The sequence below is a fragment of the Artibeus jamaicensis genome, unplaced genomic scaffold (genome assembly GCF_021234435.1).
Source record: "Artibeus jamaicensis isolate MK-2021 breed Jamaican fruit bat unplaced genomic scaffold, CSHL_Jam_final scaffold_1019, whole genome shotgun sequence".
Taxonomy (NCBI): Eukaryota; Metazoa; Chordata; class Mammalia; order Chiroptera; family Phyllostomidae; genus Artibeus; species Artibeus jamaicensis.
The window spans coordinates 34,614,183-34,883,510 of NW_026522025.1; the positions used below are offsets into that span (position 1 = coordinate 34,614,183).

The 269,328-nt window shown below is 43.0% G+C and overlaps 1 protein-coding gene across 17 annotated transcripts; it reads left to right on the top strand.

Moving 5' to 3' along the window:
* The first annotated feature begins 81,105 nt into the window (after positions 1-81,105).
* LRRC8D (leucine rich repeat containing 8 VRAC subunit D) lies at positions 81,106-203,936 on the top strand. Of its 17 annotated transcripts, XM_053655620.1 has the most exons (5): positions 81,106-81,393; positions 81,899-82,038; positions 91,493-91,649; positions 113,722-113,869; positions 198,757-203,935. In XM_053655620.1, exon 5 carries the CDS (start codon positions 198,759-198,761, stop codon positions 201,333-201,335), a length of 2,577 nt encoding a protein of 858 aa, XP_053511595.1. In that variant the 5' UTR covers positions 81,106-81,393; positions 81,899-82,038; positions 91,493-91,649; positions 113,722-113,869; positions 198,757-198,758; the 3' UTR covers positions 201,336-203,935. The 17 variants fall into 17 exon arrangements, 13 of the variants coding, with proteins under 13 accessions (XP_053511595.1, XP_037010300.1, XP_037010292.1 ...); XM_053655619.1 differs by lacking the exons at positions 81,106-81,393; positions 81,899-82,038; positions 91,493-91,649 and adding exons at positions 92,356-92,443; positions 93,218-93,337; XM_037154397.2 differs by lacking the exons at positions 81,106-81,393; positions 81,899-82,038 and having other exon boundaries at positions 91,413-91,649.
* The last annotated feature ends 65,392 nt before the right edge of the window (positions 203,937-269,328 follow it).

Sequence of the window (269,328 nt, forward strand, 5' to 3'; positions counted from 1 at the left end):
GAAGAGGGAAGTCACTAAAGCCAATTTTAGACTCAGAGGAGTACTTGCTTAGCCATAGCACAGGGCCCACCTATTTCTGAAGGTGAGTTTGAATGTCATCCTAAATATCCAAGTAGGAAAAAAGTGAAAAGCTGCCTCTAAGTTGTATTATTTTTTGTGTAAATTTTTTAACACGGGTTATACTTTAGATTTCAGACCTAAAGATATTTGAACAAGCAAGGGCAAAAATGACCAGGTTGCCATGAGTGATAGTGTTACAGAACCAGCCAGTGGTGGTCTGGAACAGCTGTGGGGTTTAATTGCCCACCACCAGGCAGCGTGACTCCTAGTTCCAGAGTCTGGTGCAAAAGGAAAGGGTTTGTTTATTTAAAGGCTGTACAGATTTAGAGTAATGGCAGATTTCTGCCGTTAAGTCCCGATCCCTTTAAAAGTACCCGAAAACACCTAGTCCTGACAAAATAGGCCACTTTCAGAGAATGCCACTTAGAGGCACTGTCTTCCAGAAAAGCAGAAGGCTGCAGCTCAACATTCCTGGTTACAGTCCAGCTCCAAACATCTCTCGTGAGTCTGGGTGGCTAGGCAGGTCCACGCAGCTCTGTCGGCCCTGCAGCTGTCCTCCAGGCAGACTTCCAGGCAGACCTCCTCTCTCACTGCAGATACCCTGGCTCTCTCTTTGATCTGCAACCCACCCTAATTTAAATGCTTAGTCTGGAACTTCCTATGTGATCGCACATCTGGTTCTTCCTATGGTGCGTTAATGTCCACCATTTTTGTCAGGTCCCCAGTGTCTGACCCCTTTTTGGCTGCCATCTTTAGTCACAGCAAGAGTTCCCAGCAACACAGGGGCATTTGGGGTGCGCATCCATGACCCTCCCTGCCCCCCATGTCGTGATTCCCTGCACATTCTCACAGTCACGTAGACAGTTCTAGGGCAGCAACCCTCTTTCCTTCAGGAAGGAACAGCTATTGACTGACCTTTTGTTATGTAATGTACCTAAATGCTGCACCTTCCACTCTTCCCTTCCCCCAATCCTGCCCGCAGGCAGGCAGGATTGTGAGAGTTGTCCCCCTGCGTTCAGGGAATCCATGCTCTGCACCTGGTTACAATAGAGTATTTTCAGAGTTTGAATACTTTGCACAAAAGACACAGCATTAGGCAAAGATCTAATCACCAAACATCTCAAACATTCTGATTATTTTAACACAGATTCTTCTGTTATAAAGTTTGGGACCAAGTAGAAAATGAACTCCTCTTTAGTTTATTTCTTTAGTCCTTTAAGAAATTAATTTTATTTCAACTCAGGTTATATCTAGACCTCACCACGTAAAAAGTTCCTATTAGTAGTCTCGGGCAACACAGATCTTGGGAAAAGTGATGAGAAAGAAGCAGCATGTGAGCTTTGTGTTTTATATCTCTGCCCCAGCCCTAAAAATCCTACTTCCCAGCCATGATTTCGATGTAGAAAAAAATGACATTTCCTACATTTGACATGCAAAGATTCTTGGGGTGTCCTTATAATTTAACATAAACTATGTGGGGTAACTTTGTTAAAAGAAGACTCCAAGTAACATTTGGCAGCTTGGAACATCTCAGGCTAATTTAGTTAAAGAATAATTGAAACCAGTGCAAAACCATGAAGGTATACTCATGGTAGGCTTGAGGGATAAATAGCCACAAATGTATGAAATAGCTGATGAGTTCCATTTGTGCCTACTGAGTTATATAAATGTATAAATTACATTTTTTAGTGATCGAAATTACTTTATGAGAAATACTCTGCAGGATGGCCAACCTCAACAAAAACCTGAGATGTCAGGCACATCAATGATCTCTAACTGGTGTTAAGGAACAAATTATTGTGACGCTTGTTAAAATGGTAAGGAAGACTTTATTCAGGACTTACTATTTATTCTTTTCTTAACTCTCCCCAGGTTCTCGCCTCTGCTGCTGACTCAGACCTGCAGGCAGTCACACCCAGAGCCTTCCCAGCACCCACTCACCACAAATGTGGTTGCCCTGTGCATCCAGAAACAAAGCCAGGATGTTGACAGCCTTTGTTTTATGGAAGTTATTTAAAATGAGTTCGTGACTGTGGAACTGAAAACTGGAGATACAGCATCAGTCAGAACTACTGTCTAACCATTTAGCTACATAAATATTTTGTTAAGTCCAGATAACTTCTTAAACTGAATTCATGTCTAATGGAATATAGGAAGAACGCCACAGAATCATATGTGTATACAAATATACCCAATTTACATTACATAAAATTTCTGGTCAGTGAAGGGAAGAGAAGATGGAAGTTCGGGTGCAGAAAAGTGGTTTACCTTCCGTAACCGGAGAAGACACCGGCGTTCGGGCTGCCTGCCACTACCAAACCCAATAAGCAGTGACAGCCATTGATTGAATCTTTTATGGGCGCTTCATTCAGCTGGCCAGCAATCTCAGAAGATGGCAGGTTCATACCCTAACAGACCCTCTTGTCTTTTCTTTCCAGGCCAGACCTTTTATAAGGTGAGGGTGGGCGGATAAACAAGGTGCTGTGAGGGCTTTGAAATTCAGGGAGGATTAGGTGAGTGAAGCTGCAGCATTCCTGTCTGGGGCAGCTAGCTGTTCCCAGGGGAGGTAGGTCCTCCGCTCTCCCTGGAACACAAAGGCCCAGATGCCTGCAATTTGTCCCCAGGTGGTAACCTCTAGCCAGTGCCCCAGGAGGTTGGCTGTTTTCCCAGGAGCCAGGATGGGCCTTATCTGTAGTTTCTGAAACAAAAACTTTAACATACACATTTCTTGCTGGACTTACAACTTTTTACCTTAGCTAAAATTTTCCAAGTCTTGAGTCCCCTGTCACTTCTACCCTTCTGAGTTCTTCTGGCTGGACTAATAATCAAATTAGCATGAGAGATGAACAAAAGAAAATGACCAGACTTACTACGTATATAGATGCTGGGGTTTCATAAGACTACGAGACAAGAGAAACAGTGGGCAGTTGAGGCGTATATGCCATCCTGGACTAAGGACAGGGAAGCAGGAGTCTGGAATCAAAGGGACAGCAGGCAATTCACTGGCAGATGAGAAAGAGCAAACATGGTAAACAAGTTCTTAACTTAGTCAACTAGAAATGATGGGACATGATGTGGAATCTAAGAAGCAGACTTTGCTTGTTTGCTCCTTGCCTGCCACATTTGATTCGTATATGCTAAGGTGAGTATGCCAAGTCTCCCTTCCCAAAGCAGGTTTTTCTATTTGAATTTCTTAGGTAGGCAAGGGGAAGGTTTAAAAAAAAAACAACTTTTCTTGAGTTTGTTGGGCTTTGTTTTCAGTTTGACATGATCTGTGTGCCACGGCGGTGCTCTCAGGGGAAACCAGTTCCAGGCGCCTACCAAGGAGCCTCCTGATGAAGGAAGGATGCTTGATACACACTTTCTAAAATTCGGGTTGATTTGCCCTTTACGTGCTACCAACAACAATTGTTCAAACAATCAACTCTCAGTACAGCAAGCCAGCCAGACAATTATTTTCAGAAAGCTTTCCCTAACTCACTGGATAAAAAACTGTTAAAATATAGAAATCAATAAACAAAATTTTTTAAGAAAGAAACTTCTGGTGACTATTGAGTGCTTTAATTATCTGATCAAGAGCTTTTATCAAAAATATCTGAAAGTTGACCCCAAAACGCTAGGTCAATGCTGATAATGGCATGCTTAGCGGCACTGACTGTCTGTATTATAGTAAACAATTGTAAGACTGAGTTGCATTCTGGGTTATTTAAAAATGTTTAAGATTATAAACATTCTTTCTTATGTGTACAAAGAGGGAGTACACAAACTTTTATTGGGAACTCTATAATGCTTTTAAACAGGCTGGGCAATAAAGAGGTATTATACTTTGTGTTACTTGAATTGATTAGGCAGGAATAAATATGGTATTAAGTAATCATAGAAATGCTTCTTCTATTTTCAGTTCTACCTACCCAAATGTAACTTTGGCTTTCTATTAAGATTCCTGAGACACTTTAAAGCTTTAAGACTTCTTTAGAATTTCTCTAATACTTCCCGCCTGCCTAAGTATTTCGGGCACATATCACTGGTACTGTGGTTATTTTAGGACCTGTCACAGCTCTCCTTCCAGAGCTGGAGGCCCAGCAAGTGCAGAAACCAAACTTACTCATCTTTGTATTTCCCTAACGTGCTTCCCACTGTGACTTACAGAGAAGGGGCCCTGACAGCTACTGCTGAGTCAGCCAAGAGATCTAACTCTATTAACTGAGTGCCTTGGAACTGTGAAGGACCATCACACCTGCTTAAACTGGTTTCTGGGCATATGATTTTCCTAAGGCTTCTATGGCAATGTACTCCACACTGGGTGGCTTACAAACGAACAAACAGAAATCTATTGTCTCAAGTTGTCAACAGGGTTTGTTCCTTCTGAGGGCTGTGAGGGAGAGTCTGTTCCAGGACGATCCCCTGTCTTAGAGGTTTGGTGGCAACCCCTGGTGATCCCTGGCATATAGATGCATCAGGCCAGGTCTCTATCTCTGTGCTCGCATGGCGTTCTCCCGGTGTGCACCTCTCTGTACGTCTAAATTTACTTTTGGTAGGTAAGTACACAATCGTATTGCATCAGGGCCCACCCTAATGACCTCATCTTAACTGGATAAACTACAAAGACCTTATTTCCAAATTAGGTCACACCTTTGTGGGGACACAATTCAACTCATAACACTGGGCAAGATACTTTTTTTTTTGATGAAGCTATTACATTCCAGGAATATTAGAAATATAGAATGTTTGGCCATGGAATACTGGCTAGTCCAGAGGTTTTCCAACAGTGTTCCAAGGAGCTCTAACACTCCAACAAAGAATCTTGGGGAGACTCAGGGAGTGAACAGGTCTCCTGGTTTCATATCTGTTCCAATTACAATTGCCATGAAACAAACCACCCCAAAACTTAGTAGGGCAAAACTATTTTATTATAGATTCTGTGGGTAAGGAATTTGGACAGGAGAAAGCAAAGACAGCTTATCATCTCTGCTCCACAACATCTGGGACCTCAGTTAGGAAGACTCAATGGCTGGAAGCTAAAGTCACCTGGAGGCATCTTCACTCCTACGTCCGGCATCCTATTCTGGTTGGAACCTCAGCCGGACATCTGCATACAGCTGGGGCTTTCTGACAGCTTGGTGATTGCAAGATAATCAGAGATCTTACAGGACAATTTATGGCTTCAAAGCCATTATTACTACAGACAGAGGATGCTGCATCATCTGTTGACCTAGCCTCAAAAGTCACATCCGTCACTTCTACCATACCCTGCTTGTTGAAGCAGTCATAAATCTTACCCAGTCAGTTTAGGGGCCGAGGAGAGGGGACACAGGCCTGACCTTCCGATGGGAGGAGGGTGGATGTTACCTTATAAGAATGGAACAGAAAATGTGCATCTGTCACAGCATCCACACCAACAACTACTGGGCAGCGTCTTTCCCCAGCTCTTCAGTATTTACTCGCAATTGTAGATGAGAAATGCAAGGTCCATAGAAGCCAAATAACACTTATAAACTTTACAGTCTCTTAGCATATCTAGTGATTATCGAAGAAAACCAAATAATTGAGAGAGCTTGTGTTTTTCTTCACCTCTTTTCTTTGTTTCTAATTTTTTGGGGGCAACTTGAATTTGGGAGAACTTCTATTATTAACTGGAAGAAAGTTTTCATTTTACAGAACACATTTTTAAAAACATTGTATTTATTTATTTTTAGAGAGAAGGGAAGGAGAAAAAGGGAGAGAAACATCAATGTGTGGTTGCCTCTCAAGCACCCACTACTAGGGACCTGGACAGCAACCCAGGCATGTGCCCTGACTGGGAATCAAACCAGCGACCAGTCTGCTGCTCAACCCACTGAGCCATACCAGCCAAGGCTACTGATCACATTTTTTAAATCATCAACTTTGGGCAACTTTTAAAGTAGTGCTTTCACAAATTTTATTTGACCCTCATATGCTTCTCCCAGGGTCAGCCAAAATTTGCTGAGTTACCCCAAGTGGCCTGTGTACACACACACACACACACACACACACACACACACAGGTCTGTGACTTACACAAATTAACAAGAGGAAAAGTCTCATCAGTGTCCGTGGTGAATAGTGAAGAGACCTGGGATGGCACCTTAGCCAGGTCCCTCAGCTTCCATTCTTACCCAGGCTCCAGAGTCTGCCCACTGCCCCAGCTCCCTGCACCTGCCCGAGCCCAGCAAACCCTCGCAGCAATTGGAGCGCAGGCAGCAAGAACAGGTCTCTGGAGCCTTCGACCCTGCCCTTGGCAGCAGCCTTCTTGGGTAGGTCGCATCCTTCTAGCTGAAGAGGAACATTTGGGGGTTGGGAAAAGTTTTCTAGGAAACAATTACTCACAAGCAAAGGGTCCAGAAAAGTCCCAGAGATATTCTCCAGCAAACCATTTAAACAAATGACTCGCAACTGGGCAGCCTGCCCTGGGCCAACTCATGTGAACTGAATCCGTGTAATGTGGCATTAAGATCTGTGTTCTCCCTCCAGCCTCATAAATCTTCAAACCAATTCATGGAGGGCTCCCCTCCCTCCTGTTCACTCTTATAAAATCCACCCACATATTTAGCTCATTCAGAAAGAATAACGATTTAATAGCATGTCTCCCATTATAAGGTTTTGCCACAGATGTCAGCTGGAGTCTGAATGTCTCTGCGGATTTAAGTGACATTGGCTACACCCTGCCATTCCATGCCCTTTGGAGGTGCGGTACCCGCCCCCCCCCCCCCAGGCGTTCACAGTTTCTGGTGCGTCACGGTTTCAGGCTATTGGCTCTGAACGTCTGTTTCTACAAACTATCTTCCACTCCACCTCACCATGCTACACGTTTGGTCCCTGTTCTATACCTAAAAGACAAGCCCCCCCCCCTTCCTTGATTCCCCCCAAACACTAGCATCAAATTTTTGTGCCTTTTAGAGGCTTTAAAGAAGGTTTGGAGAGAGCGCAGAGCATTCCTGATTGCCACACGAGCTATTTTAAAGCCCCACAGGGTACAAGCCCTGCAGCCGGTCCACAGTCCCTCAGCCACGCCTCCAGCCTCTCCCAGGCCTCTGGGCCTTTCCTGCTCCCGGCCTCCGATCCCTCCCTCCCGGTGCCGGCAGGCTGAACTTCCTCTCGTCCTTGTCCTTCCGTCTCCCGGTCTCCTGCTTCTGCCTGCTCCCTCTCACCCTGTTGCCTGCTCTCACCCTGTCACCTTACTAAAGTTGCCTGCTCTCACCCTGTCACCTGGGCCGCTTACTAAAGTTTTTCTCAACACGCTTCCATCCCATAAGAGGAATTCTGGTGTCTGCTGTTAAACTGTTTTCTTAGCCTACTTGTTACAAGTTGTTGCTCTGACCTGCATTTCTCTGACTATTCATCCTGTCTTTTTCAACATCCCCTGCTTTTCTTTTCCCTCTGAATATGCCAGATCTCCAAGGGTAATCCTCAACTCTCTCTTCTCCTTTGTCCCTACACCACCTCCTTAGTGACCTCATTTATTTTCAGAGCAACGGCTGCGGCCTTCCTGCAGTAACTCCCAGATCTCTGTAATTACACTTCTCCTCTACCTCTCTCTACCAGTGTCCTCTGTACAGTCCCACTTATCCACCATCTCAAGCTTAATGTGTCTGAGAGGACACCTCTTCTAAGCATGACTATTTTCAAGGCAACAGCCTCCAATCCTAAACGATCTCCCCACAAACCTCTTGACTCTCCACCTTCACTGTCTCCTGGTCTCCACTGCTGGACTAGTTCTCCAAAGTGTAACTCCGATTTTACTGCCCCCTGCTCAGAAATCTTCCCACTGCCTTCTTAATGCAGTCTGTAGGCCTCAGCCTGCCCTTCACGATCCACCCCTATCCTATGCACGCCTTGTCTGTGATTCCAGCACAGGCCCTGGAACCCAAAGGGAACTGAAATCCTCACTGTCGGTTTAGCTGATGTATGACCTTGGGAAGGTTACTGTGAGCTTCCTGGCCTCTGTTTGTGTTCAAGACATCCTTGTTTTGGCATCTTCCCGGGAAGTATTGAAATGTTAAGTATTCCAATGCTGGCAACACCCCAGTTCTGTCCCTACTGAATTGTAAATGTCTTGATTATCACCAGTCCTGGTTCTAATCAACGTAAGACCATCTTACTCTTGATATTTTACCCGCACCCTCAGCCACAGTCATAGCTATTTTCAAGATCTCTGTGATGTAAGCTTAGTTTGTATAGAAAGAGAGTAAAATAAAGTGACAATGTTTTATACACACACACACACACACACACACAGCCAGCCAAATGGATGGTTAGCTATGTCGTGAAGCCACTAGTGGGAGCTGTAAAGAGAAGGGAATGGAGTTGAGGAAGGATGGTTTGTTCCCTTTCTCCTTTGGTAACTGGAGATACAGGGGTTAAGAGCAAGAACCAAGACTCTGGCACCCTGATAGCATCTGAATTCGAACCGGAGTTTATACCCCATCCCTGCCGCTGTCTGGATGTGCGCTGTGGAACAGATCACTCAGCCCCTTCGGTCGTAGCCCCCTCACCTGTGAAATGGCCTGCCGGGCCCATCCAAAGGGCTGTGTGATGAGTAGTGGTGTGAGGCACACAGTGTGCCTGGGTCAATGCTTGCACTCAACAGATGTACTGGTAAAGTCGTGGGTACAGAGAACAAACTGATGGCTGACAGACAGCAGGGGGTCAGGGGCCGAGTGAAAAATGTAGGGGATTAAGGAGTACAAGTTGGCAGTTACAGAATAGTCTTGGGGATGTGAAGGACAACTTAGGGAGTAAGTCGATAATAATACTGTAATAACTAAGTATGGTGCTAGGTGGGTGCAAGACTTCCTCGGGGGATGACTTCGGAAGTTATATAAAAGTCTAACCATTATGCTGTACACCTGAAACTAACATAATATTGGATGTTACTTTTAACTTAAAAATAAAAAATTTGTGTCATGGTGACTATGGACTGACCTCTGCATAACACAAAAGGTAGCCTAAAATAGTGTACATTTTTCTAAAGTAAACACTTACTTAACACTGAGACTGTGCTGGGCATTGCTTTAGAGACAGTAGGATTGTACCTTTGCCCTCAAGGACCGTCCCAAGGGAGTCCCAGGGAGCATTTATTTCGAGGACAAGAGATGAATGGTAGAGCCAGCATGATCATGCTGTACTCTAGAAACACAGTGCTTTCTCCACCAACCAGCATTTTCTGAGCACATTCCAGTGACCAGCCACTGTTCCAGGTGCTGAAGAATCAAAAATAAATATGATCCGTGTTTTTAAACAGTTCATAATCTAATAGGAAAGGAGACTCATGTATTCAATAGCTACCATGTGTTCCATGAGCTCTCCTAGAAGTCTGTTCACTTTACATGTGAGCACAGGAGGCTTTGGTCAGATTTACCTAGTGAGAGAGAGAGTCTTGGGAGGTGAACTGAGCTGAGTCTTGATGCAGGTGAACCCCAGACAGAAATGAGGGGACTGTCGGGAACGAGCACAGAGGTCTGAAAGACCACATGGTATCACTGGAAGATATGGCGGCAGGGAAGGATTAAGCACCATTGTAACAGGAGGTGAAGATGAAAAGACACATTAAATCAGCTTGCAGGTGTCCCAGGCATCCGGAATGTGCCTCCCACATCAGAGAGCTCCTAGTCTATCCTTCAGGCAGTGGGGACGGGAAGGAGCTTAAGTCCACCCTCGGTTATATTCAAAGCCTGAATAATCTTAAAGAGTGTGTCTGAGACCATCCTCTGTTTTCAAATCCTGGTAAATAGAAAAAAAACAACCATCTGGTCTTGCTACGAAACCAAAGGCTGCAGAGAAAAGTCAAGGGTAGGCAAATTGACAGTGCCCAGAGCAAACTTGGCCATGCATAATGAGATACACAAACGTGAGTGTGTTGCTTTAACTTGTCCTTGGCCTTAGGAGACCTCAGGGAAAACTTCCAGCCGTCTCTTTCTCCTGTGCCCCTGCCTCTTCTCTTTTTTTCACTCCCAACTTTCCTTCTCTGCTTTGCTGCCAATTTTTTTCATAGTCCAGCTGATTGCGGGAAATTGGCCGTGGTGAGAGTCTGGAGAGCCGTAAGGGAAACCACTCAGTTAAACTGAACTCTGAGTGTCATTCTCAGGGGAAAACCCTCCTCCTCCCTCTGGCCCTGCCCCTCGTGGTGCTGGGGAGCTCACTCGGTGGGGCCGTTGGTCTCCGAGCACACGAGGATGCTCGCGGTTTGTTTCTGCCCATCCCTCCGAAGCCCGCTCCTGGGTGGGCCCAGGCTGCCTGCCTGAGTCATGGGGGCTGCGTGGTCCAGACCAGAAGGTGCAGAGGAGGAAGTGGCTCAGCTCGGCCAAGTGTCCCTGTCTGACCTCCTGCTCTTTTTCTGTGACAGGAAAGGTGGAGATTTCCTGCCACAGAACTTAATTCCCCTTTTCCTTTCTTTACAACACTGCATTCCTGTCCCACCTTTGGGGAAGAATGGCGCTCGGTGTTCTCTATGAGCAGCACTCTTCAGAATCCCCTTTTTTCTCAAAGACAAGGGTTTTTGGTGGACTGACTGGGAAAAGTGCAGGTTGAAAAACTAGGGTCAGCCCCCTCCCGTGTTGGTACCATTTTTAAACATATTTTACACTCCCTGCCCCCCCCAGGGTGCTGCTCAGGCTCTGGCAGGACCAGGTGCGCCTGCCATTGTTACGGAACAAGAGGAGGAGGTCCGAGGGAGGGGCAATACAATATTTGGCCCACTTAGGGATGCCCAAAACTGCTATACAACAGGGGCCCCTCCCGAAAACAAAATACTAAAATCTACTGGGCCCTTCTGTCCGCCGCCAATTGGAAAGACATCTCTTAATGCCAGAGATTTGTGAAAAGGAAACAAAATGTTTATTTAATGCTACTCAGGCCTAATGCCTCCACTAAAATATCAAAGTCCTTTAGGTTGTACACTTACACCCACACAGCGCTCCCTTCTCCCACTGTCCCAATTCCGGGTACCGTAAATCAGGAAAAGAGCACACGTCTGTGTTGCAGGCCGCTGGCACCGTCAGCTGTGTCACCGTGCAGACAGGATCTCGAGTTAATCCAAAGTACTGCGGTACCCTCTCATGGTCCACTGGCAAGAGTCCTTTGTACCCAGTTCCAGTCAAAGTCTCTGTTGCTTTTTCAGGCCCCGCGCCCAAAGGGGGCACCCCAAAGCTGTGTGGGCCTCTTCTACCAAAGCTGCAGGAGTCCGCACTCCACCAGAAGCATGTGGCTTTCTTCTTCACCTGGCTGCAGGGATCTCCATTCTGGCAAAGCTGCGTGGTTCTTCCCTTTCACCTGGAAAAGAGGGGGTCCGCACCCTGCCAAAACCATGTGGCTCCCTCTTTCACCTGGCCAAGAGGGGACCCTCACTCTGCTGAAACCGCGTGGCTCTCTCCCAGGCCTTCTCACTCAGGAGCGCAGCCCCTAGTTACATTCTGAGTCCAAGCCCTTCTCCCTCAGGAGAGCAGCCCCTAGTTCCCATCTTGAGTCCCCTCTAGTTCCATCCTCCGTCCCCGCTAGTTCCTTCTCTCTGGCTCCCTTCTGCTCCAAACTTGGCCACTGCTATTTAACATATCTATGAAACCAGTTAAAGGTTATAGATATGTTAAATAACCATTCTAGAGGTTAGCTGCAAAACTGTTGCTATGCAAAACAGCTCTCAATGGCCTGGCTCTATTCTTTCTTCCCCCTGTGGGGAGGGGGGGGTGAGGACATCTTATATGTCTCTCCAATATTCCTATACACTTTGAATTCTGGACACCATTCCAAATCTTTTTTTGGGCCCCCCCCCCCGGCTGCACCCTGTATCACCATGGTGGGAGCATCTCTGTCACCTGAGTTCACTCTTACTAAATCCAGGGACACCCTCTCTCTTCCAACCACTTTCAGACTCAAAGCAAGCACTATCCTCTGAGCTGGAGACTGCCCCACATTAGCTGTCAAGAGGCAGCAGGTAACACCACCTGGAAGTGAAGGAAAGTTCATGCCCCAGAGGGTGAACTTGGACCAAAGAGAGAAAGGAAACCCAAGGGTGCTGGCCAATAAATTCTGCTCCTTCCCTCCCTCCTGTGGAACACTGACTTCATGTGCCCTGGCAGAGATGTCCCTGGTCGCCAAGAAACCAGCTGAGTTTTATCGTGAGGCTATGACCAATTTGTTAACAAGTATTCACTTTGCTCCTTCCCTGCCTTGATTTCCCTTTCGCCTCAGTTTTCCATCCCTGCCACTGTACTTCCCAAAGAAGCACTAGCAGATACGCTTTGCCTCAGACCTTCTTCCAGGGAGTCCAGTAACAGTGACACAGTGACATCAGAACAACACTCTTGATACAGGGTGCAGCCCCGGGGGGGGGGGGCAAAAAAGATTCTGGACACTAGAACCGTGTCCAGAATTCAAAGTGTATAGGAATGTTGGAGAGACATACAAGATGTCCTCACCCCTCCCCACCCAGGGGGAAGAAACGAATGGAGCCAAGCCATTGAGAGCTGTTTTGCATAGCAACAGTTTTGCAGCTAACCTCTGGAATGATTATTTAACATATTTATAACCTTTAACTGGTTTCATAGATATGTTAAATAGCTGTGGCCAAGTTTTGAGCCAGGGAGAAGGGAGTGGCTGCGACCCAGGATGTAGCAAGGGGCTGCGCCCCTGAGTGAGAAGGCCTGTGTGAGAGCTTGGAAAAGATGGGCTCCAGAACATGAGGCGATAACTGCCCAGATAAAAGGGAAAACCACGCAGCTTTGCCAGAATGGAGATCCCTGCAGCCAGGTGAAGAAGAAAGCCACATGCTTTTGGTGGAGTAAGAACCCCTGCAGCTTTGGTAGAAGAGGCCCACGCGGCTTTGGGGTGCTTCCTTTGGCCGTGTGGCCTGGGACGCAGGAGAGACTTTGACTGGAACTTGGTACAAAGGACTCTTGCCAGTGGACTGTGAGAGGGTACCACAGTACTTTGGATTAACTCAAGATCCTGCACGGTGACACAGCTGACGGTGCCAGCGGCCTGAAAAAGGGACATGTGCTCTTTTCCTGATTTACGGTACCCAGAGTTGGGACAGTGGGAGAAGGGAGCGCTGTGTGGGTGTAGGAGTAGAACCTAAAGGACTTTGATATTTTAGTGGAGGCATTAGGCCTGAATAGCATTAAATAAACATTTTGTTTCCTTTTCACAAATCTCTGGCATTGAGAGATGTCTTTCCAATTGGTAGTGGACAGAAGAGCCCAGTAGATATCAGTATTTTGTCCTTGGGAGGGGCCCCTGTTGTATAGCAGTTTTTGGCGTCCCTAGGTGGGCCGAATATTGTATTGCCCCTCCCTCGGACCTCTTGTTCGGTAACACTCCGAACCTATTAATGTGACTGTTTTGTCCCTGTGTTGGCCTAGGCAGGGTTACAACCACCTAGCCCCACACCTTCAAACCCCCAAAGTCGGGCCTTGCTTCTGCCTTGAAGGAGAATAATTTTAGATCTACACATTCATGGAAAACATTTCATAACCAGGAGTCCTCACAGCGCTACTAACAAGAGAAAGAACAGAAGATGGAAACAATCTAAGCTTCCAAAAAAATGGAGTGTTTTTTAATCAATGGTATGTTTTTACAACAAAATACTAGACATTAAAAATATTATAGACATAGCCCTGGCTGGTGTAGCTCAGTGGATTGAGCGTGGGCCTGCGAACCACACAATCGAGGTTCGATTCCCAGTCAGGGCACATGCCTGGGTTGCAGGCCAGTTCCCAGCAGGGGATGCTTGAGAGGCAACCATACATTGATGTTTCTCTCCTCCCCTTCCTCTCTAAAAATAAATAAACAAAATCTTTAAAAAATATAGACATATTTATTGACATAAACTTGTTAATAATGTGTTAACTGAAAACAAAACAACTAAGTACAGCATGACCTCACTCTTGCAAGAAACAAATTATCTGCGTATTTCCCCGACTGAATGATGTTTGAGCTCCATGTTAAACGATGTGTGGGAATTAGCAAATGTGTGTGCATGCGTGTGTACGCATATATTTGTATAGAAAAACTGGAGGAAGTCACACCAAATGCAAACAGAGGTTGTCATTTGGTGGGAAGATTATGAGTGACTTCCCTTTATTTTTTATATGTGTTAGTATTCAATTTTTTTCTCTATAAAATATATATTAATTGGGATTTTTTATTGAAAAGTTAAAAGTATCCTGAACCTGGTGCTCACAAAGGCTCTTTCTGCCGGCAACATGCTGAACCTTTAGAAGAAAAATGAGGTGACAATCGCAGAGAGATTCTGGAAGACAAAGGGTAACAGAGAAACTTTTATAGGCTTTTAATTCGGGTGAGAATCATTAAGAGGATATGATTTGTAATTGTTCCAAACGATTATTTTTGTTGAAGGATGAGGTAATACATCTGTACCTGCTGTTGTAACCAGCTTTTGGGGGGCAGCTCATCCAGCACGCTCATGCATTTCACTAGTTCATTGTACTTAGTAATCGTACTGGTCCTAAAATAAATATGTTGCCGCTTGAACACTTCTTTTGGTACGCTTTTTAGTTCTTGAGGCTTTTTAAGACTAAATCATTGCATTTGTTCAGGGAGAAGCAAACGGTAGACAGTCCATTTATCCGACGTACACCAAGCTTTGCCCATTCTTCAGAAGCTAAGCTGGGTCCTGGGGAATCAGAAGTTGAAGACACACACTCCTCCCTCGGCGAGCTGATAGGAGGCAAGGACCAGAGAACTGACGCCTGCAGCTGACTATAGAGGACACTCTGAGCCCAGGACTCCCATGGGCCACACTGGGCACCAAGACCACTCGGGAGACATGAGTGGTTTGGAGATGCCTCCCAGAGTAAGTGACATTCGAGCTGTATGTTGAAGGAGGTGTGGGAATTAGCTAAAGAAAACGAGAAGGGTGTTCTAAGCCAAGACTAGGAGACAGAAGACACCAGATCCAGGGATTAGGAAAAGTTAAATCTGTTCAGCAGTGCTGTTCAGAAACTATCTGCAATGATGACAAAGTTCTCTATCTGTGCTGTCCAAAACAGTAACTATGAACAACTGAAACCAAAATTTTAATTTTATTTCATCTTTTAAGTTTCAAGTTAAACAGCCACATATTACTAGTAGCTACTGTATTTTTTAAACCACATATTGAGGCACAACTGACCTACAACAAGGCGTACACAATTGATGTATACATGTGGTGAGTTTGGAGAGAAGTATTTCACCTGTGAAATAATCACCACAATCTATGCCATAAATATCTCTATCCAAAATTCCCTCCTGCTTTTTTTCTTTTTTTAAAGATTTTATTCATTTATCTTTAGAGGGGAAGGGAAGGACAGAGGGAGAGAAATATTAGTGTATGGCTGCCTCTCATGTGTCCCCTGCTGGGCTGGGAGCTGGCCTGCAACCCAGGCATGTGCCCTGACTGGGAATTGAACTGGCGACCCCTTTGTTCTCAGGCCAGCACTCAGTCCACTGAGCCACACCAGCTAGGGCTGTTTTTTTAATTTATTATCGTTTTTGTGTGTGACTAGAACACCAAACCTAAGATCTACTGTGGCTGCCCCCTGGACTGCACCCCTCTAGCTGAGATCAGCTGCAAGATCATAGGCATTATTTTTCACTAGTAAGTCTTATTTTCATTGTAAAGGTGAAAACAAGTCCCTGAAACATTTCGAAACCGAGTAAGTACATGAATGAACTTAGAAGAAATATTACTTGCTAATTTGGAAGCAAAGTAATTTGGCCAGTTTTTAACATGAAACGTGCATCTACTTTTCATGACCTTCTATGAAAAGGTGACAACAGAGGAAGCCTATAACACAAACATTGCCCATAAAAAAATCACCTTTGGAAATAATCTAATAGTGGAAATGACCGATTAGTTGACGACAACCCAGTAAATAAAAGATAGCTCTCACAGAAGGAAATTGAGTAGATGGCGTTAATGGGCCATTCCCTAGAGGCCACATACCAATGGCCAATTAAATAGGTAAAACATGTTCAGCCTCACTAGCATTCAAAGAGGTTTCCAGGCAAATGAGGTTCCTGCTTTGCCACAACCAAATTAATTTCATTTTCAAGGCTTTTTATTGTGAGAGACGTAGATAAAGTCACTCTTTTAAGTGCCTTTAGGAAAATACATTGGTACATCTTTTCTAGCGGCCACTTTGGGAGAATTTTAGTGAAAGACTTGAAAATGTTCAAGCCCTGTCAGCCAGCTATTCCGTTTCTGGGAATTTGCCATAAAGGAGGTACCTGGGGATTCTTGCAAAGACTCGTGCGCAAGGCTGCTCATGTTTATGTTGCATACACCATACAGTGGGGGGGGGAGGAGGAGGAGGAAGAAACTTTGTTCTACTCTTCTAGCTTCTTTCAGCTGGTCTAATAATTAAATCAACACAAGACAGCATAATGAGAAGAATAACCAAAGTAGGTACTGGAACCCCATATACATGAGAGATTCAGAGGCAGAAAGGTTAAATGAGGTCGGAACGAGGCAGGGCCCTTGGTGGAGGGTGAGAGAGCAGCTGTCCAGGAATGAGGCGTTTGCCCTGTCCTTTAAATAAGTCATAAAAAGTTGTCTCTGGTAATAACTCTTATTGTGGGCAAGGGCCCAGCTGGTGGAATGGAGGTATAACAGGGTGCAGTTAAGGGGGGGGTGGCAAATGGGGATTTTGTAATGGGATCCAGAACGCAGGGTGTCCATGAAATATTAGAGAAAAACATATGTATGATGTCCTCACCTCCACCAGTCTGAGCTGAAGGATGGGACACCTGGAACAGGGCCATCGAGAGCTGTTTTATACAGCCACAGCTTTGCCAGCTAACCTCTCACGTAGTCATTTAACATATCTATAACCTTTAACTGTTTTCACAGATATGTTAAATAGCTGTGCCCATGCTTTGAGCCAGGGGGATGGGAGTGACTTCAACCCAAGATGTAACTGGGAGGCAACTCCCCCTGATTACAGCACTTGTGTGAGAGCTTGGAGATGATTGGCTCCACACCATGGGGCCATGCCTGCCAGGACTTACTATGGCAGCCCAGTAAAGCTGGAAGGATACGGGAGTGCTGGCAGGTGTAACTAATTGTGGGAGGAGCTGGAAATGGGGCTGCAGAGGAAAACTGGTGTGAGGATTTAAACCCAGACACGGCAGCCATGACAGAAATCACCACACAGCCTGGGTGAGAATTAGGGCCACGAGGCTCTGGTTTGCTCCCTTTTGCCATGTGGCTTAGGAAGCAGGAGAGACTTTGCCTGAAAGAAAAGGAGTAAAAGGACTCCTGCTGATGGGCCATGAGAAAGTGCCACATGGCTTTGGATTAACTGGAGATCGTGGCAGCGACACAGCTGATGGTGCCGGGAGCCTGAATCACAGACTTCTACTTCTTTTCCTGAGATACGGTACCCCAGACTGGGCAGAGGGAGAAGGAAGGGCTGTGTGTGTTTGTGGGTATCCTAAAGGACTTTAATATTTTTTAATATATTTTATTGATTATGCCATTGTAGTTGTTCTATTCCTCCCCTTCATTCCCCTCCACCCTGCACACCCCTCCCCCACCATTCCCCCCTTTAGTTTATGACCACATGTCTCAAGTTCTTCAGATTCTATATTTCCCATACTATTCTTGCCCTCCCCCCTATCTATTTTCTACCTACCGTCTATGCTACTTATTCTCTGTACCTTCTCTCCCCTTCTCCTTCTCCTACTCCCCTGTTGCTAACCCTCCTTGTGATCTTCATTTCTATGGTTCACTCCTGATCTAGGACTTTAATATTTTAATGAAGACATTAAGTCACTACTCTAAGTCTGTATAACTTTTAAATAAATAATTCCTTTCTTTTTCACCAGTCTCTGGTATTGAGAAACGTCTTTCCTCTGGCGGCAGACAAAGTGAACCTGGTATGTGGGGGGGACCCCCTGGAGAAAAAGGGGGGTCCTTTCGGTAATAGGATATCATTCACCCAACCCCCCAGGTTTGTTCTGTAATGGAGGCAGAAGTTTCTCTTGAACCCATAGGGTCTCAATTGTCTTCAGCTCAAAATAATCCACGTGCCAAAGTAGCACATCTTGGGGAGGCCTGTTCTGAACCCCTTCAAATGAAACAACCTAACTATGATTGCCAATAGATTTATTAAGTAAACGATGATATATCTACATGACTGAATACTACACAGCCATTAAATGTCACACTGCATATGAATACTTAACTGCATGGAGGGAATATGTGTGATATATATCTTTAGTGGCAAAAAAGCTAATTGCTATTAAAAGGTAAATTTTTAGTTAATATAAAAAATGGAGGAGTAGAAAGAAGTACTTGAGAGATAATCACCAAAATATTAATGGTGTTTATCATCTATTGCTGTGGTTATGGGTAATCTTTATTTTCCTTTGTATTTTATAATTTTTCACAATGAATATCTATGACATTTAAAATAGAAAAGCACCTTTTCAAGCTGAGGTGGTTAATTGAGTTGGCAGTGTTCAACCATAACAGAAGTCATCGGAAGTACACAGAAGTGTGTAACCATCGCACTCCTGCTCCACCACATAATGTAATCGGAGTGGGGGCAGGCGTTTGCCAGTCTGGGCTGGAAGAGGGAAGTGACTTCAGAGCCCTTTCCAGAAACTCTTCCCTGCAGTTAGTAGCAGCAGAAGTGCTGTAACAAATCAAGATAAAGTGTTTTCAACCAGAGATAATTATGTATATGAAGAGGATCTTGCAGCCAGATATGTAGATGGTGTGTATAAATAGAAGGAATTTTCCCCTTGTTAGATTCTTCCTAATATTTTAACTTCAGGTATATCAAGAAAAGAAGAGAGGAGAGTTGCAAGAAGAACTTTAACTGAAGACCAAATGTTACAAAACAAGAGGTCCGGGGGAGGAGGGTGATATTTGGCCCACCTAGGGATGCCAAAAACTGCTACAGATCAGGGGCCCCTCCCGAGGACAGAATACTAATATCTACTGGGCTCTTCTGTCCACCACCAATTGGAAAGACATCTCTCAATGCCAGAGATTTGTGAAAAGGAAACAAAATGTTTATTTAATGCTATTCAGGCCTAATGCCTCCACTAAAATATCAAAGTCCTTTAGGGTATACACCTATACCCACACAGCTCTCGCTTCTCCCACTTGCAACTCCGGGTATCGTAAAGCAGGAAAAGAGCACACATCTGTGTTTCAGGCCACTGGCACCGTCAGCTGTGTCTCTGTGCAGGCAGGATCTCTCTCTAGTTAATCCAAAAGTCATGTGGCACCTTCTCACGGTCCACTGGCAAGAGTTCTTTGTACCCAGTTCCATGCAAAGTCTCACTTGCTTTCCAGGCCACGCAGCCAAGGGGGGCACCCCAAAGCCGCGTGGGCCTCTTCTACCAAAGCTGCAGGGGTCCGCACTCCACCAAAAACATGTGTCTTTCTTCTTCACCTGGCTGCAGGGATCTCCATTCTGGCAAAGCTGCGTGGTTTTCCCCTTCACCTGGGAAAGAGTGGGTCTGCAGTCTACCAAAACCACATGGCTCCCTCTCTCACCTCACCGAGAGGGGGATCCTCACTCCTTCACACCTGGGCAGTTATCTTTTCACGTCCCGGAGCCAATCTTTTCCAAGCTTTCACGCAGGCACTGTAACTCAGGGGAGCAGCCCCTAGTTACATCCTGAGTCCCAGCTACTCCCTTCTCCCTGGCTCCAAACTTGGTCACAGCTATTTAACATATCTATGAAACCAGTTAAAGGTTATAGATATGTTAAATGACCATTCTAGAGGTTAGCTGCAAAACTGTTGCTATGCAAAACAGCTCTCAATGGCCCTGCTCTATTGGTCCCTTCCCCCTTGGGGGAGGGGGAGGTGAGGACATCTTATATGTCTCTCCAATATTCCTACACACTTTGAATTCTGGACACCATTCCAAATCTTTTTTTGCACACCCCCCCCTTGGCTACACCCTGTATCACAAACAACCAGAACCTTCAGCTAATCAGAAATTCTTCTGCCTTTGACTTTTAGGAGACAACTGGGCTCCTTCCAGCCCAATCCCATCCTGAAGGTGGGGAGATCCCTGGCCTCAAGGCCAATTAACCCAGTAGGCTCAGAGCGCCTAGGGCTCATCATACTCTTAGAGGCCCACAACAATGATTTAATTTCTTTTACAGTCAGAAGAAAAATGAATATATAAAAAAGCTGACATAATAATAACTCCAGCCTGGATGATATTTATCATTCTATCATCACAATCGTAAACTATAGTTTATATTTATTTAAGGAGAAAGAATCCCATGAAGGGAAAAAAACCAACCAGGGTTCTTGAATGCCATAGCAGGGCCCTGGCTGTCCTGAGAGAACAGCAAAGCTGGCCCAGGCCACCGCAGCCCCGGGCGGGGCTGCTCCTGCCACCAGCTTCCGGGAGAAAGCCAGCTCTGCAGGCAGGAAGGCAAGGGCTTCCTAATCTCCCCGATCTCCCAAAGAAGGCAAATTCTGTACAGTATACCCTCTCCCTCTACTCAAGGACCCAAAATAAGGGAAATGCAATAGGCTGTCACTCTTCTCCCAAATAAGACAACCCCAGGTGTAACTTCATTCCCTGAATCTCAAATGAAGAGGGCTCATCAATGACTTCATTTCCTTTTCCCTCAAAAGTCAAGATCAAGCGTGACCTCCCCTCCAATCCGGCAAGATTGGGCTTGATGTCACCTCCCTCTCCCCCCCAGACCCCCTCCCTCCCTTCCTGCCTGGCTGATGACACATTTCCATCCAGACTGCTGCTCAGAAGTAGCTACGCCTGTAGGTGTGGGTGTCTGGCTGGGCGCTGCTTCCTCTTGGCCACAGGGCAGCCCTCTAAAAGGCAGCTCCGAGTCAGTGAGGAGTGACAAGCTGTGACTCAGCACTGTGGCAGACATATTTATTCAAGGCTCAATATTAAATAGGGAATTTTTAGGCCAGCCTGGAGGGCAGGATGAGCCAACCCAGTATGACAAACTAAAAAGCAAAAGGGGAAATTCAGGGCTGAGAAATTCCTAGAAAAGAATTTATAAGCTTGGCTGGGAGAAGGTTGCTTGAGCTGACAGGGCTGCCAGACAGGGCTGCCCTCAGGCCTGCAGCAGCTCATGACCCTGCAAGCACCCAGAAGCCTGGCCATTTGTCTGTCCGGTTCCCCCATGTCCTTTTGACCTCTGCAGGCACTGGGTCCTCCATCTGTAAAAGGTTGAGAAGGACGTGCCCAGAAGGCGGGGCAGCCCCAGTGTGCGAGGGGAACTCAGCGTCCAGTGAGCAGCATTACATCTTCAGCCCAGTTTTCATTCATGAGAAAGGAGCAGAACCGGAAAGAAGTTAACCTTGTAAATAAAACGCTGAATGGGATGTCAACAGTGCATATGAACCTAAAACTGCTCTAAAAAAGTCTATTTTTAAAAATTGAGATTTTAAAAAATAGTCTGTCCTATGGCCACAAAACCCAGCTTAGAATCATGAGAAGTTTTGTTTTGGCTCAAGAGAGAGACCAGGTGAGCAGACCACCTTTACCATCGCGACGGTAGGAGCCACAAGCAAGTCGCCTTTTCCTTTCCTCATGCCTTCGGCATGTCCCGTGGTGTTACAGTCCCTCACTGTGTGCAGCTAGCTGCTCTGTACGCTACAGCTAGGAAGAGAGTTATAGCGGAGAGTCCTGGGAGAGAGATTCTGGCATGTGAATAGCTCAACAATTCATTCTTGAGCAAAAGGTTTTATATTCAAAGCCTCAGCTTTGTCATCTGTTAAATGAAAATAAAAATGCTGTCTTACGGAACTGTCATATAGATCCATTTTCACTGAAATCTTCACCACCCACCCTGTTTAAAAAGAGCTACACCCTCCCCTTTTGAGCCTCACCAGTGCATCCTCGTTTTATTCTTCTACAACACATGTATCATCGCCTCCACATCATATATTTCACTTTTTAAATTTTTTTTAAAAATTTTTAATTTTTTTATTGATTATGCCATTACAGTTGTTCTATTCCCCCCTCATTCCCCTCCACCCTACCCCCCTGTCCCCATTATTACCCCCCCTTTAGTTTATGGCCACATGTCTCAAGGTCTTTAGATTCTGTATTTCCCATACTATTCTTGCCCCCCATCTATTTTCTACCTACCATCTATGCTACTTATTTTCTGTACCTTCTCCTCCTCCCACTCCCCTGTTGCTAACCCTCCATGAGATCTTCATTTCTATGTTTCCACTCCTGATCTAGCTGTCCTTTTAGTTTGCTTTTGTTTTAGGTGTGGTTGTTAATAACTGTGAGTTTGCTGTCCTTTCACTGTTTATGTTTTTTTTAACTTCTTTTTCTTAGATAAGTCCCTTTAACATTTCATATAATAAGGGCTTGATGATGATAAACTCCTTGAATTTGATCTTATCTGAGAAGCACTTTATCTGTCCTTCCATTCTAAATGAAAGTTTTGCTGGATAGAGCAGTCTTGGTTGTAGGCCTTTGGTTTTCATGACTTGGAATACCTCTTTCCAGCCCCTTCTTGCCTGTAAGGTCTCTTTTGAGAAATCAGCTGACAGTCTGATGGGAACTCCTTTGTATGTGACTGTCTCCTTATCTCTTGCTGCTTCTAGGATTCTCTCCTTCATTTTAATCTTGGCTAATGTAATTATGATGTGCCTTGGTGTGTTTCTTCTTGGGTCCAACTTCTTTGGGACTATCTAAGCTTCCTGGATTTCCTGGAAGTCTATTTCCTTTGCCAGATTGAGGAAATTCTCCTTTATTATTTGTTCAAATAAGTTTTCCACTCGTGGCTGTTCCTTTCCCCCTTCTGGTACCCCTATAATTTGGATATTGGAGCGTTTAAAGATGTCCTGCAGGTTCCTAAGACTCTCCTCATTTTTTTGAATTCTTGCTTCTTCACTCTTTTCTGTTTGGCCATTATTTGCTTTCTTCTGGTCCACTCCATTGATTTAAGTCCCAGTTTCCTTTTCATCGCTATTGGTTTCCTGTGAAATTCCATTCATTTCAATTAGTTTCGCCTTCATATATTTGTCTAATTTGTGGCTATAATCAACCAGTTCTGTGAGGATCCTGATCACCAGTGTTTTAAACTGTGCATGAGAGTTTTGCTATTTCTTCATCACTTAGATTTATAGGCTCTGGGGCTTTGAGATCTTCTTGAGCCATTTTTGGTCTGTTCGCGCCTGTTAAGTATGAGGAGCTGAGCCTTGGACTCCCAGGTGGCTGGGTTGTGACGCTGTATGTGGGGGCGTGGTCAGAGCAGGGATGGCACCCTCTGCTGTTTTGCACTGCTAGGTGAGGAGCAGTGCCTTAGGTGGTTCACCAGGGCCGGGCCACTCAGAGTCGCTGGGTTATGATGCTGTATGTGGAGGCGGGGTCAGAGCGGGGAAATGGTGGTGCCCTCTGCTGCCGCTGCCGCGGGGACCCATTGGGTCCCGTCCAATTGCCCACTCCCTCGCTTGTCTATCTGCGCACGAATGCGCGACCACAGTCAACCCACAGCCCTGCTCCCTCGCTGTTTTCCCAAGGTTGCTCGCTGGGTCGCTTACTAGGTCCAACCCTGCGCCTGGATTCCACGCGCCTGAGTCCGTCTGACCAAGTTTTCCTGTGCTACCCCACTCCGCCAGCTGCTGGTTTCGCCCCTCTTACCAGTCAGGCTGAAGACTTTGTTGTTAACAGACTTCCAAAAAGTTCAATTTTCTGTGTTCTGGCTGTGTTTTCTGTTGCTAATATTTAATTGTCTCTAAACTTGGTTGTGTGAGAAAGCACGGTGTCTCCATCTTGGCGGAAGTCCTAAATTTTCTTTATCTCCCTTTGGAATATAACTTCGGTGAAGGCAGGGGTTTTTGTCTGCTTTATTTTGTATCCCAGCACCTGGAACATTTTCTAATATATAATCAGTCCTGAGTTCATTATTGGATAAATAATTCATCGATAATTGAATTATCCATGATAATAAATTCATGTAAACAATTCATGTAAAGTGCTCACTCAGCACAATGGCTGGCACATGCCAAGTATGTAATACATGTTAACTTTTATTATTTGTATTATTCTATGGTGCAAATTTCTTGAAAGGAAGAATGGTGAATGAAAGGGTAAAGTCAGCCCTATTTGCTGTTGTGGCACCATTTGCTGAGCAGGCCTGTGACCCCGTTAAACACGACTCCCGTTTTACTTGTCTGAGCTTGTCCCCAGGACTGGGAATGACTGGAAAGCAAGAGCAGCACTAACCACTCCCTGCAGCCACAGGTGGGAGATAACATTGGAACAAACTGCAGCCTCATGTTACAGCACCTCCAACAGCCTGTAACACTGGGGCCAGGGGTTACTTAACAGCAACCAGGGGCCACCTAACAGGAACCCCCCACCCTTTTCTTAATCCAGTTGTAATCCAATAAAAACTCAAAGCCCCCACTCTTCAATGCTGGTGTATCTCTCCACACCAAGCCCCTCTCCTTTCTTGGAGGGTGAATAAAAACTTTATTCTCTACACTTTCTTCTTTTTGTGAATTCTTTCACAGCCTGCATCACTGACCACCATAACAGTGAGGTTCCAGAGAGGAGAGAAAGACAAGCAAAAAAGAGATTTAGGGGGGATCCAGAAACATAGAAACAGACTTCTTACATGCGTAGTTCTCATTCCTTAAGGCTGAAGCATCTCTGAGCCAGGTGCAAACAGCAGTACTCTAAGCACATTTTCATTGCTCCCCGAGGCTGGGCATCTTTGCACAGGACAGAACTACATATAACCATGCTCGTGTCTGGATATGTGAGGAGATATTGGAGATCTAGGAGTACATGAAAGACAAAACGCCTCACCCCTACTGTGTGCACCCCAAGGATGGGACCCTTTTCCTTGGCAGCTGGAATTTAGGATTCCCTCCAGGTGATGCTACGGCCTAGTCTTTTCCTCCTAGCGGACCCCTATCCTCCAGCCAGCCCTGCTGGAGGCATGCAATACTAACACTTAAACTAGGTCGAACTAGGAAGAGTGCTTTTGGGGTTTAAATGTTGAACAAGTAACATAAAAGGACATCTGAAGAGGGATAATGGGGTGTTAAAGAAAGGCTGCAGGACATGGAATCAGCTGACCTAGAATGGTGGCTTGATAAGTGCCCACTTGACAAGATTAAACTGCATTTCCCAGAATTCCCTTCCCTGCCCATTTCCCATCAGAGAGATTCTTGGGATTTGGAGGGCAAAAGTGAAGCTGTAGCCATTGTGTAGCTCACAGGGGTTGCCACCACTCTGCTGGCTCCCGCAGACAGGAGTCTTTTATTGTTGTTCTTGCCTCCCCAGAGTTCTGCAGTGTCCGCCCACCACCTCTGTCCCTCCCAGGTGAAGTACCAGCACTTTCTCAGGGGCTTGGAGAGACAGGGCTTTACACGAAAAAAGCGTGTGAGTAGACTTGTAGGCACCAGACTGGTGGGGAAGTATTTTTGGGGTGGTTTTCCCCCAATCCCACTGTGACTGGCATCATATACTTTATTTGGATTCACAAAAAGGTGATTATTCATTAGCTAACTAGCAGAGAATACAGATACCTTAAACAAAGCCTTCACTGTTTAAACTCTCAGTTTTAGGGATGTGCTGGGATATGGAGCTATTCCAACCCACTCAATGCTTCAGCTCTACCTGCCCCCCCATGTCACGCCTACACCCTTCACCCAGGCACTCTCTCCCCTGCCTCCTGCCGTGTTATCTCTCTGTGCTCCGTCAATCTTGTCAAAAATGAACAAAGGGGTATGAGCTACCCTAGGACGGCTTGACACAGAAAAAAGGTCTTTTCGAAACCTCAGAATGTCATTATGAACTAGATGAGAAAAAACATGATGGACTGTCTTGGCTTTTCCCAAGTCAGTTTCTGTGGAAAAGACATTGAACACTTGCCTCATGGGTTAACAATATGAGACAGTTAAATGGAGGATGGCGAAAAGAGAAAGAAGAAGGGAATGAACAAATATTTTCTTTTTTTGTTAAGTATCTGATTTGGGTGCCAAAGCTCATAAATTTTTGAGTACAGTCAGCCACAATGATAGATGATTCTCCAAATTAAAAGCCAAACATTGGCAAAACAGAAAGCCTATTTGGTCCATCACATGCCTACTCTAAAGGAGGCAGAGAAATAAACTCTCTATACCCCCCCCCACAGGTTTCCTAATACTGCTACTGCCATCCCCAAATCCTGGCTCCTTCAAAGTATCACCCCTTTGCTCTGCCAGAGAATGCCAGTCTTTACAAGAAGGAAATCCAAGGTCGCTTACTTCCATATAAACAAAATATTTTATCAGCTGCCAAGTTCATTTTTCTAATGTATTCTCACCCAATAACTTAAGCGTGGTACTCTGAGCAGAGTCCAACTGGGGTAATTCCATTCTCCCGACCGAATTCCCCCAAGGAGTTTGAACTGGACATGACATTATCCTGCACTTCTTCAGCTGTCCTCTTCATCAAACTAATGCTTTTCATCCCCCAAGGATGATGGCGATAAGAGGTGGAATTCCTAAAAAGGGATTATTCTTAAGAATTTAGTGATGAGAGGTTCCGTGATATGGATTTAGTAAAGTTCTTTGGAAGTCAAGTCTGGATTCATCTATTCAACAAATAGTCATTAAAATATGTGTCAAGTGCTGTTCTCAACATTGCAGGTGCAGCCTGACATGAGAAAAGGTTTCTGCCCTCAAGAAATAAATATTAGAATAAATGTACAGGGTGAGGTTGCAGAGAGGGAGGCAGGATTCAGCCCATTTAAGCCACTCTATGGAGTTTGGATATTATTGTAAGCACAGATGGAGAGTACTGGTGGGATGACATGATTTCTTTCACCCGAAGATTGCCATGAAGAAGTGGAGCCACTACACAGGATAGCTGTGGGTCAGGCTTCTAACATTTTGCTATTTTTCACTGAAATTGAATCATTCTGGAGTCAGCTCAACTGCAGACATATTTTCCTCTCTGCAAGCCTCCAAAGATCATTGAATCTTAGTGCAAAGAGCCAAGGAGTCCAAAGTCATGGTTGACTGAGCCGTCGGCATTGCACTGCTGCATGACAAATGCTGCCTCCTTCTTCCCCTCTAGCTGGTTGTACTTCATAGGCTCCCTTTGATTATATGGGACACCAGACAAGAGAGGGTAAATGAAGAAGCATTAGCTCATCTCCACTTCTCCAACAGCTGCCCGTGGTCTGCTAAAGGCTGTTCAGTGGCGAAATCAAGGAGCAGAAGTATTTATACGTGTACGTGACTTACTGAGTGGCAGCATTCTTAAAAGTGCATTACCATTGGCAAAGAATCATTGAAAACTTTCTATGTATTGCCCACCCTGTAAACAGGGACAGACATAAATTAAAAAGTTATAGAATCTGAGAATACAAGGGAAAATTAATTGTCGTCAAGTCCAACATTCCACCCAGTTCAGCATTCTCCCATGCAGTCCTCCAGGGTTCTTTACCCCTCTTATGTCATCTGAGGGCCAAGTGATGACAATTTAATTGCACATTGTTCTGTTGGATAAGGAAAGTCATTTACTGCAGTACAGCAAAGCAATGCTCTCTCTCTATCTTTCTCTCCCTCCCTCCACCTTCCACCCTCTTCCTCTCTCTCTCTCTAAAATTAATAAGTAAAAATGTTTAAATGAAAAAACAAAGAGCGGTCAAGTTCACACCCTGGAAAGGAAGCACTCAGTAAGTTTTCCAATCTCAGGAGCAAGAAGACAGAACAAAGGATACAGAGCTAAACAAGGGAATGCCCAGGATGCTGGTGAGTGACGAATACTGAGTAGGTGGATTAAAGGTGAGCAAGCCTGGGAAAATTCCTAAGGGTGATTTGTGCATTCTTAAAAGTGCATTACCATTGGCAAAGAATCATTGAGAACTTTCTATTTATTGTTCTTAGGATGGAATTTTTAATACAATTCTCACACAAATATGTACGATTGTGTCAAGTACACTCATACTTGGCAGAGGCTGGAAGGGAACTTATTTCCTACTTCTGCTAAATTGTCACTACCTTACATGAATAACCCCTTTCATTACTAAGAAATGGCAGAGATTCAGAATGTTTTCTGTATCTTCCTCCCTCTGGCCATAAGCTGTTCTCACATGAAATGCAGAGCGAATTGAATTCCTTTTCCTTGAGACAATACTTCAAGTAATTAAGAACAACTCCCAGGTCCTTATTCAATATTTCCTACCCTGGGCTATATGTTCCCAGACTGTTCCCTTCGACTGTTCTCAGCATAATGTCAGAGGTGCCAGACTTTCAAGAACTTTAGAAATTCAAGTCCAAATCTTTCATTTTACCCAAAAGGAAGATGAGGTTTAGAAAGGTGAAAGGATGCTGGGTAGGTGATAGATTTTTTCCATTGTCTCCTGGAAGTGACAGTGTCTCCAGAACTCAAAACTGGATGTCTTAATTCCAATCCCAGAGTTCAACCCATATCTTTCAATAACCCTCACCATCCCACTCACCTTCCTCAGGACTCATTCCAGCTTCTCAGACCTTCTCTAAATGCAGCCCCTGATGCTGAACCCACTGGCAGATGTGTCCAGCCAGCCAAGAGAATAGGGCAATTGGTATCTACTTTATTCTAAACTCTATACACCCATTAATGCTGCTTTGATTCCTCCAGATCTCTTTGACAGGCCCTGATGATTCATATGGGGCATGTGGTTAAGAAAACCCATTGTGCTGTTGTTTTGAACTTGAAATGTGTCAAGCAAGATATTTTCCACCTTGTACTAGAATGATTTGTTTTTACTTTAACCTAGGTATAGGACTTTATATTGAATTCTCCGAATATCATTTTGTTAATTTAGATATATCCTTCCATCTGGCTGAGATATTTTTGAATGTTAATTCTCTTATCAGGCATATTAACTAACCACCCATGTTTTAGGACACACACAGACTCAGTCAACACACTGTGGCAAAGGCAGTTGCCATGGACTCTCCTCCTTTTCCCAGAATTTGTTGTAATTGGGTGGGGGTCATGTGACTTCCTCTTGCCAATAAACTGTGGATGAAGGAGATGTCACTACTTCTCCAAGGCATTTAAGAGCTAGTGTGATTTTTTCCTAGTCTTGTATTCCCTGAAACAGAGACCTTGTAGGCCAAGTGCCTCAGATGTATAACCTTGGGGGGGTGGGGAGCTTACATGAGCCAGTGCAACATTTTCAAGACCGTTAACAGCACTCCATTCATTACTCAAAGACATCATGAAAGACTGGTTCAAAAGCCTTGTTAAAATCCAAATCTATTAAGTCCCAAGGACCATGGTAAACCACTGAAGGTTCTTAAGCATGGTGTGATAGACTCAGACTTGGATTTGAGAGATGCAGCTGGGTGGGGAGTGAATACAGGGATCCAAGACTAGAGGCAGGAGAGGTGTTAGGAGGCTGGCTCATGATCATCTGGGAAGGTAATTATGATTATTGGAGCTGAGATGACCTGCTTAAAAACACACTTCTATCACAGGCACTTCATTTCCACTTCTGTCAACGTTGTTGGATTATTGGTGAATCAGAGAAATGACAAAGTCCTTATTCCTGACCCTGGCTCCTGCCGGCCACTCTCCTTGGTCCCGCCCCAGACCCCTTCCTCTTTCTTCTAGCCACTTGTTTTTCTGTTCACTTCAGCGCCTTAAGGACTCTCTCCAAAGTTGGACTTTTGCACAGCTCTTTCTTCTGTTTAGGATGCTTTCCCACCCTGTCTCTGTCTCCAGGCTAATTCCTCAAACATTGAGGAATTTCTTAGGAAAACCGAGATAACAGTTTTCCTGCCTCTAGTCTTGGATCCCCCAAAGGGGTCCTCTGAACCCCTACACTAAGTCAGACCCACTTGCTCAAATACCATTCGCCCCGTACCCTTCCCCTTTCAGAGCACTCGACACTGCTGCGGCCACTTCTTACTAGAGCATTTTCTCTTTCCTTTGAGGCTAAAGAATTCCTCGAGGGCAAAAACAGTGTCTTTTGTGCTTACCACAGAGAACTTAGAACAGAATGAAATGGGTGTTTAAATAATATTTAGTGGATAGAATTGCCCAATAATAACGTTCTGGACCTGTGTCAGCACACATTGAGAAGCTAAGCAGATTGCAGGTTTCAGAATCTCCCTCTGTGCCCTCTGCCCTCGTCCAGATTCTGCGTACTTCCTCTTTGCTGCAGTGTTGCTCAGAGACGACCTACAGTGAATTTCTGTCGCAACAGCAAGTTCTTTCCATTTGCTGAGATTGGTATCGCTTTATTGCAGGGAGTCACAAACTACAGCCCGGACCAAAGCGGGCTAGCTGCCTGTTTATGAAGTTTTATTGGAACATAGTCACACCTATTTATTTCCAAATTATTGACGGCTGCTTTTACTCTAGAAAAGCAGAGTTGAACAGTTGAAACTGAAACCACATGGCCCACAAAGCCTGAAATTATCACCTTTACAGAAAAAATTTGCCAACCCCTGGTCTAGTATAAATACGTGAAGTAATTTGGGTATTTTTCCTAGCATCTCATCTGTGTGTAGCTTCCTTTTCTCCTTACACTCTTTTATCAGCCTTTACAATATAAAATTTATTCTTTCTAATAAAGAATTCAGGCCCTGGCTGGTGTGGCTCAGTTGCTGGGACATCATCCTTGGAACAGAAAGGTAGCCAGTTCAGTTCTCAGTAAGGACACATGTCTAGGTTCTCGTCCCGGTCCTCAATTGGGGGTGTGTGAGAGGCAACTAACTGTCACTGTTTCTCTCGCATATCGATGTTCCCTCTCTTTCTCCCTCCCTTCTACTCTCTCTAAAGATAAATAAATACAATCCTTTTTTAAAAACTAACATTAACTAATATTCAACAAATACCAAATGCAGTTCTAAACACTTGACAGTCATTTACTCATTTAATCATCATGAGATTCCCTGTATGGTAGATATTGTTATTATCCTAGGTTCATATGTGGGGAAACCGAGGTACATAGTGGTTAAGAACATTGTCCAAGCTCACAAAGCTAAGTGGTGCTTCTGGGACTTGAGCTCAAGCAACCTGCCTCCAGAACTCATGCTTTTATCCGCCCTGCTGACAAAGAGTTTTCCGACTGTGCCGGCTTTGAAACAGGTCCTCTAGCATCACTTCACCCACCTGCTTCCAACCCACAGCCACCCTACAGCCCTTGCTCTGGGGAAGTGTTCGAGTGCCCTTGGAGAAGGGCCAAACCGAGGCAGGAAGTGCTGGGGACGGGAGGAGGGGGAGCTCTTTAGGCCCCAAAGCCAGGGTGAACGTGGTGGTTTCTGGTAAGAACAAGTAGCTAGAGAGGTGGGTAAGGCTCAAGGGTTCCCCAGCCCCACTCCTGCCACATTAGGAGAGTCTTTCTCAGAACAGAGGAAAGGCTGACAGATGACTGACATCAATCATATTTAAAAACACGTGCCCTGTCCAGGGAAGCATCCCCAGATGTTCATGAGAGCAAAGTCCGGGTGGATGAGCCGCAACCGACCTTCAGCCCATCTGTTCCTCAGTCAGTCTCTGACTTTCAACCCTCACCTGCTCTCTCTTCGTGTCCCCAATTTCTCTTCTGTTCAACTCAAGCAGCCTCACAAACCACAACATACACTTATTATTGCCTGCAGTTTTTCAGATTTTATTAGGCGGTCTCTCTAAACAAGTGTAGCTCAAGTCCTTTTTTTAAAATGTATTTTATTGATTATGTTATTACAGTTGTCCCAGTTTTTCTTCCTTTCCCCTTCCTCTGCCTGATATCCCCATTCCCTCCAGCATTCCCCCCACTTAGTTCATTTCCATGGGTCATGCATATAAGTTCTTTGTCTTCTTCATTTCCTAGACTATTCTTGCCAACCCCCTGTCTATTTTGTGCAAGAGGCAATTGATCATCATATTTCTTAATTCCTGCACATTTCCCCCCATTCTGCCCTTTCCCCTTCCCAACTGATAGCCCTCCAAATGATCTCCATATCTAAGATTCTGTTCTTCTGGCTGTTTGCTTAGCTTATTATTTTAGACTCAGTTGTTGATAGTTGTGAATTTCTTGCTATTTTACTGGTTATAGTTTTGATCTTCTTTTTCTTAAATAACTCTCTTTAACATTTCATGTAATAATGGCTTGGTGATGATGCTCTTTTTTAGCTTTAGCTTGTCTGGGAAGCACTTTATCTGCCCTTCCATTCTAAATGATAGCTTTGCTAGATAGAATAATCTAGGTTGTAGGTCCTTGCTTTTCATCAACTTTGAATACTTCTTGCCAGTCCTTACCTGTAAAGTTTCTTTTGAGAAATCAGCTGATAGTCTTATGGGAACTCCTTTGTAGGTAATTCTCTGCTATTCTCTTCTTGTTTATAAGATTCTCTCTTTATCTTTAACCTTTGACATTTAATTATGGTGTGTCTTGGTGTGGTCCTCTTTAGGTACAACTTGTTTGGGATTCTGTGCTTCCTGAACTTGTATTTCTATTTCCTTCACCAAATTAGGGAAGTTTTTCTTTCATTTCTTTTTTTTTTTTCAAATAAGCTTTGAATTTCTTGCTCTTCCTCTTCTCCCTCTGGCATCTCTATAATTCAAATGTTGGTATGTTTGGAAATATCCCGGAGGCACCTTATACTATTCTCTCTTCTCTTTTAACTTTTTTTTCTCTTTTAACTTTTTAACTTTCTTGGTCTGGTTGAATGTTTATTTCTTATGTTCCAAATCGTTGATTTGAATCTTGGCTTCGTCCCCTCTGCTGTTGGTTCCCTGTAGATTTTTCTTTATTTCATTTAGTGTAGCTGTCATTTCCTCCATACAGCTCAATTTTATGACAGTTCTGGGTGTTATTTTTTTTGAGGTTTAATTGTAATTTTTTTCTGTGGTGCATGAGAAGGCATGTTTACCCACACCTCCATCTTGATTAGAAGTCTCAAGTTTTAAGAACAAAGGCACTGTCCTTTCCTCATTCCTAACCATGTCTGATGGTTCTTACAGGCAGCTTAAGAAAGATCTTAAGATCTTTCTGATCTTTAGAAAAATGCTCTTTTGAGCCGCTGGATTATATCATCATATTTAAGGAATATTAATCAGCACAACATGGCTGATAATACGTAAAATGAATGGTACAGAAGAAAGGCAATAATTTTTTCACCAAATGAAAAAGGAGATTTTAATCTGAGGAACACAGTCTGGCCCTGATTGAAAGTAAATTACCAGCTGATTAGACAGCTGTAAATACAGGGAGACAAGCCTCAACAGGCAGCTGGATTTTGTAAGGAAGAGGGAAATTAGAGAGGGCAAAGGAGATCCTGAGCATAGGCAGGGCTCAGCAAAGCATAGTGGCAGCCCTGTGTGTCCCAGATCCGCAGAGCAGGAAGAGATTTGTAGGAAGTGTTTTGTAGATGGAGCCTGCATCAAAGTGTAGCTCCTGGCTCCCACTCTGCTAGCCCCACCTCCCAGAGAGCCTGAAGGTGTTAAACAGCCAAACCCATATCCGGCAGCAGTTAGGAAGGTGTTTGCTCTTGCAACACAGGAAGTGTAAATGATTTCTATTCAGAGGGGGAAACCTGTTTTAGGTTATACTCAGTCTGAAAGCTTCTTGCTTTCTACCAAAAAGCCAAGGACTTAAAAACCACTCTCATCCCAGCAGTCTACAGGGACAGCATCCAAGCAGATCTCTGTGGAAGGTTCCATTCATTCTCCCAAATAGTAGCTAGGCCAATTTCTGCAGAGAACAAGCAGTGAAAGGAGCAAGTTCCCATGAATTAGCAATTCTGTAATTAGTAGTGGAGCTTAGGACAAGAAAGGACAGCATAGCGTAACTTAAAAGCTTAGCATTCCTCTGTGCACACTGAAAGAGACCCCTTCTTTCTCTGTAAATATGAGGAGTAAGTTCAGGGGGGCCGGAGGAGGTGATTGTTTGGGGTGGAAATGGTAGAAGAGAAGGAGGATGACTGTGATTTTTGTTTTGGTGATGGGTGTGAATTTAGCTAAGAACAGACAGTATATGCCTTAGTCCCATGGATGTTATTGTTTCCATAGCCCTGAGTCCTGCCCTGTAAAATTCTGTAATCTCCAAGCAAGCCAGCTGGGTGCTGTCACAGTCTAAGGAGAGAATACAGAAAGAATATATTGCTTCTAGGTTCACTCAGCCACCAGCAACAACCCACCCTTGTTATCTTTGGGTTCTAGCTCTCTCAGGCTCTGGATATGCCTCTCATTCAGGGTGAGCTCTTGGAGGACAATAGATCCAATTGTTACCGAACAACAGGAGGAGGTCCAAGGGAGGGGCAATACAATATTCGGCCCACCTAGGGATGCCCAAAACTGCTATACAACAGGGGCCCCTCCCAAAAACCAAAATACTAAAATCTACTGGGCCCTTCTGTCCGCCGCCAATTGGAAAGACATCTCTTAATGCCAGAGATTTGTGAAAAGGAAACAAAATGTTTATTTAATGCTATTCAGGCCTAATGCCACCACTAAAATATCAAAGTCCTTTAGGTTGTACACCTACACCCACACAGCGCTCCCTTCTCCCACTGTCCCAACTCCGGGTACCGTAAATCAGGAAAAGAGCACACGTCTGTGTTGCAGGCCGCTGGCACCGTCAGCTGTGTCACTGTGCAGGATCTCGAGTTAATCCAAAGTACTGTGGTACCCTCTCATGGTCCACTGGCAAGAGTCCTTTGTACCCAGTTCCAGTCAAAGTCTCTGTTGCTTTTCAGGCCCCGCGGCCAAAGGGGGCACCCCAAAGCTGCGTGGGCCTCTTCTACCAAAGCTGCAGGAGTCCGCACTCCACCAAAAACATGTGGCTGTCTTCTTCACCTGGCTGCAGGGATCTCCATTCTGGCAAAGCTGCGTGGTTTTTCCCTTTCACCTGGGAAAGAGGGGGTCCACACTCCGCCAAAACCACGTGGCTCCCTCTTTCACCCCACCAACAGGGGGTCCTCACTCTGCTGAAACCGCGTGGCTCACCCTCAATGGCTGCCGTGCCTGGCTCTTAAATCCCAGCACCCATCCTCCTCTGTACCCCTATTTCCGACTCCTCCCAAGATCAGTTACACCTGCCAGTATTCTGTATTAATACAAGTTTACTGGGCTGCCATCGTTAGTCTGGGCAGTAATCATCCCATGTCCTCGAGCCAATCCTCTTCAAGCCCCTACGCAGGCGCTGTAACTTGGGGGGGACCTGCCCCCAGTTACATCTTGGGGGAAGTGACTTCATCCCCCTAGCTCCAAGCCTGGCCACAGCCATTTAATATATCCAAGTGACCGCCAGAGGCTATAGATATGTTAAAAGACAATGCCATGGATTAGCTGCAAGGCTGTGGCTGTGCAAAACTGTCCCTTCCCCCCCAACTCACACCTGTGGGGGTGGGGTGAGGACATCTTATATGTCTCTCCATTATTCCCATACACTTTGAATTCTGGACACCATTCCAAATCTTTTTTTTTTTGGGGGCCCCCTTTGGCTGCACCCTGTATCACAATGACCACATCAGCTACAGTTTGCTGCACTAGAAAGAAACATTCCAATCTAAAATAAAGATAACTGAGGAGGAGTTGAGGAAAAGGTCTTCTCTGAGCTTGGATAAAGTCATTTCTTAGCCAGCTCTGACTAAGGGTATCATTAATTCCCTAATGTGGAAGTGTCTTTAGTTACAACACACAGGATGCTACTTGAAGTTTATTGTGTAGAAGCCACATTTAAATATTTACTGATAGAATTAACTGTTTAGTTACTTGGATAGAGTTCTCATTCCACACTTGAGCTTTGCAAGCTCAATAAATCTTTTGCTTGCCTCTATAGAATTCAGAGTTAAATCATCTGTAAAGCATCTGTGATACACAAAACTGTCACCTGTAGTCAAGATTTCCTGTGCTGTGGTCAAATTCCAGGTAAGTAGTGCCTCTTATCAAGGGTTTCTTTAACAGTGCTTGCAGCCATCAGGATGTGACTCCCATCACAAAAGCCACTATAAATCGGATCACTAAAGGGGCCACATAATTTAGACTGGCAAGGGAAGAATTCAGAGATTTTTTTAAAGCTAGTTTGGGGCCAACTTTGGATGAGGACAGATGTGAAATTGGGTCTACTTTGTTTGGTGTTAATTAAAATAAAGGTTAACATGCCAAATATCCGGGTCACTGAAGACAGAAGATTGGAGAACTAATGGGTGTGACTAGGAGGAAGTGGTCCACTAAAGGAAGGGACAGAAAAACAGGAGGCTCAGCTTGTTCTCTAATGGAGAGGAAATATAAAGAGAACAGCAGAGGAGAGTGAAGAGGAGGGAGGACGTTTAAAGACCTACAAAACCATCCTCTATCATGCCATTGCCACCTGTTTCCCTGCACTCAGAATGACTCATGACGATGCTGGTGAAAGGTACATTTTTAATAATCCCTCAAGTTCACTAAATTTTCCTTCTTTAGCAGTGTAGAATCAACTTTATTGAAGGAAACACTTGGTTCTCACAGACTCAAGGAAGAACAGCCTACTTCTCTTAAGACATCTCTATTTTGTTTTCCTAAAACAAAGTATATAAATCCCCAAAAGTATGGTGGGCCCCAAAAGAGCCAAGTTAGAGCACTGAGTCTCCTTAGATTCCAGGATTCTAGGTGGAACAAAGTTTATTAGTGAATCTTGCACCAACTCCAGATTCCCAACTTTTCCATATAGAGTGTTTCTCAGTTGGTAAAAAAGAAGTTGTGTTGGCTGGAAGTAAAAATATACCCCAGGCAAGAGACCTTTAACAATGTAAGACTTTAGAGCTGCTTTGTTTAAAACTTACGCCCCAGAAATTCTGCAGCAAAAAAAAAAAAAATAGTCTTTTCTTAAAACTAATTCATATTAATGCAATTCTTACTGAAATCTCAGCAAGTTTCTTTGCAAGTTTAGACAAACTTATTCTAAAACTTACATGAAAGGCAAAGGCCCTAAGATAGCTAAAACAATTGTGAAAAACAAGAATTGGGAGGAGACAGTCTTACAATATTAAAGCCCATTATATAGCTGCAGTATCAAGACGGTGTTGCACTGATGGAGGGAATAGGCACACAGACCAGTGGAACAGAATAAAAACCCAAACAAGAGTCACACTAGTATGTCAATCAACTTTTGACAACGGAGTAAAAGCAATCCAGTGGAGGAGAAATAGCCTTTTCAATTGCACTAACCTAAACCTCACACTTAATACAAAAATTAACTCAAAATGGGTCCTGGACTCAGATGTAAGGAGATCTCTGTGACCTAGATCTAGGTGCTGTGCTTAGACTTGACACCAAAAGCATGATCCATAATAAGAAAAATTTATAAATTAGACTTCATCAAAATTAAAAACTTTTACTCTATAAAAGATCCTGTAAAAAGAATAAAAAGGCAAATTAGAGACTGGGAGAAAATATTCACAAATCACATATCCAACAAAGGTCTGCAATTAGAATATATAAGAACTCTCGTAACGTTGCATTATAAAAAAAAATGGATCCCAGACACCCTTCAGCACCATGTTTACATGTTCTCTGGACCATCTGACTTAAGACCATGGGGTGGGGAGGGACAGAGGAGGTACAAGGGAGGCCTTGGTAAATAAAAGTTTGTCTTCTTCACTACAAAAATTCTGACCTGAGAAATCTGCACTTAAAACAAACCCTCAGGATATTTTTTTTCCTTACTAAAGTTTGAGAACTCCCACTGCTGTTTAATCTAGCAAACTATAAGAAATAGCTGCAGACTTCTGGTCAAGTTGGTGACATAGTTAAACATGGCTCACTTCTTTGCACAACTCCATCAAAATTACAACTAGATATAGAACAGTCATAAATTGAGTTGACTTTTCAAAAAGATGGCACCCAAAGTGAAGAAGGAAGCCCCTGCTCATCCTAAAGCTGAAGCCAAGGCAAAGGCTTTGAAAGCAGTGTTTAAAGGCATCCATAGCCACAAAGAAAAAACAGATCTGCACATCACCCCACCTTCCAGAGGTCTAAGACACTGTGGCTCCAAGAGAAGCCTAAATATCCTCAGAAGAGCTGCCCTGCGAGAAACAATCTTGACCACTATGCCAACATCAAGTTCCCTTTACTATGGAGTCATCCATGAAGGAGATAAAAGACAATAATACATTGTGTTCATCGTGATATCAAGGCCAACAAGCCCCAGATTGAACAGGTTGTGAAGAAGCTCAGTGATACTGACCTGCCCAAGGTCAACACCCTGATCAGGCTTAATGGAGAGAAGAAGACCTATGTTTGACTGGCTCTAGACTATGATGCTTTGGATGTTGCCGACATAATTGGGATCATTTATACTGAGTCCAGCTGGTTAATTCTAAATATAAAAATACTACAATAAAACAAAAAAGGAATCAAGTTGAACAGAATTCTGACATCTATGAAATTAAAGAAACCACAGCCATCCAGACTGGTAGGTGGGGTGGAGGCATGGAACAGGCTGGTCCCACATCCAAATGTGGTATATAAAAGTTTGGGAGAGATATCTCAAAGCAAGGAAAACCAGCTACACACCAGACCCACAGCCCAGGGTTCTAGTGCCAAGTACATAAGTCCCCATACCTTTTGGCCGCAAAAACCAGTGGAGATTGAGTCAGTGGGAGAAACTTCTGGAGTCCCAAGCAGTCCCCTTAAAGGACCCACACATGGACTTACTCAGATTCACTCCCTCTGAGCTCCAGCACTGGGGTAGCAGCTTGAAAGGCACCAGTGGCATCAGGGAGGAACTGGAGTGAGCAAGCATCAGGGTGAGAGCTCAGGACAGCTTTCTCCTGGACAAAAAGGCAGGCAGAGGCTATTAAATCTTTGCTGAGCCTCCCCACACACAGCCACAAACCTGGCAAGCAAGTACCGTATCTGAGACTCCATCAACCTGGCTAACATATTTGCCCCACCCCAGAAATCCTCTGAGATTCTGTCCCACCCAACTTACAGGTCCACCCACACTGTTAACTATGACTTTTCCATATGAGTGGCTAGCCTTGGCCCATGTTTCACAATTTCCTAAATCCTATCAGACAAGTAACAGCTGGCCCCAGCAAGTGTCCAGCGTCTATATCTTTTGCTAAATGATCCAGGCCCAACACTAGCAGCAGCCAGTGTAGATCCACAGCTTGGCTCTTCACCTAGGAATCTCCAAGCCCAGCACAAGTAGCAGCCATCTCAGATTGCTTCATAGCTCATGCAGAGTGGCCTCAGGCAGAACACAGTGGGGAATGATTTCAGCCTGCACTACCCAGGAAACCACTAAGCCTGTGCACCCAGTGGACAGCTACACACCATGTCATAGCACCACCACCCTGCCCCTGCACAGATGATCCTCCACAGAGGGGGTGGAGGTTGGAGTCAGCAGTCACAGCCAGTGCTTGCAGCTGACAGGTCTGGGTAAATCCCTCCCATTAACCTGCCAACAGCATCAAGGCGTAACTACAAGAGAGAAGAGGGTGTACTCAGCCCACATGAAGGGCACTCCTTGAGTACCCAGCTTGGGTGATAGGGGAGGCTGTGCCACTGGACCCTATAGGACACTTACTGCATTAGGCCACACTACCAAGACATGGAGTCATAGCAGCTGAAACTAATACATAGAAGCAAACAAAGGAGGCTGCTAAAATGAGGAGACAAACATGACCCAAATGAAAAAAACAGATCAAAACTCCAGAAGAAGAACTAAACAAGGTGGAGATAAGCAATCTGTCAGGTGCAGAGTTCAAAGCACTGATTATAAGGATGTTCAAGGAAATTAGTGAGGCCCTCAACAGCATAAAACAGATCCAGTCAGAAAGGAAGGATATACTAATTGAAATAAAGAACAATGTACAGGGAAACAATAGTAGAGTGGATGAAGCCGAGGATCAAGTCAATGATTTGGAACATAAGAGGCCAAAAACATCCAACCAGACAATGAAAAGAAAAAAGAATTCAAAGAAACCAGGATAGCATAAGGAGCCTGTAGGACAACTTTAAGCAACACAGCATTCGCTTTATAGGGGTACCAGAAGAAGAGAAAGAGCAAGAAATTGGAAATCTCCCTGAAAAAATAATGAAAGAAAACATCTTTAATTTGGTGAAGGACATAGACATGCAAGTCTATGTAGCACAGAGAGTTCCAAACAAGACGGATGCAAAGAGGCCCACTCCAACATACATCAAAACCCCAAAGGTTAAAGATAAAGGGAGAATCTTAGAAGCAGCAAGAGAAAACCAGTTAGTTACCTACAGGGAAGTTCCCATAAGACTGTCAGCTAATTTCTCAAAAGAAACTTTTCAGGCTGGAAGGGCTTGGCAAGACATATTCAAAGTGATGAAAAGGACAGACCTGCAGCCAAGACCGTTCTACTCAGCAAAGCCATGATTTAGAATTGAAGGGCAAATAAAGTGCTTCCCAGACAAGAAAAAAAACTAAAGGAGTTCATCATCACCAAACTGTTATCATATGAAATATTAAAGGGACTTATTTAAGAAAAAGAAGATGATCAAAACTATGATGAATAAAATGGCAATAAATATACATCTATAAACAATTGAATCTAAAAACAAACTAAGCAAACAAGAGGAACAGAGACAGCATCATGGATACGGACAGGGTTTTGATGGTTGCCAGGTGGGAAGGCAGTGTGGGGGGAATCAGTGAAGGGGTAAGGGGATTAAGAAGTACAAATAAGTAGTTACAGGACAGCCATGGGGATGTAAAGTACAGTATAGGAAATGGAGCAGCCAAAGAACTTACACACGTGACCCATGGACAGGAGAAATGGTGCGGGGATTGCTTAGGGAGTGGCGGGCTCTGGGTGGATGGGGCAAAAGGGGAAAAATGGGGACAACTGTAATAGCAAAATCAATAAAATATAATTTTAAAAAACTTAACCACTAATACCTACTGTTGGCTGAAAGCCAACATAAATTGACCATTAACAAATATTTTTTGTGATATTGTTACAATAACATAAGCTAGGGAAAGGAAAATGTTATGGAAATCATAAAGACAAAATGTATTTACAGTATTTATTTAAAAAAATCTACAGGTAAGTGTCCTGTACAGTTCAGACCTGTGTTGTTCAAGGGTTAACTGTGATATAATGTTATATGTCAAGTATATCTAACTGTTTTAAATAAAATTTTAAAGAAAAAAAAGAAATAGCTGTGTTAGAAAAAAAGCCAGGTCCGGGCCACTTGTGTCCAGAAGGGACAGACAAGGGTGGGGACTATCAATGAGCTGGAAGGTGTAAAACAACGTTTTCGAAGAAGCATCCACTCTGTAGATGTACTAGTATGTGGATAAAATGATGCACTCCCTCCCCCTCAACACACACACGCATTCAAGTATACAATGCGAGAAAAACTTGCTGTTTGGAGAATTTTATAAAAAGTTCTCAGAGCCATGCTGCTCAAAGGGTGTGGTGTCCCTCAAGACATGTTCAAAAGGGGGTGTGAGAGGCCAAGAGAGACCCTGTTCTCTGAGACCAGAGCACAGACTTTGGCAAAGTGGGGTACAGTCATTCCACAACTGAACCCTCATCTTGCCTGTGTGAGCTGCACTTGGAGGGAACCCACAGACGGGGACCAGCTATTGCTGATGGAGAAGGCCTGCCTCAGGGGTCCCTAAGGTCAATTTCTTTTACCACCTTTCCCTCCCACTCACACAAAATCTATACACAGGTTTAGGGATTAAGGAGCAGCTCCTTGTTAGCAAGCTACCAAATAGTTTGTGCTTCTGCTTTCACCATTTGCTTCCAACCATTCACAGGCTGCAAAAGGAGAGCCTAGGACAAGGCAGCATGAGACGGTGCGGGCACAGGTGGAAGCCAGGTCTGTCTGAGCCGCTGGTGCGTACGGGGGCTCTGAGTGCGTCTCTGAGAACTAAAGACGAGGGCCAGCCCCGCAAAGAGAACAAGGAAACTGTCCTGGGGAGAGTGAGGGAGGGAGGGAGCTGTCACCCCACTGAAGCAGGAAGTGGTCTTGTAAGGTAAGACCACTCTAAAGAGACGCCAGCCAGGATGGGATGGCACACAGATCTTTGTCTAAGGGCGGGAATGGCTCACTCGCCTCATCTGATTCAGGCACATGGGCTTCTGAAACAGCTTCTTCTGCCCAGCAGGACTACTGAGGGGCTTCCCAGTTTCCCTGCACAACCCAGGTCCCTGGGATTTCCACCTGTGCTCATTTATGTCGTATCTTCTTGCCATCAAAACTGACGTGGGCTAATTAGTATAATGGAAGCAGAGACTCCAGTTGACTTCCATTCACCTCATTATTTGTTTCTCTTTTGAGTTGAAGCCAAGCAACAAACATTAATATCCCCCTGCAGAGCAGGCACACACAGGCACACAATAGCTTGCTCACACGCACCACACTCTTGGTGGCACATGCACGTGCACCATATCCACACATATCCACCCACATGTGTACGTGGGTATTTGCTCAATGCACATGTTCGTGCCCACACATACACATATCCACACGTGCACATACCACCTATATGTACATACACACCCATACACACATTTACATACAAGCTGACACCCAGCTGCTCCAGCCAGAGGACGAGATGGAGTTTGGCTGACTAGGGACACCTAGGACAACTCCTGCCCACTCCTGGTTGCTGTGGGCATTTCGTAGGCAGTTGTTTCTCCCTCCTGCCCTCCTGTTCCTCAGGTCGCCTGGTACCAGCCCTGTAATTCATCCTTATGTCTTAGGCCCATTTCTTGCTGTTGTCAAGAGTGGGAGACCTTCCAGTGAAGACCAACTGTTCTAAACCCAAGCCCCCATGAAGCGATCCAGGTACTAACCTGACTTGATTTTTTTAAGGTACATATTGTATTTTCTTATATTTTTAATTAAATTTATTGGGGTGACATTGATTAATAAGAGCATCTAGGCTTCAAGTGTACCTTTCTGTGATACATGATCTGTATATTACTTGTGTGCCTACCACCCAAAGTCAAATCAGCTTCTGTCACCATATATTTGGTCCCCTTTACCCTTTACTTTCCCCCACCCCCTTCCTCCTGGTAACCACCACCCTGTTATCTGTGTCTGTGACTTTCAGTTTTATATCCCATGTATGAGTGAAATCATGTAGTTCTTAGCTTGTTCTGCCTGACTCGGATTTTAAACAGCAGCATTGCCCTCCTTGGGTGTGAAGCAGCCTGGGCTCCAGACGAGGCAGGGCAGCCCTCTAGTGGCCGTGGCTGAGGTGATAACCGGCCTTGAGGGCTCCAGGACTGTGCAGATCCAGCTGGCTCTTCTGGGAGAAACGATCTCTTCATTGCACCCCCCCCTCGAACTGGCTGTATCCATGCTTAGCTGTGGTGCTGTAGTCTGTCCCCTGGGTGCGCTGCCTCCAACTTCTGTGTCCAATTCATTATGCACCTTGCTGCCAAATTTGTCCTCCGGATACTCACTGGGGGGTTTTCTGTTTTTCTTTTTGTTTTTAGGATTTTATTTATTTATTTTTAGAGAGGGGGGAAGGGAAGGAGAGAAAGAGGGAGAGAAACATCAATATGTAGTTGCTTGCTTCCTACACACCCCCTACTGGGGACCTGGTTTACAACCCAGGCATGTGCCCTGACTGGGAATCGAACTGGAAACCCTTTGGTTCTCAGGCCTGCACTCAATCCACTGAGCTACATCAGCCAGGGCTATTTTTTGTTTTAATTTTAAATTTTCTTTATTGATTATAGAGAGAGAGGAAGGCAGGAAGGAAGGAAGGCAGGAAGGAAGGAAGGAAGGAAGGAAGGAAGGAAGGAAGGAAGGAAGGAAGGAAGGAAGGAAGGAAGGAAGGAAGGAAGGGAGAGAAACATCAATGTGAGAGAAAAGCATCAATTGGTTGCTCCCTGCACACAGCCTGACTGGGGACCAAACTCACCACCCAGGCATGTGACCCAAATGGAAATCAAACCCAGGATCTTTGGTTCTCGGGACAACCCTCAACCAACTGAGCCACACCAGCCACGAGGGAGGATACTCATTGTTTCATCATCTATGTTCTCTAGTCAAGAATCTTGAGAGCTTCCCCAGTGACAAAGAGCAGATCAGTGGTTGCCAGGAATTAAGGTTTGGGAAGAGTTGACCACAAAGGTGCAACATGAGAGAAAAAAAGGGGGTGGGGGAACAGGATGATGGAAATGTTCTATATCCTAATTGTGGTTGTTACACAGACCTATGAATCTGCTAAAATTTACTTTTACCAAACAAGTAAAGTTAATATAAAAATAAACAAAATTTTTATATAATTTTTAAAATTTAATTATTGTTCAAGTACAGTTCTCTGTCTTTTACTCCCATCCCAGCCCACCCCCCCAGTGCTCCCTACCTCCCTCCCATTTCTACCCCCCTTAGTTGTTGTCCATGTGTGCTTTATACTAGTTCCTGTAAATCCTTCCCCTTTTTCCCCTGAAATTCCCTCCCCTCTCACTCTGTCACTGTCCCCCTGTTCTCTATTTCAGTGTCTCTGGTTATATTTTGCTTGCTTATTTGTTTTGTTGTTTAGCTTCCTGTTAAAGGTGAGATCATATGGTATTTGTCTTTCACCACCTGGCTTATTTCACTCAGCATAATGCTTTCCAGTTCCATCCATGTTGTTGCAAAGGGTAGGAGCTCCTTCTTTCTTTCTGCTGCATAGAATTCCACTGTGTATGTGTACCATCGTTTTTTGATCCATTAATTTACTGATGGGCACCTAGGTTGCTTCCAGCTCTTGGCTATTGTAAATTGTGCTGCTGTGAACATTGGGGTGCATAGGTTCTTTTGGATTGGTGCTTTAGGGTTCTTAGGATATAATCCCAGCAGTGGAATTGCTGGGTCAAAAGGCAGGTCCATTTTTAGTTTCCTGAGAAAATTCCATACTGTTTTCCACAGTGGTTGTACCAGTCTGCAATCCCACCAACAAATAGATTAGGGTCCCCTCTTCTCCACAACCTCTCCCACACTTGTTGTTTGTTGCTTTGTTTATGATGGCCATCCCGACTGGTGTAAAGTGGTATCTCATTGTGGTTTTAATTTGCATCTCTCTAATAGCTAGTGATATTGAGCATCTTTTCATGTGTCCCCGGATCTTCTGTATGTCCTCCTTGGAGAAATGTCTGTTCAAGTCCTTGGCCCACTTTTTAATTGGGTTGCTTATCTTCTTAAAGTGGAGTCATGTAAGTTTTTTGTATATTTTGGAGATTAAACCCTTGTCTGAAGTATCATTGGCAAATATGTTTTCCCATACAATTGGTTCTCTTTTTATTTTAATACTGTTTTCTTTAGCCACGCAAAAACTTTTAATTTTGATGAGATCCCATTTGTTTATTCTTTCCTTCCTGTCCCTTGCTCTAGGGGAAATATCAGTAAAAAAGTTGCAGTGTGAAATATATCATATTTTCTTGCCAATGTTCTCCTCTAGGACTTTAATGGTGCCACGGCTTATATTTAAGTCTTTTATCCACCTTGAATTTATTTTGGTGTATGGTGTAAGTTGGTGCTCGAGTTTCATTTTTTTGCACGTAGCTGTCCAGTTCTCCCAACACCATTTGCTGAAGAGGCTATCTTTACTCCATTTTATGTTACTGCCCCCTTTGTCAAATATTAATTGACTGTAGAGACTTGGGTTTATTTCTGGGCTCTCTGTTCTGTTCCATTGGTCTATGTGCCTGTTTTTATGCCAGTACCAGGCTGTTTTGATCACAGTGGCCTTGCACTACAGTTTGGTATCAGGTATTGTGATCCCTCCTACTTTGTTCTTCTTTCTCAAAATTGCAGCTGCTATTCAGAGTCATTTATGGTTCCATATAAATTTTCGAAGTGCTTGTTCTGTGTCTATCAAGTATGTCATTGGTACTTTAATAGGTATTGCATTGAATCTGTAAATTGCTTTGGGTAGTATGGACATTTTGATGATGTTAATTCTTCCAATCCATAAATAAACAAAAATTCTAAAACCTCAGAAGCAAACACATAGTTTAATCTCAGCAAGTTCAGGAAAAGGTGACACCATTAATTCAAATAAACATATTGCTCATCTCTTACGTACAAGGTACTGAACTAGGCAAAAGGGAAACAGACCCACCTAGTGGAGAAGCATTAACTTTGCAATCTGCTAGAGCTAACACTGAGCCTTCGGTTTACCCCTGATGAATTGTGTGTTCAGGTTGTTGAACATCTCTGAGCTTTAGTTTACAAAGATAGTAAAACACAGAGTATGAACATAGTAGGAGGTCACATGGCGACTATTACTATTAGCATAGAATTGCTAATAATGAAGCTGCTGATGCCAGTACTAATGATGATTATCCAGAATTTAACCACACTCGGCTTGTCCACTGCCATCATCCTGGTTCAAGTCTCCATTACCTCCTGCAATAGCTTACTAACTGGTCTTCTTCCTGCCACCCTAAAGTCTGTTCTCAACCCAGCAACCAGAATGGTTTCTTTAAAATGTAAGCCAGATTACGTCACTCATCTGCTTAAAGGCCTGCTGTGCCTTCGCACTTCATTCAGAGTAAAAGCCAAAGCCTTCCCCATGTCCTAAAAGACCCTGAATGTTTTGTCTCTGCTAGCCCATCTCACGTCACCTTCTACTGCTCTCCACCTCCTTCACTCTACTTCCGCCATATTGACCTGCTGCTTTGACCTGAACACACCAGGTATTTCAGCCTTTGCTCTGGTGTGTCCCTCTGCTTAGAACATTTTCCTCATTTGCCTGCATTGCCATTCTTGTACCTTCTTCGCGACTTTGCTAGGACATTGTCCTCTCAAATAGGAAAAAAAAAGCTTAAATTTTGACCACTGTATTGAAAATTTCAACCTGCTCCACTTTCCTGCAGTGTTAATAATCCCGGTTGTCTTGCCCCGCTCTTTCTGTTCCTTATCTCTTACCACCTTCTACAAAACCAAACCAAACACCGGCAGATGGTTCTCTCATAGATTTGTGGTGGGACTGTAACTTGGTACAACCACTTCAGAAATCTTTTAGAGAGCATCTATTAAGGCTAAATACCCTATTCTACTCCTGCATGTAAATCCAGCAGAAAGAGTACTTCTATTCATCAAAAGACATGTAGAAGAATGTTAATAGTAGTTTTATTCATATCTCCAAACTGAAAAAGAACTCAACTAAGTATTTCAAACAATGGAATAATACACAGAAATAAAAATAAAGAATTACTGATATCCTTAACAATATGAATGAATCACAAACTGTATTGAGCAAGAGAATTCAGAAGCACAAGAGAACATTTTATGTGATTTAATTTATTTGAAGTTCAAGAAAGGCAAAGACTTCAATAATAGAGGTCAGAATAGAGAAACTTATTTCCCTAATGGGGAGGTAACTTAATCTCTCTGAAAAAAATAATAATGTCTATCTTGCAGACCTGGGAGAATTGCAGATAATGGATGGTATCTAACATCTACCCCAGTCCTAGAACAGAGTATTGGCTAAATAAATGATGGTTTATATTCACATGTACCCAATACATGTTAGTTTATTAATAATTGATAAGCAAATAATAGATTTGTTGATATGCAACTATTAAAGTTCCAGCTGCATGTACCATTAGTTGCCTCTCTATAGCTATTCCCCTTTTCTTCATTCCTGCTAGATCCGTATTTTTGTTCAGGGAAGCCATACGCCCACCCGGAAAGATGAAGCATGACAAAGCCAGTTGTGCAACCCCCATGCACCCTTGACCACCACCCAGTCTCCCAATCCCCTCACACCTAGGGGAACCCAAGTACCCAGTATGACCAATGAGACCTAAAGAGGAATGCTGATGGGAAATTGTTTAGAAAAGATTTCTCTTTCTTGCTAAAAGCAGAAAGGCATGCACACTTTCTCACTGCATCCCCTTCTTTGCCTTTGAAGAGACGAATGATGTGTGGAGCTGTGGCAACCATCTTTTGCCCATGAGAATCACAGAGATAAGAACTCAGGCTCCCAAAATAGCAGTTTTATCAAACCACCCACCTTCAGGCTTTTTGTCCTAAGAGGTCATTAAATATCTTCATTGTTCAAGCCGCTGTTAGTTGAGTATTGTGTCACCTCCAGCTGAAATTGTTCCTGTGACTATTCCCTGTAAGGATACAAGTGCATGAAAGGGAATCCTTAAAGTGACCACGAAGGCATTTTACCATGCCGTCTTTGATTTTCCCAATGTCTGAGCACAACCCATCCCTTTATGATTCTTTCATGAGTTTCCTCCTTGCCATAAAAAAAAAAAAAAGAAAATTTTACCCTTTGCGACAGTATTGGATGGATCTGGAGAACATTACGCTAAGTGAAATAAGCCAGTCAGAGAAAGACAAATACCATATGATCTCACTCATGCGTAGAATCTACTGAACTGCACTAACAAGGAAGATGGGGAGACTCACGGATGGAGAGCAGGATGACAGCTGGGGGCGCAGTGTGGAGGGTGGAAGGATTGTCCATGTTCATGGACATGGACAACAGGGTGGTGATTGCTGGGGGGAGGGGAGCATTAGGGGAAAACAATACGATAAAAATTAAATCCTCCCCCAAAAAATGGTGAGAGAGAGAGAAACATTGATTTGTTGTTCCTCTTATGTATGTATTCACTGGTGGCTTCTTGTATTATATGCCCTGACCAGGGATCGAACTTGCAGCCTTGATGTAAGAAGGTACCTGGCCAGGGCCAAGTATCCTCCTTGTTGTTTACTGAAACGCCTTCATTTTCTAAGGTACCTGAACACACCAATGAGGTTAGTAACTTTCCTCAGGTCATGAAGCTAAGGAATAAAAGTTAACACTTAGAGGAAAATTCTATTCAGATTCTCACTCCTGTTGGAGGTTAGCAAATTGCTAAATTCTGGTGGTAACTTATACTAACCTACGTTTGTTCACAAACACCCCTCTGTGCCAACCCCACAGATACAAATGTGCTGTGTACAGATGGCTCATCCACACAGAGCTCTTCTCTGACTGACAGGGTAGATTTGCCTTGAAGTTAATGGCGCTCTGAGCTTGCACAGTCCCCTTACAAGGCCCTGTTTGGGGACCAAGCAATGTGATCACATGCTTTGTAGAACTCGTTAAGATACATTAGCCACAATCAGCTAAGACCTCTGTCTCTTTCCTCTCCACTTACCCTCTGTTACACTTGCCCTTCTGTAGGGTAGCGTTAGACCACGGGCAATTTGGGAATTGGCTAAGAGGAAGATGAGTTGAAGATACATAGCATCTAGCTTAAGAAGGTTATATTTATGTGGTCACTTTCACATCCAGTTAAATTACTGCTAGCTTTTCTGGTGCAGGAATGGCTTCCAGCAATATTCCTACCACCTGCTTCAGCAATGCCAGAGGTCATGTTGTGATATGAATGTGACCCGTTGCACTGGGCTTTGGAAGTATGTGGGGATTGAAGGACAAACAGGTTTTCAAAAGTATGAAGCCGGAAGGTAGTCGGTCATAAACTCTGCCAGTCTTCAGATATGTAAAATTATAAGCACAGGATTTGATTCTCTCAGATGCCTTGTGAAAACAGAGGTTCTGTTCTGCCCGGCATATACTCAATAAGCAACGTATCCAATTAGAAATTCATAGTATATTTTTTTCTTTCTTAATGCAAGTTACACAAAATGAAAATTACCAGAATTCCCATGTTTGGGTCACAAGCTAGTACCAGTTCCACATTGACTATGTATATTTTTTCAGTCATATATTTTATAATTTCAACATATTACATCATATCACATCTGAAGAAAATCAGCAGTTTTAGACAAAATGGGATGAAAGATCACCCATCAGTGGGACACAACAACCTAGGGAAACAATCTAGTGACAAATATCACTCTATACGTTTATAAACAAATTAACATATTAATATATAAGACTAGTGATTACATAATCAAGTAGCTTGATGCAATGTACAGGTGTTTTTAAATGCATTTTAATTATTCCTGTGTATTCCTTAATTTCAAAAAATTTATTCAGAATTTAGATTTTATTTATTTATTTACTTACTTCTTATAGAAAAGGAAAGGGAGGGAGAAAGAGAGGAAGAGAAACATCAATGTGCAGTTGCTCTCGAGTGCCCCCAGCTGGGGAAGCCAACCTGCAACCCAAGCATGTGTCCTGACTGGGAATCGAACCAGCAAAGTTTTGGTTCACAGGCCCATGCTCAATCCACTGAGCCACATCAGCCGGGGCCAGAATTGTTAATCATCAAAATTCAAAATAAATTAGAGGAGTACATAGAGATAAGACAAATCATTCATAAAAACATTGTGAAATTTTTCTGGACTTTTGATGTTTTTGGTATTAATCAGAATTTAAAAATTTGCAATTTGTTGTAATTTTTTTTCAGCAGGGGTAAAAATTTACTTTCATACCCAATTTTGTATTCCTAATTTTGCATTCTTTTTCTTAAGGAGTACCCCTCCCCCCAATTGTAGAATCTTCACCACAACCCAGAGTGCTTCTGCTGATCAGTCCAACAATTACAGTCCATAAAGATTGTAGTATCATTTACCAGTTTGTCTGGGTATCTTGGAAGTTATTCTACCTGCAGGCTTGGAGAAAAGAATATTCAGTGAGAATATTCAGTGAGAAGAACTAAAGCTACTGTATTGAATGCTGTATGTAGAGTTTATTGAGTGAATGTCACCTGATGTTAAATAGAACACTCCTGCCTCAGTTGCCCCAGGGGTACTGATATTATAGCTCCAAGGTACCAAAGTATATAGGACAGAAAGCCATAAACAATCTTTTTTGTTTTTTTCAAAAAAAATCTGAGGTTTGGTTTAAAAACTTCAGGACATTTATCCGGGGGCTTCCTTTTTACTTCAAGAGTTAAAAAGCAGGATGGAAAAATTCTGGTGAGGATTTTTTTGGAGAAATTTGTGCTCAGACCTTCACGTCCTGTCTTCCCATAAAGAAATAAGAAGTGAGGGGGCACCTGGACCCCTCCTCAAACTTTGGGGATGGTCTTCAACATGGCCTGCAGGTTGGAAGGCACAGTGAGCTGAGGGCAAGGCTCTGCCCCAGAAAATATAGAGGACAGGAGAGAAATTGCAAGGCCGTGTTGGGAGCTGTGGAACCAAGGCAAGTAGCTGCTTTGTCTGGGAAATTCACACCCCCCTCCTCATCTGGGAGCAGGACAGAAGGTGTTTTTCCGGCAGAGCTCACAGGATCGAGGATCTGCCTCTCCTGAGGCTGTTTTAGCATCCACCTGAGACAACCACTAGAAAGGGCAGTGGGACTCCAGCAGTGTGGGTCGGGTCCTCAGAGAAGGGGCAGCAGCCAGCCGAGGTGATACATCTCCAGAGTCCCAGCAGGGCGACCCTCAGAGGAGCTCTCAAGACAACATCCTCTTTAAACAAGAGCCTAACTCAGCCCCAGCCCAGTTACAGAAGAACCGCAGAAGTAAAACCATTTCCTGTTCCCATTTTCCCCTTCTCTTTCTCTGTTCCTACCCTAGGGGTTAGCCTAATGAGAAGAGAGAAATAAAAAAAAAATGTGGGCCGACAGCTCACAGCGGCATGGCCTGGGAAAGGGAGATGTGACATTCAATAAAATTCAGGGTTTTTATTTCTTCCAGTGCTGGGTGTACTGTGTGTGGCTTAGGCCGTGTTTGTGACTTCAGATGACCATGGCCCAGTATTACCTATGGGTGAGTCACATTTATCCAGGGCAGGAAATTATTACCACACATTGAGTTCTATTACATCCCACGAGTCAAATCTGTTCAACCCTTTTGTCATTAACTTTAGAACAAGCAAACGAAAAGCAATACATAACCTGAAGCTCTGCTTACGGTATTGATTGAACTACATTTTCTAATCCTTTTTTCACAGAGCTTTACTGAAATGTCTGTTCAGAAGTGGCCAAATTCATGTCTCTGTCTTGGTCTTAGCATGAATCGTTTCTTTATACGAAAAATATGTATTGAGACCCGATGAGTTCAGCTTCCTAAATGCTGATTCAGTCCTGCCATTCTCCTCAGGAACCTTCTGTGACCCCCCATTGTTCTCAGCAGTAATTTTGCAAGGCAGGAACAACGCCCTGGGGCGGAGTGTCCGTAGGGAAGAGCTGTAACTCACCCTCACCCCCTCTCTTTTTTCACACTCAGAGACAAGCCCCAGGTGTCCTTAGCTTCCCCCTCCAGCCACCCTCCTCACTGCCCTAAAGGCCCCTGCGATGAATCTTAGGACTCATTTAGTCTGCTCTCAAAAGAGCTCCTAGCTTTCTTTTGTCCACCGAAATCACTTGGATAAGAAGGAAATAGGATTATATTTCATTTAGATTCAACTTACATTTCCTTTTTTTTTATTAAGCTAGGAATAAGATCGTCTCTGTTGGCAGCGGCCCAGCGCTAATCGGTTCAGCTCAGATCTCTTCTCCGGCGCTGCACCCTGGGAAGGGAAGGCTTCGAGGCTTCCGCCGGGCTATTTATCTCCAGGGGCCCTCCAGTCCACCTCCTGCACCCGGTCTCACAGAAGGTTTGGCAGCCACCGGGGTCAAATCAGTTTGGGTGAGAAAGGGAATTTAGGGGTAACAGCTATGTAAGTCTGACCTGCACCCAGCTTGTAGGATAGCTTTGTGGTGCACACATTTAGATGAACTATTCTAGGACATCGTGTCCCTCCACTCTCTCCTCTGTGGTCTCCCGTATACCTTGTTTGGATAACATTAAAATGAAATTTTAAGTTTTATTTATTTAGAGAAAGGGGAAGGGAGGAAGAAAGAGGTGGAGAGAAATATGCATGTGTGGTTGCCTCTTGTGCACTCCCCCACAGGGGACCTAGTCCACAATTCAGTCATGTGCCCTGACTGGGAATCGAACCAGCGACCCTCTGGTTCGTACTCCATGCTCAGTCACTGAGCTACACTAGCCACGGCTACTTTAAGATGAATTTTTTAAATTAAATACAATTATTCTATTGCCCCTTGTATATCACATTGGAAATGCTAAAAATAACTACTGGTGGTGAACCCATTCAAAATACAGGTATTGGGAGATAATATTAAAATTGTATTCTATGCTTTTAAAAAAATTACTTCTTTATTCTTAGTGTTCTGCTCAGGGCAACAATTAGATGGGCTAAACATCGAGGATCTAAAACATCGGAAAGAGGCCCTGTGGTGGGGACGGCCCGACCATGATCTTCGGCAGCCACCCCAGAGTCACCCAGGGAACACAAGTGAAAAGTGTGAACTCTTATGGGAAGAGTGAAAGTGCCACCTTGATGGACCTAAAACCGGTAATCCACAAACATATGCTTATTATGAAAATGCATATTTCCTGTCTTCAATACAAGCTTTAGTCTCTTCTTCCCATCAGACTTTTTTCATTTTCATAGCATTTAATCCAATCTATCCAACATTTCTGTGTGTAATCAAACATAAGAATAGTATTCACAAGATATTCTGCATTCTATTTTGCCTACTCAGTCTTCAAACTCCTATGTGTATTTTACTCTTCAAGCATCTTATTAGGTCACTAAACTTTGATTAGAAATACTTGATCTGTATTCAGATTTCATGAAATGTATCACTGACAAAGCAGATTTGTTGCAGGAAAATAAAGCGACCAGACACCGAGGGTTTCTGGAGTATGAGGTTTATTTAACGTGCACGGGCCCAGAGGAGTCATCTCCAAATTCTGAGCCCCGAATGGAAGTTAGTTCTAGATATGGGGCAGAAGCAGAGTACAAAGGCCAAAGTCGAAGGTCAGTTTTTAACTGGGGTGTTAATCTCAGTCCTAGCTAATGCACTGTTGTTTACTTATCCCAGACAGCCCTCTCATTCTCCCTAGGGCGCCTGGGGCCTGGGCAAATAAAGGTTAAACAGAGGTTTTTCAAAGTTTCCCGTATCAGATTGACATACTCCAGTTGTTCCAGTCCTACTTAAAAGTTTTCCAGTAACTGAATTGGGCATCGGTTTTAAAATGAATATGTAAATCAAAACCAAAAGTTTAGTTCTTTAGTCGCACTGGCCACATTTCCAAGGCTGTCACTACAATGGCAGCGGCTGCCCTATTAACACAGCCAGTGCAGAAGTTCTTAATGCTTTCAGTAGTGCCCCCTGGGGGACATTCTGGAAATGTGTGGAGGCATTTATTTTTCAGTACTGCGCTCACAGGGAGGGAACACCACAGACATTTAGTGGGGGAGATGCCAAGGATGTGGACATCTGCAAAAAAAGGGCAGCCCCACACAACGAGAAATTTTCCCACACTCCGATTCTCGCTTAGGTAAAACACCTGTTTATAACTATCTGAGCCTAGAAACTGTTTTGGTTGGGTGGTTGGTGGGTGGGTTTACTACTGCAAGCGGGGAACTTGGCTTTAATATACCTTTGGGGGGAACTAAAAATGCATATAAATTAAGAGATTTGTACTTTGGGCTTTTCTTTTGTTTTCTATTTTTTGGCATTAAACAGAAGTGTCCATCAGTCCCCTGAGTGGAAATCCAGGTGTGAGCAGGGCCACACGCTTCCACCGGACTCTCAGAGAGAATCTGCTCCTGTCTCTCCCAGCTCCTGCTGGCAGCCAGCGTTCCTTGGCTTGTACTCGAATCAACCCAATGTCTCCCTCCGCGGTCCCACTGCCTTCTTTTCCTCTGTGAAATCTCCCTCTTTTTCCCATCAGATTTTTAAAGCTGCCACAAGAGAAGCTTACAGTCTGTTAAAAGTCCTATGTGGGCACAATTAAGTGAATTACAGGGTAAATGCCATAACGAGTTATTGTGTTTTCCTAATGAACCCTGCACAGGGTAGGCCAGGAGTATTCATTTTCTTCTGGTAAACAGCTATTTACTTGACCCCAAGAGATAATTCTTTCCCAAACATCCAATCAGCCAGCAGCAGTGTCCTGATAGTTTTAAGAGATGTCCTCTTGTGGTTTGACCTCAAGGTGGAGGACCTGAATGGGTCCTCCCCGTTGCATTTCCAAATGCACGGGAATGCACAGCAAGCCCTCTGCATTCCCGAACCAGCTGCTGGTCCTTACTAACAACCTTCCCAGGAGGTCTTGCTCAGAGCCATCAAAGTCTGCCACATATGGGAGGTGTCTGGATTTCAGTCAAGACTGCAGGATTTTCTTCTACCTAGGACCAAAAAGAAGACAGAAAAGGAGGAGAAGGAGGAGGAGAAGGACTGGTCTCATAAATGTATGCTTTGCAGGGCAGTTGGTTTTCCCATCAGTCACTACTTTTGAAGTGTCTTCTGTATGTCTGAGTGCTGTGCCCTGCACGTACTGTGGTAAACAAAGTGGACGTCCCTTTCTCTCTGATAAAATCGCCCTGGCACTTTAAGTTTCCTTTCTCTGCTTTACCAGGAAGACTGACTCAAGCTTCCTCTCCAGAAGCTGCCACCAGACGACTATTTCAGTGTTACCACACCTGCAGACAGCTGCCTAGTTACACATATTTCAGTGCATCAGAAATAACATGCCTTCCCCATGTTAATCTCTCATCAGTGTTCTGTTCACTGCCTTTCTGACACTTATAGTCAGAGGATATTTCCTTAATTTGTTTCTTAATTTCTTTGTTCATTACCTCACCTCTCACCTGTGTATAATCTCCAGGAAAGCAAAGGCCACTCAGTTTTGTTCCCAGCTGAATCCTCAGTTCCTAATCAGCCCTTACTGAGTCTGGGTCAGGGTGTCAAACTCATTTTCACCGGGGGCCACAATTCCTCCAGTCACTGAGTGGAGGAAAGAAAGGAGCACAAGCCCAGGGCCCCGGGCAGCCTGCCGTAGGGTGGCTTAGAGATGTCCCTGGAGACAAGACACAAGGTTGGCATGACTCCACAAGGTTTTGCTTTAATTAATAAGGCAAAAATTCTAGTGAAAATATTTCTTGATCTTATAAGACAACACTTCAATGTATTGTTTCCAGTTAGAGTTCACACAAACTGAAAGCAAGGCTGTTAAATTGACTCAGGAAGGACATGTGGAGACCTGAGGTCATTGCAAGGAAATGCACATGATCAGGTAGATGCATTGCAGTCACTCAGAACCACATCCTAGGCCTGCGTGAAGAATTTCAGGTGCCTGAAGTCATTTGTTCATTCCTATTTCATGCATTTGTTCAACATTAATTGAGCACACAGTATGCCTCCAGGGGATTAGTGTATTCAATAATAAACATGGAGGAAAAAAACAGTCTCACCAGCTGGAAAGGGACATGGTGGTGGCCAGTCCTGAAAGTCCTGGGCACTCAGTAGAGTTCTTCCGCGTTGCCAGGTGTGGGAGGCACCCAGAGAGAGGTGTTTCCCAGCCACCCCCGGTAGAATTAAGCCATTTGGGTGCACTTAAAGGTACAACATCATTTTTCAAATCTTACACAAGAAGATACAGTGAGTGGGTCTTGCTGTTTTTTATTACCACCATTTATATGAAAATGCTGGTGAGGTCACTTCCTGGATAATGCAGTACTACTGCAAGCACTGAAAAGCAAACCAAATCACAGCTACACTCTTGTAAGAGGCTCTCAGGGCTAGGCTGCCATTTCTAGATCTCGTTCGACTCAAATGCCAGAAATCACATTTCTCTGCGTTTCCGGTTTGCTAGCAGTGTGCAAGGTTCACCGGTGCAGCATACCGGGATTTACTGCTCCCAGAAGCCTTGCTTGTGAAGCCACAGCAACATAGCTGTCCCGTCCCTCTGCCAACCCCCTGGAATCGTGCCCCCGTGCAGCCGCAGTGAATCAGGCTCTGGCATTAACTGATGAGCTGCTCTCTTGTGATTCCTCATGTGGAATGCAGCTCACATATGCCACAAAGCACCGGACGTATTCTTGACTGACTGGTTTCTATACAGTCTCTGAAAAAAGTTTTTGATTCTCTAAGCTGGAACAATCTTTCTCCCTCTGAACACAAAGATTTCAGCAGCACCATTCATGACTAATTCTTGGGTTGTATCTCCCCTGCTAATCTATGAGGTAAGGAAGATATGTGTAGCAAGCAGAACTGTGGCCCCCTAAAGATGGCCGTGTTCTCATCTCTGGAATCTGTGATGACGAGGGGCCACATGGAAAGGGACAAGTAAAGTTGCAGATGGGACTGGGGTTGCTGGCTGGCTGCAGAGATGGGGAGAGTATCCTGGACCATGCAGGTGGGCCAAATGTAATCCCATGGGTCCTTATAATGAAAGAAGGCGAGATAGTTAGAGTTAGAAAAGGAGGTAACAAGGGAAGGAAGGTTGAAGAGTTGCAATTGTTTCTTTTTCAGGATGAAAAGCAGCCATGAGCCAAGAAATGTGGGCCGCCCTCCAAAGCTGGAGAAGACAAGGTAAGAAGACAAGGTGGAGAGAGCCTTCCTTCTGAAGGCTATCCCCCAGATCCTTCAGAAAGAACACAGCCCTACCATGCCTTGATTTGATCTAGCAAGACTCATTTTGAACTCTAACCTGTAAGAATTGTAAGATAATACGTTTGTGCTGCCGTGAGCTGCTAAATTTGTGGCAATTTTTTACCACAGCAATAGGAAACCAATGCAATATGTTGGATTCATCTTTCTTTCCATAAGTGCCTAACATGGGACTTGCTTTCTGCAAGCATTCAATAAGCATCAATGAGTGAATATCAAAGAACTAGTTTTACATCTACATTTGATTGTAGTAAAAAAATGCATAATATCTATTATTTTAACCATACTAAGTGTACAGTTCAGTGGAACTGTATTAAATTTATCCTCAATATTGTATAACCATTAGCACTATCTATATCCAGAAGTTTTTCATCATAACCCCCCTCAAAAAAATTCTTACCCACTAAACAATAACTTTCCCTTTTAGCCCACCCACAGCTCCTGGTAACTTCTGTTATACTTTGTCTCTCTGAATTTGCCTATTCTAGGTAGCACATAACCAGAACCACACACTTAATGTCCTTATGTGTCCAGCTTACTTCACTAAACATAATGTTTTCGTGGTTCATCCATGCTGTAGTATATATCAAAATCTGGTTCCTTTTTACGGCTGAATAGAATTCTATTGTGCGTATATATCACATTTTGTTTAGTCTTCATTTGCTGATAGACTCTTGGATTGTTTCCACCTCCTGACTATGGTCAGCAATGCTGTGATGAACATCAGTGTACCAATATCTGTTCAAGTCCCTGCTTCCATTGCCTTGGGGCACATACCCAGAGGTGAAATTGCTGGGTTGTGTGGTAGTTCCATGGCCAGGCTTTTGGGAAGCTGCCAAGCGTTTGCACAACAGCTGCAACATTTGACCTTCCCACCAGCACTGCCTGATGTTTCTACTTTCTCCTCATACCCAACAACATTTATCTTCCATTTTTCTTTTCCTTTTTATGAAAAAGAAAGCCATGCTAGTTGTGAACTGTTATCTCATTGTGCTTTTGATTTTATCTCCCTGGTGACTAATGATGTTGAGCATCTTTTCATGAATTTATTGGCCATTTGTGTATGTTTTTTGGAGAAATGTCTGTTCAAGTGTTTGCTTGTTTTTTAAGTGAGTTATTTATTTTGCTGTTGATAAGTTTTAGGTGATCTTTTAATTTTTCCATTACAGTTGATATATAATATATATTTCAGGTGTACAACACAATAATTAGGCATTCATAAAACCCACAAAGTGATCAACTCCATAATCTAGTACCCATCTGACATTTAGGTGTTCTTAACATATTCTGGTTATTTATCCCTCATGACGTAAATGATTTGCAAATATTTTCTCCCATTCAATAGGTGGTATTTTTGCTTTCTGGGTAGCATCCTTTGATCCACAAAAGTTCAATGAGGTTGATAAAATTTGTCGTTTTTTCCTTTGTCACCTGGGTTCCTCTAGATGATCTCAAACTAGATGACTGAATTCTGTCAGAAAGTCTCACAAAAAGCACCCTAGGCTTCGTGACTTAGTTTCTATTTTGTGTCTATCATCATATAAAGGGTGGTCAAAACAGCAGCTCGCGTGTAGCTAAGTGCTCTTCTACATGTGAAAACCTCAAAGGAGCTTTATTGACAATAGTCCAAAGTTATAAACATAATTTGAATGTCCATCAGTAGTAGCATGGACAAATAAACTGTGAAACGCTGATACAGTGGAATAAGAAAAAAAGAAAAAGTAGGTGGTTCTACTAAAGACATGGACGTGACCTCACCGAAACACTGACGAGGAAGGAGGCAGACACAAAGGCACATGCACCGCATGGTTGCACTTACTGTAAAGTCAGGCAAGACTAATCTGTGCTGACAGAAGTCAGGTTCACGGCTACCTGGAGTGGGGTGTTAACTGGGAAGAGGCATGAAGGAGACAAGGAACCTTCTGGGGTGTTGGAAATTATCTGTATCTTGACCTAGGTGGTGACTACATAGGTACATGTACATAGTTCATCAAGTTTACACAAGACCTGTGTATTTCACTATTTATAAGTTTACCAAAATATTAAATATATTTGTAAAAAAAATTTAAATTAAATCTCTGGTTACCAGTAAGGTTCACAGGGTTCATGCTACTACATGATCTTAGTGGTTTTTCCCATCAGGAGACACACAATCTAACCGGTGTCTACAAAATGCTCTGCCTTCTCTGGGCAGCTTAAAAACAATAGCTGATAAAACACCAGCAGCAAATAGAAGCTCCTCAAGATTTGGGAATCACAGCCACTTAGAAATGCACTTGTCACAGGAAGTTTCCTTGAGGACTAGACACAAGACTGATAAATCACTAGCTTCTAGATTCCTGTAATACTCTAAAATAAGAATAGGAGGCCTGGAAGAACTCAGCAACCAACCAACTGGGATGCTTTAAAAGCTGCAGAAAGTGGAAACTGTGTCTCTAATTAATGCTCAAAGATGTTGCTAAGATACGTGAGGTACCAAGAAACAATTGAAAAGGATAACGTGCAGGAAAGCAGAAATTTTTCAAAACACCAATGTGAGTGTTAGCACGTCTCATGTTAACACAGACTCATGGGAGACCAAGAAGGCAAGAAGCGATGGTGCTTGGCTGCGACTTGTTCACATTCTGTTCCTCTCGGCAAAGTGTTTAAAGATGTGTAAACAACTTTTAATACATGGTTTTTGAAGAAATCAAGTTTTTAGAAATCATGTGGATGAGGACCAAGCTGGCTAGAAATATCAGTCACTATCAGTCCATGTCAGTAGAGCGGGGACATGACGAGCCCCTGACTGTAAGTGTGAGGTTGGCAGGGTGGGTGGCATGAGTGTGTAACAGTGGACGAGGTTACCACACCTCAGAAGACTAGGCCATTACTCAAAATCAGATTTATGCAGCAGCCCATTGGAAACAAGAGGAGATACATGCATGGTAATGATGGGGGTATGAGATTGCATATTTTGCTCAATTCATCCTGAGACAAGGTGGAAGACAAATAGCTAAATAAAAGCACAGTGGGGGGAAAACAAGGCTTTCTAACTTAAAAAAAATAAATATAATTTGGCCGTGTGTTTTATTTCAAAAGCTTTCAAGATACTGGAACGCAGTAACAGTGTGGCGAAGAAAGGTGTGTGGTATTCCCGAGCTCCGAGGAGTCCTCTGGGTGCGTTTACTGTCGTCTACGTCATGTTTCCCTCCCTGAATATTGAGAAGAGTTCTTTTAAAGGCAGGTTAACCTGTAAAGGAATCTTGGATTCGATTTCTGTTAAGCACATGCTATACATGACAGGCATGGAAACCCTTAGGCACCATGACATGTTTCAGGAAACATGTCACCAATTTACAAATTTCAGGGAAGCTCCCTCAACCCATTTCTTTAAAAGGAACTATCAATAACTAGAGGTTAACCTTATTTGGGGAATAAATCACAGCTGTTAATTTACATATATCTTCAAGTATATAATGCTCACAATGACAGGATCCAATTAGGTGCTGAAAGCATCAATAGGGGCCAAAAGAGGACGGAGCTTAAGTACTAAGACGTTCCCATGTGTTGCCCAATTTTGGATGGCACAAGTACAGCAAAAGTTAGAGTGTGTCTCTCAGAAGAGTTTTAAGATAAGACAGACCCCCTCCTGTTCTGACAGATTAGGCACTACGCATAGATACAGAAGCCAAACACTTCAACTGTTTTGAGTACCTTACGCAGGAAAGCTGTTTCTTCAAAACGCTCACACAACCAACAGATGGCAGGATTGCTATGTTGTTCTTCTGTGGTCAAATACAAATCTCTAAATAGAGCAGAATGGATGTTTTTTTAAAGATGAGTAGGTATTTCCCTAGGAATCGGGACATCTTACACATTTACACCAAATCGGTCTCAGGTTAGTTTTCTCATATGTGAAACTAGAACACAAATTAACAGTGCCTACCCTTTAGGTGTGTTTTGAAGGTTAAATGGGGTCATCTATGGAGTGTGCTTAGCCTGGTTCATGGTATGCCCAGATGAATGTTAGTTTTATCAGGAATCAGGCTCTGTAATGGCGAGGCCACTGGACCACTGGACCCTGGCTGATGGGGCTCGCAGGAGTGCAAGATGAGGCTTTGCCATAAATATCAATCTTCACTTTGAAATTCACACAATTTCAGACACCTTCAACCTGAAGCTAGAAGTTGGAGCACAGGGAAAAGGTGTCTCGGCTGCAGAGTCTTTGGCCTCCCCATGGTCCAGTGACGCAGTCAGGAGCACACTTTGAGTTCTGACAGAGGATCCTTTCAACAGCAAATGGGCCTCTCTGAAGACACACCCACTTTGTGTTTCCTTATAGACACCTGACTGTCTCTTGAAGTCCCTTGTTAACAAGAATAGAGGCTCACCCGAGGGAGTCTCATGTCAGCCTTCATCACCCCTACACCAAGAAGAGGGTGTGGGTCTGCGGTGCAACCTTCTTCGAGGAAGACAGGGCACCGCCAAGGCCCCTCAGCAGCTTTCTCCAACCTCAAGTGATCGTGCCTGTGCTCCTGCACTTGAGACAGGTATTAAGTTGACTTCCTAAAAAACATAAAACCCAGAGGTTTACCACATCACCGTTCATGATTACTACAACCGCCTTTGTGTACAGCACACTTTTAAAAAGCCGGCACTTACCACCCAAAAGCCATGATGAACTAGCTAATTTGGCCTGTGATGTCACTGGATGACTGCAAGGGCGAATTAAATTCCAAATTGTTTATAAAAAGATATATATATATTGACTATTTGCTAAGCTGGTTTTCTATTACAAAACTTCCCTCAAATAGAATAATAGAGAAAACTTGGGTCAAAAATCACTAAAATACATTTGTGGAATAAAAGCACAAAATGTGTAAAATATTTTTTCTGAAGTCTTTTAAATACTTGTAGGTAAAATACAAATAATTAGCAACAATATTTTAATAGACTAAATGAAAATTATTCAATGAAGAGGCTGTAGTTTACAACAGTTGTGTGTCATAATCGTGCATGTTTAGATAATCAGATATATAAGAAGTAATGGCTAATTCCCAAGTAAACTGCATGTTGATAAATACATCTTAATCCCTCATTTGGAAATGTAACAAAGGCATAAATTTAGCAAGTCAGTCTTTGAAAATGCTCAGAAACAATCATCAATGTTTTTAATTCTGTAAAACGTGTTTGAACTGTCACAATTTACTAAGCATATTTGCCTCTATTTCTATAAGTATTACACAGTACCTCATTTAGTCCTAACTCTCCTATAAGATACACGTTATCATACACACACACACACACACACTTCCAAGGAACTATAGGCTAAATAATGAACTCTAGCCTTATAACTTTAAGTTTGCGGTCTGTTACTATGTTTTTTAAAATCTCTATGTTATAAGATAAAACCAGGAAGGACAGTGTGCATTCTCTACTTGAAATCCTCCTCTTTTTTTTAAAGATTTTATTTATTTATTTATTTTTAGAGAGTGGGGAAGGGAGGGAGGGAGAAAGGAAGAGAAACATCAGTGTGTGGCTGCCTCTCACGAGCCCCCTACCAGAGACCTGGCCCTCGACCCAGGCATGTGCCCCGACTGGGGATCAAATGGGCGGCTCTTTGGTTTACAGGCCCATGTTCAATCCACTGAGCTACACCAGCTGGGGCAAAATCCTCCTCTTAATAATGTGATATATTGTAGCAAACAGAGAAATACATGACTTACACAGAAGATCAGAACCCTTCCATCCCATCCTTCACTCGGGCCTCACTGAGGAGGTTTGGAAGGCACATATGCACAGAAAACAGTGCTGAGCCACGGACAACTTCGATAGAAATTTGGGCTTTGGCCTCCAGTGCCATTGCACTTCACGATCGGGCAAGGCTGCACCAAGTAAAGTGGCCCAGCGTCTAGAAATAGTCTGTCACACAGCCTCTATGACCCTCCTGTCTAGGCACCACTTCTGTCTCAGGCCCCACTCATCTCAGCACTTGATGGAAGGCGAGACCAATCCAATGACACTCGGGAATAACGACCAGAAAAGGGAAGCCTGCGTGTGTCAGTGCCAGGGCAGAGCCGCTCTGGGCAACCGGCCCCGGGCCTCAGGTGAACCCAGCACTGCCCTCTAACCTGCCCAGGCAAATGGGAAAGAGTGAGAGTGAAGAAAAAAAGAGACTGAAATGAAGCGGCCAAAACTTCTTCTTCCTTCTTTATCCAGAAAAAAACCCGCCCCAAAAGAGAGGTCTTATTTAAGCTCCACCTCCAATGCCCCACACCTTGGAAAGCATGGCTCAGGAATATCCCTGGATCCTGGACACTGGTCAGGACTCCTGGGACAGATCTCAGAGGTGGATAAAGACAGCGTCAGGAGCTTCCTTAGCCCGCAAGCCAATGTATTTTATTCTATATCTTTGATGTAAAAATGTTAGGACTTAATGATGTAATTCAGCATAAAATAATAAATGATGGCATGTAATCAAAGAGCCTTGGAAATGCCCCCCACCCAGTGGAGATGTGCCGCGTGGCCTCCTCATCCTACCCTCCCAGACACACGTAATGTAATCCTGGTTTCTGAAGGCACTTACAGTCAAACCCTCCAAAGGGTGACCTGTAAGTTCCACCTCCTTCACTTTTACAACAGGGGAGGATTATTCCCAGGAGGGATTTTGAAGATGTGAACACTAAGTGAGCGGTGCTATCATATGTATGTAAAATGCAAAAGTCTCCAGTATTTGGGAACTGATGCAGCGGACCAGAGCTGGTTTTAATTATGTAGCCGTGATTGGTTACAGTAAAATTCAAACTGGAAAATTGCCTCAGAGCTAGAGTGAAAAACTCACAGGATTTTGGAGTTGGCAGAGACCAAAGCGATCATTTTACTCAATGGCATCTTGTATTTTATTTAATCCAGTCAACCCATATTCGCTGGACATCTATTATTTGCTAGGAACTCAAGCACAAAAATTCTTTTTAAATTTAAAAAGGTCACAGTCTTGCATGTGACAGTAATTATAATCTAGACTTTAGGAAAGAAAAATACCTAATGGGATAAAAATTAGCTACAAATGTAGTAAGACCGTATATATTGCACCTTAATTATTGCAACAGCACCTAAACTTGGAAATTAGTAGTATACATACAGATATTATATTGTTTATTCCATCTATAAGAAAAGCTTGATCCAAAAACATTTCCTAATGTTTCATTTAAACATATCACCATTCCCCCCAAGTGTAAAATCACTGGTCTGCTCCTCGTGTGCTCATTTTACAGACCAGGAAAGTGGAGGTTTTGAGAGGTTATAAGTAACTTATGTCTGGTACCATAACTAGTTAGTGGTAGAGATAGAATCTCTTATCTTACTACGTCAAGTAAGCTCTGTTTAGTTGCTCTCTATTCACATAACTAATAGAGAATGCAAACTGTCTCTCATGATTCATTCTCTCCTTCTCCCACCCCACAAATTTGAACAGAGCAATGGGCAGCCAGATTGAAACTACATTTCCCAGCCACTCTTGCTGGTAGGCATGGCCAGATGAGTCTGACCAATGGGGTGTAAGCAATGGGACAGGAATTGACGTGTGCAGTATCCAGGTCACATTCTTATATGGACAGTCTTTACCTCTCCACATCCTATCTCCACTCTTTTTCACAGTTGTGAGCCAGTGTTGACCACGCAGATGAAGTCAGCCCCTCACCAACAAATGCATAGAAGACATTGAAGTTCCTGAATGGCCTCAGAGAATGAGACCACCCTGCACTGCCCCACTCCCTTCGGCCTGTCCTCTGAAAGAGGGAGAGACTTCTGTGTAAACTACTATATTTTTGGGTCTCTTTGTTTTAGAAGTTTAGACTAAACCTAACAAAAATAACCTAATACGGTCAGATAAAAGGCTGCAGGGAGTAAGGATATTAAATTATGCTCTTGAAAATAGAACTGATCTTGGGTGATTGCAGACATAAACTAATCTCTGACTGTCAACCCCCCCCCCCCAGTATTTATACTCTTGTTAGTCCCCTCCCACATTGTGTCAGGGTTTGTCTCTGACCATCAGAATACAACAGAAGTGATAGCGGCTTCTGAAGCTAGGCCCTAAAAACATTGTTGATTCTGCCTTCTTCTCTCTCTCAAACCACCCCCTCTTACCTGGAGAGAGGTGCCATCACATGAAACCACTCGGGTGGCCCTGTGGAGAGGAACTGAGGCCTCCAGTCAGTAGCCAACAAATAGCTGAAGTGGTTATAGAAGTAGATCCTCCAGCCTCCGTTAGATCTCCAGATAACTGCACTCACATAAGATGTCTTGTGTGACTCGTAAGACAGACTGAGACAGAACCACCCAGCTGAGTCACTCCCAGTTCCTGACCTATGGAACCTGTGAGATAACAAACATTTGTCGTTTGGAGCCATTACACTTTGGGTTCACCTAATATGCAGAAACAGATAACTATACACTTGTTGAGGTCTGGTATACACATCCAGGGCCCGGTAGGTGCTATAGCACACTAGAAATGCTGGCCTGTCTCCCCTGGTGAATAGGTCAATTCCATGGAAAATTTGGTCAAGCTCCCTAGTTTTCTACAGGATTAGGGGCAATAATGCCTACAGATGCATCTCTTCCCAGTGAATTTTGGATGTGATTTCAGGGGCTGAGGGTGGAGATAGATAACCTCACTGAGTATCACCCTAGACCTCAGATAAGAGAAACAAATTGGCATCCTGTTATACTGTTGGTTAGCATTTTGATTTCTCTTGATATTTAGGTGAAATGAATCTGTAAATGTAGAAACCCAGTTCTATTAATCTTTCAAATAGTTATCCAATGTGTTGAGACCAGTGCCTGGTACAGTTTAGAGAAATAATTACAATAGTTATGGACTCTTCCCTCTTCCTCATTCATCACCCAGTCTTTGTGTCCTGTGGAAACCAATTTTTGAGTGTACTCAGAGTGCCTTCCACTGTCTGAGGCCCACAGTTTCCTAGTGGGGTCTCAGGGGAGGTGCTGCCTTATTCTCTTTCGGGGGAGGGAACTTTCATATGGGGGACTCAAAGAACTCTTGAGCTGAGCAAGTCCCCTCCTGAAATAGTCACCATAATTCCCAAACTGCAAATCAGAACACACTTTAATTAGGAACTGTGCTAAAAACTCCAGGACCCAAGAAGGCCCATCATGGCAGAGAGATGGGCTAACCCAGCAGCCAGCATCGCCAGTTACTCAGCCTCCAGACATCCCATGAATGCCCACTTTGTGCCAGACAGGGCCCTGTGAGGAGGACAGGCTCAGCCCTGCACTCAGGGCTCCTGCAGCCTAACATTCAGAGTGGCTTCCGATGCCCTCCAGAGCCCCCTCAGCCTCTCCTTGGTGCTCCACCCCAAGATGGGGTAATTGGAACATGTCCTTGGAGGTGGGGCTTTGCCTGAGACATGGCAGGAGTCTAAAGGGCAGGAGTCTAACTCTGCCTGCAGCAGCACTAGAGGGTACAATTTGGGAAGTACATTAATTCCACTGACAGGTTGAAGGCACATGATTACAATGAAACAGAAGTGCAGATATTGGGAGGATGTGCTATGACGTGACCTGGAATCTTCTTAAAGGGAGTTTGCCCCAAAGGTCTATTCTTAAACATACTCCTAAAGGAAAGAGTTTAACCCCAAAGAACAGAGGCTAAAGGAGGAGTTTCAAGGGACCAGTCAGTGAGTGGATCATGGAATCAGGGCAGTGCAAGTGCACCGGGCCTGGTCAGTGGAACCTTTTTGACCTCTACTCTCCCCTCTAATCCAGTGGGGGTCTGCACCTGGTAGGAGGGAGACCAGCACTGTAAAGAGATAGGAAGCCACCCACATTCCCCTTTCCTACTGCAGGCTTCTAACCCACAGTGGGCCGACTTTGGGTGATTCACGAGTTTCTTCTGAGCTGGACACAATTAACTACTAAACTTAGATTGTCCTGAGATCTCAAGTAACCAGACCACTTCTCAATCTGTGAGCAAGCAGATAAGCCATGAGCCTGCTAGGGTTTGCATCCAGGGAAAACTGACTGGTTTAGAGGGGTAGTTGTAGAGGGAAAAGTAAGTTTGCTTTATGATTGGGCTCTCTAATTCCCACCTTTTCAATTATGTCCACAGTGAGAGGTACAAGGTGTCCCTTAGTTTGGACCTAAGATGAGAGTATGTGAGGGAGAGCACGGACAGGGCCTCAGGCTGTGGAGAACCTTGAAGGGTTACCGCAGTAATGAAAGGGGATGTGAAGAGCAAATAAAGAGGAAGAATAGCAACTGAGGGCAGAGTGAACTTTCTGAAATACTCTTATGAGAGATGAAATAGTGTGGGGTGACTTCCAGATCAGGAGCACGGCCATAGGGAGTGGTGTCTGGGCTAAAGCGAAGAAGAGAGTAAGCTGGTGATGGAAAACTAAGGAAGCTGGGGGTTGGGCCATCCAGGAGACAGGAATCACACCCAAGATGATGGCAGGACTTGAGACAGAGGGAAGGGCTCAACTATAGTTATCAATGAGTGAAGAAGAACAGATCAAGAAGTGTGCATCAGACTTCCGCCAAGATGGAGGCATAGGTGGAAGCACTGCGCCTTCTCACACAACCAAGTTTAAAAACAACAAAGTTTTAGCAACAAAAACACAGCCAAACCACAGAAAATTGAACTGTACGAAAGTCTGACAACAACGAAACCTTCAGCCAAACCGGTAAAAGGGGCACAACCAGCAGCAGAGTGGGGTCGGGCAGGAAAGATCCACCAGACTGACCTGGGCTTGAGACCCAGGTGTGCCAGCAGCCATGGGCGGATCCCAGGTGTGGAGTAACGGGCGGACCCACTGAGGGTGCAAGGTGGTGGACTCACTGAGGGCTGACCACGGTCACAAATTTGTGCGCAGATAAACCAGTGAAGGAGCAAGCGGTGAGACAAACCGTGCAGGCCCCAGTGGCAGGAAGCAGCAGAGGAGACTGCCATTGTCCCTCTCTGACCCCGCCCCCACATACAGCATCACAGACCAGCGACCTGGGTGGCCCTGCCCTGGCGAACACCTAAGGTGCCTCTCCTCATACATAACAGGCACAAACAGATCAAAACATGACTCAAGAACAACTCAGAGCCCCAGAGCCCATAAATCTAAGCAATGAAGAAATAGCTAAACTTTCAGATGCACAGTTCAAAACACTGGTGATCAGGATGCTCACAGAACTGGTTGATTGTAGTCACAAATTAGAGGAACATATGAAGGCTAAACCAATTGAAATGAAGGGAAATGCACAGGAAACCAATAGTGATGGAAAGGAAACTGGGACTCAAATCAAAGGAGTAAACCAGAAAGAGAAAAAAAAAAAAGACCAAACAGAAAAGGATGAAGAAACAAGAATTCAAAAATATGAGGAGAGGCTTAGGAACCTTCAGGACATCTTTAAACGTTCCAACATCCGAATTATAGGGGTACCAGAAGGGGAAGAGGAACAGCCACCAGTGGAAAACTTATTTGAACAAATAATAAAGGAGAACTTCCCCAATTTGGCAAAGGAAATAGACTTTCAGGAAATCTAGGAAGTTCAGAGAGTCCCAAAGAAGTTGGACCCAAGAAGGAACACACCAAGGCACATCATCATTACATTAGCCAACATTAAAATGAAGGAGAGAATCCTAGAAGCAGCAAGAGATAAGGGGACTGTCACCTACAAAGGAGTTCCCATCAGACTGTCAGCTGATTTCTCAAAAGGGACCTTACAGGCAAGAAGGGGCTGGAAAGAGGTATTCCAAGTCATGAAATCCAAAGACCTACATCCAAGATTGATCTATCCAGCAAAACTTTCATTTAGAATGGAAGGGCAGATAAAGTGCTTCTCAGATAAGATCAAATTCAAGGAGTTCATCATCACCAAGCCCTTATTATATGAAATGTTAAAGGGACTTACCTAAGAAAAAGAAGATAAAAAAGATGAAGAGTGAAAGGACAGCAAACTCACAGTTATTAACAACCACACCTAAAACAAAAGCAAACTAAGAGGACAGCTAGATCAGGAGCAGAACCATAGAAATGAAGATCACATGGAGGGTTAGCAACAGGGGAGTGGGAGAAGGAGAGGGGTGAGAAGGTACAGAAAATAAGTGGCATAGATGGTAGGTAGAAAATAGATAGGGGGGTAAGAATAGTAGGGGAAATATAGAATCTAAAGAACTTGAGACACGTGGTCATAAACTAAAGAGGGGAATAGTGGGGGAGGGGGTATGCAGGGTGGAGGGGAATGAAGGAGGGAAATAGAACAACTGTAATGATATAATCAATAAAATATATTTTTTAAAAAAGAAGTCTGCATCAGCCTCAGACAAACAAGATTCCACAGATGTGAGCCAGAGTTGAGAAGGCAGGGGGTCCAAATGGCTCAAGGAAGGGGCTTGAGAAAAAGAAAGTGAGTGGGAAACTGAGCAGGGGGAGAGGGAGCACCACATCTTGTTGGGGGTGAAATCATGGGATGGGGCTCACAACTGCGGATGAGCCAATGAAAACAGGGATGTGAGGCAGAGATGAAAACAGGGATGTGAGTCCCCGACAACCTTCTGTGGCCTGGCCACTCCAGGTGCACTCTGAGGACCAGCCTCACCAGCACCACCTGAGAGCTGACGTCAGGCCCCATTTCAGACCAACTGCTGCAGAGTCATGTTTTACAAGCTCCGCAGAGTGGTTCTGCACACATTAAAGTTTGAGCAGCTCCATTCTAGAGTATTACAAACTTAATCCAGCTGTGGCCTGGAAGGAATACCATGAAGTTATTCTTCTCTTTCAGATCCATAAGGAACAGTTGCATTGGCTGTCTAGTATATGAAAATAGATGTTAGGAGGCATTACAAATGAGCCATTGAGTATGCAGTCAGTCACATGTGGATGGGCCTAGACTGCTGTGATGGTATCGGAGAATCTGTCTACTGTGCACCCTTGTGGATGGCTGTTTGGTGGGGACAGTGTGGTTGAAGGGAATCAAAGTCATTTGCATATATGGACAGAGTGAATGACTGAAGGGAGTAGGCAAAGACAGAGCCCCAAACATCTCCCCATTGGTTTTGTTTGCTTTGTGCCTGACATCACACATATCTCCGTGCAACAGCCAATTCACAGATATTTGCTGTGTCTGTACCAGGGGCCAGACCCACACTCCTTCAATTTTCCAGAGCCTTAGCATAAACCCTACCACGTTTTAATTTTTATTCTCATAGCCACCCTTCAAGGTCAATGGGGAAGGTAGGATATACAGCCTCTTATAAACAGCCCTTGAGGATTTGCCCCAAATCACACAACTCATAAGTGACTGAACTGGGATTTTAACTGACTTCAGTATGTCTCTGCAGAAAAGGTGGGTTCTTTCATGAAGGGGCTTAATACTTATTTCATAGACATAAGAGTTTGGTGAGCCCTGAATGTCTATAAAGTGCTTGACTTCCTAATTATACAAGGAAGGGCGTTTGAAATGCAGAATGACGTCCCTTTCAGAGACAATCTTCTCTCCCTGTCCTCTCCAACCCATCTCATGGGACATTGCAAACAAAGCAAGAAGCACCACAGAAAGCAGACAGGCCCAATTCAGTGACTTATCTGGGACAGCATACAGTGAAGCCTGATTCCCTATGTGGAGAGAGAGCACTCGAGAACAGCTTAGCCTTGCTTTTCTGCTTTCTCGCTTCATGGGGTGTCAGCCTTACAAACACCTCCATTTGGTCACTCTGAGTCTAAGAGGAATGCACACCATGCTCCTTGATGTCATACACTTTACAAAGTGTCCCCCACAATGTTTCCAGCACCCACCTGGCACCCTACATAGTTATTGTTGACTGTAGTCCCTATTTTGTAACTACCAATTAGTACTCCCTTCGCCTTTTTTCACCCTCCTCCCCAACATCTATCCCCTCTGGCACCCACCAGTCTGTTCTCTGTACATATAAAGCTGTTTCTATTTTTTTTGTCTTTATTTTGTTCTTTAGATTCCACATGTAAGTGATATCATCTGTTCTGTCACAAGTAGTATGACTTTTTAATCCACTCATCTACTGATGAGCACTTGGGTTGATTCCATATATTATCAATTGTAATTAACACTGCAAGGAACACAGAGGTGCATATATATGTTTTCGAATTAGTATTTGGAGTTCCTTTAGATATATTCCCAGAAGTAGAATCGCTGGGTCACAAGGCAGTTCCACTTTCCATTTTTTGAGGAACTGCCATACTGCTTTCCACGGTGGCTCCGCCAGTCTGCATCCCCAGCAACTGCGGAGGAGGGTTTCCTTCCCTCCTCATCCTCACCAGCACTTGTCGTTTATTTATGATGATAGTTTTCCTGACAGGTAGGAGGTGATATCTCATTGCAGTTTTAATTTGCATTTCTCTGATGACTAGTGACATTGAGCATCTTTTCTTATGTCTATTGGCCATCTGTATGTCCTCTTCCTCTTTGAAGGTGTGTCTATTCAGGTCCTCTGCCCGTTTTTAAATTGAATTGTTTGGGGGGTTTTGGTGTTGAGTTGTATAAGTTCTTTACACATTTTGGGTATCAGCCCCTTATCATATGTATCATTGGTGAGTAACTCCTTCCATTCAGTAGGTTTTCTTTCCATTTTGTTGATGGCTTTTCTTGCTGTGTAAAATCTTTTTAGTTTGATGTGGCCCCATTTGTATATTTTTTCTTTTATTCCCCTTGCCTAAAGAGAAATATCAGGAAAAAATATTGCTAAGAGAGAGGTCAGAGATTTATGTCATATGTTTTCTTCTAGGGTTTTTATGGTATTGGGTCTTACACTCAAGTTTTTAACTCATCTTCAGGTTATTCTTGTGTATGGTATAAGAAGACGGTCATTTATTCCTTTGAACTTTTCTCTTGAATTTTCCCAATACCATTTATTGAATAAACTGTCTTTACTTTATTGTATATTCTTGCTTCCTTCATCATAGATCAATTAACCATATAGGCATGGGTTTATTTCTGGGCTCTTTGTTCAGTTCTATTAATCTATGTATCTGTTGTTATGCCAGTACCATACTGTTTTTTTTTTAAGATTTTATTTATTTATTTTTAGAGAGAGGGGAAAGGAAGGAGAGAGGGAAAGAAACATCAATGTGTGGTTTTCTCTCATACACTCCCCCACAGGGGACCTGGTCCACAACCCAGGCGTGTGCCCTGACTGGGAATCGAACCAGCAACCCTTTGGTCTGCAGGCCTGTGCTCAATCAACTGAGCTACACCAGCCAGGGTGGTACCATACTGTTTTGATTGCTATAGCCTTGTAGCATATTTTTATATCAGGTAGTGTGACATCTCTCACTTTGTTCTTTTTCTCTAAGATTGTTGTGGCCATTTGGGGTGTTTTGTGTTTCCATAAATTTTTTTTTATTATTTATTCTAGATCTGTGAAAAAAGCTATTAGTATTTTGACAGAAATTATGTTGCCTCTATGGATTACTTTGGGTAATATGCACATTTTAATGATGTTAATGCTTCCTATCTATAAGCATGATATATGCTTTCATTTATCAGTATCTTCAATTTCTTTCTTCAGTATCTTATGGCTTTCTGAATACAGGACTTTTACTTCCTTGCTTAAATTAATTTTTAGGTAATTTATTTATTTTTGTTATAAATGGGATTGCTTTCTTAGTTTCCTTTTCTGATAGTTCATAATTGGTGCATAAAAATTCAATTGATTTATTTTTTTAGTATACTTTATCCTTCTCACAAAAGCAGGCAGAATTCCCATTGACTTCCACAGCCGGACATTGTGTGGGCTCCTCTTCCTGGCTCTGGTGCTCAGGTTAGGGAGCCTGGCATGGGACCAAGACCTCTCGTTCCTCCAGAGGGTCCACTTCAGCTGAGCTATCCTTCCAGATTTCCTTTTATTTAATTTTTTTATTTTATTGATTCCAGAGAGAGGGTAAGGGAGGGAGAGAGGGAGGAAGAGAAACACTGATGTGAAAGAAAAACATCCATCAGTTGCCTCTTGCCTGTGCCCCAACTGAGCACTGAACCTGCAGCCTAGGCATGTGTCCTGACCTGGAACAGAACCTGTGATCTTTCAGTTTGTGGGAACCGAATGACACACACTGGCCAGGGCTCTCCCTCTGGATTTTCAACCGTCCAACGTGGTTACAAGGCCAGCCCTTTTTGCATCTCTGCCCTTCCTACTGGTCTCACTGTGGATCATTGTCTATCCTTAGTCATAAGGGCAACTTCTGTTCATAAGGGCAGCTAGTCTTCAGATGGTTACTCAGGTTGATTGTTCTGTAAATTAGCTGCAACTCTGATATGGTCCTGGCAGGAGGCGATTGTAACTTCCACCTACTTACCACCATCTTGCTGCCTCTCTGACAGTATTGTTCTGCAAGCTGGGCTCTCCCGTAGTCACTCAGTCCAAAAATACTTGTTTGTTTTTTTTCCAAAATTGAGGGGAAATAACGTTGACATAAAGTTGCCTCATTGACATGGAAGATGACTTTCCCTTCGGGCTTTGAAGACCATTGACAATGGGGCCAGCTAGCTCTCACGAGGCATTTTCCTCAGTTGTTTATACAAATGACTTTAACCAAGATGGGAGGGATGGTTGGGGATATTAAAAAGAATTAGCCTATTTAAATAGTCTTTGCTGGACCCCAGAAGTGCCTACAAAAGCCCACAGCTTTTTGCTCTGACAGTGGCCTTATAGTCTTTCTGTGGGCTTCTACTTTTGGTTTTGTTTATATTTTGTGAAGGGCATAACATGGTGACCAGAGTCTGGGTCAAGGACCCCATGATAAGGAGTGTTTGCCCTGCTACCGAATGTCTGGATGTCCTGTCTTTAAGGAGACAGAATGGACAGGCCTATGCTGGGTGAGCTGGGGCCAGCTCTGGGGGCAGCACTGTCCCTCAGGGTGGGGGACACAAAGTTGGCAGAATCCAGAGATCGAGAGTGTTTTTGGATAATCATCCTGTGTGTGTAGCTCTGTAACAGAGAGGTCTGGCCAGATCGCTGGACAGAGGGGAGCGACGCCCGAGAGGGGTCGGGAAGTGCCGAAGGCAGCAGATTGAAATCACAATGAAAACTGCATGACAGGCTTCCATACCCCGTGGAGGGGTAAACAGCTGCAGCTCAGAGCAGCTCTGGGCAGAGCTTGCACAGAGCTTCTGCAGGCTGAAAAGGTCACAAAACACGTGTAACAGGGTGACGCCCTGCCCCGCAGAGAGACACAGTGCCCCTGCACAGCTAGAAAGCCCTCCTCCCTAACTGCTCGTGACAGCTGGGTGAGGCTGACACATGTGATGGATATTAGCCTGAACTGGCTAACAGGTTGCACATTCCTACAACACATAGGATTTGGGGGCAAAAGATTTTAAATGGAGGGTATGGAGAAACTCAGCCTCTTGGGCGCCCCTTGTCCCACTATCTAGGGAGGACTGGGTGTCCATGGGACACTGTGGATGCTGGGCCCTGCTCATGGTTCTTACTTTGCCTTGCTTGCACAGCTGAGAGCAAGCTCACACAGGATGTGCACCTGCCTGGGGGCAGCCCACAGGATGCTGCGACCCTGTGCCACCCAGTGCACAGGTCCTGGACCACTCCCATTCTCTCACTCTGAGAACAGCACACAGACACATGGGTGAGAAAAGTTCACCAGCCCCAGGTGAGAGAACAGCCTTGGGAGCTGGTGCCACATGGACAGAGCCCTAGCACAAATGGCTGCAGCGATCCGGCAATGTGCCCCTGCCCCCGGAGAGCAAGGAAGCTGCTGCGGAGCCACGGAGACACCAGCCCCACCTGCGTGCACCCCAGAGAGAGACAGCCTGAAGCTGGAGAGGCAGAGACCCGCCCATGTCACAAACCTGAACTATGGGTAAGAATGGAGGGGAGATCTCTGGGGGTGGGTTTGGATTTCAGTCTTTCGGGGAACAAGAGGACCTCTGTGTTTTGCAGAAGAGGATGGCTTGGAGCAGGGGAGCCCCCAGCTCTCCCAAATTTGGCACACACTGTTAATAAAAAACCCTTTCCCCTTCCCCACCAATTACTGTGTTATGCTTGTGTATGGTAGCAGGTGACTGAATCCCACTTTAGTTCGGTAAAAGCACTGGCCTCCTACAGTTGATCAGGATACTGGATTTCGGAGTGGGCTATTTAAGTAGATCGCCAGAAAGGTCTCTAAATCTAACATTGACCTTAACTTGCCATTCTTACACAGTCTGAGGCCTTCTGCTGCTTTTCCTGTTAACACTTCCCTACAATGAAAGATGTATTGTTTGCAGGGCATATAAAAACAATTTCAAGAATAAAATCTTCGGTGACCTATAAAACATCATTTAGTTTTTCTTTTTTAACTTTTTTGCCCATGAAGTGTTGTAGTAAAATTGACTAGAGAAAAACAACAGCAATCATTTATTGAGTTCCTATTACGTGCCAGGCACTATGTTAAACCCTTTCATACATTCATTTAACATTAGATTTATCTAAAGTCACAGGAGCTACTAACTGGTGGGACTGGGATTAAAACTCAGATATATCTAAAAAGAAATCCCTTAACTGCCATAAGTCATTCACAAAAGGATGAGTAAGAAGGGCTCTTTATTAGAGAACACTGAGGGTTTTTTTTCATGGTACTTAGAGTGTTCAACATATTTTTTGAATCTCAAAATGACTCTGTAAATAAGACAGAGTAGCTCTTTTTCCCACTTTACAGACGAGGAAACTAACATCCAGACAGGTTAAGCAATTGGCTCATGTCCCGGAAGGTGGCAGATGCTGAAACAGGGACCGGAATGCAGGTCCTCAGACTCCTGCTCCCATGCGACATCCACTCGCCTCTCAGCCTCTCCATTTAGGCAGCGAACCATGTGGCAGAAAGGACCTGAGTGATCACGAAGTCTACATCTCTCATTGCACATTTGGAAAAACTGTTCATGGAAGCTTGGTTCTTCTCACTGACACAGTAAAGAGTTACAGATCAGTGAGACAAATGTGGATGAGTAAGAGCTTTATTAGTACTTCCTCAAGGGAGAGGACGGCCTGCCAAGAGCAGTGAGAAAGGGTTTCGCATAGAAGCAGCAACAGAAAAGCAAACTGCTTTTCTGGGCCTGGAGCTGAAACACGACAGAGGTCTAGATACAACCTCTAGGGAGGCAAGGCCAGGGGAGGAAAGGTTCCCCTGGGGCTGAGGTCCTTGTCTTCCCAGTTCTGCTCCCTGCCTGGTACCGGGGGCCTTCTGCCCTGGTGACCATCTGCACTTGGCTATAAGTTGCTTGGCCCTTGTGCTAAGCTTCTGTCTCAGTTTCCCTGTTCCATTGACCAAGGAATGTTCCTAGCTTCTTACTATCATGTCTCAAAACTGAGATCCAAAGAAGGGCTACTTAACCAGGGTTACCCAATTAGCCAAGAACACAACTGGCACCAGAAACAACACTCTTGATATTCACTATTAAGTAATATTTTTATTTTAAGAAACTTGCAAGTGAAATAATAAGAGAAACATTTGAAGGAAACTTTTTTCCAGTTTCTCTGGAGGCACAGAAGGGGGCTCGAGATGGAAAAACCTTTGTGTCTTCAGTTAAGTCTTCGACCCCATGGCATATACTTTTGTGCCCATGTGTAGCTTCCCATTAAAGATGTTATTTTTATGTATGCTACATTAGATTTAAAGGACAGTTTCTTTTGAGGAAACTTTTATCTTCTGTTCCAAGACTGAGTGAGTCATTATGGCATCCAACACTAGAGGGCGCACCGTAAAAAGATGGCTACACAGACTCCCAGGAAACGGAAGACAAGAAAGGAAATAAGCAGTAAATAGCAAGAGTAATTGTCATGGGGCCATCACACATCACAAGTCACACAACAGGTTATGAAAAGGTGGTGGTAGTGGTGGTGGTTTTCATTATTGTCTCTGGTTTTAATATAGGGTTGGACCAGAATAGCTTGCTTTTTCATGTGTATAGCTTTCAAACCTCACAACCGGGAAAGGTGTGTTTCTCTGAGACAGCCATGCCTTTCTGCCCAGGGTCCGCGTGGCCTTTCCTCTGGGCCTTAGACCACTCTCTGCTCCGGGCGGTAGGGGCTTGCTGAACCATAGGAGGTGCTCAGTAAACACTGGTTCACGGCGGTGCTCAAACCTTACTAGGCATCGGAATCACCGGGGGGGGGGGGGGGGGGGCTGCTGAACTTGCTGACTCCTGGCCCCTGCCTTCAGACCTTGTGATTCCCGACATTACTTGCGGTAATGTCCCTGCATATTTAACAAGCATCCCAGGGACTGATGTAGGTAGTCTGTGAACCTGTTCGGCAAAATTCCTCTTGCTGAGTTCTTCTGAATGTGTTCACACTCCTATATCACATCATCTGATAAAGTCTGTCATTTGTTGCTTACTTAAGACATTTTCTTAAGTTGCCTCATTTCTATACATTTCATTTCTCCAAAGCGGGAGTTATCTCCCTTCCACACCTATTAATTCCTATTGGGTTGGTGGTTTCCCATACCCCTCTGTGCCTAAGACATAACTTGCTCTCTGTATCCTAACCTGTGTAGCTGCCGCTCTTCACGACTCAATTTATGTTGCTCCGAGCGAGCTTACTGCCTGAGTCTGTGTGAGGCGCTCCTGCTGCCCGTCTCTCTGGCACCCCATGCTTCTCCCACCAGAGCAGGACACATGGTGATCCGTCTGATGCATGCAGACACCATTCTGTGTTTCCTTAGTGACTGTATTCCAACCTGACCTCCTGGGTTCCCTTTGTGGGAGCAGGAACTTTGGTTTTGTTTTCATTGCTGCATCTCAGGGTCAGATGGGGCACCCAGGGGATGGCTGAGGTGAACGGTAAAGCCCAAGTTATGTCGCCAGCTTCATTTTTCCTGAAGATTGGGTCAGTTCAACCCAAAACATATGTACTGGGCACCTTCCAGGTGATGGGCATTCTGCTAGACCCGGGGAAGCAAAAAATGAGTAGGACACAGCCCCTGAGCTTGAGGGGGTGATATTTAAAGTGAAACCATTCTGTGATCTATATGCCAGTGGGTTTAACTATTAATAGGAAAGCAGAGATGGCACTCTTTCACTCTCAGGAGAGTTCAAACGACTCCGAGTCTTATTATCACCACATGATGTAAGGGAAGTCTTAAAAAGCAATGAAGCGTAACGGGGAAAAGCCAGGCTTTAAAGTCCAATGAAGCCATGAACACCAGAGTCGCTACAAGTCTTGGCTACATATGTGTAATAGGCCTAATAATAACAAAAACAACCACGCTGGCATATAAGACCAGTGGTTAACATTACTGAGCACCACTAAGCACGTTCTATGCATTAACTTATTTAACCCTTTCAGCTATCCAATAAAATTCACACTTTACTATTTGAGGAACCTGGCTCTGAGAGACTAAGTCATCTGCCTATAGTGAGCCTCAATAACAAACGGTGTGGCCAGAATTTGAACCTGGGACTGACCAATGAATACATGAGATAATGTAAAGACAAGCCTAGCATGGTGCCGGCAGATAATAAGCCTTTGGAAATGGTTTCTAATATTCTTATTGTCCTCAAGAGGTCAGGCCCACAGAATTATTGCTCTTGGGGTGAGCTACTGTGAGGATGGTTGAGCAGATAAGTGAGGAAGGCTGGGTCCCTGAGCCCCCAGCACAAGCCAGAGGCAGGAAAGGAGCCCCCTCTGTCACCACTGCTGCTGTAACTTGCACTCCACTTCCCAGACTCAGCCGCCACCACCCTCAGACCCACGTCCCTGGGGAGACATGGCATCTGACGGTTAGAAAGGCCTCGCTGGTCGCCCAGCCAGGGTGCCAACTGGGGCGTGCATCCTCCTGCCACACCCGCCTCTGCTTGCATCTCTGCCTCCACCTTACGCACCATCTGCACACTAGCTCCTCACTGCTCCGGAGCAGGGAGGGCGGGGGGGAGCCCAGGCCCCAGGAGTCATTGCTGGACAACACTTTCAAGATCTTCTAAGTTGCCCCCATATGTTCTGCCTGTGGCCTGCCTGGAGAGGGGATTAGCAGGGACACGACCTTGGGAGAGGCTGGAGCTCCTCCTTAACTCCTGCAGAATGAGTCACTTGTTCCCACTTCACTCCTTGTTCCTCCAGGAGGCAGGGAGAGGCAGGAAAATTTCACATGTTTATGAATCCAAATTAACACCAAGTCCAGGCAGGAGAGGCCCTACGTCGTGGGGAACTGGTGTGGTCGGCAGCAGCAGGGAGAGCTGGAGGTGGTTGTCAGGAGAGCCAGCCGGCGCTCCGGCACTCCAATGGGCAGGGCACACAAGCCAGTGCACGCTGGGTCCAGAAGCAACACTTCCCGCTGGCACAGACCCTCGTGAAAGCTCTCCGCTCTCCACCAACAGAGTGCTCACCAATGACTAATTTTCATCTCCAAGGCTCTTCTCGCCTTTCCTTTCACAAACATGAAACCTGGGGACTGAGGCGTCAGCATGTCATTTCCTGCTGCCTGAGCTCGAGTGTTTGTACAGAGCATAAGATACTATAGTGATAAACGTCTCAGCCATGCATCCACCCAAACCCAAGCGTTTGGCCCTCAGCACAGGGTGTCACCAGTGAGGGCCAAGTGAATAAAATCCCACTTCCTGCTGTATTCATACGATGGCACTACTACCTGTCTGTCTTGTTCTCTGTTTCCTCTCAGCAAACAGCAGTCGAGGCCTCTCAGCTCTGGATGAGCCAAGCCATCTGTCCTCTAAGAGCTGCTGCCTCAGACTGGGGCAGTCCCTCAGATTCTCCGGTCCCGACTCTGTCATCCTAAGCATACGTACTCATGGAACTTACTACCATTTGGTAGCTTATAGCTTAAAAGGGCTTGATAAAAGGAAACCTGCTCGGAATCTCAGTGTGAGTCCATTCTTGGAACCCCTGCTCTGTCCCCCAAGGCCCGACCCCTGCCTTCCCCTTCTGTTGGGGTCCAGCGGTTCCAGGAGGGCTTTGAATTCAGTTGTGAGGACTCTCCCCATCTCGGCACCCATTCTTCCTGACAACCACTGCTTTCACTGCCTCTAAGACTTGTGCTTAGGCTATTTTTAACTTGTCCTTTATTGTTTAAAAAAAATTACACCAGAGGAGTTTAATGAGTCCTATTTAGCATTTTCGAGAAAAAGAAAATTTGCAACCAAGAAGTGCTGCTACAGAACGCCAAGGCTGGCTGGCACACCTCTTAAAACCAGCTTTCCCCTCCTCTGTACAATAGTTTATTTTTGGACAGCAGCCTCTGCACAAACATCACAAACAAGGCACACCAGGGTTTATCGTTAACTTAAAAGAAGGGGGAGAGGTTTGGAAAAAGAACACAGGGTTTAGAGGGCAGGGTGGGGGGAGGAGACAAAAGTCACCCATGGGATGGGAAATCCCGGCTGCCAAAAGCTGCCCTCCGCACCTTTCACGCACAGGATCCTTTGCTTCTAGCCAGTCAGCGGTGTGAATGATAGGAGCAAGTGGGAGGAAGAGGTGAGATTTCGGATTTTTGTTCGTTTGGTATAGAACTCTCTCCCTCTCTCTCACAAACAACAACCACCACCACAAAAAGCCTACCTAAACTAGCTGAAGTGTTTCTGTGGAACATAAAATATGATGGTGATAAATATCTGCCACCCATCTGCCCAAGGCCAAGAGCTCCCCTGGGTCAAAGTCGATTCCAGGCAAAGGTTCTCCGCTGTGCTGCATGGTGAGAACTCCAGCTCACAGACCGCAGCACTGGCCCCAGCAGGGTCAAAGCAGTCAGCGCCTGGCCACTTGCTGTCTGGACTTTGAATCAGAAGCATCATGGCAGCCTTTTCAGGCATGAAAGCACAGCCCTGGCCTCCTGATGCGCACACCCAGCCACGTGAGGGTTGCCAGGTCTGCTGCTCAGCTGCCCGATCACTGCTCTTGCACTCTTAATTGGGGGTTGGCCATGGCTGTACCTAGTGCACTCAAAACAAATGCTCTCTGGCTCGAAGTTTCTGCACGCAGTGAGAAGCACACACATGCAGTCTGTAACTGCTACGGGTGTATCAGAGGACGGAGGACAGGAGAAAGAGAGACTTCAACTTCAGCAGAGGAAAAGCTTCCTCCCTGGAAAAGGAGCCCACTCTCTCTGAAGTGAGTTAGTGTTATAATGTACTATTCCTTAGAATCCATGCGATTTTCAGCATTCCATGATATCTCAGAAGATAAAAGTGCTCGCGCAGAGCTGGATAAAATGCTGTGGAACCATCTTGGCTAAATGAAAAAAATTTTAGGATGCTGAGAATTAAAGGGCAAAATTGCAAATAATTACTTTTAAATTTATTGTTGTAAAAAATGTTTTGTAGTCAGAATGAATGTGAAGTATTTATGATGTACAGAACTTTAATTAATTCATCAAAAGCAGACAAGATAAGAAGAGTAGTTTTGAGCTGCCACTCAAGTCTAGTGATTAGAATGAAAAAGAATAAGAATTCTGTGTTTAGACTCTTGATGAAAAATTAAAAAGTCAACAGCCCATCACAAAGCAATTGGCTGAGGTCTTTACTTCCGTGCTTGCTGGTGAGACAAAAGAATAAAGGCAAGGCTCTCCCTTTCTACAGAGAATAAACAGAAACTGTATATCTGTCCTTATTCAAAGGCGCATTGAACTGAGGTACAGAAGTGGCCTTGTCCCTCGTCCCACAGCTGCCGGGAGTCATGGAGACGCAGACTCCAGCTCTGTGCTTGTGCTCGCACCAGTCCCTCTGCCTGCAGGGTGTCTGCTGCCCTCTCCACCAGGTAAACTGTTCAGCCTTTGGGGCCCAGCAAAAATATTTCTTCTGCCCTGGCTGGTGTGGCTCAGTGGATTGAGAGCCGGCTTGTGAACTACAGGGTCGCCGGTTCAATTCCTGGTCAGGGCACATGCCTGGGTTGCAGGCCGGGTCCCCAGTATGGGCACGCAAGAGGCAACCACACATTGATGTTTCTCTCCCTCTCTTTCTCCTTTTCTTCCCATCTCTGTAAAAATAAATAAATAAAATCTTAATATATATATATATATATATATATATATATATATATATATTTCTTCCATGAAGCCTCCCTTGATACACCAGGTGGTGGATCATTTCTTCCATGAAGCCGCCCTTGATACACCAGGTCTGTGTTTGCATTTCTGTCTCTCCCCACGGGACTGTGAGCTTGCCAAGGACTGGGAGTGTGGTTTATTGATAAGTGTTTTCAGTAACCAGCACAATGCTGGACTCTCAGTTACTACATACTCAACAAATGTTATTATTTATAATGTACAAAAATGAATTCTCCTTGAATGCACACGTCTGGAAACAGCAAGGAGAACAAATAACGGAGGGATGGATGATGGCAGGCATCGATGCATCAGTTCATAACCACCGGTTCGTCAAGGCGCAAGGCAACGGAAAAGAACGAAGAAAATTGGGACACGGTCTACGCCCCGGCTAGGAGAGTCCAAAGAAGCACAGACAAAAGAGGAGGGGAGGCACGAACAATATCTGCCACATCTTACAGTTAATGCCCTTGAGAGAGGGCAGATCCAGACGGAGAGAGGGTTTGGCCCAGAGGCCTGGTGTTCACCCTTCCGCTGCCACTAGAGGGCTTCCGGGGAGGAGTAAGTAGTCATGAAAGACCCTAGGGGGGGCTGCCACACCTCTGGGCTCCGCAAGAAGGACTGATCTGCTCCATTCCCAGCGTGTGCAGACCTGGTGTCTCAACTGCACACCTCACCCATTTCACACCGGCTCTCGCCAGTTTTTCATCCTTTGCTTCAATGACTCGGCCTCTTCTCTACAGCTTCACGCCACTGTTGCCTTCCTGAGGCCCAGTTCCATCTCCCCTGGCTTCTGATCCTGATCTGCCTCTGGAAACTTCTCGGTGCCCGCTTGCCTCCTTGGTGCACCTAGCCCTAGAGCACTCATGAGACAGGTACCTTAGGGGTTAGCCGGGCCTCTGGCACAGAAATGCTAAATTCTATCACTCCAGCACTTAGCGCTATCTATACAGTTGTCCTGACAAGGGGTAGAGGCAAGTCTTAAAGACCGGGTCAGATTCAGAAGGGTGAACAGGACAGGTTGGCAGGCAGCGAGAAAACAAAAGCTGGGCATAAAGAAAACAGTTCCTTCATGAGACGGGGACCTCTGGGTGAGCCTCCTGGGGGTTTCTTCCTGGAGCCAGATGGTATTTCAGTGCAGCCACCGCCAATGCTGCTCCGCAAATCAAGGACACCGCAGTACTCAAATGGCCACCAAGTCAGCAGCTAGACTTCAAGAAGTTATAGGAATCGCGTTTTGAGCAAATCACTGCTCGCTTTACTTATACATGTTTAAGAAAGCAGTCGTGGACCCCGAAGCTTGCACCCCGTATGTAATCTTGGAAAGCTAGCCACGTATGGGCCCGCCATGTCTGAGCAGTGCACCAACTACTTGTTATTAAGGGTCGGGTGGTATGATCATTCTATTGTGTGTACTAGCAGAAAACCTACAAGGTTGGAGATTTCCTGTTGCCCTACCCTGAAGAACTTGGGGAGAGCCAGCCACCTCTACCTTGAGCTCATCTTTTGGGACTGAGTGGATACCAAACAAAATGATAGGTCCAAGTTAAGTGGCTCTAATTCAGGGAGAACAGCTGTGGGCAGCATATACCCCAGGACGGAGCTCTGAGAAAGGAACACAGACTGCCAATGGAGGCTGGACCGGGCAGGTTTCTCAGTGGGTTACCCTGTGATGCCAACATTTTCGAACTTAACAGAAGAGGTCGATTTCTTGCTCATGGCATATGTCATCTCAGAAGAACAGGAGGTGCACGTCTCCTCTGTAAGTTCCCACGCCCTAGGATCACCTACCTGCCCTGCGGGTTGAAACCCTGCTCCACGTTTTTGTCATTCCAAGATCCAGACTGAAAGAGCAGCTCTAACCGGCACGTTACCATTTTCCAGGAAGAGAGAAAGGACAGAAGATGAGAACCCACAATGGCTCTTAAGGCTCATCCTTAGAAGTGGCACATGTCAGTTATGTTTCACTGGTCTAAGCCAGTCATACAGACAAGCCTGTGGTCCCTGGTTGGAAACGTGTAATTCTCACACAGAGGTCAGCAGATATTGGGAACAATATCAGATCCACTATAAGGACAGGATTTTTTTTTTTTTTTAAGAAAACCCTCTGCAGTTAAAGCCCATGTAGGTTTTGGGTCTACAGATTGTTGCCCAGGGATCAGACACCAAAAAAGGGAGAAGAACATAGTTAGCTCACGAAACTCTTACTCTCCACTAGCGAGAGAGAAAGGAGTGGAGATTTTAGGAGATGAGACGAACATTCACGAGGAAGGTGGCAAGAGGAACTGTCTATCAATATGTCGGAGATAAACTTGCAGGGGGTACCGCAGAATCTCAGGAAGGAAAGATACCTGGTCACCTGGTCTCATGTATTCAGATTTAGATTTAAACTCAGACTCACGGCCTTGGCTCTCCTTTGGTTCAGGGTCTCTGCCTGGGCTGGCAAGGGCACCGACTTCCAGGACGACTGGGAACAGGAGGCGGCTGCCTCCTCCTATACGTCTGCCTTGTCCAAGGAGCAGCTCACACTGAGACCATGTTGCCGCGCAGCCCCCATGGTTACTATCTCCCGGTCTAAACTTCTTTTCAATTCATCCCCGGGACACACTGTTTGGAAAAGCTGTCAGAAGTTGCAGACAGCACTCAGACACAGTCATCTTTCAAACCCGGAATGCCAGAATGTCACCCCCGAGCAAGAAGCCCCCGAAGGCTGGCCCCTCTCCTCCGGTCCTTCGTGTCCTCTCTGCAGCCCAGCCTCGTCTTGACGGTGCAGGTTCCTTCCCGGCTGTGCTCATCTCCTCTTGCCACAGACCAGGCCTCTGAGGGGACACCCGGGTGAACTCCTTCGGACATCTAAATGTTCAACTGGCCATTCGGAAAGGGCAATTCCTCTTCCTTCCTCTTCTCAAATAAATGGCCATGCAAATCAGTTTGCTTTGGGGACTGGCTTTGTTTGGTGTTGTTTTAGCGCATCGCCTAATTCCCTTTGTGGTGCTTTTTCTCAGGATTTTTGTGTCGCTCCAACTTTACACTTGTAAAACTGTAATTAAAGTTCCCACTTGCTATTTTATGCCACAGCTAAGGGTTTTCATTTCACTTAAGCCTTTTCTTTGAGACAGATTAGAATACATCGTAATTTTACTATATAATGACAGTTTTAAAGTAATATGTTATGAGGAAGTGAATGTTTAATCTGCTCTAACTTATTCTTTTCATCATTGTGTTAACTTTGCTTAAATATTTTCCTTATTAAGAATAAGATTTAGGACTTTGGAATTATTTTGCAATTTTGTTTGTTAACTCATATTACTTTCCTTTTCTTGTTTGCTAGCAGACTAGCAAAAAAAGTAGTACTTTCCCCTGAGTTTCTTAGCTTGCCACATAAACCACTAGGTGTTGTTTCAGTAAAAGATGGATTTAGAGGCTCTGAATATGAATGTCTTTTCTCAATTAACAAGTACTTAGAGAACATAATGACATCAAAAAAAATCTCTTTCAGGGAAATATTTTCCTGAATTTATAGTGATTAGGTATCTGTAATAGACTCATTCATGGATCAAAACATAATTATTGAGTACCTACTGTGTACCAGACACTATTCTATAAACATGGGATATATCAGTGAGCAAGCTAGGTAAAATTGTGTCTGTAAAGGGCTTCTATTCTAGAAGAGAGAGAGAGAGAAATGCCAGACAAACACTATATCAAATAAGTAAAAGATGAGTGCTCAGAGAAAAACAATGAAGCCAGGCCAGAACAGGAGTGGGAGGGGTATTCGGTTTTCGTTGTGGCTTTCAGGGGACGCTTCCCAAGTGAGCAGCAGCGGTGGGTGGAGGATGCAAATCACCCAGCAACCTTGCAAACTGCTTCATTCTGAGTAAAATGGGGAGCCATGTCAGGGTTTGGGGAAAGGAATGAGCTGAAAGATTTCCATGTTTGAAGAATCACTTTGGCTGCACTGAGAATACACTGTGGGGACGGACGGAACCGGAGTGGAAGCACCCAGACTAGTTAAGCGGTTAATGAATTAACCCAGGAGACAGACACTGGTGGATGGAACCAAGGTGTAGCAATGGAGGTGGATATTCAGAAGGTAGAGCCAACAGGATTTCCTGACAGTTTCAGTGCAGGTTGTGAAAGAGAAGAGTCAAGGCTTTTAGCCCAAGCCATTGAAAGGATGGGGTTCCATTTACTGAGAAGGGGATAGCTTTGTGGGTTGCACAGGTTTGGGGGGAAACAGGAGTTTGGTTTGGGACTCAAGTTTGAGGTATCTACTAGATGTCTAAGTAGGAAAAGCAAGCAAGCTGTCGGAAACATAAACCGGAGCTCAGGAGACAGAACCGTGCTGGCGGCATCGACGTGGGATTGTTGGTGCAGAGGCAAATCGAAGCTGTGCGGCCACATGAGCGCCTTGAAGGCCCTGAGGGAGGTGTCTTAGAAAACAAGAGAAGGCATTTACTTACCAAAGAGGAGGGAGTGGTCAACAGTGTCCAGTGCTGCTGCGAGGTCATTTAAGAACCAGGAATTGGTCACTGTATTCAGCGAAGGGGAAGCTGCCAGTTCTCTCAGCTGAGGCTCAATGTTGCAGTGGGAGTAAAAAACCCTCGTTAGAATGAGCTGGAGAAAAACATGGTGGAAAAGGAACCGCAGGCAGTGAGTATAAACAATTCCTCTGAGATGTTTAGACGCAGAGGGGAGTAGAGAAGTGGAGTTGAGGAAAAAGGTCAAGAGACACTTTGTTCCTTAAGATGGGAGAAACAACGTTTTTTAAGAATAGTGAGGGCACTCATCCAGTAGAGTCGAAAATCAATGATATAAGAGACGGGAGACAATTGCTGGAGTTACCATTTGAAACTGGATGAGATCAGTGCAAACGTGAAAAGACTGGCTTTCCACAGAAGCCCAGGCAGTGCACCCCTAGCAGTAGCGGGAAGGCAGAGGGTATGGGCACAGATCCTCCAGTGGTTAAATGTACTTTCTTTATGCTTCCATTTTTTTCTTTTATTCGAGAGAGACGGGAAGGGAGAGGGAAAAGAGGGAGAAAAAGAGGGAGAAAAGGATCAATGTGAGAGAGAAACATCGACAGGTTGCCTCTGCACATGTCTGGACTGAGGACTGACTCCACAACCCAGGCATGTACCCTGACCAGGAACCAAACCCATGACCTTTTGGTTTGCAGGATGATGCCTAAGCAACTGAGACACACTAGCCAGGGCTCTTTATGCTTTTAAAAATAAATTTCCCAAGTAAAGGAAACACCGAGTTCCAGGCTATCAATTAAGAGGCACCGGCTGGCCCGGCTGGTGTGGCCCAGCGGGCTGAGCATCATCCTGCAAACTGAAAGGTCGCCGGTTCAATTCCAAGTCAGGGCATGTGCCTGGGTTGTGAGCCAGTTCCCTGGATGGAGGTGTGCAAGCGGCAACCGATGGATGTTTCTCTTGCATGTTGATGTTTCTTCCCCTCTTTCTCCCTTCCTTTCACTCTCTCTATAAACAAGTAAAATCTTTTTTTATTTTTTATTTTAAAAGAAGCACTGGCTTACTTGGAAAGGCAACCCTTATTTTTTCACTTTATGAATTCATTTTAGAAGGGTTTGGTCCACTTCTGTCTTCCCAATGTGGTTGATTAAAACATGTGCTCTTAGTTTTTCTGGTTTCAATTTCATCATATTACTTCTAACTATAGCAGTCTGGCAATTTCCCTTCCTCTTTGGACACTGTTACCTCAGTACTCGTGGAGAGTTACCCACACACTTCACCCAGTTTCATTTCCTCCACACTGTTCTCCTCCCTCCACCTGCTCATTTCTAATCTAGTCACCACCATCTCAATCTCCTGAGCTATGAAGAAGGTGCAGAATTTGCTTCCGACTTCCAAGGCTGAGAGTCTAAGTCCAGGAACTCCAATGGATTTAACCCATCTAAAGAAACAGAGAAGAGGAAAGTGGGAGGTAGTACAACAGAAGAATTCAGGAGTTTGTTTTTGAACTTGTTGAGACATATACTAGATGGCTAAGTGGGGAAACCAAGTAAGCAGTTAGAAATGAAAATTGGAGCTCAGGACAGAGAACCATGCTGGAGATACAAATGTAGAGTTTTTGGCTTAAAGAGAGAATTCAAAGCTCCATGACTGGATACTCTGCTTGAAGGGAGTGTGAGTGTCCTGTCCTGGAAGGGAAGAGAAGGCAGAAAACTACTTTCACCATTTGCTTAGGCTGAGCCTCTACTAGATGATTTCAAAGGATGTTATGTATATGAGCACCCAGCTGTTGTAAATTATGTTAGCTGCAGAATTTATAGTTATTCTACATTAAGAAATCAGGTCACACAACATATGGACACACTTTTAACAGGTAACATTTACTGACAAGACTTATGTTCTAGGCACTTAGTTAAGCCACTTCCATGTCATTTAATCCTTGGCCTCACAATAACTGGAGATATATCTTAGTATCCCCATTTATGAAACTAACAGAGGTGACAGAGAGAGGCTCAAATAATTTGAAATCCTGCATCTCTTGAGCATTATTGCCACTTTCCATGCAAATAATATTCTACATTTATTTCTGTATAATTGGTTACGCAGGTGTGTCCAAACTTAGCCCCTCTCCCTCCGGGGCTCTTCTTCACAAGACATTCATCATATTATTCATAAGCTATGCCAGGGCACTTGGGGTCAGTTTATAAAGTCTGATTTCTTTACAATTTTTAATATGTTGTACTGAAATTCAATTGCTTACCACATGTTGGACACGCTACTAGGTGATGAAAAAAGGAATGCAAAGTCATTCCTCCAGGGGGCTCAGGTTCTTCTCTAACAGAGAAGTCATTCATTCATTCGTATGTATTATTGAGAGCCTTAGGGCATGCCGCATGCTATGGTTCAGACACACACAAATCAACTTAGAATTCTTGGTAAGAAAGAGAGAGAGAGAGATGCCCATATAATGACCTTTTTATCTGACATGGTCCTTTTACACAGAATAAGCGCTTGGATCTCTAGAGCCAGGCTGCCAGACTTAGCAGCCGAGGTGTGCCACTTGAAGGCTGGGTGATCTTGAGCTACTTATATGACCTTCCCAAGCCCTTGTGTTCCATCTAAAGAAATGAGGATAGTGATAGTGACCATCCCATAGGGCTGTTACGAGGACTAAACATGAATATATGTAAAGTATTTAGAGAAGTGCCTGGCCTGTCATAGCGTGGCAGCTATCTCACTGTTAGTGTGGGACAGATCTACCATGTGCTGGAACAGTTACCATGAACACAGCCCTCAGCAAAGGGCAGGGAGTGCTTTGTGAGGTTCTGCTGAATAGAACTTCCCTGACACCTCATTGTGTTTCTGCTGCCTCGTTTCTGTAGAAGTGTCCAGTGTGGTCTCAAAATCTTTTTCTATCATATTTCTTAACTTTGAATCCAATGCCAAATCAGTAATTGTCCTTTGCTGCCTCCTTCCCATTTGTTTTCCCTGGAGAACAGGGGAAGCGGACAGCTTTTTATGTCCTAGACCATCTGAGTGATCTTACATTACTTGTCCTCGGTAGAGCTCTGACCAATTTTATCTTTAAAAATCTTAAAAATTATTTTCCCTACTATCAAAGTAATATGTGTTCAACATAATAACACTTCAGGCATACAAAATTTTTCAACAGAAAGTAAACAGCCAAGATGTGGTAACCCCACATCCAGACATAACCACAGTTAACTGCTTGTTGTGTATGCTTCCAGATTTCTTCTAAGGATACATTTTATAACAAGTATATAAAGACAAATACAAATAAAGATGGAACCATACTATTCATATTGTTCTGTGATTTACTTTTTTCCACTTATAGATTTTAGGCATTCTTCCATGTTAGTACAAACAGATCTATCCTGTTTTTATTAATAGTTTAATGTTTTCTTCTACAGATCCAGCATAATTTGCTTAACTAGTTTCCCAACTGGGATGTTATTTGGCTTTTACATGGTTATATGTTTTAACTGTTATGAACAATACTACAATCAACATATCTAGACATATATTCTTGTACATAGCTGTATTACTAAAATACATATATTTGGCAAAAATATGTCCAAAGTATAAATTCTTAGATGTAGAACTACCTGGTCAAAGAGCACACATATATATTTTATCAAAAATTGCCAAAGTGTCCTCCAAAAGAATTTATCCAATTTATACTCAACACTCATAGTGTATGAGAATGGCTGTTTCTCCACATTTGACTGTTTCCCAAGTATTACTTTTTCTTTTCTCGATTTATAACCATCTTGGAAACACATTTCTCTCAAATCCGGAACCACAGTTCAAAACCTAGTGAAGATCAAAATATGGAAGTGTTTTTATAGACAGCAACCATTCCAAACTAATTATAATAGTAAGATGTTTTTAATCAAAACATCACACCACTGGATGATAGTTTTAAAACAGCTCTAACCTCACAGTTCGGCAAATGTGGTGCTGTGATTAGCTCACTTGACATGCAGCTCCTGCCCACACACCTCCTTCTTGGCTGAGTGTCTGGAATAGGAGAGTATGCTGGCATGACAGTCAAGGAAAAGTGAGAAAGCTAGAGGTCAGGAGGGCTCACAACCTAATGTTGTCCTGTAACTAGTCTAGGACAGTCCCTGTGGTCCACTCTGCTCGTCCTCCTCCCGGTCAGGACTGCTCTACTTTACTTCTAGCTCCTGAGGAACCAGTGCTCCCCATCCAAGGGTCAGTTCTAGCACCCCTTCTCTCCAAAGCCTTTCCTGACACCCTAGAACACCACTCTTTGGGATGCCTCACTATATCTGAACCCACACCTTCCTGAGGACGTGTTAACATTTTGTGCAGCATGCTTATGAAGATTTTAGGTGATGAGGTGATTGAACACTCGCCGAGATGGAGAGAGTTTGGTAGGCGAGGTGGGACTTCCCATTGTTCACAGAAATGGGGAGATTCGGGTAAAAGGAGATATCGAAGTATTGGGCTGGAACCATTTGTCTTGTTAAAGCCCAACAATTCAAAACATCCCTCTTGACTTTATTTCTTGACTCTTGCTCCTCCCCAACCACTTAAAAGACTTCAAATATGCGTACTTTGATCTTACAACAAAAACAAGAAGGAAAACTATCAGGCTGGAAAACAACTCTTAGCAGAGGTCACCCTCTTCATTTGCCTTCTTCAGACGCAGGACATTTCTGGCAAAAAGGAATGAGGAAAAAAAGAGTAGACTCGGATTACAAGAACTGACCCTCCAATACGTCTTTAATAGCAGAGACAGAGCAAACGAGGCTGGGAAGCTATTTGTGCCAAGATAAAGCTGTGTGCGCCCCAAATCCTAGGTAAGTACTTTCTCCTTAGTGTTGGAAGCCGCTTACATGACTTTACTGAAATTTCCCCTTTTCATTGCATTCCTCCCCAAGTCTTAATATTGGAGTTTTAGTCAGTCAACAGATAAACCTATGAAAGGCAAATGTTCCTGACCTTTTCTCACTCTCCCCTGACGACAGGGACTGTCTGGCACCACGTCCTGCCCAGGCAGGAGTTGGACAGTATTTCGGGGACGAAGATCGAGGCTGCCGCTCTTCCCCGCCCCAGGCACCTGCCCGGTGTGGAGCAGCCTCCGGCCTCCCGTCGCCGACCTCGGGCACCCAGACCCGCCCCACACCCAGGTCTGGTCAGCCCGCCCGCTGGGCTGCGGAAGCGCCCCGACCCTCGGCGAGCGCGGCGGCGCGACCGGAGGAAAGCGCTCGCAATCACATGGAGGCCCCGGCCCGCCCCATTGGCTGCGGCCGAACCAGTCGCGGAGCTCGCCGGCTGCGGTTGGTCCTGGAGCAGCAGCGCCTGCACGGACCCGGAGTCCATGTTACGCTTTGTCTAATTCCCCCTGTTACAGAGTCATGTGCTGCTGCTCCGGTCGCCGCCGCTGCCGCCGCCCGTGGTGCCCGGGCTCCTCCGCCGCGCTTCGAGGTGGCCGCCGCGGGCGGGGCCGCGGGAGCAGGGTCCAGGGCGCCGCGCGCCTCCGCCGCCCCGCTGCGTCCGGGTGCAGCCGCCGCCCGCCGCAGGTGATGCCGCCACCTCCCGCCTCAGCATAAGCCGTGGCTCGGCGGCCGAGCTGCCTGGGCTGCCCCCCAAGGTGGGTGCGCACCTCCGCAGGGCAGGGGCCGGCGCTGCGCAGGTGGGAGCCGCGTCCGAGCCGGAGCGCGCCGGCGCCACGCAGGCGTCCTTCTCGGGGAAGCCGCGGCCCGAGCGGAGGCTGCGGCCGCGAACTCGCAGCGAAGGGGCGGAAAGGGGCGTAGCGGATGGCGAGCCGGGCTGAGCAGTGCTCCGGCTAATGACCCCTGGGGCCCGGAAGGTTGTTCTGCTTTGGGCCATTTGAGCGGCAGACGCCTGGGCCGCAGGCGGTGGGCCCTGCGGGAGGAGAGGCCGTGCCGCCCCCTCCGGCTCCCCCTCGCGCGCGCGCTCCCTTCCCTCGCCTCCCTCCTCCCTGTCGGAAGGGCGGGGAGACCTGGGTGCGGCTCCGCCGGTTCCTCCTAGAGGTGGGTGTTTGGTGTCTGGCCTTGCTGGCCGGGTGCCCAGAAGGTGAGCCCTTAACTTCTCCAGAAACAGTTCCCCGTGGTCTCCTTCGCGCGCTGGGGGAGCCGAACGGGAATGTGGGGCCGTGCCCCGCCCCCGGCGCCGGGAGGAGGGAACCGGGGGCGTGCAGGTGCACCCAACCCGCCGCGGGCCATCTCCGGGTTGGGTACCGGTATAATCCGCTTCTAGCTTGTTTGGAAGCGTGGGCACTTGGGAGCGGGACTTGTGCTCGAATCTTGTTAAGGGGCTTGGAAAGGAGTAGGACTGGGTATGGTCGCCCAGTGAACTGTCACCTTCGCTTACTCGAGGGTTGATAGAGGCTTTCCTCTTTCAGGGGTCCTTTATTTGGGGTATCTCTTACGGATGAAGAAATAAGGTTCTGGTTTCTTTAAAAAAAAAAAAAAACCTGCCACAGTGAAGAAAAGCTGCTACAGGTCGTGGGGAGGAGAGAGAGGTAGGTCCCTGTTGGAGAGAGGGTGTGGGATGTGGGGTCCCACCTGGTACACAGTTGGGGCGTGTGGGCGAAGGTGGGAAGATAGGGTTTTCAGAAAGAAAAAGCACAAAGGGGAGAGAGGGCTATCACTCAGAGGGTAAGCGGAGAGCTGGGGAATAGGTGTTGGGGAGTCCTAGCCGTCAGTGGGCCCCCCTTGAATCACTTGGGTTCATACATAGCTCCTTCAGCTTTGCAGATTTTTTTCCTTTCCTCCTTGACTTTGAAAAAATATTTCTTGTTCGGGGGGAAAACCCCTGTTAGGACGTGTTTTGAAAGAGATGTAGTAGTAAAGAGATACCTAATCTCTGGAAATGGCCCTTAGCCCCTTCAATAATAACATTCCATTCAGGCAGTGTTTACTGACCACCTATTATGTGTTCAGTGCTTGGTATTGGAAGAGTCTGGGACCGGTTGGGAATTCCTGTGCGCAGTAATGGTGAGCGCTGTTTACCTTGTAAACGACCAAAGGGCATTTCCAAGTGCCAAGAATGACAGTGATTCAGACCTTCCCCAGTAAAGCTGCTGGGGCCTCGGCTTCTTACAGACCTGTGGGAAGAATTCTGGACCATAACCAGTTAGTGGGGTCTTCATAAAGCATTTGTTTATGGTTTATAAATCCTGACTGAACATCTACCCATTAGCTACGACAGGATTAGAGTTGTTGCCCCTCCTGTTCTCAACGTTAAAAATTCAAGAGCAATGTAAGAAAGATCCTGAGATGAAAATTAGGTGGTTAAAATACAAATTTGGCAAAGTTGATTTGGAGTGTTTGGTTTCTCTACATTATTTAGGAGCCTCCCATAAAATGATTAGGTAACTCATGAAGCTAGGGGGGAAAATTCAAAGTCTTGACTTGGCATGATTTATTTATATCTTTGACTGTGTTATCTTAGATTTGTTGCCTTTGTATTGAAGTGTATGTGTGTGTACTTGGCTGATTAAAACTTAACACCTTAGGAGGTTGGAGAGGAAACTGTCCTTGGGTGACCCTGTCCCCCACTGTGCCCCATGGCAATGTCAAGTAGTGCATGATGAAACATTAAAAGTATTGAGCCATATTTCTATCTTTTTCTCCCTGCCAAGGTTTAAAAAAATAAACATGCCTTGGTTAAAACGTGGCCTTTTTTTCTTAAATTTGGTATTGTGCAGTGCTTTCTGATTAATTTTAGAAAATTTTGATGTGTTTGTTAATAATAACTTGTTTTAGTAGCTGTATTTTGGAGATTATACTTGGTTAAGTTTCGATACTATAGGTAAATTGGGACTGGCTATGAACAAAGTAAAGTTTTGTCAAAACTTTACTCATGATCACATGTTCTTAAAATGGTATTTGGTAAAGGGTTTCACATATTTTTCATCTTTAATTGGAGCTGCTGTCTGATATTCTAAGAAATAACCGTTAGTATTTACTGAGTACCAGCAGAACGCAGAGAATCAGAGTGGGTGCTGTGATGACTTAGAAAGGAAGGAGAGGATTCTTAAACAAGGGCAGGTAAGACAGGTGCACCGGAAGGGAATATTTGCATTTGTCAAGGAGGTGAAAGAATACTGAAGTGGAAATGGTGTTTGGAGCCAGATGGAATTGCTGTGTGTGTTGGAGAAGCAGGCGGGAACACACATTAGGGGAAGCTTTGAGGTCTTCATAGGTCAAAAATAGTAAATAGGTTTGCCTGGCTGGAGCAGAGAACAAGACCGATGACAGAAGGTAGAGAGGATCTAGTTAGTGGAAAACTTGAACCACATGATAGTGATGTTAATCATTGGCCTCAAGAAGAGTGGTTCTCAGCAGGGTGTGGTTTTGCCTCCCAGCAGACATTTGGTGATGTCTGAAGACATTTTTGCTTGTCAGAGCTGGAGGCAGGTGCTACTGACATCTAGTGGGTAGAGGCCAGGAATCCTGCTGAACATCTTGCGAGGCCCAGCTTATTGCCCCCCAACAAAGAATTATCCTGTCTAAAATGCCAGTAGCTCCAGGGTGGAGAAACCCTGCTCAAGTCAGTGCACATAAAGGCTACTGTGGAGTAAAGTTACGTCTCAGAACAGTCCTTTAAAAGAAAATGGTTCTTGACATGTGCGGAAAGACATTGAGGTTAGGAGGGCAGTCTAGGAGACTTGCTGTGCTCGGGCCCCATGTGGTCAGGATCTAGGCAGATCCTAACAAGAAGAGGGGGCGTTTTTGAGATCATAGCAGATGAGTTAGCAGGGCAGTATAATATTGGGCAAATGGAGAACTGGAATTTTAGAGAGGTCCTAGTCGAACGTGAGTGCATTTTTACAATTGCTAGGCAGCCTCTGTTTAAATTCCCAAGGAACAGGAAATTCTGTTAAATGTCCTCACTTAATGTCTTCAATGCGTTCTGCAACTTTAAGTGAGACGGTAATATGATGAAGATTGTTTTTACCATAGGCTAAGTGATATAAATAAGACTTTTCATTCCCTACAGTATCTTATCAGTGTTACAGTGAAACAACTTTGAATAAAACAATGTCATTCGAGGACCTGCTGTACTTTTGAAGGCATGCCATTGTGTCTTTGGACCATGTGCATGGTGATGGTTTGAGCTGAAGACTGCCTGGTGTAACAAAGTGCATTCTGTTGATTCTGTTCCTCTGGAACTACCCACCTGCACAGCAGCATAGATAGCCCTTTAGTGCACAAAAACAGTACGATGTCTCCATGCAATGAACTTTTCTCAGTGCAAAACAGTCCCAGCCCTTTTCACAATCCCACATGGTACGTGGTTTCTAGGTGTCCCCTCAGTGTGTTAGCATCTCGGAGAGTAAGGGGGGTCTGGAATTGAATAATTGAGGTGTGATCTAGTCAGCCACCAGCACAGTAGGACAGCTCTTTTCCTGACACCAAAGCATAGGCATCTACTTACTACAGCTTAACCTCACATTACTGCCCTTGAAAAAAATGAAAAGCAGTGTGTAGCACAGACTCATGTATACATTCTGGGTAGTCAGAACTCCCAGATACTTGTTTTATGAGTTGCTCCATTTTACATTCATTGGGCAGATTTGTGTGTGTGAGGAGTTGAGTGGAAGTCTTGGTTTGTTTTGGTCCCTGTTCAGTGCTGTCCTGTTTATTTTGGTTCCTTGCTCAGACCTTTTGAGATTTTAGGGTTTCGATTCTGTCTTCTAATCAATTGAGAAGGAAGTAGAAGATGACTTTGCCCAAAGCTTTGTTGTCACTAGTATTAATACTACATGAAACCTAGTGGTTTGTCACTGCTGCTCCTATTTGAGAGCTGGAGTGCCAGGTGATCGAAGTGAATTCCAGCCCGCAGTTTAGGAGCTTCTGGCAAATCTGTGTTCGTGGCCAGGCTACATTGCTTTTTAGTTCTTGCTAACGTTTGCACCTGAGATGCCCTTCTGAAATGATTTGAGTCTGTTGCAAGCTTCTGAAATCTGTACTCCATTTTTAAGGGTCTCGTAATTCTCTTAAGACATATAGCGGAGAACGTTTAATGTTCTGTGCCAATCTGCAAAGCTCGTGGGATCAGAGTTGCTCTTGAAATCTGTGAAGAGGTAAACAGGATACAGGTACTGGCAAAAACCACATGTAAATTGGGTTCCCACTCAGGCAAAGCTTTTTTTTACCTTTTAGATGGTATGCCCAAAATACTTAAGTAGTGACAGCTTTCCATTTGGAGAAGGAGGGAGGATTGGGGCATAGAAACAAGTTATCTTCCCAGAAAAAGGCTGCAGCTTGTTGTTGGCATAATTTCTTACTTATCAGATTTCACTGAGAAGATATTAGGAAATTACCACTCTCAGATGTCTTTTGAAGCAGGCAGGTCGGACATCCTAGGTGACTCAGTGCCAGGTTCTCCAAATGTTCTAGATCTCTCCAACCAGCCAGACTTAACTAAGCTGCTTGGCTCAGGTGGCAGCCATCCAACAGTGTGCGAGGGCTGGACCCGAACTCCAGATCCCAGAGGCCACACGTACAGACTCTTCTTGGTGAGGGATGTCTGCTGTGCCCGACCCCTTGCTGGCGTGTGGTCTGTCGGCCTGCTCCCACTGCTGCACCGGCCCACGCGTGAGACCTGTCTTTGTCCCTGGCAAAGAAGGATATTACTATGAGAAGGGATGTTTTATGGACATACGAGGTTTTTTGAGGGAAGAAATATTTGAAAGCCTTTTGCTATTCTTTTATACTTTGAAAGGTTGTATGAGAGTTGAAGTCACCTTGGGATTAAGGATGCAGTGTGTCGTTTTGAATAGGGAGGCAGAATTGTATAGATGGCAGGGATCGAATCGACACTTGAGTTTTACCGATGAGAAAGCCAAGGCACAGGGAGATGATGTGATTAGCTGCAGCCTACAGGTGTGGTGACAGCGAGCATTTGACTCCGTCGTCCTTAAAGACCACAACTAAAGATTTCTAAGGATAAAGATTTCCCTTCTGCTTAGAGGTGTGTAAACAGTGAAGTCCCTCGGGTCTTATTTACATAATTGCTCCAAAAGAAGGAGCCCACAGTGGAATTTCTAAGTGTACAGATGACAGTAAGCTCTTGTGAATTATGAAATAACTAACCAGTGGGGAATTGCTCCAGGGAAACTGTAATGGGTCATGTTAGTTATCAGAAGATTTGCAGGTGAGTTTCTTTGTGGGCAAATACGAGGTCAGGTATTAAGGGGGAAATTATGGAACTGTCATAAGCTGGTGTTTTGGTGGGAGACCCCAGGAAAAGACTTCAAAAACACTTTCACAGTGTTGTCCCACTTGCAGTCACAGAAGACGGAAGATGATAAGCTTCATCAAAGAGATTTTGGAAACACAGTCTTAATTGAGTTTCCACTGTACTTTGTTCAAAGCACAGACCCGGAATGACCGATGTAAAGGCACCTAGGAGGTGGGGACGTTCCCACTAGAATACAGTGTCTACCACCCATTCCAGGAGACTTGATGAGAACCAGGCCTTGCCCGTTTGTTTCTCTGATAAAAATATTAGGTTTTCCAGCATCTGAAGAGAAGATGGCTGAGAGGAGATGTTACTGAGCCTGTGAAACCTCTGGGGCAGTGGCAGAGGAAATCTGCGTTAGTTACCTCATCCCAGCAAACCTGAGTGTGGCATTTCCGTTGCTTGCTTTCCTGTATCTGCTGTCCTCCATTGATTTCCTAGTGTCCCACGTATGGTTGGTCCTCCATATTTTTCACCTGAAGGAGTGACAGGGTATACCTGAAAGCTGTATAAGGCAAATTCGGGATGGATGCAGAAACAATATTGTACCAGTTTTCCTTAACCCTGATTGGCATCAGAATCAGTCTGGGGAATACATAGTTTCCATCTGAAGTGGGCAATCCTCTCTTGTGGAGGGCCGATTTAAGTTACAGGTGGATTTTTTTATTGCAGAGATGGCCAGCACCCCTACCCTCTATATTGTTCGAGAGTCAGCTGCACTTGAAAGATACATGAGCCTAGGCCCATACCTCTGGAATGCCTGGGAGTGGAGTTTCAGTTCGAGAAGAGCCCTTCCTGCCCCCAAGTGATTGTGATGTGCAGCTAGAACTGAGAACGACTTCTTACGTAGCTGTGTGCACAGGCTGGGTACCGACTAAAGACACCTTCAGAAAGGCTTTGAAACATTTGTGGCTGTCAGGCCCACAGTTGGTTATCAAGACAGACAAAGGAGCTTTAAAGATACATCTGCATCCTTGGAAGGGGATGGCCAAAATAGAAGATGCTCTGTGGCGTGGCCCCTGGTGTCTCCATGAGACGCTGCGTCCCGGACCGGATGGTAGGACCGGGCCCGCTCGCAGTTCATTCTTGAGCAGTTGCTTCCCGGGTGGGTCCATGACAGCAGCTGCCCCAGACTCTGCAAAACTGGGAATCGAGACAATATAGCAGGCTTTTCTGGTTTAATTTTAGTGCTAAGTTTACTCAGTTTAAGTAGTGTTAAAAAAAAAAAAACTTGAGGGGTTCTTCTTTCTTTGGGGTTAATATTTTTTATGCTTTCTGGGTGTCACTCATGAGTCGCCTAAAACCTGGCAGTTTGTGACAATCTTCCTTTTGAAGTTCGACTGATCCATGAAATCAGAAGTCTGGGCACTGCTGCTGCACCGGGGTTTTCAAGATGCCTGTGTCCTCCTCTTGACACCTACTCTTGATGAAGGTTCTCAGACCCCATTGTTAGATTCCATTGTGAACATTTCATCTCTTAAACGTGTTTTTACTTTCCTCCTCTGCTTTCCGGTAATAGTTAGGAACATTGCCAGAGGAGGCTTCAGTTCCCCAGCAACCCATAAATGCTGTTGCTAAATCTCAGCATCGACAGATCACCAACACTGCAATGAATTCTGCAAAGCTGGGCGAAGCAGGAAAGCGGAGGACAGCACTCGCCTCTGAAGGACCAGCAGAAGCTGCCTCTCCAGGTCTCACGCAGGAAGCACAGGGCAGACTCCTGCCCATCACCTCGGGGGTGAAAGGCCTTGGTCAGAATTCTCACTGGTTGTTCTCATTCCCAGGTCTGAATCTTTGAATATTCAGATATTTTGGAAACCAGCCACTGCGAGGCATTCAGTGGCACCCCACTGAAGAAGCTTTAAAATTAGTTTGTCGTCAGATGTAACCAGATTTTTCCCTAAACTTAGCTGGTCAAGAAGTAATTTGAACAATTATGGACTACACAGAGTTAATAATAATAAACTACTAAGCGTTTATTATCTAAAGGTATGCCTTAGACTTTACATACATTCTCACTTAATCCTCAGTACCATCCCAGGTGGAAGGTGGGCTTATTCTCACTTACAGATGAGGTTACTGGGGCTTGAGAGGTTATGCGATTTGCAAAAATCAAACAAAAACACACAGAAGTGGTAGAGGTGGGATTTGAAACTAGTCTTTTTTATTTCAAAGTTCTCTTATCTACTGTGCTCTGATTTCTCTCCGATTTCTTTGTATTCATTTTATAATACCTATTAATATATTTTTTAAAAGAGCAAATTGGAGGATTGGAGTTCGAGGTGTACGGGGACCTCATGTCTCATGTAGCTTGTGCTCCCTGGTTAGGGATCAGAGCTGAAGCAGCACAGCAGCTGGGAAGAGCAGATCTGTGGCATCACCCTCGTGCTCAAGTTCCAGGCTCGAGTTCTGTCAGCACACAGTGGTTTTAGGAAATACCAGCCCATTAGTAAATCCAGTCAAGTGGAACTTCACCCTAGAATGGAGAGGGTAATTTAAAATCTCTTGTTTTGGTGTTTTCTTTAGCCCTGTCTCCTTTTATTAGCAGCTGGTGGTAGAATGCCAGCAGTACACAGTCTGTACCCTCCTCCTAATTAGGTCTGACCCCACGATAACTACTGTCCACAAGTGTGTAAAGATGTACATACTTTTTGTCAGGGGTTACGTCCAAGTGCTTGGTGAATAAGTGCTCTGCCAAATATATGCATTCAGAACAAATCATTCATGTCATCTAAGTAAAGAATGAAGTAATAAATGCCCATGTATCTATACCATGTATTGATAGCCTGCTTTATTAAATAGATGCAACATGTACAGCTGTAATCATTTCCGTAGAGTGAATTCATTCTGTTACAGTTTCTGCTGTAGGGGTTTTATGTTGCGTACTAACACTGGGAAACGGTCTGCCGTGTTCCGCAACTTGCACGAACACACCCTCCTCCTTTACACACAGGTGGAGAGAGACCCTTACCTCTCTTTAACTGAGTTCTTTTCAAATATTTTTGGTTATGAAACATTTTTTTGTTTAGTTCTAAGTTGTTTTCCTTACAAATTATTTGTACCTGGGAAATTCTGACCAAGAGAAACTTTATCTGTCATTTTTGTACTAGCCAGCGACAGAGGAAGTTAGAGTTGGCTATTAGCTAATGTCCCTCAGGGTCACAGGCAAGTACCAAATGCTTCCCGAAGTGGGCCTCAGGTAAGATGATTTCTGGCAGCTGGTACTCAACCTCAGGGTAGAGAAATGGGGGTGGGGTGGGGGTAGACCTGTGCTGAACTTGAAAGAGCAGGTTCTGTCTGAAGGGTCTGTGTAGCAGATCTATTCAGCAGCCAATAGTTACCATATGGGAATGTGGGCCAGTCCTACCAGATCTTCTGGTTCTGTACTGTAAGCCAGAAATCTGGATTATGACATAAAAATCTGATTTTAAAAGATTGGATGACTCAACACTTTAAACCCTTCCTGCAGACCTACCAGAATAGCTTTGTGGACTGGACACAGCCTGTGGGCTTTGGCTCTTCAGGGTAGGATGGATAGCCCCTTAGTGGCCAGGTAAAAAAGGAAGCACAGGATTTGAATAAAAGCATACTACAATTTTATAAATTAGTTTAAACTGGTAAACAAGTGAAAGCTTGATTTCTTTGTTTTGTGGCCCCTCCATACCTCACCTAAACTGAAAGCCCCACACTTGTAGTAGTAAGGATTTCTGCCCTTTACATTTGATATGTTACATCTGGAGGGGGTGCAATTGAAGGGATTGTCCTGCCTTAGCAGTAACAGATTCCAGGAAAAATATGTAGCGCACGGGGAGGAAGCCTCTAGCAGAAGATGATACAAGTGCGGGGGGCCCAGTGGCAGAGAATGAAGGGGTAAGTACCACTGGGACATGACGGACATCACTTACCCCAGAAGCTAAGGGAAGAGGAATATTTATTTATATCTTAAAGTTGATTTGAGGGTAATAGGGAAGAGAGGGAGAACAAAGAATTGTCGTTATGTAGGGAAAATTGTGGCCCCGGTAAATATTTAAAATAGTGCAGAATCTATGTGGGTTGGCAGAGCCCCATTATTTTGCCATTCTTAGTGTGTGCGTGTTAGCTTGCATTGTGGCTTCTACAAAAGGAGAATTGGAATGGGAGGGAAAGTATCTCTGTCCAAAAGGAGAATACAGAGGAGGAAAATAAGAGGGGGACTACAGAACAGCTGATACACCAAAGTGATCCAAGAAAGCTTTGTGTTGTAGAAAATTGTCCAACACTCATCTCCTCCCCAACCACCATGATGGGGGCTGCTGTGCATCTCATTCCCTACCCGCCCCAACGACCACATTGTCTGCAAGGGTGTGCACGGCAGCCCCCAGCTCTCACATGGCTCTGGGCGCCAGCTTGTGGAGGCCTGGTGTGCTCAGTGCCACTTGGAGCAGCCCCCACAGTCCCTTTGTGTGCCCATAGTGGCAGCATGTTGCATCTGTCCTGCCAGGCCTCACTGCTTGGAGAATCCTGCAAGCAGAGTTTCGGCGCCTCTCCCTGGCTCCGTGCCCCTGTGCAGGCCTCAACCTCAAAACCTGCATTGTGACCCTGCAAGAGCTCCAGTCTTCAGTTTTATCTGCTCTTCTGGGGAAAATCCGTCCATCATTTACCTGGGATTTGTTGCACTCACACCCTCTCTGGGAAAGAAGATAGGTGATACCTTGTCGGATCTCTTATCGCATTTGAGTCCAGACTCCTAGACTGAGAGTGGGTTTTTTAAAGCATTTTTCTCTTAATCATCCCAAGTATAGCACATTGTTCCTGCAATTTCAGCATTTCCTACGAAGGGAAACCTTTTGATTCATCAGTAGGTTTTATTCCAGGCCTTCGGATTGTCGTGTCTGTGTGATCTGAACAACTTAACTCTCAGCTGGTGGAACTGTATTTTTAACACTTGGGTTGCTTTCAGAATAAAAAATGCATTTTAAAAATGTGCCCCCCACATTATTAGTTGAATGCAGTAAGGGTCTTTTTTTTCTCATTACGGAAGCTGGCTTGTGGTAGTGAACGAATGGGTACTCATTTGCTTGCACTTTTGCTGGGAAGAAAGAAAATTCTTCAGATTCCACTGTGTTTTCTTCTAGGGACTCTAGTCCACAGATGGAAATCCTGGAAGATACTGTCAGGAAGTGAAAGCTGTAAATAATCTTTGTGTTGGTTTGGGGCATTATGAGTTACCAAGAAGTCTTCTTTAACCTTCTTATAAAATACACTTCAAAAAGAGCTCACAAAGAGACTAATCTGTTCTGGAAATAATAATAGGAAACACTTGTGCAGTACTCACATGTGCCTGGCACCGTTGGGGGCACTTGACACACGTATGAGCTGTCTTCATTCCTCACAGCAGCCCATTTTGTAGCAGAGACACCAAGGCTCAGCTCCCCGTGGAGCGGCTGCGCTCCCTCCCCCCACCCCAGCCCATCACCTTGAGCAGCCTGGGAACTCAAGGCCACGGAACTGAAAGAGGCAGAGTTGTGATTCGAGCCAAAGCAGTGGTGGTGTTGCGATCTGAGCTTTTCAGGACTGGTTTCTTGCTTCTCACACTCACTGCAGGGATCACCGTTTGCTTCAGAAAGTTCATTTGCTTTCCACATCACCTCGGCTTCCACATTAAATTCAGGATGAGGGCTTGCTTTAAAAAAAAAAGAGAGAAAATTAGACTCCTTTCCTAATACTTCCATTTTCAAACCACACGAATAGATAAAATTGTCGGGAAAATGTCCACCTAGGAACAGAAAGCTAACGTATCTTTCTGCAACGCCGAACTAACTACTGAAAATTCCAAGGGGTGCAGTTGGGGTCTTGTTGCTGTGACACCCTTCCCTCTTGGCACCAGAATTTTTTTTAAAGATTTTATTTATTTATCTTTAGAGGGGAAGGGAAGGAGAGAGGGAGAGAAATAGCAATGTATGGTTGCCTCTCATGTGTCCCCTGCAGGGAACTGGTCTGCAACCCAGGCATGTGCCCTGACTGGGAATCGAACAGAAATACTCTGGTTTGCAGGCCCGTGCTCAATCCACTGAGCTACACCAGCCAGGGCTCAGAATTATTTTAAAGAGCACAAAAATTATTTCGCCTTCACCTTTATAGCTCATGGATTTGCTGAGCTGCTCAGAATGTTTTAAAAATTGCTTTCCACAATTAATATAGGGCTGGGGGAGGGGCCAGGGATTTGAAGCTCCAGAGGACTTGAGCTCCAGTCCTGGCACTTCCTTCTCCTGTGACCTTGAGTTTCTGAAGATGTGGGTTTCATCCCCTGTGAATGGCAGAGGTTACAATAAAGGCAGCATGAATGGTTTGATGAGGGTAAGGAAGTATTCTGTATGACTGTTTCATTAACAACAGTGGCCATGTATGTTAGGCAGTGAGTGGACCAGCAAGTCCTGTGGGAATCTTGAAGTCATTTTCTGTGGGTGAGTGGTGAGGTGGGTACTTGGGAGGAGCTGGGGAAGGTTTGCATTGACCTGAACGTCGTTCCTTTCCTGTTCTCTCCTCACCTGTGTGATGGTGTGGACGATAGTGTGGGTGTTGACTCAGTTTCTGGCCCACACTCCTTTTCCTTAATTTCCCCCCCCCACTTTGGGCTTGTCTCCAGTTTGACTACAAAGTGCTGTTTGTTGTAAGGGTGAAGCAGGCGATTCTCTGGGCAGCGACACTGTGGCTGCAGGCAGTTACTGTAGTTAAAAGCAAAAAGCCAAGCTGGAGTAGGAGGGGCACTGACCCAGCCTGTTCCTTAGGATTTTGTGCATTGATTTTCGAGGGAAAGAGAAGGGGAATAAGAGATGACTTTTCAATAGAAAATATTATTAAATGCCCTTCATAACAACAAATTGGGTAGAGAGAGGGCTTTAAGAAATCACTGCTGATTACTTGGCCAATGCTTCTCAATCTCTCTTTTAAATGAAAGCAAATGATTTTTGAGCACTTAACTAAGTCTGTAATGCATTCTAGTAGCATAGGAAACAAAAGGTAATAAGTAATAACAACTACCTTTTGGGTGCGTGTTAGGTGGTCTGTGTTGGGCCAGACACTTGTGTTGTGCCTTCATACCGGTCATGAAGGTAGGCATCGTTTTTTGGGTCCCATTTCAAAGACTAAAAAATTGTGGCTCGATATGTTCAAATAACTTCGCAAGGGTTACACTGCTAGTAACTAGGAAAACTAAACTTTGAACCTAGCTCCGTCCCTCACACACAGTGTGAAAGATGTAAGATGCACCCTGCTTTCACGGGGAGAATAGCATGTAAACAATTTAGCATAATTCAGAGCAGCGTGCAGCGTATGCTGTAGTTCCTGCACAAGCTAAACTTTTTGGACATTTGCTCAAAAGAAGGAACGATTGATTGTGACTGGGAAGACCAGAGAAGATTTTACAAAGAAAAGTAACCTTAGCAAGCAAGGCCTTGAAGGATGAGAAGGATGGTGGCCAGTAGGGAATGGTGAGAGAGGGGAGGGAACATTAGGGCAGGAAAGTGTGGAGACCTGAAAGAGGTTTGTGATGTGTTTGGGGAACTGTGCTGTGACAGAGTGAGGGATGTGGGAAGGAATGGGGCAGGAACGTAGTTTGGGACGGATCACAGCGAACCTTGCCTTTAGAGGTTATCCCATTGAGAGTTCCCACGAAGGGAAATCCTTTGCTCTGGTCCGATGGTCAGTCTGGTGGTAGTCAAGCAGGGAGTAACTGTCTGCAGTGGAGTCTTCAGCCCAGCTGCACTGGAGGGTTGCCTGGGGTTTCTGAAATGTGCAGGGATTTCAGTGCTGTGTGTCTAGGTGGGGTCTGAGAACTGTGTTTACAAAGTCCTGCAGGCAATTCTAGGATAAGGGCATAAGCTTTAGGGGCCTTGGGGCAAAGGGTCTGGGCTGAGGCTTATTTGGGTTTGTCATTGTGTGGACAGTTTTTAAGCCATGGGGGGAGGCCAGTAATCAAACCTTGGGGAAGTTGTATTTACGTTCTTGGTTTGTTTTTTAGTCTCTATAAATATTAATAATAATTTCAGAGCATTGCCATTTTCTCATAAATTTTCCCATTTATTAATCTAAAGTGGAGCATGGCTCTAATTTTTATGCCTTTGTGCTAAATTTTTGTTGTTGTTATTGTTGTTTGTTTAGAAGGAAATGGAATATCTAGGGTTCCCTTGGAGACTTTTTAGGAGTTGCATGAAATGTTGGTCACCTGTACTTTCCTGGGACCCAGCTTGAGTTTAGGCCATTTCTCGAGTTCTAAATCAACTACTGACATTATAAATATCTTTTTCTGGGAAGGCGAACAGTTCTACCAAGGGAAAAGTGACTTCTCAACATTAAAGAATTTAAAAATTATAATTTATGCTTAAAAAAAGAATGTTAGTCCAAGTTTCAGCTCTTCTGTCTTCCTTCTCTGCTGTTCTTCATCTTGCCGTGTGTTCACACACCATTCTCATGACCTTCTGCCTGTGAGGCATGTTTGTAGTGGGGCCAGATTATAAACACACCATTGCCATTTTCATTTGGCCTCTGAACTCAGCCTGAGCCCCTTCATTTCTTTGGGTTTTGCCAACAGTGTGTTTGCTGAAGGAATTATTATTTCCCATGGAACTTTGTTGATGGTGTGTGGAATAATAGAGGATTGTGCTTTTTGAAGTTGAGACCTAATGTCCTAAAAGTTTTAAACATATCCAAGAAGCTATTGCTTCCTTTACTTGGTTTAGTCTTGATATTTCAGGTGTGGAAGTGGTTACTACCCACTGGGCATCTTGTCCCTCCCTGGAAATTAAAGGGAACACAAAAATTGTGGGGGCAACTTTGCCTGCAAAGTCGTCCCCCCCCACCCCCTGTCCGCCACAGATGAAAAGTGAAACTACCAAGACATGACCTGCCTGGGGAGGAGAGGTGGTCAGTCTCTCACAGGAGAAGGAACAAGAACCTCTTCTTCAACAGCTTTAATTGGGTTTTAATACACAGGAATATAGGTAAAGCTCATCAATCAACGTCAGGTGGCAAGGATCAAACAGTAGTAGATACATCTCAAAGAAATCTGAGGACTTAGTCTGAGTCATTGTCAGGAAGGGGGTTTGCAGAAACTTTGGGAGACATACTCATTTCCCATTTGGACCCTTGTATGAATGAAAACACTCTTAGCAAAGCAGGCTTCACAGGACTTTGTGAATTCTTTCTTATGCCCGATCACCCCGGAACCCACTCTAGCTGGCAGAGGGCTGCACCAGGCATAGGTTTTTAGGCTTAAGTGGATTAGAGCCAGGAAGCGCTTCTCCCAGATGGAAATGGAGACTCAGGCTATGTCACATAATCAGGGGGCAAGGGTCTGTCACTCCCTCTTTGTTGCAGCCCCTGAGGCCTTCCTTGAGGGCCTCCCAAGTGATCCTGTCTGGCTTAGGTTGCCCCTCCTTTGAGGGGTCTTACCCATGTTTGACTAACCAGCCAAGCATTGGGGGCAGCGGATGAAGCAGAAGCAGCGCTGCTGCCAGAGACGAGCTTTGTTTCCTTAGTGGCTCACATTCCGGAGGTCGCTCACTCAGGCTTAGCCATGGGGGAGTTACAACATCTCCAGGCAGAGCGGTTCCCAACAAAAAATGAAACTGAGTGTCTTGTTTTTCCCCACCTCTGTTCGTTGAGGTGAGTCCGTTGGCTTCTCCCTCGTTTGCCCTTTTCCCAAATTAATGTTTTATGCAAATGTGATTATAACAGTGTGAATAATTTCTAAGTTAACTTTTCAGTACAGATTGAATACTGTTCCTTGTGGTTCTTTCGTTCACATACTAGTAGATATATCCAGTATTTCTCTTCTGAACCTACTAACTCCTGAGTGGTTCTTGTAGCCACATGCATTTCAGTCAATTTAACTGTCCTGACTTCATGGGAAACTGTATCAAATACTTCAGCGAGATCAAAGTACATGGGGTTTCTATGCATTCCCTTTCCTTGCTGATTCAGTTGTGTTGTAACCAGACAGTCCTGGAGCCTCACAGTCCAGAATTCTGGTCAAGGTGAGGAAGCAGCCCTTGGTCTTGGCTTTTCTAGTCTGCACATGTCTTTTCCTTTCTTTTCAATATTCACTTATTAAGCAGCATGTAGCAGGCTCTGCATCTCTGACTCCCTACAACCACTGGTTACATTTTTGTTGTAAAAAGAAAAGCCTCTGAGTCACTGTGCTCCTTCTGCTGCAGCCACGGGCCTAATCCCCAGGGACTTTTATACAGAGAAAGCAAACCCAATCCACTTGTGCCATAATGGTAGTAAAGTGGGTTGGTTAAAAACGCACTCTTTGGCCAGCCAGGCTTCCCAAATTCAGATACTTTCTAGCAGCATTACTTTGGGCAAATAACTTCATGTCTCTTGTCTTTTTCCTGATCTGTAATATGGAGGAAATGGTCATTTCTGCCTTACAGGGTTGTCGTCAGGAATAATTGTGTCAATACATGTAAAGTGGTTGGAATTTGTTTCACTACATTTAGTTTAAAAATTGATGAATATGATTACTAGAATCGGTGGGGTAATCACACTCTAAGGTATAAAAATGTCAAATTACTATATTGTACACTTGAAAGTAATATAACCAACATAAGATTGTATACCAATTATACTTAAAAAGGTAAATTTTAAAAATAAAAAAAATTGCCTTGTCTGGGTAGCTCAGTTGGTTAGAGATGTGTCCTAATACGCAAGGCTATGGATTTGACCCTTGATCAGGGCACATACACGAATCAGCCAATGAATGCATCATATGTGGGACAACAAATTGGTGTTTCTCTCCCCCCCACTCCCTTCTTCTCAAATCCATAAATTAAAAAATAATAAATAAAAATTGATGAATAGTCTTTCCAAAGTTTATAAGAATGTTTCTGAATATTCCAGACACTTTGATTTTCTTCCATGCTATTTCCCTTAGCCATTCTACCGCAGGCAAATGAAAAATCACAGTATTCAATTGTTTGCTACTTTAAATTATTCATAAGTTGCTTTTCTTCATTAAGATTTTAATTATAATAGATAATTGAGGATTGATACATTTAATTGACAGTGATGTGTGACTTTCTATCAACTCATATTTTGCTACTTTCACATGTATAGTGTACAGATATTTGTATATTTTTAAATCCTTTTTGAGAACTTTTTTTTCAGTAGTAAACATTATATTTATTGGACTTGTTAGGACCAATTCTTTCAATTTGTTGGATTTTTAATATACTATTTTTTAAATGAATGCCTAAAGAGAATAAAAAAACCATTTTTTAAATAATGGAGCAGAAATATCCACTACAGAAGATGAATAGACAAAACATGCCTTCCAAAGAAAAATGTGTAATAGGACAGTGTTTAGTCTACACAACACACATCACAATCAGCTGCCAGTAAATAGCCCCAGGCTGTTCCTTACTCAAAATCTATGCCAGGAACATTTTGAATACTCTTAACTTGTGCACAGGTATTTACATTTAGTCAAAGTGTTGTGGTTTCTTGCTATTCTTTCATATCACTGATCATTAAATCTCAGTGCATCAGTCAGTGTGGCCCACTTTACGTGTATAGTTGCGTACTAACTAAAGAACTAACTAAAGAACAAAAGGGATTAAGATTTTGTCCTTCACAGTTTGACCAGTGCATCTGTCTTACTTATTTTCTAAAATCACATGCAGCTGCAGCCCAAGAGCATATTTAACCTAATTTATATCAACTTATATTGCTAGGACTTAAAATTAATAGGCTTGTTGCAGTATACATGTTTAGTTTATACTTAACAAAAATTTGGCAAGGTGATGAAGTAACACGATGCAGTTGAAAGAGAGCATTGCAAGTTGAGTTTTGAAAGTGAGATTCTTCTCAGTAGAAGATGTGCAGCACAGAAGAATCCATCCACAGCCAAAGTCCACCCACTCTTTTCTCTTTGATTAAAAGGAGGAAGAACAGACCCAGGGTGAGTTTTAGCTCCATCACTTACCTACTGCTTTGAAAAAAAATGACAGTGTCTGTGAGTTCTGCTGCTGCTTCTAACACAGGAATAACAGCTCCTCCCTGCAAAGGCAGTGCTGAGAAATCAGTGAGGCAGGGCACGTGCGGTTGCTATGTAAATGTTACTGATTCTGTGCAGCGTGGGTGATTTGTGTGCGTGTTTGGAAGTTGAGGAAGTTGAGGCACCAAGCTGAGGAATGCACGGGCTCAGGCCCAGAGCCACCCTGGCCCTGCGTTTCCACCTTGCAGCTGGGTCTTCCAAGGCCTGCTGTGCTCTTAAGTAGTGCTTTCCTTCCCAACTTGCTCACAAGCAAGAAACTGCAGAAAGGAGCTGAAACCATCTTGCAGGCAGATTTTTTATAAGATGGTTTTCACCCCTTGCTGCATTTTTTCCCATGGAAAAGTGACACGTTGGCTCCATGAAGATGGTTAATAACTTTTTGGGGGCAAATGCCAGTCAGGCCAGCCAGCTGGCTCTTGGGACATCTTCCCTAAAAACCATGGCCCAGATTTTGCAGAGGCCAGGAGGTGAATGAGAGTGTCAGAGAGCTTCACAGCGAAGCCTGATGCATGAGCTGCCCTGGAAGTGAAGACAAAGACAGGGACACAGATGTGAAGGCTGCTAGCACAGAGAGGCACCCTCTTAGGTCACCAGAGGCCTTGTTGTTTGCATTTTTGTTTGTAAAATCCCCCTATAATAATGATCAAGGACCCTCACAAAGGAAAATCTCGTAGCATTTTTAACCACTAAAGGAAGGTCTAACACAAGAGATAAGCAGCATCATTTCAGACACGAGTTTAACATCTCTTCTTCCATACTCATTAGTCATCAAGAAAACTATGTCTCGTCTCTTAGTTCAGAGCCTCTAAAATTGGTTTCACAGTGTTGCTGTCTTCATCCATGGACTGTGGTTCCAAGGAAGTGGAGACTTTCAAAATGAACCTCCAGTATTCTTCCAAAGTCAGTTTCATCTTTTGTGGTTTCATTTGGGCTTACTTGGGAGCATATTTTTTCTCTTCTTATGAGGTGGTGAGTGTAACATGTTTCATTTTCCTACTCAGTAGTGCTAAGGAAGCAGCACTTCCCCATATACAGACGGGACAGGAGAACAGATAAGCCGTGGGAAAGGTACAATGTGATGCCTGGCCTCTGTGGTTGTGAGGATACACGTCTGGAACTGATGTGTTCTTAGAAGTGATGTATTACCCTGACTATGAACTTTGCAATTCACAGAGGTTAATTTAAATATGGTTATGGTTATTTTGCTTTTTCTTAATCTCATTTGTCTTCAGAGATTTTTCTTCTAGGCTCTTGGAGGTATAATGAGTAACAGAAATAAAGGCATGAACACCAAGTTGCATGTTTAAAATTGACAGCATTTATTAAATGACAGAGAAGTTTTGAGCTAAATGCCTTCCTTGTGGGAAAGAAATAACAGTGCTTTGGAAAGAAGCATTAAGTTTTTGAAAAAGAGATGAAGAGTTGAAACGTACAGGGTAAGCAAGGGAGTGTGAAGAATAAAGGTGGCAGCAAAGGCAGTGCTGGACCCTAAAAGGATGCTAAGAACCATTAGGAAGCTTTCAGTAATAAGCCCTAGTTACACTGTGTGCATCTGGAGGATGGCCATGCACCTCCGCACCAACCCCCAGCCCCTGCCATTGTGAGGACCCAGCCTTCATATGAGAACTGCATGTGCTCTACAGCTCCAGAGCCTGTGCTGCTTAGTGAGGTGAAGGGGAAGGGCAAGTGAGGTGCCATTTATCTGGAGACACAACAAAAGCACTCTCTTTTCTCCCTCACTCTCTCTGCAAGTGTCTGAGGTCTCACCATTGCCAAGATTCTTAATCATCTTTTAATATGTCCTCCATTTCATGTCTTGTCAGGAGGATAATAGCTGCATGCTCCTGACAGGTGAGTATAAACTAAGTGCTAAAGCAGAAGGAAATGAAAAATGAAGAAATTTCAACAGTCTTAATAAAAGTTGAGGCTATGCAGATCTTTTTTTTTTTTTGGTTTGCCTTCTTTAAAAGGCCCAGTTAGAGAAAAATAATTCAAGAAACAAATATTAGTCAGCCGATTAGGTTCTAAATTGGACAGACTTTGTACCTTGGCACATGAGTAGCTATCCTAGAATCTTTTGAACTTTCGCTGCAGAGTAATTCTGTAAAGGCCGACAGAGCCAGTGAGTAGATAATGAGAAAGAGCACCGTGTCCTCTGCTCAAGTAATCCAGCTACACATTATTCATTTAGGTGGGTAAGGAATCTAGTTCCTAGAGAATGAGAGCATGTAAATTGCAGGATCTTCAAAAATTAATCAGTGGATCAGAAACGGCTGGTCACTGGGTGTGATTTTTCTCCCAGAATTCACTTGTTTTGAGAATTATCGCAGTGTGGAGGAAATGGCCCAGATTTCATACTTAGGAAAGACCTGTTATTCAGAACTCCCCACTTGACCACCTTGTAGCTGAGACACTGGAACAATTTCAGAACAGGATTTTTTCCAGATCTGTGGGGAAATGTTTGGACTAAGAGAAGAGTAAAATGAGATGCAATCTAGCACTGAATAGGAGCTTTATGTCCATCAGTTTCTTTCTACTTCAGTCACAGTTTAGCTTTTTAAATGTAGAATAATCTCCCTTTATACTCTCTTCTTGTTGAGTTTTGAGACATAACTAGCTTTTATTTAAGCCATTCGCTTGATAAAAGGAGCTGTTTGTTGGAGACAGTCCTATAAATGCCCTGTAACCTGATAGATTCATGTGCAAGGGCAGGCAGGGTACGATGAAGCCATCCACACCTGGAACCTCAGAACCTGGCTACTGAACACTGACACAAGCTCCTAGAGCTGGCACTCTCCGAATATGGCAGATTCTTAAACCATCTGTTCACTGTTTTTTGAACACTACCGTAAAGTTCACCTAAGTTGGAGGTTAACAAAATGAACATAAACCCAGAATTTTGGAACTGCTCGGTGATTATGCACAGACAAATACTTGTTTTCTGGAAGAAGGTACTACACCGTTGTCTTTTGCATGAAATTGGTGTATGTTTCAGAGGAGTGAGGTGGAGAATCCCACCAGTACAGAGAGCTTAGGGACCCAGAATACTTTCCCCCCTCCCAGTTCCTGGCAGCTGTGTGCACTCTCTGAGTCAGCCAGGGGCAAGGCAAGCAGCTTCCCATCCTAAGGCTCTTAGGGCTGAGGGACTGCAGGCGATATACTGGGATGTGGCTGTTAACTTTAAAATTTTGCATAAACCCAACCTCCACGCCTCTGCGAAAGCTCAGTCTTGTCTTTACACCTTCCTCAAGGCGATTTTTTTAGGGCAGGGAAGGGGAGGAGAGGAAAGGAGGAAAACACGGGCAGACTGCACTCGGAACACCGGGAGGAAGCGTGCAGTGAATGGACTAGGTACATGTGGGGAGGAGAGACCTCGGCTGGGCTGGAAACGGAAGGGCTGCGCGCGCGGGGCGGCCGCCGGCAGGGGGAGGCCCGGGCCCCGGGGAGCCAGCTCCCGGGTCGCTGGTGTGGCGGTCCGAGCGCCCGGTGCCCACCATGGCTGGGAGGGCGGCGGTGACGCGACCCGCAGCCCCCTCGGCCTCCCCGCGCGCCGCCCGCGCCCCTCCCTCCGCTCCGCCAACACGCCCGCTCTTTCTCTCCCGTGTGTTTTCAAACAGGAAGTGCACGGCTGTCCGTAACGTGCCGCCGGGTCCCAGGATGGAGGAGTGAAGCCTCCGCGTCGCGGCGGGTTCCAGCCTGCGGAGCCCCCCGGAAGCCGAGTCCCCGGAGAGCGCCCTGAGGGAGCAGGGTGGCCGCCTGGTCCAGGTGCGTGGGGCCCGGTCGGGAGCCGCGGGGCCGGGCGCTGGGCTGTCACTGGCTGCCGCCCGCCCGAGTGCCGCCGAGCCAGATCTCCAGCCCCGTGCTGCAGCCAGACTTCGTGCATTTTCTTGGTTGCGCCCCATGTACTGCTTTCTTCCCCAAGGGTCTCTGCCAAACTCTGTCGCGGCGCCGCTGGGGTGCTGAACCCGGGCGGGGATCTCCGCGAGCACACGAGGCAGGAGCTTTGCAGGCTGGGCTGCCTGAGTCCAGGAGTCCCCAGCCGCCCTCTCCTGCTGCTACTGCTGCCGCTTGAAGCAGTGGCTCTTTGTTCTTCACTCGGTGGCCTGGGTTTATCTACATGAATGTTCTGGGAGGCTTGGGTGTTAGTAAGGGTGGTGCATGCAAGTGTGAGGTGGGGTCCTAGGCCGGGGAAGAGGTTGAGCTGTAGGTGAACTGTAAGGTGGAAGGCAGAACAAGAGTCTTGGTGTTCTGGCTCAGAAATCCCACTTCTTAAGCCGATGAAACAGAGTCTGCTCTTTGCTTTTTATTTCGAGAGAGCCAGGATATCGGGAACTGAAGGAATTAGTGATTCAGACACACACCGGAGAGGTAGGGACTAGGAATGAGGGACAGCTAGTTCTGAGCTGTTTAGTCTGGTGTCTGCCTTGTTAATTTGAGTTGTGGTTTCTTAGCCAGGCTCCCTTGCTGAGACAGAGAGGGTACTTTAAAGATCTTTCTTCATTACATTCCATTTTTCATCAGAGTAAAAATCAGAATGACTTTTTTTAAATTCACTAGGTGGTTATAATTGCACATACTTATCTTGCTTCATGTCATAGGTGGAAAACAAAATGCTAGAGCAAAAGGTTGGTTTTATGCACAGACTTTTTGCTGCTTCATTTCCCTGGCAAGTCCTATCTCTACAGACTAAGTCAGACTGACTTCTCCCCCAGTGAAAGCCCAGCTTGTTTCTCCACCCATATTTATCTACCTGGTAAAACTCCGTGGAAAGTAGATTGGCTGAGAAAAATCCGTTTGACAAGAAGATTGTCATCAGGCCTCAAATGAAATGTTTGAACAATGTTGAAGCCAGTAGCACCTTCTTACTCCATTGTGGTAGAAAGGATGTGGACACATGATGTGGGAAGGAAAGTGAGATTCTGCAAAAAAAAGTAGCAGGGAGAGAATAATGTGAATAATGACAGTATTACATGCATTTAGAGCTTTCAGATTATTGGGCTACCAAGCTTCCTCAGGAAGCAGGGTTAGCTATAATATTTAAATTCATGATGTCAGATGCTTGACCGTACAATTCTAACTTGAGAGTTTTATAATAAAATGTTTACTACATAATTAATTTTTGCTGTGAAAGGAAAATCTTTTGTAGTCACGCAGCCTGGTAAATTTGCATTGCTTCTTCCCTCTTTCTTCTCTGTAAGCAGTGTGGCAGGAATTTGAATGATAAGATCCCATTATTCCAATAGTCCTTCAGAACTCTTATCTCTTTTGAAATGCAGCTGCTTTGAGCATTTGTGATAATATCAATAATTGATGATTTGTTAGCAGTAAGTAGCCAAGATACACTATGAGAATTCAGCAATTAATTTCATCTTTTTCTAGAAACATAGATGTGAGCTTCTGAAATTTCAATTTAATTGTAAATTGGTTGTGCTTATGCCTCTTGTTTTACCAAATACATCATGAGGTAAAAGTGAAAATAAGTCATTAAGAGAGACTCTTGAAAGACCTGTACAACCATAGTATTTTGCCTCTGTCTTATACCCAGGTGCACACCTGCCCCTCTGGTTCATTAATTTATTTCATGACTTCCTTCAGCATCTATCACTGTGCTGCAAAATAAATAGAACAGCCTTTGCGAATAGATCCTTTCTTTGCAGTGCTTAAAGTTGAGGCTCTCTTTACCTAGCAGTTTATGTTGTATTGAGAGGAATATAAATTAAAACTTGGGGTACATTTTCACTGGACTAGAAAGTGCTATATAAAATATTTTTTCAACAATTGCGACCCTCCAAACCTGTTCTCAGTTTAAGAACAGGACTTACACCTACTCTAGCAGAATTTAACAATCACTAAATAATAACCTAGGAATAATAATAACTAGTCTTTAGATTACCATTTTGTGTTTATAGAGCACATTTCCTGTAGTCATTTATATTGTGTTACTTCTTAAAACAGTCTGGTAAAATAGGATTTATTTCATTTTATGGAGAGAAGAAACTGAGGTTGAGGAAATGTGACTTATTCACGGTCCTTTTAGTACATGGAGATGCTGGGACTTCAACAAAAGTCTGATTCTTTTTTTTTTTTTTTCAGCTACTGCAATTCTAATGGCATGTTTTAACTTACAGATACCTTCTTCAGCGTTTAGTGAGCACTGTCTCTTAGAAGGGTCAGGTTAGCATATTTTAACTTTTTGTAATTAAAAAAACAACACTTCTGGTTTATCTGTAGGACAGTTTACATCCCAGAAGAGAGATAATAAATTAACAAATGATGACTACGATGCTCCCTACATCTGCCTACCATACTTACATACTATACCACCACCCAAAGCTTCCCAACTCCTCCCTCACCCTAGTTCAGGATAACCCACTGAAAAGCTGATATTACAGAAAGACAGAGGCAAACCCTTGTACTCTTAGAATTATATATTAAATACTTTTGTAATATTCCTCAAGTGAAAAGTTTATCTTTTCTTTGCAGTGCTTAAAGTTGAGGCTCTCTTTACCTAGCAGTTTATGTTGTATTGAGAGGAATATAAATTAAAACTTGGGGTACATTTTCACTGGACTAGAAAGTGCTATATAAAATATTTTTTCAACAATTGCATATCTGTAGTGATCTGTAACTTCACCTCTATAAAATATGTTAAGGCATCAGGAGAAGGAGGAGAAAGTAGGAAGGAAGAGAGATATGTTGAATGATCCTTCTTTTGTAAGTGAGGGATGAGATGACATTTCTTTTTTTTTTTTTTTTTTTTTTTTTTTTTTTTTTGTTGAGGAGGGGGGGGGGGGGGAAATATGCTTCGCGCATGCGGCGGCCGGGCGGGAGCGGACGCAGCACCCGACTGCGGACTGGGTCTGCAACACCCCCCATGCATATTTTCTTAATACACGATGCACTGCCATGGCTGTGTGTTTGGGATGGTTGCAGTAGCTTGTGAACTAAGGATGAAAGGGTAACTAGCTTTGATGTTAAATGCCAAGGAAAAGTTTATGGCCAAGAGAGGACTAGGAGTGGAGATAGATGGGTTAGGATTTTTATTTTTTCAAATCCCTCTCCTTTTTCTTCATAAAGTAGAAGTTATCTTCAATTAGAAATTGTAAACTGTAAAGCAGTGGTTTTCAGCCATTACAAAAATTAGGAAGCTTTTATTTACCGTGCAGATTTTGACTTGTTTAGAGTTTTACTTCTTATTCTGATGATTGCTAAGATTTAAGGACAAAGTAACAGTTAATATCACTCAGCGGAATGTATATGGTAAGTAATGATCACAGCATCTCCTGGATTTGTTAAATGGGAGCACACGTATGTGTGAGACACATTTGGTCTACAGACCTCCACCAGGACCCTGAAGTCCTCAGGTGGAAGTCAGGCCCAAAGTAAAACAGCTGCTCCAGGCCGAAAATACCGACCTGGACATGTAAACCGTGCAGCGTGTTACCCATCAGGTTATAAAGATTCCCAGGTGGAAATGTTCCTCTTTGATGTACATAAGTGCGTGATTTGTAACGCCTGGTTTCTGGGTTAATTGTTTTTCATGGTTAGCTTGGAGGTCTTACCGTTACTCAGCCATAGGGAACCGCGTTTCTTCTAAGAGCATGTTCCCCGGAAGTACCTCCAGAGGAGCCCCTCCCTGCGCGTGTGGAGTCAGGACTCTGACACCATTCGCAGAATCCTCACTGCCCCAGTTACTGCCACCAGCAGCCTTACTGATTTCCCGCAAGCTAAAAGAGGCTTCCCAGCCATATCCTTTTTAATTTTCAATAAAGGTATGGAAGGAGAGAGATTTCTTATTTCTGTTCTGTAGTGGAAGAAACTGACACGTAGGTTCATGTTGAATCAGTCTCTGGTTTCTGTGCGTGTTGCTGTGGCACATGGATGGGTGTTCTGTGTAAGATGGGGTAGGCAGGGCACCAGAATCTGGCAGAGTTGGTAGATGAGGTTCTTTTTTCTAGTTAAAAAAATGACTTCCTACTTAATTGAACACCTTGTATGTGCTCAACAATTTACATGAATTGCGTCTGATCCTTCTAGTGCTGTGCAGAATAGGGAATATCCCCATTTTATAGATGATGAAACCAAGGTAGGCAGCAATTACAACTTTTTTATGGGGTCGTCTTTTTAAAAACTTAAGATTTTTTTTAATTACACGTGGCATACAATATTTTATCAGTTTCTGGTGTACACTATAGTGATCAGATATTTATATATCTTACAAAGTGACCACCCCGAGAAGGAGATGGGAACTTACCCGAGTTGTGTGGACTTGGGTCCAAGTCCATCGGTCCCCACACGGAAGCACCATGCCTGCGTCTTGCTCTGTCCTTAAGCTCAACTAACTGTAAAGGGAAATGTGAACACTGTGTTCAGTCTTACCTACCCTTTCTGCAGAGATTCTGTTAAAATTATAGAGAAAATGCAGACTTTAGGAATCAAGACATAGACTCGGCTTCTTATAAATATTTTTGGTTTCCATGCAGTATGAGTTTGCTTTATTCTTAAGGAGCCTTAGGTATGTGAAATCTATTGGTGAGAGTTTCTTGAGGCAATATTGTCCAAAGCACTATTGCTGGATCTTAGAAAATAAGCACACTAACTCGACTAGGAACTCTGCACATTGTTGACAGGTTTATGCCTCCAGGTGAATACTATATGATGATTCCTTTTTTTATTAAGGAAATTTTTTTATTTCTGATTTTATCAAATTCGACAGATATTAATTGTACCTCCTAGTTTCATTTTGCCTCTTTTTGATTTCAGGTAAAGTTGAGCATCTCTTCATTTACTTAACTTTGTTTTCCTCTTCTGTGAATTGGGTCTCCTCCCTTTCTCCTGTAAGAAGCTCCTTAAAGGAGTTCTTGTAGAGTTCCTTGTGTATTCTAGAAATTAATCTCTTGTTACCTATAGATACTGTAGCTATTTCTCCTAGTACGTCACTTGCCTGATGACTTGGCCTATGCTACATTTCATTAACTAACCAACAACAAAACAACAAATCTTTAATTTTAATGTCGAGCCCACCAATTTTTAATATTGCCATCTATGCATTTTGAGTTATTTAAGAAATTTTTTTTCTATTCTGGGCTTACAATATATAAGCTTTCTTTCTACTTCATTAGCTTTATAAGTTTACTCTTATTTGGGTTTTTTAAATTATCTGTAATTGGAGATAGGATTTTTATTTTTAAGAAACTGGTCATAATTGGGAGCCGATTTCCCCGTCACTACTTTGCGAACAGTCCATTCTCCACAGACTTTTCGGTGCCCCTCCAGAGCATCCAGACAGACCTCTTCACGCCCTCTCTAGTTGGTTCACATGGCAGATTCATGTGTTTCTGGGTCATTCATGTACATTTAAATTACTGTGGTTTTGCAGTGTGTCTTGTTACATGTACATTTATATTACTTGCATTTAGTAGCGTGACTGATATAAATTAAAAGGTCAAAACTATTTTAGATTATTTTAGTTAGATTTCTTACCATTGCATCTGTGTTATTAACTCTTTGCATCTGCAAATGTATTTTCTAGAAATGTGTCTTCTTCTCTGGGAACATTCTCTATAATTTATTTACTTAGTAACAATTTAATGTTAACCTTCCTAACATTACATTTTCTTCTCAGTTTTATTTTTATTTTTAGCAATTACGGCTGTCTCTCACACTTGGTCATCGATGTAGGGCAGTGGGTGTCTCGCTTCAAAGGCTTCTCTTTCTTTCTCAGTTCCCTGCATGTGCTTATCGAGCTGGGATGTGGCTTTTGAATGAATGTTTTATGAGGTGCGATGCCGTAATACATGGCTGAATACTCCTGAAAGCCTGTTAATTATAGATGTCTCTTTATTAATGGGAAAACATTGCCAGTTTCAGCTGCGTTCTCCAAGTCGACTTTTCTTCACTCTGTGCTCAGTTCACTGGGTCTCATTCCTCTTCAGTCTCCGGTTTGTGTCACACTGAATGAATGCTAGGTCACCTTGTTTGGTAAGTAGGCATTTACATCCTTACACAGAATACAGGATACTTTTTCCTTAGTTTATGACACATGATGAAAGCATGTTGTACATAACATGGCCTATTATTATAAGTGAATTTCAAATTATTGTGGGTGGGGCAAATTGTGGTCTCAAAATAGATATTGCATGACAGGGTTCATCTAAAGTCAGAGATGTTACCCTTAGCTACCAGTGCCAGAATTACATTGTGAACAGGCTGTATTTTATTTTTGTTTTATTTGCAGTTTTTAAGGTGCTTTGTGGTTATAAAAGAGTTCTAGTCTAACTACTAAAATTTACTAAGCTTGCACAAAGTCCAATAAAATGTAGACTGTCCTAGAGTCCAAAACCTATTTAGATAGATAAGAGCAGTGACCTTGGGCTGTTGGAATTGTTCTATTGTGCATTAATCAGGATTTATTAGGTATTCACCTGAGTTTGAGTAGAACAGCCGCAGCTCTTGACCTGACTGAACTTACATACCCAAGAGAGGACTTCATGAGGGCGGGTGTTTTCCATTTCTTACTCAGGTTCGTCTGTGCTCACCTCACAGCTGTCAGATCCACCTGTCTTACCATCCTTCTCTCTTATTCAATTATTCTGATATCGTTGACAGCCAAGCTACTTTGTCTGTTCAGACATTCGCTGAGCTCTGAACTCAAATTCTGCTTCCCTTATCTCTCTTCCTCCTACCTGCTGTGTACCAGTCATTTTGCTAAGTTCCGAAGATACAATGGTGTATATGACAAAGTACCTGACCTCAGAAGATAGATGCATAAATCATTAACTGGATCTCAGAAAGTGAGGCACTTCACAGTAACGTAATGTGATATAAATAGTAATGGAGAGTGGGGTGCAAAAGAGAGTGATTTGTTTTCCTGTTAGTAAGGAAATAATTCATATAGAAGGGGATTTGGGTGCTGAATATTGAAGGGACAAGATTGTTTGTTAGACTGAACAGGAGAGGGAAGGGGACAGAAGAAATAGCACATGTTCAGAGCCCGGAATTGCTCAGCGTGTGAGGAACACAGAGCACGAGAGACTGGAGCAGAGAGACTGTGGTGCAGTGGGGAGAAGAGGCTGGAGGTGCCTTTTGGTGCTGATTCTTGGTCCAGCCCTGTCTTGGGCCATACATGCTACTTCCGGCAGTGCGGACTTTTTCCTGAGGGAATTGTGGAACCATCAAAAGTGAAATAAATGCTCAACTTACTGTCTTACCATAGTGTGAAAAGGAAGCAAGGAGAAGTCCAGTGCTATTAAAATAATCCAAGTAGATGTCATGAAGACTGGAACTAAGGTGGTGATGGTGGTGGGAAAGAAAAGAGGATGGATTTGAGAATTATTTAGGAGAAAGAATTACTGATTTGATAGAAAGTGAGAGGGAGGAAGAAGAAAGATGACTCTTGATGTCTCTGGTTGGGAGGATTGATTGTGTGAAGTATCCTTTGTCAGGGTGGAAAACGTAAGAGGAGCAAGTTTGGAGAGAGAATAGTCCGTTCAGCTGGAAGTCAAGTCGGTGTGCCTGTGTGGTGTTCAGCTGATCTTGAGAGGCCGGGGCCCCAGGAGAGAAGTCAGGGCTGGAGACAGGCGTTGGGAAGTGACTGAAGCTAATGGTGTGACCCCCGAATGCAGTTGCGATCCACCAGGGATGGCCAGGGCACCAGATTTGGAGCAGACAAAAGGAGAAAGGATTGAGAATTCAGAAAATCCACAAAAAAAATGTTAGTAATACTGAGCACCAGCATGTTCTTCTTTTGTTTCCATATATTTCTGTTTCCTTATATTCTGGGTGAGAATACGGGAGTGATTAAATGTAGAAGAGAGAATAACTAATGGAGGATGGTTCCAGAAAAGACAGGGTGGCCGAGGTCCGGAGTACTAAGTGTGCTCAGAATAGGGACTTGGCAGAGAATAGAGACATTCATTCCTTTGGGACAGGCGAGGACACGATAAAGCTATGTATGATGGTAGATTAGTGTGCAAGTGGAAGGGAAGGAAGTTGAGAAAGTTCATTCCTTATGACTTGTGTTTTCTCAGTAAAGTAGGAGCAGATGAAATCTGCAGAGAGTGAGGAGGCCTGCAGAAGACATTTGAAAGTTTGTGACAATTAGCTTGGAAAAAGGAGCTCACTGATTTAGGATGAGTAATAGTCGCACGTCATTGAGGGCCCAGTTGGGATTTTGTCCGTGGAGATTAGGTGCTGCTGGTGTTGTTTTTGTTTTGTTTTGTTTTGTTTTCTGGTTGATAGAGTATGATGAATATTATAAATGACCTTTTAAAATAATATACACAGGCCTTGTCTGAAATGTTAAGATAGTGACTTAAGGAAGCATAAGGATGTAGGGGGGAGGGAGGGAAAATATGACAAAAGGAGAAGTAGGTTGAGTATTAGGGAACTTGAATGGGAGCCTTCGTTCTTCCACTGACGGGGGATGGCCTCTGGGAAGCCAACTAATAAATATCTCTGAGACTCATTTTCCTCATCTTTCAGTGGAGGAAGTTACCCTCCATGTCTTCCAAAGCCTCTTGTAATTCTCAGAACTTCTGTGAGACTCTTACATCATTAGACAAATATGAGTGGCCCAAAGAATAAAAGTGGTTAGATTCCTGTTATTTATCATTCATGAGTTTTTCCGAGAGCAACTGTAACGCCTTTGGGGAGTTGACAACATGAAACATGAGACCAGGACAGCTGTCAGTCGGCCGTGCCCAAGTGCTTGCTACTAGGCCGCTCCTGGCCTTGGGACGGAGGAGGCGGGCAAGGAGCAGGAGCCTGGGGGTGGTGGCATTTGTGCAGGGCGCAGGGTGGGTAAGCCGTGTGCCAGGGCTCCCTGAGACATCAGCTGGTCGTTTCATTAAGGTGATGAACCTGTGTTTCTTCCCCTCTGAGTTTTATTTTCACTGGGTTTATTTCTCCCTCTTGGTTAAACTTGTGGCACTGTAGAAGAGAATTCAACATTTGAAGAAGGCTAAGCATATTTACAGCCTCTTTCCTTAAGTTTTTTCTCCTTCCTGACTCTTTCACTACACCTGGAATTTCTCTGCTTGTGGAAATCAGAAACTTTGAAGCATTTCGTCAGTCTTCTCAGTTGGGTATGTGCACTGGGAAGGTTTACTCCTCAAAGCCATTTAACTGTCTCTGCCTCCTATTAAGAACAGGAATGGCATCTTAAAGCTAGAGGCGTGGCTAGATCCGAAGGCGAATCCAGATCAAGGGAGTGGCTTCAGAGGTTTCTGTAATAATTTAACAAGCCCAAACAGGTGATGGGACACCCTTTTTAAAATTGAGCTATCTTTCTCTATGCTGTTACATATTTGAGAGGTAATTGCTATTTTTCTTTATTAAACTATATTACACAACTTAATGTTGGGAAAATTCTTACCAGGAAAAAACAGGGTGTTAACAATTTGTGTGAGGCATTTAAAAAAATTTTTTTATGTTGCCCTGGCTGGTGTGGTTCGGTGGATTGAGTGCCAGCCTGCAAACCGAAAGGTTTCCAGTTCAATTCCCAGTCAGAGCACCTGCCTGGGTTGTGGGGTCAGGTCCCCAGTTGGGGGTGTGCGAGAGGCAACCAATCAATGTATCTCTTGAATATGGGTGTTTCTCTCCCTCCCTTCCTTTCTCTCTAAAAGTAGATAAAAATAAAGTCTTCAAAAAATATTACCTTTTAGCTAAAGCCTGAGAATACTATTCTCTTTCCTACCCCACTGCAATAGTGTCTTTCTGAAAGTCTTAATTTATGCACATAATTAAATAGTCTTCAAAGTGAAACACAGTTAAAAAGTTAAGGCCATTTAAGCTGTGAAATTAAAACATGGTCTAAAAATGTGTTCTTCCATTTCCTGAGAAACAACAGGAAGGATTTGCTTTCTCAAAATAAACTAAGTAGCCTGACTGTGAACTCAGTAGTGGAGATCAAAGATTCCTGCATCACCACACAATGGGAACTTTTCAGACATTTTTTTTTCTAACCTCAGAAAATCAGATGTAATACTGTTAAAAAAAAACAAACAAAAAAAAACACGAGAAACCAGGATACGTACGTACGTACGTTTCAGAAACACACCTTTAGGGTATGTGAAATCACTTGAGCCTGAATGTCAGCTGTCTAATGATGTCTAGGAGAGGCCGTTCCTAAAATGTGTTTGATTACCTCAGGCACACAGGACATGCAGCCCTAGAACATGTCCTTCCTGGGCATTAAGTTTAAGAAGAATAGAAGAAAACCATATTGCACCTAAACCTGAACTTGTCAGATCAGTAGATTTTTTTCATAGCTCTGCTAGGAAGAAAAGTTGAGCAGCTCATGTTGAATATTGAGCTATATACATTCAAGAAGAAACCTGCTACCATAATTTTGTTTAAATATACATACATATGTACATACATAGGTGGGAATAAGGACATTTGTTAATAATTCTCCGCTTCCAGAAACAAGGTGTGAGAGCCTTTTTTAAATAAAGGCAACCTGTTGTTTTATGGCTGGCAGATTTGTTTGTTAGATACAAGCAAGATTAGGGGGAAATATTTGTGCCATGTATTCATCTACTAATTTGTGGGCTCAAATAATATACAACTCTATGTTCCTCAAATAGTATAAAATAAGTCAACATTTTGATATATTGGACAGTATTTATATATGTTGATAAAGCTATATATACGTTGAGAAATTGATAGTCTTTTATTGCACCTGTCTTTCAAGAAAAGGTAGAAAAACATCTCAAGACAGCTTATACCTTATTAGCTCCATTTCTTCCTTTATTTTTAACCTATTGCTTTAATTTACAGTGGGTCTCATAGAAAATACATATTTTGGTCTTATTTTTAATATTCTCTGACCATCTATGTCTTCGACTTGGTGTATTTAGATGATTCACATTTAAAGTGATTGTTGATATGGTTGGTCTAATATCTACCACCTTTGTAACAGTTTTGTATTTGTTGCATTTGCTGTTTTTTCCCTCTTTAGAAATTTGTGTCTTCTTTGGTTTTAAGTGAACATTATATATGATTGCATTTATCTCCTGTTTTAGCCTATCAAGTTACACTGCTTTTACAAAATTTTTAGTGGTTACCCTAGAGTTTGCAATTAACCTCACTTCCTATAAAAAACAAAAACATGTGCTTGTATAAACATAGAAAAATTGGAAGGATATATACCACAATATTAACATTAGTTATCTTTGGGTGGTAGGGTTACATGTGACTTTAGCTTTCTTTTTTATAGTTTTTGGATTTTTTAGTGGCCAGCAGCTATTTCTTTTATAATCAAAAACAAAAAGACTCCTCATTTTGAAGAGAAAGGAAGAGTTCAGACAAACTGAGGATCTCCCATGGTTCTGCAGTTTATACCCTCTCTCCATTTCCAGCCTGAGAAAAGCACGTTACCCCATCACCACTGGCGGGAGAAAGGAAAGGGGCTTTGCTACTACTCCTCACCGTGCACCGGCAACCCTGACAGGTCCTGTCTGTACCTTCCCTGTCCACACAGTGAGAATAAGCCCTCAGAAAGCCTTAGGTTTGCATTTAACAGAGCCTCCCAGACCCCTCTTTCTGCATAATTAAGTTCTCCTCTACATAGAATCCTTTAGGCCTTTTAACTCTTTTTCAGGAAACAATGTGTAGACTAAGAACACTTGAAAACTAGTTTAAAGTATAGCTCTTCACACAGAACTTACAATTCCTTGGTTCGCTGGTATGAAACCTGCTCTCTTTTTGGGTGGCTGATAGGGGTACTGGCTGTGGTAATAGGTGAAGCGATTGCAACTAAGTTGAGGCTGTTGGTCTGCCTGGATTTCAGGAAACTCGGTTCCCCTTGTGACATTTTAGAGAAAATTACTATTACTGTTCTTTTGATGTTGATTATATTTTCTGAATTATTTGTGATTTCGTGTAAACTAAATCCAATTTGAGGTTTATGAAAGTGGCATGGCTCAGAGTAGACATGAAATGTAGCTTTTAAAAAAATGGTTTCATTATCAGTTAATCTGTCAGGTGTTTTTAAGAAAGTCATAAATTTTATAAATACTGTAGTTTATTAACCTGTAGTATTGGGGCATTTCTCTTCTGTTTATCTGCTTCATTCAAGTAAACAAAAGACAAGCAAAGGTTTTTGAGTCATTGAAAGAAAAGTCTAAAAAAGCAAACCACTTTTTAAATTTCCAGTTGAAAGTCGTAGGTCTCTATTTTAATATATCCTATTATTAAAGCCAGGAAATATCATTAAATGTAAGAAATGAGGCAGTAATTGTATTCAGTTTGAAGCTAATACAATTAAACAGGTAGACATAAAAACAATTAGAAAAAATATCAAGTGTAAATAATTCATTCATAATACATTGATTATCACAACTGTTTCATAGTATATATACATTTTGAGGAGAATGCAAAATGATAAACAATTGCTGTTTAAGGGATTATGGATAAAACTTAATATATTTTCTTTATAATATTTTGTTATATACTTTACAAGAAGTCAAGAGGTCAGAAATCAAGTTTCTGGTGTAGCTAAGTTTAAAATGTTAAGGGATGTTTGTATGTGCAGTATAAATTAGTAGACTGTTCATAGGGTGTGGGGAATAATGGTCAATAATTTGATTTTTTTAATACTGATTTTTTAATAAGAGATGTAATACATGAAAATGACAAAGAACCAACAGTGAAATTTTCGGGGCTTGTTACTGTGTCAGCCCATTTGTCTAAACATTACCCCTGCTGACCTTGCTGCCTTTGACTCTCTGCTGTCGGTCCCACTCAGGCCTTGTCAAAGTCGGCGTTACGGTCTTCTGTCTGCCTTTTTGCTCCTCTAGTACCGCTGTGAAAATTACTTAAGTGAGAAATGTTTGGGGGTTAAGAACTGTAAATGGAGGAAAGAAATAATCCTCTCATTATTTTAAATACAGGGAAAGAGGATTATCTGCAACCCTGAGATTTTACCCCCATAGAAATGATAGTATAATAGGTTCTCTTTGCTTTTATAAATGTAAACCATAATGCTTCAATAACTACCCATAGGAAAAGGTCGTTAGCTACCAATTTCAATCTGCCTTTTTGTCCATCTGCTTCATGATGATTCTCCTATGTGTTTCTGGAATCATTTACTCTTTGAATGAAGTAATGAGCTCGTGATCAGTTCAGTGTGAGAGCTAGATATTAGAGCAGTGCACTAACAAAGAGGCTAAATCCCATTCTGTGCTTCCTGGAGGTTGATTGTAAACGGGGAAGTGAAAATTTTAAAATCTCGAAAATGGTTTTGGCGGTACCCTGTAAAAATACTGAGCATTAAAATAATTTTATACAATTGCCAAATAAACGTACATTTTATAAACATGTATAATGTATATGAAATATTTTACATGTGTGCTAGGGTAAATTTTCCTGCCTTTTAGTGCTGAATTCTAAATGAGTAAATCAAATTTTTAGGTTGCAGTAATAGTAAGGCCAAAAAGCAGCATGTTTACAGCAGCTGCATAACACAATTTATCAAGCAATGTTCCCACTTTATGGATGGAACCCAAAAGCAGAGCAGTTAGTTCAAGCGGAAGGTCACACATTAGATGAGCTTTTCATTCCTGAGTAAGCTGTCATCGGTGCTGGGAAAGAAGGCGAACAAGGCTTCTCAAGGCAGGCTTTTCAGGATAAAGGGACCATTTCAAGATAAAGGAAATATATAACTTAAGCTTTTCTGGAAGAAGTAAAAATCTCTTCACTCTCTGATGTCTCTCCAATCAGTAATATTTTAAACTAAGTCTTTTATACTAAAACTGAATGTAAATCTGACTTCTTTCTTAATAGAAATAGAGACACATCATCCTTTAGGAAATAACTAACCAAAGACAGGCCTCCCCTTCAGTCTTCTCTGTAGTAATTCCAAGGTTCTTTACCTTACAAGTCCTGTTTTTAAAAATGTATATGTAGGAGGTTTTTTTGAGATTTTCCTTGAAAGGTTTTTTTTTTTAAAGATTTTATTTATTTTTTAGAGAGAGGGGAAGGGGAGGGAGAAAGAGAGGGAGAGAAACATCAATATGCGAGAGAAACATGGATTGGTTGCCTCTCACAAGTGCCCTGACCGGGGAACAGAACCTCCAACCTAGGCATGTGTCCTAACCAGGAATTGAAGAGGTGACCTTTCGCTCTGCAGGATGACACCCAACCAACTGAGCCACACTGGTCAGGGCTTCCTTAAGATTTTGGTAGCATTTTCCATTCCTCCTTTTAGTTATTGATTGGGACTTTGGCATGAAACTTCCTATGCTGCAGATGCCATGATCTAGGATAAAGGCAGGTGGACGTTGCAGGGAGACAGATTTTGCCTTAAAGTGAGAAATCTTTAAAGCCATTCAGGCTGGACTGAAATGCCTGCACTGTCTAGGGCCCAGCACTGAAGGCATCTTGGAGAGGCTGTTCATCCTTAGCCAAGGATTTAGACAGTAAGAACTCTCCTTTGGGAGAGCGGGCCAGATACTCTCTCTGAGGTCACAAAAGTATACACATACCAGTCATTCACAAGCTTTGTGCTAGAAAAACTCATATTCAAATACCAGTTCTGCTGTGTACTCGCTGTGTGATCCTAGGGAAGTAATCCAAATTCTCTAAACCTCAGCTTGCTCATCTGTGGAATGAGGATAAAATGATGGGAAAGTTATGTGAATTTATGTAAAGCACTCAGTGTAGTTATTTCTTACAACAACTGTGATTCCGTAGCTTTTCACTCCATGATCCTTCTTTTTTTCCCCGCCCTCCATTTCATTCTTTTAGAGGCTTTATTTTCTCTCCTTTTATTGCTGTCGTCCTTCCCTGTGCCTTAGGGCCTCCTGGTGGAGCCTAGGGCTGCCCTGAGCTCCTCTGGTAGCATTACCATCCATATGTGACGCCTGGGCAAGCCAGGGAGCAGCCGTTGGTCCCCTGTGTCCTTTGGATTTGACACAAGGGATGCCCTGAACACTTCTTTCCTATGAGCTTTTACTGTAGTACTTTCTACTTTATAGTTGATGGTCATGAATACACTAAATGGGAGTTGGATGTGAGAAAAGTCTTTTTATACAAAGAGTTATGGGTGTAGAAATCTGTTGGCAGCATTTAACTTTCCCTCTATTCAAGTTTCTGTTTTGGAGCCAGGTTCATGATTGCGAATGTTGTATTTAAGAGGGGAATGCTATCCGAAGGGCCAGAGGCACTCTTTTTAACAGGCACATTTAACATAACTTTGGGGAATTGCCGTGGGTGCTAAAGGAGCAACATAAATAATTTCTTTATTGCACTGTGTTTGAAGGCCCACTTGCTTGACAGAGTGATGCCACTTAAAAATGTGAGGGGAAAAAAAAAAGAAGAAAAAAAAATATGAGGGAATCTCATTTCCACAGTCTTCATGACTTGGAGAGATCTGGCAGCCAGATTTGTGGAGCTAGATTCCCAAAGGGATCTTTGGGACCACTCGATTTGGTGATTTTCTTTTATACATTGATACGAAGAATCAGAGAGGTGAAGTAACTTGCTCCTTGAAATAACTTTTCATATTGAAAAAAAAAGGCAAGTCAGGGAGACACAGCCCGCCCCTCATATTATAGCAATTTTCTTACATTCCAGCACAGCACCTTGACTCCAGCCTCTGGGCTTAGGAGGCATTTCTTGTGGCTCGAGATGGTCTCTACCCTGGTAGCCCTAACTACTTGCTACTAAGGCTTCAATGAAGAACTGTGTTCTTAGTCAGATTCTGTCTTTTGTCCACGTTTCATGGTTTTATGAAATCTTTGCTTTGTTTCAAAGCTAGGACCCAGGAGTGATCTAAACAGGCAAATATCTGGGCAATTTAATTCCCCTCTGTTTAACAGTTTTGTTACCTCTTTCTCTGTGCCAGGCACTTTTATGTTTTTAAGTGATTTACGTGAGTGAATGCTGGGAAGCAAATGTAATTATACCCATTTGTCAGATTAGAAAACTGGGGCTTACAGGCTTAACCAACTTGTTCATACAGCTTGTAAGCCAGAAGTGATCCCAGTTTTCCAGACCACGTGTTCATAATCACTGCCCTTGTCTACATTTTGTGCTCTCCTTACTGCCTGTGTAATGGAGAACAGGACATAGACTTAAAGAACTTGTGGCAAATGGTTTAAAGACGACCATCTGGCCTGGCCCCTGGCTTCCTGCGCATGAGCTGTTTATTCCTGTAATTCCGTGTAATAGGTATTCAAGGTCTTGTTTGTATTTTTTTATTTATTGGTTTGCTATTTCAAAGTGAAAATGATCTTTTAGATTTTTGCTATTATAGAAACAATACATTCACATTTAAAGAAAATATAAATTACAGAGAAAAAGGGGAAAAAAATAAAGCAACCTTTATATTCATAGTTCCACAGCCAGGTAGATCATTGAGCGGGTTCAGATCTTTGCTCTGTCACTGACTAGCCATTGGACTTTGGCAAATTTCAGAGCCCTCGTGTAACGCTGTAGTAACGGTGGCTGCTTTCTGAAGTTGTTATGAGAATTAAGTGGTTCTTACTTGTGAAGCATTAGGAACAATGCCCAGCACCTATAGGAAGTACAACACAGATGTTGATTAAACAAAACACGTGCTCACCCATGTAAATAGTTGTATTGTCTGTGGCCCCTGGAGGAAGAGGGAGAGGCAGCTGCAGCATGAAGGTCTTGCAGCTGCGCCGTGATGGGCTGAGCTGGGTGCAGCAGTCGGGGGTGGCTGGCCTTGGGGCCTCTGCTTTTCCTTGCCTCCATGGTAATCTTGATGGCCTGGATATTTATAAAGTTCTACTGTCTCTCATTTTTAAGATGTTTAAAGCGATTGCGAGTCTCCTTTGTCTACTCCTTGCTTTTAGGGAACCCACAGAAATCAGGCCTGTTTATTTGAGATTTTTCTGTCCTAGGCCAGGCCACACATGAACTCCACGTGATGTTTTTTTTTTGTGTGGTCTGCATTAGTTTAGTTCTTCCTTTGTTGTTTGTGCTTTGGTGTGAAGATGCCCTGTGTATAAAGCTTTGGTGTCTTTCATGTGTAATGCATTCTTAAACTAATTCCAGTTGCTCTGACCCTTTGAGATTTTTTAATTGCTTTGTTCCGGTTTTTAAGCATTTTTGAAATATTAAAAGTGTTCATGAGGGGGTGGGCCGTGGGAACATTTTCCCAGAGTTGTTTGTTCTTACAATACTGTGAGTGCACATGGAGCGGTTTAATGCGGGGTTAAATTCTGCCAGGTGCGTTGGTCACTTGAACTTGAGTTCCTGTTTTTTTTTTGGTATTTAAATCCTTGTTTCTGAGGCATAAACCGTAAAATGTGGAGCTGCATCCTCTTAAACCTGAGTGCCTCTGGAACCAGTTGCCCATCTCCCATCAAAGAAAGGCCTTAAGTATTGTAGCTCTTGGGTTTGCATCGAAGCAACATGTCAGTAGGAAGGATCAAAAGGTTTGTCGGGGGAGCCAGGAGGCAGTCCCTCTGGGATCCTGACAAAAAAAAGAAAAGAAGATACTTGTCTGTTCTCTGACTTTTGTCTTTGAACCAAGACTTTCCAAAAAGAACACAGACTTGTTTTGAATATTGCCGCCTCTGGGTGTGAGCGATTATGCAAGTCAATAATTTGGTTTATTTTTTAAAAATATTCATAGTAGATGGAAAAGTATGAAATCGCAAGAAAAACAAAAGTACTTTTTCAAACAACTGTACAAAGCAGTCTTTGAATGCAGCTGGTCCTCTGCTTGCAAGGATCTGCATTTCTTCATCTTGTTGAAAGACCCTCCACCACTTACCACTCCGGCCTTTTCCATAATACACCCTTCTCATTTACCTCCCACAATTGAAACTGGAAAAGTTGGCGTTCTTGCTGCCTGTCATGACCAGAAGCAATAAGTAGAGTCAGGGATTGAATCTTTGTTGATGCTTTATTCAGATGGCTGGTGATCTGAGAGAAGAAGGCGGGTTATATACCCTAATGGACCATCTTGTTTCATTTCAAGCCAGCTTTTTTTTATAAGGAGGGGAAAAAGGTAGGCAAGGGGTTTGGAATTCAGGAAAAAGGTTAATCAGGTAAAAGCTGCAGTCCAGCAGTTTCCCTAGCATCCTTTATATTGAGCGGTGATCCTTTATCTTAGTCCTGGGCAGTGGTACATCTCTCCCTGGAGCACAGTGGCTTGGGTACCATCTTGATCGCTTACAGTCCCCCCAGGGCACAGAGGTCAAATTATGTTTGTGGTTTCCTGGAGTCAGGGTGGGCCCAGTCTTCAGTTCCTGAAACAATAACTTTTTACATGCATTCATTACTAAGCTTATTAACTATTACCTAAAACGAAAACTTTCCAACTCTTTGAGTTCCCCCATCACAATGAGTTGCCGGGTTGTTTCAATTCTAGCATAAGCTTAAATTCTTAAATTTTATCGGATCTGTCTTGAAACTCTCCTGTATGGTGCTCCAGTGCACAGCTCCACTGTGGCCCCAGTCCTGTCTTGCCCAGCTGCTGAGGCTGCCTCCAGCTGCTGTTCCTGCCTCTGCCCTCCAGAGCTCTCTACGCCCAGAGCCTGGTGGGGAGTAGTGTTTACAGAACGAAACTCAGTATGTCAGGACCTACAAAAACCCTGTAGTGACTTCTCATTGTCCTCAGAATTCCTTCATAAGGAGTTAAAAGCCAGACTCCTTAAGACTTCAGGATCTTGCAAGAGGAAGTCCCTGCCTCCACCCCCGGCTTAACCCAGTACCGTACCTCTCCCCCCACTGTCTCAAGACACACACTGCATTTACAGCCTCACAGAACTTCTTTCTCTTCCTTTAATCTTCTGTTTTCATGACAACAAGCCTTCAGGGTGTGGCCCGATGCCCACAACCCTTTTTCTGCCTCTGTTGCTTCACTTTTGTCAGGCTAAGTCCTGTGTCTTCTCTTTGTCTTCACTGTCATACCCTTCATGAGGCCCTCTTTGACCCCTGAAGCCCCTTGCTGTTTCTGTTCCTCTCCTTGTACTTCCCCCATATTCCACTTACTCCACTTACTTGTCTTTATTAATGGACTCCAAGCGCCATGAGGTCACAGACGTGTCTGCCTTGTTCCCCACCCTGTTCTAGTGTCTAGCGTACAGTTGGATCTCAAGTGTTTTTTGAATGAATGAACATCTTCCAGATCACTCCCATATTATTAGGTAGAGTAATGTTTATCCAACAACCATACATGCATTTCTTTCCTTTAAAAGTTTTCATCAAACTCCTTGTTGACATAAATTAGCTTTGCCTAATTATACTAAATATGTACAAACATGAAATAAGATGTATACTCCTTATGCTTATTGCTCTTCTGCAATACTAAAATGTTTGAAAAATCACACATAAATGCAAACAATACTTTAAAAGCATTAAATTGAAAATTAAAATATTATGATGAATGAATGCTCTTTTGCTGACACTAAATCACCTGTGTTGATTTTTAAAATATATAAAGTTGTTGCCTTGAGTCCTAATATATACTTAATGCATATGAGTCTTTTGATTTGGGTAATAATAGTGCAGAGAATCCTTGTTTGCAACTAATATGTTATTGACAAGCACATTATGGACTTGAAGCCAACTGTCTCAGGACCCTCGAACCACAACTCTACCAATCACTGAATTACAGTTTTAATGATTTCTAATTTTCTTGCTAATGCTATAAATATCTTTCCTTTACATTCAAAGATAATGTTGGAATTCTAGAGTTACTGTAGTCAACATCAAAGATATATCTAATTCACCTGTTGCTATAATCAGAAATAGGACAGTGATGTTAATTTTAGTCCTCACAGATGTGGAAAGCTTTTGAAGTTTTAGCATTCAGCTAAGTGTCAGCTGAAGGAAGTCAATAGGTAATAGAAATGAGTCATTCACGTTATTTTGAAAGCAGCTTGAACACAACTTTTTATCATTGCCTCCTCTGTAATTTTTGAGCCACTAAAATAAAACCTTTCTGTAATACCTTCATGCCATTACGAAGATACTCTTATGACTACCTTACTGTCATTTGACCTTTGCTTGGTGTGACTATATTGATTATGTATCAAGCTTGCCTCACCTTTCCTTACTAGCCCCAGGCAGTTAATGTAGCACCATGCTCTGCAGGCTGTCATTTCCTGGTGTCCTGAAGTCAGAGGCTCACTTGCTGAATGTGTGCTGGCCGGCATGTCATTGTGAGTGCTGTGGCTGGTGAATGGTGCCCCTGTGGTCGGCAGTGCGAATCTTAATTCTGTGATGGTGAGGGCCATTCCAGCAGCCCAGGGTGTATGGTGTATTTATATCACTTTCTTTTACATGAACACTGAAATGGAAACACAAAATTGAAAGATGATTTTGGAGATGTCCCAGACCCTTGAATGTATCTGTGGTCCTCTAAGGATCCTTAGACCCCACCCCACCCCCAGGTTGAGAACACTTGCTTATAGCTCTGGTAGGGGAACACAGCCTGTGCCCAAACAGAGCCAGGTCTTTGTGTTTGGATGGTGGTCTGGCTCAGTGGGTGGGTCCCTTGGTTTTCTGCCCCTCTAGCCTCCTAGCCTTTTCCTGCATCTTAGAAAGCCCCATCTCTGGGAGTGGGATGGGGAAGCCGTGTTTCCTGGCCTTACAGACTCAGGCTCTTAGGAGTCTGTGGCTGTTTGTGGTTGCCCAGGTGCCCCTGCAGCCCTGTGACTCAAGCATGAAAACCTGTTGAGGAGGGAGTATGGGAAGAGCATAGCTAGAGTGGCTAGGGGAGGCAGTGAGGATTTTAAGAATATCAGATCCTCATACTTGGTTTAAAGGAAAAATGTGTACAAATCTTACTGAGTTAGAGTCCAAAGCTGAAGGTATTTTGTTAAGTCAAACATAACATCATGGTTTTAGCCTAAGGACCTAACCAAGTCATTTAAATTTTTTAGATCGATCATTTTAATAGCTTTATTGAGCTAGAATCACATATCACACAATCGATTCTTTTAAAGTGTGTGACTCAGTGGTGTTTAGTACACACAGAGCTGCGCAGCTGTCCCCACAACTGATTCTAGAATATTGTGTCATGCACAGGAAACTCCACCCCATTCTCCCCAACACCCCTGGCGCCCAGCAACCACGAAGCTAACCGTTACTGTAGGTTTGCTTATTCTACACATTTAATGTAAAGGGGATCATATAATATATGGTCCGTGGTGACTGGCTTCTTTCACTGAGTGTGTTTTTGAGGTCAGCCCAGCCATGTGGAAGCATGTGTCAGTATGTCATTAATATCATTTCCAAGTAATATTCCATGGTGTAGATATGCCAGAAACTTCAGTGTGCCGCTCAGTACTGTGACATTCATGTTCTTGTCAACAGGTCTTCAGAGCATTTTTGTCTTGCAAGAGCAAAACTGGATAGACCGAGTTTTCTTTATCTGTACTCATTGGTTGATGGACATGTGGGTTCTTTTCCACTTTTTGACAGTTGTGTGTTATGTTGCTGTGAACATTTGAGTATGAGTTTTTGTGTGGACAGATGTTTTCATTTTTCTTGGTGTATACCTGTGAGTAGAACCAGTAGGTCATATGGTAAATCTGTATTTAATATTTTAAGGAACTGCCACAGTTTTCCAAAGTGGCTGCGTTATTTTACATTCTGTGCAGCAGTGTGTGAAAGTTTCAGTTTCTCTAGATTCTGGCCATCATTTGCTATTATTTGTCTTTTTCATTATAGCCATCTTAGTAGGTGTGAAGTATATTATCTCAGTGTGGTTTTTGATTTACATTTTTCTAATGACTAGTGATGTAGAACATCTTTTCATGTGAAGATATTTAATTTAAAACTGTTTTCTTTCCTAAAAGAATGAAGGTGTACTGGACTCTCGGGGTTACAGTTTAAAAAGGAAATACACCCTTTGGGAGTCCTGCAAGATACCAAATGTGACTCAAATTACTAGTATTTCAAGGACTGAGCAGTAGAGAACTCGGGCACCCATGCTGTAAGGACTGATACCGGCAGGTCAGAATTTAAGGAGAAGCAGCTGAACAATCTCTGATTTTCAGGAACCTACTAAATGAAGTCCTTGTCTGCGATAAGCAAAGGAAGGAAGAGAAGGGGGAAGATGAGCCGGATGTAAGAGATTTCAAGGTGCTGAGTTACCAGCACAACTAAGCCAAAGAACGGCCTTTGTGTCTGGCACAGAGTGTTCATTATTGGTTTTGAAGAAAATGTAAACTTGAATGCAGCAGACAGACCAAGAGTTTAGAATCATAAAATATAAGAGTTAGAAGCTCTAAGTATTCTCATATCTTACATTATTTTTAAAAAGGGGTTGCAAAATAAAGCATTCATAAATTAAGTTCTTAAAAGCTACCAGGCTTCCTCAGATTACACAGATTTCATTGAAAACATCTGCTTAATCTCCCCAGTAGCTACCACCATACACACATGAAGATGTTATGTATGCCATGGTGCCGGTGAAGTTCACTTATGTAAAAACCTCACCTAAATACCACCCCCCCAATAAGGCAGGTCAACTTTAGAGTACTAAAGAGCTCATTGTCGAGCTCTAACCATATCATAGGGAGTGTGCTAAGCGGTATACATTGTGTCTTTAATTGACAGAACATTGCAGTGAGGTCAGTCTTAACTCTTATTTCTCATGTTAAGGAAAAGGAAATTTAGGCTCAGCATTTAAGTAACTAGCCGAGTATCACAGCAGCTCTGTAGAGGCAGGCCAGGAGGATTCCAGGCTTCCTCTCAATGCTCTGAACTTCTGTGCTTGATAGAAAAAGTTCTTACCCCTCTGAGTCTTTCTCTGCAGCTGAAATTGGGAGACGTGCACATGTTGACTCAGTATTGCTCTGATGGAGGTTTTGCCCTTGCTCCCTTGACCTGCTCGCTGCAGTGCAGTTGAGTGGGGCAGGGACCTCGCAGGGCGTGTGGTCATGCCTGCACCTGCAGTGGTCCTTGTAGCTTTGTGCACCCCTGAGAAGGGTGGGCTTGATCTAGAACCAGCAGAGGATTCTAACTTAGGGAGAGTCGTGATTAGATTTTCTGTTTCTGAAGAAATGTAACTGGTGGCATTGTGGAGGCTAGACCTAGTAGGTGGAGATGGGTGGCGGGTGAAGGATTAGATTTAGGCTGTGGACCAGTATAAAAGATTGGGTGTGAAGCCAGTGGGGCTTGGCAGCCTTTTGGCTGTGAGAGTTAAGAGATAGAGAACTTGAATATGGCTTTAAAAATTCTAGTATTTCAGACATGAAAAAGGTGCCATGTTGTTGATGTAGGCTCGTAGGATTTGAGAAAGAGGGGCTGAGGAAGACAGAAGCCAGCGGTAGACTTGGGTTCGAGGCTCTGCTCTGGTGTTCTGAGAACTTTCGTGGGTCTCTCCATCTTGGAGGCTTTAGTTAATTAAATTAGAAGATAGAATTGTGTTTGCCTGCCCTGTGGTTTTTTTAGAAAATTGATGTCCACCAAAGTTTCTCCTGGGCTTAGATAGTTGTATAAGGTTTTAAAAAAGTGTTCAGTTAAACTATTAGCAGTAGTTTTGCTAAAGTTTTCCTGTGTTTTTGCAAAATCTTCTTTTAGGTTATATAAGTTGTTTACAGATAAAAGGCTAGTGAAGAAAAGTTCATTTGCCACCACTAGAACGTACAGACCCTAAGCATTTAGTACAATGAATCACTGGTCTTTTCTTACAGCTCTCTTAGTCTACAGAGTCAGGTGATTTTATGTATATCCAGGATTAAATGTCATGGTCTCCAAGGTAATATAATGTAACAAAGGTGTTTTTTTGTACAACGCTTTGTTAAAGAAGGTGAGTATAGTAGACGATTACCTGAGGTTGACTGGTATTTGGAGCCTCATTAATGATTAACTAAAAACACAGAAATGCTTTTCTTCTAAATACCTGTACCTAGCCATCTTTCAGGGTTTGAATATTCAAGAGATACCAATATCTCTTAACCACTCCTACAAAATATGTTTACTCTTAGACTAAAAATATATTTGAACAGAATTCAGAGCTTACACTCTTTGCACTTACATTAATTTACATAGAGCATAATTACTCTTAGGTCTCTGGTCACAACAGAGTTTTGTTTTATTCATTAACACTATTGTTCTGTTACATGAGTACTAACAACATACCTTAACCATCATCTTTAGAGTTATAATGATTTAAGCCCATCAACTATTATAAAACTTCCTGATGATTTGCAGTTTGAAAATGTTGGCAACTCATAATACGTGGTACCAAAGGTGGACAGATTTATTTTAATACCTTCAGTGGCTCTTTTCTGTAGTAGAATTCCATTAGAAATATTGTGAGGTATTTGTACTTTTGTTTTGCCATCATTATACTTGCTTCTTTGCTTTCCAGTGTTATCTCATATTTTTCCAGTTTCCTTTTTGGGCACCTATGGCTTTACCTTCACTTGGCATTGGGGCCATTATATTTCTGTTGACTTAGTATAGCTCAGTTTCTTGATTGATCTCTTCCTCAGTACTTGGCTATCTCTTGCAGAATTTCAAGTTTATATTTTATACATTGGACTATGGCTTAGGTCTGTACGTAATTACTTTCTGAGAATGTAGTAGGTCTCCAAATTAAATGTGAGTTCTTTGGGGACAAGTACTACGGTTTCAATGTAAACTACCTCCTGACAGTAACTAGCATGCTGGCAAACTACATGGTGCTTTTGTGCTGAGTGCTCATTGACCTTTGTCCTGGGCACATGGCGGGGAGCCTTATCTGGAGGTGGAACACAGAGAGTGCTCTGCTGGAGGCTTTCAGAGATGCTGCCTAGCCATTCCAGACCAGACTCTCCCTGACAAGACCTGAGGTCTGAGACTGCCTAGTGGAGTGAAGGGTAGAACCAGTTCATTAGCTGTTGATGCTATCTTTACTCTTTACAGGGATCTTTCTACTGTAGTGACCAGGACTTTATTCTGTTGCTTGGTACAGAGGAGGTGTGATAAGAGCCAACCCAGTCATAGTCTGTACCAGACAATTAGCAGTCTGTTCCGTTTTCCCCAGCTTTGGTTTCTTCCTTCCACATCTCTGAGAAAATTTTCATAACTATAGACATGTTATGAGAAGTTCTCTTGAAGGGCAATCTCTGTGCTGTCTTTGGAGAAACCAGATCGTATTTGTGTTCAGCTCTTGAACTTTCTTCTGGGATCTGTCTGCTTACCTAATGTAACTGCACACCCCTGAAGTGAATGCTGCTCTGTTTTTGTTTTCTTCCCAACTCTACCCCTCCCCTCTTAGGTGAATGTACATGACCATAGGCCACGTATACATCTCCTGCACTCTGCCACATATGTAACAAGTGCTTAAGATGTTTGTTCAAAGCTTGTATGAATGAATATTTTTAAGAGGCTTGACTCTGAATTAACAGCGTTTTGCTTTCCTCAAGTTTGGGAGATTCGTGTAGAGCAGAAGTTGGGATAGAATTTTGAGAATCATAGGAGGAAATAGTTTGCATCCTGAGATGAATGATGGTGGATTTTTAAGCCGTGTTACAGCCAGGCTTCTAGATTTACTCATTCTGCCCGGACTGAACAGTTGTCTTGTTCTCACTGAAGGCAGTTTTGCTGAATGTTCTTAGAAACAGTGTGGACAGGATTCTGTACTCGACTGGGGGAGAGATCACCAAGATCCAGGGAACATTCAGAGACTAATTCAACCTGTCCTCTCTGGAAAATATTTGACCCCTTCCCTCCAACTCAGCAACCCCTCAGAGCTGTCAACACAAAGTTGCAAAATAGGAAAGATCAAAACAAGAGTCTGTGTTACAGTCTTCTGGGAAGAGGGCGGTAGGAGAAAAAGAAATATTTCTACATGTATAATTGCATATATAACCTTCTTATGTTCTTGTATTTAAAAAAACCTAATACCTTGAACATGTTTGAAAATTTTAGTTCTTCTAGATTTACTGAACTACCCCACACAAAAGGCAGCTGGAAGCAGAGAAAGACTGGGACTGTTGAAGTTCATGGCTCCTTTCCGTGGTCGCCCCGTGTTTATATTCCAAGTCTGCTGACAGAATTCTTACATCCCAAATATGCTGGGTATGGTAGGGGAGGAGTGTCACTCTCTTATAAAACAGGACCCTTCTGTAAGGGTAACTGTCGAAGAAATAAAATGCGAAGTAACATCTTTGTCATTATGTAGGAGTGAAAACGATCTTGATTTACACTATTGAATCAGATTTATGGCATGGTTCTTAACAATCCTAAATGTTACAGTGCTTTCAGGTTTGTTAATAAAGCCGAAATGTTTACCCTCATGTTCCTAAAATAAATTTATAAGGGCGGAGTATCATCTATATTACAGCAAACTGAGAGAGCCTTTCAATGCAGAATGACCTAATCCATCTTTAATCTTTTCTATGGGGAATGCTTTTTCCTCATCAGCTGTCGAAAATATTTGGGAAATTATATCTTGTGGGAGTTGCCATTCATCAGGAAATGCTTGTTCATAGATGTTAGCCAGACCACATGTACCAGTAAATGTTATTTATCACTATGGAGACCAAAATTCACAAATGGGTTAGTCTCAAGTATTAAGCATGTGCCTCTCATGAGGATAAGTCATGTCCAGATTTGGTTCAGTTCACTCCAGTATTTACGGGGCACTTAACAATCAGAAGGTCTGTGGGTATTCTGTGTAATGACTAATTTTCCTCCACACAAAACCAAAAAGATCACTAGGGGGAACAAGTAGGAGGAAAAGGTCCCAGTTTACATGGATTATCAGGCTTGTAAACACAGACCCGTGAGTTGGGAGACAGCAGACTAGGGTTTTAGTTCTGGCTCTTCCAAAAACAGGCTCTGGCTTTGGAAAAATCTTCTAATTTCTTTGGGTCTCCATTTTCTCATCTGTAATAAAATGTGAGTATGATTATCTCTGGTTCCCAGATAACGAATCTGGTTTTCTTCACTATTCCTTGGAAAAAATGAAACTATTTTTTGTTTATTGAGAGAGGTGTTATACTTGGACAAGTCATGTTAGAGTAATGAGGATTATTGTTCTACTACAGTGACTTTATCACCTAAAAAATTAACCCACTAAAAATTGGGGCCATGTGTTGCTATTCATTTATATTCCTCACCACTCTGGATGTGTTGACATAGGATGCTGGTATCGTCTGGGGGTGATTAGGTATGCAATAATACAAATCGTAAATGTTTAATTTAACTTGCAGCCGAAAGTTGGCATTTAAAGAGTGTCGCTGCTGTTCTCAGGTAAAAGTTAGGATAATGCCTTAAGCCAGGGATTTTCAGCCGGTGTGCCACGGTACGCTGGTGTGCCATAAGGATTTGCAAAACATGCATTACCTGCCTATTTAGTCAGGGACACTGACCTCTTTCCCTTAGATTGTCCAATAGAAAAATGTCAACGGCCAAAACGCAATTACCATCAGATGTGAATGAGTCAAAATTATACTCTTTTTGTCAGATGGGGAAAATACAAATTTTGTGGCATGCCACAAAATTTTAGTGATTAGTATATGTGTGCCATGACATTAAAAATGCTTGAAAACCACTGCCTTAAGCGATAGTCTGAAGATGTGAAGAGGCTGGTAGAGGAGGGGGTTGGTTGGCTGAATTGTTCATGGGAATGTTTATTCATATATCCATTTAATTCTTCAGTCCACTAAGGCTTTGTCATGACTGCCATTTCAGTAGTTTCTATAATAGGACTATCTTATAAGTGGAATTTGAATCATTTGGCCATAGTGATTCAGCAGAACTTGTGAGAGGGGAGGGCGTGAGTGTTTTCAGCTTTGTTGCTGATCTGGGTGTGTCTGGACAAGGCAACTTCTCTTGACTGCTTTCTCGTTATTAAGTGGGAGACTACCCCGCTTTTACCCTTCAAGAACATTATAAGGCTAAATAGGATACCTAAATAAAACCGTAAATAATGTTATTTTACATATTAAGTAGCCAAGTAGAATCTTTGGACTTTGATTAAAATAAAAATCTCCTTTTATAGTCATATTGATGTTTGACTTTTTAATAGGCGAGTTTGCTAGATTACAAGTTCTGAAATCTGTGTGTGATTAACAGTGAGAAGTTCCAAAATAGCTGACTACCCAGCCTTTACAAAATGCTATAATATAATATAATAATGTTTTGTTAAATGTTCTTTATTTACTCATAAATAATTGTTTGGTTTTTTTTTTTTTTATAATTTGCTATTTGCCAGGCACTGTTTCAGGAGCTAGAGATACATAGTGAACCTAACAAAGTTCTTACGCTTGAGGAGGCTATATAGTGGATGGGCAGAGAAGCATACATTCTATGGACAGCTATTAGCCACCCTGTAATAAGTGCAGGCTAAGTGGACAGAGCAACAGAAGGAGGCACTGGTGGTCAGGGAAGGCCTCTCTCATTAGGTGACACTTGAGCAGAGATCTGAAAGAAGTGTACGTATAAGCCAGATGGAATATCAGGAGAAAAAACATTCTGGGCAGAGAAAACCTAAGTGCAAGTGCCTTATGGCAGCTTTGTGGTTGAAGAAGGGTATCCTGGCATCATGGATTGAGCGGTGGGGGCAGAGCAGAGGAGGCAGCAGGCAGAGGAGGTGGCAGGCAGCTGCTCCCCCAGGGTCTTCTGGATCACAGAACACACTTTCCATTTAGGTCGTTCCTGTTTGTTTATTTTTTTAATTATTCAATAAGATGACATTCTCACACTAGGAAGATAGTACCACACAGCACAAAACGCACCAATAATGTAAATCCACAATGAAAGTCATTATTAAAGAGTCATCATGAAACCCATGGAAGCAAATTCATTAATTTGTAACATGAGAGCCAGACAGTCAATTTCCTTTAAAGAATTTTTTTAAAAAACCAACCCCTCCCGCCCCAGTTTTTTATTTGTTTGTTTGTTTTAGTACCAAAAACTCACTTCCCGCCGGACCCACTTGAGAACTCTCATCTACTCAGTTGACACTTGGAGTTTCCTGGGGCTGCTGGGATAGCTTCTCTGTGGTTTGGGGATTAGGGTTTCTAGAGAGGAATTTGCTACCAAACTCTCCATCCCTTCTTCCACCAGGATTCAAACCACCATGGGACTCAACAGGGAAGAGATGAAATAGAAGAGTTTCACGACACAAGTTTCTCTTTACAGAGTGCACAGGGAGATTGTGTGATCCTGCCATACAGTTCTTTTCTCTGTTGCTTCAGGGAGATCAGTTAGAGGATAGTGGGAGATCAGAAATGAAGGGGACCCCTGGCTGGTGCAGCACAGTGGATTGAGCGCCTGCCTGCTAACCGAAAGGTTGCCAGTTTGATTCCCAGTCACGCACAGGTTGGGTTGTGGGCCAGGTCCAAGGTTGAGGGTGTGCTAGAGGCAACTGAATGTTTCTCTCCCTGTCTTTTTTCTTCCCTATCGCTCTCTAAAAAGCAAATAAAATCTTTTTTCAAAAAAAGAAATAGAGAAATCTGAGTGAAAACACCAGCATCATCTAAAATAATGGTTGAGAAACTATGGCCTGTGGGGCAGCTGCCCACTTGGGGAACATAGTCACCTTCATTTGTTTATGTATCGGCTATGGCTGCTTTGCATGACCATGATAGTGTTGAGTAATTGCTACAAAGACTTCTGCAGCCTGCAAAGCCTAAAATATTTACTGTTTGGCCCTTGGCCAGCTGAGTTATCCCCTAGAACTTTCTGTAAAGATGGAAATATTTCTGTCTGCTCTCCTATATGCTAGCCACTGACATGTGAAGTTTGAGCACTTAGGAGTACGTAATGTGACCAAGTAACATACTTTTAATTTTACCTAGGTTTAGTTAATTTAATTTAAAAATCAACTTAAATCTAAACAGCCCTGTTTGGCTGGTGTCTGCTGTGTCATTGTATTGGTGAGAACAGTTTCCAGGTCAGGGTTGACGGTGGGGTGTCAGCTTAGTACAGACAGGGTTTGCCTCCGGCCACTGCAAAGAGGGTGATTAGGAAAACAAGCATTTCTTAAGCGTACTTTTTAGAAGAATTTTTGTGCAATTTTTAAAAGAGTTGCCTGCGTTTGGACACAGCTCTGTCATTTAATTAGCTTTTTGACCTTGGTCAAATTGCTTAGCTTTTTTGTGCCTCAATTTCTTCATTTGTAAAACAGGTAGTAGTAATAGTACCTACCTTAAAAGATTGCCATCAAGTTTAATTTCCTAAACAGTACCTTGCACATAGTAAACACTTTGTGTTCGCTGCTCTTACTATCATTGTTTCACAAGTGTTTTTGTGGTCCAGTGTAGGAAAGTAACACTTATTTACCCCTCTCCTTTAAAAAAATTTTTTTTTTAAGGAAAGCAAATTCTGAATTCCAGGGTACTTTGTGCACCAATCTGGCTAATACAGCCTGTTCCTAATTTGGAGACTGGCTGCGCTTCCTGTCTTGCCGTGGAGGTTTGCCACAGTTAACCCGGGTGGGCCGGCACGTGGCATGCAGCAGGGTCTGTCGGGTCCTCTGATGGTGACTGTGAACACGGACAGGTGGCTGGACCGTTTTGCAGCAATTCTTTACAAATAACCTAGGTATATTTAATTAGCAACAGAACATTTCATAGGGCTTGTTCCTAACCTGAAAAAAATCCTGGTAGTGTTTGAAGGGAATTATGTTCGTATTTTATCTTGACGTATCAGAATCTCTTAACATGAGTAAGCTCGATGTCTTACAGAAGCGTGAGCAGGGCAAGCAGGAACATATCGGGAGGCGGGAGTTGCAATTGTTCGTGTAAATGATATCACTTTGGGTATTGTGTACGAATAATCCAGTGGTACATACTTGCTGTGGCTAAGCAATATCACTTTTAAAGAAATTAATGAATGCAGTCTCTTGAAAATACACTGTTAGGTTTTCGGAGACAGTAATGATGTAATAATGCTTTTCAGTCCTTAGATCTGTTCCCCAAGGCTGGAAAAACAGAGTTCAGCAGATATTATGGGCAGAACAGTTACTCTCCAAGGCTGCCTTTTTGATCTGTAAGACGGGCTTGCAACACTCCTTGATAAGCAAATATTATAAGAAGAAAGCCTTGCCCAGATGGCAGGACATGCTTTGCTGTACAAGTAGTGATCCCAGTCTTTAGGTCACAGTGTTCTGTTTGTTTTCTGTTTTAAATTCTAGATTGTGTTTGAATCTCTCAAAGATGCATTGAACCTGAGAGTTTTTTCATGGGCTTATTTTGCATAGAGCAGAGAGAATGGGAACATGGTCAGCTATTAATATCCTCTAGCTTGAAACCACGTACAGTCTGAAACTGGTTATCTTAGGGAGAGAGAGGATGCGGCAGTATCGAAGCCTTTGATGTGAGGTGGCCCGTGAGGGGTTAGGGTGCGCAGTAAGCACACCTGTTTGACTGCAGGCTCTGTTTTTGTGTACACTTCTCCCTGCCTCCCTGCTCCACATCTGTCCACGGCATTGCCTGCTAGACTTTACCCACTGCTCTAGCAGGTTTATCTACAGCCCATTGACATGCATTTGCATCACTTCAGCTAAAAGGAAGTAAGCAATAAAAACCTTTCCTCCTGCTATAAATTCAGTTTTCCCCCTCACCTTTTGTTTCAGCTGTAGAGAGAGGATGCAGCTTGCAATTTAGAAGATTATAATTTTATAATTGCAATTATAAATTGGGAGGGCAGGTAGAAAGTCTATTAATATAAATCTCAGAGCAAGAATTCATGAGTAGAAGGTATGAGCAGATTGACTTAAGCTCAGGGAAACATTTGTTAAGCACTGGAGCTGGCCCACAGTCTTAGCGGACCCTGGACGTGCTCAGATGACTCTGCTAGGGATGTGGAAATTGTTAAGGTGGACCAGTTGGTATTGTACACTTTTGAGATATTACCACAAAAAATACATATTTTTTATTCAGCCTGTGATCTTACCTTATATATAGTATTGTATATAAGGAATTATTTTTTATTCCAAAAATCATAGGTGAATGAAATTAACTTATATATAACATTTAGCATAGTGATGTGTCATGTAATCACTTCCCAGCAAATTCCTTTTAAAATAGTGATTTACTAATTAGAGTATACATGAGTGAACTTGGTGGTTATGTATTGGAATCTGCTTAATCACACTATACAGCCTCATGGAGGATGAAAATGCAAATATAATACTTCCTTTGCATTCTAATTGGAGGAATAGATGTGTACTTTTGCCAGTGCATATATGAAACTGTGAAAAAGGGCAAAATCAAATTACAAAAAAAAAGTTAAGAGGGAGCCGTGTAATTCTTCCAGGAGCAACCAAAGGCGTTGATGTGAATTGAACTTTACAAGACAAGATTGGAAGGGGCAGCATAATAATTAACATTTATTTCATATCTGCTCTAAGACATTTTTCTCTGTGTTTTGCATGTCTCTGTGAGGCTTGGTACTGTTAATCCTCATTCTGCAGATGAGGAAGTTGGTTCAGAGCAAGGAGAGATTTTGTTCAGGATGTGTGAAGGAGGGAATGTTGAGTAGTTGGTGTGTGGGTTTGTGGGCACAGGGAACTGGGTAAGAGATGGGAAATGTATCGGAGTGAAATTCTGTAATCTGAATGAAAAAGCTGATTTTCCAGAGTTAATTCCAGGACCATCAGAAGCAAAGTGTTTCATGCAAATTATGCTGTCATTGGAGTGTTGAGATTTTTATCCCAGTTCTTGACTGTAACACAGAGAAACCTCATTGGTTGAACATTTGTCATAAAACAGAGAGGATACCAGAGCAGTAGTTGAGACCAGGTTTGATTGTTTTGTTTTTTTTTTTATCTCTACAATTTGTTGAGTGTCCTGTGTAGGTTTAGTCTCTTCATAACAGGAAGGGCAATAATACCGTCCCGTGAATGTACAACAGTTCAGGCTTGGTGCCATAGATATAAAACTTAATAAATATCCGTCGAATCAAGATCAGAAAATAGCCCAGCCAGCTGGCTATCCTAAATATACTCGGATTTCCCTTCAGTCTCTGTTTCCTCTTGGGTTGGACTATGGAAGCAATTTCTGAACTGATTTCCACACTTGCTCTCAGAAATGTAGACTGATTAATTTTTTTCAGGAATAGCCTGTATCTTGTTATTTCCCCATTTAAAGATCTTCAGTGGCATTGCACCACCCATGGAAGGAAAAGTAGGTTCTTACCTGTGGGCTCCACCTGGTGTGATACGCACCTGTCCTCACCTGCCTGTCTCGGACCTCCCCTCGTTCCTAGCTGTGTTTCTGTCTCTAATCCTCCTAGTCCAAATGGATCTCTCCTTGGTTGCTCTTTATATCTCTTGTGACATTTTTCATCCAGTCGTCTATTCAGTCAGCATTGACTGAGCAGCTCTGTGTTTGCCAGAAACTGCCAGAGGTCAAGACCGCAGGTCAGTAAGAGGGGTCACACCCCCAGCTGACTCACCCAGTGGCACGTGCATCTTACCACCTCTGATAGATCATCTGGTCCCTGAGGACTGGCACTTTGTCTTTAGACATTTCTGGGTAGCACTAGATGCCTTATATTAGTGACATATAAATATTTGTCAAGTAAATGGTCAAATTTATGTTAGTTTAACAAAATTGTAACTTTTAATTTAAAATTTAGGTATAATGTAAAATTTGGGGAGACCATAACCACTCACTCAGTTTCTCAGTCTTGGCATTTGTAAGGGGAGTCTATCTCTCATTCCTTTATAGTTAAAAATGTGATGGGCAGTAAATAGATACTCTTTGAACTCCTCTCCTTAAAAAAATATTTATATGTATTGGTATATAATTTATATGTATTGGTATATAATTTAGTTTGTTGAAAGAGGTAACATTTTAAGGTGTCTGTCACCTTCCATGTGTATTTTTAAGTTGTTAATTAGAGCTCTCTGAACTACTTGGCAATGAAAACAGAATGATCTAGCCGAGACCGCCTGAAACTAACGAGAAGTTAGGAGTGACCAGCGACTTGGAGTAGGATGTGGACACAAATCTCGAGACCTAGTGGTTCACAGAACAGCGTGTGGACGGAGTTGAGCCTTTTTGTGTTAATACGTGTACATGTCAAAATTGTCTGCATTTTCTTAAATCTTAGTTACACATTTAAGTTATAAGGGCAATATGATAAATTTTGGAAAAATAGAGAAAAGAAAGTACCTTAACACAATCACTATTAACATCTCAATCTCTCTGTGTTTACCATGTGAAGTTGTGGTATACAGACCATTTGAGATGCTGCATTTTTTTCTTGCTGATATGTAACCATCACTGTTACAAGACTATATACCATTTCATGTAATGAGCGCACCGTTGTTTTTCAGTGGTTGCAAAATCACGTGTGCAGTGCTTTGCTGTGATACGAAATGCTATCACCTATAAGGCTGGTTTTCCCGTGCTGGTGGTTTTTTGCTATGTTTTGGTGTACTTCCTTAGATAGGTTTTCCAAAATGCAGTCCTTCTCTTTCTAATGTTCAAAAACAACAGAAGAACCATTTGGTGGAATAATTTTATCAAAACACACTACTTGCTTTATTGATTCCCTCCCTGGACAATTGATGAAGAAATGATAGCCTCATTGAAACAAAACAGTAGTTGAAATATATTACACCAACCACAGCTTTGAGTGATTTGGGGAAAAAAAAAATTTTATGCCTCTGTCCACAGGTGACTTTAGCATCTGAATGGTTATTAAAAGATCTTAGAAATGTTAGCAGGTACCAGACTGAGTAGAGTTCTGTGCTCAGCACCTACTTTGAGGTCTAGTGCGTGGCAGGTGGCTGTGTGCAGAACCCATCCAGCACAGACGTCCGAAGGCCTGCACTGGGTTTACTGTGTTGAGATGTTGCGCCTCCGTCCTTCCTACCAGTCTTCCCAGCCACCTGTTTGAGAGCTGCAGGCATCTTTCCGTATAGACAGGAGACGTCTAAAAAGTGCAAATGACAGATTTTGAATTATTAGCCTCTGGATAATCCAAGGAGTATTCTGTGATCTTAGAATATTCACAGGTTAGAGAGAGTAAAAATCAGTGCACATTATCATATTTAAAACTTAATGAGAAAGCCAGTGTGAGGAGTGAGGGATGGACAACAACCAGATGTAGAGTATGTAATTTAATCAGGGCTGTGGAGGGGCATAAAGCACAGACAGAGGGCTGAGCAGTGTCCAGATGTTGGTGTGAGCAGAGTGCGGTCAGGGAAGCCTGGCGGAAGTGATGGAGGAGCCATGCGGATGTATTTGGGGGAAGAGTGTGCCGAGCAGAAGGCCAGCATGAGTGCTTGACCTGTTTGAGGGTCAGCACGGAGGCCTGACTGCTGGCCTGGCATGTTCTGGTGGAGTGGAGGGGCTGAGAGCCTGATGAATTGGGCTTTAAAAAGAATGGGAACGAGTGCAGACAGCTCTTTGGAAACATTTTCCTGTAAGGAGTACCAGAGAGTAAAATAGAACCTGGAGGAGGGTGTGGGGTTAAGGAGAGTTCTTTTTTTAAAGATGGGGAAAATTACATAGCATGCAGTTTGCTGACAGGTAAAACCCAGCAGTGAAGGGAAGATGGCGATTGATGTGGGAGGGAAAGAGAGTTGTTGGAGGAACGGCGGTGCAGATGCTAGACAGGTTGGGGTCTAGCACGTAAGTGCAGGAGTTGCTGTAGACCGGGAGGTGGTTCATTCACAGAAGCAGAAGGAATGACAGTGTGGGCATCAAGGCAGGAAGACCGGAACAAGTGACTGCGAATGTGTAGAAATTCTCCCTTGACTGCTTCTGTTTACCCAGCTAAATATAAAGCAAAAGGTTTTCCGGCTGTGGATGAGGAGGAGATCACTGAACAGAAGAGAGCATGTGAAGGAGTGATCCAGGGACAGCGAAGAGTGACAAACTAGAGAAACACAGTATGAGTGCCAGGCAGACCTGAGCCCACCTGACATCAGAGGTCACGAATTTAAGTGGAACTTGTTTGTCAACATGGCGATCTGTTTGTCTCCAGCCACATGCAGCAGCCTGGGCACAGGTGCAGAGTAGGCAGAGACTGCGATTTACAACAAGAGCTATGATGAGTAGGATGAAGAAAGAGAGGCAAGGTGTGCTGCGGTGGAAGTAAGGACATGCTTGTAATAGTAGACGTGTGGGAGGAGAGGGTGAGAGGTCTGCGTGGGGGTGAGAAAGTGAAGTGGGATCCGTGGGGTTTTGTCTTAGTAGGATTGACAAATTGTTAAGGGCGAGTACTCAAGGGAGTGATTGGGAAAATTAGGAGTTTCAGAAAGGTTTACGGGAGAAGTAAAACTTTCTATTGATTAGATGTGGGGGAAAGAGTAAAGTCAGGGGTGATGCTCAGGCTTGAATTTTGGTTGACTAGATAAATACGGTTACCAAGCTCAGGTAGCCATAAGGCCAGGCAGGTCAGAGTATCTAAAAATCAGGCATGCGGGGGACAGGGGGGGAGGGGGGGCTAGCAGGTGCGTGGTCCTGAAAGGGGGCAGCACCGCCGTGGTTGTTAGTGCCATAGGGAACGTAGATCCCAGGCTGCGGACCTTCCAGGTTTAAAAAAAAAAAAGACAAGATTTTTTATGGGAGATTTCCCACTTATAAATGCTGACTGCTTTCTGGTTTGACTGAACACAGTGTTTAACTAATGCAAGTTGTATTTAGACCCAACCACCTCTTTTCTCTTGAGAACATTCTGCCTGTCAGGGAATAAGACATATACATGAAACTGCATCTGTAACTCATCTTGTTCAAAAAGAATTGGAAGCCACATGAGTTAGAGGCGTCCCAAGTGCTGAGCTGTGTCCTTCAGTGCACAGATACTGGCACAATTCTGAGAAGGGGCCCAGCGAGGTTACAAAGTGCTGGCCAGTGTGTGCTGACGATGTGCTATCTCTCAGAACCACGGGCCTTGCTCTCAGGCATGAATTCTTTGTGGTTTCTATCCCATTAACCTTGAATAGTTTCACTGAATTTTATTTTTAGTTTCTGCATTTCACTTCCAAATTGATAAATGAATGAAGTTGTCATTGGCTCGACGAGCCTTGGTTCAGAGCAGCAAGGCCATGCAAAGAGTATCCCTGGCCATGAACTAATAGATGGAGCTAGCCCTGGTAACTTGAGCTGGTCACGAGCCTCAACCTGGAAGCAGTTGATCCCCAGCCCTGCTTAGGTGATAGAGTCATGTCTTGGGGGCGGGGGGGTTGGGTGCTAAGGCTTTGCCCATCAGGGCAGCTGCCAGGGAGAGTGAAGTAAGGCCAAGGTCTTGTTTCCATCAGAGTTGGAACCAGGACTTGCGTTTCTTGTTCTAATCCTGCCCAGAGAGCTTCCTTCAGCCGTGGGCTGGGAGACAAGACTAGAAACCTGACGGTTGAGAGACAGATTTTTCAAGGACAGTGGCTATGGTTACTTACTAACTGTTCCGTTCCCATGGTGTGCCAAGCCTTGTACTGGCTGCGAGGCAGAAAGGTAAAGAGCCAGGTGTTCCTCCTGCCGTGGTTTGTCTCTGCCTTCCTTTCTGCCGTGACGCATCCCTTCCACAGATTCCCTGAGTGACAACTATATGCCTTGTTCTGGACTGGGTTGTTGGGAGTGTAAAAAAATTTAATGTCTGTCTTCTCAAAGATTAGCAGATAAACGTCAGTTCATGAATGTGTATTCTGTAACTGAAATTGGGTAAGAACACTGTGGGTCCACGGACGTAAAGTGATGAGGAAGATCCTGAAGAAAAGGGCTCACTCCCTGTCCTCAGGGCGTGTGCAGCCCTCTCAGGAGGAGAACGGCGAGCACCGACAAAAGCGCGTGCTGCTATTTAAAATGATCTCTCTTTCATCCTTCGTATTTCAGCCTCCAAGCATCTTTGTATTTCCAGCAGAGTACCTGGTGCCCAGGTGTTTAATAAATGTCAGTTAAATTCACAAACAGATAAGTAAGTGTTGCAAGGGAGAAGTTAATTCGTTGCTGTAATACCAGTCCTTTTAGAAAGACTGACATTTGAGCCAGGCCTGGGGAAATCGGTGGCAGTTCACCGTGAGCAGAGAGGAGGTGACTTACGGTATTCTAAGCACCAACGGCAAGAGCCCCTGTATTAGGTCTGGGAAACAACCCAGGGTTCTGTTGAGGGACAGGCTCGGGCAGGTGAGGAAATGTGGAGGGATGAGAAAGGATGCAGGCAGGTAATGCAGGGGCTTCGGCTGCCAGCCAGGTGACTCTGGGCTTCGGTTAGTGGGCAGCAGAGTTTGTAAAGGGTTGTTCTGGAAGTACTTTCAGAAATTGCCTTTTGATGGCAGTGTGATGGGTAGATTGAAGAGGTTGCAGGATCATTATTTTTCAGTTTTACTCTGAGATAGAGTTTTCTGTTTTTAGTGGGGGCCAAGACAAAGGGACCAGTGGGAGAAGGGGTTGTTCCTGGGGCACAGGCTCACGCTGAGGTGGTCAGAGGGTGAGGTGAACAGCGTGCCTTTGGAGCGGCAGAGGGGAGACTCTAGTCTGGCACGCAGCCAGGGCACCCTCGGCAGAGCCTTTGCTGGAGATGCTCCTGGAGATGTTGGCCTAAGCAGGGATTCTGGGCCTTTGGAGGCCACCGGGGAAACTGCTAACCAAGGGGTTTCAGCTGGGCAGGGGGTCAAGAAAGGAAGACCAGAAGAGGCTAATGCTGCACCCATTGTATACTCTACAATATCTACATGGTAGCAGTGGTGGAATTTGCATATTGATGAGTGGGCAGAAACTGCAGAATGCCAAGCATTCATCTCTTAGGGCCTTAATTACCTCCTCTGTGAAATAACCCTTCAGATCCTGTTCAGCGCATGGTCGTCTGCGAGTCTGTCAGCAGAGACACAAGGAACTTCATAGAAGCCGCTTGCCGTCTGAACGCCCAGCCGGGCACCCCTGCCGGCTCCGGCTCAGGGAGGCCATCCCAGCCTGGCAGAGTGTGGCTACTTTGATCCATTTCTTGCTTACCCATTACTGCTTACTTTGTAGATAACGTTTATGGGAAAACAAACAAGCTGGTTTAGAATGTGTTTCCTGTTAACCTTTCTTTGCTTTGCCATTGCTGAAGAAAGTAGGGCACGTTGTTGGAGCGGCATCTGACGTGCTGCAGCCGGAGCCTAAAATTGCAGACGGGCCTTTCTGCAAGAATCTCAAATGCGCGAACACACATTCTTTGTGTGTCCTATATATCTTGGTAAAAAGGGGAATGATCTCACGCAAGCCTTACTAAGTTCATCTCTCGGGTGGGCTGCGGACAAGGTAGACTGAGCAATGGAGAGTTTGTTTCCTGGCATTAGTCACTGAAGGAGAACGCCCACATAATAATAAAAATAATACCCAACATCTGTTCAGCTCTTTCGAGGCTCCCGGTGTCATATATATTTGCATCCAAATATTGGAAATTATATATGTGATTTTATACTGTAAACTGACAGGCAAGGCTAGTATCCGGTGTATAGGGCACCGTGTTACTTTAGGTGAGGATCGTGGGGAAGAACAGGCTGCTTCTGTTTCTTCGAGCCTTGACACGGGGGACGCGATCATGTGGATAAGACCCAGGCAGCTACACAAATGTGGGTCAGGTCTCAGCTCTTTCGGCTGCATGGCCTTCAGCAAACTGCCTAACGTCTCTAAGCCCTAGCTCCCTCATTGTGAGCTAGAATGATAGTTCCACTCAGGGTTTCTGTGACAGTAGACAGAAATTAGGTTGTCAAAACTGCGCAGACACGGCCTGAACCAGAGGAGTGCACCAGGACTAGTCATTGATAACAGGAGTCACTTCCTCAGCTCACGTGCTGTCAGATCCCTGCGTGGGCACACCTTCCTCGCCTTTGTCCCTCACATCCAGACTACCACAGTTCCACTTCCATTTCTCCTTTTGAAGCATTGCATTTACTCTTTCTGCCACAGCCCCGTTGACACCGTGCCTGACCTCATCTCCACCGAAATTACAGCAACAGCCGCCCAGCCGATCTCTGTCCTCTCGTTCCCCCATAGCCCACCCTGTGTCGTCCCCACCATATGCCTCGTATGGCGTGGTGAGACTGTGCTTTCTGAAGCTCTGTGTCATGTGATTGTGAATTTTCACTGTCTGTTGCCTGTTAAAGAAAACCAAACTCTCTATACTGAAATTTACCTTCTTCCAGTTTATTTTGTGTGAAGACTCAGTACGAATTCCATGCTACAATCACAGCAGGCGTTTCAACCTTAGACATATAGTGAACTGAGTCCACCTGTGTGTGCCTTCGCTCATGCTCCTCCTCCTGCCCACAGTGCTGCATACAGCACTGTTTATGTTTTCAAATATACGTGACGTGCACATGAATCATTAGTCAAGAAAGGAACATCAGCTGTGCAAAAACACAGCTTGCTTTCTTCTAAAAAATGATGAGGAACTTTGTATCTTTATCAAGATACAAAGTAATCCTTCTGCTTTCCATTTAATTTTTGTCTTGGTAATTGATTTTCTGACTATGTCGGGATGCATTACCGTCATAATGGCATCACTGCATCCTAGTAACAATAACACCAGCGCATTAAACAGCGTGGAGGAAGTTTTTGAGTTGGGAGATTTGAAAAGGGCAAGAAAGCAATGTTTCCTGTATATGCACATTAAGACTTTTTTTTCTAAACCTCCCACCCGGAGAATCTTTGCTTTGCTGTTGCCGGTTTTTTGCAGTTTCTCCTTAGCCCTTTACTTACTGTATTTTTTGGACTATAAGATGCACTTTTCTTCTCTCCCCAACCCCTGCCCAGATTTGGGAGGAATAATGGTTGTTAATGCTGCTGTTGAGTTCTGTTTACATTTACATTGGTGAAGTATTATATTATTTGTGTTATTAAATATTTTCCCACATTTTTTTGCTTCAAAAAATTTTTTCCTATTTTCCTCTAAAACCTAAGTGCGTCTTATAGTCCGAAAAAACATGGTACGTGGGCTTGGTGGAGGCCCCTTGTGCGGGGGCCTGCGGTCTGTCTGCCAGGAACCTCATCACGCTATGGCTTCAACCTGAGGCAGATCAGGCTAAAAGGGCATTTAAGCTCATTCCTCAGGTTCCTTTCCATCAGCATTCTTTGGGCATAACCTGCCGTTTCTTGGCCATGCAGACAAATGCTGTTTCGCTTGGTCTTCACAGTATTTTTAAAGATTTTATTTATTTATCATTAGAGGAGAAGGGAAGGAGAGAGGGAGAGAAATATCAATGTATGGTTGCCTCTCATGCGTCCCCTATTGGGAACTGGCCTGCAACCCAGGCATGTGCCCTGACTGGGAATCAAACCACAGAAGTTTGGTTCACAGGCCCGCGCTCAATCCGCTGAGCTACACCAGCCAGGGCTGGTCTTCACAATTTAAAACTGCCCTGGTTGTTGAGATACTTGACCATGTTGCCTTGCATTTCTCCTTCCATACCTCTGTCTCCAGAAGGAGAAATCGAGAGGGATATTAATGAATCTGTGCCACGGCTTATCTCACCATGACAGATTTCATTGATCTTGGAAATTCTTTCTTCCATTTGCTAGACTCTAGTGCACAGGTAGCAAACACATGGCCCGTGGGCCCCTCCATCTTGTTTCTACCCGGTGGCAGTGCTGAGCTCTTGCTTAACTGTTAAGGAGTAGTTACATTTATACAGTCCTAAAATTATGTTCGGCCCTTTGAAGGCAACCATGAGGCTGATGTGGCCCCCCGGGAAAATGAGTTTCACACCCCTGGTCTCGTGCCTCATCTGTGGCGGGTAGTAGGAACTGAAATATCCTGCAGCCTCTCTTTTGGCCAAATCATTTAGTCTCTGAAGAATGGGAGAGACTACCTTCAACAGGGGGTTTTTCTTCCCAGGAAGTCCAGGTGGGGCAGTAATTTGTAACTGCCTATGAGATGGCAGTCACATGTAGGAGTTTCCTCTTTGCCCAAGTTTCTTTTTAAAGGTTTAAGTAGTGGAAGAAGGATCTGATAGCTCTTGTAATCTAGGGCACTCAGTAAAAGTTCCCCTTATCCAATCAGATAAGTGCTCCTTAAATCATAGTAGCAATTAAGAGGCTGCTTCTCTTTTTCTATTAGCATTCATCTACCAGGACAAGGACATCTATTTAGAAGCCGTAAAGCACTTAGCAAAAAGTGATTTTATTTTAAATGGGCTAAAGGAGGAAACATTTTTCTTGTTGTGTTTTTTTTTTAATTTTAAAACAGATGGTATAGTCACACTCCATAAATTCACCGTAACACAACCAGTTTAATAAATGGAGACATGCTTATCAGATTAACCAGGCCAAATTCAGATAGTACACATACGCAGATGATAAATTCAATGTGAAATAAAAGCCACAAAATTTATCCATAACAAAAAGTGGTGGGGAACCCCACAGATGTTAACAAAGTATCTGATCTGTTTCACTTCTTTTTTCTCTCTGTGTCTACATTCTTCAGGTTTACTTTGTTGAGTGTTATTAATTTTATAATCAAAAAGTCACTTTTTAAAAAGTTATGCCAAGTAATGATGGATGTATATCAATTTTGGGTTTATTTACATTTTGTTTTTGGGATAAAAGCGAAATGGGGGAAAACACACAGTGTAAAATGTGGGAGAATAAGTGATTACTTAGAACCTGTTGAATATAATAGTTCACTTGGGCAGAAATCTGGAAACCTCAGCTATCTGAACCAGTCACCAAGAAGCAAGGTATGTTATCAGGTGAAATTAATTATAGGCGACGTTTGTTTGGTGGCCAGGTCTCATCTTTGCCTTATAAAAAGTATTTTGAACAATGCTTGGGATGTGACAGACAGATAGTTTTTATTATCATTTTCACCATTGTTGCCTCTGGATACTCCATTTTTTAATAAACTCCTTGTCCAGCTCCTAGTGCTCTCTGAGTGGTCTCTGAGTTAGGTTTTTCTAGACCCTTCTCAACCCTGGTCACCTGGTAGTCTTGTCACGCTTAGACTCTGCTGGCCAGGGTCCACACTGAACACAGAATAGCAGAGACGGTGCAAGTGCCAGGATGAGTGGGCGGCCTCCTCCCCTGTCCCGGCCATTGTCCTGGTGACGTTTGTTTGGTGGCCAAGTCTCACCTTTGCCTCGTGTTGAGGTCCTGATCTGTGCTTACGAGTTTTTTTCAAATTAAATTGTTTACCCTGACCCCTGCTAAATCTAATCTGTTTTTGTCTTGGTTTGTATTTTGAGGTATTTTTGTTGCTCACTTTCATTCTGTCCCATTTTCTACACTCATTAGCTTTGTACAGTCAAAATTGTTTTTGTAACATCATTGATTTAAAACATGGAACAGGGCCGAAAGCTCTGTGCAGTAGCATTTAAGGCTTCCCCATAGATGGCATAAACATTTCAGGGCTTCATTCATTACCTGCTGCTTCTCGTTTTATTTTATTTATAATGCTGACAAAACTCACCTGATTAGTTTTTCGGCCAATGACAGATTAGCAGTCACAAACTGAAGAGGAGAGAATTCTCAGAGGTGTTTGGGCCAACTGTAGTCTGTGATGGTCTGATGTCCCCGGGAGGTACAGGACATTTAAGGGGTTGGAGGAATCCCAGGATGGAATTCAAACTGTGACAAAAGAAGTCAGTTTTACAAACTGTGTGAAGTGTACTCACTGAAGGGCGTGGATGGGAGGGTACTGACCAAAGTAGCTGGGGGTGAGTGAAGACTGAAAGACCAAAGACAAAGGAACCGCACATAAGCATTTCATCAACTCGGGCTGAAAAAGTTTTTTCCCATAAGGGTGAGGGGACAGGTTAGTGATTCTGAAACCACTGTATGTATGTAGACTATAGTGAATAATTAAGTAAATGGATAGTGGAAGTTGGGAGCCAGGTTCTACTGTGGGATGGGAGGCTACGGATAAGCTGGAAGGAATGGTCCCTGTGGTGGTGGGTTATAGGTGGAGATGTGTGTCACTGTGAAGTCATGTTTTGCTTAATGCAGACATAGATGGACACACATGGAAATATTTATAAGTATGTATACATATATAGATTAGCGTACACACATTTTCTTAATTTTATTGTAATTTCTTTAATCCTCCCCCGGGTATGTTTTAATTGACTTGAAAGAGAAACATCAGTTGGTTGCCTCCTGTATACACCTTGACTGGGGATTGAACCCACAACCTTATGGTGTATGGGATGATGCTCCAACCTACTGAGCCACCCGACCAGGGCTACCCACATACATTTTTTTGCTTTGTCAACTGAGGACCTGGAAGCAATAACACCCCAGAAGCAACAAGCATACTGAACACCCATATCTTGGTTTCCAATAAATACCTTTCTCTAATAAAAGGAACCAGGATTCCTTGCAGGATGGCTGATTCTAGAACTGGGGCAGGGATATAAAAGATAAATCTGGAGCTTCTGGTAGTGCTGGAAAGTGAGAGAGTGCCCATAAAATCCACAATGACTGAGGTCTATCAAGGTGCACAGGAGCTGACTGAAATAGCTCCCAGTAGCCAAAGCAAAACAGTTTGAGCAACCAAATAAAAAAGTAATGAACTGTCACCCAAATTATAAAATAAATATTGTGTATCTAAGCTGATACAAATAAATTAGTGAGGAAGAGCAAAGAAATCTGCAAAAAAAGTTGCAAGTGGTTTACAGAGTTATTCCATCCTAATGAGACGGATTGTAGCTTGCCACTCCGCCTGTGGAGGGTTTGCACAGCGACTTCTCCCAGAGAGGTTGGTGTGGGGAGGGAGGACCCTGATAAATATGCCTCCGCTGGGTAATCAGTGGTAACGGTGGTATGTCATGGTGGCTTTCTCCTTCTTGTGATATGAGGAAAATGACACTTTACCTCTGGGGCCTTACTTCCTAAAATCCATAATTCCAGGCAGACGAAATGTAATTTGTTGTCATGGCGTAGAAAAAAAACACTAGGCAAGATCAGGAAATCTGCATGAAACGTGGACTTAAATGAATAATATAGTAATGTTGTTTCATTAATTGTGACAAATGTAATACCAATGTAAGATGTTAATAATAGGGGAAACTGAGCATGAGATATATTGTAACTCTTGGTAGTAGCTTCACAGTTTTTCTGTAAGTCTTTGACACTATTGAAAATAAGTCACATATTTTATATATGTGGCATATATATGCATTTGGGCAGCAGGCAGGACTCCAGAAGCCTCGAGAGAAAGATCCCCTGCACATCACACACCCTGGGAGCCTGGGGGGTGTCTGTGCTACAGAAGAATGTTTTCGTTCATGCTCTTGATGGTAGGAGCTGAGTCACCGAGAACAGACTCAGCCATTCCCTTCAGCTCAGTGTAGTTCTTCCTACATTTTCCTGGTCAGAACCAACCTCTGGTATCTCTGGCCTCAGGCTCTGTACGCACTCTATCCCCTAGTCACTCTTTTGGTACAGTTTGGCCTAGGAGTCTTAGGATTTCACATGAGGCAGCTTCTCCTCATTCTTTTTATTTCCTGGCAGAATCTAAGGCTCCTGGCTCAGGTACATCTACTTTTTTATTTTATTTTGACAAATTTTTAGACTTAAGGAAACGTCACAAAAATAATAGAGTTTCTCAAATATATTTCATCCAGCTGCCCCTAATTGTTAATGTTTTACATAACTTAGAACAGTTACAGAAACCAGGGAGTTAACATTTATACGATTAACTCATCTACAGACCTTAACTGAATTTTGCCAGGTTTTTTGTTTTGTTTGCTAATGTTCTTTTTCTGGTTCAGGGTACAATCCTGAATCACACATGGCACTTCATGTCCTCCATTCTGTGTAGTTCCTCAGTTTTTTTGTCTCTGATGACCCTGGCATTTGTAAAGCATATCGGCCAGATTTGGTATCCCGTCTTGCAGTTGGGTTCCCTGGTATTTTCTCGTGGTCAGACTGGGGCTGTGTGTTTTGGTCAAGGGTAGCTCAGAAGTGACATGCTCTCCCGATTCCATTATATCACAAGATACATGCTGTTGATGAGTCTTATTATCACTGGTGGTGTTGATATGGATCTCTTGGTCAGGGTGATGTCTGCCAGGTTTCTCCATGGTCAAGTTACTAGTTTTCCCTTTGTAACGAACGTCTGGTGGAGAGAGAACGTTGAGACTATGCAGATACGCTGTTTCTCATCACATTTTTGCCTATTAATTTTAGCATCCATCAGGGATTCTTGGCTGTAACAACTATCATACAGTGTTTGCCTTACAGTGATTTTTGTGTTTCCATCATTGTTTGTACACCAATTGATTGAAATTCTGCTCCGAGGAATTGCTCTAAGGTATATTCATTTTTAATAATAGCCACAAAACAATACTAATAGGGATCCTTATAACTAACATAGTAGTGCCCAGCATTGCTATTATGACTTGCCATGTGTCTGGCACTGTGCTAGTCCTTGTTCCTGTGTCCTACGGCTTGCCCCCCTCTGCCATTATCCATCCTGCCATCCGTGGTAATTCTGGGTTTTCTCTCTGTCACACTAGACTGACAGTCTCCAGTTCTGCGTGTAATGCCTATCACATCATAAGTGCTAAGAAAGCTGAATAAAATAATTTACTATGGCCTTTACAACCCTGGTTTGTCCTTCCTGATCATGCTACATTCTCCTATTTCCCATTCTTGTAGTGGCTTTTTGGTAGGCAAGCCATGGTTTTGCCCCAGATGAAGCTTATGGTCAGTGACAAAAACTGGACCTTCTTCACAGGCGCTGTTGCTGCTGCCAGGTGTCCTGAGTTCTCTCTCTCCCCTTGATCTTTTTTTGTGGATGTTGTTATTTATAAAATAATCGTAATTTTTCCTCATATAAGTATCTTAAGGCTTTAGATTGATCCCTATGAAGTATTATGTTGTTCGTTCTAGCCCAGTCCTTCAACCATAGAGATCTTTCTGATACCTAATCCTGTCCTCCAACCCACTGGCTCTCTTTTAGCTGTGCACAATCTGTAAGCATCTGTCTCCTTCCAAACCACTGTTAACAGTGTGGGATAGGACAGGACCAAGTACACAAAGAAACCCTGCAGGCATCCTTTAGCTCTCTTTAGGTGCAGTGATTCACCTGTAAAAATGTGCACAACTGTTACTGGATTAGTGTTACTATCAGCTTTGGTGAAGTAACATGTTCATCTTTGTTCTGAAATCAAGACAGACTGTCTCTGGTGTTCATTACTATGCCACAGAAAGGTAAGATTCAATGAGACAAAGTTCATTTGAAATAATACGTTCTTTAGGACCTTTTTTTGCCATCTGGTAATTTTTCTTTCACTCATTTATTCATTGAACATGTAATTATTGAACACCTACTGTGTAACAGACACTGTTCTGGGTCTAAAACTACAGTGTGAACAGAACAGACAAGGTCCTGGCTTATGGATGAACGAGCAAACAAACACATGAGCAAGATCATTTCAAAAAGTTATAAAGGCTATGAAGACAGTAGAGTGGGGACTAATCGGAAGGCCTCAGTGACGAGGTGACGGTTGAGCTAGAGCCTAAATGGCAAGAAGAAAGGAGCCATGAGACCTGAGGGAAGAACGCGTGCCAAGGTCCTGCGGCGTGTGTGAACCCGACACACTCAAAGGACACGAGAGCAGTCATAGAGCTAGACCGTGGTTATAACTTCCAGTTACTTGACAAATATACTTAATCTTTTCCCTAGAAAGCATTTAATTGTATGCTTAAAATTTGGCCTAGTTTGCTCAGATAGCTTTAAAAAAAAAAAAGAATGGAATTGCCAGAAGAGATTTAGCACGTTGCTCCAAGAACAAAGTATCATCTCAAAACAAAACAAAGTACTGGAAATGATGTGTGCTCCAGGGTCGGGAAGAATGCTTCTGCTTTTCCAAGTGTACATATTTTCCCTAGAGTGAGTACGATGATATTTCAAATTGGAAAACCCATCTGTACTATAATGGGTTATTGTTTTGGCTACATTAGTGTCTTAGTGTAATACACTGCCGTGAAACATGCACACAGTTTTTAGGCTGAAGGCTGTTGATGACTTCAGACTTACTATAAATCCAGTGACATGAGTTGTTTCCTTAGTCTTTTCAGTAAAGCATAGTAGAAAATAAGAGCTTTGTTATAGCTGTATCTAGAGTAATTTAATTCATTGGGATTGTTGTGTTCTGGTATTTGCAAGGAATTGGTTTTTTTGGAGTTTTGGCTGATCCTTTCCAAATGGACTTAAGATTAAAATGTGCTAAGCCCTTCCCTCATAACTCACATCGGAGCAGTGCGTGCTGAAAGTGGAATGCCTACCTCTGTCATCTCCCACTTTTTTACTCTTTGTCTCAAGAGTCAGCCAAGTGCATAGCATTCTTGGCACCAGGCGCACAAGAGTTGAAAGGAAATGCTTACAAGATGACTGGAATGTACAGTAGAGGTATCTGATTCTCGTTTATCTCTCTGTTAAATTTCAAAACAGGAGATCCAGATGGTCCCTTCAACATTATTGTAGATAGAAATTTAGAAAGAAGTAAGTTAAATTCTATTAAAAATCAGACAGAGTCATAGTCTTTTAGGTTTAGAAGTAGGTAGTGTAATCAAGTATGGTGGCATAAATTGGCTGCAATGAGAACAGAGTTAGCCAAGAAAATAAAGTTTGTGTATATTATCAGCACAACACTAAGTGAGCTGAATTATAGGAAAATAAGTTATTATTTGGATGCAAGTGACATAGGTGTATTTTCCTAAAGGCAATATGAGTATCCACTTAAATACATGTCAGGATATAAGCTGTACCATATGTAGGAAAGGAAACTCTTGGCTTTTATGTTATAGAAAGTTCTATCAAGTTCAGAAAAAGAACATGCCATTGAAAAAGGGAAGAGATGTGCTTCCTGCAGTGTGTTCATGTTCTGTCATTGTCAGCCCCAGGACCTGAGTGTGTCCTCTCCCCAACCCACCCACCACTCAGTGAGCAAACAGGCTGGTGTTTTGCTGGTGACGGTCACAGCGTTCACTGACCACACAGGTACTGCTGGTGTGAGGACAGACAGGTGTGCCAGGTAATTAATGACGTGTGTGATAATGCAGTGAAAATTTTTGCAAAGCAAAATCATGACATATTTCTAAAAATTAACCAACTACACTGAGAGCATATATGGAACCTCTATATTACTGCCCCCCCCCAAAAGATACGCCTACTGATATTCATAGAATATATGCTAAAGCCTCTTGGATAGTGTTTAAAATCTTGTTTGCTTTTCCAAATTGATGAGAGTTTTAAATCTCTGTTTACAAACCTGACAGACTGGGGGTGTTTTCTTCAAGCTGTTGTTGAAAACAAGCAAACAGCTTAGAAAAATTCACATTGAGTTAATTTTGTTTCAAATATCTGCTTAAATTTCAAAGGCAACTTGACTTAGCCCTAAGCAAGCTCATAAAACTGTATATGAATATGCATAGAATTATTTTGTTTCCATGTAGAACATGTATTTTCTCAGTAGTATATATGTTGATTTGATAAGGTATGTAAAGATGTAACTGTTCATCTGTAGTTTTTTTATTTTTCTATATGAACAGGTTTGGCTTGAGTAATTTTTAAATGTATTAAAATATCTTCATATCTACAAGTTTCTCTTCATATGTGATATATTTCATTTTACACAGCGATTGAACTTCTGAAAAGTTGGGACCTTGAACAGTTGTAGGCAAGATTATTTTTAGATGTCCTAAAAGAGCTCTTTAAAAAAGAATAATCACCCTAATTTATTTTTTACAATTTCACTGATCTCTTTACCTTGTTTTCTTTAAAGCATTGTATACCTGTGTATAATGTGTGAGGCCCCAGAGCAAATGTCCCCAAGTCTGACACTCCAGAGTGTCATCCCCAGAGCAGAAAACTTTGTCAATGTTTATTAGACATTTCATAGAGTGTATATACTACATTTTCTCCTACGGGTAATTGTTGGAATCATTAGTAGACATTATATCCTTAATATAATCTCAATATAATTTACAAGCACATTCTCTAATAAACATAATACATATGAGTTTTAGGTTTCCAAACTAGCCTCTGAAAATCAATGTCAGAAGTGGCTTCTGATAAATACTTGGCCTCTAAGTAGTATGTTTACAGAGCTTTGGCAGAGGTCAGAGTGCGGAGAGGCGGTCCGTCCGCACCGGAGGACTCCCACTTGGTGAGCGGAAAGGCAGAGGAGGGCATACGGAGGGCATGAGGGTGGTAAAGGGTAGCTAGGGACAGGCCGGGAGGGCGTTGGGGATTTGGGGCATAATTCTGTGGGTCAGGAAGAGGCCTTAGAGATCATGTCGTCTGATGCCATCATCTTACAGAGGGGAAACAGCTAGTGGCCAAGCAGGATGAGGAATGCTGGTCTCCTGACTCCCAGCTCACTTTCTGCAGGCAGGTACTGAGAAATCACACCCTGGAGCTTAGAGAGAGGGGCTGTGAGGAAGGAAGAAGGGCTGGAGTGGGGGAAGCTCCTGTTCACAGATCAGATTTTACCACCCTGGAGGACAGAGACGGCAAGAACTGAGCAGAGACATCAGGACAGAGGCCAATCCAAGAGAGGGAAATGGCTGTACCACTGTGGTAGTGATTGCAATTACTCTTCTACTTTTTGGATACCGTTTATACACGAAGCATTGAACTGTGCAGTTTTATTGTACCTACTATTTCATTTTTTAACCTGTCTGCCTTATCCAAATCTGTTGTATTTCTCCAATGTTATGTGTCAAGCCAGAATCACAGATAAAGATTGGGCAAATTCGATAGAGATCAGAGGTGGCGGGAGGGGCAGCACAGTGTGGCGCGGTCCTGGAGGTTCACAGTGAAGGAACAGCAGTGTCATGATGTTGCAAATTGGAGGCCAGCTCTCCTGGCCCAGCAGATAACAGAAGGAATTGCCACCTAATTTCTGTGCTTGTTTCTGAGGAGCTGAATAAAGATGAGTCATCCTCTCTGCCATGTGACTAGATCTCTGTATATGGTGTAGTGCCCATGGGCACTACAGAAAAAACCACACCCTGTTGAGGAATCATTAAATATCTGCGGATTGCTGAAATCATGGGTGTTTAGCCTAACAAAGGAGAGCGTTAGGGGAAGGCTCATACTCCCCCTTCATGGAGAAGGGAAGGAAAGCGTTATTCATTGAGCATCATATAGTGTGCCAGGTATTAGAGGCTCTCTAATCTTCAGAAATCCTACAAAGGAAATGCACTCACTTCCTATGGATCACAGAAATGAAGCTTAGAGCAGGATCATTTTCTGTGGGTAACTAGCTAGCAAATGGATTCAAAGCTGGGTGTGCCTAAATGCAAAATCAAATGGAGGAGGGATTAGACTTAAATCTTAGTGCCCCAGTAGCAAAGCTGGACCCAATAGGTATAATGTATAGTGAGGGTAATTTCACCGGTTAATCAGAAGTGCTCTCTTGTAATAAGAGCTGTTCCCAAAGTGAAACATAGTGCCTTTTTAAAAACCAACACAAAACAAACAGCCTTACCGAGATAGAATTTATAGACTGTAACATTCACCTGTTCTAACCATACAATTTCAAAGAAGAGGCTGAAAAATCTCTCAGTCAAGGATATACGTAGTAGAAGAGTGCTCTGCTTCCATCTCTAGAAGACTTCATGTTAAGTGACTCAAAAGCAGTTGCAAACCCCCCCACCACCACCGCAGTGCTAAGCGGCTGTTTGCCTAAGTGTTCTCAACTTTGATGGACACATGGGAATGGAAGGGATCAAAAGTATTCCAGTTGAGCTTGTGATCTGCACACTAGAATTGCAGAGGAGCTTTTAAACACTTCATATGCAGAAGTGATGGGCACCATGGAGGGGCTAGGTCAGCACGGCTGGGGCCACTTCCGCATTGGATGCTGTTTGCAGGCTGCCCCACATTATTCTAGGGTGCAGCTCTGCTGAAGACTGTCCTCAGCTGAGGAGAGGCTTCAGGCTCTAAGAGGTTCATGAAGGGTCACAGACCCAAACCAACCCCATCCTGCCAGCTGCCCCAGTACCTGCCTGCTGCTGCTTCTCTGAGCCCAGAGATCAACCTGCCACCTCCGAGTTACTTCTGGTTTGGCAGCTGCAGCAGCTGTTCAGTGTCCAGCTCTGATGTTTGAGGCAGTGTTGGCAGTTTAGCCGGAGATAGTTTTATGACCTATTTAACCCGATGAACTCGTTTGCACCTCATTCATGTCCACTGGACATTTCTGCAGAAGTTTAGGATGGAAATGTCCTTGAGGAGAGAATTAGTTCATACTTCATCTCCATATCTGATCAGTGTTCCCGCTTTCAGAACAGTGAGTTTCCCCATATTTGGAAGTTTCGTGTCTCTTTTCTTTGGTTGTGCAGGTCACAATGTATATACCTACATCAGAGGATCAGTGCTTTCTCATTTGTCTTCTATGTGGAACTTGTATAGTTAACTGCTTATAACGTGACCCCGGGAAAATCTAGTCTGGAAGCCAGAAAGTGCCAGAGCTGGTGACCTTGGGGAGCCCATAAAACCTCTCTGAAACTTCGTTTCTTTGCCTAAAGGTCACTTTAAAAATACAGATAAAAATGCATGTGATGCTTTTTTAGATGCTTTTAAAGCATGTAAATGCTTTACAGTTGTACATGCGTGTACCCACCCCTATCTGTCATGTGTTCTGTTTGTTTCCCTGGGGAAACAGCATGAATAAGTTATCCCTACCCTGGAGAATCTTACAGCTCAATGAAGGAGATAGACTTAAAACCTGGTCATTGTAAAAAGTGTGGCAGGGCAGAAATGCACAGGATACTCCAGGAGCATCAAGGAAGCTACCCAAGAAGGACAGGGTTATTGGCTTAGAGATTTCAGAGAAGGCTTTCTGCAGGTGCTGATGACAGACAGACCAAGGGGAAACTAACCAGGCGAATCAGAGCAAGCATGATACTCCAGACAAAGGGAACAGAATGGGCAAAGACTTGTAGGCAAGAACCTGGAAGGAGTCATGTTGCGATGCTAACAGGTGTTTTATTCAATTCCCACTTGCTTTCCCTGGGGAGAAAGGGTTTTTTATTGAGTGGAATGCATGAAGAGGGGGAAAGAAGGCGAGGGATACAGGTTACCAGTCACCATCTGTTTTCCTCTTCAGTTGTCTTATTTTGTGTAGGTGTTTGGGATAGGAACAGGAATGAGGTTGAGTGATTTACGTGCACCATCAAAACCTCATGGTTAAAAGAGACCTGACTGGTGTGGCTCAGTGGATTGAATGTTGTTCTGCAAACCAAAAGGTCCCTGGTTTGATTCCCAGTCAGGGCTTATGACTTGGGTGCGGGCCAGGTCCCCAGTTGAGGCTGTGTGAGAGGCTACCAATCAATGTTTTTCTCCCACATTGATGTTTTTCTCCCTCTCTTTCTTACTCCCTTCCCCTCTCTCTAAAAACAAATAAAATCTCTCTAAAAAACAAACCCCACAATGAAAAAGAATGCTTTGTCTGCGTCAGGTGCCATGGGTGTTCAACCCGTGAAGGGCAGCAGTGCTTACAGAAAGTCTCTCAGAGAAGGGAGGCTGGTTTTTATAAAGACGGTCTTTTCAGTGCGGGAAGTCTGGATTGTAATGAAACCAAGAGATAGTTCATGGACCACGCAGGGCTCGGAGCAGCAGCACGTCCGTCGTGGTTTCACAGCCAGCTAGGCCACAGCAGCATCCCTTCAAGGTTGTTCTTAAAGCAGCTGCTTGAGTTGATTTCTTTCTTGTCCTCATCCTGTATGCTTCCCAGTTACACATTCTGAGTAACTGAGAAATTACCAAGCCAGGTATCTAGGTTACTGGATGGCTTCATCAAAAACAACACGATAAGCAGGGGCCTTGTCCCCCTTTCCGCATCTGCTGACTCTTGTCACCCTGTGGCGCTGAGACGGGAGACTGCAGGACGTATTGTGGCTGCCTGAGTCCTGAGCCTTCGTCCTCCATGCTGGAAATGTCAAGAAGAGATGTGCTGAGTGGAAAGAGCAATAAGGAGGCAGCCAGGAGACCTGACTTCAGTTCCAGCTCTGTCTCAGACTAGCAGCTTTGGCCTTGAGTAGGTCATCTTCAGTGGGTTATAATTTCTGTCCTGTAAAAGGAGAAGCTGGGGTATAGATCATCTCGGAGGTTCTCTAGATTGAAGCTGGCAGGGCTCTAACTGCGTCATTGCCTGATCTCTGACTCTCCTCATCTCCGCCCCTTCCGTTTGGTTCCCAGTGTTGCCTCCATTCTTCCCCTTCCACCTTCCTGCCCTCGCCTGACTTTGTTCTTTCATGCTGCCTCTTTGTATGTTGCAGCACCCTTTGGTGCCCATAGAGAGCTAGATTACCAGATAGGCAGACTAAACATGTGTTTAGGACACCTGCAAAGCAAAGGCACCACTAGAAAATGTCTCGAAAATAATTTGGTGTTCACTGCTTTAAAAAAATATATCTGAGCCATCATGGGTGGGGGGGAGCAGACTTTTGCTGGACTTCTTTATTCTTATTTTATGGTTTGCTTTTTTAATTGAATTTCTACTTGGGGGAACACTATAATCTTTTCAGTACTTAAGACTGCTGGAGATTTAATCTTCTACCTCAACTTCTTGGGCTCAGCCTTCTCAGCAAAGCACCAAAAAGGCAGAGACACGCAGGCTACCTTGTGCTCCATGCCCTTTTCCCTGTATGAGCTGTGTGGTGCTTATTTTAGTGCAGTGGTAGCAGGTATCTCCAGAGCACCACTCAGAGCCTTCCATTTGATTGTGCACTTTCCTGGTGAACATTTCCATGGTGGGGTTAGGTTCTCGGGCACAGGTAGGTCAGGAAGAGAGATATACTCACACCCTCTTCAGAATTTACAGTCCAATAAAAACACAGTTATTCTCCAGAAAAATTAAATGCCAAGGTAGCCATAAATATTTGAAGGAGTGTTACAGGAACTCAAAGGAAGAGAAGTTTCTGGAAGGTGCTCCCTGCTAAAGGGACCTTGACAGAAAGAGAGTGGGAGTTTTACCATATTAACAAAGTATGCGCAGCTGAGTAGCCTGTTACTTTATCTCTAAACTCTAAATCCCATGACTGTGGACTGCTGGCGGCTACCCGTTCTCAGAGCTGCCCCAGACTAGTTTCTCCCAGATCAGGCACGCTGTCTCTTTTCATCTCTACCTCTCCTGCCCTGGTTTTGGTCCTTTGAGCCTGCCCCTTCTGATAAGCTGCTGTAGCCACTGAAAAGAAACAAGTTGAGACGCCTGGGCCCGCAGAATAAAAGGGCATTTTCCAGTGGCCTTTATCTGTGTCGTTGCCATGGGGAGCATGTGGCTTCTGCATAGTCCCCGAGCTCCTTATTTTCACCACAGTCTAGGTAAGCCCATGTCATCATCGTCAAAGTTAAATCTATTGAGTTCTAATTATGTGACAGGACTGTGCCACAGGCAATACATGTATGGATTTGCTAAATTCTCGCCACAGCCTCTGAGATGAATGCTATTTTTCCATCTTATTGACGAGGAAAGGGAGAGACAGAGGCGTTAAGGCACCCGCCTGGAGGTTATCCAGCTAATATGTGGCAGAGCCAGAATTTTTACTCCGGCACTGTGAGTTCCGAGCTCGGCCCTCACCGTGGCACCGCACTCTGCACTCTGAGGAGGAGGAGCTGGACGGCGTGGTGGTCTGGGGCAGCAGAGGGAGGGAAGTGTCACTTTGTGTTTGAAGGGAGGAAGAACTGATTCTGAGCTTCTCTCCATCAAGAAGAAAGTTGTTTGAATTGTTCACAAGAAGAAATTCCACAAAGTACTTTCTCTTAAAGATAGTTTTCTGTAAGGCCGTCATTTTAATTCTCATCCTCATTCTTCAAGCCCTGTATCTGATCAGAGTAAAAGTTGCCTAATGTGGGTACCTTTTCATTGACGTACAAAGTATCACATTGCCATAATTTCCACTCAGGTGGCACTGTTCTCAGCCCTGACGGAAGTGGCGGGATTAGCCAGAAAGGACTGTACTGAGTATCTTACCTCCTTTCACTCTGTGAGCAAGCAGTTACATGCATTGAAGTGTATCTTTTCAGTGTGGTTGGTTGGTTGGTTTTAAGAAGGAGAGTTTCCTTAAGAAAGTTGACAGTATTTCCACTGCTGCTTTTTTTGAGGGGGTGGTGCTGTTCTGGGGTGTTTGCTGATATTCATCAATGTGGTGATAACCATGATTTTTAAAAAGGAGTCTCTAATTTTATGGATATTTCAGTCTGCTACTTCACTTGGATGTAGTTCCTAAGACTAATTTGATGCCTTGAGTTGCACCCAGAAATTTTACAGTTAGCTCTGAATTGATTTCTTCCAAAACATAAGTATACTTTTAAAATTCTCTTAATAACTCTGGTATCTAAGATCCACTTGTCATTTTATTTAATGATTCTAGTGCCATGGAAGACTCCAATTACTCACTGTTTTTGACTCTAAAAATAATGATTGTCATAGAATTCCCAGATTAGCCTGAGACCACCCAGCTTTCCCCTACTCAGGCTTCAAGCCTGTTGCTCTTACTCCAAGGACAAACCAGAGAAAAAAGACTGAAAGTGGGAGGGCAGAATGAAAACTGGAAGGCAGAGATATCTCCCTGAGCACTCTGGAAGACTCTCCCTCCCTCTCCCCCCATACTTTGTCAAAGCCAGAGGCCGTTTGCCTCAGGAATCCCCAGGCTCAGCTGCAGATTCCGTCTTGTTTGTAAACGAACACGGGGACTGGAGAAGGTGGGACCTCCGGGTTCTCTAGTTTAGCAGATGTGAAACTGTTTTTAGGGAAATCAGCTACCCACTAGTCTGGTCCCTGGGCTGTCTTTGTGGGTCAGGCCTGGCAAAGGAAGGAAGAAGGAAATAAAATGACATGAGTTCACTCACTTTTCTTCCTTAGAAAGACTCTGCAGGAATACAGATATAGGTCAGAGGCATCCGAACTCTGAGCTGGTTTGTCCTACCTGGAGCTCTGTTTACCACCCCTGCTGTCTCAGGTCGCCTAGCGCTGCAGGGAAGGATGTGCGTACCTCAGCTTCCCAGCTCCACAGTCATGACTTCATGTAAAGCACTTGCATTCCCTGTCAGACCTGGGTTTGAGTCCCAGTGCTATCACTATTCATTAACTCCGTCATCTTGGGCCAGAAGTTGAAACTCTTGAACACAGCTTTCTCCCCTAATTTCAGGTTGATGATAACACTTAATTCACAGGGTAGTTGCGAGGATGAATGAAAATGATGACACATTTAAGGCACTCAGTTAGCTGTCCAGTATCCTTGCTGTTATGGTTCTACCTATGGCAGGCTTGTTCAGTTGTGGCAAATGGCTAGCTACCTGAATTTTTACACTTTATTTTCTAGGGTTCCCCCCATCCTTGATCTAGTACATGTTCACTGATTTTAAAGAGAGGGGAGAGAGAGAGAGAGGGAGAGAAATAGCAACGTGAGAAACGTCAGTCAGTTGCATCTTGTACGCACCCCGCCTGGGGACTGAGCCCACAACACAGGTATGTGCCCCTGACAGGAATCAAACCTGCCATCTTTTGGTTTACAGGATGACGCTCCAACTATTTAAACCACACCAGCCATGTCCTGAAGGTTTTTAATAACCCTTCTACAAAGGATGGATAACGTAGCCCTGGCCAGGTTGCTCGGTTGGTTGAAATGTTCTCCATGCACCAGAAGGGTGTGGGTTTGCTTCCTGGTCAGGGCACGACCTAGGTCCGCAGGTCCAGTCCCCAGCCGGAGCACGTACAGGAGGCGCCCGATTGGTATTTCCCTCTCGTGTCGGTGTTTCTCACTCATTCTCTCCCTCCCCCTCACACACACCACTTCTCTCTCTCAAAATCAATAAATGTATCCTCGGGTGAGAGTTAAAAAATAAAGGACTAATAGTGTAATACATTTGACTATGCAAATGGGGAAAAACTTGTGAAGAAATTTCTCAGTGCCCTTCGTGTTTATTTTAGCACACACAAAGAAATCATCCTAAGGGTTAAGTCTTCACCTGTGTCATTTGGCTTATAAAATATTTGGAAGAAACTTTCCAGGTGGCTAATGATCCTCATAGGTCAAGAACTTATTTCCACGTGCTAAGCCACAAATAATATTTTCGATAAGGCTGTTTCTCTTTTGAATATATTTTAGATGAATCGTTGCCCTCTAAGAATCCACACAGAAATTAGATACCACGTTTTAGACTGCCTTCCCAGGAACTCGGTGGGATGAATATGGTCACATCCCCATGCACAAACAAGTAAAGCCAGATTATTTTAGTTCCCGTCTCACCAAATTTTTGCATATCTATTCTTCAGTAAATAGTCACTGAAAACTGTAAGATATGCAAGACAAGGAGACCTACCCACTTTGGAGGTGTGAGGGGGCCCATACGTCCCTCCTCCACGCCCATGTTAAAAAGCAGCTGAGAGAGATAAAGGAGTCGGGCTGATGGGCGGCAGTATATCATCTGTATTACTGAAAACGCTTTTTTGGAGAATGTGGTTTTGGATCTTTCGCCAAATGGGTGTTCTGAAATTTCATCCTTGGATCAGATAGTCTTAACCACCCTTCCCTGGCATAGCAGGACAGCAGAAGATGGCAGTGAGCTGGGGATGCCTCCTATTACCTAACAGAAGAGCCCAGAATTCACCATTTCCCCAGGCTGGCAGACCCCGTAGAGGAAAAGGAAGAAGGAGAGGTGGACAGAGAGGCCAGGTCATTATTGTGGGGAATTCTCTGCTCGGCATAATATGAGGAGAGTAAATAAACGAAAGTCCTCTTGCAGCACCTGCTGTGGGGTCTTCAAAGGAGGATCAGATCTGGCCCAGCTCACCAGGGATACGCAACGAGGAAGGGAGATAAGGCATCTGTGCACTCTGATTGCCCTTCTTCACAGCCTTAGCTAAAGCTTTCAATGTGGGGCATGTTATATGTGGCTGCCACATTTTTCCCTGGTGTTTCAACTGGCTGCCATCTTGTCTGGCTCCTTCCTACATGTGGAGCTTCTTTCAAGCACCACTTTTAGGCTTTAAAAAATTAATCCTTATTTGCTTAAAAAAGGATGAGAGGAACAATTTCTCTTCTCTTCATGAAAAAGTGCCAAACAGGTTCTGTCTTCCAGATATCTGGTGGTGATGTAACTTAGCCCAAAGGTGAATGTTTACCCTAAATTTAAGTGGGATACAGAATATGTTACATGATGACATATCTCAAACAGGAGCAAATGCATTGCAGCTGCTAAAGAATTAAAAATAGTAAAGTCACTGCAGGGAATTTATCATTATGATGATGATTAATTTAATAGCTTTGGAAATTGAATTGTAGTACTTAATTGACAAAACCCCACAATTCCACCTCCCACCCATCTTCTTTCTTTTACTTCCCCCAACTTCTGTGCATTTTCTAAAAAGAATTTTACAGCATTTAAGGGTAGACCTTTTTGGTGTTCTCAGCCAAACTTTTTGAAGCTAGTTGTTGACCAGAACCTGCAGCCAGCTTTCTTCAGAAAAACCTGCCCATGTGTCGAGCCAAGTTGTGATAGCCACTCTGTGCTGTTCCCACATAGGCTCTGGAATGGAACCGACCCATGCATGTGAATTTGCAGTAGCCACTGGATAAGAACCAGAATAATGACTCCAGAAGTAAAGGGTCACAGTGCTAACCGGCCGAGTCCAACCTCAGCTCAGCCTTGCTGCATTTCGTTCACTGCTCATTGCACTCCAGCCTATCAGAGGCTCTTGCAGGTCTGTGGGGGCTCATGAAGAAAGGGGTAAGTCTAGATGGAGATCAGGAATCTGGATTTGGAACATGTACTGCAGCTCATCTTGATTAAGAAGTTACTTTAGAAGAAACACAAAAGAGCGGGTAACTCAAGCTCCTCCATACAAACCTGTCCACGTTTATTCATGCAGAGAGGCTATTATGATCTGTCACAGTAAGAACACAGAGCGTTCCAAAGGGCTTCTTGGCCGTCCTTCAGGTGCCGGGCTTCCTGTCTTCTTCTGTGTCTTTGTGCACAAGTTGCCAGCAGCCTTTACTCCCTTTTGTTCCTAACTGTCAGGGATGTGCATGAACAAGAAAAATAAATATCTAGGATCAGACACGTTCTACATGAAATTTTGTTTTGGAACATGAAAGCTAAACACTTTCAGGCCAAAAAAACATATCTTTTCCTTGCCCTGGCCTGATGTAACCTCACTCCTAACTTACATCACACATTAAAAATTTCTGTTAGCCTTCTCTAACTTTCTTTCTTTTGCTTATAGTTAAGGGTTCTGGTCTTCTCCACCTTTGAACCATCCTCTACTCTTTTGAGATCACTTTTTCTCCCAGACCGTCGAATTGTTAAAAATAAGGCTGACACAGGTTCGTGACCATAATGGAGAGCAAGACTGGGGGAGGGGAAGCAGTGAGGCTCTGCGACCAAGGTCACACGATGTGAAAGCATCGAAGGATCTTGAAGATCTTCATCTCCAACAGCGTGTTTTTCCTTACAGACTATAACTCACTTAAACTTATGATTCAAAGTATACTAAACTCATTAACTATCATCACACATGATTGCTCTTTTTCTAAATTTCAAATTCTTTATGGAGGGAACTCTGGTATAATTCCAGAATGTGGCCTTCAGGCCCAAACAAAAGGGGTACCCAGTGAATACTGGATAAGGTAGTTCAAAGAATTGATGCAATAAACATTTATTGCATTTTTTTGTATACCAGGCTATTAGAATCTAATTTCTAGATGACCGTGTAAAAACATCAATAAGGCACAATCTCTTCTGTGGAATAGCTTACTGTCTGTTGAGTAAACAAATAGTTACACCCCAGTGATTACCCTAATGAACTGTGAATAAAGTAGCATAGAGACTCAGCTACTCTGAGTAGCTTACTCTGCCTTTTGTTGAGGACAGGAGGTAAATGGCTTTCTTTGAAGGATATGGGGAGGGCAGGGCACAGTTGTTTTTTGGATAATAGTATAATAATTAATATACAATAATAAACTCTGTTTCATGTACTCACAAGTGGAAACCTATTTTGCCCAACCCCTTAAAAACACACTCTAATACAGACTCTCATTTTATCGATAAGGAGCCTGAGACCTAAATATTTTAATTGCCATTGCTGGGATCCAGTCATTAGTTCTAGTAGAACTTAACTATTTCTCGTGAAAGAACTTTGGGTATCCAAAGAAATATTGTAATTGTTTTGGGAAAATGGGGTTGACTCTGAATATAGTTTCTCCTGGAGCAACATGATGTTTTTAGAGCCATGTTTATCAAAAGCTATCTTAGAAGCATTGATTAACTGTTTAATTCTCTTTTGTATGAGCCTAAAGCAACAGCTCTCCTAGTACATGGACTAAATACATCATTTTGATATTTTATTACAAAAACACTAAAAGGTAGGGCAGTCTAGAAACTTGCTAATGGGAATAGTTTGTGGCTCCCAGGTAATCTAGAAGATAGAAATCATTATACCAAATACAGCAGAAGGTCACACAATATATGAGACAGATAAAAGAAAGTATAAAAGAATCTTGTTAATCTTAGCTCCTAGTATATAATAGAACATAAATGGCACTGGATTATTTGAATGTTAAGCCCTATCTTAAATAAACCTTTTCTATAAAAATACTAACAAACTTCTATACTTTTTGTTTTTAATTAATTTAGATTATAAGGATTGGTTAGGTGAGAGGGTTGTCTTTTGATCTTACAGGGTACCTAAAATTTCTTTTCCTATACAATTTATTCCTAAATCTTTTAGTATGTCCACAAAACACAAGTTTATTTCATAACATTACTTGTGACTCCTGATCAGTAGAATTACATAGACTAGTATAATGCTGATCGAGAAACATTTGAATGCCCTCCTTCCTCTTATTTCTCTGAAATGATTACGTAAGCACCCTGCAAAACTGTGTGCGTGTGTGCATGTGTGTTTAGTTTTGCTTTCCAGTATATCATACTTAGTCCTTTGACTATGAGGGTGTTGTCTAACATTTCTGAGATTGATTTTTTTCACCTGCAAAATTAGGGAAATGATTTGCCTCAAGAATTTGCACCAAGTAAATGAAAGAGTCCTTGTAAAAACTCTCTCCCAATGTGCCTGGCAGATACTGGAATCACAGTAAATTACAGCTTAAATTATTTTGCTGCATTTCCTGTGGAGATGTTATAAAGTATTAAGAATAATCTGAAAGAAAACCTGTTTGTTATTTGAAAAAAGTACCCCATTCTCTTCCAGGACATAACAAGAATATGATAAATATCCTGTCTCTCCTTTTATTCCTTTCAGGTTCTGGTGAACAGTTTTCACAGCAGCAGGTTTTAATGATTATTTTTGAGGCCTGAACCTAAGCATTATTGACTAAGATAAAAACCACAGGCCTCAAGAGTAAGTATTGATGTTGGTAGAGAGCCAGTGGATGAATGATGTTTAATATATTAAATATTCAATGCAGAATGTTTGGTTTGTTGAGTTTTACTAACATTGCCAATTAAAATATCCAGTTTGTCTTTGGGAAGTTTAGTTTTATATGGCTACCATCTATTTCACCTGACAGTTACTACATAATAACAATGCTGGTAATGGTCCAAAGAATTTGCTAAAATTCTGTGTGAATCCAAACAGAAAAATAAAAATGACTTTGTTATTTAAGTGCTTATATTTTCTGCTAATTAGCTAAATTTGCACCTTGACTGATTATAAGTACTATAAATTATGTTTTAAATATAAAACTAAAACAATAGAAATTTTGTGGGAATATTGGCATCTCTCCCTCTTTTTCTGCTTTTCTGTAATTTCTAAAATACTACTCAGAACTCCCATTATCAGTGCCTACAGTTTTCTGAAATATAAACATTTTTTGTTCCGTGACCTTAAACCTATGTTAGGTTCCTATGTTAGGTGCCCGTCTGCCACTGGAAACACCTCTTTTAAAATCATACGAAGTGTATTTTTGAAGCAGACAACCTACATTTCATCACTTTCTTTCTACACATTTCTAAAAAGTAGAAATTGTGGAATGAGACCAAATCAGGAACTTTCAGGCTTAAGAAAATATTTTTGGAAAAGCAGTCCAGGACTTCAGGTCAAGATGGAGGCATAGGTAGACACACTTCGTATCCTTGCACAACCACAGAAAGAATTACAGCTAAATCTCAAAACAAATAGCGCCCAGAACTGTCCCAAAACTGAACTGTATGGAAGTCCAACAACCAAGGAAGCCACGTCCATCCAGACGGGTGGGAGAAGTGGAGAGGCGAGGAGACTAGGTGTGACGCAGGGCGTCTGTGGCAGCAGAACAGGCACAAGGGGTCCCACATTCGCGTGTGGTTGATAAAAATCAGGAGTGATACCTTGGGGATGAGGGATCGCAGGCACCGGCCAGGGTTCCAGTGCTGGGAAGGTAAATTCCTATAACTTCAGGCTATAAAAACCCGGTAGGGGATGGGGAGGAAGAAGAAACTGCTACATTTTCAGGAAACTCCACTTATGGGGCCTACACAATCTTAAAATGTATGCAAACCCACCCACTGTGGAGTTCAGTGCCAGGGTAACAGCTGGAAGGGTGCCAGTCTCATACAGGGAGTGGGTGAAATGAATAGAAATGGAGCAAGTGCTGGGCAAACCTCCAGACGCCAGGCAGCGACACAGTCCCCTCTCCAAGCCCTTATCCCACACAGAGCACAAAGCAGTGAAGCAGGTTGCCCTGCCAATTACATAGGGCTCCACCCCTCACAGTTTACGGATGATTTTTCTACACAGGCCACGCTACTATAGTAGTCAAAGCAGCTGTACCTGATACCCAGAAACAAACACAGGGAGGATGCCAAATGAGGAGACAAGAAAATGTGCCCTAAAAGAAAGAAAAGAGCAAAACCCAAGAAAAAGAACTAAGTGACTAAGAGATAGCCAACCTATCAGATGCAGAGTTCAAAACACTGGTGATCAGGATGCTCAAAGAATTCATTGAGTATGGCAACAACATAAAGGAAGATATGAAAGTTACACTAAGTGAGATAAAGAAAAATCTATAGGTAACGAACAGTGAAAGGAAGGAAGCCAGGATTCAAGTCAATGATTTGGAACATAAGGAAGAAATAAGCATTCGACCAGAACAGAATGAAGAAACAAGAATTCAAAAAATGAGGACAATATAAGAAGATTCTGGGACATCTCAAAACATGCCAATGTCAGGATCATAGGGCTGCAGAAGGAGAAGAGAAAGATCAAGGAATTGAAAACTTTCTCGAAACAATAGTGAAAGAAAACTTCCCTAATTTGGCAGGGGAAACAGACATCAAACGCCAAGAAGCACAGAGAGTTCCAAACAAGTTGGGCCCAAAGAGAACATACCAAGACACATCATAATTAAAATGTCAAAGATTAAAAATAAAAAAATCTTAAAACCAGCAAGAGAAAGGCAGACAGTTACCCACAAAGGAGTACCTATGACACTGTCAGCTGATTTCTCAAAAGATAACTTTACAGACAAGAAGAGACTGGCAAGAAGTATTCAAAGTGATGAAAAGCAAGGACCTACAACCTAGATCACTCTATCCAGCAAAGCTATCATTTACAATGGAAGGACAGATAAAGTGCTTCCCAGATAAGCTAACACTGAAGGAGTTCATCACCACCAAGCCATTATTAAAGGAATTCTTAAAGGGACTTATTTAAGAAAAAGAAGATCAAAGCTATGAATATTAAAATGGCAACAAATTCACAACTATCGACAACTGTATGTTAAAAAGAAAAACCTAAGCAAATAACTAGAACAGGAATAATGTCATTGGTATGGAGGTCATTTGGAGGGTTATCAGCTGGGAGGGGGTAGAGAGAGAATGCGGGAAAGGTGCAGAGAGTAAGAAGCATAATTGGTAGGTACAAAATAGACAGGGGGAGGTTAAGAATAGTGTAGGAAATGGAGAAGCCAAAGAACTTAATATGCACAACCCATGGACATGAACTAAGGGAGGATCACTAGGGGGAAGAGGGGTACAGGGTGGAGAGGAGCAAAGGGGGGAAAACTGAGACAACTGTAATAGCATACTCAATAAAGTATGCTTTTAAAAAAGAGATCCAAATATTCCAATTATTACACTGTCAGCCTTTATTTTGTGTTAAGAACTGTTCTGAGAGCTTATATCATTTAATCTTCACAAGACCCCTATGAGGTAGGTGGTGGCATTATTATTGTTACTATGACTGCAGCTCTTACTACTACTACCACAGTCACCATCACCATTTCATGGACAGATCAAGAAACTTCCATAGTAACACAGCTAGTAACTGGTAAGAGTTAGGAGTTGAACCCAGACAATCTGGATGTGGGATCTGTTCTCATAATTACTATGCATAGGGCTAAGTATAGACCCAGCTTCCTGAAACATCCGTAGATGTACACATAGGATTTGTATTTGAGTAATAATCCAAAAAAATCTTTGACTTTTCAGTTTCTAAAGTACAATTTTCCAGCACTTAAGATATCTAAATTCTTTTAAGTGGTTTACTGGCTATGAACAGGTGTGTGAAAGGAGTTACATGTGTTGACCTTGCTGACAATCTCTCTAAGCCTCGTTTTCTGTGACTTTCAGCCTCTAAAGGAATGTTGGTAAATATGTATTCTGATTTCCTTTTCTTCCCCCAGTTTACAAATGAGAAGTTAGTCATTTCCTGCTCTGTGATCCCACGGCACTTTGTTCATACTCTATATTTTAAGTAAACACTTTTTTTTTTGTAATTAATCTGTTTATATGTCACTTCTTTCCATCCCCCACCCTTGCCTCCAAGTGAGCTCCTAGAGCTGGAACCAGGTCTTCTTTATTTTTGTCCCCACCCGCCTGGTGACCAATGGATGAATCACACTGCCTGGAGAGGGTATGGGACTTGCCCGGATTAGCAGGCTGACTTGTGAACAGCTTTTCCAACTCCCAGTCTGGTACTTATCACTCACATGCTGCCAGAGACGTTTCCAAACGATTTGGAATCTTGCTAATGATTTAGGACACCATTTCCATATATGTTCTTCTAGCTTAGCATATTTATAAAATTATACTAATAGTCACGTTGAAGATGAGGATGGTGGTGATGGTGCCACTGTCGAACCTTATCCCACCGTTCAATATGAGGATCAAACAAAATGATAATATCTGTGAAAGTTTTGGCACTGGTATAATGCCTTCCACAAGGACATTTACTGCTGTTACTCTAGTCCATTGTTATTGACGTGTGATACACAAAGTATTTTCACATTCGGTATCTCACTGTTCATTATACCCCTGTGAAGTAGGTGGTCTCATTGCCATTTCACAGATGAGAGAACTGAAGCTGCAAAAGACGAAGTACTTCACTTCCAACCACAGTGGCTGAAAGCAGCCTAGTCTCTTCCCTTGTTGCAACACAGCCACCAGAATGAGGCTGCCAAGTCCCTTGAGGTGTGGCATCGTCCTCCCGAAGCCTCCAGGAGTGAGCCAGGAGAGAGACCTGCAGGAAGGGGGGGAGCTCAGCTTTTCTAACTGCAGGGCAATCGTATATGTGTGTTTAAATTTTAGTTCGATTTTTTCATTTAATCACAATGCAGGGTCTGGGCACAGAAAGCTTAATAAGATAAAGCGAGTGATTTCATTTTGGAGTGGCCAGCCAGCATTGTAACAATCAGCATGTGAGTCATGGGGTCCAGGCAGGAGGGGGCTGACCCCTCCATCGCTTTTGTCTCAATGGGGAGTTCCTTACTGCTACTCTCTCGGAGGAAATGAAAGATGATAAATCCAGCTGCTGCTTCCTGTTTCTATAATTCAGAGATTTATTTATTTAACGGGTAGAATGCCTTATTTTTAAACCAGTGGAAAATACCCTCAACCTGATCCTTGTTAGTATTTCCTTAAAAACTGGATATACTCACTTAGGCTTTAAGAGAGAGAGTGTGTGTGTGTGTGTGTGTGTGTGTGTGTGTGTGTGTGTGTGTGTGTGTCTCTCTCTTCTCGTTCGTTTGTGTCGTGTGTGTCTCTGTCTGAAATTCCCATGATGGTGCCTGGGCTAACTCACACTGTGTTTTTCAACAACCAAAGAAAAAACCAATTAAAGCAGATTTTATGGGGCTCTAAATGAGACTGATGGCTGTCTGAGAAGAGGCCTGTAATTTATATCGTGGAGTAGCTATCTTGATTGTGCCTGTTGTGCAGCTCAGGTCTGGTTTTACTTCTGCTTGTAATTGTAATTAGTGAAAACGTCCTGCGTGGTGCCAGGGCCACACTACCTCCTCACGTGCCGTGGATTATGGAAGGTAGCCACAAGGTGTGGGTGACTGGGATGCAACTTGATGGGTTCAGTTGTATAACCAACGGCTCCATAATTACAAAAATAATAGATATATTTTCTCTGACGCGAGTTTATTTTCATTTCGAATTTAAGAGACAGAATGTGTATGGGAGTATCAGTGCTGCTTTTCAGAATCACTGAGGAAATTTATTTGGCTCAGTAGAATTGTGAGGTTATAGTGACTGTAGCCCATCCCCGTAACTAAGCAAGAAGCTCCTCCTTTAATGTCCCTACAGTCATAGCTGTGGCAGTGATCTGTTCACAGTGGGTAATCAGCACACACTGTGTGTGCACTTACGAACTGGCTGGCCCAATTCATTTACTCTGTAAGAATTACAGTTACAGTTTATAATAAATAAACTCAGAATAAAAAGGAAATGTTCATAACTTAAATTCAGAGAAGAGCTTATGCTGAATATTTGGTCTGAGGTTGTGAACAGCTCCTGAAGGTAGTTAAAATGTGAGGCTGTAACACTCCTGGGCGCCTGTTCCAGTGCACTCGATAGTGTAGAATCATCCAGTTCCAATCTCAGCTGTGCCGTTTCCTGGTTGCAACAGCTTCTTGGCTAAAAAGGAAAATGAAGTTTATAGTTGTTTTTTCCCTTTTTTGGGGGGTGGGGGGCCTCAGCTCTTTGTAAGGATCAGGGTAGTTGGAATCTGTGCAAGTGCTTTTAAAAACTGAGATGATGATAAAGGCATTAGGTAATACCGTCGCTAAATGGCGGTCAGGTTGTAAATTGTGATTTAGTTTTTTAGACTTTGAACTGGTGTCCTGAGTTAGCCTTGGAACACCAAGGTTTGTCTCCTTCACCTAAGGGTTTCTCCTGCTATTTTGTAAAACTTGGGGGAATGATTAAATTTAATTTGAGCTCATCTTTGAAACAAGCTGAAGTGGGCAGGTGTGGGTATGGGTATAGGCTTGGTAGGTTAGTCAGATCTGGGTTTGAATCCTGGTCTACCGTATTTTAACTGCATGATCTTGGTCAAATTTGTATTTTTAAATTCTATTCTCAATAAAATGAGAACAATAATGCCACTGCTCGGGGAGGATGTGACAGCTTAATGAGCTCAAGTATGGGAGTGCTTGGTGACTCAGTAAGAGACCGTTTTCTTTCCGGTCTCCTCCCGTATATTTGCAGTAGTCTCTGTGTTGAATGATGAGATTCACCCTGCGATGACCACTCACAGAGACGCCAGCAACACGTGCCATCTCTCCTCCCTGCCTCGTCTTGTCCCCTCCGCACCATGCCAGGGAAATGGGAAGTAAATTAAGCTGCTTTAGATCACTAACACTCTCCTTAGGAACAATAAATATTTCTTCTCCCACCTTCTTCCTCTCAGTGTATTTTAACCTGAGTTCTTTTAATGCTTGACCTTCCAGGGAGTTTCCGGGGGTGAGAAAGCCTGACGCTGTTTGGATTACTTCAACAGAGACTGACGTGCTCGCTCCTATGTCCACGTGCTGTGTTTTGTTTTCGAAGTTATATGGGTTGTGGAGTTATTTTTGCAAGCCCCCCCCTTTTTAAAAAAAGTTTAGACTTTCCCAAAAAGGACTCTTTAAAGTTTTACAACTGGTTAAGTTCTATGGTGCTTAGCAAGATTAATATTTACCAATTTAAGTGAAGGGAAAAGCAAACAATATATATCCAACCTCTGTTTAAGAATTTCCATAGAATTATTGAATTCTTTAATCTTGGTACCTTTATTTAGTTATAACAGCATGCCATGTACTTCTGTTAGAGCTCCTAGTAGAAATGTGTTTGCTCTGTATGAGTTAACCTGATGCTCAAAATAGGAAACAGCCATATGAAAAACATCTACTTTCTCACCCTGCTGTTTCCAGCTTCTACCTCCTTGCCCTCAAACCTGCCTCTCCTTCTCCCTGTTGCTTTGTTTTTCTCCCCCAGCCAAGTTTCAAGAAGTGAAAATGCCGTTGCCACTTATCTCTACCCACAGTGAGCCACACTTCACTCGGGGTTGGGCTGAAGTCTCAGTGACTCAACGGCAGCTACTCTTCTCAGCTTCCTGGACTAGCCTCTGATACTGCTCACCAGTCACTCTCTTCTTTAAGCGTTTGCCTCCTTTGGTTTCCAGGACACAGTGCTCTTTGTCCTCCTCTGATCCTTTTTTTTTCTGCCTGTTCCTTGAGAGGTAGAGGTTCCCCAGGACCCTTGACCTTTTTGTCTGCAGGTCTCTCCTTGGGGACTCTCATCTTCCATACCCTGACTAGTCATAAATGTGTCGTTCCATCTTAGACCCTCTCTCTTGAGATTCAAGTGACTGCTAGACATTTTTCCTAGAATCCTAGCTATTCAAGCTGAAAGTTGAATTTACCTGGAAGTCATCTTGACTCATGTCACTTTCTCATTCATTTCCTTTCCTCCAGTATTTCCTCCCTCCAGTCCCTCTTCCATATTCTGAATAGAATTCTTTCTAAATTAGAACACTGAACTCATTGCCCTGCACCCCCACCTGTTTGAACCACTCAGGGTTCCTTATCACCCCTTTCTTATCTGGACCTGATAATGTTACACTTTTCCTGAGCACTACCTCTGGAAAATCCTCCCCTTTGTGTTCTAGGAACCCAGAGAGTACACCTTGCTCTCAAATATTCTGAGACAAGCCCTATCTCCATCCTTCCAGACTGCCCCAAGGCTCTAAGATAACTCCCTTGTTGACCTGCCCCTCTGAAACTCAGGCCCCTTCCTTGTCTTTGAGACAGCGCTCGTGAGCAATTTTTCTCCCTATTGGAACAGCCTGAATAAAATCATCTCCTTAATTGTCAGCTGTATTTTGTTTCTCTCAAAAGTTTTCCAGTTCAGGAGTTGAATTATATGTTTACCTTTATTGCATATTGCTCATCTCAGCTATCATAGTGTTCTTGGCATTCATACACTTACTTTGCTGTCCTTTTCGATTAGGATATATTAGGACAGTTTACCCTAAATAATCTGGGTAGGATAGGGGTCATGCTTCATCCTTTCCAGAATACCTAAGCTAAGCAGGGAAAAATCATTAAGTTCTGACAGGGCAAGGACTATACCTGTCTTGCTCTACTATGTATATATTTTTAGCACTTATCACATTACCTAAGCCACATATTTGTTGAAAATGTAAATAATATGAGCTTGACGGCCTCGTGACAACAGAGGCTTCATGAAAACTATGATGGACGAGGCAAACTGTCTTCAGTAACAAGTCCCCAATAACTAGCACGGTGTACGGTGTTTGAAAACACATCAATGGCCCTGGCTGGCGTGACTCAGTGGATTGAGTGCCGGACTGCAAAACAAAGTCTCCAGTTCAGTTCCCAGCACATGGCTAGGTTTGCAAGCCAGGTCCCCAGTAGAGGGTGGTGAGAGGCAACTACACATTGATGTTTCTCTCCTCCTCTCCCTCCCTTCCCTTCTGTCTAAAAGTAAATAAAATCTTAAAAAGAAAGAAAGAAAATGAATCAATGAATGAACAGCCAACCTCATGCTTAATATTTCTTAGCATTAGCAGCTTCTACCTAATGGTTTTGGTTCGTCAATAAAGTAAGCATTGTTATAATTATAGTTCTGATGTGTTGTATGTAAAATCACACAAATGAGCAAGTTTTGTCTTGGTTACAAAGATGTTTCTACTGTTTTTGACTTTCTTGAAGAAGAGAGGAATATAACATTTAACCACTCCAAAAAATTGTCTCACTCAGATGGATAAATTCTATCACTTAGATTTTAGAAGATTTAGACCTTAGTTTATATCCCATATGTTGATTCTTTAGTCTGGAATTTGCAGTGGGTGGAGCGTGAAGCCAGGAACCTGCTTGTGTTCACTCTCTTCAGTTTACCCAAGATCCTGTATAAACATGTTGTGGGTTATGACATGGGAAGCATTCTTAATTATCTCTACAGTTAAAATAGCAGACTCTTAAATAAATACGTTGGCATCATTGGCGCTCAAGTACGTAACACATATTTTTTTCAGATGATATCTTGGGCCATTGTTTTTTCAGAATTAAAACATTGTCATAGCTTTTCAGAAAATAAATATCCAAAATTTTCCAAAGTCAAAGACAGTCATGTAATCTGTGTAAAAGCAACTCATCTAAAATAATTAACAGCATACTGAATTAGAAATAATGCTTGTTTGTATGGTGTATCATCCCAATACAAAAAAGGTTTAGGGACTTTACCAACTATAGGCTGCTCAATTGTGATTCAGTATTACAATTCCACTAATGCTTAACTGAGAGAAATGTTGTAAATCGTAACATAACGGTGGCTCTCTAGGAAAACTCCACTAGTTCACCAAAATTTGGAAAAAAAGGAAGACTATTCCATACACGCCTTAGCTAGTGAAGGACTTTTGAGTTAAATGTCCCAGCAAACCTGCTTTTCCGGAGACCATTTGTAATTTTCACAGGAGCTGCACAAACAGCCGCTACGTCCTTAGAAATAAGAGGAATTAAGTTGAACATGAATAAAACATTTTTTTGTTTTATCAAATGCCTTGAAGTAGGGCAAAAATTATATTTAGCAAAGCTTACAAATTTATCAGTAATTCTAAAGTAAGGCTTTTGTTTGTATTACTTTAAAAGGCTAACCCTTTGGTGGAATTTTATTTACCTGCAAGACCCATAATTCTGATGCCCATAATGAATTCCACTGTGTTAGAGATTATATTGTCAAAATTCATTAATGATTTTTGAGAGGTTTGATTGTCCTTAATCTCTGCTATTATTGACTGATTTATACCTTTATTCTCCTCAGATCCCCTCTAATGCTGGTTTTCTCTTTTCTTCATTATTTTTCATTTCCCTTCAAAGCCTCATGGTCCTTTTTAATTTCTGTTGCTGCCACATCTCAAATCAAGGGTTTTCCTCAATTTGGGGAGTAGCTGGGATGGGGGCATTGAATGAGCGTGTCTGCTATGTGCTCAACAGTATCCTGGGTGATGTGGGCATCTGGTGACAACGGCGTTTTGTTTATTCCCATTTCGTTGATGAGGAAAATGAAGACCCAAGTTTCCATAGCTGGAGAGATGAGACATTTTTTGTATTCCCATTTTACAGATAAATTGGTAAGAGGTGAAGAAGGGATGAAAATACAGACAGGCTAACTCCTAAGTCTTGTTTTCATCCATTGTTACCTACTTGTTGAGAATTAAAATTCTATTTTAGATTATTAGCTCAGTTAAAGAGACTCGAGGTTATTTGCGCATAAATCCTGCCATTTCCTGATTATCTTTGTACAGGTTTGAAGTATTTGGGATTTTTCTCATACAGTTATCCCTTATATCTCTGCCCATTGCTTGGCTACTATTTACTTAGAAAATGTAAGTTCAGTTTAATATTGACCACAAGAAAACATAGAAAAGAATAAAACTGTACTGTGCTTCCCTGTCTCCTCTAAAAGGTATAGTCAAGGTTTTTTCTTTGGTTTTGTTCTACTAGTTTGTACTTTAGTTTATTCTGGAAACCAGATTTTATTAGCATGAATATCGTGGGCTCTGTAGAATTCTGACAGTGTCGTCTCCTCATTTCCTTTTAATTATATTGTATACCATTGTACAGAGCAGTACATGAAGACAGACATGTTTTTGGTTTCAAAAGTGTGCTGTACCCCAGAAATATTCTGAAGAAATAGCTGTTGATCATCTGTATGTTGATAGCAATAAGGAATGTTTTTCAAACTATCTAAGCTTACAGATTTCCTACCCAAGCATATGAGGGCTTATAGATACCATTTGTCTACTTTTAAAAGGGATTAAAAAAAAAGATTAAGAAGTGATTCAGGGAAATGTGTGAGGAAAAAAAGTATGCGAAGGGCTTAGAAAAAAGATTTAATTTCAATAAAACCATGTAAATGGATATAAAAGACAATAGGTGTGGAACAAGGAAGTGGAGAATTAAAAGAAATCTGAACGTCATCTTTGCCATCTTTCTCTTCACTCTCCCCACACAGTCCATTAAGTCCTGTAGTTATTTCTTTGGCCTATTAGTTTGTAAATACATCGCTTCCATTTATTCACTCCCTTCTTCACCACTCACAGCCTTTCCTTTACCTCCATCCTTTGCCCAGAGCAATGCAGCTATTGCTGTTTTCCTTATCTCACGTCTTCCCTCACTAACCTTACAGTGGGCCCACAGTGATTTTTTTAAGAGACACAAACTGATTTTCATCCATCTCCCATCTCAGCTAAAAATACATCAGTGGCTTCCCATTGCCCATAGTTTGAAGACATCAGAAACTTTACTTGGCTTAGAGGACCCTGCGTCATCTCCCACCACACACTGCTGTCACTCCCTGAGCCTTTTTAGCCCCTCACATGTTCTTTGCTCTCTCCACCCCCCCCCCACTCCCCACCATCTCTCCATCTTAGCCTTTGGACATTCTGGCCCTACTTACCTTTGCATTCTTCACCCCTCACTTAAGTCAAGTTGTGGCTTCTTCCCTGATCTAGCCGACTGAAAGAAAAACCCCTATTACCCGTCTTCAGAATACCATGCAAGCAGGGGAAGGTCTGAGTTTTCTGGAGTCTGAAATTGGAGAGCTCTCTTTATGAAAAGGAACACAAAGTTAGAGATAGAAAGTCCGTGCAGGGCCTTGAAAGAGGCCTTTGAAAGGGAGGGGTCCCGCAGCTGAATCTTCCGCCACCACACCACGAATCTGCCTCTGTCTGTCCCTCTCCTTGGTAGCTCTTCTCAGTTGACCATTTTATATACTCAGTGAATATTTTTGTCTCCTACTCTGTACACTCTGTAAGAAAGGAACTGTGTCTCAGTTTGCTCATCAGGTTTTCTCCAGGAATTTGCATTGTGTTAACACTGAGCATACAGTATATATTTTATGGGTGGGGAGGGATAAGTGAATAACTAAACAAAGACTCGGGTTAAGGGTTAGCGTGCATAATGTCTTTAAAATATTTAGCTAAATTTCTTGGAAGCCAAAAGTAAATGGAGAACATCTGAATGCCATGACTCTTTATAGCAGTACATCATGAAAGACAAACTTGTGTTAGTACCGAGTGGTCAAGAAAAGTTTTTATTGGGTTCTTATGAATAAAAACAGCTTATTCAACACAATGGATAATAACAGCAGCTAATTTTTATTGAGCACTTACGAGGTTCTGGGCACTTGCCCAACACTTGATACGGTACTCTGAGCTAAGTGTTTATCGACTCCAGAACTTCTGCGTCCATTGCCTATGCAAAAGGGCAGGAAACTCCGTGAGGACCAAGAGAAGGAAGGCCCGACGCTCTGGCGGTCGGTCGGCTTCATCGTCTCTGGGAGCCTGCCTCTCTTGGAGCGCCTTCCTCCCTGGCCTGTTACAGCGCCTGGCTGCGTGCCAGAACGGTGCTGCTCAGGTCTTGGTCTTAACCTCCAGTGAGGGTGTGCCCAAGCTTACCTTTGTCTTTCTGTTTTTCAGTATAATGTTTATGAGCCAAACTGCATGCAGATGGTCTATCAGGATGAGTTACCTTCAGAATGACCTATTTTTAAAACTGTATAGAACCGTCTGTCTGGACATTGAAGAATGCCTGTCAGAACTGGTCATTTTAACTTTGACATAATTAATAATGACCTTATATGCCACTGTAATTGATAGTGGCAAATTGATATTTGGTTCACAAATTCAGTTCCTTCCAAGCCCTCTTCTAGAATGCTCTTACAGGTCTGCATGATTTATTCTATTACAGACTTTCATTAAGTGCTTGTCCTGGGACATGCAGAGGAAGAAACTCTTTTCCCTTTAGGTTAGGAATTTAGACCCAGGTGGAGGGAGAAAGGGAGACAGACAGACAGACGGACGGAACTCAGTTCAGCAAGTGTCAGGAGCAGCCATTGTCTAACTCTGTATTTATTTTTAGTCCTATGGCCAAGAGCTCCTGATAAGCTACCAAGTAGACTTTTAACTTTATATGCTACCTATCCAAGGTATATTGTATAAATATCGGAATATCTTTGATTAACCGTGAGATGTTTCTTAAAGGTTAGTAAGATGAGCACCAGGACGAGGTACGCAGGTGCTTTCTAGCAACCTTTACAAACCAGGAAGAAGGACTGGGAGGCTGTCAGTGGTCCATGTGCAGAGCAGACACCCACAGGTTTCTGTCCCAGAGACAGAGAAGAGAGGGTGGCCAGCTTCCCAGGACCATGGGAAGTTGCCGAGGGCGTCAGGTAGCTCCCTCCTGGTTCACTTCCCTTAGCCCAGTTTCAGATGCATGCCAGTTGTACTCCAGAGAAAACAGTATTAAAGATAAGTAAACTTAAAAAGAGAACTGCCCGTTTTAGTCTAAGATGTTTATCTTACGGATGGAAAGACGCGGGAATTTAGAAATGCAGAGCTCCTCTTAGGATTCCCACTGCTGCCTTGAAAACTGGGTGAAGTTAGGATTACAAAGGGCTAACCAAATGCCTCCCTTTTGAGTGTGGGATGACTTTCTCTGGAGCCTTTATTAAGGCCTGGTAGCTACAGGCTATTTTTTTTTACAGGCTAATCACACAGTTCCCGTTATCTCCTTCTCCATGTTTCCTCTAGACTGCTTTCTCAGTAAGGAGAGCTACAATTTTTTTATTATTCTTTCCTTTTTTATCCTTAGAGCCTGTATCTAGCAGATAACAGATGCTCAGTAAATACTTGTTACATGAAATGAAGCTTCTAGTAGAGGACACACTAACTGAGGTATGTAGGTGCCGAAGCACTTGTGAAATTCTCTTGTCCAGAACTCGGGGGTAAGGGATGCTAGTGGAACCCGCAGAAGCGACTGTGCGGTTGTGCGGAATAAAACATGGAAGCCACTGACCCGGAGGCTCCTTTGTATCATTCCTGAATAAGGTCTTCTTCCCTAGCCCTGAAATACGGGCCTTCACTCTTACAATTGAGAAGAAAAAGCAAGGAAATTCACAATAGTGTATTAACACATTTTTGTTAACTCCTAAGCTATTTTTCACCTTAGATCTACTAAAATATATCCCGTAGCCTTAAGTAAATTTTCTCCTTGATTAACGGTACTCTAGGGAGAATCCCCAAATAGGTGCTAAAATACAAATACTGAACTATGCTTTGTGTAAAGCTATTTTTATATTTTACAAGTCGTGAATTTTCTATAGTCCTTTATTTTTGGGTGTTGAATGGGTTTATAAAGAAGCTTTTAAGATTTACTTTACACATTTTGCCCAATGCAAAATCTGATTTTGTAGATTTTAAATAAGTGTTTGTAAAATCTGGGGTGTTTTTCCCTAAACACATATTTTTCGTTATTTTTGAGGTATCTAAACCAAAGTAGTATCAGAAGAAAACTATTTTAAAGTATAATTTTTACCATAGCCTTTTATAAGGCAGTAACACTAGTGAATTGTTGCATTTGTATACAGAATATCAGCTACAGAGTGCCTTGTATAATTATAATACCCATAACTGCTAATGCTTACATAATACCAGTAATACAGAGCTCTTTTGGGAAAAGCTGAATCATTCTTTCTCGTTTTGGACCTGAAGCATTCGTTTTTGTAACCATGTGAATCGTTGGTGTCTGAACTGAGTGTGGTGGGTGTGCGTATGCCTGTGTACATGTTGAATGTTGAGAAAGGGTTATTTATGGGGATGGCGTAGTTACTTGCCTTTTGATGAATTGGTTTCTCCTTTGATTTATTCAGTGAAGGATTTAAAATTTTGATCCTCACCAGTCTCTTGGGTCTTCTCTCATTTGCTCAGTTTGGCCAAAAAGGCTGATCTGTTTTTTTTCACAGAACACAGTTGAAAGAAAATAAAAACTGGCATTTGATTAAGTAGGGAACTCATACCTATGTGAAAATTTTATGTATTAGATTGACTAATCAAGCTATTTGCTTTATACACTAAACTCTTTTCATGAAATAACATTTCAAAGCCCCTTTTTTACTCTCTGTTTTCAATAGGGTCATTGAAGATACTCTCCTAGTGCAGATGGGACTTATTCCTTAAGGTTTTAAATCAGGTGATCATATTTTTGGGTTTCGATGCCAGAATTTTGCTGCATCTTAATAATAAGCTTATTAATCTGTTTTCCAGTAGACACTAAGTTACACACTTTACACTTCTAATAAATGTGAACAAAGAGAAAATTTGAATCCAGCTCTCTTTGGTATCAAAGTTCTGCTTTTTCTAGAAAAATTGGCCACCTCCTAATAAAAGTAATTTTAATTGAAATATTATTTAAAGAATTAATGAAATTGAACAAAAGTTTCATTGTCAAACGTTTATTCTATGATTACTTCCATGAAGATGGTGCTACACGCTAGTTCAGAATTCAAGAAATTGGCCTAATCATCATCGGTGAAAGACTAATTAAGATGGTTTGCTTTTCGCAAAGGTTCTTCTCCTGCCTTCAGAATTCAGCAAACATCCCGGGGGGTTCACTTTGTGTCAGAGCCTGAACTGGGCGTGTTCCACACACAACCCCGCAAAGTGGTGTTATTGTCGAGATTTTATAGATGGGGCACACACGCTCAGTGAGGGTGAGTAAAATGTTAAAGAATTTTCTCCAGAACCAGTTCAGTGTAATCATCACGACATGGCAATAATTTCAAACCATTTGAACTTAGCAGTCCAGCATAAATATCTGTGATTAGACTCTAGCCCTATCTGCTTTCACTATGCTGTTTCTCTTGAAAAGGCAGTTTAAGCAGTAAAATAAAGATTGAAGTCTAGCTTTTAAATATTAACAGCTTTATTGAGATATAACTCATACCATAAAACTATACAATTCATTGGGGTTTTTTAAAATATATTCATGGGGTTGTCCAACCATCATAGCTTCTAATTTTGAACTTGGCTGTTGGATATTGGTTTATTCCATTATTTTAATGGCCATACTTTTAGATAAGAAAACATAATTATATATCATAAAAGGATTTAAATTCAGTCTCTGGTATTCTTATTCATCCTTGTCCAGCCAAAGTCCAATATCTTTCTTTTTTCACTTCTAGTACAAAAAGTATCCTCTACTTCAGTGAGAAATGTTTGCCTACAGGACTGTTAAGCTGGCTTTCCTATGTGCCATACACAGAGAAGCCTCGGAATGTGAAATCCACTTCCTCACAATACTCGTCTTTAAGTTCTTTATAACAGACGTATTATAAAGGAGAAACCAAAGAATGGCTGCAATTAGTACTCACTAAATGTGCCTTCCTCACATTTAAAAATAAATAAGTATTTATTTATATTTTTTAATTAAATTTAGATTAAAAATAAATAAATGAAAAGAGACTCTGATAACCATTTATAGTCATTCCGAGTCCTGATTCACTGAAAAGATTTGTTTAACTTCAAGATACAGGTTTTGGAAAGCTAAATATTGATCCTCTTTCTCTTTGACTTTCACGTTAGAAAGTCACTTGAGGATCATAATGTACTTAATATATTATCTTATATGGATATATATTTAATATACTTTATACACACACATTATGACAAAAGCAGCTTTTATTTTCAAAGTGCTTAGTAAACCTTTCCTGGGAAATAGGAGGTTTTTACCCAGTTTTTGATTGGTCAGATGAGATGACAGACACATTATTTTTTTTTCATAAGATGTAAGGCTCAGAGACATACTGTTCTTTTTTAAAAATATTTATTTTCAGAGAGAGAGGAGAAGGGAAGGAGAAAGAGTGGGTGGGAGAGAAACATCAGTGTGTGGTTGCCTCTCATGTGTCCTTTACTAGGGAACTGGCCTGCAGCCCAGGCATGTGCCCTGACTGGGAATCAAACTGGCGACCCTTTGCTTCACAGGCCCATGCTCAGTCCACTGAGCTATACCAGCCAGGGCGACAGACACATTAATTGAAGTCACATGTTCTCGATAAGAGTGTGTCAGCGGCTGACATTGCAGAAAAGTTCTGGTTTCTTGTCTGAAGAACCAGGCACTTCCTTAAGACTGCAGATGAATCATACATGCCTCAGTTTTCATCTCTCGACATACCCATAAAATGTGATGTCTATATAAGGACACACTACACTAATATAATGGTATAATATTAGATTTATGCATAGTTTCTATAACACACAATTTCTTTCCTATCTCTGCCTTGGCACCTGCTGTTTTTTCTTCCAAAATTCCTTAACCCTCCCAACCACCCACTGGTGTTTCCCCTTCTTCCAGGGCGTCTCAGTTTAAAAACTATGTCTCTGTGAAACCTCGCCAGTTATCAAATGCACACGAGGGTTTGCCCCATGTTGTGCCTCTCTGTGCTTTGTATGAACCAGGTCAGAGCAACCTTCCTTACCGTGCTGAATAGCGCCCTTAACTGCCCCCTTCATTACACTGGGGGCTTCTTGAGGACAAGGACCAAGTTACATCATTTCTGCATCCCACCATGATGCCAGGCTTGTGGTTTTCTTGAATTCTGAGCTAATGTCATAAAAGGTCGCCCTGGGGGAGATGATGGTTACATAACTTTATTCCTTTGTACCCTCAGAGTTAAGGACAACGGTGAGAAGGTCCCACTTCACCAGCCAATGCTTAGCCGACCACACAGCCATCAGATGACTGTGTGATAGATTTGGAGATGAAAGATTCTGTTAGCTCTCTCTCATAATTAGCTCAGGGACGTAAGTCATTTAAGCTATTTGTGCTTCAGGTTTCCCCATATTACTATTGGGTAATAGTAATGCCTAGTTACTAGCTGCTCAGTTATTATGAGGATCAGTTGAGATATTTTATAGAAAAGTGATTTGAAAACTTAAAGCACTGCAAACATGAGAAGTAGAGAAGAAATGCAATGTAATCTGGTAGAAAGAACATGTCGTTTGGCCTTAGATGAGATTTTAAGTCCGGACTCCACCACTAATTATTTGACCGCCATAACTTAACTCCTGTAAGTCAGTTTCTTTACTTGTCAAGGGAAAATAATAACACTTTGGCAGCTTCAAGTAATGTGAAGGTCAGATGGAATTCAGGCCGTGTTCCCCTTGGATTTCATCTGAATGCGTTCAACTGTTACCAGCCAGAGCTTTTGTGCCTCGTGTATGCATACCTCTATGCCCCATTCTCTGTGACAGCTTCAGTCCCTTGTACTCCAGGGACAGCAGGCCACTTCTCTCAGGCCAAGGAGATAGCAGGTGGAGGCCGCCAGAGGAAAGTCACAGGCTTCCCTGACCTGTGACCCCAGCCAGCCGGTTATGCCGTGGGATGGGGACGAGGCCAAGTGTCGGTCTGGTGTCAGAGCACATTCCTGGGGCAGCTGTTTCTGCTGCAGCTACTTTTGCTATTTCTTTTTGAAACGTTTTGTTGGAGTTAAAGCATACATGCCAAAAAAGGCACATGACCTTTTACGGATCACATTTTACAAACCGAACACACCCATGTAACCAGATCATCCATTCTCATTGCTGCCTGGTACTCCATTTAGTGCATGTTTCACATTTCGTCTTTCCATCCTTCTGTCGATGGCCATTTACACAGCTTCCAGTTTCAGGCTGTGGCAAATAGTGCTGATGTGAATGTTCTTGCCCATGTCTTTTGATGAGTATATGTATTTCTCATGGATATTCCCAACAGTGGAATTGCCAGGTCCCAGCGTATTATACATGTGTTCAGTTTTAGTAGATACTAACTTAAACGTGTCCCGTTACGGTTACACCAATTCATACTCCCAGCAGCAGTGTTTCGGAGTTCCGATTGCTCCACAGCCTTACCAGCAACACTTGGTATTATCTGTCCTTTTAATTTTAGGAATTCTGGTGTATTTTATAATATTGTGTGGCACTTTGGAAATAGAACCATTCCCTCAGCCCCAAAACCTGAAACTCTGAACTTTGATATATTCCTTTTTTTAAGGAATGCACTCTATACAAAATCAGAGGATTCTATCAGATGTGCAGGTCCTTTTCTAGTGCTTGGTACATGGAAGGAAGACAAATGATAGCTGCTATCAGCAGCAGCAGCAGCAGCAGCAGCAGTAGTAGCAGTAGTAGTAGTACTGCTACTGCCATCACCATCACCATCACTATGTGCCTTCTCTGTTTTTCAGGAGAGAGTAGGGCATGGTATCTACAAAATAAGACATAGTCTTTGCCCAAGAGTAGTTCAAGATCTCATTGGAAAGACCAACATTGGAAACAAGTTTATTATTAGACAATATGATAGGAGCTTGGAGAAGGAGGTGGTGCTTGAGCTATAACTTGAAGAATAAGTCAGAGTTCTACAGAAAGAAAAAGAGCATTGAGCTGGAGGAAATGGCAGGGCACACCGCCTGAGGAGGGGAGTGGCAGAGGTGACAACGTGTGGGAGGACAGGAGTCCATCTGAGCCTGCAGCCTTCCCAATCTGGTCCCCGGTGTTTGGCTGTTGTCACCCTCTCAGGATGTGGGGGTTGAGCTGGCAGCCGTTGGGGGTTTTGGTGCGAAGTTACAGCACTCAAATGCTGTGTTCTCTGCTTACACCTTTTACCTCTTCTCCTCTAAGGCAGTGTTCTGCCTCCTCACTTGCCTGGAAACAAAGCCTGCCCCGAGTATGAAGTGCTTGGAAACCACGGTTGAAGCTTGGACAGCTGCAGAGTATCAGTGATGAGAAGGGTCCCACAGCTCTTTTGCTGTGGGGTCCTAGAGCTGCTTATTTGTATGCTGAGGCCTAGCTTGGGGTTTTCATTTTGCATTGGCCCAGGTTGCTTTGAGGTGGTAGTTAAGTTTAAGAAAGTGCTCTTCTGCCCAATCCCATATGGAGACAATTAATAAATGTTCTTGAGAAATGTTGATGCTGCTGCTGAAGATGACTGTCAGTAATTCGTGCACGCCTTCATTGATTGTGTTAGGCATTGCTCCTTAGCAATAAGGAAGATGGTCCCTGTCCTCACGGAACTTACAATGAATGTAGTGGGGAACCAGACCAGTCCACAGTAGGTTCTACCACAGTGTGATAAGGGCTGTGAAAGGGGAGGTACAGAATCCGATGAGAGCCATCAGAGAAGCACCTCGCCCAGACGGGGGCCAGGGAGGGCATCGAGGGAAATGCGACAGATACCCGGTAGCCTCGTGGAGGAGTGTGGAGGGGGGGGTGTTCCAGGTAGAGGGAACCATGTGTGGGAGGAGCTGAACACAGGAAGAATAGCTCGTTGGAGAAAGTGGAAGAAGTACTCCACCAGAGCACAGAGTGTCTGGAGAAGAGAGGGATTCTCACCAAAGGCCCGGCAGCAGGGTGGAAGATGGAGTGAAGGAGGTCAAGACTGGAGGCAGAGAAAGCAGTGGTAATAATCAAGGCTTAACAGACAACTAACCAGCATTCTCAGTACAGAGACTTCCAAAATTCCCTGCTCCCTCAGTCCTCACCCCCAAACACCCTGGCTTCTTTAGAGCCCAATATAGCTGTTTGAAGAGTGAAGACAAATTCTATTAGAAGTGTTATGTTAAAAAAAAAAAACTTTTTTCTATCATCCATATTGATGGACCTTACAAGCTGTGGTCCCTGCTGTAACCGCACAAATTTTTTTTCCAGGAATAAACCTGTGTGAGGTACGTTCTCCAGTTTCTGTACATGAAGCAGGAGCCACTCTGGCCTCTGGCTGGGCACAGTGTCTGTGCTTGCAGAATGCGGCCGAAGGGCTCACATGCAGGTGGCGGGACAGTCTCTCGTTGAGTTCGGCCCACCGTGCGTCCCAGCAGCCTGGCTTCCTGCTTGGATCCCCAGGCCACACACACAAACAAGAGTCCTGTGGGGATGTTACCTACTTTTTCCTTTCCTCACTCCCTTAGTAAGCTTCCACAAAGACTGGGTGCCAGGCATCTCAGACATAAGCCCTGAAGTCTGGAAATGGGATTTCTAGCAATTTCCACAAAATACAAATACGACGCAGTAGTTTAGATGTGATTGGACTTTTGGGGCTTGTGTTTATCTGTTTACATGAAAGGTATTTTACTTTTTTAAAAAACTATTATATGAGAATTGCTCTTACAATGAAATAGATATTTGTTGTCTTTTATTAAGAAATACCGTGCACCTGGTCTGTTCAGTGCTAGTTGTGTGGGAGAGTTTCCGAGAGTAAGACACGGTCCCTGCTTTGGGAGACATCACCTAACGCAGAGAGGACAAGCAGAAAAGCAGTCAGGCCACCGGTCTCCGTTTTGTTATGCCAGGAGGGACACCAGTAGTCAGTCACAATTCTGTTTCCCACTGAAGCCAGAGGCAGCCCCAGAACCTTTTTCAACATGGCACTCAGGGCGACCATTGCACGCAGAAATAGAAACCTGTCTTGCAGCCTTTATTTAAAAAATACTTTCCCAGAACCTTAGGCACACACCTTGCTTTTTATCTTTTCGTTTTGTTTTTTTTTTTTGCCAGTTTTATCAGTCATTTTATATATGACTATTGGGACCTGAGAACCTCCTGAGAGAGCAGAAGGGGGGGGTACTGTTGCTTTGCGGGAAGCTGACATGTCCTCATTCAGGAAGATTACATTTGCTTCCCACCCGGGATGACAGAAGCCCGTTCCCTTTACTTGCTACTATAGGCATTGTTTTTTTCTTGGTTACTTTCAGAATGGCTGTCCTTGTGCTGTGTTACAACTGGTTTCAGGGCAGTAAAGCTGCTGGCTGTTGGTGAATGGTGCCCACATTCTTTACTGTCCTGGCACCGGGATTCTCTTCAAAGCCGGGGTCATCAGTTTTGGCAGGGATCAAAGGTCTCATTAGTCCTAACTTACTGTCATCATTGATCATTCTGTGTCCTCCTGTGTCTTTGGCCCTTTTCTCATTCCACATTTTCTATCAGTGCTCCATCAAGGGCCAGAGTTTGAGCTACATGTATTGGTAAATGCCAAATTTGTAGACTAAGATTCCTCCACACTCCAGACCCTTCATTTCAGCCATCTGTGGGGCATACCCACCACAGTGGTGAGAGCTAACATAAAGATCCAACAAATACCTGTGGTCATGCGTTGTGCTAAGAGCTTTACAGTCATGTCTTAATTTAAGCTTTCCAACAACCCATTTAGAAGTCATCATCCCCGGGCTACAGATTAAAAATATCGGGCTTAGAGAATCATAGCATGTGTAAGTGGCAGGTCCGGGGCTGGGACACGGGCTGTGCAGAGTTTGATACACAGAGTCTTCAGTTTTGGCTTGTACAAAATAGAAGTCATCCCAGCCCTCTACCTCCAAACTGCTCTCTCAACCTTAAGTCAGTCCAGTCCACAACGGACACCATCCTGTTCTCATATCCCTCTTTGAGGTCCAGTAAGTTAATAGGTCTTCCAATTCTGCCTCCTAGGAAAAGTAGCTCTCAAATGTCTACTCCCGGCTTTCCCCTCTAACCACCATAGACCTTGTGAAGACTATCACTGTATCTTACCTTGAAGGTAGTCTATTTTCCACCCTTTTTTTTTTCCTCCTCTTGGGCTAGGAGGAAAAAAGCTACTATAAGAAGTCACCATTTTTCTCAGTGATGTACCTTTTAGTCAGTTTTTTTCCTACCATACCTGTCTCAGATAAAAGGATGAGAAAACTTAGTTTGGAGCAAGTAAAGGTTTTTTCTAAACATTTGATACTTTCACTTACGCCTCTGTAATCATGTCTTTTATTTGCTTGTTTTCTAGGAATGTTTACCCTTGCAGAAGTTGCTTCACTTAATGACATCCAGCCAACTTACCGAATCCTGAAGCCATGGTGGGACGTGTTTATGGATTACCTGGCTGTCATTATGCTGATGGTAGCCATCTTCGCGGGAACCATGCAACTTACCAAAGATCAGGTGGTCTGCTTGCCAGTATTGCCATCTCCTGTAAATTCAAAGGCACACACACCACCAGGAAATGCCGACGTTACCACCAACATCCCGAAGATGGAGGCAGCCACTGACCAAGATCAACATGGGCAGGCGACAAATGACATTTCCTTTGACACATCTGCTGTGACACCTGACATACCTCTCAGAGCCACATATCCTCACCCAGATTCCACAGTTCCAAATCAGGAGGCAAAGAAAGAGAAGAAGGATCCAACAGGCCGAAAAACAAACTTGGATTTTCAGCAATATGTATTTATTAATCAGATGTGTTACCATCTGGCCCTTCCATGGTATTCTAAGTACTTTCCATACCTTGCTCTTATACATACTATTATTCTTATGGTCAGTAGCAACTTTTGGTTCAAATATCCCAAAACATGCTCAAAAGTAGAACATTTTGTTTCAATATTAGGAAAGTGCTTCGAATCTCCTTGGACTACGAAAGCGTTGTCTGAGACAGCGTGTGAAGACTCGGAGGAAAACAAGCAGAGAATAACAGGTGCCCAGACTCTACCAAAGCACGTGTCTACCAGCAGTGATGAAGGGAGCCCCAGCGCCAGTACCCCAATGATCAACAAAAGCGGCTTCAAATTTTCAGCTGAGAAGCCCGTGGTCGAAGTCCCCAGCATGACTATCCTGGATAAAAAGGACGGAGAGCAGGCCAAAGCCCTGTTTGAGAAAGTGAGGAAGTTCCGTGCCCACGTGGAAGACAGTGACTTAATCTATAAACTCTATGTGGTCCAAACAGTTGTCAAAACTGCCAAGTTCATTTTTATTCTCTGCTATACGGCAAACTTCGTCAACGCAATCAGCTTTGAGCATGTGTGCAAGCCGAAAGTCGAGCACCTGACCGGCTATGAGGTGTTTGAGTGCACCCACAACATGGCTTATATGCTGAAAAAGCTTCTCATCAGTTACATATCCATTATTTGCGTGTACGGTTTTATCTGCCTCTACACTCTCTTCTGGCTGTTCAGGATACCTTTGAAGGAATACTCTTTTGAAAAGGTCAGAGAAGAGAGCAGTTTCAGCGACATTCCAGATGTCAAAAACGATTTTGCGTTCCTCCTACACATGGTAGACCAGTATGACCAGCTATATTCCAAGCGTTTTGGTGTGTTTTTGTCAGAAGTCAGTGAAAATAAACTTAGGGAAATTAGTTTGAACCACGAGTGGACATTTGAAAAACTCCGGCAGCACGTGTCCCGCAACGCCCAGGACAAGCAGGAGCTGCACCTGTTCATGCTGTCCGGCGTGCCCGAGGCTGTCTTTGACCTCACAGACCTGGATGTGCTAAAACTTGAACTGATTCCAGAAGCTAAAATCCCTGCTAAGATTTCTCAGATGACTAATCTCCAAGAGCTTCACCTCTGCCACTGCCCCGCAAAAGTTGAACAGACTGCTTTTAGCTTTCTCCGAGATCACTTGAGATGCCTTCACGTGAAGTTCACCGACGTGGCTGAAATTCCTGCCTGGGTCTATTTGCTCAAAAACCTTCGAGAGCTGTACTTGATAGGCAATTTGAACTCCGAAAACAATAAGATGATAGGACTCGAATCTCTCCGAGAGTTGCGGCACCTTAAGATTCTCCACGTGAAGAGCAATTTGACCAAAGTCCCCTCCAACATCACAGATGTGGCTCCACATCTGACGAAGTTAGTCATTCATAATGACGGCACTAAACTCTTGGTACTGAACAGCCTTAAGAAAATGATGAATGTTGCCGAGCTCGAACTCCAGAACTGCGAGCTCGAGAGAATTCCACATGCAATTTTCAGCCTCTCCAACTTACAGGAACTGGATTTAAAATCAAACAACATACGCACAATTGAAGAAATCATTAGTTTCCAGCATTTAAAACGGCTCACTTGTTTAAAATTATGGCATAATAAAATTGTTACCATTCCTCCCTCCATTACCCACGTCAAAAACTTGGAGTCGCTTTATTTCTCCAACAACAAGCTCGAGTCCTTACCAGTGGCAGTGTTTAGTTTACAGAAACTCAGATGCTTAGATGTAAGCTACAACAACATTTCAATGATTCCAATAGAAATAGGATTGCTTCAGAACCTACAGCATTTGCATATCACTGGGAACAAAGTAGACATTCTGCCAAAACAATTGTTTAAATGCGTTAAGTTGAGGACTTTGAATCTGGGGCAAAACTGCATCTCCTCCCTCCCAGACAAAATCGGTCAGCTCTCCCAGCTTACCCAGCTGGAGCTGAAGGGCAACTGCTTGGACCGCCTGCCAGCCCAGCTGGGCCAGTGTCGCCTGCTCAAGAAAAGCGGTCTTGTTGTGGAAGATCACCTTTTTGACACCCTGCCACTCGAAGTCAAAGAAGCATTGAATCAAGACATAAATGTTCCCTTTGCAAATGGGATTTAAACTGAGATAATCCGTGCACATCCATGTGCCAGAACAGCTTCCTAGATTGCAAGTGCTCACGTACAAGTTATTGCAAAATAATGCGTTTTAGGAGTAGACACATCTTTAAAAATAAAACAGAGAGGGTGCATAGAAGGCTGATAGAAGACATAACTGAATGTTCAATGTTTGTAGTGTTTTAAGTCATTCATTTCCAAATCTTTTCTTTTCTTCTGGGGGAAAGGGAAGCAAAAATTATAATCACTAATCTTGGTTTCTTTTTAAATTGTTTGTAACTTGGATGCTGCCGCTACTGAATGTTTACAAATTGCTTGCCTGCTAAAGTAAATAATTAAATTGACATTTTCTTACTATATCACCTTTTTTGAGGTGTCTTGATTTACTTTGCTTAATTGGTGCAATATCACTTTAACCCAGACCACTAAAGACAAAGACACATCAACAGGTCTAAACTTGTAAATTTAGATTTGCTGAAATACTGATTTCTTTCCTGTTTTAATTTAAAGCACCTCAAATAAGCACTTCTTATAATATTTGACTGGCGCTGCTGCTTCTGAGAACCCCAGTTTATAGATTTTACACTCTTAAAGGTCTGACATGCAGGAAAGGTGTGTAGTTTGTTGGGGGTTTTGTTTGTTTTTAAAGAATAAATAATGACAAAAATAATAGAAAATAGCATTCCTTTTAATAACAGCTGTTTATCCATTGTCTGGAGTTATGATTATATGGTGCATTTTTCTACTAATAATCTAGGGTTACCAATAAATAGAAAATGTTTTTAAAAAATAAACGTATCTGATTACAACCAACATAAAATTTTTAATGGCTTAATGATTAACAACCTTCCACTATCACCTTTTGAAAGATAACATGAAATCAAAGCAAGTATTATTTAATTTCCTGCCCTGTTTTCACTGCCGGGGAGGGGGCGGGAAGGACTTGCAGTTCATGGGAAAACTCCTAACTTTCCCTCCTCATTTTCGTGACAGGCTGTATTTCCTCTGTTTGTCTGCAGCTAGGAGGGGTCATGTCCAGGGAAATGCTGTCAGAATGTCCATTTTGGATGATAGTTTTCCTTCTTTATCTAACTTACAGAGTGTCTAAATCCATCTCAGAAAATCCAAAAATTTCCTGCCACCTGTTTAGATATTGGTTGGCAAGGATTTCATAGGCCTTCCTACGGGATCGTTTTTCCAAGAGAAGCGACGTGTTTGGCTGGACGACAGAGTACAGTAGTGTCCTCTCTGTACAAGACTCGGTTCACTGCATGAAACACTGGACATTCTCTTGCCACACCTTATTATGGCTTGAAGGATTTTTCAGAGAATATGAAAAGATGAACTCACATCCTTGCTTTTCTTCCTGAGAACTGAACTCCGGAGGTACTGGCCTGTTGCAAGTGGTAGCGAACCTCTGTCTGCTCTACAGCTTGTAAGTACTCGGAGAATTATCTCGAGTGGAAAAGCCTGCGGCACTGTGGCTCAGTTAGGAGCTGACCCTGGCGCCAGCATGCTGGCCACTCCCTCTCCTCCTAAAAGATCTGAGGTCGAGGAAAGGATTAGAAAAGCCCACGTTTAGAAAATCAGAAGGGCAAATTTGGGGGGTAAGCAAATTCTCCCATGTATGTATTTTCCATTTTTATCAGCATTCATTAATATAATGACTAGCATCAACTCTGCACCTACTGTGTGTCTCGGCAGTTCAAGGAACTGCGGATTCCACTTGGCTGCATGATGCTCTATAGCAAACTGGGGAGATACATAATAAAAATGATTGGTCACAACTGTAACACAGGTGTACAGAATCTGTGTGAATGAATAATGGCTGGGTTGGGGTCAGACAGAGGACCTTCAGGGGAGTTTTGCAGTAACAGACTGCCTATAAACACTAAACACTCCTGGACGTTGCCCTCCCACCAGCTGTGTAGGACACTGTTCACCCCACTTAGTAACACCACCACCAGAAACTGGTACAGCGTTTTTAGAAGGGTGCCGTGTCCTCTTGTGAGATAGAAGAGGCCGGACATTATGATCCTCACTTTGCAAAATAGGAAACTTGTCTTCCTTTCTTAAAACAAGTGCATGTTGTTTTGACGGGTACAAGTGGCGGGCTCCCCTACCTGGCCTTTCGGAGGGCAGAGCTGTAGGAGCTGGAGTCCGTGTGGCACTCCCACAGCCTGAGCACTGTCGGCTGCCTCTGGGCACCTGTCTTTAAGTCAGTACTTGGGGTTCAGTCACTTAGAACTGATTGGTGTTACATGCCTTCAAACGATGTCAAGGGTTACTTTTTCTCTTACCCAGACGTCTGTTGTCCTTATCAGCCCCCTAATGATTTCCTTGAACTCTGAGAGTTCACGGTCAATTGATTTAAATGCTGCGTTCCATGCCACCGTTTGCAAGTAGCAATATTTTAAAAGCAGTTTCCTAGGAAATGCTGATTCATCTAACAGACTACATGGGCTGGGTCCCAGAGTCTCAGCAAAACAGCAGATTAGATTATGGGCCCCAATACACTATACGCGTGCATTTTCACAAGTTTGTGTTGGCTGCACATGCACCAGACGTGGGAACACAAGTTGGAATGTACAAGTTTTGGCTTGAGGTTTTTTTTTGTTTTTTGTTGTTGTTTTTTTTTTCAAAATCCCTTGAGGACCATCAAAAGAAGAATTACTCTAAAGTACCTTTAAATGTGCTGTGGGGGGGAGGGTACCACACTCTGAGAGATTCTAGTTTACTTTGCCTGTTTAACTTTTTTTTTTTCACCAGCATTCACTTGGCTCAACAGAGGGATTTTCAGGGGTTCAGATATATGAGATGATTACCCCATTCTCAGTAGTGCTGATGCAATAGGTAGAAAGAGCTTGTTCTGTATAAGCCCTGGCCCGAAAGTCTTGACCATTTGACATTTTTCATAAATAAAGGAAAAAGTCATGTTTTATTAAAATTGCTAGTACTTTCCCTGACTACCCCCCTGGACTCTATTTCAACTAGCAAGTAAACTCCCAAGTTGCTGATGGCAGCAGATGCCAAAGTGCCCTTGAGACCCACGCCCGAGAGCTGTTTCCATTCACCTTGCTGAAGAGAAGCCAGAGTGCTGCCCTCTCCCTAAGACTGCTGGCACCACTTGCGTCAGTAATTCATCCCAATAAAATGGTCCCTTTATCAACTGAATCCCCAAACAAAGGCTGTACTAACAAAAAGCCCCTTTCATGAAAAGAAGAAGGGGGGTAAAGAAACCCTGGAAGACAGTTTTCAAATGTCCTCTAACTTGTGACTGCTACACAAAGAAGCGGCCCCTTCTGGTCCCGGCCAGCTGTGGCTCTCCTAGGACAAGTGCGCCAGGTGCTCGGAGGGAGCGGTGTCTGCCCGGGGGAGGGGGCAAAAGAGCAGCAGGCCACAGAGCAGTGCCTCAGGTCTGGCCCAGCCTGGGCTGACAGTCATGCCGCCAGGGTGGGGAAGGAGCCTCTTGGCTCGCAGGTCTTAAAGCTCTGAAACAGAGTAGCTTTCCTGTCTCCATCCTTCTGCCTCTGGAAATACAATGTATAAATTGTCCCAGGCAAGGCATTGTTGTCGAATGCACGAGATTTTCTGCTCAGTCCTGCAGGCTTTGTCTCATAGATTTGTGGTCCACTACTCTCCTCCTGCTTCTGTGGGGCTGTTGCCTGTGCAGACTGCCTGCTTGTCTCTATCTGTCCTTTCTTTACTCCGAAGAGTCCGAGCTGTGGAGCAAGAGTGCCTGGATTTGAATCCTGCTTCTGCCTCAGCTGTTGACCAAAACAAGCTACTTCTCTACACTTGTTTCATCTATAAACAGGAATAAAAATAGTGTTCTACCAATGGCACGTTTGGGGAAGATAGAATGAGGTGATTTGTTGAAGTTACTGTGCCTGGCAGGTAGTAAGTACTCAACAACATTCCACTATTACATTTTTTAACCTCAGCCGTCAGACACTCATGTCTTCACCTGATAGGCATTCTCTCTCAGTTGGACACTTAGGAACACGGAGTAAAATACGCATGAAATGAAACATTACTCGGGGCCAGGTGTGGTCATGTGAGTACATTCTAGCCAGAAGAGTGGGGATAGAACTGGGATGTGCAGTTTCTGGACCTGGACCTTAAAGGTAAGGGCATGCTGCCTGCTGCTCCAGGCCTGCTCGGTAAGCTGCAGGCGAAGACATGAATCCAGGCTAGACCACTGGGGCCAGGCGTGACCCGGCAGCAGAACAGCTTGGAGGAGCAAGATTACATAAAACGGGGATAAACTCTTGTCTGAGCCTCTATTGGTGAGGGGCCCTGATGTATGCAGCAAGTGGTAGAGATCTTACTTCCCAAACTGCTCCGTGGGGACAGTGCCTGGAAGTTTCTTAGAAATGGAGCATCTTCTATCCCTCCCCAGGACTATATTCTAACAAGATGATATCCAGGTAATTTACAGGCAAGTTCACCTTTGAGAAGCAGTGTCCTATAGCACACGCCTGTCAAGTCAGCTGGTCATCATCAGGAGCTGGGCAGAGGGTGGTGCTGATGGCTGGTTTTTTGACCTCCGTAGGGTTCTGCCATCGGCCTCTTGCAGGGTTCCAGTCGGTGAGGAATTGGGGTTTTGCTGGTTCTTGTGGCTTATACCAATGTCCATGTCCCTTTAGCCCTGTTTGCTTCTGCTGGCAACCAGACTAACACCATAGCAAGCACAGGAGGAAGGGATGATAGTCAAACTGCCGGTGTCCACTGCTCGAAGACGGGGTAGTCACACAGAGGGTCCGGCAGAAGCAACACCTGCTTGAGTGTGGTTGGTAGGGCAATAATATGGGTGTGATCATTTATAATCTTCAGTTGGACATTTCACCTAAAATGTCATAGGGTATGCTTGAGTGTGATGTTGTTACAGAATTACATGCTTATGATTTTGTAATAAAAGATTTCACAACAGTGAAATGGAGAATATTATGCTAAGTGAAATAAGTCAGGCGATGAAAGACAAATACCGTATGATCTCACCTATCAGTGGAACCTAATCAACAAGACAAGCAAACAAAATATAACCAAGAACATGGAATTAAAGAACAAACTGATGGTAACCAGAGGGGAGGGAGGAAGAGGGATAATAGGGGAAAACAGGGAGGGCCACCAGGGAACGTGTATAAAGGACACATGGACAAAGCCAAAGCGGGTGGGTTCGAGGGTGGGAGGTGGGGATGGGTGGGGCCGGGGGCTGAGGTAGGGTAAAAAAACAAGCATACTTGAACAACAATTAAAAATAATAATAAATTTTATAATAAAAAGGTGTGTTATTTGTGCTGGACCCTGTACATCATTTTCCCGGGAGCCTGAGGTTTCGAAGTTCCTGTAATTGCCATAGTGACTCACTCGTGCTCCGCCGGTAGACGCCCTTCGCAAGCCTGGGTAACTAAACAACCCCATTTGCTGTTTAACCTTCAGCGTGGGTCTGCGTTAGCTGCTGAAAGCTCACTCAACCATGGCATAATCTGCTCATTTGGAGCCTTTTCAGAACGTCCCTGGGAAACTGCCAAATGGCCCTGTGTGACGGAGTTGACTGGAGTAGTTTCTGGGGAGCACCCGCCCAAAGGAATCACCCAGGTGTTAAGCCACACTGTATAAATACTGTGAGGAAATATATATCTTTCAGTATACCAGTGGAAAAGTAAACAGTACATAATTCAGTACTTTAAAGGACTACCCAGACGGAAAACCTTTCAAGATGTATCTCCAAGGGTTTAGCCGAAATCTCCCCTGCAACATAGACCGGCTCTTCATCTGGCTTTGGTTGTGGTGGAGACAGCTGGTCACCACCCAGATCCTAACCCTTCATCTTTTTGAAGGTGGTGATTAAATCACTCAAAACCTTCTGCCCCCCACCCCCCCCGGAGGTTGTGAGGTTATGTCAGCATGGTGCTTAGGGTACCTGGAGAGACAGTGCCCAAATACAGCTTTTGCTATTAATCTGTCATCACAGTTGGTGGGAAATTCAGTTGAAGACAGTGGTTTTCATCTCTGCCTGAGACTAGCTGATGCATATTCAAGGCCACGCCTTCCACTTATTAGCTGTTAGTGCTATTTTTTAGGGGATTCTATTTCAGGCTTCTATTTGTGAAGGTGGGAGAAGATGTTAGGAAGTGCATTGAACAATGAAATAGCTCAGGCTGTGCAGGAGAGTCACTGGACTCTCTCCGAGTTACCTGTCACCACAGACCTGGAAAGTGTGAATTATCCCCATATCACAGATGAAGAAACAGGTCAGGCAATCTGCCCAAGGTCACCTAGGCAGCAGGAAATGGGGGCACTGCTCAGCTGGTCAGTGTGTATATTTAATGCATCCTCCGAAGGCTGCTAAAGGAAAGGTATTACCCCCATTTAAGAGTTGAACACACTGTGACTCAGGACAACTTGTCTCTGGTTCCACGTTGTAAGTAGCAGCAGATCCAGTCTCAGACTCAGACGAACCTACCACCAGAAAACTGCTCTCCCACCAGACGGCAGGACAGAGGGCTGGTGCTCTGTCAGCAACTCAGAAAGGGGTTTGGAAATCTGTGTTGACATCCAGTTACATAAATCTGCCTCAAGCTAGGATTTTCCTTCATTCTTTAGTATTAATAAGTTTTTGATGTGTCTCAGCATCTGTGCCTAGTGTTACGACTTGTTTCCTCTCTGTTAGGCTGCCTGACAGTCTTGAAAGGGCACTCCGCCCAAGGTAATGCAATTATTTTCCTTCGCTAAATGTTCAAGGCATGACCGCCTCTGCTCACGGTCATTTGCTCGGAAATGAGAAAGCTCTGTCCCAACCATTTGGTGCAGAGTAAATATGGTGGAGAGTGGCATTCAACAGGTCTGAGTGGTGGGTGCAGGGCAACACTGTGACATTTGCAGGCCCTCCAGGCAGATGTGACTTTTCTTTCCAGCGTGGCCTTTCAGACAGATTCCCGAGCTGTTAGCAACCCAGGCGGCTCTGGCGCCTGCATCATCCTGACCTTTATTTTTACTGGATCTCTTTCTTCTGTTGACGGTCACTGACTCCACCATCTGAACTAGGACAAGAGTCAGATATTTGTGGTCGGTGGGGAGAAGAAAGAAAAAAAAAAAAACAGTTTTACATGGAAAAAACTGATGAGAAGAAAGGAATGAAGAAAGTTGAGCAAACTAACATTCCCACCCCCTGCCAGTACCTTTCTACTCCCATCACCTCCTGATTTGCATTTGAACACCTCCAGAATGTTTTGATTTCTTTTTTCTTTTCTTTTTTTTGGGGGGGAGGGGCTTCCTTTTTCACTGTAATTTGTTCTAATACTTTACCTAAAGTCAGAGCTATTTGGTGGAGTAAATTTTAACCAGAATATAACTTGTCCTTTGAAAAACATTCATGTTTGTTCTATATCTTTGACCCCTCATAACAGTGAGTGGAGCTTTTTTAGCAGATAACACAACTCCTACAGTCAATATAAACAGAAGAAGCTTCTCATGCACTAGGACTAAACTTGGGGTCGGCAGTGACCGAAAAGTCTGTGGATGGAGCAACCAGAAGCTCAGAGGAGGCCTGGCAAAAAAGGCAGGGATGTTTTAAAATGTAAACAGTTACTCTGTTATTTACAGAATAAAATTAGCCCAGTGACACATTCTAAGTATGGCCTCAGTCCTTCCACCAGCCGGAGCTGAAGACATGGTAAATGACATGTGTGCTCAGTTGCAAGGAATCAGGCCCCGCGGCTGTTGCTCTGGGGGACATTACAAGAGGTAGTAAGTTAACTACTCATACTGAGTTCTTGCTAAAATTCTCCTAATCATATGAAATTAAATTGATGTTTTTGGCCTCAGACTTAATTCCCTGTGTATAAACAGAGCCTCCTGCCAACAATTCCACCACCTGCTCTTCTTGTCACCAGGACCGAGAAGCTGGAGAAGCTGCAGAGTGAGAAGCAGTGAAGAAGGTTCAAGCAGCGGGAGGTTCCTCACTGCATAGTCACCTTCTGTGGGCGGGCGGGGTGAAGGGCGGGGTGAAGGGCGGTGCGCACCTCCTGGCCTGCGCTCAGCAAGGCAACACACGTGAAGCACTCGAGACAGTGTCTACCGTACTGAGTGCTTAATACGTTTCAGTTGTTTTCATTACTGTTTCTAAAGTAACTCAGAGATGTGTCTATAGCCAAAAAACCAGATGGGAAACTGAAACTGTTTAAACGTGATGTTGTGCTGGAGCCAGGGGAAGGAGCGCCACCCAGGTAGGGACTCAAGTGTGCCTTCCTCTCCTTTCGGACACCGGCAAAGCCGCGTCGTTGCGGACTCAGTGTCTCACGGGCAGCATTCCACACATTCACCAAGTTGTTTATTTTGCTTAGTAAATCAAAGCAACCAGACTTTGTATTATTAAGAACCCTCTTTGGTTGGTTATGAAGGTTTCTAAGTAGTTCTCAAAACTTGGATCAGGCCCAATGACCCAGCTGGCCAAAAACCTGAAGACAGATTCCAAACAACAGCTGCAGACAACTCTGTCTTGGGCCAATTTATTAGGTTCTCAATAAAAACATTGACCATTCTCGCTGTGCAGGGAATAGGAATCGGCTGCTGGTATAGGGGAGGGAAAGAAAGTTATTTTCCCTCCACCCATATTACGTTCATGAAGAAGGCCCTGTGAATCAGATTGACAAAAGATATCAACAAGAGAAAAACAGACAGAAGTTTCTTAACAAGTTTATTGTACATGCACATGGAAGCACCCTGAGATGAGTGATCTGAAAGGGTGGTCGGAACTTGGGCTGTGATATAGTATTAATAAATAAATAAATAAATACTTAGAGGAGTGACTAGACAAAACAAAAGGATTTTGAGGTTTTCTTAGGTGGCAAATCATGGAAAGGTAAATATATGGAGAAACTAATGGTAGATAAGAGTGAGTTTAGCAAAGTTTCTTTTATAGATGCCTCTCTCTGGTGCTTTCTCTGAGCTGATACAAGGGAAGAGTTGTCTACAGTGATTAACTCCTGTTGTTTTCGGTAGAGAGGAGAGACAGGACACCTTTGCAAACTTATATCCTGCTTCTGGGCAAATGGAGGTGGACAGAGAGCTTTTCTTGTATCTGCTTTTTCTCAGTTCCAATCAGCTTTAAATAATCTTTATACTCAAGTGTTGTATTTTGGAGTGGCATATTCTGCCACTCTTGCCTGGGCTGATCAGAATTTTGTATTTCTATCCGTTTAATTTGAAACTTGTACTAAGACTAGTTACTGGAACTGAAAGTATCCAACCTTTTCTAATCTATCCAAGAAGATGAAAAATCATCTCTATGATCACAAATGGGTGGTCATTGCTTCCTTTAAAGAATTCACCTCAAATATGAATATATATGTGTGTGTGCCCTATTTTTAGAATACCTGATTCAAAAATGCCCAATTTATGACCAAGGGGAGGATGGATCACTTGCAAAACAGAAAGAACCTTTCCTTCTGTTCATCAGGGTCAGTTAGCTGTTCTTGGGCTCAGAAAAATGGTAGGTGTACACAGTGCTTAGGAAATGCATCAGCTGGTCAGAGCAAAGCTCACTTGTACCTTAAACAGAATGCTTTTTAAAAAAGAAGTATTTCAAGTCATGAAATCCAAAGACCTACATCCAAGATTGATCTATCCAGCAAAGGATTGATCTATCCTTTCATTTAGAATGGAAGGGCAGATAAAGTGCTTCTCAGATAAGATCAAATTCAAAGAGTTCATCATCACCAAGCCCTTATTATATGAAATGTTAAAGGGACTTACCTAAGAAAAAGAAGATAAAAAATATAAACAGTTAAAGGACAGCAAACTCACAGTTATTAAGAACCACACCTAAAACAAAAGCAAACTAAGAGGACAGCTAGATCAGGAGTGGAACCATAGAAATGGAGATCACATGGAGGGTTAGCAACAGGGGAGTGGGAGGAGGATGGAGGGGGGAGAAGGTACAGAGAATAAGTAGCATAGACAGTAGGTAGAAAATAGATAGGGGGAGGGCAAGAATAGTATGGGAAATATAGAATCTAAAGAATTTGAGACACATGGTCATAAACTAAAGGGGGAAATGATGAGTGTGAGGGGGTGCAGGGTGGAGGGGAATGAAGGGGGGAATAGAACAACTATAATGGCATAATCAATAAAATATATTTTTTTAAGTGAAAAAAAAAAGTGACTTCCATCCAGGCTTGCATTGAGCATCTCTGTTTACTCATCTACCCCTTTGCCAACCTAAAAATAAATAAAAGTGAATAGACCTTTTACAAAATAATAATGGGGAATTCATGAGTAATAGTTAATAAGCTTAGTAATGAATGCAAGTAAAAAGCTATTATTTCAGGAACTAAAATATGGCTCACCCTGATTCCAGGAGACCAAAAGCAATTTGACCTCTGTGCCCCGGGGGGATTGTAAGCAATCAAGATGGTACCGGAGCCACTGTGCTCCAGGGAGAGACATCCTGTCGCCCAGGACACAGATAAAGAATCACAGTCACCAGGATGCTGGACTGCAGCTTTTATGTGATTAAACTCTTCCCTGAATTCCAAATCTCTTACCTATCTATACTTTTTCCTCCCTATAAAAGAAAGCTGGCTTGAGATGAAATGTAAGACAGTCTGTTAGGGCACAAACCTGTCATCTTCTCAAGTCACTGGCCGCCTGAATAAAGTGCCCGTAAAGATCCAGTCCCTGTCTCTGCTTATTGTTCTGGTGGTGACTGAGAGCATGAACACTGACTCTCCTGGTTTCAATAACAAACAACTTTCAACTCAGCCAGTCCCAGCCCTTCATACCGAGACATAAACAACGATGAGGTGGACACAGTTATCTGAGAACCTGTGAGAGCTCCACTGGACTTGCAGTTCAGCTCAAGTTATTACATTTTTAACAACAGAAACAGACCATGAGATATGCAGGGCTTCAATACGGCAGACTTTTGCTCTTTTGTTACTTCAGGGACCAACCTTCCACTCTGCGCATTCTTGGAAATATTCCATTTAGAATTCAGTTGTGCCAACAAAGAAGGGGAAATGATCATGGGAAGATTTGGGTGCAGAATAACAGGGAGATTACTTAGGTCAACTCATTCATTTCTTCAAGAAGTAATCCTGCTCCCACCTTATAGAAACTGGGCAGTGTGCTAAGTGCTGGGGTACATCAGGTGTACTTGAATCCTGTCCAGGAAAATTCAATCCAAGCTTTGTATTCTGTTGTTGCTGTACCTTCTGCTCCCTGCCCTCATCTCTGTCCAGGCAGGGTCCCACAAAGGTGCAATTACCAGTGTGAGCACAGGCAGAGATTGCGACAGGTCTTCAGGAATCCATGGGTTACAGCATGTTAAGGCCCGCCCTTCCACTCAGCTGCATTACCTGCCCCCTGCCCTTTGAGTCCTCTCTCCCTCTCCCCCCTCCATGCCCACATATTGGCATTAAAGGATACAACATGTCTTTGTCTGCTTATTCTTATATAGTCTTCTAAGTGTCCTGACGTGTTTTTTTCTGAGTACAAAAATAACACATGTTCATCATTACATAAAAGTCAAATATTACAGAAATGTGTGTCCTTTGAAAACATGTCACTCCACCCCTCAAAACCCTACACAGACTTCTGCTTTTGATTTAGAGTGAAAGACAAAGTCCTTAGAGGGCCTACTGATGTGCACCCCTCTTACCTCTCTGACCCCATGCCCCCAGTTCTGCCCATACTTCCCAGGGTCCAGCATCACACAGCCCAGCTTGCCTGCACGTCAGGGTCTTTGCATGGCTGTTCCTTCTGCTGGAATGCTGTCCCTCAGGTATTTGCATGGCTTCCGTCTCAGCCAGCGGGGGCCGCCATAACAAAATGCCATAGTTGGGTAGACATGTGCATATTCTCTCACAGCCTGCGGGGTAGAAGGGCAAGCAAGATCAAGGTTCTAGCCGATTTGGTTTCTGGTGAGAACTTTCTTCCTGGCTTGCAGACAACCACCTTCTTGCTATGTCCTCGCATGGCCTTTTCTCAGTGCATCCTCATGGCCTCGTTTAACCTCAATTACTTCCTTAAAGGCCCCATCTTGAAATACAGCCCATGGGGGGAAGGGCTTCAGTATAGGAATTTGGGGGAGACACAAGCATTCAGTCTGTAACAACTTCCTTCTTCTGTTCTTGTTGACACACCACCTTCGCAGAGAAGGCTTTCTTTCTCTGGCCTCCTTTTTGAAACACTGATTATTCTCTCGCAATTCCGTGAGCTGGCTGGGTTCCCCGGGGCTATCTATACGGGGCAATCATCAGGCAGCTCACCTGGGACCAGAGGGTGTAAGACCGCCCCCCCCCCGACCCCTGGGCCAGGGCCTCTCCCTTCATGGGGTTGATACAGGGTGCAGCCAAGGGGGCCCCCCCCCAAAAGATTTGGAATGGTGTCCAGAATTCAAAGTGTATAGGAATATTGGAAAGACATATAAGATGTCCTCACCCCCCCTCCCCCGGGGGAAGGGACAAATACAGCCAGGGCCATTGAGAGCCATTTTGCATAGCAACAGTTTTGCAGCTAACCTCCGGAATGATTACTTAACATATCTATAACCTTTAACTGGTTTCATAGATATGTTAAATAGCTGTGGCCAAGTTTTGAGCCAGGGAGAAGGGAGTAGCTTGGACCCAGGATGGAAACTAGGGGCTACGCTTCTGAGTGAGAAGAGCACCTGCATGAGAGCTTGGAAAAGATGGGCTCCAGGACATGAGGCAATAACTGCCCAGGTGAAAGGGAAAACCACGCCGTTTGGGGCAGAATGGAGATCCCTGCAGCCAGGTGGAGAAGAAAGCCACATACTTTTGGTGGAGTGCGGACCCCTGCAGCTTTGGTAGAAGAGGCCCACTTGGCTTTGGGGTGCCCCCTTTGGGTGCGGGGCCTGGAAAGCAGGAGAGACTTTGACTAGAACTTGGTAGAAAGAACTCTTGCCAGTGGACTGTGAGAAGGTGCCACACGATTGGATTAACTAGAGAGAGATCCTGCCTACATGGTGATACAGCTGATGGTGCCAGCAGCCTGCAACACAGACATGTGCTCTTTTCCTGATTTACGGTACCCAGAGTTGGGACAGTGGGAGAAGGGAGTGCTGTGTGGGTGTAGGTGTGTACCCTAAAGGACTTTGATATTTTAGTGGAGGCGTTAGGCCTGAATAGCATTAAATAAACATTTTGTTTCCTTTTCACAAATCTCTGGCATTGAGAGATGTCTTTCCAATTGGCGGCGGACGGAAGAGCCCAGTAGATATTAGTATTTTGTCCTTGGGAGGGGCCCCTGTTGTATAGCAGTTTTTGGCGTCCCTAGGTGGGCCAAATATTATATTGCCCCTCCCTCGGACCTCTTGTTCGGTAACAGGGTCTCTCATTCTTGTACAGTCTAGTCTGGGCTTCTTCACAAAGCAGCATGAATCTGCCCAAAGGGTGAGATGCCAGCTTCACGGCCTCCAAGGGCCTAGACTCCTCAACAGCGAGTCAGAAACCGCTGGGTCCACTGCAAGGGGTGTAGACACAGGACGGTTCGCCAGGGGCGCAACTGTCACAGTCTGCCACGCCATCCAGTGAAAACTGCAGCTTCACTCCCACTTCTCTTTCATTGTTATCATCCTTGATGACCAAGCTACGAACTCTACAGAAGGTATTTGTCAGTTTTGTTCACTGATGTATAGAGCCTGGCCTATGGGAGGTGCTTAATGAATATTTAAGTGACTGAAAACATTAATTTGAAAGTGTTTTCCAGAGCCCTTCATCTTTAATAACTGTATTACTTTCATCATGCTTTTACTGTTAAAAAGCACTTTCCCATAAAACGACCTCAGTTTACTTTTCACAACATCCTCAAGAGGCAGGCAGAGCATGTATCGTTGTTATCACTTTATAGATGAAGAAACTGAGGCCTCCACAGGGAGAGTGATGAGCCCAAGGTCACACAACTGATAAGAAGAGACTCTGAGTTCACGTCCAAGGCTTTCTATCCGCCCTCATGCAACCTTCCAGGTGAAATGTATCCTCTGCTTTTTGTATTTCCCTCCCCAGGACTTGGTGCTTGGGAAGCTCTGTAGAGGAAATAGTTTGGTTACTCTGCTGGCAACAGGCCATGTGGCCGAGAGAAGAAACATTATCTCTCTGAAATCGCCTCATGGGGGTCAAAACCTAAAGGTCTCCATGATTCAGGGCTATGGAGACGCTGAAAGGTAAGGCCGTTGGGATCTATCTTTACGGACCCTGCCCGAGGCTGTGCTGCACCCTTCGTGCGTAGTTGAACTTTAAAGCAGTTAGTCTAACCAGTGTTTGCCGTCCTGGTCTGGATGAGCCTTGGCTTGAGCCTTAGGGAGCAGAAAGCAACCTCTCAAGCTTGGAGCTGCTGTTCTACTCAGAGGGTTGTTAAGGAGCAAATCTAATATCAAAGGGAAAGGGTGCCAGGAGAAAGTACTCAACCCTGTACGTTGAAATGTGTTTGGAGCTTTTAGGGGTAGAGAGGAATGCTGGTCCCTTTTAAGAAAAGTGTCTCTGTCTTTTCTCTTTTTTTAAGATTTGATTTATTTTCAGAGAGGGGGGAAGGGAAGGAGAAAGAGAGGGAGAGAAACAACTATCAGTTGCCTCTCTCACGCCCCCAGCTGGGGACCTAGCCCACCACCCAGGCAGGTGCCCTGATTGGGAATTGAATAACGAGCTAAACTTTTAGTTTGCAGGCTGGCACTCAATCCACTGAGCCACACCAACCCTGGACAAAAAAAGCTGCTTGACAGACAGCTTGCAGAAGTCACTTTTTTTTTTTTTTAATTTATTAAATTTATTTATTTTTTTTGAATTGATTATGCTGTTACAGTTGTTCTATTTGAACAACTCCATTCCCCTCCACCCTGCCCCCCCAACCCCACCATTACCCCCCTTTAGTTTATGTCCATGTGTCTCAAGTCCTTTAGGTTCTATATTTCCCAAACTATTTTCGCCCCCCCATCTATTTTCTATCTACTGTCTATGCTACTTGTTTTCTGTACATCTTCTCCCCCCATCTCCTCCTCCCACTTCCCTGTTGCTAACCCTCCTTGAGATCTTCATTTCTATGTTTCCACTCCTGATCTAGCTGTCCTTTTAGTTTGCTTTCGTTTTAGGTGTGGTTGTTTTAAATAACTGTGAGTTTGTTGTCCTTTCACTGTTCATGTTTTTTTCTTAACTTTTTCTTAGGTAAGTCCCTTTAACATTTCATATAATAAGGGCTTGGTGATGATGAACTCCTTGAATTTGGTCTTATCTGAGAAGCACCTTATCTGTCCTTCCATTCTAAATGAAAGTTTTGCTGGGTAGAGCAATCTTGGTTGTAGGTCTTTAGATTTCATGACTTGGAATATTTCTTTCCAGCCCCTTCTTGCCTGTATGGTCTCTTTGAGAAATCTGCTGACAGCCTGATGGGGACTCCTTTGTAGGTGATTGTCCCCTTAGCTCTTGCTGCTTCCAGGATTCTTTCCTTCATTTTAATTTTGGCTAATGTAATTATGATATGCCTTGGTGTGTTTCTTCTTGAGTCCAACTTTTTTGGTACTCTCTGGGCTTCTTGGATTTCTTGGAAGTCTATTTCCTTTGCCAGATTGGGGAAATTTTCTTTTTTTTTTTTTTTATTTTATTTGGTTACTTTTCAAGTACATTTTTTTTTCTCTCCCCCCCCCCCGGAAATTTTCTTTTATTATTTGTTCAAATAGTTTTTCCACTGGTGGTTGTGTCTTTCCCCCTTCTGGTACCCCTATAATTCGGATATTGGAGCGTTTAAAGATGTCCTGGAGGTTCCTAAGACTCTCCTCATTTCTTTGAATTCTTGCTCCTTGACTCTTTTCTGTTTGTCCATTATTTGCTTTCTTCTGGTCCACTGCATTGATTTGAGTCCCAGTTTCCTTTTCATCTCTATGGGATTCCTGTGGAATTCCATTCATTTCCCTTAATTTAGCCTCCATATGTTTCTCTAATTTGTGGCTGTAATCCACCAGATCTGTGAGGAAGGTGATGACCAGTGTTTTAAACTGTGCGTCTGAGAGTTTTGCTATTTCTTCGTCATTTAGATTTATCTCTGGGGCTTTGAGTTCTGCCTGCACGTTTTTGGTCTGTTCTGGCCCTTTAAGTGGGACAAGCGGCGCCTTGGAGTCCCAGGTCGCTGGGTTGTGACGCTGTAGTGGGGGCGTGGTCAGATCGGAAAGCGCCGCGGCGGTCCAACCGCTCACTCCCTCACCCGCGCGCAACCAGGCAACCACAGTCAACTCGCTGCCACCACCTCCCCACTGTGTCCTCTGTAGTCGCTCCCCCGGTGGGCTGCTCGGTGGCTCACTAGGTCCAATCCTGGGTTTGGAACCCGCGGGACTGGATTCGCGTGTCTGGATTTCGCGCGTCGACCGACGAGCCCTCCTTTGTAAGTCCTCACCCGACGCCGGTTTCGCCCTTACCGGTCGTGCTGAAGAATTTGTTGTCATTGAAAAAGTTCAGTTTTCCGTGTTCTGGTTGTGTTTTCTGATGCTAATATTTAGTTGTCCCTAAACTTGGTTGTGTGAGGAGGCAGGCACATCCAGCTAAACCTCCATCTTGGCGGAAGTCAGAAGTCACTTTTAAAACAGAAAGTTTTATCCTTTCTGCCTTATTCCTTCTCTTGACTTGTCATGGCATTTTCAATTTGCTATTTAATGTCATTCTAAGTAAAGAAAAAGTAAAAATTTAGATTATCAGCTTACTTTTTATCATTCCCTTTATTGTGCAATGTCTGTTTTATATGAAAATATGAACATTAAATTCCTACGCAGAATTAGTGAAATTAGGCAATTTGTGTATCGTAGCTCAAACATGTTTAATTTTGTTTTTACCAGAATAGTGCAAATATTGCACAAAACTAACCCAACTGCTTTTATTTCACCTGTTGATGCATGCATGTTTTACCAGTACTCCGTCTATCGTTTACTGAAGAGTAAGGACTCGAAAGGAAAATGAACTTTGGGTTGCCATTTTTTCCTTTCTTTCTGAGTCATCACTTTTAGCCTTAGTGGTAGGCTAATACAGGGAAGTCACATGAATGAAGGAAGGATACGATAGAGTTCTTTATTCATTTGTTCAATAACTAGCATTTACATTTAGAGTGTCAATTACAGCATGCATTTAAATTAAGTTCTGGTTTAAACAAGAACCATGGTTTCTCAGGGCTGTGAGTGACCTCTCTCCTCTCCTTCCTTTGTTATAGATGGAACTCACTTACCTTGTACTTGTCTTGTGTCTTACTGAACTCCCAGGCATCATCGGGTCTCCTTGGGAATTCAGTGCTCATGAGATTAAGAATTCTTTATGCAGACCTGGCTGGTAGATTGAGTGCTGGCCTGGCTCAGTAGATTGAGTGCCAGCCTGCAAACCAAAGGGTCACCAGTTCAGTTCCCAGTCAGGACACATGCCTGGGTTGTGAGCCAGGTCCCCAGAAGGGGGCATGTAAGAAGCAACTACATATCGATGTTTCTCTCCCTCTCTTCTCCTTCCTTCCCCTCTGTTTAAAAAAAATTTTTTTTAAAGAATTCTTTATGCAAATGAACATCAACAAAAAATGGACACTCATACTTCTCTCCTCTGCTCACACATACATGGCCCTAGTGCATCAACGTGAGTTGTAAAATGCAAGTGAAAGATAAAGTTATTAAAAATCTCAGGATGGTGACCACAGAGTATTAAACTAGTGCGCTGTGATTATATAGCTCTCTTGTTCCTATAGCAGGCCTTACTTCTCTCTCTATTCCAAGGGGAGGGACAGTTTTCTTTTTAAAGATTTTATTTATTTACTTTTAGAGAGAGGAAGGGAGGGAGAAAGGGAGAGAAACATCAATGTGTGGTTGCCTCTCGAGCATCCCCTACTGGGGACCTGGCCTGCAACCCAGGCATGTGCCCTGCCTGGGAATTGAACCAGTTGATCCTCTGGTTCACAGGCTGGCGCTCAGTCCACTGAGCCACACCAGCCAGGGCGAGGCCAGTTTTCTTTAGGAGCTTGACACACGCCCTTCCATTTCTGCTCTTGATAGTTCTCACTACACAGTCTTCATCTTTGGCCAAGAGAGTATTAATGTTTGTTTATGGAGTTGCCTATCCTGAAAAAGATCAGAAAAAGGAATCATTCTGTTCTTAATGTATTCAATACGTTGCTTTGGATTGCCTATTATGTGCCAAACACAAACTCCTGAAGTTTAATTATTCGATTTGACTCCGAATAGTACCTTCAGATTTATGATTCGGATTTCATAAACAGGGGCAACCTAATATGGTCACTGAATATTCAAAATTTCTTACAAATATGTTTTTTAAATGCATCCTGTCTCCCTCCAAGGTATGGCCTGAGCATGACTAATACATTTTAATGAACATTTTTGTCCTTAACAAGCATCATATTTCAGCAATATTTCTTTCTGGTGGTGAACTACCTTTATATATTAATTTGTTTTGTTTTGCTTTTTGTGGTTGTGTACATATATATACAGGGCCCAGCATGAATAACACCCCTATTTTATTACAAAATCATAATCATGTAATTTTGTAACATAACAGTGTCACACTCCTGCACACCATGTGACATCTTAGGTGAAGTGTTCAAATTAAAGCTATAAGTCATTACATCCATGTTATTACCCCACCAGCCACAGCCAGGCAGGTGCTGGACCCTGCACGTGTGTATTGTATACACACGCACACACAATGTATGTGTACACGTGCGTACACACAGGGTGAGTAAAAGTAAGTTTGCAGTTGTGAGTACCTGAAAAGAATAATTTTTTTTTTTTAAAAATATTTATTTATCTTGGAAGAAGCCGAACCTCCACTGAGCTACACCAGCCAGGGCCAGAATTTATTTTTATATTCTTATTCATTAATGGGTTGCTTTCCATACAGAAAACTGTAAACCTACTTTTGCCCAACCCTGTATATAAAATTATATATGCATGTGTAACAACATAAAATGTATGTATGGTGTTTAGTATTTTTCGTTTTGTTTATGCTTATTTTTGCTCAACCATTTGAGGGTGAACTGTGGATATTGTGACATTTCATCCTAAATACCCTAACACGTTTTTTTAAAGTAACAGGGCATTATAGTGATCACATTAAAAAACTTAATATGATATGCCATCCAGTCTAAAATCTGTACCAGCAGGCCTCCGAACGGGCACCCAACCCTCACCTCACAGCTTTCATTCCCTTATGCAGGGCCCTCCCGAGTACCGCACACAGGCGACAGGATGGAGGAGGTGGTTTGCGGTTTCTGGGACTGTGCCGTAAGGGGCATTGTAGTTCCCACCGCGGTCTCTGGGATGGCTCGTTCTAGGGGAAGCCGGCCGCCGTGTAGTGAGGATGCCCAAGCGGCCACACGGCAAGGAGCCAACTTGCCAGTTCCAGCTTAATAGCCATTTGAGTGAATCCCCTTGGAGGTGAATCCTGCAGCCATGTTAACTCTTTTTAAGAAAGATTTATTTATTTATAGACAGAGGGGAAGGGAGAGAGGAAGAGAGGGAGAGAAATATCAGTGGGTGGTTGCTTCTCACACACCTCTACTGGGGACCTGGCCCACAACCCAGGCGTGTACCCTGACTGGGAATCAAACCAGCGACCCTTTGGTTCACAGGCCGGTGGTCAGTCCAATGAGCCACACCAGCCAGGGCCCATATTAACTCTTTAGATGGCTGCAGGCCCAGCAACATCTTAGTACAACTTCATAAAAGACCTTGAGTCAGAACTGCCCGACCTAGCTCCTCCGACCAAAGAACTTGTGAGAAATTAAATGAGCATTGTTCTTATAAACCACTATGTTTTGGAATGATCTGCTATACAAAAATAATTAATACACAATTCATATTCAAACTTTCCCAAATGTGTTAGAAATATTTTTGACTTCTCTGACCCCAGGGTCCAATCAAGGATCACAACTTGCATTAAGTTGTCATGTGATTAATTTTCTTAATCAGATATTGTGAGATAATAGAAAATATATATATACTGGTCTCTGCTCCTCATCCCTCACGTGGGTCTCCTAAAACCCTTGCAAACTGAATATTTGTGGAAATCCAAGATGGCGAGGGAGTAGATAGAAGTTACACTCATCTCCCAGGACCAAACCAGAACTATAACTAAATTAGAGTACAATCGACCTGAGTAACCAACTAAAGGCTAGCTGAACAGAAGTCTTACAACCAAGAATTTACAAAAGAAGCCATTTCAATACTGGCAGGAAGTGTGGAGATACAAGAAGGGCTGGGCCCACACCCAGGTGTTGGGATTGAGAATCGGGAGGGATATTTCAGCTGCAAAGGTCCCACCTGGAGAAAGTGGAGTCAGCCCCGTGCCAGGTTCCCCAGCCCAGAGCACCGGAGCTGGGAAGAGGAGTCCTCATGACATCTTGCTGTGAAAATACGCAGGGAATCCATCCACCAGGGAGAGACAGAAAGTCTGCTAGAAGAAACCTAGGCACCTTCTTAAAGGGCCAGAACACAAAATCTTGTTCATGGACACTCACCCTGGGCCTCCACTGAGGGACTCTGGCTAAGATCAAACTGAAGTCACAAAGGGAGATATTGTCGTGTGTCTTCAAGGAGAGAGCTGTAAGGACAGCCAGCATTGTCTTTGTGCTGAGTCCCTCTCCCACACCACACACAGACTGCTGGATTTAGCACTCCTGTCCGTGTGGAATCAGCCTGGGGAAGAAGCTCTGTCCCCACCCTCCAAATTCCCTGTGGGCCCACCAGCCAAACCTGCACCCTGCAACCTGGGCCTAAGGTGCAGATTTTCTTCATTCTCAAGGAGGTCGATTTCCACACCACCCCTACCTACTCCCACCAGTACCACTGTGCACAGACCTCCCTCCACACAGCCAAGTCTTAAGCTGTTTTAGACTCTGAAGAACTCTACTGGCATCCCCCGATGACTCCCTGAGACCCCGCCCCAACACAAAGGTCTACAGGCCCCAGGCAGGTGGTGGCTGGCCTTGTTGTGCCCTGAGGCTTTTGCTGAGTGGCCTCACACCCAGCACTGGCACCAAGATCAAATCTATCAACACCAGGTGCCCTACCCAGTGACTCACTGAGAACCTACCTCTTGTAACTCACATACTGCCAGAGGCTCTTTCAGTGACTGAGCTTAACATGCAGCTGGCAAGCAGAGGTGGATCTTGAGGTGCCTTGGACATTTTGCTGAAGTGCCCCCAGGTGCAGTGCTGGTGGAAGCTGACATTGGCATGCAGCTAGGACTCTCACAAGCGCACCAAGGTCCAGCAGAGGCAGCCACAACTGCGGATCACTGTGGTTTCTAACAGGCAGCCCAGGGCTGTCACAGGCAGCGTCTCACATTGCTGTGCATCAGAGTCCTTCCCAAGAGGCCCCAGACCCAGTACACTCAGCGGCAGGCTTCAGACCACAGCAGAGCACAAACCAATTACCTCCACGAGTGGCACACCCAAAGGGAGATCTCGGCAGGCGCCAGACCCTGCTGGGGAAATTCTGCTTCGCAGGGCCCGTCTCTGTACGGCAGCTTCTATGCTGCCTCAGTGTCAGTTCTCAGAGTCCCCTAGTCTGAAGGTCAACTCCGCCCACACAATCAGACTCAACTACAACAGGAGGACTCACATAACCCACACAAGGGACATTTCAGGAGCACCTAACCTGGGTGACCTGGGAGTCTCTGCCACTGAGCTCCGCAGAGCGCCTACCACATGAGACAGCCCTACCAAGACTGAGAGACACAGGAGACCACAGAATACACAGAGACAAACAGAGAGGCAGCCAGGATGGGGAGACAAACATGGCCCAAACGAAAATGAAATGGGGGCAAGCTACCACACATGGAGTTTAAAACAAAGGTTAGAAGGATGCTCAAGGAATTTGGGGGAAGAATGAATGAACTCTGTGAGAGAACTTAAACAAAGAGAGAGGAAACATAAAAAAAGACGTAGAAATGAAGACTACAATACTTGAAAAATATACTTGAAAGACTCAGTATCAGGTTAGATGAAGCAGAGGATCATCAAATCAGTTATTTGAAAGAAAAGATAGCAGAAAACACCCAATCGGAACAGCAAAAAGAAAACAATGAATTAAGGGACTTATGGGACAATGTGAAGTGTAACAACATTTGTATCATAGGGGTACCAGAAGGAAAAGAGAGACAGCAACGGATTAAGGACCTATTTGAAGAAATAATGATGGAAAATGTCTCTGACCTGTTAAAGGAAAAAGATACACTAGTCTTTTTTTTTTAATCACATCTTTTAGTAAACTGATAAATGTAAGTGTTTCCCTGTAGTCTGTGAGCTGTTCTAGCAAATAATTTGAATCCAAAGAGGAGGAGGTCATGGGAACCACGGAGTTGTAGCAGGATGGACAAAAGTTGTGGGTAACATGTGGCCGTCCTACTGGGACTGGCCTCCGGAGCACAGCAGGGACACTCTTGGGACTGAGCCCTTGACCTATAGGATTGGAGGTTATCTCCAGGTACAGTGCTGGAATTGACTTGAATTGTAGAACCCAACTGGTGTCATGGAAAATGGCTTGGTGTAGAAAAACAACCACATCTCTGGTATCCAAAGTGGTCTGAGGGTAGCAGTAGTGTGGGGGTAAAAGAGAAATACAGGATTGAGCTTTTTCACTACACAGATTCTAACATCCTTTTTCCTTCTCAGTGGCTAATCGGTGGTGTGTTTTAGGCAGCAGGATAGTAAATATAAAGCTTCAATGTTCAGTGTTTAAAAGCTGTAGAAAGTGAGATACCCAGTGTAATTCCCACCACATTGGGGAGCCTGACCTGGTCTTCTGTTACTTGCCTCTGTAGTCCTAGCCTATGCCGTCCTTTGCAGTGCGGTTTCATTCATCGCCATCTCCTCTCCCAAAGTCTCCCTTCCTCCCTCCCTTCCCCCCTTCTTTCCTTCTTCCCTCCCTTTCTTCCTTCCTTTGAAGGAAGATTAAGATATTGTAAGTGATTTGTGCCAAAGCTGATTTGACTCATCATTTTTCTGGCTGGTGTAATTAAGTCAGAAAAAGCCAGAAAAATAGAAATAAAAAACTTTATTCTGCCATCTCTTTGATCATTAAGATTAAAAATGTATGTGATTATTCATTCATCTATTAACTGTCTATTGAGGAGATACACTAGGTATGAAAATAGGAGTGGACAGTATAAATATAGCCCTTGCTTTCATAGAGTTTACACTGTGGTGATAAAAAGAAACAATACAGATATTAGTTAACGACGAAGGTATTTTCATCTAAATTTAATTGCCACGAGAAAAAACAAATACGTGGCGTAATAGAGAGAGATTTGGGGAGCTAGTTTAGACTGAGCATCGGCAAAGCCGTTCTGAATCACCTGGGGGTCTGCTGAAACGCAGATTATGATTCAGTAGATGAGGAGCTGTGACTGACATCTGCATATTTTATGTGGTATCAGGTGACACTTAGTGCTGCTGGTCCAGAGAGCACTTTGGGGGTAGAAAGGATAATGAAAAAAATCTAGAGAAGAGAGTTCCAGGAAGAGGACACGGCCATCACGTAGGCCCTGAGGTAGTAAAATGTTTGATATTTGGGTTAGAGAAACACCGTTTCTGGGAGTCGTGGGCGAGGAATGAGAGGTGTGTAATAAGGTCAAAGAAGTAGGCCAAATTATGTGGGTTTATTGGTCTGTTTTCATTTATTTCAGTGTGATGGAAACATTGTAAATTTTCAAAGGGATGGAGAGTAACATGATCAAATTTAAGCTCCTGAATGTCAACCTGGCAGCTATGTGAGGAGTGAACTTCAGGGGAGCAAGAGTAGACGCGGACGAGATTGTAGAAGACCCGGGTACCACTCCTTGTGTGAGATGCTGATGGACTGGCCTGGGGCAGTAGCCATGGAGACAGAGATCGGCAGAAGGCCTGGGTCATGATGTAGTGGCCCTGGGTCTAGTGGGTGCATTGGATACAGGGAAGCAGAAATCAAGGCTGTCAACTAGATTGATGTTTTGATCAATAAGATGTAAAACTTTTTTAAAAACCTTGTATTTTTGGTAAATGGAAAAGGGAAAGTCATCAAAAATGTCTTGCTTTTGAAGCACCTGTTTGTATGTGTGATGACACAAATATTGTTTAGAATCTGATGTTAGAATGAAAGTAGACGGGAAAATGCATCTGATCTGAGCTTTAGAATCACTTGGTAATGCCTCCTATTTTTTTTTTTTTTTTTAGAATCCCTTGTAAATAATGAAAGTTCTTTGGCAAAAGATGTTTTGCATTATAATGCAAGTTAAATAAACTTTTTTTTGCCTTAGCCTGGAATTTTCCAATGGCAGTAGATGACTTCTTAGAACAAGGATGGATGGAAATTTAGGGTATTTCTGAAGACCCATTAGTAAAATCGTAGTGTTTTTCTCTCAAAATTACTCACTTTTGGATATCCATGGATGATTTCTGTCATTTGAAAGAATTTAAGAAAAAGTCATATTTTTAAAAATCCAGTTGATCCCCTAATGCCCTTTTCTGGTAACATTAATGTACTTATATTTCCAGTTAAAAGAATGGTTAGGATTGAATTATTATTTTTTTCCTTTTGAAGTAGTTTTTTTCTTAAAGAGGTAACTCTGTCAGTGTCCAGGTTACGAGAAGTCACCACTGAAGGAAGGAACAAAGGGATCTGGAGAGCCTCTTTGTGAGCTCGGGACCCCAACGGCCCAGCCATGAGAATCCCTGGTGGGGCTCCGTCATGTTGGGTCAGTCATTTTGGGAAATGGTTTCTTCCTTCGCCATCAGGTTGACGTGACAAAAGTAATAGTACTCTTTGTGTCAACCTTGGTTCTAACGTGATTTCTCAAAGGAAGGCTGTAGAAGAAACCATGGGAATTTCTTCCTGAATGACACAAAATTGCATTTTACCACCCAGTACTGCACATAGCTGATACTCAGTAGACAATTCAGTTACATCGAATTCCAAGAATCTTCTACAATTCTTAGATTGCTTCCTTTCACCTTGTTGACAGCAAGCTGGAAATGGAGGGGGAGGAGTCTAGCTCCTTAGCAAACAGACACATGATTAGTAATCTCACCATTTCCTTTGAACTTGAAGACTTCTGTCCTTGGCGGGCGTGGTTCAGTGGACTGAGTGCCAGCCTGTGAACCAAAGGGTCACTGGTTTGATTGCTGGTGAGGACACACGCCTCTGTTGGGGGCCAGGTCCCCAGCAGGGGGGGTGTGAGAGGCAACAAAACAATGTATCTCTTGCATGTTTATTATTTCTCTCTTTCTCCCTCCCTTCGCCTCTTTAAAAATAAATAAATAAAATATTTTAAAAAATAAATTGAAAACATATGTTTCTCAAGAACACTTTTAGATCAAGGCCCTGAATCCATAAACATTCCCCTTGCAATTATCTTGCTAATTCTACATGGGAAGTTGTAAAGTTTCTGTTTACCGCTGTGGCAAGATAAGCAGAGTACCTCCCAACCCTCACTTTAATGGGAGGGAAATTTGGGAATCAACAAATTGTATTATAGGGAGAAAACAGATATGCTCAACTAAGGAGGGACCTTTGCGATAAAATAGATCCAGAAAGGAAACAAAAACTACTTTACCCTAAGAATGCCAGAGTTTTAATAACAGAGTCAGGTGAAGAACATGTTGATAGGCTGAAAAATACATTGCTCCTAAGTTCCTGGCTGAGTTGTCTTTGGGAAGAGGATGCTGACTGTCAACACAAGAAACATCCAAACCAATAGAGAATTTTGATGAGTTTGCTCCAGCCAAACAGAAGACAATCACTGGGGAGCAGAATCTCCTTGAATTGAGAATGTTGGAGAATGGCAATTTTGTAACTTACTGTACACATCAGAATCAAAGGAGCAGCCTTCACTTTCTGAGAGCAAGGTGGTGTGTTTCCCTACAGGGCCAGCCGGGGATCGCACTTCAGAGCTAGCTGCTGGCTTGTAACAGCGGAATGCTCAGCTTCTCTGACTCTGTCTTGTTAAGACTGTGGTTCCCACAGCCTTCAGGCTAATAGCTCCTGCTTTGTCCTGCACACAGACATGCTGATCATTGGAGGAATTCTTGGGGCTTAAGTTTTACAACGCAGCATCTCCCTTTTCCCCTTGACATAAAAGAAGCTAGAACCCTGTACTTTTAAAAAATGAATTAGAGGTGCCCCTAGGGCTGCCATCTTCTCTGTTGGCACCTTCTCAATCAATGAACATTTCCTTACTCCACACTCTGATGTTTTGAGTTTTGGCCTTTTGAAGCACAGAGCACATAGAATTTGAATTGGTGAAAAGCTGGGCAGAAGAAATCTGTTAACATTACAGCTGAAGCTCAAGGCATTAATTTGTACTGTTTTCATAGTTTTTTGCCTTTTCTGAAATGTAATATAATTCAAATCATACAGTATGTATGGATGTACCACAGTTGATTTATCTCTTCACCTACTGAAGAGATAAGAATATGTGTACAGTTAGTCTGTTCTGTGTACCACAATCTTTAGAGCTTCCAAGTTTGGGCAATGATGAATAAAACTGCTATAAACATTAATGTACAGGTTTTTGTGGGCATAGTGAGCTTTCAACACATTTGGGAATAACCAAGGAGCGGGGCTACTGGATCACATGGTAGGAGTACGTTTTGTCTTCCCGTGGCTGCACCATTTTGCATTCCCACTGAACGAAGGAGAGTTCTTGTTGCTCTGCATCCTTGTCAGCATTTAGTGTTGTCAGTGTTTTGGATTTTAGCAATTCTAATAGATATGTAGTAGTGTCTCATTTTGTTTTAATTCAAGTGCCCTTAAGACACATGATGTTGAGCATCTTTTCATATGCTTCTTTTCCATTTGCGTCCATCAGAGTCTTCAGGGGAACTGTCTCTGAGTGCTTTGCAGCAAATCCCTCTTATACAGAAACGTCCTTTAAAGCACTTCTCCCAGAGAAATACTTCTTCTACAGTTTCACCTTTCCTCCTTCTTAAGGGTTATTCTTTGATGAGTCACCAGTCCGAGTTTTGTATGTAGGACACTTTGAAGAAAATATTTTCTGAAGTGTTTTATTAGTGCATATGTTTAAAATTTTACCTTTTAGATTATTTATGAGAGATTGAAAGACCTACGGACCCCATGTATGTCGAATTCTGCATCACTGTTATTCACCTCCTGATCTTTTTTCTTACTTTTTCTACTTTTTACAATATTTTCTACCAGTTCCTCCAGGCCATCAGCCTCCTTCTGCTTTTATCGCATTGCCCCATGGCAGACTCTGACTAGCATTTTAACACACACTTTCACAAAACAGTGGCACCTTCTACTGTAATTCCCCAACTTTCTTTGATCCACTGCATTGGTTCAGCTCAACTGTTATTTTTCTGGCCAGAAGTAATTAGAGGAATTTATGGACTCGGGTTCACCACAAATTTATCCTGAGTCAAACCAAGTCTTATTGCTGTAGTTTGTAACCTCCTTGTCAGATTTCTTACAGCAGTTTCAAATCTTTGCTGTACATCTAAGCCTCACTATTTCCAGCACTTTCATTTTTAAAGGCTGACTGTCTCTTACTTCACTGAGGAAAAGGGGCCACATTCTCACTTTATCTCCTCTCAACTTTAGAAATCATCTCTGTTACTCTTCTACTTCAACCTTGGTTGCTTTCTCCCCTCAGTCTCTTATTTCTGATCTCAGAAGAAAAAAAAGTCACATTTGTTCATTATTCCAAAAACCTGCTTTCTCTCTGGAATCTAATTTTCTATTCTGATTAAGCCATACTACAAGATTTTTCCAAATCGGTCTTTTCGAAAGATGATTTTTTCACATGTCCTTCTAGGTTAGAAAAGTCAAGGCTTTCCATTGTTCAAACTATAGGGCAGATGTCAGGGTTCATCCCTGACTTTCAAGGCCGTCTGTCATCTGACCCCACGCTGATATCCAGGAGGCCCCCCTCTTTCCTGCCTCCCTCCCTGCTTCCCTCTCTCTTTTACAAACACCATGAGGGTGTTTTTGGCTGTTGTTTTTGTTTCTTAATTAAATGTACATCTTAAATCCTAGCGTTCTCCATAATCTTTAGAACTAGACTAATTTTTTTTGCATTTATTTTCAAGACTGTTCATTTGGCATTAGGTTTCTTTGTATTTTTATTCATCTTTTAATATCTAGGTTCATTTTACCAGCTAGATTGCAAACCCTTATGGCAAAAAATGTTTCTCTCATTCTTCCTTAAAGACAAGGAATCTGAATGTTACACATTTGTCCCAAGATGGATTTAAAATTGCTCCTGGTAGTTCTTCACTGTTAGCCTGTTTCCTAGTAATTGTTATGACATTATTTTTAAAGCTCTTATTGTGCTGAATGGCAATGTGCATGTTGCAAGTTCTAGTTTTGCCTTAAATGTTCAAGGCTATTTGTGGAAATAACAAACAATATCTGAAACATAAATTTCTGCCAGCCACAATACAAATATGCAGAAAAGACCAAGAGTAAGAGACAAGAAAATATCTATTTAGTAACTTTAACGTACTATATTTTCTGGCCCTGGTTGAGTAGCTCAGTTGATAAGGTGTCATTCCTATATGCTAAGGTTGTGGGTTTGATCCCCTGTCAGGGTACATATGAGAACCAACCAATGAATGCATAAATAAGTGGAACAACAAATTGATGAGTCTCTTTCTCAAATCAATCAATAAAAATTACAATAATATCATTTCTTAGAATAGTTTCTGTTCCTGCCTAGTTCAGTCAACATTTCTATGTTAATTGTAATATTTTTTTTTGGAATAGAGATATAGTTTTAAATTAAAATAAACTGTCTTCTACAGAAGAACACTGGGTTGTCTAAAAGTGTAAAACTAATCTGAAGGAAAATGTTTATTTTGTATGTTTTTGTACATAAAATCTGAGAACAGTGACTCCTTTATTTATACAAGCATATGTTTTCTCTTGTTGGACCTATCTTGAGGTTCCTATGTCTACAATAAGAACCTCATTTTATTGAATAAAAATCTGTATAGTATTAAAGGTATGGTGCATACTCTACTCAGTGCTTGTGACATACTAAGAAAATCAGACATGACATGGACCTTAATTATGTTCTAGGAGGACAGATTAGACATGTATGCATATGTGGTCATTATAATGCGAGATTAAAAGAGTTGTCATAACATTTAAAGTGCTGAATGCCATTAGAAGGTACAGACAAGCTCCTATTGGAATTGTGAAAGTAGGAAGATTGCTTTCAATTTCTAGAGTAAAAAAAAAAAAAGATTTTGCAGAACATGTCATTTGAATAAAATTATGAAAACTAGGTAGGACTTGACAGGAATGTAGATCAGGATAGGCTGGATTATGCAACACAAAAAAAATCCCAAATTTTTCATGAATTAACACACAGTAATTTCTCATGCAAATAACATGTCAATACAGGTTGGCAGAGCAACTATGTACTTCATAGGCACTTGAGGACCCAAACTGATGTGGTTTTATTTCAATATATGTGGTCCAAGGCAATTGCAAAATGGCTTTTAAAATCATACCTGGAAATCTTACATTCCAAAAACTATACAGCTAAACCTAACTTGAAGAAGCCCGGGAGTGTAAAGCTCCTTTACTCCAAAGACCTTTCTGGTATTCGAAGTGGCATTGAGGGATTTTGGAGAGACAGTGTGTAAAATTGGTGTGGGGAAAACCGGGTAATAGTTTGAAAAGTAGTGATTGTACTAGTAGTAATAGCTAATGTGTTTTAAATGTTCTTCATTTTGCTTTTTCTAATAGACTTTTCTAGAGGAAAAGTTTTAGTTTTACAGAAAAATTGAATGGAAAGAGTTTCAAGATGCCCCCTCATTTTTGCCCGCACACCCGTCAGCCTCCCCTGTGATGACATCTTGCCTTAGCACGGCACACTTGTTACAGCTGATGAGCCAATACTGACATTGTGTGATGCACTGAACTCCATAGTTGACATTGGGATTTGTTCTTGTGTTACATATTTCTATGGGTTTTGAAATTATATAATGATATACTCACTCTTACAGTATCATGCAGAATAGTTGCACTGCTGTGAAATTCCTGTACTGCAACTTGTACTGCAACTATTTAGCCTTCTCTCTCTCCCCCACTAAAGCCCTGGCAACCACAGCATGTGTGTGTGTGTGTGTGTGTGTGTGTGTGTGTGTGTGTGTATGATTTCTTCAGATTGGCTTCTTTCACTTAGTAATATGCATTTAAGTTTTCTTCATGTCTTTTCATGGCTTAATAACTCATTTCCTGTTTTTTTTTTCATTTAGTTGAGTGGACAGTGCAGAGTCTGCATATAACCAGATGCTCAATTTCTCCCATTAGGGACATCCCAAACCTCAGTGGTTATGACCGATGAGCCTTTGTTACACCTTTACTGTGTAACCTGTGTTACACATTATCACCCAAAGTCTATAGTTTACAAAGGTTTTGACATATGTATAATGGCTTGTGCACATCATTACAGCTTCATACAAAATAGCTTCACTGCTCTGAAAATACCTTCTTATTCACCCTTCCCTCCCATTCCCCAAACCTGGGAACTTCTAATACGGGCTGCGAGCCAAGCCGGAGTGGGATTCACCTCCAGGGAGTGTCGACACTGCTCCTTAATGTCAGACCCTAGAACCTCACAAATTACAAAAAGGCTGCATAGTTAGGGCAGGGCAAGGGCTAGGGAGCCACTGCGGTTGTAGCGCCAGGGCCTTAGGTATTCTGTGTCATGAATGAGGGTGTTGTTTTGCCTTTTTGGATGGGTATGTGTGTGTGTTGGACAGTTTGGAGATTCTGGCAGTCCTAGAAAGGGCAGGGCCAGGGACTCACCTCAGGGAAAGGATGGAACAAAGAACGCGGGCAGAGTAATGTGGCCAACACCAACAGCAGACACGCCATTTTCCTCTTCCAAAAACGAGTAAGTGTCAAGATGAAGAAAATGTGTTCAGTAGGACAGTGAAGTGGTTGAGAATATGGGCTCCTGAGTCAGATGGGCTGGATTGAGCCCTACTAGCCCTGAGGGCCTGAGCTGGCTCTCCTGGCTATCGGAATATTTAGCAAGAGCCTGACACACAGTGCTTAGCAAATATTAGCATTTACTATTCCAAGTAATTTGGAGCAGGAAAGGAAAATCAGAATTATATTCCTGAACCTGAACAGGAAACGAGGAAAAAATAACTTTTAAAATAGCACTAGAGCCCCAGCTGGGTGGCTCAGTTGGTTGGAGCAGCATCTCACACATTGAAATGTTATGGGTTTGATTCCTGGTAAGAACACATAACTAGCTCTGTCTGGTGTGGCTCAGTGGATTGATCACCGGCTTGCAAACCAAAGGGTCACTGGTTCGATTCTCAGTCAGGGCACTTGCCTGGGTTGTGGGCCAGGTCCTCAGTATGGGGGACAGGAAAGGCACACCCACATTGATGCTTCTCTTTCTCCATCCCTTCCCCTCTATCTAAAAATAAATAAATTCTTTAAAAAAACAACACATAACTAGGGTGTGTGTTGGATCCCTGGTCAGGTGTGCACAGGAGAGAGTCGATTGATGCTTCTCTCTCTCTGCAATGGACACAACCTCAGGCAAAGATTTTTAAAGAAGCATTACAATATATCCTCCAAAGTATAACTAATAAAAGAAAAAACATAAATTGAATATCATAAAAACTACAACTTTGTGCTTCAAAGGACATCATCAAGAAACTGAAAAGACAATCCATGGAATGGGAGAGAAATGTCGCGAACTATGTATCTAATAAGAGACATATCTAAAATATATAAAGAACTCTTATGATTTAAAAATAAAACCACATACAACCTACTTTTAAAAATGAGCAAAGGGGCTTCCAGCCAAGATGGAGGCATAGGTAGACTCACTTTACTTCTTAACACAACTATAAAAAGAAAAACGACCAATCTAAAAACAAAAAATAGTCCTGGTTGGTGTGGCTCAGTGAACTGAATACTGACCTGTGAGTCTAAGGGTTGCTAGTTCAACTCCCAGTTAAAACACATGCCTAGGTTGCAGGCCAGGTCCCCAGTAGGGAGCACATGAGAAGCAATCACACATTGATGTTTCTCTCCCTCTCTCTTCCTTCCCCTCTCTCTAAAAATAAATAAATAAAATCTAAACAAAAAAAAACCAAAAAATAACCAGAACTGCCAGACTATTGAACTGTATGGAAGTCTGACAACCAAGAATTTAAAGAAGAAACATTCATCCAAATGAGTAGGAGGCATGGAGAAGGTGTGGCATGGCGTGGTGAGGTGGTTGAGGCCTCAGCCAGTGGAATCGGTGGTCCCGCATTCACGCTGGCAGATGAAAATTGGGAGGGACATTTAGGAACAAAAGATTCCAAACACTGGCCAGACCACACAGCCAGGGTTCCAGTGCTAGGCAAACAAAGCCTCATAACCTCTGGCTGTAAAAATCAGGAGGGGTTGGCCAGTGGAAGAAACTGCTGTTCTCTCCGGAGAGTCCATTTAGAGGGACTACAGGGTCCGAGAACATGCATAAACCCACCCACTCTGGAAATCAGCACCAGGGCAGCAGCTAGAAGGGCATCGGTTGTTTACAGGACACGGGGAAAGTGACTGGAAGGGGGTGTCAGCCGAGCAAGTGGCATTGTTCCCTCTCTGACCCATGTCCCAAATATAGCACTGCAAAACGGCAAAGCAGGTTGACCTGCCTGGCAAATACCAAAGGCTCTGTCCCTCACACTGTAGCAGGTGTGCCGACATGGGGAGTCAAGCAGCCCTGTCTAAGGACACAGAAACACAGGCAGCCTGCCAAACTGAGAGACAAAGAAATATGGCCCAAATGAAAGAACAAATCCAAACTACAGAAAAAGAACTAAGCGACACAGAGATAGCTCACCTGTCAGATGCATTTCTCTGAGCATCCTCATCTCCAAAGACTGGTCATAAGGGTGCTCAGAGAAATGACTGAGTACAGCCACAAGATAAAGGAAGAAGTGAAGGCTGTACAAAGTGAAATAAAGCAAAATATGCAGGGAAACAACAATGAAGGGAAGGAAGCTGGGATTCGAATCAATGATTTGGAACAAAAGGAAGAAGTAAACATTCAACTAGAATGGAAAGAAGAAACAAGAATTCAAAAATATTAGGAGAGGCTTAGGAACCTGTGGGACAACTTTAAATGTACTGACATCTGAATCATAGAGGTGCCAGAAGAAGAGGAAGAGCAAGAAATGGAAAGCTTATTTAAAAGAATAATGAAACAAAACTTCCCCAATTTGGCAAAGGAAGTAGACCTATAAGTCCAGGAAAACAGAGAGTCCCAAACAAGTTGGACCCAAAGAGAGCCACACCAAGATACATCATAATTAAAATGCCAGAGATTAAAGATAAAGAGAGGATCTTAAAAGCAGCAAGAGAAAATGAAACAGTTACCTACAAAGGAGTTCCTGTAAGACTCTCATCTGATTTCTTATGAAAAAACTTATAGGCAAGAAGAGGCTAGAAAGAGGGTATTCAAAGTCATGAAAAGCAAGGGCCTACATCCAAGATTACTCTCTCCAGCAAAGCTATCAATGGAAGGGCAGATCAGGTGTTTCCCAGACAACATAAAACTAAAGGAGTTCATCATTACCAAGTCCTTATGATGTGAAATGTTAAAGGGACTTATCTAAGAAAAAGAAGATCAAAATAATGAATAGTAAAATGACAACAAACTCACAACTATCAACAACAGAATCTAAAAAAACAAAAACAAACTAAGCAAACAACTAGAACAGGAATAGAATCACAAAAATGATGATCACATGGAGACTTATCAGCTGGGAGGAGGAAGGGGGAGAATAGGGGAAAAGGTACAGGGAATAAGTATTATAAATCATAGGTACAAAATACACAGGGGAATGTTAAGAACAGTATAGGAAATAGAGAAACCAAAGCACCCATATGTCTGACCCATGGACATGAACTAAAGGGGAGGACTGCTAGAGGGAATGGGGGTCCTGAGTGGAGGGGGGCAGAAGGGAAAAATGGGACAACTTGCCCTGGCTGGTGTGGCTCAGTGGATTGCAGGATGGCCTGTGAACTGAAAGGTTGCTGGTTCAATTCCCAGTCAGGGCACATACCTGGGTTTTGGGTCAGGACCCCAGCTGGGGGGTGTGCGAGAGACAACAAATCAAGGTATCTCTTGCACATCAATGTTTCCCTCCCTCCTTTTCTCCCTCCCTTCCCCTCTCTCTAAAAATAAATAGAATCTTTCAAAAAAAACCGGGACAACTGAAATAGTATAATCAAAATATCCAAAATGAATAATAAATGCAGACAAAATCCTATGACAAAAGATTTTTTAAAAAGTGAACAAATGAGCTGAACAGCTATTTCTCCAGAGAGGACATACAAATAACCAGTAAACATGAAAAGATGCTCAACGTCTTTAGCAATCAGAGAAATGCAGATCAAAGCTACAGTGATGTTCCACTTCATACACATTCACATGGCTACAGGGTCATTTGGCAATAGAAAGACGTAAAGCACTGATCCTGTAACATGGGTGACACCTGAAAACGTGGCTGCATTTGGCTTGGTGAAAGAGGCCAAGGAAAGTCCACATGTTATATACAGTCAAACCTCAGTTCTCGAACATCTTGGTTCTTGAACAATGTGGTTCTTCAGCCAGGTGTTCAATGGGAAAAACGTCTCCATTCTCTAATAAAACTCCAGGTCCCGAGTCTCTGCCTGATGACAACCCTTTCGTGCTGATACCTGTATGATCAGCGAGCTACATGTTTCTCAGAGGACAAAGGAGACTCAGTTTTTGAACAAAGAGGTTCTTGAACAGTTTTCCAGATGAATTAAGTTTGAGAATCGAGGTTCCACTGTAATTCTATTTATAAGGAATGTCCAGAGTAGGCACCAGAGAGACAGCAGGTAGATCAAGCCTCCACTGGGGGTCTTGAAGGGCATCTCCTACAGATAAGGGGAGACTCCTGTACTGTGGAAGTGACAGTGTGTGACTTGGAGTTTCAGTTATGGCAGACACTGCAGCTTCTGTCTTTGCCACTCTTGGTCACTTAGGGCAAAGGGCCCTCAAACAGCCTGTGGAGAGGACATGTGTGGGGAGAAATTGAGGCCACCTATCAACAGGCAGCACCACCATTCAGCCACAGGACAGAGTCTTGAAAGGCACTTGGAAGTGAGATTTGGGAACTGTCTCGGACGCAGACTTCCCAGCCTCCGTCAAGCCCGAAGGTAACTGCAGCCCTGGCTGACCTCTTCCCTGCAGCCTCCTGAGAAACCTCATGGCAAAACTGCCCGCACAGCTGCTCCAGCTGCACAGAAATTGTAAGAATGTAGCTATTTGTTCTTTCGTTCAGTACTTCTCAGTACTGGGGCAATGTGTTACACAACACAGAAAACTGATGCACCCTTCGGTGGGGGCCTACAGAAGAATCTGAGAAGTGTCTGCGTATTAAAAATTGGGGAAAAACCACAACAATTTCCTGCACTTCTGGGTCCCAAGATACTTCCAAACATTGGCCACTTCAAACCGCTGGTTTCTGATAGTGTGTTCCATGTGTTTGGTGCTGTCAGAAATTTTGGTTTTCAAAAGGGAGCTACACCTTTATCACATGGGAGAGAGAAAGAGATCCGTGAGTGAAGAAAAGGCAATCTTCTTGGCTATAATAAAGTAGAAGACTACAGAAATTAATTTAGGGTGATTAAAACTCAGCAGTGGGAAGTAGTGACAGGCCCTGGTTGGTGTGGCTCAGTGGATGGGGTGCCAGCCTGCAAACAGAAAGGTCACCAGTTTGATTCCCAGTCAGGGCACATGCCTGGGTGGTGGGCCAGGTCCCCAGTAGGTGTGCAAGAGGCAACCATGTATATGTATCTCTCACACATTGATGTTTCTCTCCCTCTTTCCCTTCCCTTCCCTCTCTCTAATAAAATATTTAATTTTTAAAAAATTAAAAATAGCAACAGAATTTTGCAAGATCTGAAACAACTCCTCAAGAGTATTTGCTAATAATTTATTTTCATCAAGAAAAGAAACACATATCCTTTGTAGCATTCCAATTCTCAGCAAGCACATTCATGGCAAGCCTATCTCTGGAAAAAGAGATCATGAAATATTTCCAAAGTCCTCGTTCCCTAACTACGGTAGCCATTAGGGCTGTTCACAAACAGTCTTACTGTCTTTCCTTCCGCATGTACGGCGGATTGTCCTTTACTACCCAGTTGAAAGTCTCACCATGTGACTTGCCTTGGCCAATGAAATGTGAGCAAAAGCTTGAAAAGTCAGGATGCTTCACCATCTTATCTTTTTCCTGTCACGGCAACTAGCCATGCTCTAGCTCGTGGCTGCTCTGTTGGCCCAGGACCTGGTGTGAAGGTGACAACAGTGTGGAATGGAGCCTCCGGCTTGAGCAGGATAGAGAGTCATGAGTAAGAAATGAATCTTCCAATCTAAGTCACTGAAAGTTTAGGGTTAATTGTACCCTTGGCATAATCAAAGCCTATGGTGGCTGAAATGTGAATAAATAACTGACGTTCATGTTTATCAGTCCTGCCTCTTCAGGTGCTGGCTCAGCTGCTCTCAGGTGGTTGAGAAGAGCTGCTACACTCCTCTTGCAGGAAGCCAGGTGCCTCGCACCCTCTGTCCCTGTGCACTGTCCCAGTAACTCTGGAAGGCAGATACTACTAATCCCATTCAACCTATAAGAAACCTGAGAAGTGAAGGGACTTGCCCCAGCTCACTGGCAACCAGCAGGACTAGGACAAGAAGCCAGGTTTTCTGAATATAAAACACAAGCAGAGTCTCTAAGCTGCACTGGGGCCTCCTGTTACTGATTATGAACCAGAGTAATTTTAGCCTTCGTGATAACTCAGCCAGGACCTCTTCCTGCATTAGTCACTTTGGTATCCTTCTCCTTGTGTCTGCTTTTCTGTGTTCTCCAAGAACCTGAGCCGTGGGAAGATTTACCTCATCATATTCTGCCACTTAAAGGTAATTGTCACCCTCCCACTTAATGGTGAGGAAATAAATACAGTTGACCCTTGAACAACGTGAGGGTGAGGGGTGCTGACCCCTGTGCAAAGGAATTTCTGAGTATGACTTTTGGCTCCTCTGAAACCTAACTGCACTGTCCCTCAGTATCTGCAGGGGATTAGCTGCAGGACCAAACACCCTACCCCATGGTGAATACCAAAATTAGCGAATGCTCAAGCCCCTTAGACAACACAGCGTAGAACAATGAATACAATCAGCCTTCCATATCTGCAGATTCCCAATCACAGGTTGAAAATACTGTTTTTGATCCATAGTTGAATTCCACAAAGGCAAAACTAGGAATACAAAAGGCTGATTGTATATTGATTGAAAAAAATCAATGTGTAAGTGGAACTGAACATTCAAATATGTGTTGCGCAGGCTCAACTGCCCTTGGCATGCAGCCCATGGGAGGTATGTTAGAAATTTTAGATACACTGCTATCTTTTAAAATGTTATTTGTCAATTACAGTTTATATTCAACTCTATTTTGTATTAGTTTCAGGTCTACAGCATAGTGGCTAGGCAATCATAGACCTTACAAAGCATTCCTCTTGATATTTTCAATCCCCATCTGGTACCATACATAGTTATAACAATATTATTGAATACTATTCCCTATGTACTATACATCTGTGTGACTATTTTGTAACTACCCATTTGTACGTCTTTTAATTTTTAAAAATTTAAAGAAAGATTTTATTTATTCTTTTCTAGAGAGGAGAAGAGAGGGATAACAAAGAGAGAGAGACATCAGTGTGTGGTTGCCTCTCATGCTCCCCACACTGGGAACCTGGCCCACAACCCAGGCATGTGCCCTAGACTGGGAATCGAACTGGAGACCCTTTGGTTCACAGGCTGGCACTCAGTCCACTGAGGCACACCAGCCAGGGCTCATTTGTACTTCTTTTTTTTAAAATATTTTATTTATTTATTTTTAGAGACAGGAGAAGGGAAGGAGAGTGGGAGAGAAACATCAATGTGTGGTTGCCTCTCATGAGTCCCCTGCTGGGAACTGGCCTGCAACCCAGGCATGTGCCCTGACTGGGAATCGAACCGCGATACTCTGGTTCTCAGGCCTGCACTCAATCCACTGAGCTACACCAGCCAGGGCCTGTACTTCTTTTTTTTTTAAATAACATTTTATTGATTATGCCATTACAGTTGTCCCATTTCCCCCCTTCATTCCCCTCCACCCTGCACACCCCCTCCCATAAACATTCTCCCCCTTTAGTTCATGTCCATGTGTCATAAGTTTTTTAGCTTCTATATTTCCCACACTACTCTAGTCCTCCCCCTGTCTATCTTCTCCCCACCATCTATGCTACTTATTCTCTGTACCTTCTCCCCTTCTCTCCTCCTCCCACTCCCCTGTTGCTAACCCTCCATGTGATCTCCATTTCTGTGGCTCCACTCCTGATCTAGCTGTCTGCTTAGTTTGCTTTAGTTTTAGGTATGGTTGTTAATAACTGAGTTTGCCATCCTTTCACTGTTCATATTTTTTATCTTTTTTTCTTAGGTAAGTCCCTTTAACATTTCATATAATAAGGGCTTGGTGATGATGAACTCCTTGAATTTGACCTTATCTGAGAAGCACTTTATCTGCCCTTCCATTCTAAATGAAAGCTTTGCTGGATAGATCAATCTTGGATGTAGGTCCTTGCATTTCGTGACTTGGAATACTTCTTTCCAGCCCCTTCTTGCCTGTAAGGTTTGTTTTTGAGAAATCAGCTGACAGTCTGATGGGAACTCCTTTGTAGGCAAGTGTCCCCTTATCTCTTGCTGCTTCTAGAATTCTTTTCTTCATTTTAATCTTGGGTAATGTAATTATGATATGCCTTGGTGTGTTCTTCCTTGTGTCCAATTTTTTGGGGACTCTCTGAACTTCTTGGACTTCCTGGAAGTCTATTTCCTTTGCCATCTTGGGGAAGTTCTCCTTTCTTATTTGTTCAAATAAGTTTTCCACTTGTCACTCTTCCTCTTTCCTTTCTAGTATCCCTATAATTCGGATGTTGGAACGTTTAAAGATGTCCTGGAGGTTCCTAAGCCTCTCCTCATTTTTTTTTTTTTTAATTCTTGTTTCTTCATTCTTTTCTGTTTGGTTGTTTCTTTCTTCCTTCTGGTCCACTAGATTGATCTGAGTCCCAGTTTTCTTCCCATCACTATTGTTTCCCTGTGCATTTTGCTTCATTTCACTTAGTGAAGCCTTCATTTTTTCATCTAATTTGTGACCAAAATCAACAAGTTCTGTGAGCATCCTGATCACCAGTGTTTTGAACTGTGCATCTGATAGGTTGGCTGTCTCTTGGTTGCTTAAAAGTATTGGCTCTGGGGCTGTGATTTTTTCTTCTGTTTGAGCCATAATTTTTTGGTCAGGTTGTGCCTGTTATGTATGAGTGGCAGAGCCTTAGGTGTTCACCAGGTCAGGGCAACCCAGTCGCTGGGTTGTGATGCTATATGTTGGGGTGGGGTCTGAGAGGGAACAGTGGCACTTGCTCCACTCTCTCTCAAATTTCAGTCCCCTTTGCCACTTCCCACGAGCAAATTGGGGCCTTCTGATGCTGGTTCCTGGGTGGGTGGGCTTGTGTACACTCTAGGACTCTGTGGGTCTCTCCATTGAACTCTCCTGTGAGACCGGTAGTCTTTCCTGGCACCTTAACAATTGCTGCTTTTAGGGTTTATTTTCTGTCACTAGAGCCCTGGGTTTCATGGTCTGTCTCATTGCCCATATTTTCCTGGTTTATCTGCTCCTGAATGTGTGACCACAATCAGCCAGCCCCCTTTCTCATCTCATGGGGTCTGCTCATTTCCTCCCCACCTCGCTGCCTGCATGCCCGGGTCTGGCAGCCACTGCTTTTTCCTGCTGCGACCCCTCTCCACTGGCTGCTGACTCTACCCCTCTTACTGGTCTAGATGAATGGTTGATGGACTTCCATACAGTTCAATTTTCTGTCTGTTCTGGTTGTGTTTTTGTTTCTAAATCTTTGTTGTCCTTAATTTTGGTTGTGCAAGGAGGTACAGTATTTCCACCTACACCTACATCTTAGCCAGAAGTTTCATTTACTGAGGTACAGTAAATGAGGCCAAGGATTACTTCTTAATCTCTACACCTTTTTCATCCTGTCCCTCAATCCCTGACCCCTCTAGCAATCATCTGTTCTCTGTATCTGTGAGTCTGTTTCAATTTTGTTCGTCCATTTATTTTGTTCTTTAAATTCCACATATTAGTGAAATCATATGGTATTTGTCTTTCTCTGACTGACATTTCACTTAGGATAATACACACTAGGTTTATCTATGCTGTTGCAAATGGTAAGTTTACATTCTTTATATGGCCAAGTAATATTCCATTGTATATGTGTACCACCACTTTTTATCCACTCTTCTATTGATGAGCACTTGGGTTGCTTCCATAGCCTGGCTATTTCAAATAACATTACAATGAACATAGGGGTGCATATATTCTTTCTAATTAGTGTTTTGGATTTCTTTGGACGTGTACCCAGAAGTGGAATCACTGTATCATAAAACAGTTCTATTAAATTTTTTTGTATTATCCTCCATACTGTTTTCTATAGTAGCTGCACCAATCTGCATTCTTATCAATGATGCACAAAAGTTCCCTTTTCTTCACATCCTTACCAATAATTGTTTGTTGATTTACTGATGGTAGCCATACTGATAGATGTAAGGTGATACCTCATTGCGGTTTTAATTTCCATTTCTCTGATGATTAGTAACATTGAGCATTTTTTCATATGTCTATGGGTAATCTATATATTCTCTTTGGAGAAGTGTCTATTCAGGTCCTCTGCCCAATTTTTATTTAGATTGTTGGGGTTTTTTTGTTTTGTTTTGTTTTGGTATTGAGTTGTATGAGTTCTTTATACATTTTGAATATTAACTCTATATCAGGTATATTGTTGGCAAATATGTTCTCCCATTCAGTGCCTTGTCTTATTATTTTATTGATGGTTCCTTTTGCTGTGCAAAAACTTTTTAGTTTGATGCAGTTCCATTTATTTAGTTTTTTTTTTCTTGTTTCCCTTGCCTGAGGAGATATATCAGAAAAATATTCCTAAGAGAAATTGTTGGGAACCGCCCTGCCTGGTTTTGGGAGCTGTAAATCCCCCATGGCTAAGGCTGAGTGAGTGACCTTCAGACCATAAGCCACTAAGGAGACAAAGCTTATCTTCCTGACAGGAGCACTGCTTCTGCTCCTTTTTCCATAACTGGTCCCCAATGCTTGATCAGTTAGCCAATGACAGGTGAGATTCCCCAAGGGAGGAATGACCTAAGACAGGCATGATCATGTGGAGGCCTTAGGGGAGGACTTGGGGGGCTATGGAGAAAGGGGGTGATGGACCCTCGACCCTCGGCTTTGACAAAGCCTCACTCCCCTGAGTCTGGGAGAAGTCTCCAAAAATTCCTTGGCTATCTGCCTCCTCTGCCTGACTTAAGCCTGAAACAATGACAGAGGGCGGTGCAGCCCTGTGCTGGAAGGGGCAAGCTCCCCAGGTGATCAGGCCTGAGAAAGGATATGTAAAATCCTGTGAAGCCTGCTTTACTAAAAATGCTCTTAGTTAAATGATAAAGGTCCAAGCAGGAAATAAGTTTGTTTCCCAAAGTTTTGTAGCCTCTTAGCTGATAGACCCTGACTCAGAAGAAACCCTAATAGTTCTTTGTATGCTATCTATTGTTTGATCCTTGCTGTCTGACAATGATTAGTAAGCTGTACCTGTATTCCTGCACAAATTAAACCCAATAAAAGCCTGTCTAGGCAAGGGTCAGGGCACTCTCCCCTTGAGAGAGTGGCCAGGCTGTTCTGAGGCGCTCCCCCCTTGAGGGAGTAGCCATGCTGCCCCTTTTCCTCCACAGGACTTGGTAATCTGTGTGAATTTGTCTCATGTCTCATTCATGATGCTGCGAGCATCGTGGGCCGGTGTCCACACCAAGAAATGTCCAAGATTATATTGACTATACTTTCTTCTAGAAGTATGGTTTCAAGTCTTACATTTATCTTTAATTTGTTTTGAGTTTATGCTTGTACCTGATGTAAGAATGTAGTCTACTGTCATTTTTTGCACGTATTTGTTCAATTTTCCCCACACCACTTATTTCATAGACAGTTTTTACCCTATTTTGCATTTTTTAATTTGATGCTTATGTGAATCCTGTAGCAGAAGTATTCTTTACTTGATTTTAAAAATGGGAAACTGAAGCACAGCAGGTTATGCAAATTGTCTTAAGGTCTTAGTTAAAATTGTGGGTGGGTAGATTTCAAACCTATGTCCACCTGACTCCAAACTTCTTCCTCTTTCTTGTTCTTTTCCCTAAGTGATAGTCAGTGCAACTAAATGCTTAAAGTGGGGGTTGGGGGGAGCAGGTTGGAGGTAAAAACAAAGTTGGAAAGGATTAAGGCAGCCCATTTGGTTGGATTTTTCTATGCAAAAGTAGCATTTTGGGAACCTAGAATCTGTAAGGATCCAGAGATCTTATGATCATGAAAGAACAGGTTCTTCATGCTCCTCAGAATATATCCAGGAGTGACACATCTGGAAATGGTCATTTCATTCCCATCCTTTGATTTGCATATAAAAAAGTGCTCAATATGTATTTGCTCACAAATTTCAGTTCTCCGGGGGCTTATCAAAGTCAGGGATAGACAAAGTCTCTGGCTTTAAAGCAGGTCAGGTATTTGACTGGTCCTCCAGATGGGCATGTCTGGCCACTGCATTTTCCTGGCATCCTTCTAACAGCTTTCTGCACTGCTGAGGACTAGGTATCAACTTTGCAGCCATTGGCTATATCTCAACTCCAATTTCACGTTTCTGCAAATTAAGTGCTCAGATCCCTGAGAGGAATGAAAAGACAAAATGTTCCTGGGTATTCAGGGCTATCCACATGAACAATTATTTACCCCATCTCTCTGCTCAGCTGCCCAGTGGTTGATTTGATGTAGTCAGGTCTTAGCTTGTTTGGCTGTGAAGGACATGCCTTCCTTGTTCTTACACATAAGGGGAGATCCCAGAGGCTAAACAAGAAGAAACCTCCTGAGATAACAGTTGAATGATAAAGAACTGGACTGGGAAAACACATCTAGGCAGAGGGAACAGAAATTCTAAGGTTCTCAGGCTGGAGTAACTTTGGCATATTTGAGGCGTAGAATAAAGTTAGGACAATTACCATTCATTGCTTGGTTATAATGGGCCGGGCATTGTGCTATGTGCTTCAATACATTATCTCACTTTAACTGAGAAGAGGCTACAAGATAGATATTATTATTCCCAGTCTACAGTTTGACCTTCAGTTCCAGTAGTCCTGGGTGTGAAACCAGAGAAATTCTTTTTTGTGCTGCCTGTCACTACCAGAACCAATAAGTAGAGACAAAGATTGAATATTTATGGTAGTTTTATTCAGATGCTGGCAATCTGAGAAGAGAGTAGGCTATGTGCCCTTAAAAACTGTCTTAACATCGCATCTCAAGCTGACTTTATTTTTATAAGAAAAAGAAAAGGTAGGTAAGGGGTTTGGAAAAAGGGTTAATTGGGTAAGTGTTGCAGTCTGGGGAGATTTTTATCTGTTGATCAACAATTCTTTTTTCTCTTTCATTTTAAGTATATTTTATTATGATATTATAGTTATCCCATTATTTTTCTCCCCTTTCTCCCCCCCACCCTGTACCCCCCTCCCACCAGCATCTCACCCCTTAGTTCATGTCTATTGGTCACACATATAAGTTCTTTGGCTTCTCAATTTCCTGTGAATAAACCACCCCCTGTCTATTTTGTACCTATCAATTATGCTTCTTATTCCCTGTACCTTTTCCCCCATTCTCCCACTTCCTCCTCCCAGCTGATAACTCTCCAGGTGATCTTCATTTTTGTGATTCTGTTCCTATTCTAGTTTGCTTAGTTCTGGATTTTTTTTTAAGGTTCAGTTGATGATATTTGTGAGTTTGTTGTCATTTTATTGTTCCTGCTTTTGATCTTCTTCTTTTTTAGATGATTCCCTATAACATTTCACATAATAAGGGCTTGATGATGATGAACTCCTCTAGCTTTACATTGTCTGGGAATCATTTTATCTGTCCTTCCATTCTAAATGAAAGCTTTGCTGGATAGAGCAATCTTGGATGTAGGTCCTTGCTTTTCATGACTTTGAATACCCTCTTTCTAGCCTCTTCTTGCCTGTAAGGTTTCTTTTGAGAAATCTGCTGTTAGTCTTATGGGAACTCCTTTCTAGGTAACTCTCTCCTTTTCTCTTGCTGCTTTTAAGATTTTCCCCTTACCTTTAATCTTGGGCAATTTAATTATGATGTGCGTTGGTGTGTTCCTCCTTGGGTCCAACTTATGTGGGACTCTCTGAGCTTCCTGGACTTCCTGGAAGTCTATTTCCTTTGCCAGATCAGGGAAGTTCTCCATTATTTTTTCAATTAAGTTTTCAATGTCTTGTTCTTTCTCTTCTCCTTCTGGCACCCCTATGATTCAGATGTCTGAATATTTAAAGTTGTCCCAGAAATTCCTAAGCCTCTCTTCATTCTTTTTCTTTTTTTTTTGAATTCTTGTTTCTCCATTCTGTTCCAGTTGAACCTTTATTTCTTCCTCCTGCTCCAAATTGTTGATTTGAGTCAGAGTTTCCTTCCCTTCACTGTTGATTCCCTGTATGTTTTTATTTCACTTTGCATAGCTTTAACTTCTTCCTCTATTTTGCATTTGTACTCAATCATTTCTGCAAGCATCCTGATTACCAGTATTTTGAACTGTGCATCTGAAAGGTTGGGTATCTCCATGTTGCTTAATTCTTTTTCTGGAGTTTTGATCTGTTCTTTCATTTGGGCCATATTTCTCTGCCTCATCACACTGGTTACATCATAAGGGTTGGAGAGTTGGGTATTTTTCATGACAGGGCAAAACTCCTTGCTGCATTGTGGTGCTGTATGTGGGGGAGGGGTCAGAAAGGGAACAATGCCACTTGCCGGGCTTTCTCCCACATTCAGTCACTTCCCCCACTACCCATAAGCAAATTAGGTCCTTCTGGTGCTGATTACCAGATGGAAAGATTTATGTACCTTCTAGGACCCTGCAGATTTCTCCAGTGAACTCTCCTGTGAGGTTGGTAGTTTCTCTGATGCCCCAACTCCCACAGGTTTTTACAGCCAGAGGTTTTGAGGCTTCAGTTTCTCACACTGGGACCCTGGGTTGTGTGGTCTGTCTCAATCCCCAGTTGTTCCTCCCAGTTTATCCGCACATGAACTTGGGATTGCCTGGTCCACCAGCCATTGCCTGGCTCACCCAGTCCTCCACCTTGCACCTTGTCTTCTCTGCCCAAGTTGCCCATTTTCTCTGCCTCCTACCACTCTGGTTGAATGTTTCTTCTGTAACTCCTTGGTTGTCAAACTTGTATACAGTTTGATTTTCTGGCAGTTCTGGTTGTTTTCTATTTTTAAATTTGTTATTGTCTTTCTTTTGGTCATGCAAAGAAGCAAAGCATATCTACCTACATCTCCATCTTGGCCAGAAGTCCGGATCAACAATTCTTTATCTTATCTGCATCATGGGTGTTCCCTCCTTGGAACACCATGGCTCAGATACCTTCTGCAATCTTGCAGACCCCCTGGAGCACTAAGGTTGAATTGCTTGTTTAACTCCTGGAGTCCCGTAGGTTATGCATTCCAGTTCTTGGAATAACAGTTTTCCACACGCATTAATCACGTAAGCCTATCAACTAAAGTTATACCTTTAACTCTTGAGTTCCTATCAGGGATTCTTTTACCTCTATGATGACAGCCTAGAGAAGAGGTCTTCTGGGGTATTCTGGAAATTTAAGCCTGGAATTTACTAGCATTTGGTAGGTGGAGGCCAGAAAGGAGGGACATGCTTTAATTTGTGTCCATACAACAAAGAATTGTCCTTATCAGGTGTGATTCTCAAATATCCCACCAGACTGAGATTCTGGTGGGATATTTTAGAAAAACCTATTATAGTGAAAAACCTATTATAATCTCCAAACTTAAGATCTAAATCTGTTTTACATACACATATGAGGCTGTGAAATAATAGAAAACAAATATATATATGCTGCCTCTGGTTTCTGACTCAGAGATTCTAAACCTTTATAATTTCCTAAGTGGTAAGAACACCAGCAGCATCTTTTGCTCTAATATCTGATCTTTGACTCTGGTTCTTGACACAGCTCCTAAGTCCCTTGGGATTTCCTGGGCAATAGGACTGTCATTAGATCTAATGAGGCAAGTCCTGGTGGGTTCTGGGATAACTTCAGGAAGGGGGCTGGTCAGCAGAAAGAGCAAACCATGATTGGAAGTTTAGAACATTCAGCCACACCCCCATATTCTGGGAAGGGGATGGGGCCTGGGTATTGACCTGATTTTTCATGCCTACATGATTAGGCCTCCTTGAAATTTCCAAAAGTATGGGGTCCTGAGAACTTCCGGGCTGGTGAACTCATTTAATGCCATACAGAGTGGTATGCGCGGAGAGCACATGGAAGTTTCCTGCCCTTCCCACATACCTTGCCCCATGTATGTCTCCAACCAGCTGTTCATCTCTATCATTCTTTATCATGTATTTTATTAGGTAATAAATCAGTAAACATAAGTGTTTCCCCAAGTTCTGTGAGCCATTTTAGCAAATGTTCAAATCCAAGGAAGGAGTCCCGGGAATCACTGATCTATAGCCAAGTCAGACAGAGCATGGGTAACCTGGGGACCTACTACTTGCAACTGGTGTCTGAAGTGGGGGCATGAATTCCGTTACTACCTCGGTTAATAACAGAATTTATTAATTGTGTGGCAGGACCCCCAGCTGGCGTTGGAGAATGGGTTGGTGTAGGAGAAACATTTGGGAATGCGATCACCCTACAGAGGGAGCGTTGTACTCTATTTTATTTGGAACTTTATCCGTAAATGTTCTCCATCTCAGAAAATCACAGTTCCTCCTGCATTGCTGACTCGGGCTGCTCATCTGAGTCACCAGAATGACACAGCTGTAGCAGTCTGCATTTGCAGTGATCATGTGCAACTATGTAGCACAGGAAATTTGATACTTCTTTCAGCAGATTTAAAATCCAACATTTCTAAACTACAGAGATGCGTAAATGTAGTAATCTCATTGAATCTTAGGAATAAAGTTGTTTTAAAAATATTTCATACTCTTACCACCCTACATTTTAACAGATTTAGCACTGTAATAAGAAATGTATAATGAGAAAGTTACAAGAGAAAGGCATTTTTATTTATTTGGAGTTATTCTGATGCTGTCCCCAGGGCTCTCCCACACAACTTCTCTGTAACTCCCTTGTTACTGTTTCTTTCTCCAATCTGGCCTCTAGTTCCTGTTGTGCGTCCACGGGCGTGGTTCCCAAGGTCTTTTTAAGGACTCAATCCTGAGTGTAGGCCTCAGATCTCAGTGGAGTTTCAAGGAAAGAAACATCATCCCGTCCCATGTCCATGTCATAGCGCGTGTACACGTAGAGGGACCCCACAGGGGGTCTCCTCTCACCATCGTGCACATCAGAGTCCTCACGTTTTCAGCTTTAACATTGTGTCATTTGTTTTGCATGTTATCACCATTCCAAGTAAGTTTCCATTTTATTTTTTTTAGATGAATAAAATGAATCCATTACTTCTCTAAACACTAAATTTTATTCCATTGTACCTATACCTGGTTCTTTCATTTTCTTGTATTTCTTATACTTCTTGTATTCATACTTCTCTTATTTCTCAACTCATTCATTGTAAGGAAGTATAAGCAACTGACTACTCCAGCGTGTAGTACTTCAGTGCGTCTAGTTCTAGTGTAATGTGGTCCCAAACAAAGCCCTCTAATACATGTTAATTATTTTTTAAATGCTCACCTTTTCTTCTCCTATGTGTTAGAATTGAGGCTTAGTGCTGAAAAATCCAGTGGCCCAGGAAACCCCCTCTTCCAGGCACAGCAGGACTGCCGATCGCCCCAGGTAGTGTTATGCATTTTTTCAGAAATTACAGGTAGGTATACCGGTTTTATTTTCTAAGAATTTAGTTCCATGATGGGAGAGGTGACAGGGAGGTTAATTAACCAAAGTGATTATTAGTTCGACACCTGTACCCATACTTATATTCTAGGCCCTCTAATCAATGCTGTGATACATCAGTGAGTCAAAGTGACTTACTCTGTATTCTCATAAAGCGGATAGTTTAGCAGGGAAAACAGATTATAAATGTGACAACTTATGAAGGCGAGACAGATCAGTTTCATTCCATTAATTTACTGAGCACCTAATATACATGAGACCTTGTGCTAAGCGCCTCAGGAAGTACCAGTGAACGAGACAGATATGGACTCTTCCTCTTAGAAATTCCATGTCTAGTGGGAAGATATCAAACAAGCCTTACAAATGAGAGAGAGAAATTATGAGAGATAACTTTAAGGTTATCTGAGTATTTAGCAAAGGCATATAATTTAGCATAAAAAATTGACCTGGCTGGTGTGGCTCAGTGGATTGAGTGCTGGCATTTGAACCAAAGGGTCACAGGTTTGATTCTCAGTCAGGGCACATGTTTCATGCCCTCTCTTGAAAAGAAAAAAGAAAAGAAAGAAAAAAAAATCAAGGTAGGCCTTCTGGAGCAATTGGTGAACTTATGGAGGCTTGGAGAATCAACTAGCAGTTGGCCAAACCAAAGTGTGTAAAGCTTTCTTTAGTTGGGTCATCTCTAGTTCAAGTAACACCTTCCTTCCTGGAGACACTTTCTCCAAAGGCACCTCTTTTCTGCCTGGCCACAGGCAAGCTGTTCCGATAGAACACTGGACGCTAACCAGTGAGCTGTTCCTGTACTGTCTTTGTCTAGAATTGGACATTTACCTTTGAAGGGATAAGCCCGGAAGCTTCCAGTCTCAGTGGGTGGCTTCAGGGCACTGCCTCTCCCCTACTCTTCCATCTGAGGGGACTTTGGGGAAGAACCATGTTAAAGGGACAGGCTCTCCCGGCACACTCCCCCCTTTCCCAGCCCCGCCTCCAGGACAACTCCCTTCTGGCCTTGGGTCTGAAAGCCTGAACTGGAAGGGCAGCAGCCGTCTTCTCACCAGAGGGAGGAAAGCCACTTGCTAAGGATGCTGAATCTCAAAGAAAGAACCTGGTTCTCTCATGGCTGTATGTTAGCCCTGCTTATACCTTGATCTAAATTTTCCGAGAAGCTATTAAATCTCTCACTCTTAGAATTTGTTTTTTGAGTCATGTAATTTTTTTAAAAAAGACCTTATTTACTTATTTTTAGAGAGAGGGAAAGGGAGGGAGAAAGAGAGGGAGAGAAACATCAATGTATATGAAATACATTGATCAGTTGTCTCTTACATGCCCCCAACCAGGGGACCTGGCTGGCAACCCCGGTGGGTGCCCTGACCGGGAATCGAATTGGTGACCTTTCTGTTCTCAAGCCGATGCTCAGTCCACTGAGCCACACCAGCCAGGGTTGAATCACAATTTTATTACTTTTAATTTTTTTCAATTACAGTTGACAATCAATATTATTTTATATTAGTTTCAGGTGTATAGCATAGTGATTAAACAATCATATACTTTATCAACTGATCACCCTCCCAACCCAATATCTCAAGCACACACCGGGCACCATACACAGTCATTGCAATATTATTGACTATATTCCCTATGCTGTATTTTAAAACCCTATGGCTATTTAGGTGTTTTTCCCCTATTGTTTTCATTTGTTACTAAACACATCTTTGATCAATTCATTGCCCCACAACCCTGGTAACAAAAAATTGGACTTAAAAATTTATGCCTTGGTTTGAAAGGATTTGTAAATCAAAACTGCTTGTTTACCTTATCATGGATTAACTTCTCCAATGCTTTCTCCATTCTGAATACACCTGGATGGAAAGCTCTAGGCATTGCCACGCAGTAAAGCTGAGTTCTGTTTGTGTTTAGACCACTGTACTCGGGGCTGCAGAGCCAGTTCCCCTTTGAAGTGCCCTGGTTTAAACACCTGGACTTCTCATATTCTTGTGCTTCGTGTCAAAACAGGTAAGAAGTATTCAGGGAGTGGCTTCTCCTATTGTTTGAACACAATAAAAATGGTGCAGATTAACTTTTTAACAAACCATAGCTGGAGGAAAAAGCGAAAAGGAAAAAGCGAGGAGAAAAGCAGAGGCAGAGGCACAAACGCTTGTTTCACGTGTGTGTCAGATCGTACTCCCTCCTACAAACCCTCGGTCAGTGGAGAACAGACTGTCATAAGGAAAGTCTTCCCTTGGGATAGAAAATCTCTCTAGGTGTCTCTGTTGCTCCAAATATTACATCTTTTAGTCACAGAAAGATACTTATAAAACAGATTTTCTAAGGCAATCACTGAAAAGTATATGCCCTTTTGTTGTTAAGGATCTTTCCCCCGGAACACAATCTCAGGATTTCTAAGTCATCCCTGGCCAGTATGGCTCAGTCGGTTGGAGCTTCGGCCCTCCATCCAAATGCTGAGAGTTTGATTCCTGGTCAGGGCACATGCCTGGCTTGTGGGTTTGGCCCCTCATCGGGGTGCATACGAGTGGCAACTGATTGCTGTTTCTCTCTCAAATTAATGTTTCATTTTTTTCCTCCTTTGCCCTCCTTCTAAAGTCAGTAAGCCTGTCTTTGGATGAGGATCAAAAAGAAGAAGAAGAAGGAGGAGGAGGAGGAGGAAGGAGAAGAGGAAGGAGAAGAATTTGTAGAACAAAACTGCCTGTTTACCTTAGCATGGATTAACTTTCTAATTCCGGAATTTTGATCTTTGTAAAGCAGATCCTCAAAGAATCAGGAAGTCTCCTGGGTTGGTGGTGTGTTCAGGTGTTGTCTACCGCACCACCTGAACTGGGGAGACTAATGAAGTGAGTTTATTGGCTTGGGAGGTCCTTGGCTTGTGGACATAGGGGGAAGGAGAGCAGCGGAAAATCTGGAAATAAAACCAGCCCCCTCCCACAGTGGATTTGAAAAAGCTGTTTGCTCCATCGCTCCAGCTTTTGGGTGCCAGACAAGTGAAACTGCTTTGGGATAAGTCAGCAAAGAGTGTTGCAGAGGGGAACGTGGAGAGGCTCCCTTGGTTTCAGGGAGCAGAGGTGCACGCTGAGGCCATGTAGGAAAGAGGATTGCCATCGAGGTAAAACTGGAACCAGAAAGCGGTCAGGGGTCGAGCAGCTCAGGGGAATGACAGTTCCCTTCGTCTCTCTCGTGGTCCATATCATCTCCTTCTTGTGATTGCTCTGCGTTTCTTCTACGATACGTCTGCAATATTTTCCTCTCTGTTGGCAGGCCAGTTCCTAAAACCAAATGCTGGAGAAAGTTGGTCCAAATGACTTTGCTTATTGACATTGCTCCTGTGGGTAGAATTTTTGCCTAAGGCATTTCATGAGCCATTAGCCAGCTGATGCACAGTCTGCCTCGGGCCAGCTGCTCACCTCCAGTCCACTCAGTGGTCACTGATGCACAGACACCAGCTTAGTGCAACTTTCCTGACCCAGGGGACTATGGGCAGGGTGGTTTATACTATAAACAAGTGATAGAAAACATAGCCTCTGGGAGCTGTGTGTACACTCAATCTCAATGCCTTCACAGGCATTCTCTGTGAACCAGTGAACACCCAGATTTCCTTATCCCCAAATAGGGAATAATAATGAAAACTATTCCAAGGATTGTGGTGAGACTTAAACAGGATAATGTATAGGCGAGAGGGCTTTGTAAATTGTTAGATACTATAGTAATGATATCATTATCAGAAAGGGGGAACCTCGAGCTATTTTGACTCATTTGGCTTCTCAGAAGGGCTAGCCATTCATGCAGAATGAGAACAGTGACAGGGAACAAGTGGCCTGGGGAGTTGGGGGTGGGGGGTGGATTCTTCTGCTTCCTTGGGTTCAGGCATGTGCAGGGGGTGCTAGCCAGGAGTCCCGGTCCTCGGGGTCTTCTTACAAAGCCCTGGGTAACTGGTGTGTGTGTAAAAAGAGTGACAACCTCTCCTCCTCTCTCTAGATGGCCCCCGTTTCACCACTGACCTCTCCAAATCTCTTTAAAGGCAAAAAAAAAAAAAGAAGACAGGAAATTTTTAAAAATCAGAGTTGAAAAGAGAGAGGTGACAGTGAGTAGGCAGAAGTAATAAGATGCTGGGTGTGAGTTCCCCAGGACTGAGTGGTTTGACCCACCTCAACTGGGGAATTTCAACTCCTCCTTAAACATCCTGTAGCGGCCTGTAGATACCAAGCTCTTTGCATGCACATTGGCCCTCATCTCCGGCAGGCAGACTTGCCTCTGGGCTTCCCTGGAATCCCTTGACTCACTGCTGAGATAGCTGAATGAGGGTGGGGCACCAGACCAAGTGCAGTGGGTTTGCTGTTAACCTCACAGGTTCCTTCTTAAAGCATGGAGGAGACGGAGAGAAAAAGAGAGTGGCTGCTGGCTGCAGAGACAGATCTTCCCTGGGCCTCCTGTCCCACATCTGAAAGCTGGGCTCTATTTGAGGAGGCTCAGGTTGCTCACGTTTAGTTGGTCATGTGAAGATGTACTAAAGTGTAAGAAAATTAAATCATAATTTATTCATAAAAACAAAGTTCTCTAAAACATGCTGCAAACTAGAGTATCTTGATCCAGTAGACCGTCTACTGAATTCTGCTGGCTGAGCTGAGCCCGTGAAGAACTACATGGGGTAGGAAGATTAATAAGGGAGCAAGAAAAGTAGAAGCCAAGTTTTTTTGTCCCTTTGAAAAGAATACAGGAAGGGCAAGCAAGGAGAGATAGGGGAGTAAGGAAAGAGATGACTCATCTCCTCTTTATTTGGCTGGTTTCCTCACTGGGCAGATAGGGCTGCTGAATCCAGGTCCTGGGGTCCTGGCTTTCCTCTTCCAGGGCTTTTCATTTTCTTAAATTAGGACATTGGAGAAATTGTCATGATAATTACGATCTAGACCTGGGGAACTATGGGAAGTAGTAAGAGAATATTTAGTTACAGAGCTGAGAAGACACAGGAAAGTGACAGGGTTTCTGAAAGTTTTCCCAGCACAATGCCACACCGAGCTGTTTTCAGGATTGCCCTGACATCGTCTGTTAAGTAAGGGGGAATCGTGGGTGTTTCGTCTGAACATTCTGGGCTGTCGAAATGTTCTTTGTCCAAGAGTTCAAGGACAGCAGAGAAAGCTGTGCTGCAGGACTCTGATCTTTAGCAGTTTTACCCTCAGATCATGCCATCATGGAGGGCAGAGGGGCAGATCATCTGAGTTTGTTGTCCAGACCAAAAGATACTGACTCTGTCTCTTTTTTTGAGAGGGAGATAGAGTGATTAGGTCAAAAACCTCCCACGTTGCCAAGTTTGGTCACCACATTTTCCCTTCTACAAATGACTGACTTTCTTTACCTGGTTGGTAGAAGAACTGAGCCAAATGTTTTCTTTCCTAACACATAGTAGTAAATCTATACTTATTGGTGTTCAGTTTAACCAGAAATTCCCATTGATCAGTATTTTCCCACGTGGAGAGGAGAACATGACTGGTGTCCACAATGATGCCTGGAAACTTCCAGGCCATCTCCAGCTGCTGTTTTACTTTTCCCAATGGAAGTATCACTATTGTTTCTGCTGGTTATGCATAGAAAACTAGCTTATTGTAAAGGTTCAATATTGAAAACTGGGAAAGTAAAAAATCCCTTTGTACATTTCTCACCCTAAAGTTAATGCCCTGGGTAAACACTCAATAACCTATTGTAGATTCTTCAGAATTTTCATGGATATAAATATACACATGTGTATAAAATATACTTATACAAATGAGATATACTATACTATATGTACTGTTATACTATGTATAATCAATACATAGATTACTGTTAATAATCTACATATTTCACAGATTATACTATGTACACTATTATGCTATATATACTATGCATGTTACTGTTGAGTTACATGCCTTTTTACTTCACATGTTATAAACATCCATATAAAACATATAGAACTACCTCAACATGTTAAATGGGCTGCATAGTGTTCGACAGTATCGATTCATCATAGTTGATTTTACTAAAGAACTATTAAAGAATGATGTGGACACTGGCCCACAGTGTCCGTGGCATTACGGATGAGATGAGACAAATTTACACAGACCACTGAAGTCCTGTGGAGGAAAAGAGACAGCACGGCTACTCTCCAGGGGAGAGCACCTCAGACAGCCTTGGCCACTCTTTCAAGAGGAGAGGGCCCCGACCCTTGCCTTGACCAGCTTTTATTGGGTTCAACTTGCACAGGAATAGAGGGTATATACCTGGCAGAAATGACTAAACAATAGATAACATTCAAAGAACTCTGAGGGCTTGTTCTAGGTCAGGGTCAGGTAGTTAAAGGGCCATAAAACTTTGGGAAACAAACTCAGTTTATACCAGAACCCTTATCATTTAAATTGAGGGTATTATCAAAGCAGGTTTCCTAGGATTTTACGCATTTTTTCTTAGGCCTGATCCCCCCAGGGAACCCACCCTTTCTAGCACAGGGCCACACCCACCTCCAGCATTGTCTCAGGCTTAAGGCATTGTTTCAGGCTTAAGTCAGGCTGGGGAAGCAAGGCAGCTGAGAGATTAGGAGACTTCTGGCAGACAGAATGAAGACTCGGGCTTTGTCAAAGCTGAGGGGCGAGGGTCCATCACCCCCTTTTTTAATAGCCTCCCAAGTCTTTCCCTGAGGGCCCTTTCACAACTATGCCTGTCTTAAGTCATCCCTCTCTTGAGGAATCTTACCCATCATTGGCTAACCAGTCATCCACCTGGGGCCAAGAAGGGTGAAATAAGGGGGGCAGAGGTGGTGCCTCTACAAGGAAGACAAGCTTTGTCTCCTCAGTGGCTTATGGTCTTAAGGTCTTTTACTCAGCCTTAGCCAGCCACGGTGGGGATTACAGCTTCTGAAACCAGGCAGGGAGGTTCCCAACAAAAGAATATTTAAGCTGCTTCTTATTTTTTTTTAAAGTAAGGAAACAGTTTTTTTTTTAAATTTATTTATTTTTAGAGAGAGGGGAGGGAAGGGAGAGAGAGAGAAACATCAGCGTGCGGTTGCCCCTCACATGGCCCCCACTGAGGACCTGGCCTGCAACCCAGGCACATGCCCTGACCAGAAATCGAACCGGCAACTACTTGATTCACAGCCCAAGCTCAATCCACTGAGCTACACCAACCAGGGCTGCTGCTTATTTTTCACTATTATAATGAATTCTGCAGTGACATTTTAGAAATTCTCTGATTTTTAACAGATAAACTGTATTTTTGCTTCTTTATATAATTAATTTTATTGAAATGTAGTGTATGTATAATAAACTGAACTCACTGAAAGTGTACAGTTCCAGTTTTGACAAAAGAATCCAGCCACATAACTGATTCCACAATAAAACTATCGAATCTTTTCATCACCTCAAAACAATTTCCTCATGTCCCTTTATAATCGCCTTGGCCTGTACCTCAGGCAGCTAACCTGTTACTGTAGATTAGTTTACATTTTCTAGAATTTCACATAAGTGGAATTACATATTATACACTTTTTTGAGGCTGACTTCTAGCCCTTAGCATAAAATTTTTGAGCTGTTAATTCACATAGTTGCCTGGACGAACAGTTCATTTCTCTTTCCTGCTGAGTAGCATCCCATTGTGTAGAGGAATTACAGTTTGTTTTCCACTCACTTGTGGACAAACATGTGCATTGTTTCCAGTTTTTGGCATTATGGACAAAGTTGCTATGAACATTTGTTTAGAATACTTTGTATAGATACATGAACTTTACAGGAAAGTGTCAAACTGTTTTCTTAGTGGTTGTACTAGTTGACATTCTCACCAGCAGTGTGGTAGAGTTTCAGCTATTACTCTGTATTTTTGCCAATACTTGACTTGCTAGTCTTTTAAATTTTAGCTGTTCTATGGAATGCATAATAGTATATCATTATGGCTTTAATTCGTAGTTCCCTGATGACTAATGGTGTTGAGCACCTTTTCATGAGCTTTTGGCCATTTGTATATCTTATTTTATGATTCACCTGTTAAAATATATTGCCCACTTTAAATAACTTAGGCTTTCTTATTACTGCATTATGAGAGCTTTCTCTATATTCTAGTTCCAAATCCTTCATCAAATGAGTGTATTGCAAATACTTTCTCCCAGTCCGTGTCTTGCCTTTTTATTTTCTAAAAATGGTGTTTTCCAAAGAGCAAATGTTTTAATTTTAATGAAGTCCAGGAATTTTTTTTTGAACATCAAAGAGAGAGTGTGTGTGTGAGAGAGAAAGATTAAATAAGTGCTTAGTATAATTTTTGCATTGAGTTCATACAATGTTTTAATTCCTTAGAAATTGTCAACTGTCTGTTAATTAGAGTATTGGCTTAATCAAAACATTGCTTTGGGTAACAGAATTTTTTATACTTATGTACCCTCTTGCAGTGATTAAAATTTAAATGATACCTTAAACCCTTTTCAAAAAGCGACCCCGTTGGGAAATGTAGAAAGAATGAAACATATCAGATCTCTGCTCACCATTTATATCAATTTTTTTTCCCCTGAGTGAGTAACCTATGAAAGTTTGTTAACAGTATTGGTGAAAACATATTGAGTGCTTACTCTGTGTTAGGCTAAAAGGATCTGCCAAAGGGATCATTTTAGCTAATCCTCAAAACACTTGGTCACCATTGTTATCCCCGCTTTGTAGATAAAGAAACTGTTCAAGGTCACTGGACTTACTCCAGAGTTAGGATCCAGACCTAAGTGCCTGTGTGCCTATCGCTTTAACCACAACCCACAAAGCACTCATTTTGTGAGTTTCCTTTGGTGCATTAAAAAACATATAGTACATATCAGTGATAGAATTAACCTAGCAATGTAACAAAATTGTTGCATCCTAAGGTTTTTTACTACCCAATCCATATTCTGATTTCCTAACATGTCCGCCAATATTTTTACCACTAAAATATGATATCTATTAATTGCATCTCACCAATATAACCTTTATTCTTGAATAGCTTTTATATGGCTGTCTTGTTATCTGTATTTAGGCATGTGTTGGTCTTGAGAGTTAAGTGTTTTGAGGTTTTCTAATATTGACTTCAGTAATATTTTTTTTTCAGTGTAGGGACTTCATTTTTAAACTCACATTTGCCAAAATTCTTAAGTAAAAAATTAGAAGTTTGTAGTATTGAAGTTTCCAACTCTCTGGCAAGGTGCAGCTCCAAAGACAAAAGTCTGGAAGAACAGAGAGAAGTTGCTAAGGGAGACAAGGGCTGTCCCTCATAAATAGTAAGACGTTTTGCTGAGTCACAGCTGTCCTCCTTCGTTTTCAGATAATGAATGGGAATCAGAGGAGACGTGCAGCGGTGAGGTCTCAGAGCATCCCAGAGCTGGCTCCCTGGCAGGGGCGGTGCTTTTTCAACATGGGATTCAGAGGGGTGGTTGTAATATATTAGCGTCATGGGTTTTGGTGGTTAAATATGGCTTGTTATTAAGTCAGTTACATCCTCCAGATGTACTCTGACAGTTACCCTGAGGATTGGATTAATCAGAATAATGTGCTTCTAGAAATATCTGGTGGGAGTAAGGCCACTGATTGATGAAATGCACTGCTTATTGCTCCTTAAGGACTACGTATTGGCCGGAGTAGGACTCCACTGACCTTTCCTTCCTTTGCGCCAGATTCCAGCTAGTGCGTTCTCAGTAAGGGCTGGTGATGAAACTGTGTGGAAGGTAAAGCAAGCTCCTCTTTCAACACAGGAGACAGAGCCTTACCTATCCCCTATGACTGCACTTGAAATAACAGTAAACAAAAGTGTGTAATGAGAAGGGAAGCGGTAGAAACCAATGGACTGCAGATTTCAACAAATTTCTAAAATATAAAAAGCAAAAGGGGTGGATTAATAGTTGAACTGGGAAGAAAATGCCACAGGTTAGAACACACAATATAAAATCATGGTTAGGAACTTAAGAAAAAACAAATTCTGACTAATAAAGTCAAAGACCACACATGAAACAAGATACAAGCAGGAGTGAATATAAGCAGTTAACAGAATGGAAGAAAAGGCAATCCATTTGACCTTGATGGTAGAAACAGCTTCATCTCAGAGACCCAGGGGTTATAACCTTGGGCCTAATGGAGAAGGTCATCCTAGCATACTCACACTGAATAATGTTTATATGGATCATAACAAAGTATATGTGCTCTGTTGGCTTCTTCCCATTTTTTAATATGTTAATAAACTTTATGTTTTAGAAACTTTAGATTTATAGAAGATTTGTAAAGACATTATAGAGTTCCCTTATTATTAACATTTTACATAAGAATCATTCATTTGTTAATGATTAATGAATGAGTATTGATGCATTATCATAACTAAAGCCCATGTTTTATGCAGATTTCTTTAGTTTTTACCTAACATCTTCTATTCCAAGGTCTCATCCAGGATATTACATTACAGTTAATCACTCTGTCTCCTTAGGCTCTCCTTGACTGCAGCAGTTTCTCAGACTTCCTTTGTTTTTGATGACCTTGGCAGGTTTGAAAACTACTAAACTATTCAGTAGAATGTCCCTCGTTTGGGATTTGTCTGATACTTTTCTCATGATTAGACTGGAATCATGGGTTATGCAGTGAAGACCACAGAGGTGAAGTGTCATTTTTGTCACTTCAAATCAAGGCTGTATGCTTATCAAGGTCAAGGTCACTTACCACAGTGACCTTGATAACCTGACTGAACTAGTATTTGCCAGGTTCCTTCAATGTAGATTTACCTCCCTGTAGCCCCTGCCTCTTCATGCTGTCCTGTTTGGAAGGAGTTATATAAGCTTTTTTAAAAATGTTATTTAAAAAAAGTTATCATTTTATTTTTAGAAAGAGGGGAAGGGAGAGAGAGAGGAAAAGAAATATTGATGGGAGAGAGAAAAATTGATCTGTTGCCCCTCGAATGTGCATGGAGCTGGGACCCAAACCACAGGCATGTGCCCTGACTGGGAATCCAACCTTAAACTTTCTCTGCAGGACGATGCCCAACCAGCCGAGCCACCCCGGCCAGGGCAGTACATAGGCTTTTAACTCCTAAATTCAGCCTATAGATAAGAAGTAGAAAAGCCTTTTTCATGGTTGCATTATAGGATATAAATATTAATAATTTTGCCAGTGGTAAAATGTTGCTGACAAAAATGAAAGGCAGAGGAAAAGTGGAGGAATTAAAAAGAAGACCAATACCTTCATTTTACAGAATAGGAAATCCGCAGATACTTTATTGAAAAGAAGTAGAAAGGTGAGTCCTACCCTGGCCGGGTGGCTCAGTTGGTTATACATCATCCCATTTGCCAAGAGGTTGTGGGTTTGATTCCTCAGCAGGACACATACCTAGGTTGTAGGTTTGATCCTCAGTCAGGGCACAAACGGCAGGCAACAGATCAATATTTCTCTCTCTCTCCTTTCCTCTGTCTAAAATCAATAAACATATCCTTGGGTGAGGATTTAAAAACAAATCGAGTCTTTATTTAAAAATATAAAATTAAGTTACAGTAGAGGAAATACACCTCCAGCATTGCTATCAACACTGGGAAGAGAAGGATAGCTAGTATGGGGTATTTGTGCATCTTCATGCAGTCGAATCGACTGATAGTGACGGCAGTTGGCAACCCAAGGAGAGCGAGATGGAGTGAGTTGAAGTCAGCACTGAGTGACCTCACCGCAGATGAAACCAGAGTTTTCCTCCAGAGAAAACTGGAGCTGAGCAAGAAGAGCAATGCCTGATGCTCTTCATTGGAAGTACTTTTCCACTATTCGACTTATTACCATGTGCACAAATCATTTGTTTTAAAACCGGATGATGTGTAGTGTGTTTCCCGGACTCATATTGGACCACCTACTACGACCCATTTTGAGCAGCGCCTGCCTGCCTTCCCTGACTCTGGCAAGCCGGCCCACTGCCTAAGCTTCGTTAGCACAAACCACACTTCCAGTGTGGTGTTTTGTTGAGGAAAAAATCTCACTTTTAATGGAGAGATAATCTTTTTAAGTCTTTGATTTGTAGGAAATACATTTGAAGAAAAAAAAGAACTCTTTGTTCCTTTGGAATAAAGATTAGGAAGATTTCAGTTGCAAAAGAGAAATTGGCTGAAAGATGTATCAGCTGTCCCTCGCTGAAAAGTATTGGCAGTCGGTGGAAATCCCGCATGCGCTCCCTGTGTTGAGCATTCACGCAACATGTTTTAGTTTAAAAGCCCTTTACTGTTATTAGCTAATTACCTCCCAAGGGCTGCAGGGGAGTTAGAGGGAGCATTGGAACCAAGCCAGTTTTTAGAGATGGAAGATGTACATGTGTCTGGACCAGCCCTAATTCAGGGTGTAGCTGTTACCTCATTTCCTACAGTGGATTGATTGGTTATTCAATCTCTAAAGTTCTTTTCCCCCCCTAGACTCCAAATCTTCTCAAAACATACAAGTTACCGAGACAGAAGAGAGCCTATTCCAACAGTATGTCTTGTAGGTATCTTGGAAATTGTTCAACATTGGCGACAATTTTAGGATCATCATTATCCCCAAAGTGAAGTTTTAGTTTTGGCATTTCCAGAAGGGAAAGGGGATGGTTGGGAAGATGAAGACAGAAAATGAGGTCAAATTTATGGGGACAGAGGGAGACCAGACTTTGGGCAGTAAGCATACAGTGCAATATATACAGGTGATGTATTATAGAATGTGCTTGACACTTATATAATGTTATTAAGCAATGTCGCCCCAATAAACTTAATTTAAAAAGTGCTTTAACCTTGGCCCGGTAGCTCAGTTGGTATAAGCACCATCCCCTAAATGCCAAGATTGCAGGTTCAGTCTCTGGTCACGGCACATACAAGAAGCAACCACTGAAAGCAGAGATAAGTGCAAGAACAAATCAATGTTTCTCTCTCCCAACCTCCTTTCTCTCTCTCTCAAATCAATTTTTAAAAATTATGTGGTTTTCTTTTCGTACATTTAAAAATAAAGTGCCCTGGATGACTCTAGATGATTCTATAGTAGAGGCTCTTCCACCTCGCCCCAACAATAGCTGCACCTACAGAGAATGAAATACAATACTTGGCTAGAGGGCACTTTTTATAAACACTGATTATTAATACATATTATATCTTGTTTTGTGTCATATGTATTTACATGAGAAAAGTACTAACCCATTTGGAGAATGTAGAAGAGGAAACATACATGCCTATGTACATATAAAAAGTCATCACAAATAGAAACATCGTTCATGTTTGGGAATTTTTCTTTCCATTTTATTTTTATACTTCATCTTTTAAAAAATATTAAAAGACTTCCAGTTGCAGCTGACATACAATATTGTGTTAACTTTAGGTACTTAGATGTCTCTATAACTCAGCACTGAACGCGCAGGGAGCCTGGCGCCCTCCTGACAGTGCGCGCGGTCATCCCCGTATCACCGACTGTGTTCCCTCCGCAGCACTGCGGCTGTTTCCATAACTGGCAATTCGTCCATCTCAATCCCTCCCCGCTTTTCACCCCTCCTTTCAACCCCACTTTTTCATCTGGCAACCATCAAAACGTTCTCTGTGTCTATGAGTTTGTTTCTGTTTCATTTGCTTATTTATCTGTTATTTATTTATATATTCTGGTGTCACATATATGTGAAATCATGGAATTTGTCTCGCTCTACTCACTTGTTTCCTTTAGCTTAGTTCCATATAGGTCCATCCATGTTGTTGCAAATGGTGAGATTTCATCTTTTTTTATGCCTAAGGCATATCCCACTGTATGTGTGCACCACTTCTTTATCCACTTATCTGTTGGTGAACACTTAGGGTGCTTCCATGTCTTGGCTATTGTAAGTAATGCTGCAATGAACATAGGGATGTACAGGTTTTTTTTGATTTAGTGTTTTGGGTTTCTTGGGATAAATACCCAGAAGTGGAATTGCTGGACCCTTCTTTGTCTATTGTTATGGACTTTCTTTTAAAGTCTATTTAGTTTGATATAGGTATTGATACCTCAACTTTTATTTTTTGCTCCCATTTGCATGACATTTTTTTTTCATCCCTTTGCTTTCAGTCTCTGTGTGTCTTTTGATTTAAGTGGGTCTCTTGTAGACAGCATGTGTAAGGGTCTTTTTTTTCTTATCCATTCAGCCACCCATGTCTTTTGGTTGGACCATTTAATCCATTTATATTTAAAGTAATTATTGATAGGTATCTAGCTACTGCCACTTTATTATGCATATTTTTAACCCTCCCCTTCTTCTTAAAGATGTCCCTTTAACATTTCTTGTGATACTGATTTGGTGGTGATGACTTCCTTTAATTTTTTTTTTCTTGGCTAACATATGCTTTTTTCCGTAAAAAAATTTTGACATAGCTATTATAAGATTCCATATACAATTTTGTATTTTGAATTTCAAATTTAATAAGCATTTTTCATTGTTTCATGCTTTAAAAGTGATTTCTAAAAATGAAATGTAGTGAAATGAGGTGAACGGGAAAATTTATGCTCAAAAGTGAGCCAACATAGAAATTCAGGTAACTGCAGAGCCCAGGCCCAAGGAAACATTTTCTACCTGGTGTTCATTTTGGAAACTGGCAGGAACTAGAACATGTGCTCAATTTCTGTAGCCAAATATTATCTATGTTTGGTGTGTGGTGCCCTCTACTGGCTATCCTAGGACTGTGCCTTTTTGTCTTTGTAGACAGTATATGTGGTAAGGATTCTCTAAAGAAGGGGATTAGACTATATGTGTACATGTTTGAATTTGGTATATCTGCATTTTTATTGATATGCATTGCCATAATGTAGAATTGAAGCTATCTAAATATAGGAGATAACTCTCAGTCTGTTTCCTTTTTATTCATTCAACGAACATTTTATTATTTTTAAAGATTTTATTTATTTATTTTTAGACAGGGGGAAGGGAAGGAGAAAGAGAAGGAGAGAAACATCAATGTGTGAAAGATACATTGGTTGCCTCTCGCACACCCCCTACTGTGGACCTGGCCTGGAACCCAGGCATGTGACCTGACTAGGAATTGAACCGCTGACCCTTTGGTTTGCAGGCCGGCACTCAGTCAACTGAGCCACACAGCCAGGGCCAACAAACATTTTAAAGAGTCTATTATGAGGGAGGTACGATGCTGGGGTGATGGAGACCCAAAAATGAAATCTCCACCGAGAAACACAGCTAGGTGGGATAACCTGCTAAAAAAGCCTTGATTATTGCAGCAGAAGAACTTGATTCCTGTAGATCCTCGTCTTCCTCTGTCTACGAAAATCATCCTGTTCAATAAGCCTGCAGCTTGGGGAGAGACACCTGTAACAGAGCCAGGAAGAAAAGGGACACCTCCCTAGCACGGTAGACCCATCAAATCAATTCTGGCAACCAGTGGGCTGAGAGACGTCACAGACAGCTTGCTCTCAACTTACTTAGTGAATCAAAATATATGGTGGGCTATAATATAAATAAAATGAGTGGCAATAATTCAGAGGTTTAATTGAGCCTCTATGAGTGAATAGATCTAATTTTCTATAAATGTATAGTACTTTTTATCATGTGAAACACAGGAAGAAAGTTAACTGTCACACTTCCAAAGCACCTTTGCATTGGAATTTTACAGTCCATGTATAACTAATCGAGTTTTTCTAATCTGAGGAAAGCCAAAAGCAAAGGACAAAATGGGGAACCTCTCAAGTATTCATGACCATTTCTTTTGATATGTAGTCTCTTTGACTACATTATGGACAGTTATGCAAGATGAGCTATAGATTATCTAAATTACTTTTCACCTGAGACTTTGATGCTAATATTGGGTTTACAAGTTTGTTTCCATACACCAGACATCTAAGCATGACTCTATAGTATTTATCATGCATACAAAACCAGTGATTACCGATTGTGTGGTCTTGGATGAGTAACTTAACTTTCTCTTTAATTGTCCTCATTTGGGAAAACACGTAACCTCCCTTTCTAAATAAGAATTAGTAATGAGGCATGTAAAGTGTCTATCAAAATTTCTGACACACAAGAGCTGCTCAGTAGAGCACAGTAGGCACTTTAGAATGACAGGGATACCGGCCTGGGCTCCAGAGCCAGGCTGTGTGGATTTGCATCTTGGCTCTACTGTTTCTGTAGCTGTGTGACCTTGGACAAGTAATTTTACCTCTCTGGATCTCAGTTTCCTTATCATCTCAGCGGCAGATGATAGCAGTGCCTACATCATAGGTTTACTGGGTAGAAAAAAAAATGAGTTAACACATCTAAAGAGCTTTTGAACATTTATTAATACATAAAACTTAATAAAGGTTAGTCATTATTTTAATTGCTGTTCCTTTTAGCTTTTAAAGTCACCTGCATCTTTTTCAAGTTGTATATTAAAACCAGAGAGAGGCATCCTTCTGTCAGTATGAAACACGTCCATCAGTGTTGTCACACCAGCTGTTTTCAGCAGATTTCCACTGTGGTGGCTCTGTAACCAGTTCTCCTATGATAGGTCCTCACAGCCCTTGGTAGGAATTATTTTTTTTATGTTCACTTTGCCTACTTTGCCATTATTAGCAATTCTTCATTCTTAACTCCCCTCTCTAAGTATTTGTGAATTCCTTAAAGAACACATTGGGGAAGTAGTATTTGGAGCAGATCAGGAAAACATTGTGAAATTTGAACTCCTTCTTGTCACCCCACTGTCATTTCAATACAAAAATAATTGAAAGGCGTTGCGGCTTTCTGCAAACGAAGTGCTGGGAACCCAATTTCAGTCTCATTAAATCTCTTCTTTATTGGCCATTTGGCTAATGCTCTTCCCCTGCAGTGAAAATGTCAACAGGCCACACGAAGGGGTGAAGGAAGGATCTCCATGTCCAAGGAGTACAAACAAGGAGCTTGACACAGACCTAATGAACTAACTCACTAATTATACCAAGAATCCAACTGTGATAACACAGAAGGGGATTCCGACTAAGAGCTTAGGGAGAGTTTTTAAAAGAGGCAACACTGACAATACACCATGAAGAGTGACAGAGGAGAGGAAACACAACAGAAGCAGAGAGAACAAGAAAAGGCAGAGATGGGAAAATCCCTGGCTTAGTCAGTGAACAGCAGATGGTCCTGTGAAGTGGTGGTGGAAGGTATGTAGGCTGAAGGTCAGTGGATGAGGAACAAGGGCCTCTGGGTCCACGGGGAGTCCACTTGTCTAGATCTTCTCAGGTTCTGGGGAATGGGTTGGTGGGATTTCTCTGACAACCTCCTCAGGGTCAAATGCTTCATTTCCTCCTTCTCCCTTGTCTTCCCTCGACCTCAGCCCACACATCCTTTTTACCTCTGTATGTTAAAAGACCCATTCTCTTCTTTCTTCCAAAGGACTTTGCTGGTCTGGCATTTTCTAACCTGTCACCTATTATGAGATATATAGAAGGTGAAATGGCATAAGAGTTTGTACAAAACATTGGCCCCTCAGGGTAAAAATCTGAGCCTAACAATGTGGGAACAGGCTGCATAGCCTGGCTAGAGATGGGGCACGAGTGGGGAAATAGACAAGAGAGAACAATGAAGTGAGAAAAACATGCTTGGTACATAGTTGGTGCTTGATCAATACTTCTTCAAGAAGTAAACTGGGGGACAGCTTGGTGAACTCAAGTACTGTAAGGTGTCTCTGAGGTATGGCCGCCTGCCTCTGTGAAAAATCACTGCCTGTTTGGAAAACAGGAAGGACGGGGAGAAGTGACCTGTATATTCTGGCTCTCTGAGCATGTGCGACAAGTCCAGGCTTCTTTTGGAGTTGGCAGTTCTTCATCTGGTAGTTTTCTCTTTCAGGGATGAAAGGGGTGTGTGTGTGCATGTGCCATGTGTACCGTGACACACAATCACGAATGGCCCGATGTTTATTCTCTTCCAGTCATGCCAGGACTAAAAGATCTCAGGCTTCAAATTCATTCCTTTGCCAGAAGGTAAATTGGGGGTGTGAGGTGGATAACAAGAAAAAAAAAAGTTTAAAATGTCACAAGAGCACAGTTTTACTTGTAAACATATTCGCTTGACACAGGATAAAAAGACTTGGTTCTAATCACAAAGAGCTCTTAGTGTGGAGAGACACAAAACCAAGCAGAGTATTTAATGCAGGGGAGGTAGTGTTATAACAGAGGTTAGCCCAGGGAACTCAGAGGAGGGGCTTTAAATAGAGCTTAGGGCCCTGGCTGCTGTGGCTCTGTGGATTGAGCAACCACCCTGAACCAAAGGATTGCTGGTTTAATTCCCAGGCACGTGCCTGGGTTGTGGGCCAAGTCCCCATTAAGGGGTGCATGATAGGCAAACACACGCCGAGGTTTCTCTCCCTCTCTTTATCCCTCCCTTCCTCTCTGTCTAAAAATAAATACATAAAATCTTTAAAAAAATAAATAGAGCTTAGGGTCTTGCTACTCCAAGTGTGTTCTGGTCACCACCAGCAGCATCTCCTGGAAACTCGTGAGAAGTGCAGACTCTCTGGCTCAAACCCAGACTGAGTGTGAATGTGAATCTGAGTTTTAATGAGATTCCTGGCTGAATCATCTGCACAGTAATATTTGAGAAAAACTGGCCTGGGTGTCAGGGATGGGATCTGGAAGTATTTCTTAGTGGAAGTAAATCCTGAGTTCTGTTTTGAAGATGAGTACGGTTAACCACATAGTGTTCCAAACAGAGCGAACAACGTAAGCAAAAGTTCAGTGGCATGGAAAAATATAGGGGTGTTTTGGGAACAGGAAGTGGCTTAAATTGCTGATCAAAAAGGAAAGTATGGGAGAGAGGAGGAAGGAGAGATATAGAAAGATGGCAGGTTAGACAGTGGCCATCCAGGTTAAGGAGATTTGCCTCCACTTAATCTGTGACAGAGACACATGAGAACATGTTCAGATTTGCATTTAGATCACTGCAGCCCTGAGGAGCCTGAGAACGTCAAGGTCAAAGGACAGAGGAATTAATTAGACAGCTACAGCAATAGTTCTGGAGAGAAATGAGAGTCTAACTCAAATAATGGAAGCGGGGATGGAGAGGAGTGGGCAAGTTTAAGAAATTTTATTAGGTGATAAGTAGATGAAAGACTTCAGATATGGATTGAGTGTGGGAGAGTCTTGGAGGGCTGAGCCCTGACTGCGGGAGTTGCAGGCTTCTGGCTGGGATTACTGGGTGGCTGCCCAAGAAGCCACAGATGGAGAGGAAAGCACAAAGGCAGATGAGCAGGTTTGAGGAGGGAGATTATGAGCTCAGTTTTCAGCATGTTCTGCTTACGTGAATACAAAACAAGTGTAACAGAAAAAGAGAACAAGAAAAGGGTGGAAAACTCAGTCAATCAGGGTGCAGAAGGAAAGCGATGAAGAAATAATATTCTGCCCATATTTGGGGCGACAGTAAAGCGCTTGGTAGTAGAACACTACATGGTAGTTTTCTCTGTGTTTTTCCTATAGTCTTGTTTCCAGAGGCTGCCTTCTGGGAACTTGGTTCCAGCAACTGTTTGGACATTGAAGATCAAATGGTTTGACTCATGGTTTCTTATCTTGTGAGCAATTCAGTGCTCTCTGCGAGGGGACAAAACAAAAACAAAAACAATTCACCTGGAATTCAAGCTACTCACTGTCAGAATGACTGAACAGCTGTGTTTTTCCATATTACCCCACCGGTGAGTAACTTTGCCCACTGCCCCTAACACTGCTTCTAAAGTGGCAATAATACAATGCCAGTATTTGTGTGTGTTAGCACGTGGTTGTCTTTCAAGTTCTGGATGACTACAGCCAAAAATCTTCCCTGTGAACTTTTACCTTTTTATTTTGAACCTTAAAATTCAGAACTTTGTAATAGCCTGTCTCCAATACTTTCCATAATTATGTCCTATTTACAACCTGTTCTTTGCATACAAAGTTCTCCAAAATAAGTCTCGGACTTCTGTGTCTTCACGGCAGAAACTCCAAGTAATTTAACATTTTCTGATCAGCCAATAAAAAGCAAAAGGTCGGCACGTGG

Bases quoted from the DNA above. Each gene is read 5' to 3' on its own strand.
- LRRC8D (XM_053655620.1), top strand. From the start codon at position 198,759: ATGTTTACCCTTGCAGAAGTTGCTTCACTTAATGACATCCAGCCAACT.